The sequence below is a fragment of the Bos grunniens genome, chromosome 18 (genome assembly GCF_055505025.1).
Source record: "Bos grunniens cultivar Pamir isolate PY7600 chromosome 18, Bosgru_T2T1.0, whole genome shotgun sequence".
NCBI lineage: Eukaryota > Metazoa > Chordata > Mammalia > Artiodactyla > Bovidae > Bos > Bos grunniens.
In genome coordinates, this window is record NC_141182.1 from 16,704,450 (window position 1) to 16,992,807 (window position 288,358).

The window sequence follows — 288,358 nt, forward strand, 5'->3', positions numbered from 1 at the left end:
GTGGTAAGTCTAACAAACAGTTAGAATATAGAAATAAGAACCAAACAGAGCTGAAGAGCACGATAACTGAAATTTAAGAGTCTAGAAAAATCAACAGTAGGTTAGAAGATAGGAATAGATGAGTGAAGTGGCTGCTGCTGCTGCTAAGTCGCTTCAGTCGTGTGCGACCCTGTGTGACCCCATAGACGGCAGCCCACCAGGCTCCCCCGTCCCTGGGATTCTCCAGGCAAGAACACTGGAGCGGGTTACCATTTCCTTCTCCAATGCATGAAAGTGAAGTCGCTCAGTCGTGTCCGACTCTTCACAACCCCATGGACTGCAGCCCACCAGGCTCCTCCGTCCATGGGATTTTCCAGGCAAGAGTGCTGGAGTGGGGTGCCATTGCCTTCTCCGAGTGAAGTAGCAAAGTAGTGAAAACACCCAAACTGAACCAAAAAAAAAAAAGAGAGAGAGAGAGAATTTTTTAAAAACAAGGACAATTTTCAAGACTTCTGGAATGACATAAAAAATAATAGCATTCACATTATAGAGGTCCCAGAAGGAGAGCAAGAGAAATTGCAAAGAACATATCTAAAGACCTCCTAGCTGAAACTTCCCTAACCTGGGAAAGGAAACAGACATCCAGATCTAGGTACCACAGAGTCCTAAACAAGATCAAACCAAAGAGATCCACCATGTAATTAAAATGGCAAAAAAAAAAAAAAAAAATGATAAAGAGACAGTCTTAATAGCAGCATGGAAAAAGTAACCAGTTACATTCAAGAGAGCTTCCATAAGACTGTCAGATTACTTTTTAGCAAAAGCTTTGCAGGCTCAAGTCACAATATATTTAGAGCAATGGAAGGAAAAAGCCCAAAGCCAAGAATATTCTACTAAACAGAGCTATTATTCAGGTTATATGTAGGGGTAGAGTTTTACAGACAAACAAAAGCTAAAAGAGTTCAGCACCACTAAACTAGCATTACAAGAAATGTTAAAGGGACTTTTCTAAATGGAGAAAAAGACTATAACTAGAAGTATAAGAATTACTAAAAAAAAATTATTGGTAAAGCAAATATACAGTAAAGGTAATATTTCAATCACAAGGATAAAAGGAAGGTTAAAAGACATAAGTGGTAAAATCATCTATATCCACAATAAGCAGTTAAGAGATAAGAAAAAAAAAAGATGTAAAATGTGATATCAAAAGCATTAAACAGGAGAGATGGGGGCAGTAAAAGATGCAGGGTCAAAATGTGATCAAACTTAAGAGATCATCAACTTAAAATAATTCCCTATATACACAGGCTATCCCTGGAGGCTCATTCAGTAAAGATTCCACCTGTAATGTAGGAGACCTTGGTCCAATCCCTAGGTCAGGAAGATCCTCTAGAGAAGGAAACAGCAATCCAGTCCAGTATTCTTGCCTTGGAAATTCCATGGACAGAGCAATTGGCAGGCTACAGTCCATGGGGTTCCCAGAATTGGGCACAGCTTAGTGACTGAACCACCAGCCAACCATATACAGCTTGTTAATATGTAAACCTTATGGGAACACAGACCAAAAACTTGTGATAGATATACACACAAAAAAGAGAAAGGAATCCAAAGATAATGCTAAAATAGACATCAAGTCACAAGGGGAAAGAGCAAAGAAAAAAGGTACAAAAATGAACTACAAAATAACCCCCATAACAGTTAACAAAATGGCAGTAAGTACATCAGTTCAGTTCAGTTCAGTCGCTCAGTCGCGTCTGACTCTTTGCGACCCCATGAATCGCAGCACGCCAGGCCTCCCTGTCCATCACAAACTCCCAGAGCTCACTCAAACTCATGTCCATCGAGTCGGTGATGCCATCCAGCCATCTCATCCTCTGTCGTCTCCTTCTCCTCCTGCCCCTAATCCCTCCCAGCATCAGAGTCTTTTCCAAGGAGTCAACTCTTCGCATGAGGTGGCCAAAGTACTAGAGTTTCAAGTTCAGCATCATTCCTTTCAAAGAACACCCAGGGCTGATCTCCTTTAGGATGGACTGGTTGGATCTCCTTGCAGTCCAAGGGACTTTCAAGAGTCTTCTCCAACACCACAGTTCAAAAGCATCAATTCTTCGGCACTTAGCTTTCTTCACAGTCTAACTCTCACATCCATACATGACCACTGGAAAAACCATAGCCTTGACTAGACGGACCTTTGTTGGCAAAGTAGTATCTCTGCCTTTCAATATACTATCTAGCTTGGTCATAACTTTCCTTCCAAGGAGTAAGTGCCTTTTAATTTCATGGCTGCAATCACCATCTGCAGTGATTTTGGAGCCCCCCAAAATAAAGTCTGACACTGTTTCCACTGTTTCCCCATCTATTTCCCATGAAGTGCTGGGACCGGATGCCGTGATCTTCGTTTTCTGAATGTTGTGCTTTAAGCCAACTTTTTCACTCTCCTCTTTCACTTTCATCAAGAGGCTTTTTAGTTCCTCTTCACTTGCTGCCATAAGGGTGGTGTCATCTGCATATCTGAGGTGATTGATATTTCTCCCAGCAATCTTGATTCCAGCTTGTGTTTCCTCCAGCCCAGTGTTTCTCATAATGTACTCTGTATATAAGTTAAATAAGCAGGGTGACAAGATACAGGCTTGACATACTCCTTTTTCCATTTAGAACCAGTCTGTTGTTCCATGTCCAGTTCTAACTGTTGCTTCCTGATCTGCATACAGGTTTCTCAAGAGGCAGGTCAGGCGGTCTGGTATTCCCATCTCTTTCAGAATTTTCCAGTTTGTTGTGATCCACACAATCAAAGGCTTTGGCATAGTCAATAAAGCAGAAAGAGATGTTTTTCTGGAACTTTCTTGCTTTTTCCATGATCCAGTGGCTGTTGGCAATTTGATCTCTGGTTCCTCTGCCTTTTCTAAAACCAGCTTAAACATCTGGAAGTTCACGGTTCACATATTGCTGAAGCCTGGCTTGGAGAATTTTAAGCATTACTTTACTAGCGTGTGAGATGAGTGCAGTAGTTTGAGCATTCTTTGGCATTTCCTTTCTTTGGGATTGGAATGAAAACTGACCTTTTCCAGTCCTGTGGCCACTGCTGAGTTTTCCAAATTTGCTGGCATATTGAGTGCAGCGCTTTCATAGCATCATCTTTCAGGATTTGAAATAGCTCAACTGGAATTCCATCACCTCCACTAGCTTTGTTCATAGTGATGCTTTCTAAGGCTCATTTGACTTCACATTCCAGGATGTCTGGCTCTAGGTGAGTGATCACACCATAATGATTATCTGGGTTGTGAAGATGTTTTTTGTACAGTTCTTCTGTGTATTCTTGCCACCTCTTCTTAATATCTTCTGCTTCTGTTAGGTCCATACCATTTCTGTCCTTTATCAAGCCCATCTTTGCATGAAATGTTCCCTTGGTATCTCCAATTTTCCTGAAGAGATCCCTAGTCTTTCCCATTCTGTTGTTTTCCTCTATTTCTTTGTGTTGATCGCTGAGGAAGGCTTTCTTATCTCTCCTTGCTATTCTTTGAAACTACCTATCCATAATTACTTGACATATAAATGGGCTAAATTTTCCAGTCAAAAGACATAGAGTGTGGATACATAAATAAGACCTATGTAGATACTGCCTACAAGAGATTTACTTCAGATCTGAACACAGAGAGAGACTAAAGTTAAGTGGGAGAAATGTATTCCACATAGCTGGAAATAAAAAGAAAACTGGAGTAGCAATCAGTTCAGTTCAGTTCAGTCAGTCGTGTCCGACTCTTTGCGACCCCATGAACCACAGCACGCCAGGCCTCCCAGTCCATCACCAACTCCCGGAGTTTACCCAAACCCATGTCCATTGAGTCAGTGATGCCATCCAACAATCTCATCCTCTGTCATCCCCTTCTCCTCCTGCCCTCAATCTTTTCCAGCATCAGGGTGTTTTCCAGTGAGTCAGCTCTTCGCATCAGGTGGCCAAAGTATTGGAGTCTCAGCTTCAACATCAGTCCTTCCAATGAACACCCAGGACTGATCTCCTTCAGAAAGGACTGGTTGGATCTCCTTGCAGTCCAGGGGACTCTCAAGAGTCTTCTCCAACACCACAGTTCAAAAGCATCAATTCTTCTGTGCTCAGCTTTCTTTATAGTCCAACTCTCACATCCATACATGACCACTGGAAAAACCATAGCCTTGACTAGATGGACCTTTGTTGGCTAAGTAATGTCTCTGCTTTTGAATATGCTATCTGCTGCTGCTGCTAAGTCACTTCAGTCGTGTCCAACTCTATGTGACCCCATAGACGGCAGCCACCAGACTCCCCCATCCCTGGGATTCTCCAGGCAAGAACACTGGAGTGGGTTGCCATTTCCTTCTCCAATGCAGGAAAGTGAGAAGTGAAAGTGAAGTCTCTCAGTTGTGTCTGACTCTTAGCGACCCCATGGACTGCAGCCTACCAGGCTCCTCCATCCATGGGATTTTCCAGGCAAAGTACTGGAGTGGGGTGCCATTGCCTTCTCCGATGCTATCTAGGTTGGTCATAACCTTCCTTCCAAGAAGTCAGCGCCTTTTAATTTCATGGCCGCAGTCACCATCTGCAGTGATTTTTGGAGCCTAGAAAAATAAAGTCTGACACTGTTTCCATTGTTTCCCCATCTATTTCCCATGAAGTGATGGGACCAGATGCCATGATCTTCGTTTTCTGAATGTTAAGCTTTAAGCCAACTTTTTCACTCTCCTCTTTCACTTGCATCAAAAGGCTCTTTAGTTCTTCACTTTCTGCCATAAGGGTGATTTATCTGCATATCTGAGGTTACTGATATTTCTCCCAGGAATCTTGATTCCAGCTTGTGCTTCCTCCAGCCCAATATTTCTCATGATGTACTCTGCATATAAGTTAAATAAGCAGGGTGACAATATATAGCCTTGACGTATTCCTTTTCCTATTTGGAACCAGTCTGTTGTTCCATGTCCAGTTCTAACTGTTGCTTCCTGACCTGCATACAGGTTTCTCAAGTGGTGGGTCAGGAGGTCTGGTATTCCCATCTCTTTCGGAATTTTCCAGTTTGTTGTGATCCACACAATCAAAGGCTTTGGCATAGTCAATAAAGCAGAAAGAGATGTTTTTCTGGAACTCTCTTGCTTTTTCCATGATCCAGTGGCTGTTGGCAATTTGATCTCTGGTTCCTCTGCCTTTTCTAAAACCAGCTTGAACATCTAGAAGTTCATAGTTCATGTACTGCTGAAGTCTGGCTTGGAGAATTTAAGCATCACTTTACTAGCATGTGAGATGAGTGCAATTGTGCGATAGTTTGAGCATTCTTTGGCATTGCCTTTCTTTGGGATTGGAACGAAAACTGACCTTTTCTGGTCCTGTGGCCACTGCTGAGTTTTCCAAATTTGCTGGCATATTGAGTGCAGCACTTTCACAGCATCATCTTTCAGGATTTGAAATAGCTCAACTGGAATAGCAATACACACATCAGAAAAACAGACTTTAAAACAAAGACTGTAACAAGATATAAAGACATTACATGAGATCAAAAGATCCATCCAACAAGGATATATAAAAATTGAAGGTATATATGCACACAACATGAGAGTAGCTAAATACTTAATGTAAATATTAACAAACATAAAAGGGAAAATTGACAATATTAGAGGACTTTAACACTCCACCTAAAACAATGGACAGATCATACATAAAATCAACAAGGAAACACAAGGCTTAAACAGTACATTACAGCAGAGGGACTTAATAGGTATACATACAGAACATTTCATTCAAAAGCAGCAGAATACACATTCTTCAGGCTTCTCTAGTAGTTCAGCTAGTAAAGAATCTGCCTGGAAAACAGGAGACCCCAGTTCGATTCCTGGGTCAGGAAGATCTGCTAGAGAAGGGATAGGCTACTCATTCCTGTATTCTTGGGCTTCCCTGGTGGCTCAGCTGGTAAAGAATCCACCTGCAGTGAAGGAGACCTGGGTTCAATCCCTCAGTTGGGAAGATCTCCTGGAGAAGGGAATGGCTACCCACTCCAGTATTCTGACTTGAAAATTTTTCAAGTGCATGTAGAAAATTCTCTGAGTGAATGCTAAGTCACTTCAGTCATGTCCACTCTTTGCACGCCTAGGAACTGTAGTCCACCAGGCTCCTCTGTCCATGAGATTCTCCAGGCAAGAATACTATAGTGGGTTGTCATGCCCTCCTTCAGGGGATATTCCCAACCCAGGGATTGACCCCTCATCTCCTGGGGCTCTTGCATTGCAGGAAGATTTTTTACCACTGAGCCACCAGGGAAGCCCAGAACATTCTCTAGGATAGACCAAATGCTAGGCCTCAAAATAAGTCCAAATAAATTTAGTAGATTGAAGTCATATCAAGCACCTCTTCTGACCACAAATGTATGAGGCTAGATACAAGAAAAAAAATCACAAAAAACACAAACCCTTGGAGGCTAAACAATATGCTACTAAACAACCAACAGATCACTGACTAAATCAAAGAGGAAATTTAAAAATATCTGGAAACAAATGAAACCAAAATGATCCAAAATGTATGGTACACAGCAAAAGAGTTCTAAAAAGGAATTTTATAACAGTAAAATCTCACATTTGGAAATAAGAAAAATCGCAAATAAACAAGCTTATTTAATTTATATGCAGAGTACATCATGAGAAACGCTGGGCTGGAAGAAACACAAGCTGGAATCAAGATTGCTGGGAGAAATATCAATAACCTCAGATATGCAGATGACACCACCCTTATGGCAGCAAGTGAAGAGGAACTAAAAAGCCTTTTGATGAAAGTGAAAGAGGAGAGTGAAAAAGTTGGCTTAAAGCTCAACATTCAGAAAATGAAGATCATGGCATCCAGTCCCATCACTTCATGGGAAATAGATGGGGAAACAGTGGAAACAGTGGCTGACTTTATTTTTGGGGCTTCAAAATCACTGCAGATGGTGATTGCAGCCACGAAACTAAAAGACGCTTACTCCTTGGTAGGAAAGTTATGACCAACCTAGACTGCATATTGAAAAGCAGAGACATTACTTTGCCAACAAAGGTCCGTCTAGTCAAGGCTATGGTTTTTCCAGTGGTCATGTATGGATGTGAGAGTTGGACTGTGAAGAAGGCTGAGTGCCAAAGAATTGATGCTTTTGAACTGTAGTGTTGGAGAAGACTCTTGAGAGTCCCTTGGACTGCAAGGAGATCCAACAGTCCATTCTGAAGGAGATCAGCCCTGGGATTTCTTTGGAAGGAATGATGCTAAAGCTGAAACTCCAGTACTTTGGCCACCTCATGTGAAGAGTTGACTCATTGGAAAAGACTCTGATGCTGGGAGGGATTGGGGGCAGGAGGAGAAGGGGACGACAGAGGATGAGATGGCTGGATGGCATCACTGACTCAATGGACGTGAGTCTGAGTGAACTCTGGGTGTTGGTGATGGACAGGGAGGCCTCAGTTCAGTTCAGTTCAGTCACTCAGTCGTGTCCGACTCTTTGCGACCCCATGAATCGAAGCACGCCAGGCCTTGCTGCAATTCATGGGGTTGCAAAGAGTCAGACACAACTGAGCAATTGAACTGAACTGAACCTTACACTAAAGGGACTAGAAAATGAAGAACAAATGAACCCAAAGTTAGTAAAGGAAAAGAAATAATGAAGATCAGAACAGATCCTCAGAAATAAATGAAATAGAAATTAAAAACAATAGAAAAGATCAATGAAAGTAAGAGTTGTTTCTTTGAAAAGATAAAATTGATAAACCTTGAGCCAAATTCATCAAGAAAAAAAGAAAAGGGGGCCAAATAAATAAATTCAGAATTAAAAGGAGAAGTTACAATGGACACCACAGAAATAAAAAAGATCATGAGACTACTACAAGACCATGAAATTTTTGCACCTTGTTTTATGTCCCTGTATATGTTCCAGTATCTCCTAGTTTATAGTCTATGGGAACTTGAATAGAATTTGTATCCTACTATTGTGTGAAAATTGCATAAATATGTTGAATTGGTTCATAGTGCTTTTTAGGTCTACTATATCCTACTTTTCTGTATATTCATTCTATTGATTTTTGAGAGTTTGATATTGAAACTCCAACTAAAAATCTTAATTTTGTTGTGGTTGTTCAGTAACTAAATCATGTCCAACTCTGCAATGCCAGACTCCCCTCCACTATCTCCCAGAGTTTCTCAAACTCATGTCCATTGAGCTGGTGATGCATTCCAACCACCTCATCCTCTGCCTCCCTCCTTCTTCTTTGGCCTTCAAACTTTCCCAGCATCAGGGTCTTTTCCAATGAGTTGCCTGTTCGCATTAGGTGGCCAAAGTATTGAAGCTTCAGCTTTAGCATCAGTCCTTCCAATGGATATTCGGGGTTAACTTCCTTTAGGATTGACTGGTTTGATCTCCTTGCAGTTCAAGGGACTCTCAAGAGTCACAGTTCAAAAGCAAAAAATCTTAATTTATCTACTTAAAAAATAATTGGAATATATAGCGGAATTATATGTAACTTTATTCTGTATTTTCTGTCTCCTGTAAATGTGTTATCATACTTTCATAATTAAAAAAAAGAAATTAGAAAGGAAGTAAAACTGTCAGTTTGCAGATAATATAATACTATGTACACAGTCCTCAAGATGCCACTAAAAACTATTAGAACTCATCAATGAATTTAGTAAGGTTGCAGAATACAAAATTAATATAGAGAAATCTGTTGCACTTCTATAAACTAACAATGAACTATCAGAAAGTGAAATAAAGAAAGCAATCCTATTCACAATTGCCTCAAAAAGAATAAAATACCAAAGAATAAATCAAACCAGGGGTTAAAAGACCTGTACTCAGAAAATTTCAAGGTTAATGAAAGAAATGAAAGATGACACAAATGGAAAGATATACTATGCTCATGGATTGGAAGAATTAGCATTATTAAAATGATCATACTATCCAAGGCAATCTACAGATTCAACAGAACCAATATCAAAATACCAATGGCATTTTTCACAGTATTAGAATAAAGAATTCTAAAATGTGCATGGAAACACAAAGACCCCAAGTGGGCAAAACAATCTTAAGAAAGAACAAAGCCCGATTTCATACTATACTACAAAAGTGACAGGAATCAAAATAGTATGATACTGGCACAAAGACAGACATATAGGTCAGTGGAACAGAATCAAGAGACGAGAAATAAACCCACTCTGGTATAGTCAGTTAATCCACACAAAGGAGGCAAGAATATGCAGTGGGGGAAAGACAGACTTTTCAATAGTGTTGGGAAAACTGGTCTGCAACATGCAAATGAATCAAACAGGACTATTTTCTCACACCATATAAAAAAATAAACTCAGAATGTATTAAAGACTTAAAGACCTAAAACCATAAAACTAGATGAAAACAAAGGCAGTGTACACTCTTTGACATTGTCCTTAGAAATATTTTTTGGTTAAGTCTTCTCAAGCAAGAGAAATAAAATAAAAAATAAACAAGTGGGACTACATCAAACTAAAGCTTTTTCACGGCAAAAGAAGCTATCAACAAAATGAAAAGGCCACCTACTGAATGGGTGAAGATATTTGCAAGTGATACATCGGATAAGGGGTTTATGTCCAAAATAAACATAGAAGTCTTAAAATTCAACATCAAAAATTCCAACAACCCAATTAAAAAATGGGCAGAGAACCTGATAGACGTTTTTCCAAAGAAGACCTACAGAAGGCCAACAGGCACATGAAAAGATGTTCGGTATCACCAATCGTCAGGGAGATGCAAATCAAAACCTCAATGAGATATCACCTCACACCTGTCAGAACGGCTACCATTCAAAGGCAACAAATAACAAGTGTTGAGGAGGATATAGAGAAAAGGGAACCCTCATGCAGTGTTGGGAAGAATGTACATTGGTGCAACCACTATAAAAAAACTGTAGAGAGGTTCCTCAAAAAATTAAACATAGAACTGCCATACAATCCAGTGATTACACTTCATGAAATCTTGGCATTTGTGACAACATGGGTGGATCCAGAGGGTATTATGTTAAGTGAAATAAGTTGACAGAGAAAGACAAATACCATATGATTTCACTTATATGTGGGATCTAAAAAGACAAATGAACAAACACAACAAATCAGAAACAGATAAAGAACACAAACAGGTTGTTGCCAGAGGGAGGCAAGGGTGAGTGAAATAGTGAGGGAGATTAAAGGTTAAAAACACTCTTCAGTTCAGTTCAGTTCAGTTCAGTCACTCAGTCGTGTCCGACTCTGCGACCCCATGAATAGTAGCACGCCAGGCCTCCCTGTCCATCACCAACTCCTGGAGTTCACTCAAACTCATGTCCATCGAGTCGGTGATGCCATCCAGCCATCTCATCCTCTGTTGACCCCTTCTCCTCCTGCCCCCAATCCCTCCCAGCATCAGAGTCTTCCAATGAGTCAACTCTTTGCATAAGGTGGCCAAAGTACTGGAGTTTCAGCTTTAGCATCATTCCTTCCAAAGAAATCCCAGGGCTGATCTCCTTCAGAATGGACTGGTTGGATCTCCTTGCAGTCCAAGGGACTCTCAAGAGTCTTCTCCAACACCACAGTTCAAAAGCATCAATTCTTCAGTGCTCGGCTTTCTTCACAGTCTAACTCTCACATCCATACATGACCAATGGAAAAACCATAGCCTTGACTAGACGGACCTTTGTTGGCAAAGTAATGTCTCTGCTTTTCAGTATGCTATCTAGGTTGGTCATAACTTTTCTTCCAAGGAGTAAGCGTCTTTTAATTTCATGGCTGCAATCACCATCTGCAGTGATTTTGGAGCCCCCCAAAATAAAGTCTGACACTGTTTCCACTGTTTCCCCATCTATTTCCCATGAAGTGATGGGACCAGATGCCATGATCTTCGTTTTCTGAATGTTAAGCTTTAAGCCAACTTTTTCACTCTCCTCTTTCACTTTCATCAAGAGGCTTTTTAGTTCCTCTTCACTTGCTGCCATAAGGGTGGTGTCATCTGCATATCTGAGGTTATTGATATTTCTCCCAGCAATCTTGATTCCCAGCTTGTGCTTCTTCCAGCCCAGCGTTTCTCATGATGTACTCTACATATAAGTTAAATTAGCAGGGTGACAATATACAGCCTTGATGGACTCCTTTTCCTATTTGGAACCAGTCTGTTGTTCCATGTCCAGTTCTAACTGTTGCTTCCTGACCTGCATACAAATTTCTGAATAGGCAGATCAGGTGGTCTGGTATTCCCATCTCTTTCAGAATTTTCCACAGTTTACTGTGATCCACAAAGTCAAAGGCTTTGGCATAGTCAATAAAGCAGAAAGAGATGTTTTTCTGGAACTCTCTTGCTTTTTCCATGATCCAGCGGATGTTGGCAATTTGATCTCTGGTTCCTCTGCCTTTTCTAAAACCAGCTTGAACGTCTGGAAGTTCACGGTTCATGTATTGCTGAAGCCTGGCTTGGAGAATTTTGAGCATTACTTTACTAGCGTGTGAGATGAATGCAATTGTGTGGTAGTTTGAGCATTCTTTGGCATTGCCTTTCTTTGGGATTGGAATGAAAACTGACCTTTTCCAGTCCTGTGGCTACTGCTGAGTTTTCCAAATTTGCTGGCATATTGAGTGCAGCACTTTCACAGCATCATCTTTCAGGATTTGAAATAGCTCCACTGGAATTCCATCACCTCTACTAGCTTTGTTTGTAGTAATGCTTTCTAAGGCCCACTTGACTTCACATTCCAGGATGTCTGGCTCTAGGTGAGTGATCACACCAACATGATTATCTGGGTCGTGAAGATGTTTTTTGTACAGTTCTTCTGTGTATTCTTGCCACCTCTTCTTAATATCTTCTGCTTCTGTTAGGTCCACACCATTTCTGTCCTTTATTGAGCCCATCTTTGCATGAAATGTTCCCTTGGTATCTCTCATTTTCTTAGTCACAAAATAAATGAGTTATGGAGTAACATTCTATATCCATATTACACAATCCATCCATTTTCCTATTGACGAATGTTTAAAATTGTTAGAGTTGCTACAAGTGTTCCTGTAGAGAGCCACAAGGATATTTTGTGCATGAATCTATTTTCTGTGCATTTTTTGCTTGCTTTTTTGTTTTGTTTTTATTTAAATTTATTTATTTGAATTGGAGGCTAATTACTTTACAATATTGTATTGGTTTTGCCATACATCTGAACTTGCGTTGCCATCAGTGAGTATGAGAGGGGAGACGCTTGCAGAGCTAACTGCCCTTGCTCCTCCCCAGCAGCATATTGGACACCTTCCAAACTAGGCGGCTCATCTTTTGGTATCATATTTTTTTGCCTTTAGCCCTGGGATTTCTTTGGAAGGAATGATGCTGAAGCTGAAACTCCAGTACTTTGGCCACCTCATGCGAAGAGTTGACTCATTGGAAAAGACTTTGATGCTGGGAGGGATTGGGGGCAGGAGGAGAAGGGGACGAGAGAGGATGAGATGGCTGGATGGTATCACTGACTGGATGGACGTGAGTCTGAGTGAACTCCGGGAGTTGGTGATGGACAGGGAGGCCTGGCGTGCTGCGATTCATGGGGTCACAGAGTCGGACACGACTGAACGACTGAACTGAAGTGATACTGTTCGTGGGGTTCTTGGGGGCAAGATTACTGGAGTGGTTTGCCATTCTGTCCTCCCATGGACCATGTTTTGTTAGAACTCTCCAGTATGACTGATGCTGAAGCTCCAATACTTTGGCCACCTGATGTGAACAGCCAATTCATTGGAAAAGACCCTGATGCTGGGAAAGATTGAAGGCAAGAGGAGAAGAGAGCAGCAGAGGATGAGCTGGTTGGATGGCATCACCGATTCAATGGACATGAACTTGGGCAAACTCCGGGAGATAATGAGAGACAGGGAGGCCTGGCGTGCTGCAGTTCATGGGGTCGCAAAGAGTCAGACATGACTGAGCAACTGAACCACAACAACAAGTCTAGCAGAGGTGGGGGGAATTTGTGAGGACAGTGGGAGGAAGCATACAAAGTTGGTGGCCACTCTGCAGGTGACTCCTTCAGCAAGCAGAATCTGTTCGGAGCACGTAAATGCCTAAGGGCGAGGATTGCACGCAATGTAGTAAGATACCCTTCGACTTGACCAGATAGCACCAAATTGCTTTGGACAAATTTTACTCCCATGAGCAGGGCTTAAGAGCTGCTCTGCTCCATGTATATACCAAGACTTAACAATTTCCAGGCTTTTTAATACTGATAATATGAAGAATGATAAATAGCTCTTTTGTGATTGTGGCTTTAATTCAAACTTCCCTGATACTCAGAGGTTAAGCATTTTTATATGTGTTAATTTGGTTCACCTGTGAATTAATTATCAATACAATTGATAATTAATTGTATTTGTTATTATTTATTGCACATTCTTTATAAGTTCTGTATATTAATTCTTTATAGTTAAATGAATCATGTTTATACCAGTATGTCACTTCTCTTCTTAATCTTAATTTTTTTGAGTTTCTACAATTTATTCAGAAGTGAGAAAAGCAAGATGTATATATCCCAGCAACAAATAACATGCCCAGTGCCAAATCTTGGTTTCTAACACCATTCCCCAATAAAAGGAATCCAAGCTACTTGGAGAAATGGAATTTTACTGCAAACATGTTTATCAGTAGATGAATATATTAGTGTTTTAGTATGTGAACTTTCACATATGGTTATCACAGTGAATAAATTTTCCTACAACCTGATTTTTTTCCTCTCTTGATTTACAATATTCACACAGGTTGATGTGTGGCTTTATTTCATTAATTTTTATTGTTGAATAGTAATATATATGGAATCATAGCACATACGCCATACTAATCTGTTAATAAGAGGGGAAATCCTCTGTACTATTCCTCAGTTTTTCTGTAAACATAATACTGTTTTTTTTTAATGTATTTTTTAAAAATGAATTTGAAAAGATATACACCAATTTCAAGATGATGGTTATTACCTTCAAGGTGGAGAAATGGAGGTCATACAGGGTTTGACCCATGACATTGAAATATTTAACCACGTATTTAAGAATGCAAACCTGGGAGTGGGCTGACTGTGCTGAGTATCACAGAGGAATGCAGGCCCCCTGTGCTACCCAAGTTCTGTGGAAGGACAGGTCAGGATGGTCTGGGAAGAGGATGGCTTTCAGGAGGATTTCTAATAGGAAGTGAGGCTAGAGGTAGGTGGCTAGAAGCAGACGAGAGGAGAGAAGGAGAGTTTGAGGGGAAGCCCAGGTGGGACGTTCGCTGAGATTGGGTGTGTAGTGTCTGTGTAGTGAGGCTCTTAAGGGAACCACATGCATGAGGTTAGGCAAGAGTCAAGAGCAACAAGACTGGAAACACCAGTGAGGGCTTTAGATCTGCTCCTGCTTCTGTGGACAGCAGACTGTGGGCCCTGCATAGGTCCGACCCTGAGCCTCTCCCACAAGACTTCCATTGTCTGTTTACCAGAAAGCTCTTCACAGCTTCCTCTACCCAAAACACCCTGCCCTCCTGGCTTCTCGGGCTTTGCTGCAGGAATATGCAGGGGAGAAGTGTGTGTGAGGGGGGCTGATAGCTACTGTAGGGATGCTCAGACTGAGAAAAGCAAAGAAACTGGACTGTCACCCTTGGATGGGTCATTGGCTCCCCGAATATATGCAATCCAGCTCTGGGCAGAGAGGCAAGAGGAAGGAAATCTGGTCAGAGGCACAGCCTTGTACACGGAGTTTCCTGACAGCCTCCCCATCCTCCCTGTTACTGCTGTGTGTTATGAACAGCCATGCTGTGATCCCTGACCAGATGCCCAAGCCTCCCGTGGCCTCTGGGCCACATCCCTGCCTGCGGTGCCCTAAGGGCTGCCTGGAAGTTCCAAGTGAGCACAGCAGAGGTAGAAAAGCAGTTTAGCTGATGAAAGAGCTCAGTACAAGTTCTGAAACTCAACTGAAACTATTTTGAGGAGTGAGAATCACAGAAGCCAAGAATTAAAAGAACCCAAGAAGACATCAGACATGGCAAACTCAGTGTCTTGAGTAAGAATTTCCTTCTGGTCAACCACACTGTGGTGCAACAAGCTTGGCAACAGACCCCAGTCATCCTTTTCAAGATAGCCCTCATGCAATATTTCTGCAAATAATGGATAACCTGGATCTAGTCACGAGGAAATATCAGACAAACCTAAAGAAACATTCTGCAAAACCACTGGCTGTGCTTTTCAAAACTGTTAGTATAATATAAGACACAGAAAGGCAAGGAGACATTCTAGGTTAAAGACAGCTAAACAGACATGCTAGCTAAAAGCAATAGGAGTGTGTGCATTCTAAGTCGCTTCAGTCATGCCCAACTCTCTCTGACCCCATGGACTGTAGCCTGCCAGGCTCCTCTGTCCATGGGATTCTCCAGGAAAGAATACTGGAGTGGGTTGCCGTGCCCTCTTCCAGGGGATCTTCCCAAACCAGGGATCGAACCCATGTATCTTTCGTCTCACACATTGGCAGGTTGGTTCTTTACCACTAGCGCCATCTGAGAAGCCCATACAACCCTGTATTAAATCCTGGATCAGGAGAAAAATAAGGATGCTACTGGGACAATTGAAATTTGAATGTGGACTGTAGGTTACGTAAGATTATTATTAATATATCAAAGTATATCCTGATTTTGATAATTGTGCAATTTGATAATTGATCATTTTGATAATTATGACTATGTAAGAGAACATCCTTACCCTTAGGAAATACATACTGAAGTATTTAGAGGTAATGGAGCAAAATGTCTGCAATTTACTCTCAAACTTGTCAGAAAAATAATAATTATGCATAGAGAGAAAATGTTAAAGCAAGTGTGGCAAAATGTTAATTTGCAAATCAGAGTGAAGAGTAGTTAGAATTTCATAGCATCATTCGTGTTACTTTTCATAAGTTTGAAGTCATTTCAAAATAAAAAACTAAACTTCCTTTTAAAGAAGTAGCCCTACAGGGAACAAATCGTATTCCTTCAGTGGAACTGAAAGCGATTTGCCTGCCACAGTCGCTCTGCTCACCGGGGCCATGCAGATCACATTTAAGCCCTCTTTATGCACCCTCACATACTTGAAGACAATTGCTGTGTCCCTCTGCTCACCCCAGCAACCCATTTGCTATTCTTCTCTCGTCCAGGTTGAACGTCCCCAGTGCCTCCGATCCTGACTCTCCTTCTGAGAGCTTGCGCCTCCCCATCTGTGGAGAAGCCTCCTATGATCTCTATTATTTTCCTCACTTCTCTGATAGCAAAGAGTCCTGGCAGGGAGCTGTCATCAGCTTGTCATAAGGGATCTGGACTCCAAGATGCCAAACACAGGACAGCAGGCCTCCCTGGTTAGGTTCAGGTAATCAGAGTGCATAGGAAATTGGGGCTGGGAGGTAATTTCCTTGAGCACTCCACAGGGAGTGCAGAGTTGTGATTACCTAAGACCACTTGGAAGCATTGCAGCTGGAATGGTACTTTGCAGAATTTGGCAGCCCCAGGGGGAAATGAGGCTTTTTAAATCAGGAAGTCTGCTTTGGCTAACGTCTCTACCCCGTCTGTCGTGCCATCCTCTGCCAGGAGTGAGGAGCTGCCTGGAGTGAGAAATCTGCTTGCTGGCAGTCATGGGGTGGGGCCTGCTGATGAGAGCTGGAAAAGGCAAGGACCCAACAGGCCAGGGCCCCTGCAACCGTCATGACTCTCTTCCCACCTTGCTGTTTTCCACTCAGAGTATCTGAGGGATGATACGAGATGGAGGAAGGTCCCTGGTGCATCCCTCTGCTTGCTGGCAGGGTGTTCCCTAAGCTGACCTCAATAGACTAGAAAAGGCAGAAGCAGGAAGGTCTCATTTTAGAGCAGAGGACACAAACTCACAGATCATAGACCACATTATACGTGCAAGTCCATTTTATTTAGCCTGTATAGTTTTTCAAATTTTCTGAACCTATAGAAAACATTTAAAAATCAGAAGATAATCTTGTTAAAAAGAAAAAAGACTTCTGCCTTTTGTCAAGAAGTCAGGAATTCTGTATGCTCATTATCAGGAGCTCTGTATCAACTCATGAAGAGCTGCATCAACCCTTTTTAGGTAGGGCACAAGGGCTTTAGTTTGCCACAGTCCCCACCACTCCTTAATGTCTCTTTGACTGTGGGGTCTGGGTGACTTAGCATTTATCATTGCATTTGCTATTTTCCTTACAGTGGGTTCATTTTTCTCTAACCTTGTCTCCCTCCAAAGATGGAAAACAAAAAATGCCTTGAGAGCATTTCAAGAAGAAACATTTTCCACACCTACCCACTTTGTTCCATTGTGATCTATTTCTGCCTCTCTAACCCAGAAAATTAACAATTAACAATGTCTTGTTTGAGAATTGGATTCTCAGATTCCCCTGGTGCCCATATTGGAAATCCTTCCTTAGGACTCTCTTGCATCAGTCAAATGGATAAAAATAAAATCCTTCCCAGATAAGAGATTATGGCCACCATTCCTCTCCTAACAAATCTTTTCTTAATTTAAAATCATCAAAATTACCAATATCTGATGATCTCATGTGCTTCCCTGCAAATCCTGCAGCCCCTTCCTTGAGAGTCTAACCAGGCTCCAGCTCGGGGGGAAGCTCTGGGAAGCTTCCCTCAGCCCCTTCCCCTCCCCTCTGCTGTCGGTCCAGTCTAGCGGTGCCCAGCATCCAGGTGGACAGCCAGTCCTTGGACTGGTGTTGGAGCAAGGAAAGAAGGGGAGAGAGGGCAGAAGGGATCATGGGCAGGTGAGAGCACATGCGGACTAGAGTGCAGAAAGGCGACAGAGGATTGCTTAAGTCCTCTTGTCCCCAGAGAGCCCCAGATGGCGATCTGTGAAGGGGTTTCCAGGTGAGGCAGTCTCTCAGCTACAGAGATGCTCTCACAAGATTGAAGAAAGATGAAGACTTCCATTTACACCAAAACCGTACAGGAGAGTACCACAAAGTAGCATTTCTTTTTAATAAATCCTTTGATTAAATGGTGAACGTGTGTGTGTGTGTGTGTGAGAGAGAGAGAGAGAGAGAGAGAGAGAGAAGGACTTCTATTCATGAAGGCTTTTGTATGTCAGATTTGGAAATCTTGCCTTGGCATTCCTACTTCGTTTTAACAACACTGGGAAGCTCCTAATGGCAGTGCTTGAGTGCCCCTTGTGCTCTGGGGGCCCCAGGTTGCTGCCTCCTCCCACACAGGCTGCCCGTCACAGCCTGTCCTGGGAGAGAGAGACAAGGGCCTCAGAGACCAACTGGGGGCTGAGTGCTACAGAGAGGAGCTTTACCTGGGCAGGAAACGCTCTGGTCCTGAGGATGGGCGGGAGAGGAGGCAGGGTCAGAAGTCATGGGGCTCCGAGAGCAGTGCCTGCCGTTGCTGCCAGGTCACCTTCGCTCCTTGAACCTCGGATTCAGCTTCCTTGCCCCTCCTGCCTGGAGCCCTCCTCTCCAACTGCCCCATTCAACTGCCGCTCCCACCACACCTGTGAAGGGAACCCTGGGGGACCAACATTCCCTCTGCCCACATTAAAGGGCACTGCCCCCTCGCAGGATGGACCTGGGGCAGGGTCCTGCTCCTTTGGTGACAGTCCAAGCTCGTGTCATGGGCTTACCCAGCCAGCCTGCCACATCATCACCTTGTATAAGAGGAGAAATTCCTCCCCCAGCTGGTCTTCCCTACAGCCAGGAGACCAAAGAACAGAGGGCTTTTCATGACTGATTCGGGGCAAGGCTCAGACGTAGCCAAGTCTCCCCACTCTCAGGAGATAAGCGTTTCTCCCTCTGTGTTCCTGCAAAGATGAAGCAACTCTGAGGTGGGATGGGGAAATCCAATCTTCAAAACAGAAAGCTTCATTCATTCATTCCCCATTCATTTAACCAAAAATAAAAAGCAACTTGAGCTTAATTCTGCTTTCTTGAATTAAATGAAAAGTAAGTCCGGGACTGGCTCTCTTGCATATAAAAGTTTTCTGTTTATCTCACTTCAAGCTTGCTAACTCTAACACAAGTAACTACAGGTCTTTCCCATTTTCTTGGGTCCCTGTGAGTGGCCGGCCTCAGTACCTTCCTCAGAAGACATGCCCAGCTCAGTGGTGGCTGGAGGATTCCACAGTTGCCGGTGAATGGTTGGGAAGGAGTGACATCTATAAATCCAGAAATAGCAAATCTTGATTCATTCTTAAGAACTATTTACCACTTTAGAAGGCCTTCTTCATCTGATTCACATGGATTTTATGACAAATATTTCTGTATCATTTCAAGCCTGCTGAGGCCTCTTCCTACTCTTCTCCGGATCAATTTCTCCCCCTGCTGGCTGTTTCTGACTCCTTCGTATCCTAGGGGTGTAATTCAGAGGAGACAGAGAGTGGACCTGTGGTTGCCAAGGGGTTGAGGATAGGGGATGGAGTGGGAGGTTGGAGTTAGCAGAGGCAAACTACCATATATAGGGTGGATAAACAACAAGATCCTACTGTATAGCACAGGGAACTATATTTGACATCCTGTCATAAACCATACTGGAAAAGAATATGAAAAAGGATATTGGGCTTCCCAGGTGGCTCAGGGGTAAAGAATCCGTAAAGAGACATGGGTTCGATCCCTGCTTTGGGAAGATTCCCCTGGAGAATGAAATAGCAACCACTCCAGTATTCTTGCCTGGAAAATCTCATGGACAGAGGACCCTGGCAGGCTACAATCCATTAAGTCACAAGGTCACGACTTAGTGACTAAACAACAACAAACAACAGTAAATATATGTATCAACATATAGATATAGATAAAACTGAATCACTTTTCTGTACAGCAGAAATTAACACATTGTAAATCAACTGTACTTCAATAAAATAAATTTTTTAAAATTCACAGACGAGGCCACCCTCTCTTTGTGTCTGAAAGGGAGGTGGGAAATGGAGAAGGTCTGCAGACAGCTGAAGCTGAAACTCCAACACTTTGGCCACCTGATGTGAAGAAAGGACTCATTGGAAAAGACCCCCATGCTGGAAAAGATTGAAGGCAGGAGGAGAAGGGAACAACAGAGGATGAGATGGTTGGATGGCCTCACTGACTCGAGGGATATGAGTTTGAGCAAGCTCTGGGAGTTGGTGATGGACAGGAAGGCCTGGTGTGCTGCAGTCCATGGGGTCCCAAAGTGTCAGACACGATTGAGCGACCAAACTGAACTGAACTGCAGACAATATAGGAAAACCTTCCCAGGAGGAAGTTTCCCTGAACTCAGGGGGGTGCTGGGCCCGCAGAGGCTCTCTCTCGGCAAGTCTAAGCGGTCTCGTTTTATTTGCCTTCACTCCTACCTCCATAAAAGCACATCACAGCTAATAATATAACTTGACTTTTGTAAGGCCTTTGTGTATCACAAAGTCCTGCCTCCTTTCATCAGTTGATCTTCACAACAACCCCAGGAGGTCTCAGAAACCCAGCACAGACTGACTTTCACAATTTCCAAACAGATTCAAATGCTGCCGCGTTTATGGAAGGAGAAGAACAGGCAATTTTCCTCCATGTCTATAGAAGCCCTATAGAAACTGGTTCTACCAAGATACAGTTTGAGGTGCCACATCCAGAAGATCATTTGGCTGATCTCGCAGCAGGCTGGGGCATGAATCACGGAGAGGGCCCGTGCAGTCGCCACCCCAGGGAGTCCTTAGGAGAAGCACAGACAAGCTCCTGTCCAGGTGGCGAGAACACTCACAGAAGCTCTGCGCACTGAGGCCCAGGCAGGGAGTACACACCCCCATGGAGGGGGTTGCAGAGGCAGAGAATCCACTGGAGTATAAGAAGAAAATAAAAATTTTAGAAATCCTTTCTAAATTGTCCTCATCCTTATAAAAATTCTATTTTTTGTGTGTACAAATATGTTTGTGCATATATACACGTATATGCAGTACATCATAGTAAATAAGTGTCCATGCCTGTATCAGGACTCTGATGCTGCGCTCAGTGCAAAGTTTCAGGACCGCTCCTCTGGAGGATTTTCCAGCTCTGAAGTTCTATGAGGCCTTTATTCCAAAGTCACTCTCTGTCTGAAATCCTCCCTCTTCCTGCCTTCACCAACAAAGCATAAAAGGCATGAACTCAACCAACCTCAAAAAATTGCTTAATATTTTAAAAAATGTATGTGTGTGAAGGAAGGAAGGGAGAGAGGTGAAGGAAGGAAGGAAGAGAAGGCCGGAGGGAGGAAGCTGGGAGGTGGGGAGGTAAGGAAGGAAGGAAGAAAAAAAGGGGAGGGGGGAGAAATAATAAAGGGAGAAAGAGACAGACAGGGAGACGGAGCTCGACTACCCCAGGAAGCACACAGAGATGGGCATATGGAGTCGTACAGAATCAGCAACATGTGGCAGTTAGGAATAGGAACTCTGGAATTAGATCTGAGCTTAAAGTATCTAAATTTCAATTTCTCCAGCTACAAAATGAGAATACTAACTTCCAAGCATTGCAAATTAACTGGGGATTAGATAATGTAAGTGTTTAACACAGTGTCTTAGACATAGTAAACACTCAGTAAATGGTAGCTATTATTTGTGAATAATAATTTTTTAATTAGCAAGATCTCACAGGAAATAGGAATTCTACCTTCCGAGCTGCTGTTGGAAGGACACAAAGTATCTGCTAAAGGAAGAAGTTTGGGGTTTTCATTTTTGTTTGTTTGCCTGTGAAATCAGGAGAGAGATACAAGGGGAAGATCAAACAAAGCTGATGTCAAATGATTTTGCAAAGTAACTTGGAATTCAAATGGACTTTTAGAACAGGAAGCGGAAGAAACATAAATGAGTGAACCAGACATGTGTGCATACAGCGTTCAGAAAGCAAGCCTCTTGGAAAACACAAAACATGTTCTTGGGCAGAAAACTTGTGTTCTGGCTCAGCTCTGCCACTTATAAAGACCTGAGCACATCTTTGGAAGACAATGCTCTTTTGTTTAATTGGAGGATAATTGTCTACCACATCGTGTTGGTTTCCGTCATGCAACAACATGAATCAGCCGTAGGCACACACGTTCCCTCCCTCCTGAACCTCCCTCGAACCACCCACACCATCCCAGCCCTCTACGTTGCCACCGAATGCCGGATTTGAGCTCCCTGCCTCATACAGCAAATTCCCACTGGCTGTCTATTTCACATGTAGTAATGTGTGTTTCCATTTCATCCCCAGTTCATCCCATCGTCTCTCCCAGTTCATCCCATCGTCTCCTTCCTTCACTGTGTCCCAGTTCATCCCATCGTCTCCTTCCTTCACTGTGTCCACAAGTCTGTTTCTCCACGTCTGCATTTCCATTGCTGCCGATTTTTCTAGATTCCATATATATGTGTTAATATATAACATTTGTTTTTCTCTTTCTGACTTACTTCACTCTGTAAAATAGGCTCTAGGTTCATCCACCTCATTAGAATGGACTCAAATGTGTTTTTTATGGCTGAGCAATATTCCACACGTGGGAAAGATGACCCTCCTTTCTCAGGACCAGGAAAACTATGCTCATTGTCAACAACTATATTTTTTTTAAATGATCGGTCCGTGAAGTTCTTGTAACACATCTTTCTTCTTTCTTCATGCTAACTGTTAAGGAACTCAGAGTGAAGACTCTTAACCCTCTCTAGCTAATGTGCACAATCTTATGGTAAGTATTTTGTGTGGACGTTCTCTGTAAGCTCTAAATCATGAATCAGGCACAAGCCCAGAACTGTGAAGTGTATTGATGAGTGTGGGGAAGGGGGTGAGGAGCATCCCAGTAAATGCCGAGTGGGACTGGGACTGTCCTATTGGAACAGAAGGTTCTGAATCAGTCAGTTGTTGCTAGAGCGCAGCTCAAACGACAAAGCATTTGGGAACCAAGGACTGGCCAGGAAGCATCATTATCAAGTGGGAAATTATACTCCTCTTTGCTGTAATGAGAAATGGTTTTGCCCTGTTACTGCTTAGAGCTCCTGCAATGGCCGCAGGAACTAGGGAAGGATCAGCCAGGCAGCAACACTGGAGTTTGTGTGAGGGGATCACTCCCTGCTCTGAGCAAACCATGCCCGAGCACAGTATTGGGCGAGACCTTTCTCCCCAGCCTTGCTACCCTCTTGTCCTTTCTTTTTTTCACAATCTAATTTTATTTTGTTTGTTTTGTTTTTAATTTTTGGCCACACCGCATAGCATGCAGGATCTTAGTTCTCTTACCACGGATCAAAACCACTCCCCTTGCATTGAGAGCTCAGAGTCTTAACCACTAGACTACCAGGGAAGTCCCCTCTTCTGCCCCTTCTATTCCTCTCTGTTTTAGAGTCAAGTCCCAAGCCAGCCAGTGGTATAGTTGTGGGCAAGAAGCCTCTGTCTGGGACTCAGCTTCCCTCTGTAAAATCAAGAATGCAAATAAATGACGGTTCTTAACCCTTTTTGTGCCATGGATCTCTTTGACATTCAGAATAGAGTTTCTAATGCATAAGATAAACTACACAGGAGTGGGAAGAAAACCAATTACAGTGATACATAGTTAGCAAAACAGTATGTAAAAAGTAAAATCAGACATTGTCATATGTGTGCTTCTCTACTGATACAGTAAATAACTACTATAATTTCAAAGCAGTGATGCATATAAATGATATTTTGTGAGACGTCCCTGGTGGTCCAGACACTCCCAGTGCAGGGGCCTGGGTTCAATCCCTGGTCAGGGAACAAGATCCCATGTGCTGCAACTAAGATCCCATATGCCTCAACTAAGACCCAGCACAGCTAAATAAATACATAATAAAATAAAACAAATGGTATTTTGAGACATCTGAAACAGCTGAAGTAAGATTTGAGAAAACTGATGATTTCTATTGAGGACAAAGTCACAGGCTGTGTTAATACCATTATAGCTTGTTGTCTCATTCATAATCCATGGAAATTTCTGTCAGTAAAAACAAAACAGTTTTTCCCATTCAAATCGATGGCTCCCCTGAATCTAGCTAAGGAGTCCATGGACTACAGGTTAAGAACATCTGAACTGACAGTGTCTGAAGTTGCTTCTGACTTTGACATAGCTGGATTCCACAGAGCTGGATAGACTACCACATTTAGGTTAATGAGGGTGAGATGGTACTATCTTAACAGCTGGCACCTATCATAGGGTGGAAACTGGTTTTTGTTTGTTTAAAGAACTGCCTTGACCAGTCTCTTGAGGTAAACTATACGACCCTGAAGCCTTGCCCAGCAGGAAAAGTCATCAACAGAGAGAAATGAACAGTTCTGAGTAGCACAGGTCAGGGCTTGGGAAGTGGAAGCAGAGAGAACTCAGAGGGTGCAATGAGCAGTATGAAGCAGACTAGCACAGAAACTCCCCCTTGGCCCAGAGTCCACTGAAGTCTACATCACTGAGCGACTATCACTTTCACACATACAAAGGGAATAAGGAAATTAAGAGAAAGTGCTAAGCTCTCCTTCTGAGTCAATGTAATGGAGGAAACAAGTGTCTGTATGGTCCAAGGGGGTCGCTCTGGAGTCTGAACCAAAAGAGGTCATAGAAATAAACGTGCCCCAGAAATGGACTTTGGGGAAACTTTGGAGAACATATTAGAACCAAGGTTTAAACCTTTGCGGTCTAGCCCCTACAGAATAGAGTCATCTTGCTAACCCCTGGGTTCTGAGAGTATGGTGCTGGGTCCGGCATCAGCAACATCTGGGAACTTTTTAGAAAGGCAAATTCTCGAGCCCCACTCCAGACTTCCTGAATCAGAAAGTGTGTTGGGGTGCGGGCCCTGGCAAGGTTTGCTTTAGCCCTCCAGGCTAAAGAACTCCTGCCATTGGCATTATTATGTTCACCATTGCATCCTGGAGTCATATATGCCCTAGAAGTTATCCAGTCTGATTTCCCACACACAGAATCCCTTCCAGGACTCAGTCTTGTGGGAATCCTCGGAGCCTGGAAATACCAGCCGTGCCCCTTGCCCTACACCGGGGAGAACTGTCTGATTCAGAAAAGGCTTCCAGCCAGGGGCAGCTCCTAGCCCGACCTTTCCAGATGAAGAATGTTTGTTCCTGGGGATCTGGGGCTGCCCTCTGGAGCTGTTCCTAGAGGAAGCCCTTAGGGAAAGTGAAGACTCCCTCTACCTTCCTGGTCCTTCTCACAACATAGCTCAGGCCACCTAGTGGTCGCCCTTGGAAGAGTCTCCATGTACTTGTGTTTCTCTTAAAATAGTGCCCAGAGCTAGAGGCAGAGGGCAGGGCAGGGCCAGGTGGACCGCTGTCTCCTTGGATCTACACATCTGCTTGTTGTTTCTGTGACCACATCCACACCACACAGTTTGTGTTGAAGTTTGTCCACAGCACTCAACCAGGAGGGGGACTGGGCCCTGGCGGCCGATGGAGGCCTTTAGATCCCTGAACACTAAAAATACTCTCCCATCCCCGTAGGGATGTAATTGAAAATACAAATAATGGCAAACCACTAAGCAAATATGGGCTTCCCTAGTGACTCAGACAGTAAAGAACCCTCCTGCAATGCAGGAGACCTGGGTTAGATCCCTGGGTTGGGAAGATCCCCTGGAGGAGGGCATGGCAACCCACTCCAGTACTCTTGCCTGGAGAATCCCACGGACTGAGGAGCCTGGAGGGCTACAGTCCATGGAGTCGCAAAGAGTCGGACTCGACTGAGTGACTAGGCACAGCACTAAGTAAATATAAGGAAGTGGAGCTGTGTTCTCTCATTATAATTATTTTTAGGTTATTTTTGAAATATCAGTTTTTTGGGGGACTTCCCTGGTGGTCCAATGATTAAGAATTCACCTTTCAATGCAGAGAATGTGGCTTTGATCCCTGGCCTTTGATCCCTGGTCAGGGAACTAAAATCCCACATCCCATGGGCAACTAAGTCCATGCATTGCAACTAAAGAATTCTGTGTGCTGCAACGAAGACCCAGTGCACCTAAAATTAAAAAAAAAAAAAAATCAATTTTTAAAACTGTATTACAATATAGTTCAGATAGCCCCAAAATATATAAAGAATTAAAGAAAACAAACTCATATACTCATCATTCAACTTAAGGAATAAAATATCACCAATCAGTTCAGTTCAGTTCAGTCGCTCAGTCGTGTCCGACTCTTTGCGACCCCATGAATTGCAGCACGCCAGGCCTCCCTGTCCATCACCAACTCTCAGAATACACCCAAACCCATGTCCATCAAGTCAGTGATGCCATCCAGCCATCTCATCCTCTGTCGTCCCCTTCTCCTCCTGCCCCCAATCCCTCCCAGCATCAGTCTTTTCCAATGAGTCAACTCTTCGCATGAGGTGGCCAAAGTATTGGAGTTTCTGCTTTAGCATCAGTCCTTCCAAAGAACACCCAGGGCTGATCTCCTTCAGAATGGACTGGTTGGATCTCCCTGCAGTCCAAGGGACTCTCAAGAGTCTGTTGTTTTAAAAAAAAAAAAAAAAAAAAAACACATCATATATTATTTTTTCAAACAGTTTTGCTTTATTGTTGTTTGGAGCCAATGGTTCTCAATTTCCACTGCATATTAGATTCACTTACCACTTTAAAAATCCCAATGTACACTCTCTACCTCAAACCAATGAAATCAAAACACCTAGGGGTGGACCTCCATCAGGATATTTTAAGCACCTTGGGTGACTCCAGTGTGCTGGGAAGGCTGAGAACCTGCCCTGAAGAGAAGCTGCTGTGAGGAGAGGTGAAATGATGCCCTGAATACCTAGTGGAAACGGGCTCTGGTTCTTGTCCTCTGACTAAGGGGTCAACAGTAGTTCTCAGTGGATCTAGACCTGGAACCCGCGGGACCTTCCCCACATTTTTGGGAAGAGCCTGCCATCTGCTGGCCAACTGAAGGAAAACAGGCAGATAACTTTGTCCCATGAGGCAGCAGCACTGAGTATGTGGAGCACTCTCCCAGTGACACAGGCAGCTGCCCCATGGCAGCTCTGGGAGAGGGCAGGGCCAGGCGAGGAGAGTGATCTTCAACTTGCCGACGAGCAGCTCTGCGACCCTGCAGAGTTGTACCAGGCTGGGAGCAGGAGCAGCCACTCTTCAGGGCCCCAGGAGGAAAAAGCAAGGATGAGGGGAAGAGGACCCACTGAACAAAAGGATTTTTAAGAGAGAAGACATCCACCTGGGAAACGCTTTCAGGAGAGAAGCGGGTGCTGCCTAAGAACCAGGAAGGGCACAGAGGCGATGCACACGTGGCACTAGCTCAGGTCCCGCTGTTGAATCAGCCCTGCCACAGTTCATTCCCACAGGGGTTTGTTTGCTTTTCTCTCTGCCTGGGACAGTCTTCCTTACCCCCGTCCCCTTCATCTGAGCAAACCTTTGTCCATTTCTCTGGTCTCATCTCTTCCACCAAGAAGCTTGCTCTGACTGCCTCCATCTCCTGAACGCTGCCCTTGCCTCCTGTCGCTTGGTGTTAAAACCTCCTGTTTACTTGCTAACTAGTTAATCTCTGGGAGGGCTTCCCTGGTGGCTCAGCTGGTAAAGAATCTGTCTGCAATGTGGGAGACCTGGGTTCGATTCCTGGGTTAGGAAGATTTCCCTGAAGAAGGGAACTGCTACCCCACTCCAGTATTCTGGCCTGAAGAATTTCACAGTCCATGGGGTCACAAAGAGTCAGACACTGAGCAACTTTCACTCTCTATTTACTCTCTGGAGGACAAATTCCATGAGGGTGGGTACATCATTATGTCCCCAGCATCCACCCCACTGCAACAGAGTAAGAAATACTCATTTACTGAATTGATCTTTCTTAGGGCAAAACCAGACACTAATCTGAAAACAAAAGGAAAGTACTTTGAAACATATTCTCCTCAAACAATGAGGTCTCCCTATAAGTAAATTGAAAATAATTACCCTTTCTATTTATATATATCTATAACCATTAGGGGAGAAGGCAATGGCACCCCACTCCAGTACTCTTGCCTGGAAAATCCCATGGACGGAGGAGCCTGGTAGGATCTGATGATTCCAACCGTGTAATATTTTGGATGTCAAGTCACAACAAAGACCATGCCTGTTGGACTTTAGAGTTGACATTTCCTTAAGCCCTTAATCCTTAGCAATAAAATCTTCACCTTTTACTTGAGAATATTTCCCTGGCCAAGGGAACCCCAGGTAAGGGAGGTAAGGGAAGAGACTGTTTCTTTCAGTTGCTCTTTCACTTTGTTTAAAGCATCCGGTATCAATTATGATTAGATTCACTTGTGTAAAACCAAAACCCCCAAATAACAGTGGGTTAAACAGGATGAATTTATTTCAGTCTACCTGAGTCTGAAAGAGGGTGATGGAGGGCTGGAATGGGGGCTTCCAGGCTCTTCTATCTTTCTTTATCACTACCTTAGTACATGGTTTCCATAATTGTTCAGGATGGAAACTGCAGGTCCAGACATCCTGGTCATGTTTCAGAGAACTGGTAGGAGGAAGCAGAGAAGAGAAAGGGGTATGTCTTCCAGGTTGAGTTGGCTCCCTGTCAGAATGCACCCCCAAAGCTCCACTGGATACCTTGGCTTGTATCTCATTGCCCTGAGCATAGCTGTATGGTCACAACACTTCCACAAAACAGGCTTGGAAATGTGGTCTTTTTCCTGGGCCCACGGATGCCCTGATTCAGCAGGGTTGTGCTAACAAGGAAGAAGGAGAGAGAGCTGTCAGGAAGACAGTGGGCTTTGCCGATGTACTCCCAGGTGGTATTTACGCCTTTCTTCACTGGGATTCTCAGTCCTAAAAGACTGGCTTCTCCAGAGTCATAGAATGAAACTCACAAGACTCACTGTGTTGGTTCTCTGATGACCTCCAGCCCCTTTAAGGCAGTTTTCCCTTTCCTTCCGCAGATGCCCCAGCCCTTCCAAAAGTCGTCAGTTGGGGAAATGCTCGGGTGGCCCTTCCAAAGCCTGAACCTGTGTGCTTTCTTTCCAGGTGCTCAATATACTATCGAGTGATAGCTATTCCTTGTTTGAAGCTGCCTTGTTTTGTCCCTTGCCAGCCACCATCCCTATCCTAATGGCTGTCTGTGCAGTGTACGCCTTTTTCATTCTGGGGCCCACAGCTCTCATCGGGATATCCGTGTATTTGCTATTCATCCCCATCCAGGTAATAGCAAGTCTTTGCAGTTGTATTTCACGCACACTCTCACTTAAGTGGGTAGAAGGCTTTGCTTCCAGGGCCTGGCCCTGAAACCTGAGCCCTTACTTTGGGCTCATGGACAGCATAATTTTTAAAGAACTTGAATTTAAAGAACTTGAATTTGAATGCCCTGGGGAAGGGGGCATGCTTCTTCAATTTGTCAAAATCCCCAGTGCTTCCCTCGTATCCTGGTGATTCCTGCATTTGTATCACCTGGCCAGACTCAGGTTGTGTCCCCAGAGAACATTGACCACAACTCAGTGGAAGGATTCAGCTGAGAATCTCTCCCTTAGAACTTTTCCTGGCACTTACACTCCGATCCCTGGATTTTTAGGCCAACAGCAACTCAACAATTCTCTCTGAACACTGTACCTTGATTTCAGATGTTTCTGGCTAAGCTCAATTCAGCTTTCCGACGATCAGCAATTTCAGTGACAGACAAGCGAGTTCAGACAATGAATGAGTTTCTGACCTGCATCAAGCTGATTAAAATGTATGCCTGGGAGAAATCTTTTACCAACACCATCCGAGGTAGGATGAGCAACTGCTGAAGGAACCACTTGACCCGTAGAGTGTGCTTTTCCAATGGATTCTTAAGATTCTGGGTTTGGGAATTCTGGAAATGGACTGAGGGGACCTCCAAGCTGGTCTACAGGCTTTTCAAAAGAGTATAGAGATTTTGGAATAGACCCAGGCATCTCTTCTAGGGAAACCAAAGCTTAGTAGGTGAATGGCATATGGTTTAGCCATACTGAGGCTGGTGAGTGCTTATACTGGCCAGCTACCCTTCACAAAAATAATCCACTAAAGCGTTATGAGTAGAAGAGCTGGCTCAGGCTACTTCGTTGACTTGGAAGCTATCCATATGGGCACATGCACGCACTCACACTTATACACGTGTCCCCTCCTTGCTGGCAGCAGCCTCATCAGGATTGGATGTCCCACTGACTTGACGTGCTTTAGGCAGATAGGAGAATGCATATATAGCTGTTTTGTTTTAAAGATGATATTTAAAACTCTCAATCAAATAAAAATGCAAATCTAATTGCAGGAACATTTACATAATTGCTGACATAGACTCAGGTGGTTGACCGGTTAATGATCCGAACCACTGTTACAGCCGACTCTCTGGATCTACAATTACACTTGTAGACCAGCCTGTAATTGGACCCAAAGTTGTGTATCCACAGTTTTGAAAGTGGCTTTAGAAAATCTGCTTTTGAGCTTGCCGAAGGAAGTGTCCCAGGTTGGGACACTGGCAGCCTTATGTACCATCTTTCAAGAGCCAGAAATACTTCCGTGCACATTGAACTCACTTTAATACAGTTTATTTGATGTGATTATATTTGATTCCATTTTATGTAATTCAGTGTAACTCAATTTAATTCAATAAATATGTACCAAGTTTCTACTATGTACAAGGCCATGGGAGTCACACAAAATAATTAGAAAGGATCTCTATTTTTAAAATGGAGGAAGGATGAGCTAAGTTCAAAAATAGCTATCAGTTTGTTGGCTCTACTTCTAGAATATATCCAGAATCTGTCTACTTCTCTTCATTCCATAGCCACCGCAGTCCAAGCCAATATCCTCTCCCTTCCCATTTATGGAAAGAACTTCTAGATGCAACCTCTGCTTTCTGCCTGCCCCGTAAAATCCATGATGCACTCAACAGCCAGAATGACCTTTTAAAAATGTCAGTCAGATCCTGTCTCTCCCCTGCTGAAAAATCTTTAGTGACTTCTTTTCACACTTAAATGTTTTCAAATTTAGGACTTCTGAATGAAGTCCAGATTCCTTCCAACTGCCTATTGGATCCAGCACCATCTGACCCCTGCTGACCTCCTGACCTCATCACATCTTATCCCAGGCCTTGATAACTCTGCACGAGCCACTCGAATCTTCTGTTTTTAAAACAGCATCCACATCCATTCATGGCTCGGGAGCTCTGCAGTTGCTGTTCCCTCTGCCTCGAATGTCTTCTGCTAGATGTTCGTGCTGACTTTATCTTAACTGTGGGTCTCCTAAAGTAATGACAGTGATGCACGAGGCCTTCTTCACCACAGTCCCAAGCAGGTCCACTCCGTCTTTAACTCTTGGTCTTGTCACCCTGTTCATTTCTTTCATATCACCCAACACAGTTTGTCAGAGAAGGCAATGGCACCCCACTCCAGTACTCCTGCCTGGAAAATCCCATGGATGGAGGAGCCTGGTAGGCTGCAATCCATGGGGTTGCTGAGGGTCAGACACGACTGAGTGACTTCCCTTTCACTTTTCACTTTCATGCATTAGAGAAGGAAATGGCAACCCGCTCCAGTGTTCTTGCCTGGAGAATCCCAGGGACGGGGGAGCCTGGTGGGCTGCCATCTATGGAGTCACAGAGTCGGACACGACTGAAGCGACTTAGCGGCAGCATAACCATTAGGGGTAGGGGGACACAAATGATCTTATTTTCAGTTGGCATATGTATTAATAATAAGTTAACTCTTTATTTCACCCATCTATGCTCCAATTAGTAAGCAAGCACAGGATAGACAGCTACTGTTTGGGGGCTGTCCACTCTTTCCTAACGTAGTAATAACACCCCGATTTTATTTTGGGGAAGCATCCTTCTCCATTCTCCATTTATGTGATTCAGGGTAGCTGATCGCCTCCCCAGGCCCGGGTACAGGCATACAATTTGGGCCTGGCCCCTCACTGCATTCCAGCAGCCTAACACATAACTAGTTCAGGGATGAGCAACTCAAGTTGGCCCAGTGATTTAGCGCTGGAGTTTTGCTGGGATCCCTGGAGAAAGAGGACTGGGAGTGTGGAGCTGGTGGAATGTGAGCCTCGGGCGGCTGGCAGCCGTGCTGTGCCATGAGGACAGGAGGCCAGAGAGTGAAGTCAAGCAAATGAAAGTGAGGCTGAGTGAAGAAAGGCAGGGCCCACACGGCAGATGTCCTTTTGATACTGGCACTCAACCCAGAGTTTTTTCTGGAACTTTCCATTACATGAGCTAATAACGTCCCTTTTACCAGAAAGCTTAAGAACGTTTCTGTTTGCTGTAGCTGAATGAATACCAGCTAACAGAGAAAGCAGAACTGAGAGTGCGACTTTTCCTTTATTTTTTTTTCTTTTTTACAAAATCAGTATACCACTTGCAACACTCAACACCAATCAGAAATTGTAATAAACTTTATCATTATTATGAAATTCCTCTGTGGTCTCCAGGGGAGCCAGCAAGTGCCCTACTCCAGGCTGTGCTCCCTCAGTGTCCTTTTCCCGCCCATCACCAGCACTTGGAGCACACTCCAGCCCTGCTTTGCAGAGAAGCAGCCATCTCTGCAGAGGAGGCTTCAGGCTGCAGTCTTCCCCGCCGGCTCTGACTACTGCACCACGGCCGGCTCAGCCACGCCTGCCTCCACGCAGTCCCGCCTCCTCAGCTCATGGAACTACTGGCTATTGCCAGCAGGGCTGCGAACGTGGACCCCGGCTTCCTCTGCAGGACCTCAGGCTTGTCAAACTCCACCACCTGGGAGGCAGAGAGAGAAGGGGAGGGAAGCAGGGTGCAGCTGAGCTCGGTCCTGAGGGATCCGAAGGCCTGGGCGCCATCCTCCCAGCAGCCTGGGAGTGTCCCCTCACCTTCCCGTTGCCCATGACCAGGATGCGGTCGCAGTTGAGGATGGTGGTGACACGGTGCGCGATGATCAGCACTGTGCAGCCCCGGAAACTTTCACGGATTATGTGTTGGATGAGGATGTCCGTCTCCAAGTCGAGGGAGGCTGTGGCCTCATCAATAAGGACGATCTGGTAGATAAGAAATAGCAATGAAGGCAGCCTCCTCAGACTCAACCCTGGGTCTAGTCCTGGGGTGACTGCCAATCTGCCTAGTACCTCAGCTGGAAAATCTTTGGACTTGGTTCGAAACCCACCTGGAGCTTTAAGTTATCCATCACATTATGAAGAGAATGTTAAGTCTCAACCAAGAGCTAACTACACTTTGTGTCTGTTAGTAGCTTAGTTGTGTCTGACTCTTTGCAACCCCATGGACTGTAGCCCGCTAGGCTCCTCTGTCCATGGAATTTTCCAGGCAAGAATCCTGGAAATGGGTTACCATTTCCTTCTCCAGGGGGTCTTCCCAACCCAGGGATAGAACCCAGGTCTCCTGCATTGCAGGCAGATTCCTTACAATCTGAACTACCAGGGACACCTTCTTTAGTGACCAGAAAATTAAGTTCTTAAAAGTGAAAATGTGCCAGTAGCAACTTCCTGTTTTATGAACTGCCTTCCTATTTGCCTGAATTAACGTAGAGCAATGTTCCTCTCAGGACAGCCAAGCACACCCGGGTGGCAGAAGAAATGGTGCAGCTAGTATGTGGATAAATGCACTTTTTACTTTAACATGTTTGTATTTCTTTCATTAACAATATGCATCAGATGCCATTTGCAGCAACATGGATGACCCTAGAGATTGTCATATTGAGTGAAGTAAGACAGAGAAAGAGAAATATGACATCCCTTATATGTAGGATCTAAAAAGAAATGATACAAATGAACTTACAAAACAGAAAGAGACTAGCAGACATAGAGAACAAACTTTCAGTTTCAGGGGGAGGAAGAAAGGGGAGAAGGGATAGTTAGAGGGTTGGGGATGGACATGTACACACAGCTATATTTAAAATGGATAAACAACAAGGTCCTATTGTGTAGCAAAGGGAACTCTGCTCAATGTTATGAGCCTGGATGGGAGGGGAGTTTGGGGGAGAATGGATACATGTATATGTATGGCTGAGTTCCTTTGTTATTGGCCTGAAACTAGCACAACATTGTTAATCGGCTATACCCCAACACAAAATAAAAAAGTTTTAAAAAAATATGCATTGGAAGAATTTAATTGGTATAGAAAGTGTGATTTTTGCTCCTTCACAAGACAAGGCATCACAAGTAAATCACAGGCTAGGTGGTACACAGATATGACAAAAATCATAAAGTGATGACGCAAACTTGGAAAACAATCTAGAGAAAGCAGCCTTCACACCAAGCAGCTCAGTAACTGAAATACGGAACTGAGGGGTTAAGAAAATGTTACCTACACATTGCCAGGCCTGTCACCCCTCTCTCTTAGCAAGACGGGAAAGTGCTTCCTCCTCTGAAACCTCCCTGCTCCAGGCCCCACGGAGCTCTGTCTGCTCTTCCCCTCAGCTCTGACTGTCGCACCAACAATTTTTGCACTGCTCATTAACTGACCATGTTGTGCATTGCATGTGCCTGTGTGTGCAAGTATGTATACCTGTGTGAGTGTGGAGGTGTGGGTGTGTATGTGTGTACAGCGCCTCACTTGTGAGGGAAAGTTGGCTCCTAAGTAGCCCCTGTAGTATCTGAAATATTTGGAAAATTTTAAACCAACAAAGGTCTGTCTAGTCAAGGCTATGGTTTTTCCTGTGGTCATGTATGGACGTGAGAGTTGGACTGTGAAGAAAGCTGAGGGCCGAAGAATTGATGCTTTTGAACTGTGGTGTTGGAGAAGACTCTTGAGAGCCCCTTGGACTGCAAGGAGATCCAACCAGTCCATTCTCAAGGAGACCAGTCCTGGGTGTTCATTGGAAGGACTGGTGCTAAAGCTGAAACTCAAATGCTTTGGCCACCTGATGCGAAGAGCTGACTCATTTGAAAAGAGCCTGATGCTGGGAAACATTGAAGGTGGGAGGAGAAGGGGACGACAGAGGATGAGATGGCTGGATGGCATCACCGACTCGATGGACGTGAGTTTGAGTGAACTCTGGGAGTTGGTGATGGACAGGGAGGCCTGGCGTGCTGCAGTCCATGGGGTCGCAAAGAGTCGGACACGACTGAGTGACTGAACTGAACTGAACTGAAGAAACACTGTTGGATGGATGAAACTTTAAGAAAAAAATGTTCTTTTGCTCCTGAACAGGTGTCATCTGATTCTCACATCTAATAAAGATGAGGGAATGTCCTGCCCCCAAGTTTTAAAAGGAAAGCACAGTAGGCGACTTTGAGTGAATTTATCTCTAGCCTTGTGGCTTGTGCAGGAGGCGTGCATTGGGGCTTGGTTGTGGCAAGGACGTTTCAAGTCTAGGTTGGGGTGCCAGGGTGCGGAGTACGTGGGCAGAGAGGCCCCCCCTTCCATAGGCAGGGTTGCCCAGAATGGCAGAAAGTTACCATCAAGCCCTTTGTGGATTTGTGGACAGAACCCAGGGTGGAGCCCAGAGTCCCAGGTGCCTGAGGGAGAAACAGCAGTGTGTTTCCCAAGCTGGGCATCCCCCAGACCCCTCACGTGCCCCACAGCTCTCACCTTGGAGCTGCGGAGGAGGGCCCGGGCAATGCAGAGCAGCTGCCGCTCCCCCACGGAGAAGTTCGAGCCATTTTCCGTAACTTCTGCTTGCAAGCCTTGTGGCAACTTTGAGATCTGTGATATCGAGGAATACGCCTGTGAGCCACAGTGGGATGAGTTCTAAAACTGACCCCCTCGTACCTCTCCTGTCCTGTCCTGTCTGTGACAAGCCCTCCCCGCCCCTGTCTCCACACTCCAGACACTGACCTTTCTCGTCCCCAGCTCTGCCCATCCAGTTCCCCTCACAAGGTCTTTGCACCTGCTAGTTTTTAAACATGGAATGTTCTCTCAAGGATCTGTGCCCAGCTGCCCCCTCAGCATTTGGTCTGTCAAATGTGTGTCTCTACAGAGGCCCTGGCTGGCCACCCACTGCGGTGTCTGCAGTTCTCATCACTACCTACACAGCACTGGTCCCATCTGAGTTTCCTGACTGTAAGCACCAGAAAGACAAAGCTGTACCCCCCTTGCCCTGAGCTGGTAAATGCCTGGCTTACTACTGGCATCATCAGCCCTTATCTAGGGATCTCAAACCATCTCATTCCCGTGAGATGATTTAATCCACGCAGCGTCTGGCACACCGCACCAGAGGAGCCTGGAGGACCAGCAGGACTGAGAATTCAGCCTCACGCTTACCGTCTTGTTCAGGAACGTCCTCTTCAAGGCATCCCAGATCTGCTCGTCTGTGCAGCGGTGAAAAGGGTCCAGGTTGAATCTGCCTCAGGAGAGAAAGAGAAGTGTTCAAGAAGCACACTTGCCCATTGAGTCGTCTGCACCCCACAGAGCACGTGACCGAGGATGGTTGAGTAAGTGAAACTTGGTCAGTTGTGTCCAACTCTTTGGGATCCCATAGCCTGTAGGCCCACCAGGCTCCTCTGTCCGTGGAATTTTCCAGTCTAGAATACTGCAGTAGGTTGCCATTTCCATCTTTGGGGGATCTTCCGGACCGAGGGATTGAACCCAGGTGTATTGCATTGCAGGCAGACTTCTTGCCATCTGAGCCACCAGGGTAGTCAGGATGGTTAGAGCTGGATTATTGGATCCAGAGAAACTCATCAAACTCCCACAAGTGGTCTTCCTTGTGCCTTCCCAGTACCTCTTCCTTCTGCAGGCAGCAGCTCCCAAGTCTTGTTTGGGGGCTACCTCCTTCCTAGCCATCAAGCCTGTGTGGTCCAGGTGGAGCAGACTCGGGTGGAAGCAAACCAGAAGGTGGTAACCCCTGGCCGCAGCAATTGGCTGAGGGGTGGGGAAGGTAACCAATCAGAATGTATCTCAGGACCTAGACAACAATCACCAGAAAAAGGGTTTGTACTTTCTCACCAACTGCACAAATGAGGCTACAACCATCTTGCCTCAGGAAGAGGAGACATGGAGCCCCCACGGCCCACAGTGGAGCCCAAGGATGAAGCCAAGGCAGACTGAAGGGGATATTGGTCCTTTGAATCAACCTTGGCTTTCCTGTTTTGTGATTCAAGAGGTTCTTTTAGCTTAAGCCATCTGGGGTGTGTGTGCGCGTCTCAGTGTGTGTTAGCATATACATAACATAATATTTATCATTTTAACTGTAACTGTACAATTTAGTGGCATTCAACACATTTACAATGTCAGGTAACAACCACTAAAACTCATCAACACCAATAAAAACTCTGCCGATTGAACGTTCTCTCTCCCCTTCCTCCCTTATCCCCTGGTAACCTCTTTTCTACTTTCTGTTTCTACAGGTTTGCCTATTCCTGGTATCTCATTTACATGGAAATATACAATATTTGGAGCTTCCCAGGTGGCATTAGTGGTAAAGAACCTGCCTGCCAATACAGGTAGACATCATAGACTCAGTTCGATCCCACGGGTTGGGAAAGATCCCCTGGAGGAGGGCACGGCAACCCACTCCAGTATTCTTGCCTGGAGAATCGCATGGACAGAGGAGCCTGGCAGGCTTCAGTCCGTAGGGTCACAAAGAGTAGGACACGACTGAAGCATCCTGCATCTGGCTTACTTCACTTAGCATAATGCTTTCAAGATCCATCCATGTTGTATCATGTATCAATTTTTCATTTGTTTCTGATTGAATGATATACCACAGTTTGTATAGGTCACATTTTGTTCATCCATTCATCTGTCAATGGACATTTGGGTGTTTCTACCTTTTGGCTATTGTGAATAAGGTCATAAGCACTGTTATACAAGTATCTGTTAAGCCCTGCTTTCAATTCTGTGGTAATTCTTTCAAATCTGTAGATTTGATTCTTGAAATTTAATTCTTTCAAATCTGTAGAACCAGGTTTGGTGGATCATATGATAATTCTACATTTAACTCTTTGAGGAACCACCAAATTGTTTTCCACAGTGGCTGTGCTATTTTACGTTCTCACCAATAGTTCCTGAGGGTTCCAATTTCTCAACATTCTTACCAACACTTGTTATGTTCCTTTTTCTTTTCTTATTGCTAGTCTAGTAGGTATAAGGTGTTATCTCATTGTGGTAAGGTTGTTTTTTTTTTTCCTGTCTCTTGCAGAGAAGGAATCCTAACTGATCATCCAGGCAACTAACATCATATTTGGATCTAATTGGACTTTATACCCATTAAAGTTTGCCCTGGCATTTGGCATAGGAAACATTATAAACACATCCTTGTTATGCAGCCACTCAGTCCCAGTTGAAAACTGTCTTAACCGCTGTTTTTTTTTCCCCCCAGTTCAACATACATTCTGTGTGTACGGCTAGATTGAAGAGGCAGAAGATAGAATGCCCTATTTGCTTAATATTTGGTAATTGCCAAAGCATTTTTACAGATGGGTTCATTGACATCCTCTTCCTCATGAGACGGATCTCTTTTATTGATGAGAAAATTATGACTTATCAGTGTTAAGTGGCTTGTTCAAGCTCATACCACACGTCAGAGAGACAGGCTGGCATCAAGATACTCAGAGTTAGACAGAACCTCGAAAGGCAGGGAACCCAGGTCTCCTGTCCGCCGGTGCACACTTTCTGCTGCAAGCAGTGTGGGGGGAGGGGAGGTACTATGACTCGGTAGGGCGATAGTATCTGGAGTTGTATCTCAGCTCTACCTTTTGTGTGTGTGTCTCCTTCAATAAGTCACTATCCTAAGTTCAGTTTGTAGAAAGTAATAGTGCCCACCTCACTGAGTTGCTCTGACACTGCAATGACCCAGAATATTAAAGCATAGGGCTGGCACATTTAAATGTTCAATAAATATTAATTCATGTTTCTACTACTCCTATATCAAGGCACGATAGATTCGGGCCAACTTCTACCTTAACACAGAAGTCTATCACTAAATTTTATCTCATTCCTCTAAAACAACACAATTGGTACAAAGTTCTCTGTGCATACAGTATGCACTCTCCTTGGAAAGGCTTTCCTCCTTTTTTCTGCCGTGCAGTCTTCTACTAAGCCTTCAAGACCCTACTCAAAGGCCTCCCCTGCTTCTCTGGAAGGCTTTCTGAATTCCCCCAGGCAGAGTTATTTGTCCTACTTTTAGGTTCCCTTAGCACTGGGTTTATATCTCTGATCTAGCAAATTACATCCTTGCATTAATATTATAACTTGACAGGTCTTACATGTCTACAACTCCCCTCACCCTTGAATGTGAACTTCTGAGGGGAAGAAGGGCACTGATCATTCATCCAAGTGTCCCCAGTCCCTAGCACAATGTCGACCTGGCAGAGGCTCAGAAAAGGCAAGTTAAGTGGATGAAAGGATGAAGGAATGAATGAATGATGGGTAAATAAATAAATGGATGACTGAAGCTCTGTGGTTAGTCTATCCTCTTGCCTCTAAGAAGATAAATGCCCTTAGATATCCCTGTATGTGAGGCACCCAGCTTCATTTTCATGCCTCATCCTTCCTCAGACTCCGTACCATGGACTCCCACGTGGCTAAGAAGCACTAACAAGCACCAGCAGTAACCTGGATGATGCTTAATCCCCAAGTTGCCTTCAGAAGAAACAGAAAGTGTGGTGAGGAGGCCAGAGACCCAGTTCCATCTGCCTCACTGACGGGACTGCCTGGATTGCAAACATCGAGCTTAAACACCCCTGTTGGCCTTATCCAGAGGGAGACAGAAGAGAATAAACCACATCCAGACATGGAAATATGTGGTCAACCACAGAGCAAACACTGATAGTGATATGAAATCTGACCAATCCCATTAGGGTTTTTAAAAATTAAAATTAGGCCTTTTGTTTAGGCCTTTTGATTGAAGTGTTCTTGTGTGTATCCAGGCCTCATTCATTCATCAGGGACATCTCTTCTCCCACCAAGGAGAGAGCAGAGGCCCAGAAATTGGGACTCTGGCCACAGGTGATGAGAGGCAGCCCATCCCTAGGGATCCACTCAGTGACTCCTGCTGGGAGACTGTCCTCTGCTCAGGCTGCCTCAGCCCAGCGCTCACCTGATGGTCCCCGACAGCAGGACTGGATCTTGAGGGATAACTGAGAACTTGGACCGCAGGTCCTCCAGGCTGAGGCTACAGATGTCCACGCCGTCGATGAGGATACGGCCACCGGCTGGTTCCACCAGGCGGAAAAGAGCCACCCCCAAGGAGGACTTCCCTGCAGGGCAAGAATAAGTGGGGCTCTGTCTTCTGAGTCTGCAGGAGGGGCAGCACAGGTCAGACCTGGTGTCCACCCCAGACTCCCCTCCCCATGACCCACTCCTTGTCATCATGAACCAGAGAGGGCAGAAGAGGCTTGGAGTCTCCAGTCCCCACCCCAAGGGGTGCCCAAAACCATGAACAGCTCTTACTGCCTCAGTCAGAGGGCGTGAATGGAGCCCTGGGTAAATCCAGCCCACACATAAGTTTTGTTTCACACACACGATGTTATTGCTGCTTTTTTAATTCTTTGCCAGCATTAAAAAAAAAAAAAAAAAAAATCCAAAGACCCAGTATACAAAAGCTCAAACTGCATGATTCTCTTGAGAGTCAGTAAAATGGGCAACACTGGGCCCATATCCCCTCAGGCAACAGGCAGCTAGAGCCAAGCATAGCTGCTTCCTTGAGAGAGGAAGTATTCAAGTTCAATGCGCTGCCCTCCCCACCCTTGTTTCCTCACACCCCAGGCCTATCACATACATTTGAGTTTCCAACCTCTGCCGTAAAAGGTAAGGTCCGTGTGAGGGGCAGCCATGTGTCTTGTTCACCTTTGTGTTTCCAGGCCTGGCATACAGTAAGTGCTCACTAAATACCTACTGGATGAATTCAGTCAATTGGACCATCACTACTTGAGAGCAGCTCTACATCAGACCCAGCCCTCTCAGCCCAGCTGCAGGGGAGAAACGGAAAGGGAGAAGCACATGAAAGAATACAGCTGGGAGCTCTTCACTTTGCAGCAGTACAAGGCCTGCAGGAGCCTGAGGAAACAGAGACTTGGGAGGCTCCTGTCATCCTGGGGGGCTGCCTGGAGGAGGCAGCCCCTGGAGCCCAAGGCTGGGATCCGAACAAGGCAAAAAGTGGAAAGGGGTGAATACCCTTGGGTCAGATCTCCCAAAAGTGATGAGAGGAAGAGAAGGAAGAGGTCAGCCAGGAGAAAGGAAGTGGGGAGAAGCAGGTGGAAAAAGAGGTACTCCTTGGAAGAAAAGTTATGACCAACCTAGATAGCATATTCAAAAGCAGAGACATTGCTTTGCCAACAAAGGTCCGTCTAGTCAAGGCTATGGTTTTTCCAGTGGTCACGTATGGATGTGAGAGTTGGACTGTGAAGAAAGCTGAGCACTGAAGAATTGATGCTTTTGAACTGTGGTGTTGGAGAAGACTCTTGAGAGTCCCTTGGCCTGCAAGGAGATCCAACCAGTCCATTCTGAAGGAGATCAGCCCTGGGTGTTCTTTGGAAGAAATGATGCTAAAGCTGAAACTCCAGTACTTTGGCCACCTCATGCGAAGAGCTGACTCATTGGAAAAGACTCTGATGCTGGGAGGGACTGGGGGCAGGAGGAGAAGGGGCCGACAGAGGATGAGATGGCTGGATGGCATCACCGACTCGATGGACGTGAGTTTGAGCGAACTCCGGGAGTTGGTGATGGACAGGGAGGCCTGGCGTGCTGCGATTCTTGGGGTCACAAAGAGTCGGACACGACTGAGCGACTGAACTGAACTGACTGAGAGGGGGAGGGGAGAAGGAAAGTGTTAGTCACTCAGTCCTGTCCAACTCTTTGTGAGCCCATGGACTGTGTAGCCCACCAAGATCCTCTGTCCATGAGATTCTTCGGGCAAGAACACTGGAGTGGGCTGCCATTTCCTTCTCCAGGGGATCTTCCAGATCCAGGGATCAAACCTGGGTCTCCTGCACTGCAGGCAGATTCTTTACCATCTGAGCCACCAGGGAAGCCCACGCAAGCTGGTCTTCGCCCTTGCAGAGCTCTGCACGCCCCCTGCAGGAAGCACTCGTTCCTGCACCCTGTTCACCCTTCCATCGCAAACATTGGCCTCAGAGTGCAGACTACCGTAGTTCAAGGGCCCAACAACTCCGTGGCTCTGTTAACATCACCCCTCTCCTTCCCCAGGGCCTTCACCACCAAGGCAATTATCTTCCTCATTCCTTATTTGATGACCTGTCAACATCTGTCGCCTCCACTGGGATCCCATGACAGCAGTGACTATGGGTTTTGTTCTTCTAGCACAAAATGAGTCCCCAGTAACTATTTGTAGGGTCACTGAGTCACCACATGTCTGAAGACAAGTCTGACACCCAAATCCAATGTTGAAGACAGGGCATGCCCTGGACCCTGAGCTCACCAGAGCCTGTCCTTCCCACGATGCCCACCACTTCCTGGCTGTGAATCGTCAGGCTGAGGCCGTTGAGGACAATGGGCGTGTTGTCTCTGTATTTCATCTGGTAATCCTGGAACGTGATTTCCCCATGCTGTGGCCACCCATGAGGACAGCTTGCGCCTTCTATGTGTAAAGGAGCCTCAGGGACACACATCTCGTTTTCAAACAGAGAAAAATAAATCAATGATTATCCATCTCTGCCCATCCCCTGCTGACCCACTGGCCTCTAGCTGTTGAGTGTGTGAACCATCCCAGCCTGCCCTTGAATCAGGGTTGAGCCACCACCATGTGATCAGAGGAGCATCCCACCCCCAATCACCTGAAATGCACATGATTTTATCCCCAAAGAGTGAGAAACCATATTGGTAGTTCCCATGTTATTAACATAGAAAACTCTAATTTATTGTGTGAGGCTCTAAAGACACAGAATCCGGAATAATGATAACCAGGACAGCAGGGTTAGCTCACTCCTGTTAGTTGTGTTTTAGAGCTCAGAGCCCTTGGGCAGACAATTTCTTTCTATTCCTATCCTAGGAGGTAGGCAATTTTAAATGATTTCACAGGCAAGGAAATAGAGGCTCACACAGGTCGGATGACATGTTAAGATCACACAGCTGATGGGGACTCAAACCCAGGGCTGCCTGACTCTAAGCCCACAACTCTGCATTGAGCAAGGTGGCTGGATTGGGAGGAAAGATTCCTCCTCTGGATATTGGGATAATAATTCAGCTAACCATATTAAGTTGTTTTGTGATTCCATGAAACAATCTAGATATCATTATACTGAGCCTTTACTATGGGCCAGGCACTGCGTTAAGTGATTTACATAGGATGTGATCTAATCTTTGTAATAACCCAATGACACAGATACTGCGATCTGTCTCATTTCATTGATGGGGAGCTGAGAGGCTGAATAAGTCACAAGGCTACACAGCTGACTCAAGGAGCAAAGCTTAGACCTGAACCCAGGTGATCTGTTTCCACATCTGGATTCTTAAGTACTATGACGTAAATAGAAGCCATATTAATAACAATTATTATTGTTATCATCATTATTATATTTGAGCAAACCTCTCTCTTCTAAAAAGGGCAGATCATTCCATCTATATCCAAGAGTGCCATGAGGGATATGGTCAAAAAGAGCTGATGAGTGTGGAAGAGCTTCTGAGAGATGATATATATCCTTCTGGGGGAGCTGAAGGGGAAGGACCAGAAGCCAGTTGCCTCCTGGGAAAATCTCAGGGCCCTTGAGGTGCTGGGGCTTGCAAAGGCTGGATGTGAGACTTCCACATCTCCCTGCACAAAGCCAGATCTGTGTCCCACCTTCATGTACTGCAGTATCCTCTCCACAGCTGTCAAGCATGCCTCTGCCTCTGAACCAATCCGGACACTGGCCTGGAAGTTGGACGCCAGCTGGAACAAAGGAGAAGTATCTGAGGAGCAGGCTGTAGGGGTGACCTCAGGTTCTCACCGCTTCCAAAGGTGGGAAATTGCCATTCCTCCTGAGTAGCTCCTCAAACCAAGACAACTTCCCTTAAAGGGAAGGAGCAGGTATCTCTGGTGCCCCACTGAGCTACGTCTGAGTGTGGCTGCAGCTGTGGTGGGCAGCTGTAGGAGAGAATCCCACCAAGCCTGTTTCACCTCAGGTGCCCTTTGCTTTATGTTCAAAACCTTTGTCCATACTACAGGAGCCCACTCAGCCCAAGTGCAGCCCAGAAACATGGGAGTTACGGCCCTTGGGAGCAGCCCTCTCCTAGTGGGGAAAGGAGCCACTAGATAAACTCTCCTATCTCTTGGCCTTCAGGGACAATCCTGTTAGTTGGTGATGGAGCAGTGACTCTCGATGACACTCTTGCAGTGCAATTCCTCCTCCCCTGTCACATGCTCCTGCTCCTGGGTCCTTTCTAGACAGCATCTCACAAATAATCTACCTGCATCCGAGTCCTTGTCTCAGGCTCTGCCTTCAGGAAAAACCAGACTAAGAGGAGCCTCAGGAATTCTTAGGAATTGGAGGCACCACAGATGAGGATACAGAGGCCCAGAGAGAGGAAGTGATACACACAGAATCACCCAGAAGCCAGCGGCAGAGCTGGGATGGGGGCCCCAGTTTTGATGCTCTGCACCCCTCAGGCCATGCAGAAGGTGCCAGGCAACAACTCCCTTATACAGTCAATCAACAAACTCTGATGGAGGTGCTGGGCCAGGCTCCATGCTTAAAGTGCAGCAGACCCAGGCCCTGCCCTCAAGGAGCACCCAGTAGAATGGGGAGAAAGACAGGTCAATCGAGAAGGCGGCATGATAGAGGAAGCACTCAGCTCCGTCATGGCCACAGGACAGTCACCAGACGAGGGCTGCTGGGTAGGCTTCCTGGAGGGGGTGGCACTGGAGGCACCTTTTTAAGGAGAAGTGGGATTTAGCCAGCTAAACATGGATGGAGACAGGTGTTCATAGTAGGGGGACAGTCTTGACAGTAGTAAAATGGCATCATCCATTCAGGGCTCCTCAGGCCATGTGACTGTGGATAAAGCAAAGGGTATGTATGGGCTAAGGAGACCAGGGAGGGAAAACCTGTAGAAGTCAGAGAAGAGGCCACCATCATGAAATGACACTGAGCTGGGAAAGGATATCAGGCACAGTTGACTGACTGCCTATCAACAGCCAGTCCCATCTTCGTTCCTTGCTGACACAGCTTCTGTTATGTTCAGGTGTCTGGCAGCCTGGAATTCCAGGGAGGCTTGGTTACTTCAAACCAATCATATTAACCCCTATCCTCTTGCCAATGACTGGTTTAGCAGTGACGTGAAGTCACTCAGTCATGTCCGACTCTTTGCGACACCATGAACTGTAGCCTACCAGGCTTCTCAGTCTATGGGATTTTCCAGGCAAGAGTACTGGAGTGGGGTGCCACTTCCTTCTCCAGGGGATCTTCCTGACCCAGGGATCTAGCCCCCGTCTCCCTCATTGCAGGCAGACGCTTTACCCTCTGAGCCACCAGGGAAGCCCTAGCAGTGAGCCATGACACAATTCTGGCCAACGAAGCACAAGGAAAACTCAGATGTGAGTATTCTAGGAAACAACTCCTTGTTCTTACAAGGGGGCACATGGAAAAAGTTATCTCCTCTCCAGTCTTTAGCAGTTTCTGGATGAGGATGAGTTGTTTGGGGCTGCAGCAGCCATTCCGTGAACTTGAGTAGACAATCCTGAGGATAAAGTCAGACTGCGGATGCCAGAGCAGAAAAATTAAAGATCATGGGTTCATGATAAGCCAGTAAATTTGCCAACAGAGGACAGCCCTACCTCAGCCTTCTGGTCACATCAGATAATAAGTTCCCAGATTGCTAAGGCCATTTTGAATTGGTTATATGACTTGTTTTGGCTTGTAACCAAAAATATCTCTAATATTTACTAAGAAATCTCTCAAGGCTACAAAGCAACATTGTGTGTGATACCTGCCTCCCAAAGCCTGAATTTCCTCCAGAGTACATGCAGAAGTCAAAGTCTGATCAGAGGACAGAGTGTGTGTGGGGACTAGGGCCAGATGTAAGGGCCTGGAATGTAGGTGGATGGCTTAGGTTTAGTGCATAACGAGACAGAGAGTCTCTAGAGGGTCTAACCAAGGTGATGACATGAGGAAAACCAGAATTAAAGATCACTCTGGAGTGGGGGTAGTTCAGCTGGTAAAGAATTCACCTGCAATGCAGGAGACCCCAGTTCAATTCCTAGGTCAGGAAGTTCCCCTGGAGAAGGGAGAGGCTACCCATTCTAGTATTCTTGGGCTTCCCTTCTGGCTCAGATGGTGAAGAATCCTCCTGCAATGATGGAGACCTGGGTTTGATCCCTGGGCTGGGAAAATCCCCTGGAGGAAGGCATGGCATCCCACTCCAGTATCCTTGCCTGGAGAACCTCCATGGATAGAGGACCCTGGCAGGCTACAGTCCATGGGGTCTCAAAGAGTCAGACATGACTGAGCAGCTAAACTGAAGAAAGTGGATGGGAAGGGGTTCAGGGATGGGCAAGGCAGGTGGACTGAGAAGTTGTTACCCAGCATAGAAATTAGACACTCAAACAGAACACCAGACATTGAGAAGAAAGGATGAACTTAGGGCCATTCTTAAATCCTCAGGCCCTCTAGCAGAATTTCTCCTTGGTGTCCTGTGGTGGGACAACTGGTCAACCCTGAGCAAACACTCCAATACATGGTGTACTTGGGACAGCAAAGCCTCCACCCACTCTTTGCTCCAGCACTAGATAACCTAGGCACAGGGTTCAGCAGGCAGGGGGCATCTCTGTCCTTAGTGACGCGTGTCCCCCAGGACTCCAGTGTGGGGCCTCTCCCCAGAGTTCTGGAAGGCTCAGGGTAATTCTGCAGTGGGCCACATGCACATGTGTTCGTGTGTGTGCAGGTGTGTGTTTATATATTTGTGTGTCAGAAAAAATGAGAGAGAGAAGAGTGTGTCCCACCATGGACAAACCTGTCTCTCAGCTGCTGTGGGAACACAGGCAAATTAACTCTGGAAACTGTAGCTTCTTATCTGTAAGCTGGGAACCATAATAGGGAATGTTTATCCAGCATTTATTCTGGGCCAAGGTTTTAACACGTATGAACACTTGAGTTTACATATATTCCTTACAAGTCTATGATTCCAGAACTTTTATTATCTCCCTTTCATAAAAGAAATAAGGAGGGTAACAGATTTCCCCAAAGTCACATAGATGATAATGAACAGAGCCTGTTGAGAACCTGCAGCTTCCAAACCACATGTTCTTAACCACTTGGCCGCATCTCATGGAATGTGGTGACAGTTCAATGGAAGAAGCATAGCAAGTGTCCAGCAGGGCATGGGCTCAGTGCAAGCTCCCCAGCTGCCCACTTAAGGCCTGGGGCGGCTGTCTGTGGGCATGCGCACCACACAGCCACCTGCATGGCCTGTGCACCCTCAGAAGAGTCTGCACACAGGCCTGGCCATGTGAGCACAGCAGTCATGTGTGTCTGCCACAGGGTTCAACAAGGAGCAGGAAGGAGCCCCTCTGCACCCAAAAGGATGCCTCAGCAGGGGGCACACAAGACCCCAGCCCAGTTAGAGAGAAAGAATGAGAGAGGATGGTTAACAACTACCCCTGTGGGAGAGGGTGCCAATGGAACTGTGCACCCATGGTTTACTGAGTTTCCTAACTAGCCTCACAGCCCTCTGGGGAGAGCCCTTCCCCAGGACTTTGTGGACATAAGCCTTGGCCCTGATCCTGGGCATGGAAGAATTCAGGCCATGAGACATGAAAAGCTTCTACACCAGGGTCCCCTCAAGAACCCATTTTAAAAATCAGATTCCAAGACCCCACCCAACCAGGACCTGACTCTGAATCGCTCCTCTGTGCTCTGGAGTGTGGCCCTCCTGTCAGCTCCATGAGCCCAGCTGAATCAGCCTACCAGGCTGGGCCAAGCATTCGGGTTCAAGTCTATGCACTTTGAAGCCTCACAGGCCTGCCCCAGAGGAGAACTGGGAAACCTACATTTTAAATAGCCTCCCCAGGTACCTCAGAAAAGTGACAACTGACTCAGGGCATGTACAGTAAAGTAAAAAAGACACCACAGGAAACCAAGAGGCCCAGGGTCTTCCCTGGCTCTGCTTCTAAAGCTCTGTGTGTTCAGACAACTCCTTCCCCTCTCTGAGCCTCAGTTTCCCCATTTACACAATAGGAAGGTTGGACTCTGCTGTCTCTGGGCTTCTCTTCAATCCCAATATTCTGATTCTGTTAAATACCTTTCAATGTAGGCTTCCCAGTTCGGAAGTGACAAGGAAACAGAACAAAGCTGCAGATTCAGAAAGCCAAGCATCCAGTTCATAAGGTCACAAATGGCCAAAACCCAAGGTGTAATCAAAGTCCCACAGACCCCCAAGTCTGCCCACAGGCCACAGACCACCACCAGCCTCCTCCCTGGCCCCCTGCTGTCTGATAGTCCATCCCTTACCTGCAGGACGAGGCTGAGAGCCATGGCTTTATAGGAATGGGGGACAGAGGAAAGGCCAAAAACCAAAAACAGGGCTACCACCAAGGTCACCAGGTTGGTCATGAGCTCCAGTCTCAAGGCCACCCATCGCGTGGAAGACACAAACATCAGCAGGTAGTTATTCTGTACATCTGTCAGCTTTTTAAACCTGACAAAGAAAGGACAACATGAAAGTCACATGTGTCTGTCTGACCCAGGGTTTCCTAACACTGGTTGCTTTCTCCAGCATCCAGCTCCCCAGTCTCACCAAAGAACCAACGAAGAAAATTGGAGAGGATTCCTTTCTACTCCTTTCTCAGCCATGGAGTTCACCTGACCCCAGATCTAGGAGTGAGCTCGGACCGATTTAGGCCTATTAGCAGTTCTCTTCCCCTCGCCTCGATAATTGATTCAGGATGGGTAAGTTACTCTACTGGGCCAACAAGAATGAATAAAGGCCCAGATTTGTGAGTGAATGAAGGAAAGCAATCCCTTCTTCGTATCTGTCCACCTTGCTCACAGCTGTATCCCCACTGGGTGCTGAGCACCTGGGAGGGTCTCAATGTTGACTGAATGATCCCTTAGTCCTAGTCTCTGCATAGTCTTTGGGTCTCTCTAGTGCCAACGGGAGAGCTGGCACCATGGTTCATTCAATATTTCAGTTAACAGAGCACACACCATCTCCCATGCCCAAATCTTCCCTGGCTTCAAGGCCACCTCAGATGTTGCCTCCTCCCCAAAGCCTTCCCTGATCCCAAGCTGCGGGTTATCACTTTCTCCTCTGAAACCCCAAGTCATTCTACCTGCGTTTCTCCCTATTGCATTGTATTCAACACTTGTCTTATTACAAAAATATACATCTGTGTCCCCTGTCTTCCATTAGACTGCAAACTTTTTGTAGTTCAGTGCAGACCATGTTTGACTGATGCTTACAAGTAGATAAGTTTATGTTACACAGTTAAACCTCAGCAACAATCATAGGATTTGATTGTTTCAACAAACATTTAGAAGGCAAATCTATGGGTGTGAATAGTGAAGAAAATTCTGCTATTTTGAAAACTATTGTTCTTTATTATTTTATTATATTTAGATATCTGTTTGCAAGTGAAAGAAAGAAATAAATGCATTCAGTACTAACATGGCAATACATCTTACCATTCATTGTATTAATATATGTATATAACAGCACAGGTCTTTAAAACTGACAGACATTTTTCATATCCCTTACATTTTTTATTCTTATAAGTACCATCTTCCAGATGGGGTTCTGGAGGTGCAGTGAAATAAATGGAATAAAACAATGATCGCTCTGAGTCTTCTGACAATGGTGCTGTTCCCAGGTGCTCTGTTTCCTTCCTGTTCCCCACCATTGCCACATTCCCCATCACCCTCAGAGAGCAGAAGGACTCACTCATTGATGAATTCTTCAGTTTTTCCATAGACATGGATGGAGCTCAGGCCCTGCAGGGTGGTGAGGATGTGCGAAAACAAAGGGGAGCAGCTGTAGTTCTTCAGTCTCTTGAACACGTTGATGGCTTTCTTGAACATCCTGCATTGAGAACGGGAGGGAGCGACCTGGGCCATCCACCTCTGACACCCTCCAGTTCTAGGTCGGTCCTAGACTCAAACCTCATTCACAAGCAAAAAGAACCCACTCACCTAAAATAAATGAGGCAAGCAGAGAGGATGACGACTCCCATCAGCAGGATATAGGGAGACATGAAACTGATTATCAACAGGATGATGATCACCGCCAAAGCCAGGAGCACAGACTGTTCAATCATTATGGGCAAGAACTGATCCAACTCATCCATGTCCCCTGCAAAGCAGTTCAGGAGCCGGCCAGTGGGGGTTGTGTCAAAGAAGCACATAGGGCAGTGGGACACCTGTGAGAGCAAAAGCAACCCAGGTCACAAGGCTCTGCACGCCATGGTGGGGGCTTGATGAAGACATCCTCAAGCTCTGAATGATGTACAGGATGCAGACTGAAGGATATCCAGGGAAGGCAACGTAGAGCACGGCTTAAAGGCAGAGGCTCCAGAGTGTCAGTTTGCCTGGACTCCAGGGCTGCCTGTCTTCCACCTATTGCTCTGGGACTGTAGGCAAGTTACATATAAACTCTCTGAGTCTCAGGGTCCTCATTTGTAAAATGGGGATGATAATGATGCTTCAGAGTTGTGATGAGGATTGTACAACTCTGCAAGTATACTAAAATATACGATTTAGAAGGGTATATTGGGACCTCCCTGGTGGTCCAGTGGTTAAGAATATGCCTGTCAATGTAGGGGACATTGGTTCAATACTGGGTCTGGAAAGATGCCACACGCCTCAGAGCAACTAAGCCCATACACCACTACTACTAAGCCCACGCTCTAGACCAGTGCTCTGCAACAAGCAAAGCCACTGCAATGAGAAGCTTGTACACCACAACAAAGAGCAACCCCCGGCCACTGCAACTGAAGAAAACCTGCACAGAGGTAAGTAAATAAATAAAATTGTAAAGGGTATATGCAGATTCAATCCCTGGGTCAGGAAGATCCCCTGGAGAAGGGAATGGCAACCCACTCCACTATTTTTGCCTGGAAAATCCCATGAATAGAAAAGCCTAGTGGGCTAGAGTCCATGCAGTCACAAAGAGTCGGACACGACTGAGCAACCAACACATTAATATTATTATTTGAGTCATGAAGTGGCTCTTACAGCAGCCCTCGTGGCAAATGTCTGGATCCTGCTGATAAGTATAGTTTGCTTGCTGTCTAAGGTAGAAGGTCATCATCATCAAATAGTCGCTTGGTTGTGTCTGACTCTTTGCAACCCCATGGTCTGCCAGGCTCCTCTGTCCATGGAATTCTCCAGGCAAGAATACACGGAGTGGGTTGCCAGTTCCTTCTCCAGGAGATCTTCCCGACCCAGGGACTGAACCCAGGTCTCTCTCCTTGCATGCAGATTCGTTACCCTCTGAGCCACCAGGCAAGCCCAAGGTAGGAGGTAGGGAGCAGCAAACATCAGTGGGGCAGACTGTGAGATCCTTGCTTTCTTCTTCTGCTTCTAAATTGTCTTTAATTTTATCTCCAGAATCTTTTGTTAAATACATGAGCTAAAGCAAAAAGAATATTCACAATCACAAATAAAAGACTAAAGCAATCACCCCCTTAGGACACTGAGCACTTTTGAGGAGTGAGGGGCTAGGGGGGGCAGGACTCAGCTCAGCTGTGGCATGAAAGGGGTCTTGGTGAGAGCCCATGCTCACTAGGGATTAGTATATGGTGGGGACACAGGGTCAGGATCTCTGGTTGCCTCCTTAAGTAGTAAATTAATCTGGTTCTAGTTTTGTTTTTATATTTGTTGATTTTATAGTTGAGCCAATTTTTTCAGAGATTTTTCCTTTACTTGTGATTATCTAAAACTACATGGCAAATTTAAGATCAATAAAGCCATAAAAAGGTGAGCAAAAAGAAAATGTTTAAAATATGAAATGTATTTTCTAATGAAAAAAACTTGAACATTTCTCAAAATTAAAATATAGAACATAACTTTGAGAAGGCCTGGGTACTAGGTATTTCTAGAATCTGGGAATGTGGAGTCAGAAACTTAGAGACCAGCTATCTGCTGCCACCACCACAGATTAGGTGGTAAGGACTGCCAGGCTTTGGAGTAATTTTTCCCTCTCCTGCCTTCTGGCTCATCAAGCCGGTTGCTTTATCTGAGATGTGGGGAAATGCCTTGGCCTCACCCTCCTAAATTAAAACACAATTTGTGGGAGTTCCCTGATGATCCAGTGGTTAAGATTTTGCCTTCCATTGCAGGGGGTGCTGGTTTGATCCCTGGTCAGGAAACTCGTGGCAAAAAACCAAAACATATTGTAACAAATTCAATAAAGATATTTAAAATGACGGCCCACATCAAAAAAAAATATTTTTAAAGGATTTGCTTTGAATCTACAAGGAATGACGGGTGCCCTCATTGCCTCCCGAGAATCCCTCTGAGAAGCCCTTCTCTACAGTTCTCAGCTCCAGCCTTCCTGAGCTCCATGCAGCTCTCTGGAAATGTTCTGCTTCTGCTCACCTCTTAATCTTGACCTGGCGAGATCTCGTTCATCCTCAGATCTTAGCATAGAGGTCACTTCCTCCAAGAAGCCTTCTTGGACTCCCACCTTCCTTCCACCACCCCCATGCTTGGGTCAGGTGTGTCATTTTCTTATGGTCCTGTGTGCCACCCCCATGGTTAACTCTGCACATCATATTACAACAGATTATTTTCCTGTCCATCTCCATCCTTAAGCTGTAGGCTAAGATGACCCAAACCACATCTGCATTGTTCACTCACCACTGTGAACCAAGTGCCTACTCCAGAGCCTGGCACCCAGTAATATTCGATAAGTGAAAGACAGAAAGGACATGTCCAAGAGCTAATGTGACACTATAGATAACTTGGTATTCTAGCCATAACATACATTCTAACCATAACACATATGGGGTTTCCATTTTCTCATGTGTAAGATAAGAGTAAAATACCCACTTCAAAAGGAACTTAAGGAAATTAGAAGAAACTGTTTATGTGACTGTGCTCAGCCAACAGAGGCCAGCATTGATAGCTGAGGGTTGATCCTCTAGGAAGGGGCATTAAACTTAGTCGTGGGAGAGTTTCAAGAACCTATCTCATTCTCTGGCCTGCTCCCACCTAGTTAGTGACCCAGTGTAAACTCACAACTATACGACATTATATTCTCCAAACCACAGAGACAGCAAAATAGATCAGCAGTTTTCAGAGGTCTAGGGGAGGGATATACATAGGCTGAGCAAAGGGGATTTTTAGGGTAGTTTGACTATTCTGTATAATACTTGATGGTAGACGCATGCCAGTATGCATTTGTCAAAACCCATAGAATGTACAACACAAGCAGTGAACCTTAATGTAAACTATGGACTTTGATAATAATAATGTATCAATGTTGACTCATCAACTGTAACAGATGTCCCCCACTAATGCAAGCTATTAATAATAGGAGAAATTGAGGATGTGGTGAAGGGTAAAAGTGAACCCTATATTTTCTGCTCAATTTTTCTCTAAACCAAAAACTGCTCAAAAAATAAAGCCTAATAATTAGAAAAAAGAGTTGAGCAAGGTCAAGGCTCAGCCTGTGGCCATGCCCAGTGCCCAGACCCATACCTTGTTGAAAAGCTTGTTGTGCAATGCTGTGGATGCCTTCCCCATCACCTTGGTGAAAACCAATGAGAGGCAGATGCCCAGGAGGATTGCCAACAGACCGCTGAGGCCAAACACCAGTTGGTAAAAGGGCAGCTGAGGATTGTCCAGTATGTCACCTGGGTCTGCAGTGGTCCAGTTGCTCTCTTGACTGCTATTATTCTTCAAGAAAGGACAGGGAGTATGGTATGATAAGAAATATGCTTCATCTTTGTCCCCAATTCCTGACACACAAGTCCTAAAACCCTTGCAGTTTCCTAGGTGATGGGGGTGCGTGGGGCTTCATTTGTGGTAATAATTGGCCTTTGACTCTGGTTTCTGACACGAGCCTCTGGAGCAATGAGAGAGTCTTTTGTAGCTAACGAGATGACTAGGGGCTGGGGACTCCTAAATAGCTTCAGGACTGGGGCTGGTCACCAGAAAGACCATGTCATGAGTCCAAGCTTCGAACTTTCAGCCCTACTCCCATTTTCTGGAAATGGGAAGGAGCTGGAATTTTAGTTTATGATCCATCATGTCTACATGTTGAAGTGAAAGTTGCTCAGTCATGTCCAGCTCTTTGCAACCCCATGGACAATACAGTCCATGGAATTCTCCAGGCCAGAATAGTGGAATGGGTAGCCTTTCCCTTCTCCAAGGGATCTTCCCAACCCAGGGATCAAACTGGGGTCTCCCACATTGCAAGCAGATTCTTTACCAGCTGAGCCACAAGAGAAGCCCAAGAATACTGGAGTAGGTGGCTTATCCCTTCTCCAATAGATCTTCGCAAACCAGGAATCAAATCAGGGTCTCTTACTTTGCAGGCAGATTCTTTAAAACTGAGCAACATGTTGAATCCACCATAAAAATCCCTAAAGCATGGCATTCAGAGAGCTTCCAGGTTGGTGAACATATTCATGTGCTAGAAGGGTGGTGTACCCCAACTCCATGGAAACAGAAGCTCTTGCACTTTGGACCCTTCTGTACCTCACCCTATATATTTTTTCATCTGGCTCTGCATCTGCATCATTTACTATATTCCTTGTCTAAAAACTGATAAAAGTATTTCCCTAAGTTCTGTAAGCCATTATAGAAAATTATCAGGCCCACAGAAGGAGTCATGGGAATCCCCAATTCATAGCTGATTTATCAGAACTACAAAAACAGCAGAATGATCTCTTTGTTTCCAAGGCAAACCATTCAATAGCACAGTAATCCAAGTTTATGCCCCAACCTCTAATGCATAAGAAGCTGAAGCTGGAACGGTTCTTTGAAGACCTATAAGACCTTCTAGAACTAACACCCAAAAGAGATGTCCTTTTCATCATAGTGGACTAGAATGCAAAAGTAGGAAGTCAAGAGATATCTGGACTAGAGACAAATTTGGCCTTGGAGTACAGAATGAAGCAGGGCAAAGGCTAATAGAGTTTTGCCAAGAGAACTCACTGGTCACAGCAAACACCCTCTTCCAACAACACAAGAGAAGACTCTACACATGGACATCACCAGATGGTCAATACCAAAATCAGACTGATTATATTCTTTGCAGCCAAAGATGGAGAAGCTCTATACAGTCAGCAAAAACAAGACTGGGAGCTGACTGTGGCTCAGATCATGAACTCCTTATTGCCAAATTCAGACTTAAATTGAAGAAAGGAGGGAAAACCACTAGACCATTCAGGTATGACCTAAATCAAATCTCTTGTGATTATACAGTGGAAGTGACAAATAGATTCAAGGGATTAGATCTGATAGAGAGCTTGAAGAACTACTGACAGAGGTTCATGACATTGTACAGGAGGCAGTGATCAAGATCATCCCCAAGAAAAAGAAATGCAAAAAGGCAAAATAGTTGTCTGAGGAAGATATACTGAGAAAAGAAGAGAAGCTAAAGGCAAAGGAGAAAAGAAAAGATATACCCATCAGAATGCAGTGTTCCAAAGAAGACAAGGAGAGATAAGAAAGCCTACCTCAGTGATCAGTGCAAAGAAATAGAGGAAAACAATAGAATGGGAAAGACTAGAGATCTCTTCAAGAAAATTAGAGATACCAAGGGAACATTTCATGCAAAGATGGGCACAATAAGAGACAGATAAAATGGGCACAATAAATACTAGAGACCTAACAGAAGCAGAAGATATTAAGAAGAGGTGGTAAGAATACATAGAAGAACATACAAAAAAGATCTTAATGACCGAGATAACCACAATGGTGTGATCATTCATCTAGAGCCAGACATCCTGGAATATGAAGTCAAGTGGGCCTTAGGAAGCATCACTATGAACAAAGCTAGTGGAGGTGATGGAATTCCGGTTGAGCTATTTCAAACCCTAAGAGATGATGGTATGAAAGTGATGCACTCAATATGCCAGAAAATTTGAAAAGCTCAGCAGTTTCCACTCCAATCCCAAAGAAATGCAATGCCAAAGGATGTTCAAACTACTGCACAATTGTACTCATCTCACACACTAGCAAAGTAATGCTCAAAATTCTCCAAGCCAGGCTTCAACAGTACATGAACCATGAATTTCCAGATGTTCAAGCTTGATTTAGAAAAGGCAGAGGAATCAGAGATCAAATTGCCAACATCTGTTGGATCACAGAAAAAGCAAGAGAGTTCCAGGTAAACATCTGCTTTATTGACTACACCAAAGGCTTTGACTGTGTGCATCACAACAAACTGGAAAATTCTTAGAGATGAGAATAACAGACCACCTTACCTGCCTCCTGAGAAATCTGTATGCAGGTTAAGAGGCAACAGTTAGAACTGGACGTGGAACAACAGACTGGTTCCAAATTGGGAAAGGAGTACATCAAGGCTGTATATTGTCACCCTGCTTATTTAACTTATATGCAGAGTACATCATGCAAAATGCTGGGCTAGATGAAGCACAAGCTGGAATCAAGATTGCCAGGAGATATATCAGTAACCTCAGATATGCAGATGACACCACCTTTATGGCAGAAAGGGAAGAAGAACTAAAGAACCTCTTGATGAAAGTGAAAGAGGAGAGTGAAAAAGCTGGTTTAAAACTCAACATTCAAAAAACAAAGATCACAGCATCTGATCCCATCACTTCATGGGAAATAGATGGGGAAACTATGGAAACAGTGAGAAACTTTATTTTCTTGGGCTCCAAAATCACTGCAGCCATGATGGTGACTGCAGCCATGACATTATGACACTTGCTTCTTGGAAGAAAAGCTATGACCAACCTAGAAAGCATATTAAAAAGCAGAGACATTACTTTGTCAACAAAGGTCCATCCAATCAAAGCTATGGTTTCTCCAGTAGTCATGTATGGATTTGAGAGAGTTGAACTATAAAGGAAGCTGTGTGCTGAAGAATTGATGCTTTTGAGCTGTGGTTTTGGAGAAGACTCTTGAGAGTCCCTTAGTCAACAAGGAGATCAAACCAGTCAATCCTAAAGGAAATCAGACCTGAATATTCATTGGAAGGACTGATGCTGAAGCTGAAACTCCAATACTTTGGAAAAGACCCTGGTGTTGGGGAAGATTGAAGGCAGGAGCAGAAGGGGATGACAGAGGATGAGATGATTGGATGGCATCACTGACTCAATGGACATGAGTTTGAGCAAGCTCCAGGAGTTGGTGAAGGACAAGGAAGCCTGGTATACTACAGTCCATGAGGTTGCAAACAGTCAGACATGACTGAGCAACTGAACAAAATGTCTAGACTTGTGATTGGCACATGAGCAGTCTTATGGGACTGAACCCTTAACCTGTGAGGTGTTGCTAACTCTGGATAGGTAGTATCAGAATGGAATTGAACTGTAGTACACCCAGCGAGTGTCCAGGGAGTTGGAGAACTGGTTGACACAGAGGGGAAAAACCAAAACCAAAACCTGCACTTTGCGTATCAGAGACATTACGTGTGGAGAGAGAAAAACTGTGAGTTTTCTTTTTCAGAGGTTCAAACCATCTGAGTTCAGGGTGAAATTCAGCAGGGAGAAAAATATGTCTTCCTGGGGCTACAGAAGACTCAGCAGCCAGTAGAAGGTGAAACTATATGTTAAAAGCTTCCTGCTCAGTGCTATCGCTTTTCCCTTCTCCCTCCCCACTGCCCTGTGCTGATCCCCTGGACCACTACAGCATCAGTCTCAGTGGCCTGTCTCCTTGATCCAGGTCTTGCCTCCACTCCATTGCCTCCTCTACCCTGATTGTTCCAAACTCAACTCCACTACCATTAGGACTTCTATACATCCCTTCCTCAATGCATCTTTGTCCTAAGGCAGCCTGCTGTCTGATATGAGTCTCTTCTCTTCTGGCAGGGTAGAAAATGGCTTGATAGATTACTTCACTCTATGTTGTTAGAAATCTGCACTAGATGGTCATCTAACATCACCTCTGCCTCCTTCCACACTCTCCAATGTGATTCAGGGAAGAGTTTGAGAACTGTTTCTCAAACTCCTTGCCAGCATGGTCTTAGGTTAGATTCTACCAAAGAGAGGCACTCGCAGAAAATCTAAAGGCTGAAAGAGAAGCCATTATACTCTGGTGGCAATTGTGGACAGGTGCATGGAGCTTGGAATTCAGCCAGTGGTTAGCAGGCATCCTTCCAAGGATCAGCCCATTTAGTGCTGCCTGCTGCTAAAATTCCTGGAGCCCGCTTTCCCTCTCTCCTCCAGCCCTTCCAGTGGCTGTGTAGCCTCTAACTTGTGTATTAAATCTTTGGAAGCTCTAAATATTTCAAGCGGCTCCTGCTTTCCTGACCAAACTCCATCTGAAACATGACTCAAAAGTTAACCAAATAGATTGCTTGAAAGACATAGCCTGGATTCAGAGCACAGAGTTCAAGGCACATTGACATCTCAGGGCAGGCTCCTTCTCCTCTCTAAGAATAATTTCTGCAAATATAAAATGGGGACAGTGATACCTACCTCAGAATGAGGTTGGAAAGATTAATGAATTAATCTGATACATAATGGCTGAGAGCTCCAGAACCCTCAACACAAACAACCCTGTCCGAACTCCTGCACTAAAAGACTTGACCGAACCTTAGCGTGGCTCCTAGAGGCTAAGGTATGTCCCTCGGAGGACCCCAGCTCCCCCCACCTTCATTAAAGTGCCTCTGCCAGGAAAATTTACTGTTTTCCTGGCAGGCCCCTGATCTTTCTTCCTCAGAGCACTTACTAAGAAGCACTCACAGCTGTGACTGTGTATCTCTTGCAACTCAGAAGCATCTTTCTTAAAGATCTGAGAATGATTCCTTTAAAATGTAATCCTCAGAAAGGACAGAGCCTCTGTCCCCCACTCTCTGTGGGAGGAGAAAGCTGGCTGCAGACACTGATAGCTTAATTGTACTGACACTCACCAACCTTTTGTACTTTTTCATTCTCTGGCCCAGCAGAGCCCCTGCTTTCCCTCCTCTCTCATTCTCCCTTTCAAAAGCCCAGATCACTTCTGTGCAAGTCATACTGGAGCTCAGCTCTTTCCCTGCTGTCAGGAGTGATGGATAAAACTTTTTTTCCCTTCTCTAACTCATATTAGAGCAGACTGTAAAGCATTCTTGGTGTAAAGAGCTGTTTGGGGACAGAAATCTCTTGGTTTTGTTCCTAGGAGACTGTACAGGTGACCTCTTGCTCTGTGAACACAGGATGCCCACCTGGGAGGGCGCTCCAGAGTTTCAGCTCCCAAGGGTTCCCTCTAGGGCCCCATTCATCAGCATGGCAAGGGCAGGTACTGGGCTTGCCATGGGCTTCTCTAACCCATACCCATGGGGCCCCAAGGAAAAAGAAGTTCCCCCATTCCACCCAGGTCCACAGAAATGCACCCCACCCCCACATGGCACTCACCCCTGAGCCCTGGCCCAGCCAATAGCTCAGCCACCAGAAGCTGAACACCGGGAAGAAGGCTAACATCATCATGAGAAGGAAAATCATGCTGCAGATCAGGTAACCTGGGGAGAGAGAGGAACGTGACACACAGGTGCCAAAAGAAGGTACGTGGCCACACCAGGCCCTTGGATCTTCCTCAGACACCCTAGAAGACTCGAAAGAGCTGGGTTCCAAGATTAGAAAGCCCTGGGTTCAAATGCTGGCTCAAACTACTTACAAGCTATGTGAACCTGGGCAAGGGATCAAATGTCAGTGACACTCCACTTCCTTACATACAAGATGGTGATGGTAGTCCTGCAGCCTCAAGGGGCTGCTCTAAAGATGCTATGAGGTAACGTGTGTCAAGTACCCAGCCCAGTGCCTGGTTATGTGAGCAGTGTTCTAGAGAAGCTGGTTGCCCTTATGCAAGCCCTGAGGGTTCAACATTCAAAATAACAACAGCTACCTTTCACTATTATGTACCAAGTGCCAGGTAGAGTACTAAATACATGAATTATTTTTGAATTCAGAATGCCTATCGCCAAGTTTCCAAGGGAGGAAGTAACTTGCCCAAAGTCATAGAGCTGGAGAGTGGGGAAGCCAAGGATGGGAAAACCTAGGGTACACGCCTTCCTTTCCCATCTACCTCTTGCCCTGGCACTCTACCCACCTATCCAGTCTGTGCCTCATGCCCGTATTCTTTTTCTTGAATTCTTCCTTAAGCTCCACCCAAGGGCCAACTCTCTTTAATGACATCTGAGACCATGCTTGGTCCCGGAGATCTCTCTCTCTTGCTACCAGTGGATGAATGTTTTAATTCTCTAGATTACAGGGTAGGTTCTCAGGCAACTTTATACACCCTCCCCTCCAGAACTCAGCAAGAGCCTGGTTCATAACAGGTACTTCCTAAATACAGATCAATTGGTTTTTTGGTTCATTCATTGCGTTTCACAAGTATTTGCTGCTCCCCTGCTCTGGTCAGGCCCTGTGTTATATCCTGTAAGGATGCTCACAGTGGAAGGGGTGAGGATGGCAATCTCCTATGCACAGCCTGCCTCCTCCTCCCTAGACAGGTAGAGAGAAGACACGCCTTGTGCAGGGTTAGGTTCCAAAATCAATGAAGAATAAAAAGTTGGCATGGAGTCAAAATTACTCTCAAAAATTAAGTTACTCAAAACCACAGTAGCATATACCTGGTCTCATGTTTACAACATTGTAGAGTTATATATGTGTGAATTTGGTAACATACACCATTAAATAAAGCAGAAGCTTTGAAACTTTTTATTGCCATCCACCTTCAGATATACAGTCTAATACATAATAAAATGAAAGCTTCACCAACATCACTTCTGCAGATATTTTCAACTCTAGTCACATTTCTATTCTCAACGCTCCTTACAACCCACTCAGTTGATTTCACAGCCCACTAGTGGGCTGGGACCTGTGGTATGAAAAGCACTGAGATAAAGAGTACTATGGCATTCTTTATTTCACTAAAAATATTAATGATGTTTAATGTAAAATGTTTCTTATTTTCTATATTCCTAATACTGTGTTATTTGGGGCCTTAATCCTGACAGACTGCTAATCCCAAGGCTAGCTAATTCCTAGAAACAGCAATTAACTCCTTACAGGCACACCTTTGATATACAAACGAACCAATCCACAGCCCACCCTCCCAATAACCTCTTTTATCAAACTCTCACCCACCAAGCCAATATTTGCCCTCCCCTAAATCACCCTAAGACCAGGTATCAGACATTTAGGACCATCACTATAGCAATGAGCCCTCCAGAATTGTTCAAGCTGTCCAATCCTAAGCTTACTCAGGGTGCCTACCCTGCCTCACCCACTTCTTCCCACAGAAACCCCAGTAAAGGCTCTGGGCCCTGCTTTCTCTTACCACTCCACCACTGGCCAAACTTGGTGCTTCCCCCATGTGGTCCTTCACGGCATGCATACCATGCCTATTTCTAGGCAAAAAAGTATAAACTTTTCCCTTCATGAACATAATTTACATGTCTATATGCCTTGACATATTTGATTTTTTAAATGCCAGGTATATTAACACAAATACACATAGAAACATAATTTCTGGCACTGACTACAGTGGTAGAGTTATTATAGTTGAGAATGGCTGGAATTATGCAAGTTAAACTCATGAATGGCATGACCGTTTGAGTCCCTCTACCTCCCATGACCTTGCACATTCCAGTCTGACCCAGCTTTGTGAGCAGGCCTGGCCTGGGGCAGCTAACAGCCCATACCTCCGCCCGCCTGGATATAGTGGTGGTAGACTGTCCACTTCAAGGACCCTTCTTCCATCTTCTCCTTCTGTGAGAGTTGATTTTCCAGCACTGGATCAGGGAAAAGAAAAAGGAAACAGTATGCCTCCCAATCTCCTATATCTCCTTCCTGGTCAAGAAGAGTCCTTGCGAAGCCTTCTATTCTGGTTGCCACCCGTACCCCACCCAAGTCTAACTCCAACCAGCAGAGTTTGCAGATCTGCCTGGACTCTGAAAAGGGGGTCCATCACCAGCCATTCAATAGACCCTGGAGAGCCTGAGGTTCCCAAGGGCTGAATGGGTTGAGAGAGAGAGCGGGAGAGAAGGAAGAAAGCAGTGACCTGGGACCAGAATTGTCATCATGATACTGTACAGCTTCAAGAAGCAAATCACTTAACCTCTCTGTTTCCTCATCTGACAACTGGCAGGCCTACAGATAATCACTAAGACGCTTTGTAGCGATATGCTTCTGAAACAGCTCCTCGAAACAGATTTGACACCAGCCCAAGCGGACACGTGGCCTACAGCAGGGCAGAGAGATCAGTACCTGAAATATCAGTAGATGTCATCAATGTTGTCAATGACAACCACCACAACAACAGTAACAGGAGGCAGCACTGTAGGGGATACCTACTGTTTCTGCCTGCCGCTCTCCCTTCTTCTAACAGCAACACCACTATTTTCCCAGGAGAAGACAGCTCTCTTTGTGGGATTTTAATCTTGCAGGAAATTAGACTAGGATGGAAAACATCTGAAGCAGGTTTTCTTCAAAAGGATTCTATACCTGTTCCTGCTATTCTAGACTCCAAACTTTCTGAGGTCTAGTACTCCAGCTTTTTTTTCACTCTATGATCAACACCCTTTTCTGCCAACACATTATTTTTCTGCCCAAATTGGCTTCTGATCTTTGCAGCTGAAGGCTCTGTTTGTGACAGATGTGCCAGGCACTGTCCTAACCCCTCAGGACCTCTTCTAATCTCCACTGTGGTGTTGTAATATAAGAACAATTATCTCCACTTTTGCCAGTGACGGTTCAGAGAGTTTAACCTGTTTGGCCAAAGTCACACGGCTTTGAGAGCAGTAGTCCTGGAATTCTAATCCAGAACCTGTCTTACTTTAAAAATGAAAGTCTTTCTCGTCTGCTACCTTGTCTCAGAAAAGAGCAAGATCTTCAATAAGCATACTAAAAGATGTTCAGCTTCACCTTTTGAATGCCCAGAACTGGGCTTAATTTATTTCTGACTTCCAATGGCATTGTTCTCAAAAAATGTATAATGAATTAATGGCCCAGAAACTGTGCAAAGTTTATATCAGAGTCACTCGAGGTCAACCCTCAATCTGCCTCTGCACACCCTCAGCTGTTCCCCCAACAATAGTCACTTCCTGGTTGCTTCAGGCCTCTGGACCAGCACAGCCCTTACCCCACAGCCCTCCAATACTTGGATCTGTACCCTATATGAGTAATGTCTGGCACCCCATTCAGTGAGTGACAAGGCCTGGTCTCACATTCAGGACGAAATGCCAGAGCCTGTGGAAGATGCAGACAGGCAGGCAGAGGGTTTCACCCTGCTCCCAGGTGAAAGCACTATTTCATTCAGCACTATTACCAGCATTTTCACTGAGAAGTTCTTCCTGGCAAGCGGTCTGGGCCTGACCTTCCAGCTGTAGATCCTCTTCTGTCTTTGCTACTCCCTGCAACACACCCTGGGGAGAAAGCACAAGCCATGGATGCAGGGAAGGGTCTGCCCAGTTGGGTCAGAAGTGAGGGTGGGGTAGGGGGAAATCACCTGTGTGGCTTTCCCGCGCATCTTCTGGATGAGCTGGGCGTATCGTCCCCTCTTCTGTATGAGCTCACTGTGAATTCCTTTTTCACAGATTTTCCCATCTTCAAATAAAATGATCTGGTCACAAAATTCTAAATACTGAAGAGTCAGAAGAAATAAGATCTTCAATAAGCATACTAAAAGATGCTCAACTTCACTATTCAAAAGGAAAAATTTAAATCCTGAGAAAATATTTTATATCACCAGTTTGGCAAAAACAATCCCAAGTGTTGGTAATGACTAGGGTAAAGGGACTCTTACAAAACTGGGGTGGAGGGGGAGGCCTGCATAGATTGGTACAGCTACTTTGAAAAACAATTTGACAATATCTAGTAAAATTAAAGATTTTTGAAGAATTATGAACCAATAATTCTACTCCTAAAACACTTCCCAAAAAAAAGCCCTCTCAAACACATGCATAAAAACACATGTAGAAGAATGTATCAATATACTGAAGCATTTTTTTGTAAAAAGTGAAAAATGGGAAACAACCCGAATATCCATCCTGGAGAAATAAATTCTGGAATATTCAGATATTGTAATACAATACTAGTAAGAAAGAAATAAAATTCCATGTATCCACATGGAAGACCTTAAAAATATAATGTTGAGTAGAAAAGCAAATTACCTAAGGACACAGAAAGTAAAACATCGATTATAAGTTGTTAAATATGCAAAAGGACATTTGCTCTGTCTGGATTGACACATATGTTGTAAAAGTGTGAATACGCACATGGAAACAGTGAACAGTGAGTGAGGAGCAGGAAGGAGGGAAGGGGCTGTGATCTGAGGGCCATCGACATTGGACTGTGATGTGTCATCTGGGCAGTTACATGGGCTTTCATTAGGTTATTTTCTAACCTGTTTTTATGTCTTACATATTTTATACCAAAAATACTAAAGCCCAAATAGGAGAAGGATAAATAATAACAAGGTCTGGTATGAACATATCTAGGGAAAATGACCCATGAGAGGCAGCACCCAGCACAGCCAGTGTGCTTGATGGAAGAATGTGAGACTTGGCGAATTCTTCTCTGAGGGAGTTTTTTGTAACTTCAAAAGCAGGGGCTCGCCCATACAATTTTGAAAATAAAGGAGGCCTCAATATTTAGTTTCAAAAAAACCATTTAAAAAATTCTATAAAGCAATTATCCTTCAATAAAAAACAATTTTAAAAAATTTAGTTTCCATTTTTACCAACTTATCTTCTCCACATAGAAAGCAGAGGACATCAAGTTCTTTGCAATCCTCTCTGACTTTGGGGTCTGTCTGAGATACGAAGGGGTATCTGCTGGGAGGCTGTTATTGATCATGCTGAGATGGCAGGGGCTTGAGGAGCTACATTATCTGTCAATCATGGCCAGAGCCCCGGAAGGGTGGTCACCTGCAGCTGATGGGTCACCAAAATGACGGTCTTCCTCCTGAGCACCTTCTTAAAGCACTCCTCAAAGATATGCTTCCCCACATGGGCATCCACGGCCGAGAGTGGGTCATCCAGCAGGTAGAGCTCACGGTCAGAGTAGACGGCCCGGGCCAGGCTGATCCTCTGCTTCTGCCCCCCCGAGAGGTTGAGGCCCCGCTCCCCAATCTGTGGACAGGCAGCCAAAGGCACCGAGTCTGGAGGGTGACCCAGCCAGCTGTGCTCCCACCAGCCAGGTGGGCAGGTGGACAGACTAACCCCCCTCGGTGCACACTCCTGGACACCTAATGATTTGACACCCCTGGCACTTAAAATATTTTTCACAATCTCGACTTCCCAGTGGTTAACAGTCCACCTGCCAATACAGGGGACGTGAGTTTGATCCCCGGTCCGGAAAGCTTCCATGTGTCACCAGGCAACTAAACCCATGTCCCGCAACTACTGAGCCTGTGTTCTAGAGCCCTCATGCTGCAACTATTGAAGTCTGGGAGCTCTTAGAGCCTGTGTTCAGTGACAAAAGAAGCCACCACAATGAGAAACCCGAGCACTGCAACTAGAGAGCAGCCCCTGCCCGCTGCAACTAGAGAAAGCCTGGGTGCAGCAATGAAGAGCCAGCACAGTCAAACAAAAATTAATAATTAATTAAAAAGAAAATAAAAATACTTTTCACAATATGCCTAGTAAAGGATGAAAAAAACTGATGCTCACTTAACTGAAATTTGTAATTCATAGTAACATATCATTTTTTCTAAATTGGTTGGCTTGTCAGAAAGCATATTAAAACTTTTAACAGCTTAGCTCATAAAAATAAATCACTTATCCCAAGAAACAGCACCTTCTTACATCTTACAATGGTTTTAAATTTCTGTTGACTGTAACTGTCAACTGGTGGGATCACTGGCCTGGGTTAGGGGTATTGCCCAAGACCAAGACTGTATTATAGCTGAGGTGGTGGGCAGGTTTGTTATGTCAGGAGTCGAGGGTGCTAACCAGAATCACTGGGCAGTGTATTGGAGTTCCCTAGCAGACTAGCACTTCAGGCAGTGCTGGCTGGCCCATCCCTATGTCAGGTCCTGAGGCCGTGACACCCAGGGTCTAAGTTCTATCTCTGCTCGACCCTGAACTCTGGTGACGCTGTAGAAGAGAAGCAGTTTAAAGAGCAGTGGGGTGACCGCTTGTCACTGCTCTGCCTCCAGTTCGCATGTGACCATAGATAAGGGGCTTGGCCTGGGCGAGGCTCAGTTTCCTTACTCACTCAGCAGACTTCAATGCCTACTGTGTTCCTCTAATGACGGCCTAACACTTAACCTACGCCAAGCACTATTCAAAGCAAGTTATGTATCAACTCACCTAAACCTCTAATCATCCTGATGAGGTCAGAACTATTACTGATGCATTTTACAGAGCAGAGCTGGTTCTTCCTACTGAAGGGGAGACGCTGAACAAAACAACCAAGCTCTCTACCCTCCAGGGTACACTGCTGATCATTAAAGGAAGGATAATAAAAGAACTGACCTCATAGGTTATCTGAGGCTCACCTAATATATTAGAGTTGCTAGAACAGTACCTTGAATGTAGTGAATGCTCAGCCAACTGAGCTATTATTAGATAATAAAATCAAGGCAACCATACTGCTTTTATCTTACAAAGGTCTTATGTAGAGTAAGGGTGGCTACTGACGTGAAAGATGGAGAATTATCAGGAGCACCTAGCAGTCAGAACTGGCACTGCCACAGCAGGGCTATGGCTACCATCCCCACTGTCAAAGGCAGTGCTCTAGAGGGGCAGGGTGGTGGGGAGGAAGATGGATGACTGGGGTGGGGGTGGAGTAGAGGGGTTGGGGGTGCTTCTCATCCTCACAGGGTCTCTGCTCTTGATTCAGAAGAAGTCTGAGATCAACTCCCATTCTGGTGAGGCAAGGTAGCCCGTTTGTCAGCTCCCAAGGTCAGGTGAGCCACAACTTCCCTTCCTTGGGAGGGAAGGCTCTGAGACTGCAGGACTAGCTCCAGCTGCTTTGGGAAGGAAGAGCTGGGGTCTCTCGTCTTACCTACCCAGGGAGGCAGTCTGGGGACCCCAGAACACCATGACAAAGGTACCATCACAACAGAAGTGCGGTACCCTCGCCTCCCGCTCACCTCCGTCATGTCTCCGAAGGGCAGAATTTCCAGATCATGGTTCAGGGAGCAGCAGTGGAGCACCTGGAGATACCTGTGAAGGAGAGGGAGCTAAAGGGCCTGGTGGCCGGCCGCAGGCCCTCCGGCCTTCTCCAGTTTGGAAGGGAAGGTCTTGCATTCCATGCTGAAAAATTTGGCCTTGATCCTGAATTTAATGGTAAATCACAGGAGGCTTTTTTCATTTCCTTCCTTCATTTTTTTTAAATGTTAACACGTGCACTTGGTAATTGTTTGAACAGAACAAAAAGAAGAAAAGGTGAAAAGTGAGTCTCCTTCGCACCGTTGACCCTCAGCTGCTTTCCTCTGAATCAGTCACTAATACAGTTTCCTCTATACGTGTTCAGAAATAATCTAGTGATGTACGGTATGTACAGCAGATATAGGTTTATATTGTTTTAATGGCACTACCATATTGCAGTATAGGGAAGCACCATGCACTGTTTAACCAGTGAGCTAATGCTGGACATTTGGATTGTTGCTAGTTTTTGGCTATCCTGAATAATTCGATGTGAACATTCTTGTACATGGATCTTGGCATTCATGGGTGGCGCTATATGTATTAACTACATAGCGGTGAATTTTCAGAGTCAAAAGATAGTGTGTTTTTATTTTTGACAAACTGCTCTATGAGTCATGTCAGTCTGAAAGCTGAGCAGTGACAGGATGAGACTGGGCTTTTAGGACAGCTGCCCTGGAGGCAGAGCACAAAGTCGAACAGAGCAGGAGAAGGCTGGAGACAGAGCCAAGAGCGGGGCAGTGGGCACCGTTCTGGCAGAAGGTCACAGACCAGAGCTGGCAGTGGAGGTGGAGAAGGGAAATATTATACCAGTGCTATTTAGGAGGTTGAGTCTTCCAGAGTTGCTGACCAATTACATGTGGAAGGAGGAGGTGGTTCTTGGAGGAGGCAGGGTCGGGCTCCCTGGGTTGCACAGTTCAGTGATGCCATTAAGCCTAATTGGGAATTTGGGAGGAAAAGCAGGTGGGGTGGGGGCTGGGCATGATAGACCTGATGTTGAGGAGCTCACGAACAAACCGACTGGAGACAGCTGGTTTATACACCCACATATCTGTGCCTTTCAGCAAGGTTACAACAGGCAGATTGCAAAATCAGGCAAAGAGTTAAAAGGGGCCAGAGTCCACCAGAATTGGAAGCATAGCTGTAGCAATCAGAGCAGTTTTCCTTGCTCCTCCACTGACCAGACTTTGCTCATGACTTCAGAGCACGTGTCTCAGGCAGGTCCACCCAGGACTCTGGAGGGAGAGGCTGCAAAGGGTAAGGAGGGTGTGGGCGGGGCTGGGAATCTAAACTCCTTCCTCTACTGTTGCACACCACCCATGTGTTTTAGCTTTTGACTTTACCTTCAGGAATTAATTAACACAAAGGAAGTTTCAAAGGAACACTTTCGGAAGGGGAGGGTTATTTTGAGCCAAAGGAGCACAATAGTTAAATTTGGTGGCACTAGCTGTAAAGGACCTGCTTGCCTTTGCTGGAGGTGTGAGACACGAATTCGGTCCCTCGGTTGAGAAGACCCCCTAAAGGAGGGCATGGCAATCCACTCCAATATTCTAGCCTGGAGAATCCCATGGACAGAGGAGCTACAGTCCATGGGGTTGTACAGAGTATGACACGACTGAAGCGACTTAGCGTGAAGTTTCTGAAAGCAACTGGGTTCAGATTCTGACTCTACCATATCCTAGCAGCTCAACGACTTTGGGCAAATTATTCAGTCTCTTGGGGGCCTCAGCTGATTTGCTAGAAAATGGATCTGATGAGAATCTTTCCTTCCCAGTGAGAAGGAAATACAGTGATGCATGTAAGTGAGCACACAGCAAGTCATTATTAGCAGTGAGAGGCCCCTCTCCAAACCAGCCCCAGAAGCTCAGAAGCTCACCAGGCCTCGTCGTATTGGCTTCCCATGAGGATGTTCTCCCGGACACTCCCCTTGATGATCCAGGCCTGCTGGGGGACATAGGCCAGGCTTCCGTGCACCCCCACTGAACCCTCCAGCAAGTGCATCTGCGGCAGAGTGAGTCCAGCCTCAGGACCGTGGCAGCCACGGAACAGATCCCCCCTGGCTCAGCAGCCACAGTGCCCAGGGCTCCACTGTGCTCCAGGAACCTGGGGGCTCTCCTGTGTAAATGAAATCTTAACAGGATCCTGTCAGGCCCACTGGTGAAGGCCCTGAGAACGTGGGCAGTAGTTGGGGAAAGCCAGACCTGTTCCTACTGTGACTGAAGGCAAGGTTCACATTGAAGTCACCCATACTTTTTTCCTCTTATTTCCCCAGCCCCAATCCCTTGCTGTGAGATGGCAAGCTCCAGGCCACCTCTGTCCATCCCTGAGTATCACAGAATTATTACTGATTTGTGGATGTGATAATGTCATCACGGTTAGATGAGGAAATGCCTTTACTTTTTGGACATCGTGGTGAAACATTAGTGGGGAAAGTGTCATAATCTTTGTAATTTAAAATAGGTCTACCAAAAAATAAATAAATAATGCTTCTACAAAGTATATTTCTACATAGATGTGGCAAATATACAAATGCTATCAACTCCTGAATCTCAATGGTGGGTATACGGATCTTTACCGTAGTGTTCTTCCTGCTTTTCTGCAGGGTAAATTTAAAAGCACACATTTAAAAAGAATCAAGGCCACAACCCTCATGCCCATGACCCCAGCAGAGGACCTCATGATCTTATGCTTCTTTCTCTTCTTATCCTGTGCTTCCTACTTCTTAACTGAAGACAGGCTTTAATAAGAACTAAACCTTTAAATGACATCTTTTTGTTTTCCTTTATGGGAAGCTAAGTGATTGGTTCATTTGAAGCGACAAGCCCCCAACCACGTAGAAAGGTGGCCCTGAATGGAAGCTGCTGGGAAACGTAGCTGTGATGAGAAGCAAAGCTCTGACATCAGCTGGACTGGTATCCTCCCTGGCTGCATCCCTCACCTGCTGGCAGCTGTGGGCAAGTCACCTCTCTCAGCCTCATTTACTCATCTGTAAACTGACCTCAATGTCTGTGCCTTCCTCGTGGAGTTTGTTTTTGGGTTGCGGGCCAAGGGAAAAAATGGGAAGCTCTGAACACAGGGCCTGGCATTCAAATACTATTCAAACTATTTTTATTAAAAAAAAAAAGTGGGGACTTCCCTGGTGGCCCAGTGGTTAAGAATCCACCTTGCAATGCAAGGGACGTGGGTTCGATCCCTGGTCAGGGAACCAAGATTCTACATGTGTGGGAGCAACTAAGCCCTCACACCATAACTAGAGAATCCATGAGCCACAGTGAAAGATTCCACATAATGCAACGAAGACACCTCATGCCGCAACTAAGACACAACACAGCCGAATGTATACATGAATGAGTGAATGATTTTTTAAAAGTGGAAGTTTTCTTCTCCTTAGTTGTAAGAAGTTGGGGGAAGAAATTGCATCACCTGTGGTGCACACACACACAAAAAAATGAGCCATCAGACTGATGTATTCAGAGAGAATTGCTATTGACAAGGTGAGCGTTTTCCTAGCAGGTGATGAGTTTGTCCATGTGCTTTAAGGAGGAGGAGCTAAGGAAGGAGGGATACCAGATAGTTCTCCCAACCATGTGGGAAGGAGGACAGTGGACAAAGTGGGGAGGGGGTAGGAGAGAGCCCTAGGACGCAGTGAGGCTGAGGCTGTGTGGAAGGGCTGGAGAGATCCCCCGTGAGAAGGGGGCCATAGACACACAGATGGCTGTTAAGATACAGTCCAGGTTTATGGCTGTTTTTTGTTGTTCACTAGGAGAAGGCAATGGCAACCCACTCCAGTGTTCCTGCCTGGAGAATCCCAGGGACAGAGGAGCCTGGTGGGCTGCCGTCTCTGGGGTTGCACAGAGTCGGACATGACTGAAGTGACTAAGCGACTTAGCAGGAGGTGTGCAATATGACCTCAATGTTTGGGGGGAAAGGGTTGGTCTTGTTGGAAACTGGAGAAGGAGTGGGCTGAGTGATATGCCTGCATAGCTGCAGATGAAGCAGACCTCAAGAATGTCCCCAGGCAATGCGATTAGATGGTTCAGATTTCAAGGGCCTGATGCTGTCTCCATAGGGACACATGTCCCACTCTGAGTTTGTCTTCATGAGATGATTTGTGTTATCATATTAAGCATCGAGATGCCTGTATCACCACCTTGGTAGCCGCTTGATTACAGCAAAGGGCAGGGAAAGCATAGAGAATGAGGATGGATCTCCAGGTGTCCTAAGAAGTGGTTCTCCCATTGGGAGGTGAAATGGAAGCACATTCATAACTCACCTCCCCCATAGCACATGCTCAACTGTTTTGAATTTATAAAAATTCTATTGGTTTGGACCCCTTTCTGGGAAAGAAGTGGTGGCGTGACTTGCTGGGGGACCTGGAACCTGGGGGTTTCTGGCCCTCAGTGGGGGCGGGGGTGCATGCATGGGCCAGAATACACTCACCTGCCCCAGGATGGCTGATAGCAGGCTGCTCTTGCCACTCCCTGTGTTGCCACAGACCCCTAGCATGGTACCCTGCAAAGCCAAGGAGAACAGACAGGCGTTGGGACAGGTGACTTGCCCAGGACAGGTCTATTGTCTGTTATGCAAAATGACAAACAGAAAACAGCTACACGCACCCCAAGGCCCCTCAGACAAAGCTCAAGAGGAGCTGAGAGGCCAGTCTGTACAGGTGGGATGCGGCAACCTCAGAGGAAGGAAATTGCATGAGGCTGGCAGAAAGGAATTATGCACAGATGGCCCGTCAGGCACAAAACCCAAATTCCGGATCTACATCTATTCTACTCTATGATCCTGGGCAAGTCACTTAAGACTCTCTATGCCTCGGTTTCCTCATCTGTAAAATGGGGATAATGAAGCCAGTTCAGCATATACTCCTTCATTCATTCATTCATTCATCCATCGAATAGTCATGTGCATTTCTTCTGTGCACCAAGAACTCTCATTAAGTTTACAACTAGTGGGGAGAGAAAAACCATGAAATAAATAACAAAACAAAGAAAACAGATGGTGGTAAGTGGTATAAATTAAATAAATTTGCTACCATGACAGACAGTTGGAGGTTAAAGCAGTGTTAGATGGGCTGGCCAGGGAAGGCTTCATAAGAGTATGTGTCATTGCAGCGGATACCTGAATGACAAGAAGGAGTGAGAGAGAAGACCTGAAGGTTTCACACCATGGGAACAAGAGGAGCAGAGGTCCTGAGATAGGAACAAGGTGACAGACAAAGAGCAGTTAGAGGGCTGGTGTGGAGGGAATGAATGAGAGACGAGGTTGGAGACGTGGGCAGGTGCTCAGGGAAACCTAGACTCTACCCTAAGTGCAGTGGAGAGTCACCGAATGACTTAACCAGAAGACTGACTTGAATTGGTTTGTTTTCGAAGGCTCCCTCTGTCCACCACGTGGGATGGACTGTAAGAGGGCAAAAGTGGAAGCAGAGAGGCTACTAAGGAGGCTCTTAGACAGGGATCAAGACCATCGCCATGGAAAAGAAATGCAAAAAAGCAAGATGGCTGTCTGGAGAGGCCTTACAAATAGCTGTGAAAAGAAGAGAAGCGAAAAGCAAAGGAGAAAAGGAAAGATACAAACATCTGAATGCAGAGTTCCAAAGAATAGCAAGAAGAGATAAGAAAGCCTTCTTCAGCGATCAATGCAAAGAAATGGAGGAAAACAACAGAATGGGAAAAACTAGGGATCTCTTCAAGAAAATCAGAGATACCAAAGGAACATTTCATGTAAAGATGGGCTCGATAAAGGACAGAAATGGTATGGACCTAACAGAAGCAGAAGATATTAAGAAGAAATGGCAAGAATACACAGAAGAACTGTACAAAAAAGATCTTCACGACCCAGATAATCACGATGGTGTGATCACTGACCTAGAGCCAGACATCCTGGAATGTGAAGTCAAGTGGGCCTTAGAAAGCATCACTACGAACAAAGCTAGTGGAGGTGATGGAATTCCAGTTGAGCTATTCCAAATCCTGAAAGATGATGCTGTGAAAGTGCTGCACTCAATATGCCAGTAAGTTTGGAAAACTCAGCAGTGGCCACAAGACTGGAAAAGGTCAGTTTTCATTCCAATCCCAAAGAAAGGCAATGCCAAAGAATGCTCAAACTACTGCACAATTGTACTCATCTCACATGCTAGTAAAGTAATGCTCAAAATTCTCCAAGCCAGGCTTCAGCAATATGTGAACAGTGAACTTCCTGATGTTCAAGCTGGTTTTAGACAAGGCAGAGGAACCAGAGATCAAATTGCCAACATCTGCTGGATCATGGAAAAAGCAAGAGAGTTCCAGAAAAGCATCTATTTCTGCTTTATTGACTATGAAAAAGCCTTTGACTGTGTGGATCACAATAAACTGTGGAAAATTCTTCAAGAGATGGGAATACCAGACCACCTGACCTGCCTCTTGAGAAACCTGTATGCAGGTCAGGAAGCAACAGTTAGACCTGGACATGGAACAACAGACTGGTTCCAAATAGGAAAAGGAGTTCATCAAGGCTATATATTGTCACCCTGTTTATTTAACTTATATGCAGAGTACATCATGAGAAACGCGGGACTGGAAGAAACACAAGCTGGAATCAAGATTACCGGGAGAAATATCAATAACCTCAGATATGCAGATGACACCACCCTTATGGCAGCAAGTGAAGAGGAACTAAAATGCCTCTTGATGAAAGTGAAAGTGGAGAGTGAAAAAGTTGGCTTAAAGCTCAACATTCAGGAAACAAAGATCATGGCATCCGGTCCCATCACTTCATGGGAAATAGATGGGGAAACAGTGGAAACAGTGTCAGACTTTATTTTTCTGGGCTCCAAAATCACTACAGATGGTGACTGCAGCCATGAAATTAAAAGATGCTTACTCTTTGGAAGGAAAGTAATGACCAATCTAAATAGCATATTGAAAAGCAGAGACATTACTTTGCCAACAAAGGTTTGTCTAGTCAAGACTATGGTTTTTCCAGTGGTCATGTATGGATGTGAGAGTTGGACTGTGAAGAAGGCTGAGCGCCGAAGCATTGATGCTTTTGAACTGTGGTGTTGGAGAAGACTCTTGAGAGTCCCTTGGACTGCAAGGAGATCCAACCAGTCCATTCTGAAGGAGATCAGCCCTGGGATTTCTTTGGAAGGAATGATGCTGAAGCTGAAACTCCAGTACTTTGGCCACGTCATGCGAAGAGTTGACTCATTGGAAAAGACTCTGATGCTGGGAGGGACTGGGGGCAAGAGGAGAAGGGGACGACAGAGGATGAGATGGCTGGATGGCATCACTGACTCGATGGACGTGTGTCTGAGTGAACTCCGGGAGTTGGTGATGGACAGGGAGGCCTGGCGTGCTGCAACTCATGGGGTCGCAAAGAGTCAGACACGACTGAGCGACTGGTTTGATAGAGGAGCTGGGCATGGCATGCTGGTGATTGAGGCTAAGGCAGTGGAGGAGGCTGTGGTGAGATGAGGCTGGTCCAGGAGAGATGCTTTTGTAGAGCTGCCAGGCCTCACTGATGGAGACTGGATGGATGGGAGGAAAGGAAAGGCAAGTTTGACTTCTAGGACCTTAACCCCTGGAAAGATGGTGATGCCACCTCCAGAGATGGAGAAGACCTGGGGAATGGATCAGAGAGGGTGAAAACCAAGTTCTTTTTTGGTCTTGTTTGTTTGAAATATCTGGTAGGCATTGAACAGGAGGTAATAAACAGAGAGTTAAGTCTGGAACTCAGAGGAAACTTCAAGGCTAGAGATAATAACACCGTAGAGCTGGATGCCAGAGCCATGGGACTGCAGGTGACCATCAAGGGGGGAAATATAGATATATCACTAATATTAGATATTAATATTTATTATTACTAGATGTCAATATTGATTACTATTAGATATTTGTATCTATTTTAGATATATCTATCACTAGATATAGATCAATGTCTATATTCTATATCTATATGATTATTAGACAGAGCAGAGGAGCCAACTGTTGCAAATATTAGTCAGAGAAGAAGCCAAATGATGTCAGTTCACAGAATAACCAAACTGAAAGATACAGCACAGTGCTTGGCACACACTAGGAACTCAATAAACATTAGTTTAGCCTTCTCCCTTTATCCTTGGTCCCTGCAAAGACCAGCGAACATACAGCTTGCTATTCTAGGTCATGCTATTACAAAACAGTTTAGATGATTAACTGATTTACACTTAAGTATGAAAGACTTCCTATTTGCCCTCCATGGAAATTTTCTCTCTCTTTGTCTTTCTATGGAAATTTTCTATTTTAGAGGGAGATCTTGGAGAGGGCAGTTTTTAGCCAAGGAAGTGGTGGTGCGTGAGGCCAATCTCCCAGTCTTCGGCCCTGAAAGTCTGGCCACCAGCCCGCCTGCACAGACCACACGAGGCTACCTTTGACAGCACCAGGTTTATCTTGCGCAACTCTGGGCCCCGGGTGTCCCCTTGATCCTCGGGCTCAAGGCCGCTCAGAGGTGGCTGAGCTCTAGTCATCCCCTCGGGAGTGTATCTGTTCTTCTCCAGCTCCAAGGCCCCATTGACGATCCCAGGGCAAGTCTTTCTCCATGACAATGTGGCCTCCTCTAAAACCACTGGTTTTCTGGGGTCTTCCAATTCCTTAACATATATGACAGGGCTCTCTTGGAGGAAAAATTTCTGTACAGAAAAAAAAAAGGAAAGGAAGCGGGGAGGAATTTAGTTCTTTAGTCCAGTAGGAACACATACCCGTTTTACTGGCTTGCCAACTGGTCTGATTTATGAACTTTTAATAAACTGAGAAGTCTGAAGAACCACCATCAATTGGAAGAGGCTAGTTTTTGCTAGTGAAAATTCCACATCAGGGTTTTCCAAATCTCAGACTACTGGGCCGTTCTTTCACATTTGTATCCTTCCTGTACTGAGTTCTTTTCCATCTTAATTTACATTAACTAGTGACATAACCTGGTGGGCTGCAGTCCATGGGGTCACTGAGAGTCAGGCACGACTGAGCGACTTCACTTTCACTTTTCACTTTCATGCATTGGAGAAGGAAATGGCAACCCACTCCAGTGTTCTTTCGTGGAGAATCCCAGGGACGGGGGAGCCTGGTGGGCTGCCGTCTATGGGGTCGCACAGAGTCGGACACGACTGAAGCAGGAGCACAGAGTTGGACACGACTTAGCAGCAGCAGCAGCAGTGACATAACCTACATTAGCCTTGTCTTAAGTGGTAAGAGCTGTTGAAACATAATACTGATGTGTGGTTTTTCTCATTAACTTTCATTTCTAAGTATTAAAAGTAAAAAGGTCTGTCCAGGCACAACTCTGTGCAAAATGCTGTTTGGGTCATATATTTCAAAATGTATTGGCAGGTCACTTTTCTCCACACCTCCATCTCACTGTCTGCAAGGAATAAGAGTTGAACTGCAAGAATTCTAGCACCAAAAAAAGGTGGGTGGGAAGTATGACCTCACTGATCAAATTGCATTTGCATTTCTCCACCAGGACATGCTCAGAAAGAGATCTAGAAAGACACTTGCGGACATTTTGGACAATTGATTTTGTCTCTCTATAGTAAATACTGAGAAATCTTTATTCTCTGTATCTTTTTGCCTTGTCTGAACCTTTGCAAAGAGTATATAGCCTTTCACAAAAACACAACAAAAAGCTATTTTCAGAGGAATAAAAGAAATAATGCCACATGTAGCAATATGGATGGACCCAGAGATTATCATACTAAGTGAAGTAAATCCAGAATCTAAAAAAAAAAGGTACAAATGAATTTTATCTACAAAACAGAAACAGACTACAGACTTGGAAAACAAATGTATCATCACCAAAGAAGAAAGGTAGAGGCAGGGATAAATTAGGAGTTTGGAATTAACAGATACATACTACTCTATTTAAAATAGATAACCAACAAGGACCCATTGTATAGCACAGGGAACTCTACTCAGTATTCTGTAATGACCTATACAGGAAAATAATTTGAAAAAGAATGTGTATATATATGTGTGTGTATGTGTGTGTGTGTGTGTGTATAGAGATATATAAATGTGTATATATATATATATATATAAATCACTTTGCTGTATCCATGAAACCAATACAACATTGTAAATCAACTATATTCTAACATAAAATAAAATTTAGAAAAAGAGAGGTAGTTTGTTTATTTTTAAAAATTGAACCTCAGGTACATTGACATGAATTAACTATAATATTTGGGTCAAGGCATATAGTCATCAGCAGGAACTGCATGGCCCACTTTATTTCATTTAGCTAGTTGGGCATTTACTTGTTTAGCAATTTTTTAATAATATACTGAATATCTGTGAGCCCACCAGCAGACCCAGGAACCATGACTTTTATCGATCAATGGGGTCCTTCCCCAGCTCATCCTCCTGCTTGGTGGGACAAAGCAACCCCCTCATTCCAAGCCCTCCCCTTGGGCAACCACTGTCCCCAGATTTGTGGTTTTCATTCCCTTGCTTTAAAAAAAAAAAAAAAAGAACAAAAACAGCACACTGCCTTAATGTGTCAGCGCAGCAAGCACACATCTGGACATGAATTGACACCAACAAACTGGGTTATGGGGTGACCCCCAAATGCTCTAAGCAAATTCTCAGTCTGTAGCTTTAGTGATGCCATTCAGTGACTTTTCACTCATTTTTTTTTTTAATAACCAGTGCAGAGGAAAAGGTGGTCTTGAGTGCGGCCCACCGCGGGGCCTTGCCCAGAGCCCAGCATGCAGCCTCGGCAGCACCCAGCAGCCACCTTGCCTCCTACCTGTGACCACCTGCACAGAGGCAGCCTTCCTGAGGGCCTGCAGCTTTCTTCTCCCTGCCCCATCCCCAAGGTGACTCCTTAGTACAGCCCTGAGGGGAACAGAGGAGAAAGAATCTGGCCTCAGAGATCTCTCCTCCCGCTTCCAGCCTGAGGATCTCAAAGACAAATGCCTATGCATCAGACAGAAAATGCAGGTGACTGAAAAGAGGTCTTGAAGTGAAGGGACTTGGAGGGTTAGTACCTGTCCAGCGTAACAGCTGCAGCCCTTTGAGGCCTTGAGGAAGTGCAGTCCAGTGTCTGATATCTTAGCTCTCTTGCTGGTGTTTAGTAGTTAAGTCCTGTCTAATTCTTTGAGACCCCATGGACTGCAGCATGCCAGGCTTCCCTGTCTTTCACTATCTCCTGGAGTTTGCTCAAATTCATGTTCACTGAGTCAGTGATGCCATCCAACCATCTCATCCCAGTTGCTCCCTTCTCCTGCCCTCAGTCTTTCCCAGCATCAGTCTTTTCCAATGAGCTGGCTCTTTACATCTTCGTACTGGAGCTTCAGCTTCAGCATCAGTCCTTCTAACGAATATTCAGGGTTGATTTCCTGTAGGATTCACTGGTTTGATCTCCTTGTAGTCCACAGGATTCTTAAGAGTCTTCTCCAGCACCACAATTTGAAAGCATCAATTCTTCGGTGCTCAGCCTTCTTTGTGTCCAACTCTCACATTTGTACATGGCTACTGGAAAAACCGTGGCTTTGCCCTGACCCTCCCCTTCCAGCCTCCTCCTCTCTTCCTGCATCCATCCCACTCCCTTCCCTGCCCTGTAGCTGTCTCCCTGGTCAGCATCCCTACCCACCTTTCTGAGCCCAGGCTGTAGCCTCCTCCTCCCCTGCAGGAAGGGGAGGGCAGGAGAACTCCTCCAGTGGGGAGGAGGAGGCAGAAGGGGCCCCAACAGCTGAAGCTGAGAAGTTAGGGAGCTCCTGCGGCTGTTGATAAGTCAAGAACTGGTGTTACTCAGACAAGACAAGTTAATTCCAGCCTCAGGGCTTTTGTACTTTCTGTCCTCTCTGCTTTGTCATTATCACTCAACTCAAACCTCTCCTTGGAAGAGATACGTCCCTGACCACTGTGGCCCCAGCCCTCCCCAGCACGCACTCCAGAATATCACTCTGCTTTATTGGTACCACAGCCCTTCACATGAGCTAATGTTATCTTCTCTGATAGTTAATTCACTTGTACATCACCTGTTTCCAATACCAGATTACGTTATAGAAAAGAACTGACTCCATATTGGATCTGCTTCTTTTACTTTAACCTTTGCTTCCCACTGCTTTTATCCACTAAAAGGATACTGCTCCTACATAATGGCCTGCCTCAGAGAACCCTGCCCTTCTCTGCTTGAAAGTTAAACCAGAATGCCTTTGTTCAGTACCGTGTCCACTTGTGGATGGCTACAGGAAGGAAGAAATTAACACATCTCCTCCCCAAGGATGGCCATGCCAGGAGACATTTGTAAAACCAATGGTCTTTTTTACTTCCTCACTTCCCCCCATCTCTGTTCTATAAAAGAACCTGGCATCCAGACCCCCATAGGATGGTTATTTTGAGACATTATTCTGACATCTTCTCAGTCTGCCAACTTTCCAAATAAAGTCGTATTCCTTGACTCAACACCTCGTCTCTTGATTAATTGGCCTGTCGTGTGGTGAGCAGAGTGAACCTGGACTTGGTAACAATTACAACCCTCTGAGAGCAGGAACCATACTGGTCATTCTCACTGTGGTGTTCTCCATGCCTGCTGCTGCTGCTAAGTCGCTTCAGTCGTGTCCGACTCTGTGAGACCCCATAGACAGAAGCCCACCAGGCTCCCCCGTCCCTGGGATTCTTCAGGCAAGAACACTGGAGTGGGTTGCCATTTCCTTCTCCAATGCATGAAAGTGAAAAGTCAAAGTGAAGTCGGTCAGTCGTGTCCGACTCTTAGCGACCACATGGACTGCAGCCTACCAGGCTCCTCCGTCCATGGGACTTTTCAGGCAAGAGTACTGGAGTGGGTATTCATTAATTTTTTTTTTTTTAAGCCACATTGTGTAACTTGTAGGATCTAAGTTCCCTGCCAGGGATTGAATCAGAGCAACAGCAGTGAAAATGTAGGCTCTTAACCACTGGACTGCCGGGAAACTTCTTGCTAATTTTTTTTTTTTTTTAATAAGTGTATGAGTGAATGGATGATATAGATTGAGGACTGCACACATTTAAGAGAGATGACTATAAAATGCTTTTAAAAATTGGTTTAGATTAGAGTTTTTCAACTTTGATGCCTATAGGGACAAGACCAGAAATGTAAAGAAGTGAAGTAAACCATTGCTGAGATGATGAATGGAAAGTAAGCCCCAGGCCTGGAGGTGTGCTATGCCATGGTGGAGGCTGCAGCAAACTCCACCTGAATTCCCTGACTAAATGAGGGGTAGCTATCACCTCGGCTAGAGCTGCTGTGGCCACAGAATAATGCGGGCCCACTATTGCCAGATCTTCTGATTATTCAAGAAAATCCAGAAATCTGAGCCTTTAATATACAATTTCCGGTTTTTTAAATGCCAGCAACAGATACAATTTTTAAAAAACCAAAACCATCATGGTAACTCTACCCACACCTGAACAGGGTCTGCAGGTCAAACCACATCTGGCTGAGATGTGGTTTGGATCCATGTCCTAGAATGTCCTTGGGGCCCAGGAACTAGCCTGACTCATCTGTCTTCCCAGCCCCACACCAGCCTGGGCACAGGAGGCCACTGAGTTAGATGGATTAGCAATCCTACTACTAGTTAGTCCCTCTCCATCTAGGCTGGACCTGCCTGGCCTGGGGTCACACTCAGGAGGAACGCCATGGGGCTGAAGGCACATGAGAACAGGGAGTAAAGGATTGCATGGTCAGACCTCTGGCCACTCACCTTGAACCTGTCCGCGGCAGACTTGGAGTTTGTGAGGCCTTTGACTGCGAAGGGTGTTAAGAACACTGACAGCCGCATGGGACCCAAGGTGGCCAAAGTGGTGAAGGCCTGGATGAGGCAGAGAGGAGGCAGTGAGTGTCTCAACACTGTCCTGCTCCCCCACCCCAAGGAAGACCCCATCCAGGAGCTTCAAGCTGCAAAGCCAGACCTGTAGCTTCCAGCAAGCTTCATGTGGTATTTCGGGAAGACTAGGAAAAGTGGAGAAGAGCACTCATCTTAAAGTCACTGAGTGAAGGCCTGGTCGCGTTTATAGCTTAGCACTGGGTAATTCCTTAACTCAGACAGGTCACTCCCACCACAGTTTCCCCATTGGCAAAATGCCCCAAATCCTGACGGTGGTACAGGAATAGTTGGGAAGCACTGAAAAATTACCCAGAGAGCTACCAGTGACATAGCTTTGAACTATTACTGTTGTTAAAAGAGATTAATCTCTAAAATATACGAACAGCTCATGTAGCTCAATAAAAGAAAAAAAATCAAAAAATAGGCAGAAAATCTAAACAGACATTTCTCCAAAGAACACAGACAGATGACCAAAACAAAAAAAACATGAAAAGATGTTCAACACCATTAATTATTAGAGAAATGCAAATCAAAAACTACAATGAGGTATCATCTCTCACTGGTCACAACGCTGCTACTCCTGCTAAGTCGTGTCAGTCGTGTCCGACTCTGTGAGACCCCATAGACGGCAGCCCACCAGGCTCCCCCGTCCCTAGGATTCTCCAGGCAAGAACACTGGAGTGGGTTGCCATTTCCTTCTCCAATGCATGAAAATGAGAAGTCAAAGTGAAGTCGCTCAGCTGTGTCCGACTCTTCGCCACCCCATGGACCGCAGCCTACCAGGCTCCTCCGTCCATGGGATTTTCCAGGCAAGAGTACTGGAGTGGGGTGCCATCTCCTTCTCCGCTGGTCACAACGGCCATAATCAAAAAATCTACAAACAATAAATGCTTGACAGGGTGTGGAGAAGAGGGAACCCTCTTGCAGTGTTGGTTGGAATGAAAATTGATACAGCCACTATGGAGAACAGCATGGAGATTCCTTTAAAAAACTAAGAATAAAACTACCATATGACCCAGCAATCCTACTACTAGGCACATACCCTGAGGAAACCAAAACTGAAAAAGACATATGTACCCCAATGTTCATTGCAGCTTTATTTATAATAGCTAGGACATGGAAGCAACCTAGATGTCCATCAACAGATGAATGGATAAAGAAGCTGTGGTACATATTTACAATGGAATGTTACTTAGCCATAAAAAAGAACACATTTGAGAGTCAGTCCTAATAAGGTGAATGAACCTAGAACCTAGTACACAGAGTGAAGTAAGTCAGAAATAGAAAAGCAATTTTGTATACTAATGCATGTATATGGAATCTAGAAAGATGGTACCGATGAACCTATTTACACAGCAGCAGTGGAGATACATTGAGAACAGACTTACGGACAGATGCAGAGGGAAGAAGGAGACGGTGGGAGGTATGGAGAGAGTAACATGTAAATATACATTACCAAGTGCAAAATAGATAGCCAATGGGAATTTGTTGTACGGCTCAGGGAACTCAAACTGGGGCTCTGTAACAACCTAGAGGGGTGGGATTGGGAGGGATGTTGGAGGGATGTTCAAGTGAGAAGGGACATGGATAAACCTATGGCTGATTCATGTTGATGTTTGGTAGAAACTAATGTAATACTGTAAAGCAATTATCCTTCAATTAAAAATAAATAAATCAAAAAATCTATAAATAATAATGCTAGAGAGGGTGTAGAGAAAAGTGAATCCTCCTATACTGTTGGTGGAAATGTAAATTAGTACAACCATTATGGAGAACAATATGGAGGTTCCTTAAATATATATATATATTTATACAATTCGTGACATTCGTACAGGAGACAGGGATCAAGACCATCCCCATGGAAAAGAAATGCAAAAAAGCAAAATGGCTGTCTGGGAAGGCCTTACAAATAACTGTGAAAAGAAGAGAAGCAAAAAGCAAAGGAGAAAAGGAAAGGTATAAGCATCTGAATGCAGAGTTCCAAAGAACAGCAAAGAGAGATAAGAAAGCCTTCCTCACCGATCAATGCAAAGAAAAATATAGAGGAAAACAACAGAATAGGAAAGACTGGAGATCTCTTCAAGAAAATTAGAGATACCAAGGGAACATTTCATGCAAAGATGGGCTGAATAAAGGACAGAAATGGTATGGACCTAACAGAAGCAGAAGATATTAAGACAAGGTGGCAAGAATACACAAAAGAACTATACAAAAAAGATCTTCACGACCCAGATAATCACAATGGTGTGATCACTCACCTAGAGCCAGACATCCTGGAATGTGAAGTCAAGTGGGCCTTAGAAAGCATCACTACGAACAAAGCTAATGGAGGTGATGGAATTCCAGTGGAGCTATTTCAAATCCTGAAAGATGATGCTGTGAAAGTGCTGCACTCAATATGCCAGCAAATTTGGAACACTCAGCAGTGACCACAGGACTGGAAAAGGTCAGTTTTCATTCCAATCCCAAAGAAAGGCAATGCCAAAGAATGCTCAAACTACCGCACAATTGCGCTCATGGCAACCCAGTCCAGTGTTCTTTCCTGGAGAATCCCAGGGACAGGGGAGTCTGGTGGGCTGCCGTCTATGGGGTCACACAGAGTCGGACACGACTGAAGTGACTTAGCAGGAGCAGCAGCACACGATAGTAAAGTAATGCTCAAAATTCTCCAAGCCAGGCTTCAGTAATACATGAAGCGTGAACTTACAGATGTTCAAGCTGGTTTTAGAAAAGGCAGAGGAACCAGAGATCAAATTGCCAACATCCGCTGGATCATGGAAAAAGCAAGAGAGTTCCAGAAAAGCATCTATTTCTGCTTTATTGACTATGCCAAAGCCTTTGACTGTGTGGATCACAATAAACTGTGGAAAATTCTTCAAGAGATGGGAATACCAGACCACCTGACCTGCCTCTTGAGAAACCTGTATGCAGGTCAGGAAGCAACAGTTAGGACTGGACATGGAACAACAGACTGGTTCCAAATAGGAAAAGGAGTTCATCAAGGCTATATATTGTCACCCTGTTTATTTAACTTATATGCAGAGTACATCATGAGAAATGCTGGACTGGAAGAAACACAAGCTGGAATCAAGATTACTGGGAGAAATATCAATAACCTCAGATATGCAGATGACACCACTCTTATGGCAGCAAGTGAAGAGGAACTAAAAAGCTTCTTGATGAAAGTGAAAGTGGAGAGTGAAAAAGTTGGCTTAAAGCTCAACATTCAGGAAACAAAGATCATGGCATCCAGTCCCATCACTTCATGGGAAATAGATGGGGAAACAGTGGAAACAGTGTCAGACTTTTTTTTCTGGGCTCCAAAATCACTGCAGATGGTGACTGCAGCCATGAAATTAAAAGATGCTTACTCCTTGGAAGGAAAGTTATGACCAACCTAGATAGCATATTCAAAAGCAGAGACATTACTTTGTCCACAAAGGTCTGTCTAGTCAAGGCTATGGTTTTTCCAGTGGTCATGTATGGATGTGAGAGTTGGACTATGAAGAAAGCTGAGCGCTGAAGAATTGATGCTTTTGAACTGTGGTGTTGGAGGACTCTTGAGAGTCCCTTGGACTGCAAGGAGATCCAACCAGTCCATTCTAAAGCAGATCAGTCCTGGGCATTCTTTAGAAGGACTGATGCTAAAGCTGAAACTCCAATAGTTTGGCCACCTCATATGAAGAGTTGACTCATTGGAAAAGACTCTGATGCTGGGAGGGATTGGGGGCAGGGGGAGAAGGGGACGACAGAGGATGAGATGGCTGGATGACATCACCAACTCGATGGATGTGAGTTTTGGTGAACTCCAGGAGTTGGTGATGGACAGGGATGCCTGGCGTGCTGTGATTCATGGGATCACAAAGAGTCGGACAGGACTGAGCGACTGAACTGAAAAGTACCATATTACCCAGCAATTCTACTCCTGGGCATATATTCAGAGAAAACCATAATTTGAAAAGATATGTACACCACAATGTTCGTGGAAGCACTATTCACAACAGCCAAGACATCGAAGCAACCTAAATGTCCAATGACAGATGAATAAAGAAGATGTGGTACATACATTCAATGGCATATGACTCATCCATAAAACAGAATGAAATAAGGCCATTAGTAGCAACATGGATGAATCTAGAGATTATCATACTAAGAGAATTAAGTCAGAGAAAGACAAAGAGCATATGATATCATTTATATGTGGAATCTAATTTACAATGATACAGATGTACTTATTCACAAAACAGAAACAGACTCACTGATCTCAAAATTAAACTTACGGTTTTCAAAGGGGAAACGTGGGGGGAAGAGATAAACTAGGAAATTGAGATTAATATGTACAGACTACTATATATAAAATAGATAACTAACAAGGATCGACTATATAGCACAGGGAACTCTATTCAATATTCTGTAATGAGCTATATAGGAAAAAAAATCTGAAAAAAAATTGATATATCTGATTCACTTTGCTAACATAACATTATAAATGAGCTACAATCCAATAAAAATTTAGAAAAAAAAGAAAAAATCTCCCTAAGCATCAGGCTTAATCCATGCCTCACCTTACCCTGTCAGGAGAACTTTCCTGACTGTAGCAAACCACCCTTGGTTTTCAGGATCCCAGAGAATGACCTCCTGGAGGTACCTTGGGAACCTTCCATTCAATTTATGCAGTTCATGCCCCGTCTCTACCCTCTTCTTGGTCCAAATTAACCTCCACTCCAACCGAGCTTTAGTCTAACCTTTAGTCTAAACTTGTGTGGTGTAAGTGCAGTGTGACCTTAAAGTTCCACTGAGCGTTCTCCTTACACAGTCTTCCTACCACCCAATGACTCGCTGGGGTGTTCCTTGGTGTGTGCCGGGCTAGCAGAGGTGACTGCCGTCTGGAGCAGCAACAAGCCCTTGGCTGCAGACTGTCAAATGCTACCTCTCTCGTTTCAGGTGCAGGCTCCTGGGCTTTCCGGATGGATTCTAACCTCTCTAACAGCTGCTTTGTTGTTGTTGTTGTTTAGTCACTAAGTCTTGTCCAACTCTTTGCAACCCCATGGACTGTAGCCCGCCAGGTTCCTGTGTCTATGGGATTCTCCAGGCAAGAATATTGGAGTGGGTTACCATTTCCTTCTCCAGGGGATCCTCCCAACCCAGGGGTCAAACCCACGGATTCTTTACCACTGAGCACCTGGAAAGCCTCTATTGTCAATTAATCAACTTCCTAACCTTGAAAGGCAGCTGCTGCTCCCCAAGGCCAGGGTCAGATCACAAAAGAAAAGACAGAAGAAGCCAGACCTTTGCATTTAAAATGCATTTCCAGGGCCCTATCTTGAGATCAGAGGAGCTCTCCACTTCAGGATTTTCAACCTCAGCATTGTCTGGGTTTTAATTACACATTTCACCTCCACTGCCCTCCAGATGATAGTCATTCCCCACCCCGCTCCTGCCCCCACAGCTGCTATGCAGGGGATATCAGCTCCACATATGGACTGAAATGGAAGAAAGCTCAAGACGCTAACAGCCTGGAAAATCAAGATTCATTTGTATTATTCATTTACAAAACCTCTAGATCTTTCAGGGGGCATGAACTGGAAAAGGACACATGAGAAAACTCCCTATCAATATGAGGGAGGAAATGAAGTACCCCAGCACTTACTACTGAAATTGTGAGTTTCAACCGTAAGCCTACGTGAGTGAGGAACAGCAGTACTGCAGATAAGGAGGGGGCTAGGAACAAGATGACTGTGGTCAGGCTCTGGATAAGCCCACACTTCTCCAAGAGCTTTGTTTCCTTTTTTCTGAGATCTGGAAAATTCAAAATGAAGAAATGAATCACAAGAACATTCTCCCAGGAGCATAGATCAAGCCCCAGAAGATGAAAGAATCCCCAGAAGGTGAAAGGCTCAGTCCACCATGACATCCCAGGCTCAGAGCAGAAAGCCAGATATTCTGTACCTTTAATGACTTTTGTAAATGGCTTCTCCCAGGTGTACATTTTAATCAACTTAATGCTTGTGAGAACTTCACTGGTCATGCGGATGCGCTGGTCACTGACCTCTGATGTATGTTTCTGTGACTCCACAAGCTGTCTGGTCAGGAATGCCTGCAGTGAGGATGCAGCAAGAGCATCTTTTATAAGGGCAGGAAAGTGCAGTCTGGCATTAGTGTGGCAACTGAGAGTACTTCCAAAGTCAGCTCTGCGTGTGGACTGAATCCCTGGGTCTAATCCTGCACTCCCGGTTCCTGGTCCCCGCTGAAGGTTTAGAAGCCTCTCTGGGCCATCATGCCTCAAGACACCTGCCTCACACATCCTTGGGGGGCTTTCTCTTCTGGGTTCCAAGCCAGAACTTGGCCAACTAAACAGAAACATGACTCCTCTGCCTCTGGGAACCCTAAACCCTCTACCAATTACACCACCTTTTAAAAAAATTTTATTGAAGTATAGTTAATTTATAGTGCTGTATTAATTTCTCAGTACAGCAAAATGACTCAGTTATACATACATATATATATATATAAAAATAATTTTCCATTATGGTTTGTCACAGGATATTGAATATGGTTTCCTGTGCTGTGCAGTGGGACCACAATCACCTTTTGATTAGATTACCTGAACTGACAAAGGAAAACACTCCATTTCAATAATTCAGAGCACACAAATCCAAGAGTCACTTCCTGTTTTGCCCATTTTTTTTTTTCAGCTGAATCTTTGGCAGCAAATTTGCTTCCCTTCCCCCATTAAATTGTGCCAATGTTCTATGCTGTCAGCTCTAGTATACCAGCACAGTCCGGGTAAAAGAGAAGGAACCAAAATCTTCCACAGAAGATAGCTACTGAGGAAAGTCCATGAAGCAGATAATCACTCACAGAAACCCACGAGGTGGACCTCACCCATCAGGTTCACTTCTTATTAATATTTATGAGGCCCCAGCATGGTGGTCAGAGAACCATTTGAGGTAGGAATGGACTCTGAATCTCACTTGCAATAGAATGAGCAGTCAACAAGTGTCAGCCTTCCCATTCAGAAGCACCCCCAATTCCAGAGCCCTAAGAGTTCTGGGGAATGTCCAACATCAAACGGGTGGCAAAGACATTACCTGCAGTGGCAAAAACAGAAGATAGCACAGCGTGGCAATGAGCGCTATGGGTCCGAGAACAAGGCAAGAGGTGATGCTGCAGCTTATCAACAGTAAGAAGGTGAGCACGGCCAGGGGCCCATAGTACACTCCCTCGTACAGGCAGTTTACATCGGTGGTGAAGAAGCCAATGGCCTGTGAGACAATAAGCCCATGGACACAGGTGTCACCTCTCCAAGTTCCCAGAAGAGGCTGCATGTGCCTGTGACAGGTGGCTTCGCCATGCCTTCTATGGGCAGGCAAGCTAGAGAGGCAGGGTGGCAGAGCGGAGAGACACACCAGGTTCACAGGTCTCACGTCACTAGCTTTGTGACCCTGAACAAGTTACTTTGCCACTCTGAGCCTCCACCTGTAAAGCTGGAATGATTACATGGTTATTGTAAGAATGTCAATGAGATAAATACCTGCACACACAGACTGCACCCAACGAAAGTTACATTTTTGAACTATTGCTACTACTATTAATTAGCTACTACTATTGCTACTACTACTACTATTGCTACTACTACTAATAGCCAGACTCCACAGAGTTGCTTGTAGTATTTTATTCTATTCCATTCCATTCCATTCATTCTAATAATAATACCTGCATTTTTTGGCAGGAGCTGAGTCTTTTTCTCCTTCTCCTTTCTCTTATTTGCTATAGATTCTTCTGCCCACTCCCTCCCTCCCCAACATGTACTGCCTACTGCATTGTATAAAAGCTGACATTCCAAGTCACAACATATTTAAGGAATCAATTCGTTAATGTCTTGTGGAATTACCAATCTGAATCCTTAAGAAGTGTTTTCTTTTCATTTTAACCCAATCTCCTTCCAGTGCCCAGAATGTGCCCCAGGCTGAGCCTTTAAAAATTTTTAGCGTTGGGTGAGCATAACTTTGTACAGCCAGTTTGGAGGACAAGTTAACAGTGTCTTTCGAAAACTAATAATTATACAAACCTCATGACTGTCACTTTCATTTCTCCATTGAGAAACACTCTGATGTGCTGGTGGAAGCACATATATAAGGATGTTGATTATAGCACTGCCCATGGCAGCAAACCCAGAAACATCCTAAATGTCCATTGGTGGGGGAAGGTTAAAGCACTCACTTAAGAAGTATTAGTTAATATTGGATCCTGGAGCACACTGTCAGTGTTGATGTCTCAGGCTTGTCATTTATGGAGCCACAGATGTGTGACTCAGTCACTCTGAGCCTCTGTTGCCTCATCAGTAAAATGGGAATAATAAAACAACCTACTTTATAGCGTTGATGTGATAACTGAATGAGGTAGCACATACAAAATATTTTCACACATTGAGAAGGCTATATGGCAGTGATAGAAACGGACAAAAGTGATCAAAAGGTAAAAGCTACCAGTTATAACATAAATAAGTCCTTGGGAATGTAAGGTACAGCATGGTGACTATAATTAACAAAACTGTATTGTATACCTGGAAGTTGCTAAGAAAATAAATCTTAAAAATCCTCATCACAAGAAAAGTCTGTAACTCTGTGTAGTGCTGGTTGTTAACTAAACTTACTGTGGCAATCACTTTGCAATATATGCATACATCAAATTATTATGCTGTATGCGTGCATGCGTGCTAAATCACTTCAGTCATGTCCAACCCTTTGCGACCCTGTAGACCACCAGGCTCCTCTGTCCATGGGATTCTCCAGGCAAGAATACTGGAGTGGGTTGCCATGCCCTCTTCCAGGGGATCTTTCTGACCCAGGGATCAAACCCATGTCTCTCACGTGTCCTACACTGGCAGTCGGGTTCTTTACCACTAATGCCACCTGGGAAGGCCCATTATGCTGTGTATTTTGTACTAATACAAAGTTCTACATCAATTATATCACAGTGAAAAATAAAGAAAAGAGAAAGTGCTTTAATTATGAGTAAGCATCACTGAAAAGTAATGAGGAAGAATCTAAATGTGCCAACATGGAAATTAAAGGCATAGCGAGGAGAGAAGAAAAAACTGCAAAATGATGTAAGTGATGTAGTACCACTGATGTAAAAATCTCACCCCAAAATACATATCTTACATTTTCTATTGGTAAAACCAAGTTGCAGAACTATGTAAAATGCAGTATGATTTATGCAAAAACATGCACACAAAATATATTATGTTTTCTATGGGTAATTCACATGTGTACCTAAATGTACTTTTAAAAGTTGGGAGGTGATGTTAGTTCAGGCATAGGAGGAGTGACCAGGTGTAGGGGGTCATCTGTATTAGTTTTTCTATTTCTTTCCTAAGGAGAAAGTATTCAGGTGTGCTTTTTTAAACTTTTTTTTCTATTGCTTTTTTAATTAAAATTTTTACAGTGCTGTGTTAGTTTCTGCCAGAAATGTAAACTGATACAGCCATTATGGAGAACAGTATGGAGATTCCTTTAGAAACTAGGATGGGGCTAAATCTATTATCTGACCCAGCCACCCCACTCCTGGGCATATATCCTGAGAAGAAGACACATGTAACCCCAGTGTTCACAGCAGCACCTTTTACGATAGCCGGGACATGGACACAGCCCAGGTGTCCTTAAAATTAATTTTAATATAAAACTTATGGAAGCAACTCTCTAGAAATCCTCATACGAGCAACTACTTCCATCTTCAGTTCCAAATGGATCATCTTATTTTCTGCTTCTGTGAAGATGTTGGGAAAGTTGGACTTCACATATAGTGGGGCTTAGAACAGACAAACAGAAAAGGCAGCAGCACTGGCCTGAATGCAGAAGATCTCCTTAGCAAGTCAGGTGGCAGCTCGGGTTCAGAGCCTGGAGTCTGCAGCCAGGCTCTGCCACTTACCAATCGTGTGACCTTGTCCAAGTTTCATACCCTTTCCTGGCCTCAGTTTCCTCCTCCATGACAATGGGAACAGTAACAGAAGCTATCACGTAAGAGGTCATCAGAGGACCGAGTGAGCCAACTTAGTGATGGGTTTGGGATAATATCTGGCCAAAGGACGTTCACAGTTAGTGTGATAACTTTGCTGAGAACAGGGAGAAGGGCTGCCATGGCTCCTTGAGCTCCGGTCAAGAGCAGGAGGACAGGGTAGCTTTGATGCTTAAGGCCTACAAGGAATTAATGATACAACTGAACATATGAATCACTGCCCCTCTTCTACGTGCTTTATATGTACTGCTGCTACTGCTAAGTCGCTTCAGTCGTGTCCGACTCTGTGCGACCCCATGGACTGGAGCCTAGCAGGCTCCTCCGTCCATGGGATTTTCCAGGCAAGAGTACTGGAGTGGGGTGCCATTGCCTTCTCCTTTATATGTACTAACTCACGTAATCCTGTAAGACAACACTTCTACAAGGTTGGTCCTATTACTATCCCACAGTTCCAGAGAGGCTGAACAAGTTGCCTAAGGTTAGAGAATGAGTAAAATGGTGAAGAAGAACAGTAATAATGATAACAATACATTATCATGTAAGATAAAAGTCTTACATTTGTTGGTACTTGAGTTAGAAGAAGCATCTGTTTGGGGGCAATGGTTCATTTAGCCGACTGTAGTTTGGAGATTATCCTGTGTAATTCAGATGCCTGGCTTTTTGAGGGATAGAGTTGTGGATCTGAAATAGTTCATGTCTTTGAAGGGAGCTCATCTGAGTGGAGAAACCAGATTTGGGCTTGGTGGGGAGTAGGGTCAGAAAGAGGGGGTCTAGAGATACTATCATGAAGGAGAGACCATCTCAGCCAGGCCTTTGAAGATTGAATGAGATTTTGAAAGGGCGGGGGGAGTGATGTGAGCAAAGCTGCCTGGAGGTGGACATGCCTGGTCTATTTGGGGCTAGAGGTTTAGCCCTGCCTGGCCAGGAGGGTAGAAGTCAACCTAGGACTAGAGAAAGGAACACAGGAAGAGATGAGGCAGGACAGCTGCTGAGGCCAGATCACAAAGGAGTTTGTTTGAGAGGAAAGAGCCAGAGCAGGGATGTCTTTTCCAAAAATTAAATAATCTGTTTCAATATAAAAGTAATCCATGCTCATCAAGGCAATTGGTAAGCAGTAGAAAAATAGAGACAGAGAGGGCAATGGCACCTCACTCCAGTAGTCTTGCCTGGAAAATCCCATGGACGGAGGAGCCAGATGGGCTGCAGTCCATGGGATCGCTAAGAGTCGGGCACGACTGAGCGACTTCACTTTCACTTTTCACTTTCATGCATTGGAGAAGAAAATGGCAACCCAGTCCAGTGTTCTTGCCTGGAGAATCCCAGGGACAGGGGAGCCTGGTGGGCTGCCGTCTATGGGGTCGCACAGAGTTGGACATGACTGAAGTGACTTAGCAGTAGCAGTAGTAGTAATAGTAGAAAAATAGAGAAAGTGAAATTAAACATAGAAAATTCCAATATCCCCCCATGACTCTGGGTCATAGTTGGTCATATATCTTTCGTCAGTCTCTGCCATTGTTTGTGTTATGCTGTAGGGAGCACCAGCTAGGAAATAACCCATCAATAACAATAACCAGGCAGCTGTAAGTATTTCTCCTCTGCAGATAAGAAAATTAACACCCAGAGATTATCTCTTCTTGTTTTTCCTTGAGCTACCAAGTCCTCCCATACCTTCCTCCCCAGGGCATCTGAGGGGATGTGGTTTCTGATGTGCTTCTACTGGGGATTCATGGTTTTTTTGTTTTAATTTTTAGCTGCATGAAGGATCTTAGTTCCCAGACCAGAGATGGAACCCATATCCTCTTACAATGGAAGCATGGAGTCTTAAACACTGGACCACCAGGGAAGTCCCAAGATTTTTGTCTTTTTGGCCACTGCTGTACCCCTTTGGTGGGCTTCCCTCATAGCTCACTTGGTAAAGAACTGGCCTGCAATGCAGGAGACCCCAGTTCGATGCCTGGGTCAAGAAGATCCACTGGAGAAGGGATAGGCTACCCACTCTGGTGTTCTTGGGCTTCCTTTGTGGCTCAGCTGGTAAAGAATCTGCCTGCAATGCAGAAGACCTGGGTTTGATCCCTGGATTGGGAAGATCCCCTAGAGAAAGGAAAGGCTACCCACTCCAGTAGTCTTGCCTGGACTGATCCCCCCAGACGACTTGGGAAGAAAAGTATGGGAGGACTTGGTAGCTCAAGAGATCAAAATGCCAGCATCCACTGGATCATCGAAAAAGCAAGAGAGTTCCAGAAAAACATCTACTTCTGCTGATTGACTACACCAAATCCTATGACTATGTGGATCACAACAAACTGTGGAAAATTCTTAAAGAGATGGGAATACCAGACCACCTTACCTGCCTCCTGAGAAATCTGTATGCAAGTCAAGAAACAACAGTTAGAACTGGACATAGAACAATAGACTGGTTCCAAATTGGGAAAGGAGTACATCAAGGCTGTATATTTTCACCCTGCTTATTTAACTTATATGCAGAGTACATCACGTGAAATGCCGGGCTAAATGAACCACAAGCTGGAATCAAGATTTCTGGGAGATATATCAATAACCTAAGATATGCAGATGACACCACCCTATGGCAGAAAGTGGAGAACTAAAGAGCCTTTTGATGAAAGTGAAAGAGGAGAGTGAAAAAGTTGGCTTAAAACTCCTTCAAAAACAAAGATCATGGCGTCCGGTCCCATCACTTCATGGCAAATAGATGGGGAAACAATGGAAACAGTGAGAGACTTTATTTTCTTGGGCTCCAAACTCACTGCAAATGGTGACTGCAGCCATGAAATTAAAAGACACTTGCTCCTTGGAAGAAAAGCTATGACCAACTTAGCTTATTAAAAAGCAGAGACATTACTTTGCCAACAAAAGTCCGTTTAGTCAAAGCTATGGTCTTCCCAGTAGTCATGTATGGGTGTGAGAGTTGGACCATAAAGAAAGCTAAGTGCCAAAGAACTAATGCTTTTGAACTGTGATGTTGGAGAAGACTCTTGAGAGTCCCTTGGACTGCAAGGAGATCAAATCAGTCCATCCTAAAGGAAATCAGTCCTGAATATTCATTGGAAGGATTGATGCTGAAGCTGAACCTCCAATACTCTGGCCACCTGATGCAAAGAGCTGACTCATTTGAAAAGACCCTGATACTGGGAAAGGTTGAAGGCAGGAGAAGGGAACAACAGAGGATGAGATGGTTGGATGGCATCACTGACTCGATGGACATGAGTTTGAGCAAGCTCCGGGACTTGGTGATGGACAGGGAGGCCTGGCGTGCTGCAGTCCATGGGGTCGCAGAGCCAGACACAACTAAGCAACTGAACTGAACTATACCCCTAGGTGGAGAAGGAAATGGCAAACCACTCCAGTATTCTTGCCTGGAGGATCTCATGAATGGAGGAGCCTAGTGGGCTACAGTCCATGTGGTCACATAGAGTCAGACACGACTGAAGTGACTTAGCACATACCCATAGGGCCTAGAACAGGGCTTGGCCCAAAGCATACCTCAGTAACAATTTATTGAATGGATGGATAAATCCTCTCTAAGGCTTTGAATACAGCTGGAATCTCATTTACTGTTGACCTGCTCCTATGATCCCAGAGGCAATTATTGATGGTTATCAACACTCACCCTGGAAATGATTTCCTTTCTCTTTCTTCTTTGTCTCCAGCCTTTTCTCCATCCCTTGGCCTCCAGGGTAAGGAGGTATGGAGGAGGAGGAGGAGGAAAGTACCCCCTCAATGTGCAACCTCGTCACTTACCTCTCCCACGGTGATGTGTGTTAGAGACTTAAATTGCATCAGCTTCTCAAAGGCAAAGGAGAAGACAGCTGCACGAAACCTGACGCCTGTGCGCTGGTTGATGACCCAGCATGAGCACATACTCAGAGACTTCAGACATTCAGTGAAAAAAAGGGCAAGGCAAAGCCCAACTCCATAGGCAACGTCCCTGGATGGGTTTTTGGCGTATTCCAGGATCTTTGGCATAAGCAATATCTAAAAGGAAACAGGAGTTTGGATCACTCTGACTTCCCAATCCTGCTTTCAGGCAACACCTAACCAAAGTGCACTGGGTGTGAGGTCCTCAGGTCAAGAGAGGGGGCTTACTAGATGATCACAACTGACTCAAGCACAATTCTGCACGCAGAAGATCGCAGTCCAGTTGGAGGACACTTAGGAGTTCAACTGACCCAGATCTGAAGCCCAGCTCCACCACCTCATAGAAGCCCACCACCACCAAGCAGGATCCTCTGGTGCTCCTGGACGCAGAAGCCTATTCTGTGCTCCCTATTTCTCATTTGTAGGGAACAGACTCCAGCCTCCATTACCTTCCCTGCATTCCTAAGGGAAGAGAGGGGATGGGGAGACAAGGATGGAGCAACCAAGAAACAATAGCACAGTCTTGGGCAGGGTCCTGGTTCCTCCTCAAGGGATACACATAACAATATCTTTGAGCTCTTCTGCAGAATTAAAACGCCCAACAAATGGAAGCTGCTAACTACTTGATGAAATACTCTACTCCAGAGAGAAGGTCACAGTTTGATAACCTCGAGAACCACAGAAGCTCATCAGAAAACCTCCTGAGGCCAGATTAAAGGAGTGCAGGCCATACACACACCCTGATCTCATCAGCAAACCTCACCCTTGAACCATTGCTATAAAGTGAAAATGTTAGTCATTCAGTCATGTCTGACTCTTTGTGACTCCACGAACTGTAGCCCACTAAGCTCCTCTGTCCATGGAATTCTCCAGGCAAGAATTCTGGAGTGGGTTGCCATTTTCTACTCAAGGAGATCTACCCAACCCTGGGATCGAACCCGGGTCTCCATCATTGCAGGCAAATTCTTTACTGTCTGAGCCATGAGGATTGGTATAAAACTCCTTACCAAATCCCCCTGAATTGGGACACACAGTTTTGAGGTCATTAGCCCACTGTGTCCCCATTTGCCTGGCAAAGCAATAAAGCTATTCTTTTCTGTGTGAGTGTGTGGCTGCTTAGTCACTCAGTCATGTCCAACTCTTTGTGACCTCATGGGCTGTAGCCCACCAGGTTCCTCTGTCCATAGAATTTTCCAGGCAAGAATATTGGACTAGGTTGCCATTTCCTACTGCAGGGGCTTTTCCCAACTCAGGGACTGAACCCATGTCTCTTGCATCTCCTGCACTGGCAGAGGGACATTTTTTTTTTTACCACTAGCTCCACCTGGGAAGCCCTTCACCAAAATTCTGTCTCTGAGATTTGATTTGGCACCAGAGTACAGAGACCACATTTCAGCATCAGTCCCAATGGGAAATAGATTACACACACATGGAGTAATCCAGGGGTTAATAACCTGACTATTTATAAAGATGTGGGCAGAACTGAGGAAATTTAACAGGAATGGAGAAGCATCTTGGAGCTAGCAACCACAGGGAACTAAATGGGGAGGGGAGGATGAGTTTTCCTGAAGCCTAGAAGGAGAAAGTCATACAAAAAGGGCCCTTCATTTTAGGATCTGGTCACCAACCCTCAGTGACAGGGAGGGAGGAAGTCAGAGTGATATATATCTTGCCCTCACCTTCTCCTTCCCTCCAGCCTCCAGATGGGGTCTCCCACTGGTCAAACTCAACCAGAAGCCAGAGGTAGAGGTACCCCACGGATGTGATCCAGAGAGGTCTCACACTAGGGGCATAGCATAGGGTGGTGCGGACAAGGGTGGAGAGTGGATCTGGAGGGACGAATGGAGAACGTGCTGTCACCCAAGTCACTTCTCTCTGTGGTGTCATCAGCTGTTGCTTCCTCCTGACCTGTAACCCCTCTCCCCCGAGCTGGTAACAACGCCTCTATTTTCTTCTGGGAAGACGGTCGCCTGCTCCAATGCACACAGTCTAGGCTGGATCGTCAATCAAAGCGTTCCACTGCTGACCAAGCAAGTGAGCACGTGACCCCAGCTGGGACAGCCAGGTTCACTGTCTGCAGTTGAGGAACTAACAGGAAATAGCGAGCCCATTCATCCTAACCACGGTACGTGGAGTCTCCTGCATGCCCCGAGCTGTTCAGCCATTTCTCAAAGCAGCTCCCACGTCCTGAGACAGACTGAGTTCTAAATGTTTTCTATACTGAACTTAAGGTCACCCTATGAGCCAGACAATGTCAGGCTCTCCATTTCAAACATGAGAGTTTCCATGAGGACTATGGTTGAGAGCATCATGGGGTTCCATGAGGGAACCAAGGCACAGAAGGGGTAAACAAATTTCCCAAAGTCACCCAGAAATTAAGTAGCATAACCAAGGTTGGGACCTAAGCACTGGCTGCAGAATTCGCACTTCCAGCTACTACTAGCTCCACTGCCCCCAGAAAGCCTTCATTTTCTGAGCAGCAGTTGAGAGACAGACATCCTCAAATCTTTTTGTTTGTTTATTTATGTTTTGGGGTTTTAAAAAATTATTGTTATTTTCTGTGGCCACCCTGCATGGCATATAGGATCTTAGTTCCCCAACCAGGGATCAAACTTGCACACCCACCTCCTCCCCCTAGTTGGAGGTGTGGAGTCCTAACCACTGACCCACCAGGGAAGTCTCAAGACATCTCCAGTTCTTGGCATGGATCTAAACATGCTAATCACCAAGTCCTGAAGTCCGGACACCTCGTCAAGTCTGCTACTTACGGGCCCCAGAACACTTGTGATGGAGAAGCAGCAGCTCATAATTGTATCAAAAATAAGCCTTGTTCTTTGGAATCTCAGCATCACTCGAAGCACTGAAGCTTTGTCGATTCCATGCCTTGAGACCTCTTCTTCCCAAAGAAGACGAAGCCTTGAAAAGAAGAAAATGGAAGCAAATGAAATCTCTTTGGTTGTATCACCCAACTCCCCCAGTTCTTGCTGGTCTAGGAACTTGGTTACAGAAATTGTCAAAGATAACACAAAGAGAGAGAACAATACAGGGCATTTAGATTGCATGCATGCCCCAGCTCCAAGAATTACCAACATTTGACATTTTTGTTTAATCTCTCCTCCCCTTCCATTATTTTTCTTTTTGCAAGAATATTTCAAGCAAATCCCAAAGATATTGTTTCATCTATAAATGCTTCAGTATGCATCTCTTCCAGATAAAGCCCTAAAAAGCCACAGAGTAACCATAAAAATGGTTATGAATTAATGCCTATTCATTATTAACTATTAATAATAGGCATATATTAATAGCATAGTAAGAATGGCATTTAATTCAACTTTCTCTAATTATTTCAAAAATATGTTCTTACAGTTAGTTTGCTTAAATCAAGATCCAAACAGGTCCCACTCATTGGAGTTAAAGACAAATCTGACAGACCTCTTGCATCTCATTTTATCTGTAATAATTTCCAATCCTCTGCATTTTCTGCCATTTACTTTATAAAGAATCTGAATGATTTATCCTGTTGAGTTTTCCACATTCTGGATTTGACTGATTGCACCCCTGTGGGGCTCGTATAAGTTTCTATGCCATGTATTTCCTATTAAGCTGTTAGCTAGATCTGCTGCTAAGTCACTTCAGTTGTGTCCGACTCTGTGCGACCCCATAGACGGCAGCCCACCAGGCTCCCCCGTCCCTGGGATTCTCCAGGCAAGAACACCGGAGAGGGCTGCCATTTCCTTCTCCAGTGCAAGAAAGTGAAAAGTGAAAGTGAAGTTGCTCAGTCGTGTCCGACTCTTAGCGACCCCATGAACTGCAGCCTACCAGGCTCCTCCATCCATGGGATTTTCCAGGCAAGAGTACTGGAGTGGGGTGAGAGGCATAATAAAATTCAGAATTCAAGTCAGCTGGCAAAAATACTTAATAGATGATATAGTATATGTTCCTTTTATCACATCAGAAGACGTACAAAGTGTGCTATCCCACTTTTGGATATGTTAAGCTGGATCACTGAGTTAAGGTGTGTTAGCCTGACTCATCCATTGCCAAGTTCCCCATCGGTGATGATCATTGCCTATGTCCACCTCCGACAGGACTGGCAAAATGGTGGTTTGTCTAATTCTATCATTCCATTTATAGTTATCAGCTTGACTTTTCTGTAAAAAAAATAATTTTCCCAGAAGTTTCCTGGTGGTCCAGTGGCTAAGGCTCCAAGTTGCCAATGCAGGGGACCTGGGTTCGATCCCTGGTCAGGGAACTAGATCCCACATGCCCAAATTTTGAACCTAAGATTCTGCATGCCGCAACTAAAACCTGGCACAGCCAAATAAAAATAAACATGGAAATATTAAAAAAAGAAATTTCCCTCATCAACTGTTTTGTTACCCTGAAATACAGTTAGTTGAAGAAATAGCCTAAGGCTCTGAAAAACATCGCCCTTCCTTTTTATACACAAAATAAGATTCATAAAACACAGAACTCTGATCTCCAAAAAGTGTCCTTATTTATTTCAAAATTCCCAAAAGGGTGCCCCAGTGTTGGATCATGCAACCAAAAATGTATCCTAATTTTGACATTCCAAGCTGATGATGCCTGGGAGATTTGTGGTACACCAGCAGAATAAGAACACCTAAAACATATCTTTGGGGAGAAAATTGATATACTATTTGTATATAAGCTTTTTTAAAAAAGCATCCAAGAAGTTTTCATGAAAAGATTTTAAATTGTGTTGACTTTCCTACACTTCTCTTTTGTTTCAGAGGCAGGAACAAGTGACTAGACAATAGTCATTATGATACTCAAGGCTTCCGGACTCTTAATCTCGCTCTGGATGCCTCCCTGCCTCAGCATGCATCCACAGTCCAATCTATCAGCTGCAGGCACCATGCTGGCTGAACTTGGACGTCCTGGCTCCTGATTCCCTATGTCCGGTTCCCCTGTTTGGAAAGCGGTTAGCGCTGCCCATGACGACAGCAGAGACATCACCTTGCCGACAAAGATCTGTCTAGTCAAAGCTATGGTTTTTCCAGTGGTCATGTATGGATGTGACAGTTGGACTATCAAGAAGGTTGAATGCTGAAGAATTGATGCTTTTGAACTGTGGTGCTAGAGAAGACTCTTAAGAGTTCCTTGGACAGCAGGGAGATCAAACCAGTCAATCATAAAGGAAGTCAGCTATAAATACTAATTGGAATGACTGACGCTGAAGCTCCAATACTTTGGCCACCTCACAAAGAGCCAACTCATTGGAAAAGACCCTGATGCTGAGAAAGACTAAGGGCAGGAGGAGAAAGGGGTGACAGAGGATGAGACGGTTTTATTGCATCATTGACTCAATGGACATGATGTTAAGCAAAGTCTGGGAGTTAGTGAAGGACGGGGAAACCTGGCATGCTGCCGTCCACGGGGCTGCAAAGAGTCGGACGTGACTTAGCAACTGAACAACAGCAATCATGACAGCGTCGTGGATCAGGCCAAGGGACTCCAGGCACTCGCCAAAGCTGCTGCTCCTTAGACAGCAAGAGCACAGTGGACAAAGCTGTCCCTTGTTGGGCTGCCCTTTGCCCCCAGGGCCCGACAGCGGCACTAGATGTGCCTGTTCTCGGAGAGCTCTGTCGGCATCTGGTTCTCATCCTCTGCCCAGAATCTCAGCAAGTCTCTCATCGTGACAAAGCAGTTCTGGCCCTTTCAACTCTTTACTCCTCCAGCCATGGATACTCCTGCCCAGCCTAAACCAGAAGGGAACCAATACCATGAGACCTTTCTGTCCCACTTTCCTTCTGCAATCAAAACTCCAGGCTTTTTCCTTTCTGAGTTATTAAAAAACTACCCCCATTCCATCCAGGCCCACCTATGCGGATCAGATAACCTGAGGGGCCCGGACCCTAGCTCAACAAAGCCAAAACGTCCCCACGAACCCTGTCTGTGTTGGAGGATTCTATTGTTTGTGGATGCTATTGCTCAGGTCAAACCATGGGGCTGCCTCTCCTCATTCTAGCCCTGCCTCCACACATGACACAATCCTCAGGAACAACAAGCTCTAGAGTCAGTTCTACTTTGGCTAAACAAATCCAAGTCTTCCGTAGCCTACCCACAGCTCTCTGGGCATCACTATCTATTTCTGGCCATGATTATTAGATTCAGATTCAAGAGACTTGGTTTCTCATTTTACCTCCTCCATTCATTCATGATATGATTCAAGGAACATACTTCTCTTAATTCTGGTTCTTCATTTGTAAGATGGGGGAAATAACATCTGCCTTGTTTATTTCATAAACCTTTTGTGATGGTCAAAGGAGACAATGGGTGGGGAGATGCTCTATAGTTAAGAACAGTTAACATGTGAGGGATTATGGTGATCACAGGATGAAGATGATGGTGGTGACAATGGTAATCCCGCTGAGAGTGGTGGTGAGGGTGATGGTTGGCACTTTGTCAGCCCATCCTCATAGGAAACACAGCAGCTCTTTTGAAGGATTAGGGAAGACGTGACCCAGAACGCTGCCTGTTAAATGGTGTGCCAAGTTGCTTCAGTCATGTCTGACTCTCTGTGACCCTATGGACCATAGCCCATCAGGCTCCTCTGTCCATGGGATTCTCCAGGCAAGAATACTGGAATGGGTTGCCAGGCCCCCCTCCAGGGGATCTTTCTGAAGCAAGGACGGAACCCATTTCTCCTGAGTCTCTTGCTTTGTCAGGTGAGTTCTTTACCACTAGTGCCACCTGGGAAGCCCTGTTAAACGGAGAACACATAGAAAGAAATTCCTCTAAAAGTGTGAATGCACGGGAAATTACCATTTCAAAGAAACATGTAAAGATGGAGTGATTGCAAAAATGTTGGTGGTGAGGCATTCTGAGTTACAGAATAAAAAAGGCAGCACCAGTGGGCGGAAAGTGAACAGAAGTAAATTAGGAGACCTGGTCTTCGCAATGGTTAGGGAAGAACAAGCAAGCTAACATTTAACTGACGGCCTATGATGCGTCTGGCATTTTCCCAGGTGCTTTACATCAAATCTATTACCTCTTCTGCTTCTTGCTAAGTCACTTCAGTCATATCCGACTCTGGGCAACCCCATAGACGGCAGCCCACCAGGCTCCGCCGTCCCTGGGATTCTCCAGGCAAAAACACTGGACTGGGTTGCCATTTCCTTCTCCAATGCAGGAAAGTGAAAAGTGAAAGTGAAGTCGCTCAGTCATGTCTGACCCTCAGCGACCCCATGGACTGCAGCCTACCAGGCTCCTCCATCCATGGGATTTTCATAATGAACCAATGAAGGGCAATGAGAGATATTTTTTTTATAATTCACTATTTTATACACAAAAACATAGGTAAGTAACTCCTCTGACATCATAGCTGGTAAGAGGTGAGATTCTACCAATATCTGGCATTATCCAAGAGGTGCTCCCTGGAACCTCTATTTTTTTTCCTGAGTCTAAGAAGCAATGGGTCAAAATTCAACCAGTTTCTGCTTTGTCAGTGCCTTCACTACACTGATTTTCTTTATAAATCTCTGAGACCTGGTGATAGCATCTGACGGTTCACAAATTCTCTGACCACTGAATATTCTTTTCAGGAAGGCTCTTAGAGTGCCGTCATGTCTGGGATACATTTGGAAAAGGCCATCTACACCTGGTGTCTCTCATGAAGAACCTAGAGGCAGTAACATGAGTACAGGACATTCCAGGTCACTCATTCCCACCCCTCCCCTTTTGATCTAATTTCACCTGTGAGGTAGACGGTACAGGAAATGTAATCCCACAACAATTAGTGGTGGCTCAAGGTGGCTTAAGTGCCTGGGCCACTAGCCAAAATTTAATGATCTGGGACACAGATAAATGCTTTATCCACACACCAAAAAAGGCAAAAGGGACAAGAAGCAGTACTTTCTTTCTCAGGGTCCTGGGACCTCAGACAGACCCAATAAAAGATGAGAATTCTTGTTCCAGAATAAGTTCTCTAGCCTGTATGTAAATATATAAATATTTACATATGAAATACGTAAATTATTACTTAACTCCAGATTAAGAACCTCCCATAGAAGGAGGGTTCCTGCTACAAAGGGAGAACTGATATATTTTGCTCGTCTGAAGATGAACCACTGCCCCCCTCCCCTTAAAACACACACTGAAGCGACTTGGCACCGACTGCCGAGACATGGTCTTTAACCCCGCGGGCTTGCCCAGCATGACTTTACCTTTTGGCGTTTTTGTCTGCAGCATCGTGTACTGACAGCTGGGGGATGTTGTCCTCATCTAAGCTTCTCCGTAAACCTCGAACCATGAGCGGGCTGAGCCATGACAGCGTGAGGTAGGAGAACAGGCCAGCATCATCCAGGGGCTGGGGCTCAGGAAACCTAGCAGAAGAGACACGGGCAACACGGTGACACCGGGCCGTGGGCTCCAGGGGTGGACAGCTCAGGCACAGGCAGAACTTGGAAGAGACGAACAAGGACTGGGGGAAAACCACAGTGTGGATTCTACACCGTCTACATGGAGAAAACAGTATTTTTTCATGACTATTATTAACATCACAAATAATAGTCATGAAAAAATACTTTTTTCCTACATCCAGAGGACCACACTGTGCTTTTTCCCCAGTTCTCATAGTTAAAAACCAGAAGCAACAAAACATCCAGCAACAGAGGAATGATTTAAAAAGAAAGAAGACAAATACGGCATATCCTGCACCATGTTGTAGAAAACAGTGCTGCTGCTGCTGCTGCTGCTAAGTCGCTCCAGTTGTGTCCGACTCTGTGCGACCCCATAGACGGCAGCCCACCAGGCTCCCCCGTCCCTGGGATTCTCCAGGCAAGAACACTGGAGTGGGTTGCTATCGCCTTCTCCAATGCAGGAAAGTGAAAAGTGAAAGTGAAGTCGCTCAGTCGTGTCTGACTCTTAGCGACCCCATGGACTGCAGCCCACCAGGCTCCTCCATCCATGGGATTCTCCAGGCAAGAACACTGGAGTGGGTTGCCATTTCCTTCTCCAATGCAGGAAAGTGAAAAGTGAAAGTGAAGTCACTCAGTCGTGTCTGACCCTCAGCAACCCCATGGACTGCAGCCTACCAGGCTCCTCTGTCCATGGGATTTTCCAGAAAACAGTGCAGAAGGGTCTAAAAATAGGGACGATCTACACGCAGAACATGGAGCGGGCTCTAAGCATACTGAAAAAAAGGTCACTTGAAGATCAAGAAGTTTAAAATATTTTTACTTATATAAAAAACGAAGAAATAAGGGAGATCAGACAGAGAACAATATACACATATCTATATTATATATATTTTAAATATCTATATTATACATCGGAGAAGGCAATGGCACCCCACTCCAGTACTTTTGCCTAGAAAATCCCATGGACGGAGGAGCCTGGTAGGCTGCAGTCCATGGGGTCGATAGAGTCGGACATGACTGAGCGACTTCACTTTCACTTTTTACTTTCATGCCTTGGAGAAGGAAATGGCAACCCACTCCAGTGTTCTTGCCTGGAGAATCCCAGGGACGGGAAGCTGTCTATGGGTCACGCAGAGTCAGACACGACTGAAGCGACACAGCAGCAGCATATTATATATAATAAACATCAAATTATATAACAATTTATATCAAATCATTCATAGATTGACTTTGAAGTAGGGGTTAGAAATTGCAAAGGAGCAAAACTAAATTCTCATCACTTTAAATGTGTATGCTCTGCTTCTGTAACTTCCATAAAAACTGTAAAAAACAAAAAAAGTAAATAAGAATGATAAGGTCATATCTTTGTGAATCATTCACAAAAGACAAATAATGATTTCATTAAGGTGTTGATATTGTGTGTAATTTCACTTTTTTTTCAACATTGTCTCTAATGTTATATGGTTCAATATGAGGAAAATTCAACATTAAAAAAGATTTGGGGAGATAGATGTGAAGACAAAAATGCCAGACTTGCAAGATGTTCTCTTGTTCGGGTTATGGACTCTTTTCTCCACATTCTGGCCCTTTACATCCTTCCAGCCCACCAGCGATCATGGTTGTACGTTCTGGGATATGCTGGCCGGGCCTCAGCAGGGGATGTTGGGAGAGAAGAACTGAGGGAAGATGAGACATTATAGGAGATGTGTGGGGCCATCTGTGATGGCAAGGGTTGGGCCAGAACTAATGCGCCGGGGCTGATATTCCAAGGGCCCAGCAGAAACATTTCTTCTCTAAGATAAGGCTGTCCAGCTGAACTCAAGTACCAAAGTTCTCTATTCCTGGTGGAGATACGATTGATTTGGTGGGTAACAATGTAACTGGTATTGATAGAAGCTCAAATTTAAAAAATAGGAAAACCCCTGCTGTTTGTTTGTTAGAAAAACACTGGAGCGAAGAGGGATTCCTAAATACAAAGTTTTTCCCATGACGAAACACTGAGGGATCAGAGCAGAAGTGTTAAGCGCCTGTCAACAAATGCTGCATAAATGAGTATGTGCGTGAATCTGTGGAGTTCCCTGAAGCCCCAGGTGTATAAACCAGAAAGTCATTTGGGGATGGTTGAAACTATGGTTTAGTAGAGGAGGCTCCATGAATTTCTTAAACTCTTAAGCTTAAGGTAACATCACAGGGCATTTGGCCCTTTCAATGGCTGCCCATTTTTCACTGGATGAAGACCGACGTACTTAATGTGGTCTGTGGAGACATGCTGGTGGTGTCGCCTTGCCGCATCCACTATGGCCAGGACTCTGCAGAGGCACTGGCCTCCTTCTCAGATCCTGGACACGCACATCACTCTGTTCTCCCACTGCAAGGCCAGGCCCTCGCACATGCTGCCCACATCGGCCTCCTGATCATGCTCCAGGTCTCAGTTTCAGTGTCACTCAGAACCTATCATGCTGTCGCTATTCTGTGTCCCTCACACCCCCACATTTCTTTACAGCACCTTCCTCAAACAGCAATAATCATATGTTTCAGTTCAGTTGCTCAGTCCTGTCTGACTCTTTGCAACCCCATGGACTGCAGCACACCAGGCTTCCCTGTCCATCACCAACTCCCAGAGCTTACTCAAACTCATGTCCATCGAGTCAGTGATGCCATCCAACCATGTTATCCTCTGTTGTCCCCTTCTCCTCCCACTTTAAACCTTTCCCAGCATCAGGGTCTTTTCCAATGAGTCAGCTCTTCGCATTACGTAGCCAAAGAATTGGAGTTTCAGCATCAGTATCAGTCCTTCCAATGAATATTCAGGACTGATTTCCCTTAGGATGGAGTGGTTGGATCTCCTTGCAGTCCAAAAGACTCTCAAAAGTCTTCTCCAATAGCACAGTTCAAAAGCATCAATTATTTGGTGCTCGGCTTTCTTTATAGTCCAACTCTCACATCCATGTGTGACTACTGGAAAAACCATAGCTTTGACTAGATAGAACTTGGTTGGCATGCTTATAAGCTTACTCATTCTCCCCCATGTGAGGTCGGTAATGGGCAAGGGTCGTGTCTGGCTGGCTCACTGTTACCCCCCACAGTCTAGCCCAGTGTCAATGAGTCCTGTTGACTGACTGGCTGAATGAATGGAGATGCTGGCTGTGCTGCCCTGATGTGTCTCAGGTTTCTTGGGAGGTGTTTGGCTGTGCAGGGTGACAGGACAGTGTTGGGACAGGGCTGTGCAGCCTTTTGGAGGGGTCCAGGTGTGAGGGCCTGAGTATCACTGCCCTGGAGGGTACCGACCCTCAGCTCCCACTCAGGACTCACTTTGGCTTTGGTCGGAAGGGAATCATGGTTTTCCAGGCAGCATCATACTTCCCTCTCCCTGGTGCCTCAGGTTCCCTCACCTGCTGTCTCCAGGGGCTATCTTCAACAGTTATTGTTTTCTTGGGAAAGAAAAAACAAAAGAGCATCAGTTTCAGACCTCACAAATACTGTCCTGAGGGAATGAGGGACCAGCCACCCAAGGAGGATAGATCTTTCCACATTCAGCCTCCTAGAGAAAGGATATGGCAGTCAGACAGAAAAAGACAAATAGTCTATGATCTCACTTACATATATCTGAGATATAACATCCATAAGATGTTATGGAAAGACCCCCAAGGAACTTTTTGGCCACCCCAATAGAATAAAGCAAGAGAGTTCCAGAAAAACATCTACTTTTGCTTTATTGACTAAAGCAAAGCCTCTGACTGTATGGATCACAACAAACTGGAAAATTCTTAGAGAGATGGGAATTCTTAAGATGGGAAGATGGGAACCATCTGCCTCCTGAGAAATCTGTATGTGGGTCAAGAAACAACAGTTAGAACTGGACATGGAACAATAGACCGGTTCCAAATTGGGAAAGGAGTATGTCAAGACTGTATATTGTCACCCTGCTTATTTAACATACATGCAGAGTACATCAAGTGAAATGCTGGGCTAGATGAAGCACTAGCTGGAATCAAGATTGCTGAGAGATATATAAATAACTCCAGATATGCAGATGACACCACCCTTATGGCAGAAAGAGAAGAACTAAAGAGCCTCTTGATGAGAGTGAAAAAGTTGGCTTAAAACTCAACATTCAAAAAACAAAGATCATGGCATCTGGTACCATCACTTTATGGCAAATAGATGGGGAAACAATGGAAACAGTGAGAGGCTTTATTTTCTTGGGCTCCAAAATCACTGCAGATGGTGACTGCAGCCATGGAATTAAAAGATGCTTGCTCCTTGGAAGGAAAGCTATGACCAACCTAGACAGCATATTAAAAAGCAGAGACATCACTTTGCCAACAAAGGTTCAGTTCAGTTCAGTTCAGTTGCTCAGTCGTGTCCGACTCTTTGTGACCCCATGGACTGCAACACACCAGGCCTCCCTGTCCATCACCAACTCCCAGAGTTTACTCAAACTCATGTCCATTGAGGTGGTGATGCCATCCAACCATCTCATCCTCTGTCACCCCTTTCTCCTCCTGGCTTCAGTCTTTCCCAGGATCAAGGTCTTTTCCAATGAGTCAGTTCTTCACATCAGGTGGCCAGAGTATTGGAATTTCAGCTTTAGCATCAGTCCTTCCAATGAATATTCAGGACTCATTTCCTTTAGGATTGACTGATTTGATCTCCTTGCAGTCCAAGGGACTCTTAAGAGTCTTAAACAACACCATGGAGCCAACAAAGGTCCATCTAGTCAAAGCTATGGTTTTCCAGGAGTCAGGTATGGATGTGAGAGTTGGACTATAAAGAAAGCTGTGTGCCAAAGAATTGATGCTTTTGAACTGTGGTGTTGGAGAAGACTCTTGAGAGTCCGTTGGACTGCAAGATCAAACCAGTCAATCCTAAAGGAAATCAACCCCGAATATTCATTGGAATGACTGATGCTGAAGCTGAAACTCCAATACTCTGGCCACCTGATGTGAAGAACTGACTCATTGGAAAAGACCCTAATGCTGGGAAAGGTTGAAGACAGGAAGAGAAGGGGATGACAGAGGATAAGATGGTTGGATGGCATCACCAACTTGATGGACATGAGTTTAAGTAAGCTCTGGGAGTTGGTGATGGACAGGGAAACCTGGTGTGCTGCACTCCCTGGGGTCATATAGAGTCGGACACAACTGAGCAACTGAACTGAACTGAACTGAATAGAATAAAAAATACCTACCCAACTAACAACAAAACAAAAACCTGACTGGTAATTGCCAGAGGTGAAGATAGGCAAAATGGGTGAAGGTGGTCAAAAAGTACAGACATACATTTATAAAATGAATAAGTCATGGGAATATAATGTACAACATGGTAACTATAACTGATAATATTGCACTGCATATCTGAAAGTTGTTAAGAGAGTAGGTCTTAAAATTTCTCATGAGAAAAAAAAAATAGTTGAACTATGAGTGGTGATGGATATTGTGGTGATCCTCTCATAATTTATACAAATAATGAATCATTATATCACACATCTGAAAGTCATATGATGTTTTATGCCACTTATGTCTCAATAAAAATAAATAAAGGAAAGCCTGCCAGGTAGGGAATGAGTGATGTGTCAGAATAACCAGCTCCCAGCTCTGGCTCTGCTCCTACTCTGGGCAGTTCCCTCAACTTCTCTGGGCTTTTCTCTGGCCATAAACACTGTAGACAAGAAAGGGTGTTATGTTTAGTCACCCACAGAATGCAAAACCAAGTCACTCTCTAAGGATAAAACTATTAAAAAGAAATCAAGAAGTAAAAAACAAATCACAAGACATTACATGTTACCCTTTTGATAAAGTAGGAAACCACTGAAATGAAAAAGGTATATTATCTCTAGGACTTCATATAGAATAAATAATACTCTCTTGAAAACACAGTAAGGGATCCTTGGGTAAAGGTTCAGAATAGTGGTTCCTGAAGGAACCAGGGAGAGTTTGGGAATGTAATGGGGTCAAGGTCCGAACTGGTAAGTTGGTGGTAGATTTATTGGTGCTTATCATATTAGTATAAGTAAGTGCATAAATAAGTGAGAGAGACAGAAATGGGGTGGGGAGTGGAGGGTAGTGGGAGACAGCTGTATGAGCCATGAACATGCATCATAATCAACAATTATGATTCATCTAATTGTAGAAGCCAGAGCTTCATTTTAAAAAACTCAAAATTGAATAAATAGGGGACCAAAAAAATTTGATCCAGTTTATGACCACTGACAGTACCCTTTGAACTCAGTTTCCTGGTGTTTTGATGCAAAGGAGATCTACTTACATAGCTAAGTCCTGAAACCATGTCATCATCTACATCCAAGCCGAGATTCACAAGGCCACCAGAAGACCTGGGGACCCAGTACATCCTCCTTCTGGTCATTTTCAGGTGTACTGCCAATTCTTTGTTTCCCAGAATCAGAGAATCTGAAAAGGCAACAGGTAAGAACAGCTTAGATGGAACCCCAAGCAACCAGGAGAGGGGGATACCGCTCAAGAAGGAGTGTCCGGGGGGGCTGTCGTCACAGCACCTGCTCTTCCCTCTGTTAGGAATGGGCTTGGCTCCCTGTCTTTAAACTTCTACTTGGGGCTCAGCCTAAGATCACCCAGGGAAACCCCAAACCACCCATTCCCAACCTACATCCTTGGGCCAGGTCAATCTTCTTTAATATATTCAAGGCTTGCTCGTAAAACCATGCTTCTTCTTCTTCTTTTTTTTTTTTTTAAACCATGCTTCTTTAACCATGCCTCTTCTTTTATTCCAGTCTATAATTGTCTATTTAGGTGAATCACTGATTTTTTAGAGTTCATTTCTTGGACTAAACGGAGACTCTCACAAGGACAAAGACAGGTCTGCTTTGCTTACTATTAAATCCCTCAGGCCTAGGGATCCCCTAGGAGGAGGGCAATATTCAGTAAATCAATGGTGAATGAATGAATAAATAAATGAAAGAAATGTGATTTTGCCATTCTCAGACTCAGGGGAGTGGATCTGGGTATGCCTGAGGACATTTATTTATTTATGAAAATATTTATAAATCTATTTGGCCACATCAGGACTTAGCTGTAGTATGTGGCTTCTTTAGTTGAGGCATGCAAAATCTTATTTGAGGATTTAGGATCTAATTTTCTGACCAAGCATGGAACTCGGGCCCCCTGTATTGGAAGCTTCAAGTCAAAGCCCCTGGACCACCAGGTCCTTGATTTAGGAAATTTAAATAACTAAAAAATATATTAATTTGCTTTTCATTTTGCCTTTGTGAATATATGATTCACTCTCAGAACATCCATGTGCCTGGGGCAGGAGAGGGGATGGTAGTCAGTAATGTTTCTGAAGGAATGGAAAGAGAAAGAAAATGTATGACAGGGCTGGCATCATGGGGTGTGATGGGTGTCTCACCGGGCCCCAGCTTGTGATGGACTTACAGATGTTCTGCCACCACCATCTTGAAATTCTTCACAATCGGAACAAGGAGTCCCACATTTTCGTTTTGCACTGGGTCCCACAAATTATGTAGTCAGTCCTCCTGCTCAGATATAGCTTTTGGCATTCAAATACTGGATTGTGTTTCAAGTAAACAGACTTGAAGACTAGCCTATTGTCTTGGGAGAAGATTCTCTAAATTCCTTTATCCCATTCCCTCTCATCTCACTTCCTTTTAGCAAATCACACCCAAATCTGGTGGACTCAGTTTCTGGAATTCTCCTATAGAGCCTATAAGACAGATTCCCCAGCCATGGCACCAGGCCATAAGTATACAGTTAGCCCTCTGTACCCATAGATTCTGCAATCAAAATTCAACCAACTGACTATAGATAATATTAAGGAAAAATAAAAGAAAATCTCAGTATTCCCCAAAGGAAAGCTTCAGTTGGCAAAGGAAACTGTTTACATAGCATTACATTGTATTTACAGCTATAAGTAATGACTTAAAGTATATGGGAGGATGAGCTTAGATTATATGTAAATACTACACTATTTTATATAAGGGACTTGAGCATCCTTGGATTTTCAAATCCACAGGGGGACTGGAACAAATCCCAGCTCTGAACTGAGGGGTGAGTGTACTTGCATGTGAGGATAGAAGTGGACCTTTCAGGGGTGATGGAAAACTTTAAAATAAAAGAGGTATGTCAGGTAAGAGAGGGTGTCAGGTAGCTCTTATTTAAGACTTTGGGAAGAATCCAGTTTCTCTCTGTCAGAGCAGCCTAAAGTGAAATTGGCTTGATTCAGTGGAAGGAAGCCCTGGGGGTAGAATCATGGTATACTGGCTTACAGTTTATTTACTAAGACACAAAGGTGCTCAGTGGAGGGACTGGGATGGAGGAGGGGGAGGAAGTAAATTCTAGATTGCAAGTCATGCACCCTGGCAAGGGACTGTCTTAGTGTTGTCAATGGTGTGCTGGTAAACGTGTGCATCTACAACTAACCTGTGATTGCAACTGGTGAGTGAATGTAGTTCCAACACAACTGTAACTTGACATTGTGCTTTATGTTAACAAGTAAGAGGGAATTGAAGCATCCAAGACTATGTTGGTTGCATCTTCACTCATTTGCCAATAACCCATGTAACTGCTGAAGAGTTTCCAGATACCGAAAGAGGATTTTCTCATTTTTTGTGCTGTTCACAATGTAATGCCTACAGGCAATACACTTGTTAATCTGAATTATTAACATTTCCTGCATTTATTTCTTAAGCCTAGGCAATCAATAAAATAATAAAAACAAATCCAGATATGTAGCCTTTGCTGATTTTTGTGGTATAAGTCCTCCCATCAAGGATGATTTCAAGCTACCAACATGTTGGGAAGAGAAGCGCATTAAGAAATCACTGTACAGTATTTCTATGTACAAATACAGTGGGTGTGCAAGCTAAGTAGAGGTATCTGACTCTTTGCAGCCCTATGGACTGCAGCCCACCAGGCTCCTCTCTCCATGGGGATTCTCCAGGCAAGAATACTGGACTTGGTTGCTGAGCCCTCTCCCAGGGGATCTTCCCAACCCAGGGATAGAACCTGTGTCTCTTACGACTCCTGCATTGGCAGGTGGGCTCTTTACCACTAGTGCCACCTGGGAAGCCCCTATCTACAGTAGATGTAAATAAACTTAAAAGTATAAAAAGTAAATATAGTGAAATAATTAGGAAGTGATAGATTTTTGAGCATTATCTTTGTCTTTGATATAATTAATTGTAAGTTTAATAATTTAAATACTATTTGTATTTAACAACTGGGCTCTCAAAATTCCTGAAAATTTGACAATTAGTCCTCATAAACCAGTATTTTAAAACAGTGAGCCTAAACATTTATGTTCTCCTAGTTAACTGGCAAGTAGGGACTCATGAGGAAGACCAGATTCTTGGAGCACTAATACAGAAATTAGATTTTTTTTTTCTCACCTTTCAGTTATAGTATGATTTGCCAATCTGGTTTATTTGTATACACCTGCAAAGAGATACATGATGGTTTCAAAGATATAACTCCATATAGAAATATAGATGTTATCCAGGAAATTAGTAACAGGGAAAAGTAAAGCAAATGCAATGCTGCTGCGGCTAAGTCGCTTCAGTCATGTCTGACTCTGTGTGACCCAATAGACAGCAGCCCATCAGGCTCCCCCATCCCTGGGATTCTCCAGGTGAGAACACTGGAGTGGGTTGCCATTTCCTTCTCCAATGCATGAAAGTGAAAAGTGAAAGTGAAATCGCTCAGTCGAGTCTGACTTTTAGCGACCCCACGGACTGCTGCCTACCAGGCTCCTCGGTCCATGGGATTTTCCAGGCAAGAGTACTGGAGTGGGGTGCCATTGCCTTCTCCAAATGCAAATGAAGGGAATGCAAATGTGTATAATGGATATGCTTATAGGACACGAGCTGCTCTCTCAGCATAACTGGAACTGAGTCACATATTGGCTTGGGGCACCTTCCATGTATATGAGGCCCACCCCTGATTCCTGGACTGGCCAGAGGAATTCCCTCCAGGGTTTCCTTTGGTATCCCAGAAAAAAGAAAAGTTCCCTGGCTTCCCAACTTCCTTTCAGGAAGAAGACAGAGCTGAAGTTTATTCAGTCTAGTTAGTGACAAGCCCATCACTGTGGTCAGGCTGGGGTCTAGGTCAGGACTGGGCATAAACCAGGAAGGAGGCAGATACTTCCAGCTCTGTGCTCCCCCATTCCCAGGGAGAGGCAATATTAGGGTTAGTTTAGACTCAGGATTAGTTCACGGCCGTTTGCACATGGTGAAACAGCCTGTGGACAGGAGAGGGCCGTTGGAGGCAGGTGATCTTTCTGGAAGAACTGGTTTCTTTCCTCATTGTTCCGAACACTTTCCCAGCCGGAAAGTGTCCAAGGCCAGAAGGGCAGCAGAGGGTAGGGGAGATGCTCAGGGCAAGGGGCAGAGGCACCGGCAAGCCAGGCCTGAAGAAGCTGAGAGAACTAGACTTTATTTCTCCTGTTCCTCTCCCTTCCCTTCCCTGGGGAGTTGGGTAAAGCTTTCTGGGGGCGAGTTCTCAGAGCTCCTGGAGCCCCTTGCTGGCCCTGGCCATCTGCTCGACTGCTGAATCCCTCCAGCCCAGCGCCTGATCATCTCTGTTCCAGAAACTGGGAAGCTCCTTCCCATCTTGGCCTTTGTCTACCGTCTGTCAAGGGCATGCTCCTCCTAGCTCCCCGGCAGAGCCTGGCCTTCCTCATCACATAGGTTTCAGCTTATACACCACCTTCACAGGGTAACCTTCCCAGATCTGCCTCCCTCATCTTGTCCTCCTCTCTCTAGCACTTTCTACACATTTTCCTATTAGATTTCCTTTACTTATCACTTTCTGAAATTGCCATTTCTTTGGGGGCTTATTTATTTACTGCCTACCTCAGGCCTTTTACACCAGGGTGGAATAAGTATTTGGTAGATAAATGAAGAAAGTAGACGCAGTGTTGTTAGAGAAGGAACCAGGAGAGCCACTCAGTCACTTGAGACCTCACATTTAGATTCTTGCTGCTTTCCCAAGGGGACTGGCACCCCATCACAGAGATACCCCATCCCTCAGGGGTGGGGTGGAAAGAAGGTGTTCATCAAGTAAGCAACTTAAATGTGGACCCGGTGCCATACCACACCTTCCATGGCATGGAATGCAATTGTATTTTAAAATAAATCCAGCTATTACTATGTGACTAGACACTCATATTGCTTGTTGTTGTTAGGGAGAGTATATGTTAAAAGCATTAAACGTGTGTTCAGAAAATATACTGCAAGGTTTATAAGATGGTTTTTGAAGTTCTGAAAAAATGGGGACATTCCCCCTTGTCCTTGGAGAAGTCTTGGTGAAAAGCTAAGCTCTTTGGGAGCTAGGTCCTGCATGTTTTTATCTTTGCTTCACCGCCAGAGCCTATCACAGTGTCAGGTACCCAGTGCCATCAGAGAGCAATGCAGAGCATGCTGGTTGGAGCCAAGATCTCCTGCTGATCAGCACAACTGCTCTGGAGGCCCTCGAGGCTCAGGCCCTGACTGTTTCTCCTTCACTTGTCATGTCCAATCCATCAGCATGCTCTGTTTCTGTTTTTATTTTAGTTAGTTAGTTAGTTATGGTTGCTCTGGGGCTTTGCTGCTGAGTACAGGCTACTTTCTGTGGTGTGCAGGCTTCTCACTGAGGTGCCTTCTCTTACTGCAGAGCTCAGGCTCTAGTGTTCTGGCTCAGTAGTTGCGGTGAATGGGCTTCGCTGCCCGTTTCACGGAATCTTCCCAGGCCAGAGGTGGAACCCATGTCCCCTGCACTGGCAGGTGGATTCTTAGCTACTTCCCTGGTGGGAAGTCCCATCAGCGTGCTGTGTTGAAGCTACACTCAAACATGGTTTGAATATACTGCTCTGGTCTGAGTCTGCATCACCTCTTGCCTGGGCAACTTCAACCAGCTCCTAACTGACCTTAAACACTTGTGTTCCATTCTCCACACAGCAGTTAACATGACCTTTTGAAAACGTTAAATCTGAAAAAGTATTCCCCAAGCTCAGAGTAAGACCCAAATTCCTCAGCAGATTCCTGACCCCCACTCCTTACTCCTTACTGAGCTCTCTACACCCCACCCCACCCCACCCACTTCTCTCCTGCTTCCCTCACCAGGCTCCAACTCAGCAAATCACAGGAGCATGCTCCACAAACATTCTAAATCCATCCCAGTCAGAAAACCTTTGCCATCACCACTCCTTCTGCCTGGAATAGCACTCCCTTGGCAGCCACCCCACAACCTCTGTGTGGCTGCAGTTCAGGGCTCCATTCAAACAAAGCTCAACTCTTCAGTGAGGCCTGCTCTGGCCATCTGAAGGGCATATCACCATCCAGAAGGATTTTCCTTACTTATTTTCTGTTTCTTCTCCCAGAATGTTAGCTCCATGAAAGCAGGAAGCTTGTCTGTTGTGTTCACTGATGTATCCCCAGCATCTAAAATAACATCCATTACATAGTAGGCATTCAGAAAATAGTTGTTTGGTGAATGAATAAAAGGTGGGATCACGACAGAGAAAGAGCTTTAGGTAGGAGACTCTGAGTTCCCAAATTTCTGTCTCCAGCACAGCGGCTAGGACACCTGTCTTCTCTTTTCTCTTACCTACTTCACATACAGAAACAAATAATTCCTGGATCAGACTCACCCACCTGTGGGTCTGTCCCTCTGGCCAAGTGGTGCTTAAGGAACTTGTACCTAGCAGGCCCTCAAGAAACGCATGTTGACTTGACTTTCAATTCCCTCCTGGATTCTGAGAACCTTGCTGAACTTCTTATTTGGGGAAAAATTTCCCTCTGCAACCTACAGCCAAAACCAAGTCAAATTCAATTCCCCTACTGCTATTTAATAGCCTTGTAATCATGAATAACTAAACTGTTTACCCTTTTTGAATCTCAATTACTCATTTATAAAAAGGAGATAGTGCTACCTTCCTCACAGGGGTGAAGGAGCTCCCAAAGGCCAAATGTGAAAAAATTTGAGCAACGAAATACATGATATCATTGCATGATAACCCATAAAACATTGAATATTTGAGTTCATATTAACATAAAAAATAATAGAATACGTAAATAAATGAAGGAGATGGGGCAGTTTTTTCTTACAGATTCCAGTTGATAAATGTAGACTTAACTCCCTACAGACTCTTACTTATAATGAGATAAATAGTACCTTAAAGTGGGGAACCTAATCACTGTTGAAATCATCATTGGTAAGATGTTTCACCGTCAATGTATCACTAAGGCACATCGCTTCTGTGGTCTTCCTGCCAAAAATGTATAATGTGATCTTGAGAAAACATCAGATAAACCCTAAGAGAGCGACATTCTACAAAACAAGAGACCAAAGCTTTGAAGGAAAAAAGAAAAAAGATTGAGGTGATATTTTATCTAAATAAAAAGTGGGATCCTGGACCAGAAAAAAGGACACGTGAGAAAACCGGAAAAATTTGTGGAGATTCATAAATTAGGTAACAGTAATATTAGTTTCTTGGTTTTTAGAGTCGAATCATGATTGTGTAAGATGGTTACACGGGAAGCTGGGTGAAAGGTACATGGAAACTCCCTAGTATATTTTTGTACATCTAAAATCAATTCGAATAGAAAGGTACAAACATTTCAAGTGGATAATATTCACACGGACCATTGGTGGGCACACAGCTCAGCTATGAATGAAACTCCAGAGAAAACAGAGGGCGGGGAGGCGGGGGTCATCGGCGGGCGGAGTGCGCTTCTCTTCGCGTGTGTACGGCGCCGGGCGGCGGCGGCGGCGGAGGCTGGGGGCGGGTGAGCGGGCGCGTGGGACCGGAAGCGGCAGCGCGCCCGAGTCAGAGCCTGGGTCGCCGCCGAGGAGGCCGCGCGAAGCCGGGCATCGGGCTCTTGGGGACTCTCCCGGCGCGGAGGGGTGTCGCCATGTCGTCCGTGAGCCCCATCCAGATCCCCAGCCGCCTCCCGCTGCTGCTCACGCACGAGGGCGTGTTGCTGCCCGGCTCCACCATGCGCACCAGCGTGGACTCGGCCCGCAACCTGCAGCTGGTGCGGAGCCGCCTGCTCAAGGGCACGTCGCTGCAGAGCACCATCTTGGGCGTCATCCCCAACACGCCCGACCCGGCCAGCGACGCGCAGGACCTGCCGCCGCTGCACAGGTAGGCCGGACGGCCCGGCGGCGGCGGCGGCGCGGCGTCCTTCCTGGACCGGCCCGGCCTCGGGGCGCGGGGCGCAGGGGGCCCCCGCCTCTTCAGACGACTCCCGTGCCAGACAGGCGGTGACAGCAGTGCCTCGTGACCGTTAAACGATTTGACCCACGGAGTCGTGAAAACTGCACAGTTAGCTGCTCACCATCTGTTGTGAATTTCCCTCCCGCCCCCTGGATCTTCAGGCTCCTAAGAGTGCGCCTAACCTTCCCCGCCCGGCTCTTTTCTTTCCTTTCTTCCCTGTCCCTACGCCCTTCTTTCTGTTCCTTCTTCCCAGTTCTTTTGTCCTCTTGACTGAGATACTTGCTCCGTCAGGTTTTCTCTCCCCCCGTCCCAGCCTATATTGCACCGTTTCTTTATTGAGGAAGCCATCTGTTCTTCCACACTCCCTGTCTTTTCCCCACCCTCCAACCCCCGCCTTCTCTCGTCCCCTCGGTTCTTCTGTTTTCCTTCCTAAAGGGCCTTCCCTGTTCACGTTTCCCCTTGTCTCCCCTCTATTCTTATATCTCAACATCTCTTAGGCCCCAAGCTACACCACCTACACCCCAAGCTCACCACCTACACCCCAAGCTCACCGATTCCCCTACACCGTGACCCTAGTTGTCTAGTTGTGTGACTTTGGGTGACAGGTGGAACCTGTGCTTATTTCATTCTTCATCTGTAATTTGGAAACTAACAGCATCTGCCTCTTAGGTGTGTGATGAAGAAGTGAGATCACACATGTGGTCTTTTTTGTGCTGGCCTGGATAAATGCTTACACGGTCTAGTACTGTCCGTGGGTAGCTGCATAGCTTGAAATGTGGCTTGTCCAAATTGAGATCCTAGAATGACCAGTTGTCCGGGTTGCCAGGGACCGTCCTGGTTTTAGCACTGAAACTTTTGTGTCCCAGGAAACCCCTTTGTTCAGATGAACCAGGATGGTTGGTCATCCTAAATGTACTATAAGTGTACACTACACACTAAATTTTGAAAATTTAGTATGAAAAGTGTTTTGTTGATTAATTTTATAGAGATTAAGTGTTGAAATGGTAGTATTTTGGATATTAGGAGTTAAGTAAAATATTAGCATTTCATCTGTTTCTTCTAATGTGGCTACTCAAATTACATAGGTGGTTGGCATTATATTTCTACTGGACAGAGCTGGTATATACTATGCTGTCAACAGATGCTGTTATCACCAAGCCTCCCAAGCTCTTGCCTCCTGTCCTTAACTCTTCTTGAGATGTTTAAGGTTTAGAGCCCTTCCTCTTTCATCTACAGTTACCTCTTTTAAAATTAGGTATACTTAATGGATTTTGAGAGGGTTAGGAATGTCTTGTTTTTGTCCAAATTCTTTTCATTATATACATTTTTTAAAGGAGACCATGGCTTTACTCAAATTCTCAGAGATGTGGTTCCCCTCCCCTCAGCTCCCCTCCCCTCCTAAAACAAAACAACAAAAACAGAGCAATCCTTTGTTGGGCCACCTTAAGCCTCGCCTTTCTCAAGCATGGAAAACATTTTGGTTTCCATCTGATCTGCTTTGCTTTGCTTGAGTAAAATTGGATACCTTTTTAAAAACAGAGATTCGCTTTCCGCACAGTTCTATTTATTTATGTATTTTTTGGCCGCATGTGGGATCTTGGTTCCCTGACCAGGGATCAAACCCACGCTCCCTGTATTGGAAGGGCAGAGTCTTGACCCCTGGGCCACCAGGGAAGTCCCCTGACAGATTTCAAGTTTCAGTAAACTGTGATAAACTGTGTTGGATTCTGGTTTTCCTACACATGACCCCACTCCTTAAGCCTCTGTGTAGTCCCATAATTTTTTGCTTTCTGTGCACAGGTCCTTAATTGCTAGTTGAGGCCAGTGTGCTCATGCAAAGATATTTTTGATTACTCATGGATACACTGTGAATTTTGAAAGTAGAGTTAGTGGTGTTTCAGTTTTGAGTGACTATTTGTTGGTATGATTCTATCTGAATTATCCTCCTTGGAAGTTATCCACTAATAATCAGATGAGGTGTAACGTGGTTCTTGCTGTTCTTATTTTGGCCTTTGTTTTAAATGAGTAGCAATGCTAAAGTTTAATCATTTAATTTAGAAAACCGACATTGAAAATTCTTGATGGAATTTCAGCATTACATCTGAATCCTAGACCATCTCATTAACCTAGAAATATTATTTGCTACTTGAAAAATTTATGTAGACTGTGTTCCTTAATATTAGGTTCCAGTGTCTTTTTTTCCCCAATTGAGCCTTAAATGCTCTTATTTTAAAAATTAAAAGAGCTTTAATATTACAAGTATTGAGTTACTTACAACGTTGTTCTGTTTCAATGCGCAAATCTGCCCTTCCGCAGTTACCTACTGTTTCAGATTGTAGGAGGACCCCAGAGGCACAGCGAGGGCTTTGCTCCTGTCTCTTGCTGCCTTTAGACCATCCAGGTGACGGTGCCTCAGTCTTCAAGGAACAGCGGTGATCATTTGTTTCCCCAGACTCTTTGTCCTAAAGTGCCAGGGTCAGATGTTGACTTAGCTGAACCACTTCCTCAACCATGTTGAACAGTACAGTCCCTTTTTTGCATGTTGGTGTGTAGGCATGTTGCCTACTTTTGATTAGCCCCAGTGTGGAACTTGGCTCTCCTGCCACCGCAGGCCACCCTGCTTCATTGGACTGTCTTTTTAGTGACTCCTCAGAAGCTCATTGTTTTCTTAATGAAAATGGACAGTAATTTAACATTCCCTGCACAGTGTCTTCAGACATTTCGAGATGGCTCTGCAGTCTTCTCCCAGTCTTCCAGTCTTTGTTTTAAATGAGTAGCATTTCCTTTCTTCATAGTACTGATTGCTCAGTCCCTCTTCATTTTGGGATACTTCATCTCTGAAGTGAAGTGAAGTGAAGTGATGTGAAAGTCACTTAGTCATGTCCGACTGTTCGTGACCCCAAGGACTATACAGTTCATGGAATTCCCTAGGCCAGAATACTGGAGTGGGTAGCCTTTCCCTTCTCCAGGGGATCTTCCCAACCCAGGGACTGAACTCAGGTCTCTCGCATTGCAGGTGGATTCTTGACCAGCTGAGCCATAAGGGAAGCCCAAGATTCAATCTCTGGTTGGAGAAGTAAGATCCCACAAGCCAAGTTCAGTTCAGTGCAGTCGCTCAGTCGTGTCCGACTCTTTGCAACCCCCTGAATTGCAGCACTCCAGGCCTCCCTGTCCATCACCAACTCCCGGAGTTCACCCAGACTCACGTCCATTGAGTCAGTGATGCCATCCAGCCATCTCATCCTCTGTCGTCCCCTTCTCCTCCTGCCCCCAATCTCTCCCAGCATCAGAGTCTTTTCCAGTGAGTCAACTCTTCGCATGAGGTGGCCAAAGTACTGGAGTTTCAGCTTTAGCATCATTCCTTCCAAAGAAATCCCAGGGCTGATCTTCAGAATGGAAAAGCATCAATTCTTTGACGCTCAGCTTTCTTCACAGTCCAACTCTCACATCCATACATGACCACTGGAAAAACCATAGCCTTGACTAGACGGACCTTTGTTGGCGAAGTAATGTCTCTGCTTTTCAATATGCTATGTAGGTTGGTCATAACTTTTCTTCCAAGGAGTAAGCATCATTTAATTTCATGGCTGCAGTCACCATCTTCAGTGATCTTGGAGCCCCCAAAAATAAAGTCATCCACTGTTTCCACTGTTTCCCCACCTATTTCCCATGAAGTGATGGGACCAGATGCCATGATCTTCATTTTCTGAATGTTGAGTTTTAAGCCAACTTTTAGGCCTGACCAAGTAAATTAAGTTAAACAAAAGAAAAGAAAAAAGCAAGTGGTTGGCAAATAGACCACAGCTATCCTTATCTTCATATTCTAGCAAGGTTATGCTCAAAATCCTTCAAGCTAGGCTTCAGTACTATGTGAACCGAGAACTTGCAGGTGTACAAGCTGGGTTTAGAAAAGGCAGAGGAACCAGAGATCAAATCGCTAACATCCATTGGTTCATAGACAAAGCAAGGGAATTTCAGAAAAACATCTACTGCTTTATTGATTATGCTAAAGCCTTTGACTGTGTGGATCACAACAAACTGGTCAATTCTTAAAAGAGATCAGAGTATCAAACCACCTTACTTGTTTCCTGAGAAACCTATATGCAGGTCAGGAAATAACAAAACCGGACATCAAACAATGGACTTGTTTCCAAATTGGGTAAGGAGTGCCTCAAGCCTGTATGTTGTCACCCTGCATATTTAACTTCTGTGCAGAGTACGTCATGTAAAATGTTGGGCTGGATGACTCACAAGCTGGAATCAAGATTGCCAGAGGAAGTATCAATAACCTCAGATATGTAGATTATACCACTCTAATGGCAGAAGGCAAAGAGGAACTAAAAGGCCTCTTAAGGGTGATAGAGGAGAGTGAAAAGGCTGGCTTAAAACTCAGCATTAAAAAAATGAAGATCTTGGCATCTGGTCCTATCATTTCATAACAAATAGAAGGGGACAAAGTGGAACAGCAACAAATTTCATTTTCTTGGGCTCCGAAATCACTGCAGATGGTGACTACAGCCGTGAAATTAAAAGACGCTTGCTACTTGGAAGGAAAGCTGTGACAAACCTAGACAGCACATTAAAAAGCAGAGACATCAGTTTGTCAACAAAGGTCTGTATAGTCGAAGCTATGTTTTTTTCCAGTAGTCATTACAGATGTAAGAGTTGGACCATAAAGAAGGCTGAGTACCAAAGAACTGATGCTTTTTAATTGTGGTGCTGGAGAAGATTCTTGAGACGCTTGGACAACAAGGAGATCAAATCAGTCAATCCTAAAGGAAATTAACCCTGAATATTCGTTGGAAGGACTGATGCTGAAGCTGAGACTCCCATAATTTGGCCACCTGATGCAAAGAAACAACTCACTGAAAAAGATCCTGATGTCAGGAAAGGTCGAAGGCAGGAGAAGGGGGCTGCTGAAGATGAGATAGCTAGATAGCATCACCAACTTCGTGGACATGAGTTTGAGCAAACTCTGGGAGATGAGGAAGAACAGGGAAAGCTGGTGTGCTGCAGTCCATGTGGTCACAAAGAATTGGACACAACTTGGCGACTGACCAACAGCAAAAAAGGGCTTGGGCTTCCCAGGTGGCTCAGTGGTAAAGAATCCACCTGCCGATGCCAGAGAGGTGGGCTCAGTCCCTGGGTCCAGAAGATTCCCTGCAGAAGGAAATGGCAACCCATTCCAGTATTTTTGCCTGGGAAATCCCATGGGCAGAGGAGCCTGGCAGGCTATAGTTCATAGGGTTGCAAAAGAGTTGGACATGAGTGTCTTCCTCTAATGCGGGAGACCTGAGTTCGATCCCTGGGTTGGGAAGATCCCCTGGAGAAGGAAATGGCAACCCATTCCAGTATTCTTGCCTGGAAAATCCCATGGACGGAGGAGCCTGGTGGGCTACAGTCCATGGGGTCGCAAAGAGTGGGACACGACTGAGCAACTTAACTAACTTTGCGTCTAAACGACAATAAAGCTCATAGTAATAGAAGTAGATTATTTAGAAAGATGACTAAGTTGATACAAGCCTTATGTATCATAGTTCGATCATAGAAGGAAAGTTTTAATTGAACATTTTGTTTATTCAATACCTATTTTTATATGTAAAACCTAGAGCCCAACATACAATACAGCTTGTCTAAAATAGCATTAGGGGCCTACCTGGAAGTCAAGTGGTTAAGACTTTGCCTTCCAGTGCCTAGAGGGGAATCCGGTTGGATCTCTGGTCAGGCCTCCCGGCCAAAAAAACTGGAACGTAAACAATAGAAGCAATATTGTAACAAATTCAATAACGACTTTAAAAATGGTCCACATTAAAAAAAAAATCTTAAATAACATAAATGTCATCCTTCTTCCCAGAGCTTTTACCCCAAATGTCTTTCACTGAATAGTCTCTTTCTAGCCATCTAATTATTTTGCACATCATGTTTCTTCTTTAAAAAGGGTGCATTCTTTTTATGTACCCTTTTGGTTTTTGTTTAGGTCTGTTGTCAACTACAAGTGATTTAAAGTAAGAAATAATTCACATTGAAAACCCCTGTATATTTTTTCCACTTAATCACTTTACTGTTTGGAACATCTCCTTTTACAGTTAGCAAAACTTTTATTTGCTTTGTGAGAAGACTCATTTTTATGTCACCTTTAATCAGTGACATAGCCCAAATAATTAAATTTATTTTCTAATCTAGAGTTTTGGATTTGTCTTATCTCCCTCTGGTTTCTCTTTAGTTTCTAGTCTGTTAACCCCTGAGGCTGGGAATCCAGTTTGTTATCTGTCAGTGTTTCTTATAAATAGAACTGTAAACATTCTGCATTATATAAGCTTTTGTGGTTGTCATCTGCCGTGAACTACAGTCTTCATTAGTCTCTAGTTTAGGTCCAGCTAACTCGCTCAGGGAGTTAGGCAGGTTTTCAGCGAATGGGAGATAGAACCTACTGTTTGATTAGTGACTGAAGAAAAGCAGCTGCAACACAAAATCAGGTTTTTGAAGTACGTGATGTTTTTTTCTCCCCACCAAATTATTTTCCTGATTGTTTGGTTTCACTTATTATTAAAATCAAGTTTTATCCCCTGTCCACGTGGTATGCTTGCAAGGATGGTAAGGAAATATCTGCATAACTCAGAATAAACTGAGTGGAGTGGCGGTGGGAAGCCAAAGGTTACAGGTTATATACAGAATGCATCATTTACAAGGAAGGAATCAAGAATGAACTGCAGTTGGAAATGAGCAATCTCACTAAAGTATGCGCACGTTGTCTATGCCATTAGTATGTTTGAGATGGGTGAGTTTAATATTCCTGTGTCACCATTGTCCAGTGTTGAAAGCGCTGAGCACTTTGGTTTTAGTTTCTTTTCTGAAGTTACAACCTAGCCTGTGGCTCAGGGGAGAAAATCTAGCTGTAGATGGCATCTGGAAGTCACCTCTGAATCTTGATCTTTCTGCTTTGTATTACTGCAGCTTAGTTTGGATGAGGCTTCCTTCCTGTGGATTCGTTTATATGCAACTTGGTCAGAATTGAATGATAAGGAGCTGAGGCTTAAATGACTTTCTAAGGCTGAGGCTTGTAACTTTCTATCAAGTGTTTGGTGTGGTGATTACCACTCAGAACTAGGTTTACACTTTCCTGAGGTCTAGGTATTTGACTAAGTCTCCTTAGACCACTAATAAGTGTGGCCTCTGATATTTAGCCCCACATTTAGAAATTCAGAGTTCAAGGGCATACATGTTAATTCCCAGATTTGATGGCAGTTTTATAGACAAATTACATAAAAAACCTGGTTTGGTGTTAGAAGAAAAACTGGTTGGAACAGGGATTGGTTGGTTTATGTCATACTGTTTGTATTTAAATCTGCTTAGAGTGTGTGTGCGCGGAGAAGGCAACGGCACCCCACTCCAGTACTCTCGCCTGGAAAATCCCATGGACAGAGGAGCCTGGTAGGCTGCAGTCCATGGGGTCGCTAAGAGTCGGGCACGACTGAGAGACTTCGCTTTCACTTTTCACTTTCATACATTGGAAAAGGAAATGGCAACCCACTCCAGTGTTCTTGCCTGGAGAATCCCAGGGACGGGGAGGCCTGGTGGGCTGCCGTCTATGGGATTGCACAGAGTCGGACACGACTGAAGCGACTTAGCAGCAGCAGCAGCAGCAGAGTGTGTGTGTGTGTGTGTGTGTGTGTGCGTGCGTGTGTGTGTGTGTGCGTGTGCGCGCACACTCAGTAGTGTCCAACTCTTTGCGACTTCATAATGCTAGTGTATATTCTGGTGAAAGATTACCTCATTCCCAGCTGGCAAAATTAATTTAAACTATGTAAATCTCAACAGCTTTTACGTTTTTATGTTTAAATAATCCAAATGCTTAGGAATTTCTACCTAATTCTTAAAACATCTAATTAGAATGAGATGGCACCATAGCAGGTGGTAGGGACTTAACAGACCGTGCTGTTGTTACTGTTTAGTCATGTCTGACTTTTTGTGACCCCATGTACTGTAGTCCTGCCAGGCTCCTCTGTCCATGGGATTTCCCAGGCAAGAATACTGGAGTGGGTTGCCATTTCCTTTTTCAGTGGATCTTCTAGACCCAAGGATTGAACCCAAATCTCCTTCATTGGTGAAAAGAAGTGAAAGTCACTCAGTCATATCTGACTCTTTGTGACCCCATGGACTATACAGTCCATGGAATTCTCCAGGCCAGAATACTGGAGTGGGTAGCCTTTCTCTTCTCCAGGGGATCTTCCCAACCCAGGGATCGAACCCAGGTCTCCCACATTGCAGGCAGAATCTTTACAAGTTGAGCCACAAGGGAAGCCCCCCTCATTGGTAGGCGGATTCTTTACCACTGAGCCACCAGGAAAGCCCAACAGACAGTGCACTGGATGCTGAATGAAATAGAGAAGTAATTCATTTGCACTTTAGATGTTCTTTGCTTTTTGATGAATTTCTCAGAAAAGGCAAACCTTTTGAGGTGAGTTTCTGCCCTGCATACCGAGCATTTGTAACGCTGCTGTTCTGTGTGTTTTTCAGGATTGGGACAGCTGCACTGGCAGTCCAGGTTGTGGGCAGTAACTGGCCCAAGCCCCACTATACTTTGCTGATAACAGGCCTGTGCCGCTTCCAGATCATACAGGTTGTGAAAGAGAAGCCGTATCCTGTTGCCGAGGTGGAACAGTTGGACCGGCTGGAGGAGTTCCCTAATACCTGTAAGACTAGGGAGGAGCTCGGAGAGCTATCCGAACAGTTTTACAAATATGCGGTACAAGTGAGTTGCTTTTAGTGTTTCCTTAAAATTCTATTTTCTTTGGTTTCTTTGTTACCATAAGATGTGATAAATTTGTTGAGTGGTGAAGTGTTCAGGCAGTATGTGCTTAGAAGATTTAGTGATATATTGATTTCAAATTGCTTTTGTCTGGGCTTATATCTCAATTTTTCTAGGACATGCTAGCCAACGCTTTCTAAAATTTTTCCAAAGAGTGTTTCTGGAGCTTTCCTTGTAACTTTCAGTGTCTCCACACCAGATAGTTATTAAACCTAAATAATCTTAAATGTTAAAATATTGAACAGAAGCTGTTTGTCACTAGAAGATCTAGGCAGCACACTATATGTCACGTTGGTTCAGAAGTCAGGATCACACTGTGGCTGGTGTGGAAGATAAAGTCCATGGTTTCACATGTGGTTGAAACCTCGATCCTCTAGAATTCTGGGAGGGATGCACACATTAGGTGTACATTAAACATTGGACTCCTTAATTCTAGGTTTGAGTTTTAATTCTCGATTGAGCAGAAAGCTTCTCCCCTCACCCCCAAAGCATATGCTTTTATGCTTTTATTCACTTCAGATCTTACTGAAGTATATTACAAAATGTAGTCTTGTGTGTTCTATTGATGTAACCCAGTGACTAAGCTGAAACTGTGTGGGACAGGCAGTGTCTAAAGGCCTTGATTATAAACTCTATTGACTATTGAAAGTGTGTAGGGCAGGTGTTCATAGCCTGTGGTGTTTGTACTTGATGTGGCATTTGAAGGGACACATTTCTAGTGTGGTGAACAACAGGAACATAGAGAATTTTGAACTACATCCACTCTCAGAACTGAAAGGAAAAACCTACTTGAAGAGAGAAGCTTCAGTTTGAGAACCAGAGTAAGTGAATATGCTATTTAGGAATGAAGGCGATTAAGGGGAAAGTAGAATTTATCTTCCTTTTCCTGAGCGATCATCCCTGAGTCTCAGTTCCTCTCTTGGACATAGCATCATAGCTTCTTTCTTTATACTTTACTTCTCCCCACTTTAAATCAACAGAAAGTTTTAAATATGTTAAGATTTTATAATGGCATTCAAGGAATTTTTATAACATCACCACAGTTACACCACCATCGTGCAAAAGGCAAGGGGAGCTTTATCAACAGCCCCACTGAATATCACAGTTACCGAAAGTTTGCCTGGAGCTTGATCTGTCTTAACTCCAGGCTATACCCTGGAACTCGTTTTTTTTTTTTTTTTTAAGTCATTCAGTCAGTGCTCAAATTTTGACTAATCCTGTGTTCTACTAAAAACAGTATTTCAGCTACTGACTGGTTAACATAATCAGCCATGTTAAATTTCCAGAATTTGATAATTACACTCTGTAAGAGAATACGTATCCTTATTCTTAAGAACAAGGTCATGATGTCTGCAGTTTATTCTGACATGTTTAGCAATATTTGTGTGTTGTGTGTGTGTGTGTAGAGTTGGGGAGAGAGAAAGCAGATGTGGCAAAGTGTTAACCGATGATGAATTTAGGGGGAGTTTATTAGGGGAAGGAGTTTCTTTATACTACTGTAACTTTTCTATAAATTTTACTTTTTTAAAATAAAATCACTGATTTACAAACACTTTTATAAACATTATTATTACCCACTTTTGAGCCATTTTTGCTTTTCATTCCAATCGACATTTTAACTATACTTCTCTTTTCCTTTGAGTCCTGTAAAAATGCCTGGACCCTAATAATCAGTGATTGTTCGGAAGCAAGGACTTTCTTTGTGACCCAAACTTAAACCTGTATGACAATTTGATTTTTTAAAATCACAAATAATGCCCAATTTTATTAAAAAGGACTTTTTTTTCTCCCTTTGTAGTTGGTTGAAATGTTGGATATGTCTGTCCCTGCAGTTGCTAAATTGAGACGTCTTTTAGATAGTCTTCCAAGGGAAGCTTTACCAGACATTCTGACATCAATTATCCGAACAAGCAACAAAGAGAAGCTCCAGGTCAGTGTTCCCCTCTGGAATGCCACGCTGCTTTGTCACTTCTTATTCAGATCTAGGTAGTAAGTTTTGACTTTCAGGTAAGAGATACTGGAGACCCACAGAAGTAGTTAAGATACATTTACACTTAAATTGACTTTAAAGTGATTGCTTTACATTTTTGTGTACCCAGACAGTTCTTGCCTTTGCATTATCAGTACTGGTAGTTTGTTAACTTAGGAAAAAGTTTAAGTGAGAATGACTTTTTAAAAATGTGGAGCTGTGACCTTTCCCTTGTATATAATAAGTCTGCACTGTTAGAATTCTTCGTGTTTCTTACAGAAACCACAGCTATGATGTGTTATCTATGATTTTTTTTTATGGTTTTCAACTTCTATTTGTTTAAAGTGAAATGAGTTTAAAAGACACTTGAAAAATAATCCAAATGTGGATTCTTAGATTTGAATGTCTTTTCTCCAAACTATTGGAGAAGGAAATGGCCACCCACTCCAGTACTCTTGCCTGGACAATCCCATGGATGGAGGAGCCTGGTGGGCTACAGTCCATGGGGTTGCAAAGAGTCAGACATGACTGAGCGACTTCACATTCTCCAAACTATAACAGTTTTCCTGTACACTTATTTTTGTACTATTTTTAAGCGATCTGTTTTATTGACTCTTCCGAGAACATTAAACTACCTTCCTTATTTCGTCAGTTTATTTAATGCTTAAGTCTAACAATTATACTAGCCAATGCGACTAATGCAGATAGGTTGTGTTTAAACACAAGAATTCGGTTTAGCTGGTAGGAGCAGAGAACGCAGGATTTCTCCCGACTGACCTAGCTTGGGCTTAGCAAGGGCATTTTACTGAGGAACCAGAGAGCATTACTCACTCAAATCATTCTTGGAGGTTGGTTAAAATGTTCCTAGGCTCTTGTGTATGTAAAATGTTAAATTTTTTGAACCTATAATTTGTTTAGACTCCTACATAGACACATCTGGGCTTTCAGAGGATAATTCCCGGGAAAGACTTGACATAAAATGTGTTTTGTTCTTGCTCTTGGAACAATGTCTTGGCTTCATCTTTTAAATAGAAACTCAAGATACTGTTATTCTTATCTTTGTTTTCGGATTCTGGTATTTATGTCAGATGACCTTGCTGATAATTTGGTTGTGTTAGCCATAGTGTAGCTGTGAATATTGAGAGGTGTTATCTTTTTTACTTAGCAGTTTAAGTCATGAGTCTTGACTGCCTTATTTCTGGAGCATGTATTTCTGAGAGAGAGATGCTGTAACGTTTCAGATTTTAGATGCTGTGAGTCTGGAGGAACGGTTCAAGATGACCATACCACTGCTTGTCAGACAAATCGAAGGCCTGAAATTGCTTCAGAAAACCAGAAAACACAAGCAAGATGATGATAAGCGGGTAAATCCTCCTTTTAACCCATTTCTTTAGGTTCTTTAGTTGTTTCTGTGTGAGGTAAGGTTCAGTTGTTTTCTTTTTTTTTTTTAAGAAAAAAATTGGGGGAATAAAGAAAGGAACAAAGAAGAACAAGTTCGTTGTCTCTTTCACCCAAGTTACTGATAAAATTTTGAATTCTAGTTTGTTTCCCTCTGCCCCTTCTCCATGTTTGGACTTTTTTTTTCCTTTGAAGCATGTAGACATTTTCTCATGTTTCATTTTGATACTCATTGAAAGGGATAGTTTACTAAGCCATTTCTTTTTCTGTGTGTGTGATGTTTTCAATATATTAAAAATTAACTAATAACCATGACGACTGTCTTTGAGTATGATTTTTTTTCCCACTGCATACAGTATTTATTAAGAGCATACCACAAAATTATTTTCTAAAAGGACTGACTGAATGTGTTGTGCCATACTTTGGCTTTTTAAAAATTATTTCGTACTGTTTTAAGTTTTTGACTTGACTTTTTTTGTTTTAATTTATAAACGTTTCAATTTTCATTTGTGCAAACTGTTAGTCTTAGTTTAATATTTCTGTTTTTATAAAATTATATTTTTGCTGTTTGATGTTTTTAACTTTTATATTTGACTGTATTAAATAGGTAATTTCATAAGTTAAATAAACTCTAAGGCCTTTAAGTTAAATGCCAGTATATCATTTTGCTCCCGGAACAGCTAGAGTTGATTCATGGTGTTAATGAGTTGAGAATTTCAAAAGAGTAGGTGGTTTTTAAAACATGGTAGAGTGGAGAAGGCAATGGCACCCTATTCCAGTACTCTTGCCTGGAAAATTCCACGGACGGAGGAGCCTGGTAGGTTGCAGTCCATGGGGTCGCTAAGAGTTGGACACGACTGAGCGACTTCACTTTCACTTTCCACTTTCATGCATTGGAGAAGGAAATGGCAACCCATTCCAGTGTTCTTGCCTGGAGAATCCCAGGGACGGGGGAGCCTGGTGGGCTGCCGTCTATGGGGTTGCACAGAGTCGGACACGACTGAAGCGACTTAGCAGCAGCAGAGAGTCACAGAGAAGGAGAGCTTAAATAAGACCATTTGACTTGGCAGAGGAGACTGTTGTTGGGTTTCAGGGAACAGTTTCAGCACACTGGAGACAAAAGTCAAAGTACAAAGTACAAATTATTAAGTAACCAGAAGGGAAGAGGAAGTGGTGATTAGTGCCTCTTGTTGGAAAAGCAGAACATCACAAGGGAAGTAAATAGTGTATACTGCTAAGCTGCTAAGCCGCTTCAGTTGTGTCCGACTCTGTGCGACCCCAGAGACGGCAGCCCACCAGGCTCCCCCGTCCCTGGGATTCTCCTGGCAAGAACACTGGAGTGGGTTGCCATTTCCTTCTCCAATGCATAAAAGTGAAAAGTGAAAGTGAAGTCGCTATCGTGTCTGACTCTTCACGACCCCCTGGACTGCAGCCTACCAGGTGCCTCCGTCCATGGGATTTTCCAGGCAAGAGTACTGGAGTGGGGTGCCATTGCCTTCTCCGAAATAGTGTATAGTTAATTGGAAAAAACCATAGATAAGTTAAAACATTTTCAAAGGCTGAAGACTTTTCTGCTTGTTACAGATGAAGAGAATAGAGGCAGTAGCTGAAAGGTTAATGATGTTAAAAAGAAACTTTGTATTGTAGGGAGAAAATGGAATTTATTCAGTTGCCAAATGATGAGTAGTCATTAAGTATATCAAGAAAATAGTGGCTGCTGTAGTAGCCCAAGAAGAGACAATTGTTAGATGTTTTCATCATTACTAGTAGCCAATTTCTTGAATTTTTTCTTCTCATGCTGGTAGTGTTAGCATGTATGGAAGAAACACGTCCATCTCATCTTCATCTGCTTTTTAAATTCTGCTCCCTCCATATGTTCATGTTCCTCCTCATCATTCTGAACTTCAGTTCCTAAAGCTTTAGACTCTACCCGTAAAAATGTCTCCTGCCGCTCGGTGCTTCGTCCCCAGTTTACTTGGGCACGCGGTTTTTCATTCCTGCTTTATCTTGTAGGTCATCGCAATACGGCCTATGAGAAGGATTACACATGTCCCAGGTGCTCTAGCGGACGAGGATGAGGATGAAGATAACGATGACATTGTCATGCTGGAGAAAAAGATACGGACATCCAGCATGCCGGAACAGGCCCACAAAGTCTGTGTCAAAGAGATAAAAAGGTAGGTTGTAGAAGCTGTTCGTTCATTAGGATTTTCATTTGCTTATTAACGTTAAAAACTGTTGCTCATGGAAGTGAATCTGCTACTTTGTGTTACAAAGCTGATCTCTCATTTCATAGTCTTTTATCTTTCTCCTTTCCCTTATATTTAGTATAGTTATGGACCACTCTATTCATCTTACCTTTCCACTGTTATCTCTTTATCGCTTATATTTCTTATGTTTATGGCTTTCCTAATTCTCAGGTTGTAGCGGTGATCTGTGAGGTGCTTTCTCTTCTTTATTCCTCCATCAGAATCTGATTCTTAATACTCCTGAACCAACACCATGTTGAGCATTTTCTTTTTCTTGAGTGCTGAATATACTAAGTGATGTAACTTTTCCATCTACTGGATGCTGTCAGGCACAAGTCACTATTGCCTTTACATAGTCTTAAGGCCATACTTTACTTAGAAATAATGTTTATGCGATCATTGTGTTCTTTGCACATCACTGTTTTCGTCCTTAGATTAACTTTAGGAGGCAGGGACAATCATTTTTGCTTTCATTCAAGATAAAGTACAGGGGAACCTTGCTGACAGAATAGGGTACATGAGTTGATCACATTTTCTGGATAATCTCAGGGTTAAAGCCAATTTTTTCTTTCCGTACTTATAACATTCTGACTGTATTGCATTTTTTTAATGAGTGGATTGTAATCAACCTAAATGTATGATCAGGAACTACAGATTTGACTTCTGAGAGGCACAGTTAAGAACATAAGTAAATGTCATTGAGGTATTTTACAGTGACTCTGACATTAGTTAACAAATGCAGAACATCTATTATGTACAGAACACTTTACTAAGCACTGCATATATTATGGAAGTGCATTATTTTAATTAAATATCTGATGAGCTTTCTCTCTGATACAAGACAATATGTAATTATTGTATTATACATGATTAGGCACCTAAGTAAATCACTGGGTAATTGACTTGAGACTCTTCCTATGAGATACAGATATTGATAAGGCCTTACATATTTCAAGGATAGGATCAGAGTGCTAGTTTGCAAGTATCTGTTTAAAACAAAATAATCTTTTTATTACCTAGATTTTTATTAGGTTGATGCAAAAGTAATAGTAGTTTTAGAACACATCTTTATTAATCAAAATAGGAACCATTACAATCAACACATTTTTGCCAATGAGAAATAAGTTTGCTTATTCCTGTAGCACTAAACTCTGTGCTTTGGGATTCAGTGAACTCTTGGAAAGCATTTTCAGCCTCTTGATGGTTGTTGGAAGCATTTTCCCTGCAAAAAGTTATCGAGAAGCTTGAAGAAGTGGTAGTCGGTTGGTGAGAGGTCAGGTGAATATGGCAGATGAGGCAAAACTTTGTAGCCCAATTGGTTCAACTTTGGAAGCGTTGGTTGTGCGCTGTGTGGTTGGGCAATTGTGGAGAAGAATTGGGCCCATTCTGTGACCAGCGCCAGCTGCAGGCATTGCGGTTTTCAGTGCATCTCTTCGATGTACTGAGCATACTTCTCAGATGCAGTGGTTTTGCCAGGATTCAGAAAGCGGTAGTGGATCAGACGCGCAGCAGACCACCAGACAGTGACTGCGACCTTTTTCTGGTACAAGTTTGGCTTTGAAAAGTGCTTTGGAGCTTCTCAGTCCAACTACTGAGCTGGTCATCCCTGGTTGTCATCTAAAATCCACTTTTCATCGCACATCACAATCTTACTGAGAAATGGTTTGAAGTTGTTGCATGTTTCAAAACTATGAGTTTTTTGATTTGCAGTCAGCTCAGAAGGCATCTGCTTATCAAGCTTTTTTACCTTTCCAATTTGATTCAAATGCTAAATGACCATAGAATGGCTGACGTCGAGTTCTTCGGCAACTTCTTATGTAGTTGTAAGATGATCAGCTTCAATGATTGCTCTTAATTGGTCATTATCGCCTTCCCATAGCTAGTCATTGCACTCCTCATCTTCACAACTCTCATCTTCTTTGCAAAATTTCTTGAACCACCGCTGCACTGTACATTCATTAAGCAGTTTCTGAGCCATATGCGTTATTGATGTTGTGACTTGTCTCTGCTGCTTTAAAACCCATTTTGAACCTGAATAAGATATCATAGAATTTGGTTTTTGTCTAACATTATTTCCCCAGTCTAAAATAAACAGCAAGTAATAAGTCATTAGCAAAAAACATAGAAATGGACATTAAAATGATGTATAGCATAACCACATTTATTAAGAATATATTCCAATATCAAATGGCAGAGTTCAACAATGCAAAAACCACAGTTATGTTGAAAAGTGAAAGTGAAATTTGTCAGTCTTGTCCAACTCTTTGTGACCCCATGGACTGTAGCCTGCCAGGATCCTTTGTCCATGGAATTCTCCAGGCAAGAAAAGTGGAGTGAGTAGCTATTCCCTTCTCCAGGGGATCTTCCCTACCCAGGGATTTCCTGCATTCCAGGGGATCTTCCCTACCCAGGGATCTCCTGCATTGCAGGCAGATTCTCTACTGTCTGAGCCACCAGGGAAGCCCCAGTTACTTTAGCTAAGTTACGGAAGCTAACAGTTACATTAGCACCAGCCTAATAAAAACATTTTCAGATTTGTTTAGCCAAAAATGCGTGATACATCTGACCAAGAAAGGGAGATATGCTTGGTTTTCTGTTTCACAGAATTTTTCTGTTCCTGAAAGGTTTGCTGTGTATTCTTTCCCCACAGGCTCAAAAAAATGCCTCAGTCAATGCCAGAATATGCTCTGACTAGAAATTATTTAGAACTTATGGTGGAGCTTCCCTGGAACAAAAGTACAACTGGTGAGTGCACAAATAACACCTTTTCTTGCAGTCTAATTGTCTCTCAGGAAGCTCGAGCAAATTCTGGTGAAATATTTCCCATTGATTATCTTTCTGTTATAGTAGTTCATGATGTAAACTATTTAGAGACTGAACTTGTGTCATAGGTTTTAGGAAGTAAAGGAAAAGAGGGTGCTGCGTAAAAGTGCCTTTTGCCTAATTCTGGAGAAGGTAGGATTTTCTGTAATTGGTGAATATGTGTTTCTTGATACCAATAGTCAATCAGACAATAAGCTTTGTATTTATGTACTCTTTGCCAGGAGCATAGGAAAACAAAATAGTTTTGAGGTAGTTGGCAGTAAGTGCCAAATAAGTACTGCTGCTGCTGCTGCTAAGTTGCTTCAGTCGTGTCCAACTCTGTGCGACCCCATAGGCGGCAGCCCACCAGGCTCCCCTGTCCCTGGGATTCTCCAGGCAAGAACACTGGAGTGGGTTGCCATTTCCTTCTCCAGTGCATGAAAGGGAAAAGTGAAAGTGAAGTCGCTCAGTTATGTCCGACCCTCAGCGACCCCATGGACTGCGGCCCACCAGGGTCCTCCGTCCATGGGATTTTCCAGGCAAGAGAACTGGAGTGGGGTGCCATTGCCTTCTCCAAATAAGTACTAGAGACAGCAAATCTTTTGTTTTCTAAAGGAAATAATTATGTATAACGACAGGATAACAGTAAAACAGTTTTACCATTGAAAGTTTGTTTTTTTCCCACTAAAACTATTTAAAGAGTTTAATTTCTTTTTATCTCTCCTATCTTTGAGTAAAGTTTTTTTATCTACCAGGAGGATTTTATACCGTTTTTTTTTTTTGTTTTTTTTTTTAATGTATTTGTTATGTACTTTCTCTTGGGGTAAGAAATATACTCAGTTGTCTTTCAGAATTTTCAGAATCATTTTATTTGCATTTGTTTCTGTTATTGGACTCTCTTGGTAAATTTACGTACAGGGTTTATTAAGTTCAGCAGTGGGTTGATTCTCTGAACTAATTTTGGTTTAAGAATTGTTGAATCTTGAGAATTCATCAGATATATTTTCCTGGCTAGTAAAACTCTTATATTTAAAGCAGTGCTAGAAATTTTGAGAAGTGTTAGTCCCAAAACACATGTTTATGCCCCATATAAGGTATGCGATACATACTAGATTTCAGAATGCTGAATTTTTAATATTAAAAAATGTTTTTCTTAAAAAATACTTTTCCGTTAATCTACAGAGGAGCATACTCTCTGGTATTGAGAATTCAAAAAAAGCATTTTTGTCTAAAAGAGGGCCTAGAATGAAGCATATTTGTGTTATATTAACTAGGCTAGGGCAGTATTAAGGTTAAAACAACCCTATTTTAATTAGTTTTTTTCATAGACTTACTTAGCGGATTTATTAATGTGTATGGCTAAAATTTTATATAAATGGAGTGATTTAATATGTGCTCCCTTTTTTTTTTATTCTTTCACTTAGCATAATTACTTTAAAGCTCATCCATGTTACTGCATCTATCAGTAATTGGTTTATTCATTTAACAGTTGTTGGCCATTTGGGTTGTTTCCAGGTTTTGAACAACTGTATATAAAGCTATGTTGCTAAATTTATCTCTTAATTTACTTCATGTTTACATTCATGACAGTCTATTGCCTTCCAGTTGACGATGTTTTATGAAATAAACTGAAGTTGAATTTCTTGGTTTAATTCTTAATTCAAAATTTTCTGGAAATGCCATAGTAAGATGCCTGCAGGGGAGCACGAGTTCCCATTGAATTAGCCCCTGGCTGTCCCCTGACCAGTTTGAGCTCTGATGTCCGTCTGGATCTAGCTGGACTGTTAGGAAATCCCATTTTGGTTCAGATGGTGTTCTAGCGCCTAGCTCTGCCACGCCTGCTTTGAAGCGCAGTGGCCCTGTTCTATGAGACTGGAGAAGGCCCGTGCGCTGTTAGTGTAGACCTGGGAAAGAAAGTGACAGTGCAGTTTTAGAGCTTTCATTTCATCTGCATGAGATGAAACGCCGTACATTTTGGTGTGTTTTGGACAGGTGTTTGTGTCATTAATGGAGTCGTGACAATTTCCCAGCCCTGTTTTCTCTTTTGACAGTAGGGCTAGCGCATGATGTGAAGCACATCTAGGTAACTTGGTGACACCAAGGGTCTTGTTTTGAAATGTTGGTGTTCTCTTGGTGATGTTTTTCTGTGCTCTAGAATTTATCTTCACTAATGACTTATGAGACATGCAGGGTGCATACAGTATAATGACTTGAAGATATAAAATTGCAGGTTTTACTGTTTGCTGTTAGTAACCTAGTAAGTTGCCCTCAGCTTCCTCCCCTCCCACACTGGTCCTGTTTGTAATGTCTGTCAGGTTCATACAATGTGTCTTGTAGAGAATTAAAGGCAAAATGTTTACTTGAATGCAGAGTGCCAGCTCCCATTCTTTACTGAAATAACCAAGAAAATGTGAAAACAAAGCAGAGCTGTTTTTTTTTTTTACAACTCAGAGTTTCTGCTGGACGTGTGTCAGCATTAGAGATGCACGGCACTCATGTACCCATCACAAAAACACTTCTCATTGTTCACCATCTCAGTGGAGAACTGAAGGTGGATAATTTGTGGTGTAAAAGTAGTCATGTTGAGCTTCTAAACTAGTACCTTAGGCCTAAATACTTGTTACAAGTAAAATCATAAAACCATGAAAAATGTCTTTCATAATCCTCAAAAAGAGAAGCTTACCTAAGTAGAGACAGTTACCCAAGCAAAGAGGAGTGAGTTGGAGGAAATAAGTTTGTTGATTTTCCTTCTTGAATGGAGGGAGTCAGTAGATACCATTTCAATCTTACAATTGTAAACAGAGAAATAAATGTTGAAGTAAGTTTTACATTTTTTATGTTTAACTGTAAGTTTTATTCATAGTAGGAAGCATACATTTTGAGAAGTTAAAAAGAATAATCAGAAAAGATGCATCCTGTATAGAAAAGATAACACAACAATAAGTAGCATGGAAATTTTCTTTCCCTAAAAGTTTGAAAGAATTGACTTTTAAAGTTATCTTTACTTGGCATATTAGAAGAAATTCCTTCAGTGTTTTCATTTATTGTCTAAAGTACATGGATTCTGTTCTTAGTTTTGTTGTTGTGGTTCAGTCGCTCAGTCTTGTCCAGTTCTTTGTGACCCCATGGATTGCAGCACGCCAGGCTTCCCTGTCCTTCACTATCTCCCGGAGCTTGCTCAAACTCATGTCCATTGAGTTGGTGATGCCATCCAACCATCTCATCCTCTGTCGCCCCTTTTCTTCCTGCCCTCAATTTTTCCCAGCATTAGAATATTTTCCAGTGAGTCAGCTTTTCGCATCAGGTGGCCAAAGTATTGGAGTTTCAGCTTCAGCATCAGTCCTTCCAATGAATATTCAGGGTTGATTTCCTTTAGGACTGACTAGTTTGATCTCCTTGCTGTTCAAGGACTCTGAAGAGTCTTCTGCAGCACCTTAGTTAAAAAGCATCAATTCTTCGGCTCTCGGACTTTTTTTTTTTTTTTAATGTATGTATTTTTTAATTGAAGGATAATTGCTTTACAGAGTTGTGTTGGTTTCTGCCAAATATCAGCATGAATCAGCCATAGGTATACATATCTTCCCTCCCTCTTGAATGCTCAGCCTTCTTTATGGTCCAACTCTCACATCTGTAAATGGCTACTGGAGAAACCATAGCTTTGACTATACAGACCTTTATTTGCGAAGTGATGTCTCTGCTTTTTAATACGCTATCTAGGTTCATCATAGCTTTTCTTCCAAGGAGCAAGTGTCTTTTAATTTCGTGGCTATAGTCAGCATCTGCAGTGATTTTGGAGCCAAAGAAAATAAAGTCTGTCACGGTTTCTACTTTTTCCCCATCTATATGCCATGAAGTGATGGGACCAGATGCCATGATCTTAGTTTTTTTAATGTTGAGTTTTAAGCCAGCTTTTTCACTCTCCTCTTTCACCTTCATCAAGAGGCTCTTAGTTCCTCATTGCTTTTTGCCATTAGGGTGGTGTCATCTGCATATCTGAGGTTATTGATATTTCTCCTGGCAATCTTGATTCCAGCTTGTGCTTCATCCAGCCCAGCTAGTAACTGTATTTACTAAATGTTCATCAGAAGTGAATGTTGCATTATAACAAATTCCTTTTCAGATACAAAATGACATTTTCTTGGAAAGTGCCCTTAGACATGATATAAATATATTGATAACTAAGTATTGAACCATCTTTGCATAACTGAAATCCCACTGGGACTCTGTAGATTACTCTTTGAATAGATTTGATTTACCAGCATTTGAATAATTAGAGCTATGCAAAGTGGAATTGGTCTGAAGTGGGTTTTTTCTTTACTGTGGTAGGTTTTGGTGTCAGGATTAGCATCATGAAATAGGAGACTTTGTTTCATTTATTCATATATTCATTGGTTGGCTTCTGAAGCCAGGGAAGGGGAAGAAATTTTTTTCTTCCCTTTCCAAATCACTCAGCCAGGACTCTGACTAAATTCAGTAGTATTGTAATTAATTTACATACATTATTGCTTAGCTGAATTTTTGTAGACTAGCTTGAGAACCAGACTAGCTTGAGAACCAGGTCATTTTTTTTTTTTTCTTGTAGGAAAATGCATAGCATGTTCCAAATAACTGAGTGAAAGACTGGACTTCTGTGTTTTTCTGTCTCCCATTTTCTTTTCACTGTCAGTTTTGTGGTTGTGGATTATCCTCTGGCTGCCACCCAGCTGATAAATTCATTTTGACTTGACCTATTATTTAATCTGTGATTATTTTAGATCCTAAAGCACCAGTAAACCTGATGAAAGCTTGGCTCTGGAAACAGGGCCTAATTCATACATTTCTGGTGAGATTTTAATAGATAGACAGTTCTTCATGTCTTAATTTTTTTTTGACCCAGCTCTTCTGTTTTAGAAGATTAGCTAAAGGAAGTAATTTCAGAGGTATGGGGAGATTTAGTTACAGAGATGCCCAGTGAAGCATACTTTATAGCTGTAAAGATTTGTAGGTAACCTAAATGCTCAGCAATAGGGAATGGATAGTTAAATAATGGAATGTTATGTAGCCACTAAACTGCTACTGAAGAATACGTTTGACACTGAAAGATGTCCATATTATTTAAGTGAAAAAAACTTATTTTTCCAAAATTTGAAGACCTCATATAATCTTAGTTTGAAAAACAGGCATATAAGTGTGTGTGCACGTACACACCCACACACACACAGAATGTGGAATAAAATGCACTTCTGAAGTGAAGGTAGTGATTCTCTCTGTGGGGAAATGAGATTACCGGTGAGTATTTTCATCCTTTTTTATTAGTGTCATCAGATTTTCTGGCATGAGCATATATAACTAACATAATAATAAGAAAAAAACCACTTAAAAAGAACAAATACAAGCACAAGTAGAATATGTAGAAATATTCTACTTGTCTTCATAGAAATAACGTGTATATAGAAAATCATTCCAAATGGAATGAGTATTAACTCCTTGAGTTTTTAATTGTGTAATATCTATTATTTCTATAAATACTTAAGCAAGAAAACCAAGTTCAGGTCTTTATGAAGACTCATTTAGAAGAAACCAAGCCTGTTGTTATCACCTCTTTTTTCAAAAAGCTATTCTGGCTCTTGCCAGTCTGGAGTTCTTCCATTGAATAGCTCCATGTGCTCAGATTGTTTCTGTTGGGTTACTTGACAGACCGTCTGGACATCCGAGCAGCCCGAGTTCTGCTGGATAATGATCATTATGCCATGGAAAAATTGAAGAAAAGAGTGCTGGAATACTTGGCTGTCAGGCAGCTGAAAAACAACCTGAAGGGCCCCATTCTGTGCTTTGTCGGCCCTCCTGGGGTTGGTAAAACAAGTGTGGGAAGATCAGTGGCCAAGACCCTGGGCCGAGAGTTCCACAGGATTGCGCTTGGAGGCGTGTGTGATCAGTCTGACATTCGAGGACACAGGTAGAGGACCTCTCTCACTTTAATCTCTGATTCTCCACCCTTTTCTAGAGCCCCCTCATAAGTCAATGCGTAATATAGATCTTTTCCTTAAAATGGCTCTTTGTGATACCTTGATTGCAAAGGACATTTATGGTACTTACTTGCCTCTGTCGTCAAGGTATACCCAACTAACCTTGATATCTTCGCGATGGTGGATGGGGAGTCTATGTCTCAGCTTTCCTGGAATCTCATTATAATGCAATTATAAATCAGTTATTAAATATTATATCGTTATATTCATTTTGGCCCTATAACATTTCATAAATAATGACCTATAACTTTTTAGAGTTTAAGAAGTAAGTGCAAATAGCAGGCAAATAGGAGGAGGTAAGAAATCTTTGATAACAAATTTATTATGTTGGCAGTTTAAACTTTCTTTCAAGGAGGCTGGTTTGTAGTGTGAGAATGAGTAATAAGGAGAAAAAATTATTAAGCCTTATCCTTGCATTTTTGACACCCTTTCCATAAAAATACATTAAACTATAAGAATTGTGTCTCTGATTAATCTGACATTATTAGAGTGAGATTTTCATGTTATGTTCATTGTTTTATTCTCTGTGGCTCAGACTGGAAGATGCTTTGGGAAAGCTTGAACCTCTGTTTCATAGCTGCAGGTTGTGAGAAGACATACCTATGGTGTATGTGTTACAGTACATTTAAAAACGTAGAACATTTAAGAATGTAGAAATTATGAACTGCTTAAAAAAATATGGTGCTATATACTTAAAATCATATGACGTTGACATACTACTAATATAAGGTAATATGTCAGTTATATCTCAATTAAAATAATTTTTTTAAAAGAGGGCATGTAACTTGGAATAGAAAATAATTAAACTCAAGATAAACTCTGTCCTCAAGATCATACCTTTGATCTTGAAATTGCAAAAGCATTGCAGGTTATAAGTAGGGGCTTTGGCAGGCCTGCCAATGCAAGCATTGAGCAATTACCAGTAGCCAAGGGTAATTTAAATGTGTGTTTACAGTTTGGTGAATATGGTTTAAACTTGAATTGTGGGAGAAAAAAGAAAATGATGCTTTCATGACACCTTATTTTTCATCTGCCTTATTCTTGGGATCCTTAAGCAGGGATGGGAAACTGTGGTTCTTTTTATTCTCTTTTACTTGCTTATTTACAATTCTTATGCATTGAAGAAAAATCATTTCAAGATTTTCGTAAACAAGCAATAAGGACTGCAGATTAGATCAAGGAATCGATCGGGGTTGGTCTTTCTGGCAATTTCCAATCATGTTTTTGTTGCCTAGATTTTCTTATTCTCTCATGTGCCACTAGAGGCTGTAGTTCGCTTTTGTAAAGAAATTGGCATCGTGGACCTATCCTAGAGAAGCTAGATCTGTGGCCCGAGTCTTCAGATTGTACGTACAGAGCTTTAGGGAGGTGTTCTCCATGCAAGAGACTTGATTCCTGCACTCTGAGTTGTCTTCATTTATTTCTTCCTTTTATCTGTGGCACATTATTGTGTGAGTATTTGATGAAATTTAGAGAGTGAGTTTGTGAAGATACTGTTATAAGATTAATGTCTTGGGCACATGACATGTAGGTATTTGTCCTTATTTCTTCCTACATTCGTGTTGATTATTTAGTAAGGCTTGGTGCCCAGCACACACTGAACATTCAATAAAAATTACCTTTCGTTATTTTAATTCTCAGTTCTCAGGAGGACATGTTTGGATTTATAAGCTTCAGTATGACTTTTTATAAAATTCAATCTGATTCTTAAATTGTACCTAAAATATCCTGTTTGGAACATTATGTAATTTGTGTGGCAGAATTGTGGAAAATGTATCCTTACGATGCCTGTTGGTGCATATATGCGTGCTGAGTCGCTTCAGTTGTGTCCAACTCTTTGCAACTCTGTGGACTGTAGCCCGCCAGGCTCCTTTGTCCATGGGCTGCTCCAGGCAAGAATACTGAAGTGGGTTGCCACGCCCTTCAGGACCCAGGGATTGTGGTCTTCCTGACGCTGGGATCAAACCTGCATGTCTTACACGTCTTGCGCATTGGCAAGCAGGTTCTTTACCACTAGCGCCACCTGGGAAATCTGGTTGGTAGGCAATATATAAGGTCATAATCCTCACCACTTATTATGAGCATTGTTGGGTTTAAACAGATCCCTGTTTTAAATCTTTACTGAAACTGATAGAAAATTTGTTTTCTTTTTTCAAGTGAGTATACTTTTGTGTGTGTGACTGTTAAAGAGAACTGAACCTAAAGAAAATGAAGTTTTATTTTTTTTTATGGATCTTTTGTGAAAGAATCTTGTGTATTGTGTATAAGCTTTTTTATGGTGCATGTTGAGGTTATGATCACTGACAAATAAAAGGTATGCGGGTTTGTCTGTGAATCATTCTATTAAGCCTGATTTTTCCGTACACCTTGCTGGTAACATGTACTTCCTAGCCATCACTGTACCAGCTGTTTTGCTGAACACTGTGGCCATCTGTGCTTGTGGTATTGGGGACTTATTACCCACCCACCCCCTACATGACCAAAGCCTGGAGAAAGTTTCTGTTTGAAAACCTGTTGAGAAGCTGGTGGAGAGTCGGGAGTGCTGGATAACAGGAAGGCCAGTTGAGAGCAGAGTATGCGCTTGTGACAGTTACTGGTTGGAGGAGGTGATGAGGGGAGAGGAGACAGCAGAGGATTATAGCACCACCATGGGGTGGGGTTTGTGGGAACAAGTGGCTCCGCGTCACAGCTGAGGCATTTGGGGAACACCCAGGTCTTGGCATTTTAGTCCTGGTCACATGCTCACAAGCAGAGTTCACGCGGAGTTTTGTTTTTCAGCCTGTGAGTAGGCACCGCTGTTCAGCAGCCTTAAAATAGTCAAGGAGAAACAGAGCTGCCTTCTCTTATCTCCCTTGCTTGTTCTCTTGATCCTGCCACTCACTTTCCCCAGTTTCCCACGCATTGAGTGCCAGCCTCTTGGTAGACGTGCCCGATACGTGGAGGAAGGTGCTAATAAGTTAGAAATTGATTTTAAAAACAACCTAAGATATTCTCTTTTAGAGTTAAAATGACAATGAGGTGGGAGATGGGAAGAAAAAGACTTGGTTTACATGTAAATCCTAGACTGGGAAAATAACAGTGATCTGACTGAACGTTGTCCCGTTGTTTAAGTTCATGTTGTTTTGGTGGATTAGAGGAAGAACAGTCTTGTTTATGCTCCATATTAACTACCCCCTTTTTTCAATTTAATATTTCTCAGTATCTCCATTGAGATTTTTGTCTATTTTTATAAGTCATGGAATCTCTGTGCCCAGCAGTTTTTGACTTATATTTTAATAATTTAAATAATTTAATTATTTAAATATAAATAATTTAAATCAGTTCATAAACACTAAAGATAAAGTGACTTCTTTTGGGGTGAGGTTTTATAAAATCATGTTTGCATAATGATCTTTTCTCATTAGCTGTTCCTCAGTGAAATATGTGTTGTGATATTTCTCAGGTTGTTGATGAGAGTAACTCTTTGAAAGTCACTTACTAGCTGTTTGTTCAGATGATAAAGTTATATCATTGTAAGGAATCCTCAGCTCAATTCTTAACCAATTTGAGAAGAAAAATGAACTTTTGCTTTTCACGTTGATAAATTTTCATATGTAACCTGAAATAGTGAGATTTTAAGTAAATTAGCTGTTTCATTATTAGTCTCTACAAGGGAAAAATAACTGAAGCAGCGAGGTTTTGAAATATTTTTAGCATAGTACGCCAGACATGTTACTGTTTGCTCATCAGCCTCCTTTAATAACGTGTATTTGCATATAGCTCTTCTTTGCCTCCGAAAAGCTTCCAGGTTTGTCTTGAGGCCGCAACCCAAGGCTTCCTCCACTAAGATAAGTGCAGTCAGTGATGATCTTGCTCTCCTCTGGACTGTTGTGCTCCTTAATGATTAAATAATACAGGTCTCTGGCATTTCTAATACCTTTCTGTAGAGGTAAAATGTAAATATAGTAAAAGTAGGAGCTCTGTAGGGTAGGGATTATTTTGTATTTTCTAATCCTCTGTACATCTGTACTGCCAAGCACAGTGCCAAGCATGGTAAGTGCTCTGTAAGTGCTGTGTGAGTTCAAGTAAGATTAAAACATCTTGGAAATCAGGCAGTCCTTTGGATGAGCACATCCATGCAAATGACTGTCTAAGATTTAGGAAAGACTGCTACAGAACAGTTTGATTTGTTTAGACATGCTATATTAAAGACTATTTTTAGTTCCTTAAAGATTGTTTTTCTGTTTTAAAAAGAGCTCATTAGGATTTCTTTTAGGTTTATTACTTTATCCAACTTGAGATACACACACACACACACACACACACACTCACACATACACGCACACACCTGCCAGATTTTCATCAGGCAGCTTTTGCCCATTTTTAAAGCAATAGAATTATCATCCTACCCTTTCAACTTAACATTATAACATAAACTTTTTATATTACTTTAAATTGTTTGTGAATATCACTTTAATAGTTTGTTTTGTAGCCCATACATGCTCCTTCATTGGATAGGCATGAAAAAATTGATGGGAAAATGCCGTTTTTTCCTCCCTCTCTACATACTGGAAAAGAAGTAAGGAAAGACACCCCTTATTCCTAACATTTAGATATCCTTGGCAGTGACAGAATGACCAGCCTCTTGGACTATGTTGGATTTGATTTGACTATATCTAGAGATGATGCAGTATAGTAAAATAGTTGATTGCCATGCAGCTATAAGTAGATGATATTGTAATTTTATGTAGTTGTTTTCTCAAGTATAATACAGATTGCTTTTGGGAAAATTAAGAATGCTAATCTTGAAACTTAAATTTTGAACTATGTAGGCATTTTTGCTTTTGTATCTCATACACTGGTTGAATTGTCCTGATAAGCCTGTGAACAATTACAACAATAAGCCTAGGTAACAATTACAACTATGGATCTATATATTTTCAAGTTCATGCGTATAGTTTAATTTTGAGAAAAACTCCAAGATAGTTATGTATTCAGGCTGAATAATAAGTGATTGGAGCTATACATTCTTAGAAAAATAAAAGGAAAATGTCCTCAAACTTTCCTGTGTTATGTTATATTGCTTTCTAGATGTTGTATCATAAGGAAGAAGTATTTTGCCCTCGAAAGAGAGTATTTTGCTTCAAAAAGGTTACAATTTGTAAAATCATTTATTTCCTACCTCTGTAGTTTCTCAGGATGCTAATTTGTTTTTTAAATTTTTTGTGTTTGTTTGTTGAAAGAGAACATTTTTGTGTATATTTGTAAGTGTGTAGCACTTACAGCTACATTTTTTGTCATCTTATTCATATTCCAAAGGTTTCAGTTCAGTTCAGTCGCTCAGTCGTATCCGACTCTTTGCGACCCCATGGACCGCAGCATGCCAGGCCTCTGTCTATCACCAGCTCCCGGAGTCCACCCAAACCCATGTCCATTGAGTCGGTGATGCCATCCAACCGTCTCATCCTCTGTCGTCTCCTTCTCCTCCTGCCCTCAATCTTTCCCAGCATCAGGTTTAGTCCAAAGGTTTAGTCATAGTATGTTCTGTAATTTCAGTCAGTGAATTGCATGCTACCCATACCTTCTAGCAAAACACAAGCGCATTACAGATACTTTACATAGCTCACAGGCTCTGATCACAGTTGTCTTGGTTTGACATCTAGATTAGTGGTACACATTTGGGGGTGTCACCTGTGATGGAGGAGCTCTAGGGGCATTGAACACTCTTGGGGCTGTTGTAACTGAGGCTTATGTGCCCACGGCTCAGAAAGCCGAACTCTGACAGCAGGTTTGTAGCAAAGGAAGGGTTCATTGCAGGGTGCCCAGCAATCCTGTGGGAGACAAGCCTCAGATCCAGTTCCACTTGATCTTTGAGCAAGGGGTTTTTCTAAAGGCTGGGAACAAAGAGGCTGGGGTTAATTATCATTGCGTGACATTTCTGTGACATTTCTTAATTGTAGTTTCAAGAGTCTGAATGTCTCTGGTTTATGATTCTCTGCCCAGGTTGTCTATGGCTTGGGACTCCTTGCCTTGGAGAAGCAACCTGAGTTGTATGTTAAACAATGAGATTTATAACAGCTATTTCAGTACACTGGCGATGTTATCGACACCAGTCAGTCATCTGACTCTGGTTGGTCAGTGTTGCATTAGTGCATGATTGAGGTCAGAGGGGACAAGAAAGGAATAGAGTTTTGGATAGATTAATCATTAGCTCAGTAAGGGAACTTGGTCTGGGGGGCTCGGTTTCACTATGAAAAGACTAGACACTGAAATGGGACCCAAACTGAGGTGTAATGACACCTGCCTTTGTATCTTTTTCCAGGAAATTACAAGTGGACTTAAAGTAGCTATTACTAATAACAGTTACAATTACATCTTTTGAAAGCTTACTGTGTGCCAGGCCCTGGGCTGTGTGCTTTACCTATAATAGTCTCTCGTGATCTCATATAATTTATCAGGTTGGTATTGCCATTATCCCCATTTTAGCAGATGAGGAAACTGAGGCTTGGGTCACATTATTTATGCAAAGCAGTACTCAGAGACTTATATGACCTTAACAGTGGTCATAGATATTTTGGGTCCTGGCATCATTCATCTGGTGTCTTTAAGCAAATAAGGGCTTCTATTTGGGAAACGATCTTACAACTCTATATGCAGCATCTGATCTGTTTTAAGACCCACTTTCCATTATCAGAGTGCTCACTGGCTCTTTAGAGGAGGCCGTATGCTTGGTATCCATGGGTAAAACCTAGGTCTTAAGTGTGAATCAGGAGAACTGCAGGGCCAGTACATGCTGCGGACATTGCATTATTGGAAAGATCCCTTTGTGAGAGGTGGTCAGGAAGAGTTTAGTAGGATCTCTGAGATTTACATAGGCAGGGAGGGTATTAAGAGCAGGAACTCAACCGTATTAACAAAGGTAAAAAAAGCGTAAGGGGTATTAATAGAACCTCAGTTGTGGTTGGAAAGCCGGTGGTGGGGACTAGATTGTGAAGAACCCTGAATTCCAGACTGAAGAGTTTGGACCTTATCTTCTAGGTTCTGGGAAACAGTAGAAAGCCTAGGAGGAGTTGTTTGTATACTATAACTGGTACTTCGATTTCTGCTGCTTCTTTAGAAAGGGCAGCTATCTAGAATATTATTTTCTCTGCATGACTGTAGGTCTAGAATCAGGACTTGGCTTTGAAATCTGCCTATCAAAAACAGTAAGGAAAGGAAAAGAAATTAATGCAGCAAGAAATGAACCTTAGAGCTTTGAGGTTTTGTGTTTGTTTTTTTTTTTTAATTTTGCTTCCCTGCTTATTCACAGAAGGCTGACAAATCTGTCAGTTCTCCAGAGAGAGAATTTCAGAGAACTTATTACTTACAAGTCCTGTGATTCCTATATCCTGTTCTGAAGTTTTGAATGTGCTAACTCCTCATTATAACCGGACAGCGTTTATTGTATCTGGTTCCAGGGCCTCAATCACTCCCCCAGATGAAAAGCATTCCTACGATATTCTTGAGGCTTTCTTGTCTTTTCAAAGGTCACGATTTACTCTGTCCTACTTTATACCAGTCATGTGGCAGGATTGCTCCGTGAGCCGGCTTTGTGCCGATCATGCGATACGGCCGCTGTCCCACTGGTCCTTGGTTTCTTTCTTGCAGGCTCTCACCCTTTCATGCCTCTTCACAAACAGCATTTGATTTCTCATGGCTTAGGCCGGAGGGTTATAATTAAAATCAGGAAATTGCTGCTTAAAATACAGTTTCACTGGCTTTGTAAAAAAGGCACTGTTTTTAGTTTGACAAACATATTTTTATTTCGTGTCATGCTCTGCATCTGTCAGTTATGTAGATGATTTTTGTTCAGATATGTTAAAGCAGCCTCTAACATTTGAATGCACAACCAAATGTCTGGCTGAGCTTGGTTATGCCAGTTGGTGTATATAGGGTGAACGCAGTTTTATTCAAAAGGCCAGAATTAATGAAATTTTTCTATAAATACTGTTGGTCCCAGATCCTCTTACTACTATGTGTAACAAATTATTGTCTATGAAAATAAAAAAGTTGGAATTTTTCTCTTTTTTTGGGTGGGGTCTGCAAGTATTTTGAGTGGGCCTTTGAACCCATTCTAATTTCCTCCATGAATATGGTGATAATGTTTTAGCCAGCCTCGAGTCAGCCTTTTCAGACTGTAAAAAGGCAGTTACACTGGGGTTTGGGAAGTGCCAGAAAGATGCCTGGAAAAGCTATGAAAAATATGGGAATTAAATTCATAGGGCTCTCTGGATGTTTTGGCATCTTGGAAGTGTAAGAATCGTAACTATGTGACTAAAGTATAAATTTTTTTCAGTTTGACTAAGTGGTAAAATATCCAATATCATGGGTAATTTACAGTCAGAATTAAATAGAAAATAAGAATTGAATCTGATCATTCTTTGATGTATCACAGGGCTTTTAAAATTTATAGTTATCTCCTGTGGTAACTAAATGACTTCTTCCTGATCCAGAATTTTGATTTCTAAGCGATACTGTGCCTGCCTCCTGCCATCTCTCTGTTGCTAATCTATGGCTTGCCTTCTGCAGGCGCACCTATGTTGGCAGCATGCCTGGCCGGATAATCAATGGCTTGAAGACTGTAGGGGTAAACAATCCAGTGTTCCTGTTAGATGAAGTGGACAAACTAGGAAAAAGTCTGCAGGGTGATCCTGCAGCAGCTCTGCTTGAGGTAAGATTTACAAGATCTCCATCTTTATTCACACTGGAAGAGTGTGGCTAAGAGTAGATGATCATATTTAGGGAACTTATACATTCATGTGGATCTTCCAGGTGGTGATAGTGGTAAAGAACCCACCTGCCAATGCAGGAGATAAAAGAAACTCGGGTTCGATCCCTGGATCAGGAAGAACCCCTGGAGGAGGCCATGGCAACCCACACCAGTCCTCTTACCTGGACAGTCCCATGAACCCAGGAGCCTGGTGGGCTACAGTCCATGGGGCTGCAGAGTCAGACATGGCCGCAGTGACTTCGCACGCACGCATGCGATACACTGATGTGGGTTTAGTCATGGGAAAATTACTTCAATACAAACTAAAGTCTGAAGCCATTTGATAATTTTAAATGTCTGAGGGATTTTCTTTGTTCTTTTTCTAATAATTCCTCTTGTTTCTTTTTTTCCTTTTTTATCAGTTTAGTTGTTTAGAGAATAGCAATTCTTTAAGATTGCTACAAAAAACAGCAAGCAAGTCTCCTCCCTGGGGTACCTTATTTCTTTTTCTGCACTTTGACCCTCTTACTTTTAGGTCTTTCTTGAGATAGTGTGGCTCTATTGCTTTCTTGATTTTAGAGGTAGGTCTTTCTTGAGATAGTGTGGCTCTATTGCTTTCTTGATTTTAGAGGTTTGGGTGTTATCTGTGGATTCCTTTCTATAGGAGATGAGTTTGCTGCCTATACTTCCAATCTCCCAATATAAATTGTATCCTGATTTTGTTAAGTCATTGTTGAGTGTTTACACTATCACAGTTATATAAGCGCTTTTCACAGTTGAACCATGTGAACCATGATCACTCTTCTTTTTCTGTCCTTTGTGTTTTTTTGTGTTTTTAAAAATGTTTTTGAAGTTAATGATTGTCTTGTTTCTTTTGTTTACTTTCACCAACTATCTGATTCTTTTTGGGAGACTTTCAAACACTTTGTGTTTTATTGATTTTTGTCTTCCGTCAATCTAAATTGGTTGTTCCCACCCTGGGCATGGAGCTGTGGTCCGAGGGTCACTCTTCACCTCCTCCATGTTGGGTTTCCTGATTCCTGTAGTCCATGTCTTCCTCTTTTTTGATTTATCCTCTCATTGTCCTGGTGTTAGTCCCTCAGTAGCTTTCTGAGAAAGCCTGAATGTAAACATTTTTCAACTTTGAATATCAGAAAATGTCTTTATTGTTCTCTCATACTTGATTGGTAGTTTGACTGGGTATAGAATTCCAGGTGGAAATAATTTTCCTGCAAACTTGTAAAGACAATTTCTCCTTTGTTTTCCAGTCTTCATTGTTGCTGTTGATGAAACAAAGCTGTTGCGGTTCTGACTTTTGTAACTTGTTTTACTCTCTGAAAACTTTTCAGATCTCCACTTTATCCCAGTGTTCTGAAGATTAACTAATCTGCCATGGCATAAGTCTCTTTGTTTCCATTTTTGCTGATGCTTTGAAGACTCTTTGTATTGAAAAATCCTCTCCTTTTATTTCTACAAAAGTTTCTTGAATCTTTTTGTTGGTGATTCTTCTCCTTCATTTTTGGGGAGCTCCTATTAATTTGATGTTAGATCTTTAATTTTCTTATCTCTCCTATTACTCACCTTTTTTTATGGTTTGCTCTACTTCCTCTGAAGACTTCCTCAGCTTTATCTTTTAATCCTTCTCTGAGTTTGTCATTTCAGAGAACCCCCCCCCCTTTTTTTAACTTCTCTGCATGCTCTTTTTATAGTACCTTGCTCTTGTTACATAGTTGTAAAATGTCCTTTTATCTCTGTGAGAAAAATACTAACAGATTAAGAAAATTTTTTTCTTTCTTTGCTCTAAAGCTTCATTTGTCTGTTCATTACATATATTTTTTCTGGTCTCTGTTTTTTATATTAGAATCTTTCATTAGATGTCTGACAGTTTTGTCTGTTCATATATAAAATTAGTTGATTGGTTGGTTGCTAAGTCCTGTCCAACTCTTGGCAACCCCATGGACTGTAGCCCACCAGGCTCCTCGGTCCATGGGATATTCCAGGCAAGAATACTGCAATTGGTGGCCATTTCTTTCTCCAGGGGATCATCCCAACCCAGGGATTGAATGTGCGTCTTCTGCTTGGTGCATGGATTCTTTACCATTGAGCCACCAGGGAAGCCCCATTCATATTTAATAGGATTTTAAAAAGCTGATGGGAAGCTATAAGCATGTGAGAGAGGGTTTATTGATTACGATTTTCAGGGTAGGTCATCTGACTAATATATTTGATTAGGGAACCTCACGTGTCAATAACTTTAGGTCTTTTTTTAAGGCTGGTCACATTTCTTAGGGAAGACTCTTCAAGTCTCTTGGCTTGAGAATGAAGGCCCAGCTGCCAGCCTCTGGGAGCCAAGCAGGGGAAGCATTCAGCATCCCGGATGTATGCACTCACCTGAGCTGTTGATTTCAGTAGAGTATGTACTCTGCTCAGCTGTGCCGTGTCACCTGCACAGGGACCTGCTGATTTATGTTCTTAAGGAAATCCCAGTACTTTACTGGGATAGGGGAAGGGATCTGGCATCTGACTGCTTCTTAAGTTTACTTTAACCAGTCCTCCTTATTTTACCACTTCTGCCCCTCTCTTTACCCTGGTTTATGTAAAATAATATTAATATTCAAATTGGTTTTTAAAACTGAGGGAAAACTTGCTTTGTGAAAGTTTTTTTTTTTCCCTTGCTTTGAGTTCCCTCTGGCTTCCTGATTCTTTTCTGTTGTAATCTCCTGAGGACAGGATGGACTGGGATGTGTCTTACAAGTAGGGAGACCATCATTTCTGTTTTGCGTGGGACACTCCTGCTTATGCCTAATTCTTAATTGCATTCTCTTTTAGTCTTAGAAGTGGGGCCTCTTTGGACAATAAAAAGCATAGTTACCTCACTTTAAGAGCCCCAGGGTTTGGAGATAAGAGTTTTATTTGGTTTGGTTTTGCTTGTTTTTATTCAAAGACAGTTCTCGTTTGTCTCAGTAACTAGTTTACTAATCAGTACTATGAATGATAGAATAATAAACATTATTTAAGATTTCAGTCGTTTGTTAGATGCTGACTTTAGACTTGAAGACTTGAATTGGAGCATTTTTCAGATAATATAACAGATTCTCTCATTAGACACACACTGTTACCTTGTTGAAAAGAACTTAATGTGGATTCCCTGATAGATAGTTAGATTTTCCCAACAGACTGTCTGTGAGAGTTGTGAAACAAGTCCACCAAAGACAGCTTCACAAGTAGTAGGAGGAGAGGAATAGCCCCCGTATGTTTGTTTGACTGTATGTTTTAAGTGTTCACCTAGTACTTTGTGGCGATTCAGTAATGTTTGTTGAATTGATGTTTGATGAGGAATAGCTGACATATATTTATATTTTCTGACATAGAACTTGATAGTCACTCTTTTGACAATTGATTTATTAATATTCTAAACTAAAAGTACAAAAACCTCAAATGATACCTTTAAGTAAGTGCCACCCTGGGTTGCGTGCTTATCTCTGAGGTTTAGTGACTGATAGCATCAGTTCCTTATTGACTGTGGTTCTGTAGAGTGAAGCAAGATGCAGATATGGAAGAACCAAGGGATGTCCCTGACATCCTCCTCCCCACCTACCCAAATCCTGGGTGAGAATTTCTCATGCCTCACAGTGTATTAAAGCAAGAAGAATACATGTAAAAACACTTTGTAAACTGTAAAGCAGAAGTAGATGTTTTTCTGGAATCCCCTTACCTTCTCCACGATCCAAGTGTTGGCAATGTGATCTCTGGTTCCTTTGTCTTTTCTAAACCCAGCTTATACATCTGGAATTTCTTGGTTCATATACTACTGAAACCTAGCTTGAAAGATTTTGAGCGTAACCTTGCCAGCAGGCCAAATGAACACCATTGTATGGTAGTTTGAACATTCTCTGGCATTGCCCTTCTTTGGGATTGAAATAAAAACTGATCTTTCCAGTCCTGTGGCCACTGCTGAATTTTCCAAATTTACTGGCATATTTAGTGCAGCACTTCAACTACATCAACTTTTAGGATTTGAAATAGCTCAGCTGGAATTCTGTCACCTCCACTAACTGTTCATAGTAATGCTTCTTAATGCCCAGTTGACTTTACACTCCAGGATATCTGGCTCTAGATGAGTGACCACACTATTGTGGTTATCTGAGTCATTAAGACCTTTTTTGATCTTTGGTGTATTCTTGCCACTTTTTCTCAATCTCTTTTGCTTCTATTAGGTCCTTACCGTTTCTGTCCTTTATCGTGTCCATCCTTGCATGAAACGTTCCCTTAATATCTACAATTTTCTTGAAGAGATCTCTAGTTTTTCCCATTCTATTGTCTTCTGCTATTTCTCTGCATTTTTCATTTCTTATCTTTTTGCTAGTCTTTGGAACTCTGTATTCATTTAGGCTTATCTTTTCCTTTCTCCCTTGCCTTTCACTTCTCTGTTTTCCTCAGCTATTTATAAAACCTCTTCAGACAATCACTTTGCCTTCTTGGATTTCTTTTTCTCTGGGATGGTTTTGGTCACTGCCTCCTGTACAGGGTTACAAACTTCTGTCGATACTTCTTCAGTCATTCTGTCTACCAGACCTAATCCCTTGAATCTATTTATCACCTCCACTGTATAATCATAATGGATTTGATTTAGGTCATAACTGAATGACCGAGTGGTTTTCCCTACATTCTGAGCCACAGTCAGCTCCATGTCTTGTTTTTGCTGACTGTATAGAGCTTCTCCATCTTTGGCTGCAAAGAATATAATCAATCTGTTTCACTGTCTACACGAAATCCTTTGACTATGTGGATCACAGCAGACTATGGAAAATTCTTAAAGAGATGGAAGTATCAGACCACCTTAACCATTTCCTGAAAAACCTGTATGCAAGTCAAGAAGCAAGAGAACTGGACGTGGAACAACTGACTGATTCAAAATTGGAAAAGTAGTACAATAAGGCTATACGTTGTTACCCTGCCTATATAACTTGCATGCACAGTACATTGTGAGAAATGCTGGGCTGGGTGAATCTCAAGCTGGAATCAAGATTGTCAGGAGAAATATGAAGAACCTCAGATATGCAGGTGATACCCTTCTAAAGGCAGAAAGTGAAGAGGAACTGAAGAGTCTCTTGATGAGGGTGAAAGAGAAGAGTGAAAAAGCTGGCTTAAAACTCAGCATTCAAAAACTAAGATTATGGCATCCAGTCCCATCACTTCATGGGAAATAGAAGGGGAAAAAGTGGAAGCAGTGACAGATTTTATTTTCTGGGGCTCCAAAATCACTGTGGATGTTGGCTGCAGCCATTAAATTAAAAGATGCTTGCTTCTTGGAAGAAAAGCTGCGACAAACCTAAACAGCTTATTAAAAAGCAGAGATATCACTTTACCAACAAAGGTCCATGTAGTCAAAGCTACGATTTTTCCAGTAGTCATGTACAGATGTGAGAGCTGGAACATAAAGAAGGCCAAGTGCCAAAGAATTGGTGTTTTCAAATTGTGGTTCTGCATAAGACTTGGGACTCCCTTGGATAGCAAGGAGATCAAACCAGTCAATCCTAAAGGAAATCAACCCTAAATATTAATTGGAAGGACTGGTGCCTAAACTGAAACTCCAATACTTTCGTAACGAGCCAACTCATTGGAAAAGACCCTGATGGTGGGAAAGATTGAAGGCCGAAAGAGAGGGAATGACAGGAAATGGGATGGTTGGATGGCATCACCAACTCAATGAACAAAAAGTTTGAGCAAACTCAGGGAGATAGTAAAGGACAGGGAATGCTGGAGTCCACGGGGTTGCAAAGAGGCACAACTTCACTACTAAACAACAACAAAGTGTGCTAAAGCTGCCATAACAAATACCACAGACTGGATTTCTTTAAAAAAAAAAAACAAACATATGTATTTTCTCACAGTTCTAAAGCTTGAAGTCTCAAATCAAGGTGTTGGCAGGTTTGATTTTTCCTGAGGTCTCTGACTTGTGCCGCCTTCTCACTGTGTTGTCAGATGACCTTTTCTCTGTGCTCATGCATGCCTCATCTCTTCCTCTCTTACAAAGACACCAGTCATATTGGATAAGAGACCCACCCTTAATGGCCTTTTCTAACCTTAATTACCTCCTTAAAGACCCTTTTTCCAATTATACATTGAGGGGATACGAGTCAATCTATAACTAAAGATAAATACGCAACATAAACATAACATATATGTGCCGTTGTACTAATGATAGGTATTTATACATGCGGCACGTACAGAATACATTTTTAAAGGTTAAGCAGTTATTTTTGGTGAAAATGATGTATTTTAATTAGGTAATTGTTTTTATTTTATTTTGTACTGTGGCTGTCAAAGCTTATTCCAGAAATAAGTGTCAACTCCTGTTATTTCCTTACTGTTCACATTTTTGCCTCTATTATCTTTAATGATATGTTGCAGAAATCTTTTTAAACACTCCATTCATCCATTTATATTCTATAAAAATACTGAATCAGGAAAACATGGACTGCAGTTGTACTATCATCACAATTAAAGCAGATGAGTGAGGACTCCCACATCAGCCCATTATGTTATGGGATTTCTACTCTTCTCTTAGAATATCTCATATGTGTGTGATGTGTATTTCAAGTGAGGGCATTACTCTTGTAGTAAATATTTTAAAAACTAATTTCTTTCTGGTATTTATAGACATATAAAGATGAATATATGTACTCATATTTTCTACTTGCACCTCGGGGCTTTTGTAAACATTCCACTTTGATGACCCCTGGTCTAAACAAAATACAGATGGAGTCACAATTGGACAGTGGCTTCACAGGCATGCACATTGTTACCTGTTGTATCCTACGTGTTGCTACATGTATCCTGTGTAGTCAAATACTTTTGAAACTTTTTAAAGAAGTCATGATTATGCGTGAAAATTCTGCAGGTGTTATCCTAATAATGTTCTGTCATTTATTATTGCACAGAGGAGTCTAAGGCTTTTCAGTTTGTAGTGTTGAGTCTTCTGGAATATTTTCTTGGTTATTTCTTTAATTACATTTGCTGAGACCTCTTCTTTAGTTACATCAATTAGGTATGAATTGGATATTGTTATTTTTTTCCATATCTTTCCTCTACATAGCCTTACTGCCTTCGTTTTCTATGTTCTGGACATTTTTCTCAGCTTGGTCATTATCACTGATTTAATTTCTATAGTATTTGTGTGTGGCTTCCAGAGTTGATTTTAGTTATTTTACTGTACTTTATTTTTTACTTTTGTTGTGAAAAAATATAACTAACAAAAGTTGAGAAAATAGTATGCTGCTGCTAAGTCGCTTCAGTTGTGTCTGACTCTGTGCGACCCCAGAGACGGCAGCCCACCAGGCTCCCCTGTCCCTGGGATTCTCCAGGCAAGAACACTGGAGTGGGTTGCCATTTCCTTCTCCAGTGCATGAAAGTGAAAAGTCAAAGTGAAGTCGCTCAGTCATGTCCGACTCTTAGTGACCCCATGGACTGCAGCCTACCAGGCTCCTCCATCCGTGGGATTTTCCAGGCAAGAGTACTGGAGTGGGGTGCCATTGCCTTCTCCGGAGAAAACAGTATAATTAACCATAAAATTTGTCACTTGCCTTAACAATTGCCATCTCATGGCCAGTGGTGGTGTTTTTTTTTGGCTGTGCTGGGTCTTTGTTGTGGCACGCAGGCTCTCTGGTTGTGGCATGCAGGCTCACTTGGGCTCTGGAGTGTGCAGGCCCAGTAGTTAGTTGCATTGCTTAGTTGCCCCACAGCATGTGGGATCTTAGTTCCCCGACCAGGGATTGAACCTGTGACCCTTGCATTGGATGGCAGACTCTTAACCACTGGATTGCTAGGGAAGTCCCTCATGGCCAATCTTGTTTTGTCTGTTCCTACCCATTCTCCTTCATCCCATTCTTACTTATTTTGAATCAAATTCCAGATGTCATATCTTTTCATAAATACTTTAGCATCTACCTCTAAAAGGTACAGACTTTTAAAAAGTATCACCATACCATTAATATCATACTTAGAGATGATAGTTGCCTCATCATGTATAATATGTGGAGTATATTCCTGGGTTACCTAACAAATATCGGTAGTTCTTCTTTTGCCAGAAACAGTTACTGAAGAACAGTTCTCGGCATACACCCCTTCCCATAGTTTAATCACTGTGCTGACTTCACATCCCTGAGAATACAATGTCATATCATAGCTGTTTCCATTCCCAGTCATTCTGCATAGGTAGGAATTAATAGTTTGGGGTTTACATAGAGATAACTTTTAATGAGAAGAAAGAAAAAACAGTTCTGGTCATTCCTGAAATCTGCTCCTTTATGTGGGTGAGTTGGGCCATGGAAGCCCTCATTCCAAGGCTTGGGGAAGAAGCAGAGGTTTGATAGCTGAAAAATTCTCACTATAAAATGTGTCACTCCCTGGATTCAACAGTTTACCTTAAGGTTTCATCAGAGTAATGGTTCCTAGAAACGCTTCTTATCTGGCATTCTAATGATCATTATTATTTTTGATGTTGTTCAAACTCTACAGTTTTTTTTTGTATTTTCCTAATAAAAGATGGAGGTATGCAAATTGAGCATCACTGATTTTCTCTCCTCCTAACCTAGGTGTCCAGTAATACACTTTAAAAAGACCTCATTCATAATCCAGAAAACATTGCTTTACTGATTTTCCTACTTTTAAAAAAACTCAGTGTCTTAAAATTTTAAGGGAAAAAAATTATTTCTCTTGGATGGCAACATATCCAACATGTATGTATTAAATTTAATTACAGCCATTAAATGAGAAATTTTTACTTAACTAGCCAGTCAGTTTAACTAAGAATGCCATACATAGATGAGCAATTTTCAGATCATTGGTAGACAGTAATATTACACTTAGCCAGTTTATACTGAACATAATTAGAATTGTCTTTGACTTGACATTTAATATTATTTTAAGTCTTATGAAGATATAAATAGTAGAACTCCCTGGGAATTGTATTCTAGATATACACTGAGTTACCAATAACAATGAATATTTAACAAAATTCAAGAGTTTTCAAGAAAAGGGCTTCAAATTAAGACTAACTTGTGGATACGTTTAAAAATAAGTAAAACTTTAGAAAGGGAATCAGAAGCAAGGAAAAGCTGGTTATATAGTAAAATTGTGATTGATTTAAGTATTTAAGTCATTTTACTTCCTTTTTGACTGTGCATGTTAACCCTGTTTATATCTGTACTAATCCAGTCTAAGCGTAAGTGTTAAGATATTGAAGTTTAAAACGTGGAAGCCACATGTTGCCTTCTTTAAAGTCCAGTGTAGGCCTCTCCCCTGTGAGTGCCTACAACTTGGAGCATTTGAACAGTGATCTGAGAAGATATAGTCTCCTTAATATATAGTTGTTCAACATTTTAAGAATCTAATTAGTAAATATCTAATTTATTCAATTAAAATATTTTCGAGGGATAGTAATATTTTGCTCATTATAAACAGGAAGATTTTGCTTTTTAAAAAACCATCAGGAACATTCCCTGGTGGTTCAGTCTTTAGGACTCCGTGTTTCCAACTGCAGAGGGCATGGGTTCAATTCCTGATCAGGAAACTAGATCCTACTTACCGTGATGAGCCGAAAAAAGAAAAACTGTTAAAGACTTTCTGATAATGTTTGAGAAGGAACATACTAATTATTATTTTACCTATTACCTTAGAATTTCAAAATACCATACACATTTACTTTATATTCTCATAGCAGTTGAGAGGGGGTGTGTTACCAGGAGGTAAACTGGTTCTGCGGGATTGGTAGCTTATTTGTGGCCACATAGTGAGTCATTAATAGATTTTGAGAACAAAGTTTGAATGGTTAATTTTTGCTTGTTTGTGCTTTTATATGTTTAAGAGAATTTTAACATTGAACATGTTTCCCATTTTTAATGTTATCCCCATATTTCCCAAACTAACTGTATTGAGCAGAAATATCATCGTGTGTTTTAATTTATGTGGTTTTCTGTTGGAACTACTGCCTCTGTTTCAGTGTTTCTTGTTCTCCCACAGGTGTTGGATCCTGAACAAAACCATAACTTCACAGATCATTATCTAAACGTGGCCTTTGACCTTTCCCAAGTCCTTTTTATCGCTACTGCCAACACCACTGCTAGCATTCCCCCTGCCTTGTTGGACAGGATGGAGATCATTCAGGTGCCAGGTACTTGCCTTGTAAACAAAAGTCATTACTTTGTTAAATAAAAGGCTATTTGTTGCTTTTCTGAGCAGAATTCTTTAAAACTGGTCGAGCTATGGAATTTTGAGTAAAAAATTGATTTGCCAGTGTTGATCAGAAGTTCTGAATCTGGCATATAAACCAGCTTTTATATAGATTTAACATCTATAAAATAAACATGACAGATAAGAGTGTGTTTATGTTCTATACAATATACATTGTATGTTCTGTAACACTTTCAGATTCAACTTAGCATTGAAAACTGATTATTTTTATGGAAAATAAGATATTCTTCTTTGAAGCAGTTTCTAAAATTATAGATAAAATAATTTACTTTTTCAAAGTATATGTCTAAAAACCAAAAATAGATCTCATTGCCAGTGTAGCTTCCTGTCTATCAGATTTGGAAGTTTTTACTATCTCTTAGAAAATCTAATCATTTATTCTCATTAGGAAGTAGATCCTAAAACTTCTCTTTATTACATCTGGCCTCATTTTTATATAAAATTACAGAGTACTTTCAAATTCTTCTTTTTAGTTGAATCTGTCAAGTACTTACATACTTTTTTTTTTTTTAACCATGCCTTCTTCACAGGACTGTGTTTTTAAAAAGTCCTTAAGTTGTGTGTGTGTTCAGTCGCTCAGTCATGTCACTTTTTATGGCCCCATGGACTGTAGCCCACCAGGCTCCTTTGCCCATGGAATTTTCCATGCAGGAATACTGGAGTGGGGTGCTGTTTGCTACTCCAGGGGATCTTCCTGACCCAGGGATAGAACCCGTGTCTCTTGTGTTTCCTGCTTTGGCGGTGGATTCTTTGCCACTGTTGCCGCCTGTGAAGCCCTTTTTAGTTACTAACACTAAGTAAATCCCAGTGTTTTCACCTTATTTAAATTGTCCAGAATTACTTCTCCCTAGAAAAGATCAAATGTCAGTGGGTATCTTTTAAAATAAAAATAGATAACAATAAATATAATCTGAATATATATTTCATATTAAACTGAAATATATTTTTACTCTCAAGTAAATGATAATTCAATTTCTTAGTTATCTGTGAACCCTGCAGGATCCTGTAGTTTTAAAATACGGTGGAGTATTTTAAAATTGCTTTGTGCTTATTTATAAGACTAAAATAAATAACTAATGAGACCCAGTTGCATGGAAACTCCAAATTCAGGCAGAAATCCATAAGATATATTAACATATTCACCAAGTGAAATAATCAGGACAGCTGCTGCAGAGGTGGACATTGGTGCCACCTTCTTCTCAGGTTTGCTTATCTTATCTTTTAGCTCTAATGGTGGTTTTTAATCTCCTTTTTATACCAAAAGATAGATTCCTGTCCATTCATCTTTTTAATTTTTGCTTGTTAAAAGGAAAGGGGGCAATCATTATAGGGGACACTCATCTTACAGGACTTAAAGAGAAAGTAAATTGTTACTTATTGAGACTTTTAAGTGGATAAGACCATAAAGTATTTTAAATATATAAATTATCTATGTAATTCCAACATGTAAGGAAAAAACTCTTATAGGGACGCCGTAGTTTCTGTTTTGTTTGTTGCGAAAATTTACAGTTGGACTTCTGGAAATAGCCCCTGTGCAGCTCTTCCCTTGAAGTCTTAATAGAAGCCTCTGTTGTTACTGTTGTAAGTTTTTTTCAATTACGCAGAAAATTATGCTAAAGAAAAAGGATAGCTTTATTTTTCTTTTAAATAATAAAATAAAACTTGCATTTAAATTGAGGAGATTTAAATTATATCTTTATCGTAATGAAAGTGAGATTTTTTTTCTCTTTAAGAGAGATACCATTTTATTTATTTATTCATTTTTTTGCCTCTAAGTTGATTTATTTTTTTTTTTTATTTTCTTTTTTAACTTTACAGTATTGTATTTGTTTACTGAAAGAGAAACTCCCCAGGTCAGTAGGTGCCCAATATGCTACTGGAGATCAGTGGAGAAATAACTCCAGAAAGAATGAAGGGATGGAGCCAAAGCAAAAAGAATACCCAGCTGTGGATGTGACTGGTGATAGAAGCAAGGTCCGATGCTGTAAAGAACAACATTGCATAGGAACCTGGAATGTCAGGTCCATGAATCAAGGCAAATTAGAAGTGGTCAAACAAGAGATGGCAAGAGTGAATGTCGACATTCTAGAAATCAGCGAACTGAAATGGACTGGAATGGGTGAATTTAACTCAGATGACTATTATATCTACTACTGCGGGCAGGAATCCCTCAGAAGAAATGGAGTGGCCATCGTGGTCAACAGAAGAGTCCAAAATGCAGTACTTGGATGCAATCTCAAAAATGACAGAATGATCTCTGTTCGTTTCCAAGGCAAACCATTCAGTATCACAGTAATCCAAGTCTGTGCCCCAACCAGTAACGCTGAAGAAGCTGAAGTTGAACGGTTCTATGAAGACCTACAACACCTTTTAGAACTAACACCCAAAAAAGATATCCTTTTCATTATAGGGGACTGGAATGCAAAAGTAGAAAGTCAGGAAACACCTGAAATAACAGGCAAATTTGGCCTTGGAATACGGAATGAAGCAGGGCAAAGACTAATTGAGTTTTGCCGAGAAAATGCACTGGTCATAACAAACACCCTGTTCCAACAACACAAGAGAAGACTCTACATGTGGACATCACCAGATGGTCAACACCGAAATCAGATTATATTCCTTGCAGCCAAAGATGGAGAAGCTCTATACAGTCAGCAAAAACAAGACCAGGAGCTGACTGTGGCTCAGATCATGAACTCCTTATTGCCAAATTCAGACTTAAATTGAAGTAAGTAGGGAAAACCACTAGACCATTCAGGTATGACCTAAATCAAATCCCTTATACAGTGGAAGTGAGAAATAGATTTAAGGGTCTAGATCTGATAGATAGAGTGCCTGATCAACTATGGAATGAGGTTCGTGACATTGTACAGGAGACAGGGATCAAGACCATCCCTGTGGAAAAGAAATGCAAAAAAGCAAAATGGCTGTCTGGGGAGGCCTTACAAATAGCTGTGAAAAGAAGAGAAGCGAAAAGCAAAGGAGAAAAGGAAAGATATAAACATCTGAATGCAGAGTTCCAAAGAATAGCAAGAACAGATAAGAAAGCCTTCCTTGGCGATCAATGCAAAGAAATAGAGGAAAACAACAGAATGGGAAAGACTAGGGATCTCTTCAAGAAAATTAGAGATACCAAAGGAACATTTCATGCAAAGATGGGCTCGATAAAGGACAGAAATGGTATGGACCTAACAGAAGCAGAAGATATTAAGAAGAGAAGGCAAGAATACACAGAAAAACTGTACAAAAAAAGATCTTTATGACCCAGATAATCACGATGGTGTGATCACTGACCTAGAGCCAGACATCCTGGAATGTGAAGTCAAGTGGGCCTTAGAAAGCATCACTATGAACAAAGCTAGTGGAGGTGATGGAATTCCAGTTGAGCTATTCCAAGTCCTGAAAGATGATGCTGTGAAAGTGTTGCACTCAATATGCCAGCAAATTTGGAAAACTCAGCAGTGGCCACAGGATTGGAAAAGGTCAAAATGCTGCACTCAATATGCCAGCAAATTTGGAAAACTCAGCCGTGGCCACAGGACTGGAAAAGGTCAGTTTTCATTCCAATCCCAAAGAAAGGCAATGCCAAAGAATGCTCAAACTACCGCACAATTGCACTCATCTCACACGCTAGTAAAGTAATGCTCAAAATTCTCCAAGCCAGGCTTCAGCAATATGTGAACCGTGAACTTCCTGATGTTCAAGCTGGCTTTAGAAAAGGCAGAGGAACCAGAGATCAAATTGCCAACATCTGCTGGATTGTGGAAAAAGCAAGAGAGTTCCAGAAAAACATCTATTTCTGCTTTAGTGACTATGCCAAAGCCTTTGACTGTGTGGATCACAATAAACTGTGGAAAATTCTGAAAGAGATGGGAATACCAGACCACCTGACCTGCCTCTTGAGAAATTTGTATCCAGGTCAGGAAGCAACAGTTAGAACTGGACATGGAATAACAGACTGGTTCCAAATAGGAAAAGGAGTTCGTCAAGGCTGTATATTGTCACGCTGTTTATTTAACTTATATGCAGAGTACATCATGAGAAACGCTGGACTGCAAGAAACACAAGCTGAAATCAAGATTGCTGGGAGAAATATCAATAACCTCAGATATGCAGATGACACCACCCTTATGGCAGAAAGTGAAGAGGAACTAAAAAGCCTCTTGATGAAAGTGAAAGAGGAGAGTGAAAAAGTTGGCTTAAAGCTCAACTTTCAGAAAACGAAGATCATGGCATCCAGTCCCATCACTTCATGGGAAATAGATGGGTAAACAGTGGAAACAGTGTCAGACTTTATTTTTCTGGGCTCCAAAATCACTACAGATGGTGACTGCAGCCAAGAAATTAAAAGACACTTACTCCTTGGAAGGAAAGTTATGACCAGCCTAGATAGCATATTCAAAAGCAGAGACATTACTTTGCCAACAAAGGTCCGTCTAGTCAAGGCTATGGTTTTTCCTGTGGTCATGTGTGGATGTGAGAGTTGGACTGTGAAGAAGGCTGAGCGCCGAAGAATCGATGCTTTTGAACTGTGGTGTTGGAGAAGATTCTTGAGAGTCCCTTGGACTGCAAGGAGATCCAAGCAGTCCATTCTGAAGGAGATCAGCCCTGGGATTTCCTTGGAAGGAATGATGCTAAAGCTGAAACTCCAGTACTTTGGCCACCTCATGCGAAGGGTTGACTCATTGGAAAAGACTCTGATGCTGGGAGGGATTGGGGGCAAGAGGAGAAGGGGACGACAGAGGATGAGATGGCTGGATGGCATCACTGACTCGATGGACATGAGTTTGGGTGAACTCTGGGAGTTGGTGATGGACAGGGAGGCCTGGCGTGCTGCGATTTAGGGGGTCGCAAAGAGTCAGACACGACTGAGCGACTGATCTGATCTGATTGATTTTGCCATATATCAAAATGAATCCGCCACAGGTATACACGTGAGAGATGTGATTTTAATCAAAAGACTTTCAGACACTGTGCTTATTTAGTAAGTGCTTGTTTTGTTTGTGAAAAAGTTGGAAATTTTAGCAGTTACTGACTGGCAATTATATTTTATTCTAATCTTAGTCGAAGTCATACTTAAATCCATTCTAAATCCAAGACCCATTGCACCTGTGTTGGATTTATTAATGAAGCCTGGGACTATGGAAGCCATGTGAATAATCATAAAGCACAATGACTTCTTTTCCAGGGTATACACAAGAGGAGAAGATAGAGATTGCCCACAGGCACTTGATCCCTAAGCAGCTGGAACAGCATGGGCTGACTCCTCAGCAGATTCAGATCCCTCAGGTTACTACTCTTGACATCATCACCAGGTTAGTCAGCCATCCTGGGGCTTCAGTAATGTTCAGATCTGAAAAGGAGATTCCTATTTCACTGGCAACTCACAGCATCCATTTCCCTCTCCAGCAGATTCCCAGCAAGCATTTCCGTAACTGTTGATTTACACAGGGCTCTGTATTAGGCAGAAATTCACAGGGAAAGCCTTTAGAGTATCTTCATAGCTAACTAAGGACTCCACTAAAGTGGAGCTTTTCTACAGTAACGATGTAAGGGATTAATTTGATAAATTAACAGCCAAATACATGGAGAATACCAAGACACCTTTTTATATCCCAGAACCTTGAAAGTTGAAGTCTCCTAAGAAGTGAGATGGTCCTTCAGACGTCTGTTATAAGTTGTTCAGATTTTCTTTTCCTCTCTTTGAGAGATTTTTTTAAATCCTTAGTGTTTTTATCTTCGGAATTAACGCCAGAACAACAGAGAAGGTATTTTCCCAAGTTAGCTACCAAGTGGTTAAGCCTGTAGCAAGCAGCATATAAATTATCTGAGTTGAGTACTGCTGAGTCTAATTTATGGATTGTATGTTTGAATGGAAAATGTATCCTGTTGAGAATTTCTATCTACAATAGCCTCTCACAGTTTTCCTGGCTCAGCATTGCAGGTCTGTTGCATCATCTGGCAAATAGTGTCAGGCTGCCAGGACTCCTCATGCAGCCCCAGCCCAGTAACCGCAGTTTTTTCAAGAGAAGTGAAGTCTCCCTCTGTTTAATTTTTTTTTTCCTCCCTCTGTTTTGAACTTTGACTTAGAGCTTGACTAGTCGGACTGCTTTTTGATCTAATCCAGCCTTCTTATGGAAGTCTATTTGGAAGTCTGTTTAAATTTACTTATGAAACAGTAAGACTCAATCTGACCTGGGAGTTCCTTTTCTTAACTTGTGATTTACTATGTGGATAATGCCAGGGGAAATAAAGTAGGTGATTTCTGGGCCAGAGTCTTCCAAAAATATCATTATTCCAGATAATACGCCTGATATTTCTGGGTAACTTTTCAACAAGTAACTTACTTAACCTTTTTTGATTGCTTCCCCATCTGTAAAATATGAATATAGAGAAAAATATCCATTCATAGCTTATCTGGATATAAATACTAATGACTCAAAGAGTAATCACTATTTGTATTTGCCAGTTGTTGCCTGGAGAACTATTTCTTTTTTATATACTTGTTAGCTCAAAACATCAGCTGTTAAAAGCTGTGAACATTAGGAAATTTCTCTGAGCAATTTTAGTATTCATAGATACAGCACAGGTATTTACTACTACAGGCAAGTTTTGGGTATGTAATGAGCTACCCAAATTAGGACATAGTTTTTTCATTTTTTCCTGTGTTGTAGTCATAGACCCGCAGTGTTTAGGAGGAGAGGAAGGAGTCTTAGTAGTCATCTAGTTTTCTTCTTCAGACTAAATATTCCTATTCTCCTTACCATTCCTCTTGACCCCCTTTCAAGACTTTTCACCTTCCCAATTAGTCTTCTTCTGAATGATTTCTCTGATATCAGTGTTTCTTTTAAAATAAACACCAGAGTAGAACTCAGTATGTCTGATGTAGCCTAAACAGTTCATAGTATATGAAGACCACTGTGGGGAAGGAAATGGCAACCCACTCCAGTATTCTTGCCTGGGAAATCCCATGGACAGAGGAGCCTGGCAGGCCATGGGATCACAAAGAGTTGGACATGACTTAGCAGCTAAACAGTAATAAGGAATTAAAAACAAAAGACCACTAGTCTTATTCTATTATTATTTTATGACTGTATCTCAGAGTCTTAGCTTTTTTAGGTTATCTTCTTGCCTCTTGTAAATATAGTTACTGACACCTTAGTTCTTTTTCTTATGAATGTCTTATTCACTTGATCTGTCTCATTCCATATTTATAGGGTTGAATTTTTTAAAGCCCAAATGTAGAAGTTTACAATTATATATATTTTAATATCCATGTTAGTTTTAGCTACCATTGCAGCAAATTGATTTTTTTTTATCTTGATTATCATCCAGTGCATTAGTTTTATGTCCTCTGAAAATTAGCAGCTTCACGATCATTTAGTTGTGGGTAGGAAACATTAACCAATTCTTACTTGACATTGGTGCTTCTTCCTCTTTTGGTTTAAAAATGCTAAACCAAACCAGTGGTTGATATGTCTACTTTCCTCTAGTCGAGGTTAATATTATACTGTCTGCCTTAGTTCCTAGCCAGTTATTGTTCTAAACACCTAAAAAAAAAATCTCGTTGATGATGTCCTTATTATTTTTGGCAAGCTCCAGTTCATTCTGAACTTCCTGGTCCCATGTCTGCATGTTCACGCCATCCTTCTGAAAGCATCCTCAGGCCTTTCTCTTGTATCTTTTGTCCAGACCTTTTCGTCTGAGCTCATCAAATAGCTGTCTAGGAAGCTACGCTGGGTTTTTGTTTTTACATGTTGGTTTATTTTTAAGGTGCCTCCCTATTTTCTTTCTTACTGAAATTACATGCATGTGTATAATATGGACTTTATTCCTATATCCTTCTATTCCTTTGATTGAAATAAACTTTTTACTTTATAGAGTGTTTAGCCAAGAATTTTGTCTTTTCTCAGAACTTAAAAAATCTGCCTTCCCAGAGTCTTGACTGTGTGTTTGGCTGCCTAATCAGATGCAGTTTTTCAGATAAAACTGCATTCTCTAGCTGATGTTGTGTGTTCAAACTCACCCAAAGCTGGGTGCCAAAATTGATTGTACAGTATAAAGGATTATGAAGTGGCTTACGGAATTTGAGTCTAACATGGAAGTTTTTTAAGACAGCTCTAGAACCTTTTCCACTGAATCACACTGCTTGCATCATTAGCATATTTCTTTCTTTAGAAGGTCTCTACAATGAAAATACACCGAATGGGGTAATTAGCACAGTTCCAGGTAAAGACTCCATTCTTTGTCTCAAATTATTTTTTGCTTTAGTTAGGAAAAAATTCTATTTTTCTGATTCTTTCAGCAGTATTTCACATGTAATAAATTTGTCAGAATTTTCTTAAATCAACAAATTGTAAGAAAGCTTTTATACCTATCAAAGAGTAAATGATATTTTATGTGCCGCAAAATTTACTTTGGTGCTATAAATTGAAGAGCCAATAATTCATTTTTAAGTATAGGGTAATAATTCAAGATACTCTATATAAAAGGAAAAGTTGTAGCTGGAATTACTTCTAAATATTTTAAGAAAGAAGAATAGTGAGGAATTTTTAAAGATGAGGCTGTTAATACTCAAGAAACTGTAATAAACTTTTAAATGTACGCTTCCTTTAGTATAGTTGTTAATCGCATTAATTCTGCTTTTACAGGTGATGTTTAGCCAAAATTAAAATATTTTTCCTTTGATGACAGGTACACCAGAGAGGCAGGGGTCCGCTCTTTGGACAGGAAGCTGGGGGCCATTTGCCGAGCTGTTGCTGTGAAGGTGGCCGAGGGGCAGCACAGAGAAGCCAAGTTGGACCGTCCTGACGTGGCTGAGGGAGAAGGTTGGTGACCTTGATCTGGCGCCCACAGGCTTGGTGGCTGGAAGTGAATGGAAACAAAGCTGGATGTGGTGGGATGGCGTGGGGTGGTCCTTGGAGCTATGGCACGTACTCCTCCGCTGGTAAAGGCATCAGTGTGTAAGTTAAACCTAATGGTTGCTGTATCAAGAGGATTCTTTTCTACAAAGAATGCAGAGTTTTGGCAGGAATAATAACTTAGTATTAATGCCTTAGGGATACATTTCTCGAGCTTGTAATGATGGTACACTTTATGTTTGGCTTCTGGTGTTCACTTGTTTCTTTCTGATCCAGATTGTTAAGTCTTTCGGTATTTACAGCACAGAAAGTTCCTATAGCAGTTAAGAAAAAAACAATCGTAGTTGTCCAAGTACTGCAAGGGCAGATATTTATTCTCTGGAATGGCTTCATGTGTAATCATTTGTTTTTCTCACACATTTTCTTTGATAGGTACACAATTAAGATATAATTTAAATTATTTTTTGTTAGAAAAATAATTGTGGAGGTGATGACAAGGGAAAAAAGGGAAGCGGTCTATTCCTCGAATTAATGAAATATGGATATTTAAGTTAAAATGTTTTAACTTCTTACCACAGACTGTGCTGCTGCATGGTTGCCAAAATTTGCATTAACAAACATGACTTGAATAGAGAATCTCTTTATTCTTTCGTAGTAAAGAGATTTATTAGATGTCCTACCATTTCCATAGCTCTTTCTAGACAGAAGTTTGATGAATATGGCTGAAGAACCATAATTTGTGATAAGCTCAGTGGAATAGAGTTAGTAAAGCATCATTCCTGCTTTTCCTTCTATTGCTAAACACAGTGCCTTTAACAGCAGTATCATCCAAAGAGTTGTTCATTTGCTAAGTTGTGTCTGACTCTGTGACCCCATGAACTGCAGCACGCCAGACTTCCCTGTCCTTCACTGTCTCCTGGAGTTTGCTCAAACTCATGTCCATTGAGTAGGTGATGCCATCCAACAAGTGGACTTTCCCAGATCCTCCTCTTCCTCATATGTGCTTCCTCCCAGCTTGCACTGTGCCTAGAGCCCTGCTGGTTCATTTCTCCCAAAAGTAAAGCTGCCCCCTTTTGTGGGTAAGGGATAGTGCCCTTGTTATGTGGAGTAAACCTGTAATTGTTTCTTGTTGTTGTTGAGTTACTAAGTCGTGTCCGACTCTTTTGTGATGCCATGAACTGTAGCCTGCCAGGCTCCTCTGCTCATGAGATTTCCCAGGCAACAGTGCTGGAGCAGAGATACATCTCCTTCTCCAGGGACTCTTCCCAACCCAGGGATTGAACCCGCATCTGCACTGCAGGCAGCCTTTCTCACTGAGACCACTGAGCCACCTGGGAAGTCAGTTATTTCTTACACAGTTTTAAAAATGTTCTGTCTTTAGTCCCACATCTCACCCATATTTTCAGGGATACCTCAAATTCCTGAGCCTTTGTAGGATTTTGTGGATAACCACCCCACACCCCCACCTACCTCCTTCACAGACATTAAAGTTTCTACTTTTTCTAGCCTGCCAGATGTTTATTACTTCTTGCCCATCTACTTGCTGTTACCCAAAATGTTGTCAGCATCTCTTGTCTTCTTTCTTTTTCTTTTTGTGGGTTATCCTTTTCTTTTTTAATCCCTTACTTGTCATTTTAATAGGATTTGCTTGGGGGGAGTTTAAAGATAAACACATGTTCAGAAGATTCTCAGAAATCTGAATTTTTGAAAAGTACTCTAGGTGATTGATAGCCTATCAAGAATGGCATCACTGGTGCAGCCGACAGTGACAGTGGAGAGCTGAGGTAGTTTTCTCTTTTTTCCCTTTCTGAATATAACACCTAAATCCTCCTGAGTTTCCCTCTCTAATTCTTAGAACATTCTCTTTTGCTGTGGCCTCCAGCACCTGAGCCTATGTCCTTTTATTCTTGTTTGTGATATAATAGAAAGGCAGAGAGTTAAGTGAGTTTATCTACTTGACACAATTGGAAAATTGTGTTTAGGATTTTGATGGTTTCTTTTGGAACTTATACATTCAGAAGTATGTATTAATTTTTTAAATTTATTTTTAATTGGAGGATACTTGCTTTACATGTTGTGTTGGTTTCTCCTGTACAACAATGGGAACTTGATGTTTAAAGAAGCTTTTCATAGTTACACAATGCTTATTTTATCTATTAGCATATTTCTAATAATGTCTGTGATCATATTAGCTTTTTAAAAATAACCTAGAAATATTCAAGAACTTATTCAAACTGCTTGAGAACCATGTGAGAACATACAGTGTTTCATGGTAACATTTATTTGGTGTTTTTTGTTTTTTTTTTAATCAGTGATTCACAGAACAAATCCTAAATGATACATAGTTAAGTAAATCTGGGTTAAGATACTACCAAGGACACCCATAGTGTGAAAGTGAAAGTTGCTCAGTCGTGTCCAATTGAATAATTAGGATAAGGACTTTCTCTTGAGACGACGATTTTGATTGTATTTCTTATTAGGAGATACGGGACTCCAAGCTGGGTCTTACGTTGTAAGTGACTCTCCTCCAGATTTTAGTAAAATAATTATAAGATATTCTAAATTGATGTTTATGACCTTAACCAAGCCAAAAGAAAATTTTCTGTCAAAAAAAATCTCAGGTTTTCATGTCAGGTTTTAAAGTTCAAATGGAGCTAGCTTAGTAAATGAAAGTTTCTCATTAAGAAATTGAATTATTTAAAATGAGAGTATAAAATTGTTTTATATAAAATTAGAGTATGAAGTTGTTTTAGAAATTTCGAGTAATTCAGTGAGGGAGTTATTTTTAATGTTAAAAATATTACTGGTGTTAGAGTTCCTGCCAGGAAGAAAAGTAATTTCAGGCCACAAGCTTTAAAAACAGGCAGAAACCTCCAGCATATCGAACAAACTTTCTGGAGTAGGCCCAGAAATACTGGTCTGTGAACAGTTGTCTTTGTATTTGTGAGGTCTTAACTGGCAGTTAAACAGAACAAATAATAGAATTTAAAAGGCAAGTGAGATTCCTAATTGATTTGTGTTAGTGGAGGAGTATTTATGGTGTCGGTCACTTACCTATAAAGTATGAGAAGTATTTCATGAAAGCAGCACTGCCTGTGTTTTTGTATGTTATTAGTGTGTTCTAAATTGCCCTTTTCCTTTCTGCGATATTAGTTGGATCAAAAGATAAAAGTTTGTGGTTACAGTTTTATTCTACTTTTGCCTGCCTTTTAGCCTAGGACACAGATATCCCATGTATTCAGTTTTGCAGTTTGGAGGTTTCTCTGTAAAGGTCCATTTGTTAGCTTAGGTCTATTTGTTCAAATACTCTTTTACCATATATGTTCATTTAATACCTATATGATTTTCTTCCTCAAAAATTATCTCCAGCTAAGGATTCAAGTTATAACCAATGCTTATGAAGTTTCTCAGAATATGGAGCATTCTAAAATTTTTTTGGAAAGTGTGGTATTTATTGGAGAAGCTACGTTAAACTTAATGTGCCTCAAGATGTTAGTTTCTTAACTATTCTCATAGAAGTCATCTGAAAAATTGATTAGATGAAAAAAAAGACAGATGAAATGAACAGATTTAACATGAGGTGGGTTAGATGTTGTTATGGATAAACTTTAAAATGTCACTTCAGGCAGTATGTATGTGGTTATGTTATGGAGATCTCAGATAAACACTTAAAGGAAAAATGAATTAAACTAGCTGACTTACGGTAAGTAGATGGGTACTTTGGGCCTGAGATGAAATTTCCAGTGTTGGCATCATACTTGGTTTCAAGAATGACTATTATCTCAGTTGGTCTTGATGCCTAGTAGTGTAAATCCTCCAGCTTTGTTTTTCTTCAAGAGTGCTTTGGCTATTGTATGTAGGTTCCTCAAATATCTGTATTAATTTTAGAATCAGCTTGGTGACTCTGTACCAGTAAATCACTAAATAAATGACACCTTTTTTTTTTTAAATTTATTTATTTTTATTGGAGGCTAAATAACACCTTCTGATATTTTGATTGTGTTGCATCTATAAATCAGTTTGGGGAGAATTGATAATTTGATATTAGCAAGTCTTCTAATTCATGATTAGCTTCATTTATTTAAGTCTTAATAAATGTTTTTAAGTGTTTTAATAGTTGTAGTGGTGAGCTTTTGCATATTTTTTCTTTAGATATATTCCTAGTTAATTGATCTTATATGTATGTGTTATGTGTGTATATTATTGTAGATAATATTTTTAATTTTCTAATTCTTATGGTTGCTACTCTATGAGAATACTATATTGATTTGTATCCAGCAGACTTGCCAAATTGAAACTCTGATTTTTTTGAATTTTCACTCAGTCGTGTCCGACTCTTTGCAACCCCATGAGCTGTAGCCCACCAGGCTCTTCTGTCCATGGGGATTCTCCAGGCAAAGATGCGAGAGCGGGTTGCCATGCCCTCCTCCAGGGGACCTTCCCAACTCAGGGATCGAACCCAGGTATCCTGAAATATAGGCAGATTCTTTACCGTCTGAGCCACCAGGGAAGCCCTACATATACACCATCAGCTATCACAAATGCAAATAATGTCAGGTTTTACTTTTTCTTTTCTGATCATTATAGCTTTTATTTCAGTTCTTTCCTAGTGAACTAGCAGGGACCTCTAGGAGAACACTGAAAAGAAATAGTGGTGCTAGACAAAGGGATCAGGAAGGAAAGCCTGTGAAGAACTGCCTATCTCTCTAGCTTTGGTTTTGTACATTTGGGCCACTTGATTGATGGCTGTAAAATCTCAGTTGAGTAGGATTCTCAGTAAGCTGTCTAATTTGACTCTTGATTGAATTTGTAAGTCCCTTCACAAAATTCCCCAGTAAAGACTAGGCCTTGCCTATTTAACTGTTAACAGACACATCTTTATAACCTTAGCCATCTACTTCCCTGTCCAGAGGAAAACAGAAGCTGTAGTTTGGAAAAAGGGTTAAGTGGTTGGGTGGTATGAGTCAGAAGCAATAGGATTTAATGTCAGTGAAAACATGCCTATCCCCTCATGACAGATGCCCTGGGCCCCTTGCTGACCACAAAACATCGGGTTGGCTAGACCGTAGATCTAACTCTACGACAGTTTTCTCTAGTTCAGTCTGGATCACAGTTTGACTGAGTTGCATTTCAACATGTATTGGTTCTCTGATACATTTGCCATATGTAGGACAGTGAAATCAATGGAATATAGTGGAAGCAGGCAGATAACAATATCCTTAATTTTTGATATCCTTTCTAGGCGACTTCACATTTACAAATGCATCAAAATAAAATATTCAAAGTTTATGGCACTGTTCTCTGCCTTCTTTAGCTTTAATTCTCCTAGGTGTCTGCACTCTCGGCCGTTGGCAGGAGTGTGCTGGCTGAGGGAGGGGGTCTTCCTGCCTGTAGCAGCGGGTCTGCTCTGTGCCAGGGCAGGCGGGGGCGGGGGGAGATGCCAGGGAAGAGCGTCATTCCGACGGGCCTTCCTCGCCGCACATCCCACTCATCTGCTAGGGTGGCTTTTCTGTTAGCCTTTCTTGGGTCCTTTCCTCCGAAGGAATCCTCTTCTGTCGAGCTGCTTTCAGCTCTTTGTTGTGGCTTCCTGGCATTGACTTCTCAAGCCCTCAGCATACTTCACAGTGGTTATTTTAAGCGTGGCTCCTTTGTAACCAAAACAGGAAGCTGTTCCTGCAGGAGAAACAAGTCCCTTTGATTCTTTTTCAGCTCTTTTCCCCCAACTACTTGTCATCTCCAAATCTGAAGCATATCCATTCTCTTGTCTAATGTCATTGGTTTCTTTTATGAAAACACTGCTGCTGCTGCTGCTGCCGCTGCTGCTGCTAAGTCGCTTCAGTCGTGTCTGACTCTGTGCAACCCCAGAGACAGCAGCCCACCAGGCTCCCCCGTACCCGGGATTCTCCAGGCAAGAATGCTGGAGTGGGTTGCCATTTCCTTCTCCAATGCATGAAAGCAAAAAGTGAAAGTGAAGTCGCTCAGTCGTGTCTGACTCTAGCGACCCCATGGACTGCAGCCTACCAGGCTCCTCCGTCCATGGGATTTTCTAGGCAAAAGTACTGGAGTGGGGTACCATTGCCTTCTCCGTATGAAAACACTATGTATAATAATGTCTTCAGGAAGTAACTTCTGAGCTTTGTGTAACTTTTCGCTGAGTTCTTTTGTCTTTGACTTCTTGCAACAGTCTTCTGTCCAAATGGGATCTGTCCCTTTATCTTTTGGATTTTTACATTGTTCAGTGCTGTGTGACAGATTCCTCCAAAACTTGGTAAGGCAAAAGTTGTACTTAGTGCCCCAGAAGTTAGCAAACATTTGTCATCTCACTGTATCTGTGGGTCTGGCACACAGGAGCAGTTTAGCTGGGCAGTTGTGGCTTGAGACCTCTTGTGAGGTTCTCGTCAAGCTGTAGCCAGTGGAGGTTCAGCTCGAGGCGGATGTGCCCCCAGGCTCGCTGACGTGGCTGTGAGCTGAAAAGGGTTCCAGACCCGAGTCCAGTGCATGTGTGGATGCTTCCCCGCACTGACAGTTCGGGGACGCCAGCTGGGTCCACGAATTCAACTCAGTTCTGACACTACCCATCTGGAGACGGCGTTCCATTCCACAGACAAAGGGCTCCGCCTCACTAGACTGCCCTTCACTCAGAGACAAGTCACAAGCCCAGGTTATTACCTGGACTTCTGACCAACTGGCTCAAACGGGAGGTTGCCACGACCTCCTCCTCCGCCTTCATTAATTTGGTGGAACGGCTCACCAAACTCAGGAGACCCCTTTGACCCAGTAGATTACCGGTTTACTATGAAAGGATATTAAAGAGTATGAATCAACTACATAGGCCAGGGCCAGAACAAAGGAGCCTCTGTCCTCACGGAGCCTGGGGCCCAGCAGACAGACACAGGGAAGCTCTCCAAAGATGGACCAAAGAGCTCTGCTTTGGGGTTTTATGGAGACTTCATTGCTTAGTTGTGATTAACTAGATCATTGGCCAGTGGTGACTTCTTCAACCTAAGGCCCTGCCCCTCTCCCCAGAAATCAGGGAGTGGGAAAGAAAGTTCCAGCCCTCTAATCTTCTGGCCACCAGCACTGTCCTGGGTACTCCTGGAAGTCACCTCATTCACATAACGAAAGATACCTTTATCACTGTCAATACTTAGGATATTCTAAAGGCCTTGGGGGTTGTGAGCCACAGTGGTGGTCAGATCAAGATGAGAAATACTTCTTAAAATCACAACATCATGTAACAACCTGGGTTCCTTGCTGATTGATGGCCAGGTGTTCAGCTTCTCGCCACATTGGCCTCTCGCTAGGCTTAGGACATGGCTACTGGCGTCCGTTAGTGAGAGAATTGTGCTAGGGAAGAAATGGAGAGCTCGCAACAGAAGCTGCAGGTTTTATAATCCTCATTCTGCCACGCTCCATGGGTCACACCTGCCTATCCTCGTAGAGAGATGGCACTCCACAGGGTAGGGCCGCTGGGGACCGTCTTGAAAGCTGGCTCGCACAGACTTTTTTTTTTAACTTATTTTAAAGAAAGTTATTATACATTTCATTTCTGATAATACAACCCCCCCATTCCTGAAGATTAAAATAGTTTGTTTAGAGTTTTAAAGGAAACCTGTGGTTTGGGTTGTTAATAGTGGAAATTGCTGTGCGGCAAAAACAGATAAGCACAATTGGGTAGGCCTTGAGGGGAGAAAAGCTTAATGAGACCCACAAGCAGATGAGTGATTCTTTAGTAACGACTGAAACAACCCTTATTTAGTCAGCTTTTCATGAGGGTGGACTTGATTGATACTGTTCTTGTTTGTTTTGCTTTCGCACATAAAAACTTTGCTAGCTGTTTTTAATGAAGTGAGGGTAATTGAGTCGTTTCTTACTACTTGGTTCCAGTTACAAATGAAAATCCTCAAACATTTTAACCTAAATCCCGTATCTTCCTTTCTGGCTAGTGTTAGAACAAAAAAGAGAGAGTAATTTGTGTGCTTGCCTCTGAACCCAAAACCGCAGACCAGATGCTTGAGCTGTTTATTTTAGATTGTTACAATAATACTCAGAAGTCCGATTTTCAGTTTCTGAAAAAATGCCTCCATCTGATGTTAAGAGGTCTTTGAACAGAGTGTGACAGGCCACAGTTTTAGTGTTGCTATGGGGGCTGAATTTAAATTGGTCTACATTTTCCTAATTTTTAAATGGCGCAGCTTTGAGAATTTCTGCTCATCCTTACAGAATTTACTGTCTTAAAAGGCTGTAGCAGTTCAATAGTCATTACAGTCTAAGACACTTTATTATCAGAAGGGTTTTTCTAAGCCAGCATTTAAGTTTGTACTGTTGAATATCCATCATCAAACTTGAGCTGATTTCTTATTAAAGACCCAGGTTGCACAGATAGGGCCAAAAAGTTTTGGTTCACTTTTGCATTTTTAGTAAAGTCTTTCTTCATCTGTTCATGCTTATCTTTCCTTTGACTGTATTAGTGACTCAGGACAAATAAAGTTTTCTAATAGTCAAAGAAACAGCTAAGGTTAACTGTTAAGGAATATGGATTTAAGAGAGAGTTTCATTCCCAGGGCACCTGCCTGGCTTGCTGGTGGTTCTGAAGTCTTGGGAGTTTGTAGGGTTCTATTACAGCTAATTGGATTTTGCAAACCAAGATCCAATTAAATTTAGAGATTAAGACTTTCTATGCTAAATCCTTCACATTTGTAGGGATATTAGGCAGTATGTTGTGTCCAAACATCCAAAACCAAGTGGCATTCTAATGTTGAGATGAAAATGTCATGTTGGAATGTACTCCCGTATCATGAAGATACTCTATATTCTGTTCTAATGCTTATGCTGATTCACTGGTTGTTCCCTCTTCAGTACTGGCCTGGTTTAAGAGAGATTTGTTCGACTATGTAGACTGTCAGGAAGCTGGAATAAAGGAAAAACCCTAGTTACATATGATAAGAGACAAGTAAATGTTTGCTATTTAAACTGTATTTGGAAACAGGAAAATCAGATATTGACAACGAATTAAAAAGTCATTGTTCCACTTAATGAATCATGTAGGAAGTTGCAGTGGCTTTTGGGTGGCATTGACATATATTATCAAAACCAGCCTTAAGTTACAAGGTAGTAAAATAATACCTACTTTAAAAAAAGCTACAGACGGTCTCCGCTTCTTAACTGCTAATCCAAGTAGTTCCCCAAGACTATTTTCTGAATCTGACACAGGAAATGAGATCTATTAATGCCACACACAAAAAAAATCCCTGGGAGACAGGATACAAGCTCTCTTGTCTGGTACAAGGTTAGGGTCGTATGTTTTGGACCATTGTATAGCACTGATTTATTCAATGAGTCAACTAACAGTCACTGAAGACTTACGATATGCTAGGTTCTAGATTGGATTCTGGGCAGGAAATGAAAGAGAATTTGTAATAGGTAGTCCATTGGGGGAGGTAGATATAAACAAATAATATTTAGATGTGGGATAAATGCTGGTTTTTAAAGTGCTGTAGAGGCATTGAATTGATCATTGAAAGCTTCATTTGATTTATTATAAATATTGTAGCTTTTAAAATTTGGTTTTAGTAAATTGAGACAAAATAGTCATTTATTTACATCTCAAAATTCATTGAAATAGATGGGGGGAAAAGTTTTCCAGATAACCTTTTTTGATGTTCTTTATTTTCATGAATAGATGAGAAATGGTTCACAATCATAATGTCCATCTTTATCTCAACAGTTATTATATAGAAATGTTTAGTAGATCCCCCAAATAATGAAGAAAGTATTGGCAGAAAGGGCTTGAAAGACTTTATTGCTAGCGTGAAGGTTTTTCTGGGCATTTGATCCACAGATTTCTCCATTATGACTAGTTCCTTTTAAAAAAAAAAAGAAAGAAAGAAAAACAGATTGAAAATATGCAGGCACAAATGCCTTGGCAGCCAGGGTCAGTAACTTGAGTCTCAGTTGCATTCAGCACTCTTCCTCTGGATGGGAAGATGGTTTTCTGGAAAAGATTAACCTGAAACTGACAGACAAATTATATAGTTGAAGATATTCAGGTTTTTCTGAATTGTTTTTAGAAGTTTTGTTCTCCCCTTTCTGCCTTCCTAAGAGAAGGCTCTTAGATGCTTTTTATCTATGGTCAGTTTAGCTTTGAGGCACATACTTCTCCTGTCTTGTAAGAAATAACAAAGTCACTTATAATCTCAGCATCACATCTCAATTTTTAAAGTAGACTACTCAGGTTTTTTTTTTTTTTTTTTGGTTTTATAACTACAGCCATACAAATCTTTTCCTTTATAGCTAAATGGGGTCTGGATCCATGTTTACATTCCCATGTATGCTAAGGAGTTGAGATGTAAACAGTATTCCCATTCATTGGTCCGTGCACGACCTCTGCCAACTTCCTGTTAACACACCTGGTAGCACACATCCTGCCCTCTGCACACGAGTACAGTTGAGCCAGTCTGTAAGTTTCATTTTGCCTCTGCTTCGGGATTCAGGAGCCCAGTGTGATTGGATTCAACTTTCAAGAAAAAATTTAATCATTCAGTAATAATTGTATTACAGCGTAAATTTTCATTTATTAAAACTCTTTATATTTACTTGACAAAGTCAGCATTAAAAATCTGGTAATTTCTTGGCAAATCAAGTAGTGATGAAGTGTTTTGGTGACTTGTCCTTTGTCCACACATGTTACTAAGGTTATAGGCAGTCACTGTGCTATACACCTAAAACTAACACAACATTGTAAATCAACTGTACTCCAATAACATTTTCAAAAAAAGAATGCAGTAGGAAAATTCAGAATAATTCAGCAAACCATAATTGAATACCTGTTTCGTATGAAGCACTTGTGATGAATTGATGTGGTAAGATTAGAGTTCCTGTAATCTGACATTTTGCAGGTAGGGGCTCTAGGGTGAAGTTTCTTATCCTGGATTGTGTTCCTTAAATGTTAGTCGAGTTATGGGTGGTGGTTATGTACTCTTTCAGTTTAAAAGGCATTCCAGTGGGAGCTTTGATTAGAAAGGTAATTTGACACTGTATGATGGTAGATCTTGAATGCAACTCTTGGAAGTTAATTTGTTTAATTTGTAATGAAAACCTAGTAAAGATATTTAAGTCTGGAAATAATGTAATTAGAGTCGTAATTTGAAAAATTCATTTACAAAGAGTGAATAAAATGAATAATAGGAAACTAGGAAGAGAAACCAAATTAGAAGGCTCTGTGATAATTCATGCAAGAAGGCTGTCATTTATAAAGTTCCTGCTGTTTGCTAGACTCCTTCCTAAGCACTTTACATGTATTTACTCATTTAATCCTCTTAATGATCCTATAAGATAGATATTATTTTTAGGCCCATTTTACAGATGAGAAGACTAAGGCACAGAAGATTAAATAAAGTCCCAAGGTTCACAGCTAGTAAATGTCAGATTTTAATTTAGGCTGAACAGCTCCAAGCCTAACCTTAGAAGCTATACTATGATTTCATTATTCCTATATATCCTGTATCCATTATTCCTATAACTACTATTTGCAGTGTACATACCATTTCTCTCTTTTCAGATGAGGAAATGGAGCTTAAAGGGCTTAGGGAAATTAACAGTCTGAAAATGAAATTTAAAAGGCAGTTCCATTTACAGTAATATCTAAAAAACTTAAATACTAAAGAATAAATCTCACCAAGGAGGCAAAAGACTGGTAGGCTAGAAACTACAAAACATTGATGGAAAGAAATTTTTTAAGACCCAAGTAAATGGAAGGATATCCTGTGTTCATGAATAGGAAGACTTAACATTGTTGAGATCTATAGATTCAATGCAGTCTTTCTTCTAAAACTTCAACATCCTTTCTCAGAGAAATGGAAAAGCCAGTCTTCAAATTCATGTGAAATTTCAGTGGGCCCCAGATAGCCAAAACAATCTTTGAAAAAGAACAAAATATAGGATGCACATGTCCTGACTTTGAACTTTCTACAAAGCTACAGTCATTAGGTGGTATGGTCCTGGCATAAAGACAGACATGTATAAGCCAGAGGGACAAATAGAACAGAAAGAAAGGCTCACATATGTGGTCAGTTGATTTTTAATAAGGATGCCTAGATCAGTAGGGAAAGCAAAAGTGTTTTCAGCAAACTGATGCTGGGAATACTGAATATTCACATGCAAAAGGATGAATTTGGACCTTTACCTTATAATATATATAAAAGTTGACTAAAAATTGATCAGTAACCTAAACTTAAGAGCTAAAATTATTAAGCATCCAGAATAAAACAATGGGGAAATCTTCATGACATTAGATTTGGCAATGACTTCATGGATATGGAACCAAAAGCACAGGCAACAAAAGTAAATAAGTAAATTGAGCTTCATCAAAATTAAAAACTTTAGTGCATTAAAAGACGTAAGAAAGTAAGAAAAAAAAAACCTATAGAATGGGAGGAAATATTTGCAAATTATGTGACTGACAAGAGATTGACATCCAGAATGCATAAAGAACGCCTACAACTCAACCAACAAAAAACAACCCAGTTCAGAAATAGTCAAAGGACTTAAATAGACACTTTTTCCAAAGAAAATGGGCAAATGGCCCGTAAGCACATGGAAAGATGCCTGTCATTGTTAGTCACTAGATAAATGCAAATGAAAACTACAGTGAGCCATTACTTCATACGCAGTATGATGGCTGTAATGAAATAAAATGGAAAGTAAAAAGCCACACATCGGTGAGGTTGTGGAGAAATTGAAACATTTGTGCAGTGCTAATGGGAATATAAAGTGGTGCAGCTGCTGTGGAAAACGGTCCATCAGTTCTTCAGAAAGTTAAACATAGAACTACCTTGTAACCAGGCAATTCCACTTTTAGGTATGTATCCAAAAGAGTTCAAAGCAGGAATGATAGCAGTGTTCATGGCAGCATTATTCACTATAGCCAAAAGATGAAAACACCCCAAGTGTCCATCAGCAGATGAATAAACAAAATGTGGTATCTGCATATAATGGAATATTATTCAGCCATGAAAAGGAAATTTTTGATGTATATTCTACAACATGACTAGACTTAGAAAATATTAAGCTTAAGTAAAACAAACCAGACCCTGAAGGACAAATATTATAGAAGTCCACTTAATATGCAGTTGCTTGGATAGGCGAATTCATTGAGACAGAAAAGTAGAATAGAGGTTGCCAGTTGGATGTGGGAGTGAAAGAATGGGAAGTTACAATTTAATGGGTTCAGAGTTTATATGCAGATGATAAAATTTCAGGTATAGATAGTGGTGAAGGTTGCAACAACATTGTGAATGTATTTAATGCCACCAAATTGTACAGTTCAAGTGGCTAAAATGCAACAATATGTTACATACATATTCTCATAATAAAGAGAGTTACCCCCCAGAAAAAGGAAGTTTCCCCAAATCATACCAACTTCTAAGAAATGGACCACAAATCCAAGCTGTCTGACTCCAAGGCCTCTTGGAGATAAAGAGGATCAGTTGTGCCTCCTGGATGTTTCTGAGGATCTACCCCAAATCAGGAATACCGAAAATGGGAAGTTCATGTTTTTGTATCTAAAGCAATTTGGTGTATCTGTCTGAGGCCCTAAAGTCTTTAAATCTAAACATGTCAGCTTAAGGGTTGACTCCTGTGGGAATCGGTCACTTTTTAGAAAGATTTGTTTTTGTTCAGTATTAAAGGATAATGTTTAATGGCAAAATCATCACTGTTATACAGATATAAAATGAACACATGTTAAAGATTTAAATGAACTCATTTATTAATGAGAGAACCAGTAAGATCGATCATAATAAGATCTGGTTCCATGGAGAATTCAAAACATAAACATCTATATAGGTGATCAGGAATGCTGAAATTAATTTGCAAAACCAGCTTCTTGGGAAAGGGAGAGGACAAAATACTTGTTCATTTCTGTGGACAGGAATCATCTCTGTTACTGTTAGTTTCCTACAGCTTACAGGAAGATAGCTGCAAGGCACCAAGGCACGGCCTGGAAGGATGCACTGGGCCGCTCGCCCATAATCTGTGTTTTGCTCTTTTTTAAGTCTTTCACGGTTTTTTCTGACAACAGTCGTAGAAGGGAATGTGTATGTGATGGCAGATGAGTTTATTATTTTCAATCAGGAAAAATTAATCTAACCTCTAAATTTGCCACCGGGCTACTTGTCAAGGAACTCCTGAGCTACAGGCAGCTTTCCTCAACCCCACTTCAGGTAGAGCAAACTGTGCCCTTAACCGGACATCCAGAGTCCTGAGGCTGTCTGTGATTTACTGTGGACGTCAGGAGATTTGCTCAATCTTCCATCACTTTCCTGGAGTATAAAATGAAGGATTGGACCAGACTTTTTACTTTCTGCCTAGTTCTTAAATTTTAATGGATCATGGTTCCATCCTGTACTCGAATTTCCTGACACTTCCTGAATTCTGCTAAGCCTCAGAATGAGATCTGGACGTTCTTGGAAACATCGTATTAGTATGACAGGAACAGGTAGCATTTGTTCCTTTGGAGAATTAACCCTCTGTGTCTGAGTCACCCCTGTTACTTGATTGCTGGTTGCAGTCAACAGTATTGTACACCCCATCCTCTCTTCCATCCCTACCCCAAATGAGTTAAAAAAAACCTTTATTCATGAAAATGAATGCTTTTTATTTCATAATCTAGAAGAAGGGGTTCGTTTTATGTCTATACCACAAAATGTAGCTTTTGAACTCATGAGAGTGGGCTATTGAGTGTAGCATATGCTTCAAGTTAAGCAGAATATGGAGAATAATAAGTGATACCTGCAAGGTTCTGTCTTGAGTAAAGATGATTGTAGATAACCTGGGGCTGTGTATGGTAGGATGGATTTTTCTTTCTGCCACATTCTGGGCAGTAAGCGGTTGGTGTTGGTACCTGTTCCTGGCCTCTGCTACTTTCCCTTGGTTGGATCACTTGCTCAGAGACACCATTTGCTGCAAGATTTGTTCAAAAGGTAAGAAACCTTTTTTTAAACAAACAAGAAAGCTACTGGACTTTGCTGAGGTATTACACCCCTGTTCTTCCTCCTGTCCTCCTCTTCTCTTAGGACCTTCCATTGTCCCTCCTTCCCACAGTGATTCTTTGGTGCTAGGGCTTGTTTATGTAAATCGTGTTCCTCTGATGGGAAAAGTGGTTGGGAAGTATCACCTGATCGTGTCCTGGTGACAGCTGCTTTGGAAGGCCGACACCCACCCGCTACCCCTCGCGCCCCAGGAGTTCTCAGCTATAGAATATCCTTTGGTAGTAGCTGTGGTGACATCAGGTTTTGCCCTTGCTGTACCAAGGTCCACATTTGCTGTGCTGGCAGAGTTTGTGCCTTGCAGGTTCAGCCTCTGGTGCTGTCTGCTTATCTGCCACCTTCATGCCTTTCAGCCCCTTGGTTATGCCCTGACCACCCTGGCTATGTCCTGAGTTAGACTCAGGACGGGCTGATAATACTGATGAGAAACATGGGGGCAGAGTCTTGAGTCTTGGTATCTTTTTCTATTTTCTTAAATAGAATAGAAAAAATAATTTATGTCATCCCCTACGGTCATGTGTGGTCAAAGCCCTGGCTGTGGGACCCTGGGTGGGGTTGGGGTGCAGAAAGCATTTTGTTTTCTTCCAGTGAAATGGGCTATGGAATAAGACACGTGGGTCTTAGAAGTCTGTGTTAAATACTGCTCTATATAATTCAGTTTTTCATTTATGCATAGTAAAGCTTTTAGCATTATCAAATTCTCCCAGCAACTCTCTAAGGGTTACTATAATAGTTATGGTTTTACTGATTGGAAAACCAGGTATGGAGAGGTAAAGTAGCTTTTTTCAAGGCCAACTAGGAAGCCAGAGCCAAGATTGGAGACTTTTATTTATTGACTATCTCATCATGTAATCTTAACCTCATAACTCAGGGAACAGCTTGTATTAACATTTTGGATTATATAACTTCATTCTTACATACTTTTATATTAGTAAGATTCATGGCATGAGAAGGCTTTTCTTGCATCACTTAAAAACACTTAGGGAAAAAAATTATTAAAAAAGAACACTTAGAAAGCAGTTTTAGTGACTATATAGTATTTTATTAGATCCATGGGTGTACCACAGTTTACTTAATCATGCTCCTAATGTTACATCTTTATATTGGATCTAATTTTTTGCTGTTAAAAATAGTGCTACAGTGAGTAGATTTGTTATCTAAACATTTGTTTAAAGTTAAAGATAGGTTCCTGAGAAATAGAATCACTGAGTGTGAGATTATGAATATTTAGGGAACTTTCAGTATATTGACAAATGGCTTTCCAGAAAGATTGAATCAACTTATATTTCCATAAGCAGTAGTATTTGAGAAGATCTCTCCATTCTCTTTAATGTTGAAGAAATGTTTGTCATTTTTCTTAAACTTTATTGGTTACTTTAATTTGGTAACCAGAAAATGTAACTTGGCTTTTATAATTTAAACTTCTTGGGCTTCCCTGGTGGTCCAATGGCTAAGACCCCAGTGCCGGGGACCTGGGTTCAATCCCTGGTCAGGGAACTAGATCCTCACTGCAACTAAGACCCAGTGAAGCCAAATAAATAAATAAAAATAAATATTATTTTTTTAAAAAGCTTCTTGGTGAAATAATCATTTTTTCATGTGACTGTTACCCATGTGTTAAGAACCACTGTTTTACCCCAAGATAAGGGCATAGAAGAAAGTTAACTGTGCAGTTCCAGCAGGAAGGATCTGTGGGACAGGGCCCTTGTCCTCTTGTTGTTTGCTGTGCCTTAGAAAGTCCATCTGGCATGAATGTTGTGATCTGGGGCAAGGCCAATTATGAGTCCCAGGGACTCTGCCACTGTCTTCTCTTGGTGCTGATCCCTTCTGACAAGGGAGAACGGGGCATTTGAGTTGAGTACTGAAAGCTTATTCGAGGACTCAGGGTTCAGCTCTAACCTGGGCCTGATTCCTGGAATGGCATGTTGGTGAGATGACGTTTAATGAGGAATCAAAGTGTACACTCTGTGTACACTTCCTTACATACATTTCCTTACTCGCTTTGTGTTACGCAAGGTACAGTAGGGGCTTCCCTGGTGGCTCAGTGGTAAAGAATCCACCTGCCAATGCAGGAGACACGGGTTCAGTCCCTGGGTCTGGAAGATTCCTGAGGAGGAATCTGAAGAAGGAGGAAATGGCAACCCACTCCAACACTCTTGCCTGGAAAATCCCATGGACCGAGAGGAGCCTGGTGGGCAGTAGTCCATGGGGTCACAAAAGAGTCAGACACGACCCAGCAACTACACAACATCAAAGGTGCGGCAGATGGCTCTTGAAATCTGGTGCCAGCCTGTCTTTCCTGATTGGCTGGCACCATTTCCTTGACATGAAGCTTTAGTTCTCTAGGCTTGTGTTCCATGATGGAACATTTCAAAGCACAGATTAGTTTTAAGGTTATTGCTTTTTCATCACCCAGCTGCTGTGCCTAGAGCCTGGAGTGAATGGCCATCCTTTGCATTGTAAGGTCTAGTCGCATTAGAAGTAGCTCTCCCCACCCCCACCCCCTCTGTGCTCAAAGCACTGAATTCACTACTCCACTTGGAAAGCGATGGGATGTCCCAAAGCATTGATTCCATAAATGTGGATTGGCTTTCACCCATGCAGTTTTCCTTCCTCCTATGATAGTGAATTCCAGACTGGCAACTGTAATCAGATCTCAGGAAAGCCCGACACAAAACACAACAGGCTAAAGAAACTTGCAGCCTCTTCTAGGCATCAGCTAGAGTTTCAGAGCCCTTCATTTTTAGTGTACGGTAACCCTAGACAGTAGTGCTTTTTTTTCTGTGCATTAATTTTAATTAAGCAATGACACCTGCTTTCTGTTCCGCTCTGAGATCTGTGTGTAGCTAAACTGTAGATTTAAGTGCCTTCCCACCCTCGATCATTGATGTTGCTGCAGATAGAGCAGCAGGCACAAAATCTCCCACGTGCCACCGAGTAACCCAGGAATTGCTCGATTTTGTGGAACAGATAAGTAAGCACTGTAAGAAGTTGGAAAGATCAGGGAAGACTTCTCAGAATCTGATTGAGCCAAAGATCAAGTGACATTGCAGAAGTAGGACTGTGAGATTATCTGTAAGTTAACACCCACACTTGGGGTACTGTGTGTGCATTGCACTTTGCAGTCTACAGAGTTTTCTCTTTAATTCTTTGTATAAAGTCAAGTAGCCAGCAGGTAGGAAAAAGTCTGAGCTGTTGTCCGTTTTCACTCACGATTCAGTCTTGAAGAGGAGCCCTGTAGGGTCCAGCAGGAGAGTAAGCCAACAGAGGCCTTCGCCCTGACTTTACAACAAGGCCGCAAGACACGGGCATCTTTTGGGGACACTCCAGGATGTGTCCAGTTATCATTGGAGTCTAAAATTAAGGTCTGATATTATTAAATGTATTCAGTAATCACTTTTGAAAAGAAAAGAGTTAGTAGAAAATAATACTTTTAAATTCATGATGTATCAGAATAGAAGGATCATAGCAAAGCTAGAATAAATACATATGGAATATACAATGTTTAGGTGACTTTATAATTATCATGTATTGTATGTTAATATATACAGTAATCATCTCCAGAAGGAAGGGTGTATGTAAAGAAAGTAATAAAGGAAAAATGTTTTTAAAACACTTTGTGAGACAGAACAAGAGCTAGAAGAATTATGACAGAACTAAAGGAAAAGAAAAGCAGGGAATGAAGCTGAATAGAGCCAGATATTTCATGCATTTTTAAACCTCTTCTCATTTTCGGTTTCTGGCTATAGACGTAAGTAACATTTTTCTTTACTCAGATTGAAATTACAAAGACCAGTAGAGAAGGTCTTCTAGGGCAGCTGGCTCCTGTTCCCCGGATGTCTAATCCCAACCACAATGAGTCAGTCCTTTGACAAGATGTCAGCAACCAGGGCTCTTAGGCAGGTAAAGGAAATGGTCCATTATTATAGGGGTTTCAAGCCAGGCTTCATGTTCTCTTACCAGGCACTGACAATTATATTTGTTTTTATTGGAAAATAGTAACCTTGGAGTTGAGCTGTATGTTTACACAAGAGGCATTGCTTCTATGGGTTCTGTCATTTCCAAGTTCTCGTTGCCCGATAGAAATGGGACAGCTGATGGAACTCCTCTGAAGAAGGGCTTGAACAGTTTAAATTGTGTTGATTTCACAGAGAATTGTACACGTTGATCTGTGCATCTGACCCTTGAGTGTCTGGCCTCTAAGGGCAAGCAGTTGAGTAGTACCAGGCATTGCTCTTAGCTGAATATAATGGTTGAAAAGAAGACAGGCAAGGTTGCTGCCTGGGGGAGATGAGGACAAGCAAGTAAGAGTAACTGAACAGAGCGACGCACTGTGCCATCCTCAGGGGCTCTTGAGAGACTGATTCTTCTGTTGTGTTCCACAGGTACACAGGGTGAATTTTTGTGCCTCAATACATGAATAAAGGTGACTGAACTACTAGAAATCCACTGAGCTTCTGTTTGATGTTTGCTGATAATGAATTCTCATCCTGTACATCTCTGAGTGTTCTTGAGTAAACTTTTCTCCCTTAGGTTGCAAAGAACACCTCTTAGAAGATGGAAAATCCGATCCTGTCAGTGACACTACCGACTTGGCCCTCCCACCTGAAATGCCAATTTTGATTGACTTCCATGCTCTGAAAGACATCCTTGGGCCCCCTATGTATGAAATGGAGGTGAGCATTCTTGTTTCTTCGTTGATACCCACCTGTTAACTCTGTTGGTTGCCTGATAGATTGGGGAAGAAATAGGTTTGGCTATTTGGTGAGGCTGAATTTCGTCTTCAGATTGGAAAATTGTTTTCTCTCTAGTATTAAATGTTGGTACTTAATGTGATAATAGGGCTGCCCAGGTGGCACCAGTGGTAAAGAACTTGCCTACCAGTGCAGGAAACCTAAGAGATGTGGGTTTGATCCCTGGGTTGGGAAGATCTCCTGGAGGAGGGCATGGCGACCCACTACAGTATTCTTGCCTGGAGAATCCCATGGACAGAGGATTCTGGCAGGCTACAGTCCTTGGGGTTGCAGAGTCAGACATGACTGAAGCAACTTAACACAACACAATGTGATAATACATATGGCTTTTGCAGAGCCCCAGAGACCCTGCCTGGGTGCTCTTTTAGAAACCCAGTCTGATCTTATTCTTTTCATTCAGTTCCATTTTAAGAACAGTGTCTCTGACCCCTCCTTAGAAATTCTGTATTCCTGTTTATGTGCTTTAATTAAGGATTCTTCCTCTGTGCTATCAAAGGCTTGGCAGAAGGCCGTAGGGAAACAGCCTAGTACGTAATACCTAAGGACATGCGCCTGGCTTTAGCTTCAGGCTGCTCTAGTGCAGACCAGATGGCATCTTTCAGGGTCTGTTCTTCCATCGTTATTACTAGTTCCCTTCAGGTTAAATCCACGTGCAAGTCCAGCTCTGTGTTGTTCTTGCTCCCCTAACCATGCCTCATAGTGGGATGCCAAGCCATAAAGGCCTGGGAGCAGGACTGAGTCAAGGCAACTGGGTGGAAATAGGTATTTGAAGCTGTGATTACTGAGGTATGGTGATGTATTTCATAGGATGCTTATATAAACATTGATGAAGCAGTTACTAGAAAAATATGTATGTACTAATGAACTTACTAGCATCTTTCTTCAGAAGCTTTCCCATCACCTTTTCTGTATAAAGGGGAAAAAAATTTCAGACAATATATCTGGTAAGTTAAGCAGAAGACAGTCTCCCATCCAGCATTTCAAACCACTCCCAGTAAATATGAATTTCCTCAAATCTTAAAACTGAGGGGAAATAGTTCCCAAAGCCGTCTTGTTTATCTGTTTAAACTCTGAGGTGATCATTTAGCTAATGAGCCTCTACAAAGCGATCAGCTACAAGAACAGAGCACATTTGACAGTAAATGCGGTCCTGAACAGTAGAATCAGAAACATTATTTTGGTTATTTGAATCCTTAAGATACTGTGGATTTAAATTTTGAAGTGTTGAAAGAAGTGGAGCAAAGCTTATCTTAGTTGAGAAAGCTGTTTCCTGTTCCGAGTAAACCCAGTGATTTTGTGAGTGAGGATGGAGACAGGTTCTGCTCCTGCATGTCCAGCGGGCTTCTTGCTCTTGGCTTTCAGAACAGTCTGTGTCAGTTGTTCTTTGGGAATTTACACCAGAGCAGTTAATAAAAACAAAGGATGGCTCCTTGTTTCTGTTGCATAGACCCTTCTCTCCCAGCCACATCTGCTCCTGTTAGGTTTGGAAACATTGCTGACATTCTTGGAGCTTTAGCGGAGAAAGAGCCAAAGGACAGAAAAGAGAAATTTTATAAACACTGCTTAACAGCTCTGTTTGATATCATTACAAAAATGATTTTATTCTTTTTGTAGCATCTGAGCTATTACATATGAACACTTATACCAACACGAATCCTGTAGCCATTTTCCCATCTATAAATAGCATCTTAGAATAGAAGGTCCGGTGTCTGGGAGTTTGGAACATTTTGTTCATCTTTTCCATAGCTGAGAAAATTTATGCTGGTGCAGGGGGTTTCTTTCTCTACCTCTAGTGGTCTGATGACCATCACCCTCTGCCCCAACTTTTGCATCTATGAAATAAAGATTTATGGAACATTTCTTTATTATCCACAAGGGCTTTCTTTGTGCTCGGGGTCATCCATTTTACACACAGGAAAAACCTGTGTGTGATAAATGAATCATGCAAAGTCACAGAAGGTGCAGTTAGTGAAGCCAGTCTGCCAACTCAAATCCAGCATTCTTTCCCCTCGCCTAGAACACCCTGCAGCCAAGTTGACTCCTGCCCTTTCCTCTCTGCTGCAAAAGAATTGGCTTGAAGTACAGCAATGTAACATAAAGGCATACCTGCTCTACCTCAGAGTTTCACTTCTATTCTTACCAACTGTGGTGCTCTGTTTTGGACTGGGAGGTATAAATTATAGAGTTGTTAGAAAATGGAGGAGTTTTAAAGTCCTGGGAAAAGGATACGGCATTAAGAGCAGGGAGCCTGGGAAGAGGCCCTGAACAGTTAGGGTCACGTAGGAGAAGAGGAGCCTTCACAGCAGAGAGAAACAGAAGGAGCAGGCCATCAGGTAAGAGCAGGACGAGGATACGGTGCCGCCATGAAAACTGAAGAGGAAACTGTCTCAGGAAGCAGGAGCGTGTGGGTGTGTCTGCTGTCTGTGTCCTGGATCTGACAGCGTGGAGGGTGTGGGCGACCTTGACAGAGCAGGTTCACAGGGAGGGATGAGTGTGTGAAGAGGGTCTGGACCATGCGGAGCAGAAGGAGGTTGCCGGGAACTCCTTCTGCAGTTCGACTCTGATGGACCGCACACAAGTGAGGTGGCTGGAAGGGACAGTGGAGGTCAGAGGGAGGGGGTTACACATGGCAGCCTGTTTGCTAATCAGAAGAATCCCATAGAGTTGGACTGAGTTTGCTGGAGAGAGAGGTGGTACCCCGGGAGCAGAGTCTCTGGCAAAGTGCTATGGGAGGCGGTATCTGTGATGAGGATCCCTTGTGCGACGGATGATGGAGAAAGGGCCAAGGAAGAGATGATAACACTGGAACAGAGGCATCTCGGTGCCCAAAGAGAGTGGTGAAGCTGGGACAGAGCTGGTGTATAACATGAGGATAGAGTTGGTGGTCTTGAATACAAGTGAGCTGGAAGGATAAGAAAGTGAGTGGTCAGGGAAGGGAGTGGTGGAATTCAGATTTCAGAGGCTGTATGGCTGCTCTTGGCAGTCAGAACCAGGAAAAGGGTGGCTGGGTTAGGTTGAGGAGTATGTTTAGGGGTCAAGGAGGTGTTTAGAGACAAAGAAACCAGGTTGCATGAGTCTCAGGTACTTGCTGAAGATGGCTAGGATGATGGCGGGACTCAGGGTGGCCAGGAGGGAGAAGAGTGGTTTTGAACATAGAAGGAAGTGGGCAAAGTATGAAGATGGGAAATCCAGCCACCATAAACGGGTCTTGGCAAGAGGAGGAAGAGGCCTGTCACTCACAGGATGAACCCCTCCCCCAGGACTGTACTGGCGCCATCTGATGCAAGGGAGTAATTGTGTGTCAGTTTTTAGAGCTTGGTGAGTTAACGTATATAAAGTACCCACCATGGTACCTGTGTGGATGCATTTGTGCTGTCATGTCCGACTCTGTGACTCCATGGACTGTAGCCCATCAGGCTCCTCTGTCCGTGGGATTTCCCAGGCAAGAATACTGGAATGGATTGCCATTTCCTTCTCCAGAGGATCTTCCCAAGCCAGGGATTGAACCCGAGTCTCCTGCATTGGCAGGCAGACTCTTTACCACTGTGCCGTCTGGGAAGCCCACCATAGTGCCTCATACGTGCTAAAAAAATGAAAAATACTAGTTTGTGCAACCACCGTGTACCCTAAAAACACATAGACCCATGCCTAGTCACAAAAGTAAAAGTCCCTGTGACTTTTATTATAAGCCTCATTATTATTTGCTTTAATAACATAACCATCCCTTACTGTACTTTCAGTTCAGTTCAGTTCAGTTGCTCCGTCATGTCCGACTCTTTGTGACCCCATGGACTGCAGCACACCAGACCTCCCTGTCCATCAGCAGCTCCCGGAGTTTACTCAAACTCATGTCCATTGAGTTGGTGATGCCATCCAACCATCTCATCCTCTGTCATCCCCTTCTCCTCCTGCCTTTAATCTTTCCCAGCATCAGGGTCCTTTCCAGTGACTCAGTTCTGCACATCAGGTGGCCAAAGTTTTGGAGTTTCAGCTTCAGCATCAGTCCTTCCAATGAATATTCAGGACTGATTTCCTTTAGGATCGCCTGGTTTGATCTCCCTGCAGTCCAAGGGACTCTCAAGAGTCTTCTCCAACAGGACAGTTCAAAAGCATCAATTCTTCGGCGCTCAGCTTTCTTTATAGTCACTCTCACGTCCATACATGACCACTGGAAAAACCATAGCTTTGACTAGACAGACCTTTGTTGGCAAAGTAATGTCTCTGCTTTTTAATATGCTGTCTAGGTTAGTCATAACTTTTCTTCCAAGGAGCAAGAGTCTTTTAATTTCATGGCTACTGTGCTTTACTTTTATTGAAGATGAGTCTGCAAAAATATGTTAGTACCAAAAAACGTCACTGACCTAGCAAACTAACAGGGAGGAGGAATGACAGGAAGGCACACTTCTGCTCGTGTTAACATTCCTTTAGAATTCTCTCGGCGGGTTGAAAAAGGAGTTCCTGAACAAATGAGAAACTTCGTCTAGATTTCAAATTTAGGAACAGTATCATTAGTCACTTTTTCATATATAATAACAAGATCAGTTAAATCCACTTAAAAATAAAAGATCTCCCTGCGTTATGAGCTTTTAAAAATGGGAGAGAGTGAAGCAGGTGCAGGCACCCTAGGCTTCCTTCTCCCTGACTGCTTCTCAGATCACCTCCTCAAAGCAGGCCTGGATCCAGATATGGAGGATTTAGGAGGGGCCCAGCTGTTGAATCTTACTGAGCTAGTCAGTTATGAGATTGTTATCAATAATGGTAAACTTGGTTATGATTACTTTTATTGATTATGTGAACCTCTTTGGGGTGAGATGAGAATCTTACTTTCATTATCATCATAGTGAAGCCAAGAGAAGCCTCCACATGATTAGATACACACATATACATATATGTATATATCTCCATATTGATATACATACAAATTAGATACATTATATAAATATTATACAATCCTGCAGTTCATACTCCCCTCCCCCCAAAAAAAACCAACATATGAAGAGTTCCTATATACCTCTGGGGATCGCTGTCTTAATCCCACAAATTGCAAATATGGTGACTCAGTCAGAAGAACACATAAATTTTAGGGTTTCCAGGATGCATTTGATTTTCAGTCTCAGAAAACCAGTCATCCAAGCCACGAGTCTGTTTGGTCCAGTCTGCTAATCCTGACAATCTGTCATCTGAGTGTTTGTGACTCCATTCATAATGATTATGAAAGCGTCCATGGTATATGAAAAGTCCTTATCCAGATGTCACTACCCTTAGAAAAAACAGTAATACAGAGAAGAGACTAGACATGGAGATTTTAAAAAGCATCCTGAATAGAAGGCAGGTGAATTCCAGGAGATTCCATCCACGTGCTTCCCTTGCAGACAGACACAATCAGCTGCTAGGAATAACCAGGGTATGTAAACATTGAGGAAATGCCCAGAGTCATGGTAGTAAACTCCTCCTCCACCCCTCTGATTCAGGCCTGCCGTGCCCCACACCCCCGTTAGACTGCACCGGTGCTGCGCTCGCCTGGCCCACCACCAGTCAGTTGTGCCAAGGAAAGGCCTTCCTTACTGGAAGCATCTGAAAGCGGCTGGCTCTCAGCAGCACTGGTGTCGGGCCAGACGGGGCTGTGTCACACTGCTTCCAGAGACTGACCCCAGGGCCCCTGCAAGCGAAACGCTGCCGAAACACATTTACAACTAGAAACATCAGATATTCCTCCAAAGACTTTACAGAAGTTGGCAGATGGAGAGCTGCTGTGGTGACAGCCCTGGCAGGAGCATAAAGTATGCTGTATGAGCTATAAAAGAAACTGTCGTGTGGTGTGACCATCACCACGGGGCAAACCTGTACACATACCACAGACGTCTGACAGCACAGGCTTTGCGTTTAGTGAGGCGCCGTGCTTGTCTTTGGAGAGAAGGCCCACGATATTATCCTGTCTTGAGTCCTTGGCACATGCTGGCCTCTCTGCTGTGAAAAGGCATCCTGGCCTTTTTCTTCCCAGCAGACACCTGTCCCAGCACCCCAGACATGGGCCCTCGCCTCTGCAGGGCTCTCTGTAGACAAGCCCTGGCTAGATCCTCTTGTCGCACTCCCCGTGCTGGGGGATTAGTGACCCCTTATTCTTTGTGGTTAGGCAGGTAGTCTGTCATGGCCCTGAGGTTTTGGTTTGCTATCCCTGTGATCTGTGATGGAGCCTGGAGCCAGATGCTAGTAAAGCCCCGATGGATGAAGGAAAAATTTCATCCCTCCAATAGCCACAATAGTAACTAACCAGGTGTTAAAACTGCACATGTTGGTCTAGACTTGGAAGGGTCACAAAGAGTTGCGTGTATTTACTATTTCAGTCAAGTATCAATAAATATCACTATTGAGTTAATCAAGAGGAAAGAACAGTGAAGCCTGGTGGGCTGCCGTCTATGGGGTCGCAGAGTTGGACCCGACTGAAGCGATTTAGCAGCAGCAGCAGCAGATGATGCTCAAATGCTCCTTAAACACTGCTATCACTGAAGTGTTAGGAATGCAACTATACTTTATAAGACATATCATATCATTAACTTTATTAAATATTTTAAACATTTCCTCAGTTTGCATATTTACATGATTGATAGAATTGTTACAGAAGAAACTGACCGTTTCTTTGAACAAGCTTTAGTTAACAGATAAAGGAAACTGAAGCACCAGTTTGAAGGGAAAGTGAATGACAAATGAACTTGAGACACTCATGTTCCAGTTTGACATTTAAAGGGATAAATGTCCTAAGCATCAAGCTGAGGCCTGTCTTACCTAATATAATTGATGATTCTACAAACCATTAATGGCGTTAGAAACTGGTAGCAAAGCACCAATAGATACAGTTTTGAAATTATTGTCTTGAATCTCATTAGGGAATTCTATAAAATACAAATTGTTCTATACACAGTTTAAGATGGCTGGGAAACTGCATTCAGGAGCAAGAAAGAGCATATCTCTCATCTTTTAAATTCATATTTACTTCTACTCACTATTTCTGAGGGAAAAATACAGAGAAAATGGATGCTTGGTAGTTAAGAGAATTGTTTATTTCAGAACAGATGACTTTGAAGAGTATGACTCCAAGTTCTTGAGTTACAGGTTCTTTTTTTTTTTTTCCCCCAATATATTATACTATATATATATGGTTTGGGCTTCATGGGGTCTCAATTGCTATACTCTTCATTGTGGTGGGTGGGCTTCTGTCTAGTTTAGGCTCGAGGGCCCAGTGGCGCCGCAGCATGTGGGGTCTTAGTTCCCCAACCAGGGATCGAACCTGTGTCCCCTGCACTGGAGGGCTGATTCCTAACCACTGGACCACCAGGGAAGCCCCTGGATTCCTGACTGTCTTAGATGAGTGTTACTAGCCTGGTGGCGAGATTCTCAGTTTGATAGCAACTCCTGCCTCAATTCCCCACCCCTGTATGTGGTTGAGTTACACAGATTTGTCACTAGTCCCGTTCTCAGGTTACTATTAGAACACTTGTCATCAAGCTAGAATACATGATTCTGAGCCTGCATGGTTTTGGTTTGGCCACATGTACTTATCTACCCTCCTGCCTTTCAGTGAACTACATACCAGTTACTTCTACCCAGAGCAGCACGACTCTCCAGTAAATGGAGCATGTTGGAAACTGGCTTGGCTTCTTGAAGCAATGTGATAATCAGCATGAATCCTACTCTTGATTCTTTGGGCACATTATTTTAACAAAATGAGTTTTGAGGATTCAGCTATTTTTAAAAGGGGGGAATTGTTCTTTTTATAGCTAACAGCTGTGCAGTATGGCTTTTTCTGTTAAATTAGCACAGGATTAAGTATATTGAGGATAATAGGGCTGGTTCGGGTCACTCAGCCCTAGAAAAGAGCCATGAAGTGAAAACAGGAACCCCTGGCAAGTTCCCACCCACTAGGTGTTGTTCAGGTATAGAGAATTGCTCTTATATTAGCAAGAACAAGCCTTGTGAACACTTGTGTAAATCGTTGTTTCTGTTTTCCTTAAATAGTACTGATCTTCTGCACATTGTCCTTTCGCATCTTTCTCCCTGAATAGATACAGAACAGGACAGATGCAAAGGTGGAATCCATGGTGCACAGTGTCAACTCAGCCATTACTGCAGCCTGGCCTTGCCAGTGTCTAACTTATCATCAGATATAAAATTTAAATTTAAATATAAAACCAACTTTGAAAGTAGGCTTTTATGTTCACTATTAAAAATAAATGCCCAATAGCTTCAAATGATTTCACACATCCATTTAAAATCAGGATTTTCAGCATCTAAGCCCCTTGGCAAAGGATGGAGCATCCCCCAACCAGCCCTTTAACCGGAAACTCATCCTATAGACTCTGCTGCACCTTAAAGAGAAGGTTACCTCTCAGTGGAAAAATCTCATGCTTGCATTAGTGCTGGGTGGATATATTGTGCCCATTTCCTCTAACATGCATAGCTTCTATAGGAAAAGAAATTTGAAGGCTCAGCGTGTGCAGTAAAAGTTAACATGATTGTTTTTCAACTGTTACTTTTTATATGTTTTCATAACTTGGATGTGCTAACCGATCTGGCTTGTAATCTCTGTTGAGTGACACGATGATGGCAGTGAGAGCTTATTCTCAACACTAGCGAGGGACTAAGCGGATTTGTTGATCTAATATAGATTGCTGTGTCTTGGATTTGTTCAGATTTATATGGACAGCTTCTGGGGATAAAAAAAAAAAGGACAGTGAGGCAGCATGGTGGGTCTCCAAGCACACAGAGGAGACCCAGCACTTTACAGTATCTCTGCAGCAATAAGGAAAAAGTAAAGATGAGTGGCGGAGAAGTACAGTCCAGGGGTTTTAATAAATATCTTCACGCTTGGCCTCTGGAGCTAACAGTTCTCAACAGCATGTTTAAAAAGAGGGTAGCAATTTCATGATTGCCTGAAATAAAGTTTGGCACCAAGTGTTTTTAAATATGCAGCCTAATAAAAATACTGAGGTAAATGATTGTGTTTGTTCCTTGAAAATTAGGGCATGTGGTGCTTAAGCATCGAAGTCATTCATACATACTTTAAGGTAAAACTGTTTCTGATAAATGCCAAACCTCCTGATTTGGCAGAAAGCCTGTGTGACTCCAAATTGAGGGCAGTAATAAGTTCTTTGAGGTGCAGCGTACGCTCAGGTCCTCTGAGGGGGAGCCTGCCTTTGTGATTAGGTCAGCCTGAAAAGCATTTGGCTCTTGTTGACCTTACTGTTCATTTTCCTTCCTTCTCCCGAGGTGTCTGAGCGTTTGAGTCAACCAGGAGTGGCTATCGGTTTGGCTTGGACTCCCTTAGGTGGGGAAATCATGTTCGTGGAGGCAAGTCGGATGGATGGCGAAGGCCAATTAACTCTGACCGGCCAACTGGGGAATGTCATGAAGGAGTCTGCCCACCTCGCTATCAGCTGGCTCCGCAGCAATGCCAAGAAATACCATCTGACCAATGGTGAGTGGCCCGCCCCAGGGTGGGGGCAGGGGTGGGGGGCGTGCTCAAAGCTGTGGGTAAAGAAGAGCCTTGGGATCATGACCCAGGAGGTATCCCCCAGTTCTGAAACAGAGATAAAGGAGAGCTTTAAGTGACCACTTACACCTTAAAGCACAGACCTTTGCTTTTGAACTGCAGTGGAAGTTCTAGTTCCCAGCTGAGGACTGTTTGAGCTGGAAACTGATTCCAAGAGTTTGTTTTGATTTTCCTTCTACTTGGAATAGAATGAAGCTGTTCTTCCACACCCCCACTTATACTGCCCACTAATATTTTGAAGGATGTATTTACCCCAAACATTCATTTTTATCTCTTTGATTTTCTTTTTTCAGAGAAAGAGAAAACCGGTTTAATTTTTCTACATCAAAATCTTTTTTCCCTTTCTTAAAGCTTCTGGAAGTTTTGATCTTCTTGAGAACACAGACATCCATCTGCACTTCCCAGCTGGAGCTGTCACAAAAGATGGACCATCTGCTGGAGTCACCATAGCAACCTGTCTCGCCTCACTTTTCAGTGGGCGGCTGGTGCGTTCAGATGTAGCCATGACTGGTGAAATCACACTGCGAGGTCTTGTTCTTCCAGTAAGTATGAAAAAGCCTGTTTATATGGTTTTTAAATTTTTTAACTTAAAATTTTTATTAATAGTATTTTAAAATCTAAATTAATAGTGGTTTGCCATCTTCCTATGAATGGCTTAGTTTTAAATACATATTTTTTATATCTGCAGTTCAGATTTTAACATTTTGATCAAATAAAGGAAAAACTGACGATTTTCCCCATGTTTTCCCTTCCACTAAAAAAGAAAACTTGCTGACAGGAAAAAATACCAGTCTGGTTACCAGAAATATTAGCTGTTTAGACGAAGATTTGAGGCTTTGTTCTAGTTAATGAATTGTTAAATACATAGTGTATGTGTGAAGTAGGATGGTGCCTGCGTGTTTTATTTTGGCTGCGCGCGTCTCCACTGCAGCGCCTGGGCTGCCCTTGTTGTGGAGTGTGGGGAGTGCGTGGGCTTCACAGTTGTGGCGGCAAGCTTAGTCACCTCACGTGGCGTGTGGGATCTCAGGTCCCTGACCAGGGATCAAACCTGTGTCCCCTGCGTTGGAAGGCTGATTCTTAACCACTAGACCACCAGGGCAGTCCTGAACGGTAGCTGTTCTTAAACTTTAAGCCCAGTTCTCACCTTTTGAAATTCCTGTGAGCCCTCCTATCCTCCTATAGATAACTTAGATTACTGTAATTGATAGATTGATAGAAAACTTTATAGAAAAGAAGTAGTACAAGATGGAAGTTTGTAGTAGAGACTAACCATTCTTAATTGCTAAATGTTGAAAAAGTTCTGTACATACCAGGCTTTGGGGCTCCAGCCTATATGGTAACTACTTATAAAAACACTGAAAAACGCATAAACCTTGAGAGATCATTTAGAGGTTTAAGTCATTAGGTAGCAGTACCAGTCTACATTAAAGTTTTGGCAGGTTTGATAGCAAACTGAGAAAAAAAGAAATGTTCTTTATTCTGAGAACACCTCTGCTTTAATGAAGTAATGGTGGAAGTAGGTCATAGAATCACCAATTAAGATCACTAAAAATGCTCTCAGTTCTCTGGGTTTTTAAACTTAATTCAACCAGGAAGTCATATCCTAAACTGTATTTATGTTCTATACTCAAAAGGAATGTTGATCTCTTTTCTTCACATTGCCCCAAAACTATTGCATTTCTAGTGACTTGGTGGTTAACACTAGCTGTACTACTAAAAGGAAATGAGCAAGTGCTTTACTAACCATAAACTCTTTCGTTTCCTAGTTCAAAACGGTAAGCTAAGTGAAGGAATAAATTTTAATGGTCAAAAATGAGTGGGGAGCCATCAATCAGTGGGGAACTTCTTCTAGAAGTTGAGTCAACTTCTAGAAGATAGAAGTATCCCAACTGATGTAACAGGATTGGAGGTAGAGACATTCTTCCCAGCAGGAACCTGGTGAAAAGCACTGGCTCAGAGCCAGAAGGTTCAGACCAGAACAGGAAAAGGATGGGAAACAAAAACCAGGGCATTCATTGAGATCTCCACAGAACAAGCAGCTCTCTGCTAGGTCCCCTGACTCAGAGCACATCGCACCAGGTAAAGGCTTTCCCACCCCGGGGGAGGACAGCCACAGCAGCTCTGAGGAAGTCTTCAGTTTTAAATTATTACATGAGACGTGGAGAAAAGCAGCAGCACTTAAGAAAAAGACCTGCCAAGCCTAGAGAAAACATAATTCAAGAACAGAGGCTAAGACAAAGCTCTTGAATTTAAAAGGATGGTTTTAGGAATTGCTCAAAGAAGCATTCAGAAAAAAATAGAAAAAAACAATCTGACAGACCCAGCATCTAACTAGACTGAGAAAATGGAGTAGAACAAATGGTCAAGGAAATAACAGGGCATTTCCTAGAATTGAAGGCTGTGTTCACTTTGAAAGGACCAACTCAGAAAAAGGGTTGCATCTTCATGACTTTCCAGTCACCAAGGACAAAGCTTACTCACTGATGACACTAGATATACAGCACCTTTAAGACCCTGAGAGAAAATGATTTTAATCAAGTCTTGTATACACAGCCTTACTGTCAGTTACGTGTGAACGCAGAATAGACATTGCCATACGTTCAGGGACTCAGTTCATCTCACACTCTCTCTGACGAAGGAACCTTGAAAGTGTAGTTCAGCAGCATAAAGAAAAAGCCTGGAAGGAGAGTGACAGGTAGGATGGCAGAAGTGCAGCAGGTGGGGATGGCGTCCAAGGGCTGTCTCCAGGGGTTACCTATATGTGGTGCCTATTGCTGCAGACACACCACCCCAAAACAACAGTTACTCTTAGTTTCTGGGGGGCAGAATTCAGGAGAGGCTTAGTAGGGCTCTTCTGGCCCAGGGACTCTCACTGTGTGGTCACTATACTAGCCCGGTGTGTCATCCGAAAGTTGACTGGAGCGGGGGGATCTGCTTCTGTCGTGGTTCACTCATGACTGCAGATTGGCCCTGGTCGGCAGGAGGCCCCGGGTCCTCACTTTAGAGCCTCTGCCTAGACAGCTGGGGTGACCTCAGACACCTGAGCTACCTATAAACAAGGTTCTGATGTGAGTACAGAAAGGAATAGAAATAGAAAAGGGAATCATGGACAGAAGAGGGGCTCATACCTGTCAAAAATTAAGAATTTTCAAAAAAAAAGTTTAGAATTTTCCATTAATAGGATTTAGTATGGTGCTAATTGAAATGTAGACAATATACTATTAACCTTTTTAGTGGCTTTCTCAGCTCAAGCTCTAAGGAAATGGAAGGTGATTTGGATGTTTTAAAATAGCAATGAAAGAAAGATGGGTCGGGGTTTATCTCAAGGCCTGAGGATGATCATAAATGAGCCTTACTAGCATTCTTCTCTCTTTACAGGTGGGTGGAATTAAAGACAAGGCGCTGGCAGCGCACAGAGCGGGATTGAAGCGCGTCATTATCCCCCAGAGGAATGAGAAAGACCTTGAAGAAATCCCAGCCAACGTCCGGCAGGATTTAAGTTTCATCACAGCAAGCTGCCTGGATGAAGTTCTTAATGCAGCTTTTGACGGTGGCTTTACTGTCAAGGCCAGACCTGGTCTCCTCAATAGCAAATTGTAGCCCAGATCGCAACAGAATTTTAAGTTACAAAGTGCCAAAAGGTACTGACATGATTTTATTCACACCAATAGGGGTAAAGCAGAATGTCCCTGATTTGTGAATGTAATCACAGCAGTAACAAGCCTCACTCAAGTGGTGGCTAGTGTTTATTACAGAAATGTTAATTTAATAAATTGATTAAATTGGACTTGAACTCTTGTCTTGCATGGGCTCATTACTGTCCCTGGCAAGTTACGGAACAGTGGTTTTCTTGCGGTTCCAAACAGAAGCCTCTGTATTACCTGAGAACTTGTTAGAAATGTGAACTCTCAAAACCCATCAGCAGACCTTCTGAATCAAACTCGGGGGATAGGAGCCAATCTGTACTAAGCCAGCAGGTGATTCTGGCGTATAGTCAAGGTCAGGAACCACTGGGATAGACCATTACCTTAGCAGATGCACCTATGGACTTTAGTGAACCCTCAAGCAATCAGAAGGGGAACTGAGCAAAGGTGAGACTGTAGCCAGCTGTTGGTCTTTGTGGAGCGTATTCAAGTGAAGCAAGCTCTGACGAGGTCTGCACATCCCAATATAGGCCCCTTCCTTGCTGAGGGGAGTAACAGAGTGGCCTGTGTTGGCTCACATGACAAACACACCACCCCTGAATGTCTGTGATCTTAGGAAAAAGATCCAGAAGGAGGCAGCCGTCCATCCGGGGATGGTCGCTATGCTTGGTGTCCTGACTCCTGCCACCTCCCCTTCTGTTCCTTGTTTGCCCGTGCCAGTGCCCAGTCCTGGCAGACTTGTCTTCTCCTGTGACTCAGTCCAGGATATGGGTCTTTTGAGATACCGGTCTTGGACTGAGTCATGGGAGAAGACAAGTCACTGGAGGAAGCCTACCAGCAGTGGGCACTGGCACGGGCAAACAAGGAAAACAAGGGGAGGTGGCAGGAGTCACGAAAAGACAGGCAGGAGATACTGGAAAAGGCCCTGATGCTGGGAAAGGCTGAAGGCGGGAGGAGAAGGGGACCACGGAGGATGAGACGGTTGGATGGCATCACTGACTGGATGGACAGGAGTTAGAGCAAGGTCCTGGATTTGGTGATGGGCAGGGAAGCCTGGCATGCTGCAGTCCATGGGGTCTCAAAGAGTTGGACGAGACTGAGCGACTGAACTGAACTGAGGATATGGGTAACTTCTATGTACTAGTATTTGAACTTTCTGTATCTTAGTTTTCCTTACCTTTAAAATGCAAATAATTGTACTCATCAGTCTTACTGTAAAGATAGTTACAATGCAACATAAGATAATGTTGAGCAATTTCTAACCATCATTCTAGCCAGTAATGGATTTTAGAATCTTATTATTACAAAATATAACAACAGACTTGTAAAGATACTTTGAAATAACTTGGATAAGAATGTGTTAGTTGCTCAGTCGTGTCCAACTCTTTGCAACTCCATGGACTGTAGCCCACCAGGTTCCTCTGTCCATGGGATTCTCCAGGCAAGAATACTGGAGTGAGTTGCCATTCCCTTCTCCAGGGGATCGTCCTGACTCAGGAATCGAACTCCTTTCTCCTGCATTGCAGGCAGATTCTTTACCATCTGAGCCACTAGGGAAGCCCTAGATAAGAATAAGGTGTACAAATTACCCAAATACTGTGCTCAGACCTGGTAATAAAAATCTGAAGGTGTTCTGAGAAGACAAGTCCAGATCTGGGACTATGGCCAGGGGTAGCAGATACCAGGAATTCTGAAAACATTTCACTGACTATCTTGTCACTACTATGAATGTATTATTTCTGCTCAGTCATCTTACAAGGCAGGAAAAGAAACTATGTTAATTTGTTTTCGGCAACCAAAGGGAGTTAATCCATACCCACGTTGCTCTGCCTGGTCCACCCAGCAGTGCCACACAGCACACTTCACAGAGTGGGAGTTCTCTGTATTCTTCCTCACAGGTTCTGAGCATGCGCCTTTGTGCTGGTCCTGTAACAGCAGCAGGGCCTCTGCCATGCCCTCTGACTTTGAGCATGCCTTTCCTTACTCAAGGAGCTGACCAAGAAAATCTGTACGTGTATGAAACGATCAGTATGACCTTCCATTTCTCTTGCATCGTTTTCGGTTTGTTGTGTTAAATCTAAGCTTTTACTGTTTAAAAATTAATGGCAAAATTATTTACCATTTTAACTTAAAAGTGTATATGGGGTTATTAATTACACTACTGTACAATCATCACCACTGTTATCCAAAACTTTTTCATCATCTTAAACTGAAACTCTGTGTCCATTAAAAAAGTAACTTCACATCCCTTCATTCCTCAGGCCCTGGTAACCACTATTTTGTCTCTGAATTTGCCTATTCTAAGTACCTAATGTATGGCATCTGGTCCCATCACTTCATGGCAAATAGATGGGGAAACAGTGGAAACAGTGTCAGACTTTATTTTTGGGGGCTCCAAAATCACTGCAGATGGTGACTGCAGCCATGAAACTAAAAGATGCTTACTCCTTGGAAGAAAAGTTATGACCAACCTAGATAGCATATGGAAAAGCAGAGACATTACTTTGCCAACAAAGGTCCGTCTAGTCAAGGCCATGGTTTTTCCAGTGGTCATGTATGGATGTGAGAGTTAGACTGTGAAGAAAACTGAGCGCTGAAGAATTGATGCTTTTGAAGTGTGGTGTTGGAGAAGACTCTTGAGAGTCCCTTGGGCTGCAAGGAGATCCAACCAGTCCATCCTAAAAGAGATCAGTCCTGGGTGTTCTTTGGCAGGAATGATGCTAAAGCTGAAACTCCCATACTTTGGCCACCTCATGAGAAGAGTTGACTCATTGGAAAAGATTCTGATGCTGGGAGGGATTGGGGGCAGGAGGAGAAGGGGACCACAGAGGATAAGATGGCTGGATGGCATCACAGACTCGATGGACCTGAGTTTGAGTGAACTCCGGGAGTTGGTGATGGACAGGGAGGCCTGGTGTGCTGCGATTCATGGGGTCGCAAAGAGTCGGACACGACTGAGCGACTGAACTGAACTGAACTGAACTGAATGTAAGTGGAATCATATAATAAATATCTACTCTTTTGTGTCTGACGTATTTCACTTAGCATGTTATCAGTGTTTATCCATGCTGTAGCATGTATCAGAATTTCATATCTTTAAGACTGAATAATATTCCATTGTTGGACATGCCACATTTTATCCATTCATCTTTTTTCTGCCTCTAGGCTGTTGTGCTATGAACGGGTGTACACAGCACTTCTCTGTTTTACGTTCTTTTGGAAAGATGTTTGAGGAACCCAACCCATGTTTCCCACCACAGCTGCATCATTTGACATCCCCACCAGCAACACACAAAGATTCTTATTTCTCTATATCTTGCCAGCACTTTTTTCATTATTTTGTCAGAATTATTTTTGGTTGCACTGGGTCTTCTTCGCTGTGCTCAGGCTTCGTCCAGTTGCAGTGTGCTGGCTTCTCACTGCAGTGGCTTCTCTTGTGAAGCACAGGCTCTAAGTGCACAGGCTTCAGTAGTTACGGCACAGGCTTAGCTGCTCCACAGCATGTGGAATCTTCTCGGACCAGGGATCGAACCCTGCATTGGCAGGCAGATTCTTACCTGTTGTACCACCAGGGAAGTCCTATTTTCATTATTGGTAATGACCATCCTGAGGATATGAAGAAGCATCTCATGGTTTTCATTTACATTTCCCTAGTGACCAACATTTCTTTCTTTCTAGTGATATTTGTGCTTCCCATAGATCCCTTATGTCAGCTGGGTTTTTGAGAACTGCTAACTTAAATTCCAGTTCAGCAGGCCTATAGGCAAGGGCTTGTTAATCAAGGTACTTATCCAGCGCTCTCATGCTTTTTATGCATAGGCTTTTAAAATTTTCGAGTATGAAAACTATATAAAACTTTTAAGTGCCTTGGAAACCAAGAAATTTTATACTGCTTGAGGCACACATGCTTTTTACTTTGCGCCTTCTTTGACTGCAAACCATGTCAGACATCTTTAGTGGTTTTAATCACCTATATGCAAATACAGTGGAAGATGCCATCACAGTAAGTGATCCTTTTTAACATTTACACATCATTGGAAGACCCTGATGCTGGGAAAGATTGAAGGCAGAAGGAGAAGAAGGCGACAGGATCAGATGGTTAGATGGCATCACAGATTCAATGGACATGAACTTGGGCAAAAAAAAAAAAAAAAAAAGATGGTGAGCCTGGTGAGCTTCAGTCCACAGTCATGAAGAGTTGGACATGAGCTGGCAACTGAACAACACACATCTTGGACCACAGTTAAGGTCTTCTGATTATGTGAGTAGTATTTAAAGGATATTAAACATATCTGAATTTCTCTAAATCAGATCAGATCAGATCAGTCGCTCAGTCATGTCCGACTCTGTGACCCCATGAATTGCAGCACACCAGGCCTCCCTGTCCATCACCAACTCCCAGAGTTCACTCAGACTCACGTCCACCGAGTCGGTGATGCCATCCAGCCATCTCATCCTCTGTCGTCCCCTTCTCCTGCCCCCAATCCCTCCCAGCATCAGAGTCCTTTTCAATGAGTCAACTCTTCGCACGAGGTCGCCAAAGTACTGGAGTTAACATATCTGAATTTCTCTAAATAAGGGGAGGTAAAAAAATTAAGGTTTCTTTCCTTTTCTTCCCTTGACATTAGTCAAGATTTGCTTTCTAAGCTGTAGTACATATTCGTAATGGAGTATTAGCCATTAAAAAGAATACATTTGAATCAGTTCTAATGAGGTGGATGAAACTGGAGCCTATTATACAGAGTGAAGTAAGCCAGAAAGAAAACCACCAATACAGTATAATAAAGCATATATATGGAATTTAGAAAGATGGTAACGATAACCCTGTATGCGAGACAGCAAAAGAGACACAGATGTATAGAACATCTTTTGGACTCTGTGGGAGAGGGTGAGGGTGGGATGATTTGGGAGAATGGCATTGACACATGTATAACATCATATATGAAACGAATTGCCAGTCCAGGTTCGATGCATGAGACAGGATGCTCGGGGCTGGTGCACTGGCGTGACCCAGACGGATGGTATGGGGAGGGAGGTGGGAGCGGGGTTCAGGATGGGGAACACATGTACACCCGTGGTGGATTCATGTCAATGTATGGCAAAACGAATACAATATTGTAATTAGCCACAAATTATATATTAAAAAAAGATTTGCTTTCTAGTCAAAGTACAGACCATCTTCACAAGAATGGAGCTGTAAATTCATTTCCATTTCCAGTGCCATCTGAGTTGTGGAGGCTGCTTGAAATGCAGAGGTTTTCTGCTTCCTGTCATCTCAACACAGTGACCTAGTGACGACTACCATCAGGAGCTCCCTGGACTAGGTGACTGGCGCACATTTAAACCTTATCAAAGTCTACCATGTTGTGAGGTAACCGACTGCGGAGGGTAGAGTAGGCTATTTTTTTTTCACTGACCACTGAAATGAGAAAAACCTTCCTATAATTAAGGGACTTGACACTAAGCCACAAAGAATGTTAATTTTGCCAATTCTCCTTCCAAATCTGTATCTGGGACTATTAGATGTAAAAAAAAAAAAAAAAAAATCAAGAATTTTTAAATTAAGTGAACTTGTTCAAGCTCATGTTATTTTGGCAAAAATGAGTTGTATTTTAGTGCCCATCTTCATGAAAATTTTATCCAGCCACTTAAAATGTCAAGACTACAAAGTTTTATAGTCATGATCCAATTTGATGATTTATGATCCAATCCTATGCTTTTTTGCTTTAATAACACTTAGTTGATACAGCAATGACAACTAGACTGTTACTAAAAAATAAATTTTACGGCACCAAAACAAGGAGTATTAAATGGATCTGAAGGGACACAAACAGGCAAATGCATTGAAGGACTACTGAAATGTTATAAAACAGCTGTATCAAAAGTTTCTTTTTTAATCTAGGAAAACTTTATTTGATACGAAAATTCACTTATCTGGAACACACTAGGTATGGTTTGCACTATCAATGAGCTAAAGAATGTGTTTAACATTCTTGGACATAATAAAAAATCATAATTTTTAAATTAAACTCAATTCTAACATAGTACATTTCTAGGCAATAGGAACTAAAACCCTTTTTTAGGATAAACCCTAATCTTAACATGACAGTACAAACTTATCAAAAGGTGCCTTTATTATAAAACCAAGTATTCTTTCATAACCATTGTTTCTTCTTTTCAAAATTTAGAAAAGCCTAAGAAGTAATTTTCAAAGAAAATTCCTAAGTCTGTACCAGGTTAAGGAAAATGTCTATTTTAGCAGACAGTGAGGCTATGATGGCAGACATAAGGATGAGCACTTTACAGCACACTTAACCATCCTCATTTTCTTAGGAGGCTGACATCATTACACCTTTTATTACACCTAGAGATGGAACTAGGAGCAAAGTTACAGCAGTTGGTAGGGAGGAGGTCAGGATTGAAGCCCAGGCAGTTAGAACCTAGAGCCCACAGTTTACATTTTGGTGGGTGAATTTGGAGGAGGGTGCTGTTCTTAGATAAAACTGACTTTCTTTTGGTAAACAACTCAAAACTAGCTTAAAATTGTAAGCAGTGAGCCACCAAATTATCCTTTATGTTTAGAACATGCACACTGGCAGGTGGGGAGAGAATGACGAAGGTTCCAGCAGTGCATTCAGCGTGTCCATTTGGGGCACATCCTGTTCCTTTCTTGTGTAACCTACGCCCATGACTACAGTACTAGTTGGTAAGTCACACATTCTCTCACCCTGTGTGTTCTGACCTTACTCTAGATCTAATGCACCGCTCACGGGCTGGCCCCCAGAATGTTTAAGTTTTGATTCAGTGTTTTTTCAGTTGGGTTACTTACCAATTCTTCTACTCAAGAATCTGAATGAAATAAAATTCCACCATTAGTAGAATCATTTGCAGATGTTCCTGGATATAAAGAGCTCCTGAGCTGCAGGGAAGGTGGACACAACTAAGATTTCTGGCGAGCCAAAACATTTATAGCCATTAGCTTAAGTTTAAAGTTTGTAGTATTGTGGGCCTAGGCATACATATGATGAAAAGAAAAAAAATCAGAGCAGAAGAAAAAATTCCCCAACAATCATTAACATATTAAACTAGTCCGTGATTCAACAGGATAGATTCATATTTAAGAATATTTAAGAATATAAAATAAAGAATATCACCTCCCCTTAACTCTACTGGGCTTCCCTGGTGGCTCAGCTGGTAAAGAATCCACATGCAACACAGGAGACCTGGGTTCAATCCCTGGGTTGGGAAGATCCCCTGGAGAAAGGAAAGGCCACTCACTCCAGTATTCTGGCCTAGAGAATTCCATGGACTATACACAGTCCATGGGGTCACAAAGAGTAGGACACAACTGAGTGACTTTCACTTCACTTCAATCTATATAGTACCCTGAAAGAAAACATCAAATTCCGGAAGTAGGGGCATCAATAAAAGTAGGATATTGATTACAACATAGATGATTTAAGAACCAGAGTTAGACCTCATAAATCAAATCTCAAGTGAACCAAGAACTAGAGCTCTAGAGCTCATTATCCCTACAGGCCAAGAATATAAAGACTACTAAGAAGAAATACAGTTAACAAATATCAAAATGTCAACCTTATTACCAGCAGACACGCAATTTATCTTAGGCATAAATTGGCAAAACATGAGGTTATAAAAAGTCCATTCTGAAGATCAGCCCTGGGATTTCTTTGGAAGGAATGATGCTAAAGCTGAAACTCCAGTACTTTGGCCACCTCATGCGAAGAGTTGACTCATTGGAAAAGTCTCTGATGCTGGGAGGGATTGGGGGCAGGAGGAGAAGGGGACGACAGAGGATGAGATGGCTGGATGGCATCACTGACTCAATGGACATGAGTCTGAGTGAACTCCAGAAGCTGGTGATGGACAGGGAGGCCTGGCGTGCTGCGATTTAGGGGGTCGCAAAGAGTCGGACACGACTGAGCAACTGAACTGAACTGAACTGAGGTTATAATGAAACACAAAACCCTTCATTTTACTACCATAAGTTTCCACTGAAACTTCTCCCGAAAGCAATGAAAACAGTATCATGACCTTAAAAAACTGTAAAAAAAAGAACCCCAAAGAATATAACCCGGAAAATATATTAGAAATTTTCACAGGCTATTTAGAATTAGCCAGAAAAATTACCTGGGCAAACTGGACAAAGCAAATATCCAATGCTGGGGACCTGGCTAAAATTATAGTCAATTTTCAGAAAAGTTACCCCAAATTAGGTATTTCCAAGATTACTAAAGTGAGGACATGCTTAGATGATCATGTGATGTGTGTGAGGGTGAGAGAGTTACATAATTACATGATCCCAAATTATATGATTTCAAAATAAATGTGTGTAAACATATGTAAATACACAAAGAATTAGGAAAATGAAAATGTCTGTAATCATCTCTGAATGGATAAAACTACAGATTCTTGTGTGTACCAAAGTCTATATATTAAACATATACTGCTTTTACAATAAAAACATTTTAAAATATTTAAAATGTAAAATGATACACTGCCACAAAAATATATTAAATGAGAAGAAAAAGTCATTTTTCTAGTATTCATGCCAAGAGGAATCAACCTAGATGGGTATCTACTACTGTGGGAAGGAATCCCTTAGAAGAAATGGAGTAGCCATCATGGTCAACAAGACAGTCTGAAATGCAGTACTTGGATGCAATCTCAAAAATGACAGAATTATCTCTGTTTCGAAGGCAAACCATTCAATATTACAGTAATCCAAGTCTATGCCCCAACCAGTAACACTGAAGAAGCTGAAGTTGAATGGTTCTACAAAGACCTACAAAACCTTTTAGAACTAACACCCAAAAAAGATGTCCTTTTCATTATAGGGGAATGGAATGCAAAAGTAGGAAATCAAGAAACACCTGGAGTAACAGGCAAACTTGGCCTTGGAGTACAGAATGAAGCAGGGCAAAGGCTAATAGAGTTTTGCAAAGAAAACACACTGGTCATAGCAAACACCCTCTTCCACCAACACAAGAGAAGACTCTACACATGGACATCACCAGATCAGTTCAGTTCAGTCACTCAGTGGTGTCCGACTCTTTGCAACCCCATGAATCACAGCACACCAGGCCTCCCTGTCCATCACCAACTCCCGGAGTTCACTCAAACTCACGTTCATTGAGTAGGTGATGCCATCCAGCCATCTCATCCTCTATCGTCCCCTTCTCCTCCTGCCCCCAACCCCTCCCAGCATCAGAGTCTTTTCCAATGAGTCAACTCTTCGCAAAAGGTGGCCAAAGTACTGGAGTTAGCTTTAGCATCATTCCTTCCAAAGAAATCCCAGGGCTGATCTCCTTCACAGTGGACTGGTTGGATCTCCTTGCAGTCCAAGGGACTCTCAAGAGTCTTCTCCAGATGGTCAACACCAAAATCAGATTGATTATATTCTTGGCAGCCAAAGATGGAGAAGATCTATACAGTCAGCAAAAACAAGACCGGGAGCTAGCTGACTGTGGCTCAGATCACAAACTCCTTATTGCCAAATTCAGACTTAAATTGAAGAAAGTAGGGAAAACCACTAAACCATTCAGGTATGACCTAAATCAAATCCTTTATGATTATACAGTGGAAATAAGAAATAGATTTAAGGGACTAGATCTGATAGAGTGCCTGATGAACTATGGACAGAGGTTCGTGACATTGTACAGGAGACAAGGATCAAGAGCATCCCCGTGGAAAAGAAACGTAAAAAGCAAAATGGCTGTCTGAGGAGGCCTTACAAATAGCTGTGAAAAAAGAGAAGCGAAAAGCAAAGAAGAAAAGATATAAGCATCTGAATGCAGAGTTCCAAAGAATAGCAAGGAGAGATATGAAAGCCTTCCTCAGCGATCAATGCAAAGAAATAGAGGAAAACAACAGAATGGGAAAGACTAGAGATCTCTTCAAGAAAATTAGAGATACCAAGGGAGCATTTCATGCAAAGATGGGCTCAATAAAGGACAGAAATGGTATGGACCTAACAGAAGCAGAAGATATTTAAGAAGAGGTGGCAAGAATACACAGAACTGTACAAAAAGGATCTTCACGACCCAGATAATCATGATGGTGTGATCACTCACCTACAGCCAGATATCCTGGAATGTGAAGTCAAGTGGGCCTTAGAAAGCATCACTACGAACAAAGCTAGTGGAGGTGATGGAATTCCAGTGGAGCTATTTCAAATCCTGAAAGATGATGCTGTCAAAGTGCTGCACTCAATATGCCAGCAAATGTGGAAAACTCGGCAGTGGCCACAGGACTGGAAAAGGTCAGTTTTCATTCCACTCCCAAAGAAAGGCAATGCGAAAGAATGCTCAAACTACTGCACAATTGCACTCATCTCACACGCTAGTAATGCTCAAAATTCTCCAAGCCAGGCTTCACCAGTATGTGAACTGTGAACCTCCCGATGTTCAAGCTGGTTTTAGAAAAGGCAGAGGAACCAGAGATCAAATTGCCAACACCTGCTAGATCATCGGAAAAGCAAGAGAGTTCCAGAAAAACATCTATTTCTGTTTTATTGACTATGCCAAAGCCTTTGACTGTGAATCACAATAAACTGTGGAAAATTCTGAAAGAGATGGGAATACTGACCTGCCTCTTGAGAAACCTATATGCAGGTCAGGAAGCAACAGTTAGAACTGGCCATGGAACAACAGACTGGTTCCAAATAGGAAAAGGAGTACATCAAGGCTATATATTGTCACCCTGCTTATTTAACTTATATGCAGAGTACATCATGAGAAACACTGGGCTGGAAGAAGCACAAGCTGGAATCAAGATTGCCAGGAGAAATATCAATAACCTCAGATATGCAGATGATACCACCCTTATGGCAGAAAGTGAAGAAGAACTAAAGAGCCTCTTGATGAAAGTGAAAGAGGAGAGTGAAAAAGTTGGCTTAAAGCTCAACATTCAGAAAACTAAGATCATGGCATCTGGTCCCATCACTTCATGGCAAATAGATGGGGAAACAGTGGAAACAGTGTCAGACTTTATTTTTTTGGGCTCCAAAATCACTGAAGATGGTGACTGCAGCCATGAAATTAAAAGACACTTAGTCCTTGGAAGGAAAGTTATGACCAACCTAGATAGCATATTGAAAAACAGAGACATTACTTTGCTAACAAAGGTCCGTCTAGTCAAGGCTATGGTTTTTCCAGTGGTCATGTATGGATGTGAGAGTTGGACTGTGAAGAAAACTGAGTGCCGAAGAATGGATGCTTTTGAACTGTGGTATTGGAGAAGATTCTTGAGAGTCCCTTGGACTACAAGGAGATCCAACCAGTCCATCCTAAAAGAGATCAGTCCTGGGTGTTCCCTGGAAGGAATGATGCAAAAGCTGAAACTCCAGTACTTTGGCCACCTCACGCAAAGAGCTGACTCATTCGAAAAGACCCTGATGCTGGGAGGGATTGGGGGCAGGAGGAGAAGGGGACGACAGAGGATGAGATGGATGGATGGCATCACCGACTCGATGGACAAGAGTTTGTGTAAACTCTGGGGGTTGGTGATGGACAGGGAGGCCTGGTGTGCTGCGATTCATGGGGTCGCAAAGAGTCGGACACGACTGAGCGACTGAACTGAACTGAACTAGATGGATATACACTGGTGGTTGATCTGCTCCCTTTTACAACAAAAACGGCTATACAAGCACACATTACAATCAGTTCAAAAAATAATGCTAATGTAGGAAAGAAACTTCCTTCCTGAAAATGGTTAACAGAAGTAAACTGTTACACCCAGAGTTGGTGGTAGAGTGAGGGGTTGGGGGAGGAGAAGTCCAAATTATTTTTTAATTGACTTTCTACCTTTCAGTTCAGTTCAGTTTCTACCTATAGGGTACCCATAAAACCCGCACAAAATAAAATGATCTCTAGCCAATCAGAGGGAAATTTCATAATCTTTCTAGGTGCTTCAGGGTAACTAGCAAAAGTTAACTATATGGTGCTACTTACAGGTATAATAAGAGTATCTAACATTTGTTGGGTGCTTATTAAGTGTAGAGCACTGTCCTTGGTAACTTGTATCCATCCCATTTAACCCTTGAAGGTAGCTACCATAATTAACCCCATTTTACACACTAGTAAATGGGGGTGCAACATCACACAGCTGATTAGTGAGTAAAGGCAGCATAGGCATGTAGGTCCCTGAAGTCTGGCTGCAGAAGCCAGGCTCTAACCACTAGGCTGTAAAACACTCATTTTTTTGTTGTTAAAGGGGTGTGGGGGTTGGGGGTGGGGAGTGATCAGTATTTTAACTAATTGGCCTCCTAACAGTTACAAGAACCAAAATGAAAGCTAGAGAAAGTAAGAAAACAAGATTCTCTAGTCCGAACAGAGGCCATAACGCATTCTTTTGCTTATCTTCAAACAAGAGCTAAAGCAGACACATAAGAGTTTTTAATTTGCCAGATATTCTTTTAATGAGAATTATAAAAGACCAAAAACATTTTTTTGCAAACTGCCTGTTTTTTAACAAATGATTTGCTTTTAATTACAAATACTGTGTGAGACGATGCCTTCTTTTGCAAAACCAATAAATACAAGAAGAAATTTTAAACATATGTGATTTGTCCAAGATATGTGGGGGGAAGGGGGAGCCTGATTTTTTTTCCCCAGTAGTTAAAAAAAAAAAATCAGTACTCCCTAACCTACAAAGAATAAGTTTGAAGGTATGAGTCAACTGGAGAAGAGAGGGAGACCATTTTATAGCTGCTTTAACTAGCTTCTGATAATTCTTCTGATGTTATCTTTCCTTTCTGAAACTCATATCTTCACAAACAGTTGAATTTAGAATATTTCTAATGAACTGATTAATGGGGGAAAAGAAAATATGTATCGAACACATGTATAAATTTTTACCATCAACCATTATGCATATCAAAAAGACACTAACTTTAAAAGGTACAAAAAAAAGTGAGGAAAAACCTGAATTACAGAAAAGAAAGTCAAGTTTATTTAATGAAAAACTAGAATTAATAAAACTTAGCAAATGCACACAGAAAAACTATACACACACAGCAGCACGATGCATTGACTCACAGAGGGAAGCGGTGGCCCAAGGCCACTCAACATGGCTTGTCGGTTAAAGGAGAACCCAAACACACTCACACGCGCGCACACACACGCACAGGCACACAAAAAACCAGAACCCAGTATTTTTCAACGGTACACTCAATCTACAACAAACACAAATTCAGAATTATTTTACAATGTTTCCTTTCTTAATACAAAAGATGCCCATCTTGGGTGTATATATATATATATATTTATTTTTCAGTGGTTTACTGTTGACTTATTTTTAAATATATTAGTGTTATTACATGCAACTGTTTCCTGTATTTAACAGCCTTTCCTTTTATTTACCTTCATGTGTCTAGCTTCCACCTACCACAAGTTTTTGGTTGGTAGGCAGACAGGTGCCTTATTCTCTGTGAAATTGAATGCAATGGTTTTAAACACTGGCCAGAAAATGTCTGATTGCCATTTCAACACATGGAAATAGTTACATTGATGCCTAAATTGCCATTTTCTGCAAAGAGCTGTGCAATGCTGGTGTCAAAGACTAGGCAGTCACTATTCATAATGGCTGTTGCAATTCCCTCATGAATAGAGCGAGGAGTGGCTTCCCAAGTCAATCGCCGCCTATGACCATTTAGCTCAAGTCGATAAGCAAAATTTTCAGCTTGCTTGCGTGTTCCTATCAGCTGTACAATTGCGAAGAATTGCTGGTGACCATCATATTTTTCCTGTTTCTCCAAGACCAACATGAAATGAAAGCCAAAACAAGACTGCATCATCACCCAGTCAACAGCACCAGGAAGATTAATGTCTGTAGCAAGAAAAACTATGTCCTCTCCCTGCAGGGTTGTGATGGACTTATGCTGATGCATCAGATGTGGCATGACAGCATCCAGAGAGCCTTGCCATTTACAGGAAGCACCAGGGCACGGACAAGAATAAGGCCTAAACTCACAGAGCTCTTCGTGGTCTGCTTTTTCTGTGTGTGGCAGAGTTATCTCACATCCAGAAGAGGCATATTTACAAGGGAAAAGTACTGAATTGGCCACTTTCTCCATAGCCAAGTTGCGAATGGATCCCAGCGGGCCCCGGCAAGTTGGACAACATGTGAGCTTTGGGCGACAGTTGCTACAAACAAGATGGCCACTCTGGCACTGAAGAATGGGTGGTAACACATAGTCGAAGCAGACCGGACACTCAAAGAGACTCGCCAAGTCATTGTTGGAGGCGGTTGTGCCCGTCAGGGCAGGCACCCTCTGGGACGGTGCACACTTTGAGGTTCCAGTAGGTAATGCTGTTGCAGTCTGACGGCTCATTTCTGTAATAAAAAACACAAATAAAAGTATAAGGAGGAGGAGAAAAATAATTACAACTCTAACATGTTTTATATAAATAACATTTACTTGCCAAAAATACTTAAGTTTAGTGCAACATTTGCTGTAAGCAAAATAAAGGAAAACAAACAGGGTTTAAAACAACATAGATTACATGAAATATGTGCACTGTACATTGGATAAAATCTGTTTCCACAATGGTCCAGAGCACATTCCCTTTTTCTAAAAAATGTTAAAAAATCATCCTTGAATGGACTACATGCAATGAATGCTAAAATAGAAACTTGGATCCTAAACAACTAAGGAACACTGTATAAATAGTTTAAGTTCAATGAAATCAGTTTTGACTGGAATTTCCCCTGCCTCTCTGTGTTCAACTGCCCTCCTCATTCTATTTCTTCCCCATTCTTAAGTCAGCTGTTGACAGCCTCAGTGAGTTATACACGATCCAAAGGATCACCAGGGTACTGACTTTTGATTACTCTTTCTGATGGTGAATATTATCTGCTCAAGAGATCTATTTGGGGAAAGGAAGTCTCCTGCCATCCTATCATCCATCTCCATGGAATGTTAACACCACCTAGATCTTAATCTTGTTTCCTACTGATCTGTGACCCCCTTCAAAAGTGAGGAAGTATATAGGAGAAATAGAGGGCCACCTTCTAAAAGATTGTGAGTCTGGTATTCAGAAGTAAATCATTCTGTTCTACTTCCATTCTACAATATAAATCAGGTATAATTTGCAAAGAGGAAGGAGAGTCAGGAAAAGATAAAGAATAAAGATAAACAGTATCAGAGAGACTCACACAACGTTAGGGGTGAAGGACAGAGTCAACAGGTAAAGAATTCCTTATATTGTATTATAGAGTTCACCAGTGTTGCTCAAGCATTCATCAGCACAGTACTAAACATTATTTAAGAAATAAATGCCATCTGGAAGAAATGATCAACAATGTTAACTAACCTGTCAAGCTGAATTAAAGATAAAACAAGCACCTTTTCCCAGGATATAGCGGGCTGCTTTCTTGGGGATGACAAAAAAATCAGTCCATTAATGTCCTAAGAGTATATACTCAATAACCACAAGCCATATTTCTACAGAATCAAAATTGGACAACTCCTAAAAATTAATGTTTCCTTAATTTATAATTGTTATTCTGTTGGAAAGAATTTAACGTTGAAAAAAATAATGCTGGTTATCAGTGAGACCACATAAATGCAATCTGGGTTCTATTACTCATAGACAGGGCGTCCCAGGCAGCTCAGTGGTAGAGAATCCACCGGCCAAGGCAGAAGACACAGGTTTGATCCCTGTCGGAAAGATCCCCTGGAGGAGGAAATGGTAACTCACTCCAGTATTCTTACCTGGGAAATTCCCATCTACCAAGGAGCCTGGTGGGCTACAGTCCACGGAGTCACAAAGAGTCAGACCCCATGTACTGATCGACTGAGCACAAGCACATACTCATAGATTACTCAAGGACAGGAACCTTAAATGGGGATTGAGAGTGAAACCTCTCCCCCAGGAAACCCCAAAACAGATCAATTCCACTGTCACTAAAGAAATATTCTAGAGTCAAGGGGAAACAAAAGTATCACAAGAATTCTATCATAACATGGCTCATCACATGGATTTAAGACAACAGGAATCAATTCTCATCACTGAAGCCCTGTATAAACAACCAAAGTGTTCAGCCCAACAAAAACACTATAAAGGAACTCTCATGAAATTCAGTTTACCCCTGAGATTTTTTCTGCATATGATGATCCATGCATTTTATTTTAGGTCACTAGTAAAACAATGGCTTAGCATTGCCAAAGTGTTCCGTAGGTATGCTTATTTCATGGTCCATTTTATGCAGCTCATTTAAGAGAGCGACATAGTAACTGGGAAGTGATTCCCTGGGCACAAAATCTAAGCCAATGTCTTTCAAATCACTAAACCAAAACCAGCTGGTCACTAAACTCAGTTTGTATTCAACATAATATAACTACTAAGCAAGAAAAATATTACTGTTTTAATTTTTTGACCTAGCAAAAGTTATACATTTATCAATAGCCCAGACTCACATTACAATATACATTATTATTTTTCCAAACGTACAAAGCACAACTTAAAATTCCTATTCAAAGTGTGAAAACAAGTAAAATATGGCTTCTATTTCTGGTGAATTTAAGTATTACAGGACAGTAGCTGCTAAAACTTCCCAAAGCTTGGAAGGTGGAACTCACTCCATCTTCACACAGAAAAATAATCCAAACACATCACAGCAGCCGTGAAGTAGGAACCAAGGACTGAAGTGTCTGGACAGCTCTGCAGCAGTCATGACATAACCTGAAGTTTGGTTTAAACGGAGAAAAGCACGGCTGATCAAAAGAACATCACTGCCAGGTCAATTTTGTTGCAGCAATTCCCTGGTCCGTTTCAGAGGCTCAAAACAACTTTCCCGTTTCACAGTTTAAGCAACACAGTCTCTTAATAGCAATACCTTTTCTCTTCCTTGTCCCAGATGCTGGTAAACAAGTGAGCAAGACGCCTCTCCAGGAGTACAGAAAAGGTAAGGGAGACTTTCCGGTCATAAGTCAAAGAGCTCATAGCCTTTCCCCCAGAAGCAAAGACAATTTGCAACAGAGGGCTCTCCTGGATACCTTCTGTTCCTAAACATGTCCCGGGTCTAGTTTTCAAAAGAATGCACATGCCCTACTCCATACACTCCATTCACTCCTCAGAAGCACTGGCTACTGAAGAAGAGAACTGATGCCCCCTCCTGTTCCAAGAGGAGTCGACCACACCTCCCCAGGAGCTCAAATTCGCCTGCGTCTCCAAAAATGGGAGCCATTGCTGAGCTGTCCTCTGCTGGGCCCTAAACCTTCGTCTGTCTCGGAAGTCTGTCTTCCCCAAATTCATCGGTTAGGCTCCTGCCAGCTCGGTGAAGAACAGGGCTGAAGGGTGCGTAGAGGCGACTGGTCGACTACGTGCGCTCTCGGTGCCAGCTCGAGCTACTACTGCAGGATCCGGCCCGCAGCTGGAAAGCCTGCGCCAACGCAGTGCCAGGGGGCCGCAGGCTCTCTCTGCACAGGGCGGCGGCTGCCGTGGCTGGCGAGAGGCGGGGCGGCGGCGTGTGGGGGCGGGGCTTAAGGCTCCGCCCCACTCTGTCTGGGGCAGCTCCCAAGCGGCTCCTGGGCAAGGAGGGCGCAACTCCCACCCAGGCACCCAGCCGAGTAAAGCCCGGCGTAAAACCCCGCGATCCTCACTCCCCGGCGATACTGCACACGCCATCAGCTTACTAGAAGCTGAAACACTCCATTTCTGTAGGCCCAAACAGTAGGATATCGGCAATTTTGCATGGTTTCAACCCAAAAGTCTACACAGAATATATGGGAAATACGCGACCAGACAAGCATCTCTGCACTATACTCTGCCAGTTAACCCTGCGGACGCTAGATTTTTATAAAGTAAAAGCATTCTCCCTACTTCGTTCAATAACTATTTAACTGGCGTAAACTACCTTATCTCAACTGTAACTCACTTCTCCATTTTTACCGCCGTCAGCACCTTAAACTCCTTTTCCCTTCGAGAAGATTTAGTGAGAGTAGTAAGCACACATAACCATATTAAACCCCTGCTTTAACCTCCAAATTTAGATTTTATTCTCTTCCCACTCTAGGAAAACCATCTTAAACAGCCTTATTAAACAGAGTAGCTTGTTTTGTTTTTAAATAAGCATTACCCTTGCCCCAATAAAGTCCAGGGCCTCCAATCTGCATTGCGTCAGCTCAGGCATTCAGAGGTTTAACCTGTCATTACATCATGCTTAGTGCAGCCTTTAAAGGCACCAAGACGTGGAATGGGGTGTGAACCCTGTGCTGTAAACTGGCCATTTTCAGCATAAAATTTTAACTCTTAATCACTTCCCCACCCTATTAATAGTGTGTTCAATCACCTCAATGTCATTTTGGTATTAGACTACAGAAAACATCATTAGGAATAGAAATATAACTGAAAATAGTCTGTTCACTGAAAAATATAAATTATGATAATCTATGTTTTAATTTTCTAATACACAGTCATTATAGATAGGTCTCAGGTTTCTAGAGCAGAAGACTTCAAATGTTTTAGAGCAGAAAAACTTCAGACAGATTTAGGACAGAGTCCAAATGTGTAAAAACAAGTAAAAGGCATGACATTTCTCAAGCAAAAAAAAGTTTTCCCAAACTTCCAAAGAACCTATACAAAAAGAACCTATATACAAAGAACCCATACCCAGATCCTTACACCACCATCTAAAAATCAATCTGCAGACAAACCTCTGAATAAGTGAGTCAGGACAGTAAAAATGGAAGTGTGCTGGAATCATCTACACTTGAATTCAAACTCAGTCTTCACCACCTGCTCAGCTGTAAAACTGGGACAGTATTTCTAGCCTTGCATGGCTTTTGTCTGGATTAAGGAAGATGGGTAAGTTATATATATCACAGGTGGTACATATTCCAAAATATGTAAGTGCTCACTTACAGAATTCCAAAAGTTAACTTGTCTGGCCTAAAGTCATCAATTAGTTAGAGACCGAGAACTTGTGGGCTCCAGATGTATACTCTAAAAGATGCCTTTAGCTTTAGTAAGGTTATCAAACATGTCTGCTGCTGCTGCTGCTAAGTCGCTTCAGTCGTATCCGACTCTGTGAGACCCCATAGACAGGAGCCCACCAGGCTCCCCCGTCCCTGGGATTCTCCAGGCAAGAGTACTGGAGTGGGGTGCTATTGCCTTCTCCATCAAACATGTCTACCAAAGAGCAATTACCATTTTAACTAATTTTTAGCACAATACAGTAGAATTTCTCGACTAGGTAGAACATTTATTTAAACTGGTTTTATGAGATAAATTTTTACAAAAACTACATTACACTAAGACAAGCCCACAGAATCCAAAGTTAGCAAAATTCCAAAATTTATCAAGAGTCCACTATTACTTACCCGTTCTAAAATAAAGCTTACATCTCAGGCCCCATTTGGTATAAAGTTTAAATAGACTTTAATTTAAATAAAAACATTTTAGAATCAGCATTTAATGTTGCCTTAGTAGCCTTAGTAACTTTAGAGCATTTAACCATTGCTATGCCACATTAACAAACTTACCACTTAAGTAAACAAATTCAAACTTTTAGTCTCAATTTAGTCTCAATAGGTACCTTTTTTCCTATTCTAAATTATAAATAACTAATGAACAATTTCTCTGATTAATCATAACCTTGTGCCTGGGCATTTTAATGAATATACAACAATGCCGTGCCTTTCATTTTCTTGCAGTTTACAAATGTTACCATGACATGCAAATAATGGCCCCCCTCAAAGATGCCTACCACAAAATTAAAACTATGGCAAGTCTCCTTAAAAATTCAACAGCTTAAAACACTAAGTTAAAAATCAAACTTCATTATAACACAATAATGCCAAGGGGGGGGGAAAAATCAAGCAATCTATTTTTAGTTTCCAGAACTGTACCTTACTAATGGTAATTTTAAAAAATTGTACATAGTATTTTCCTAAAAGCTCTTTTCCTGAAGATAATTCAGAAAACGTTGTAGCCACAAAATAAGATGTATATATCCAATAAAAGTAACGATCTTAAGTGGGGGAAGTCCAGGACAAAAGATCTGATAGAAGACGTAGAAGCAGAAGTCTGAACAAAGGTGATGACAGCAGATGGAGAGGAAAATGCAAACTATAACTTAAATGTATAACGAGTATCTGTTTTTTACTCCCTAAATCACTGTATTTTGAGGCTTCTATACTTAGTAAAACAAACAAACAAAACAAACCAAAAATACTTAACCAGAACCCATTAGGTACTATGCTAAATACCAAACTGCGATAAGAGATGAAATGCAAAGTAGAAATGAGATCCTGTGAGATATCTAAGAGATGGAACTCTTAAGCTCTGCTGATAGGAATGCAAAATAGTTATCACCATATCCTCGTCACTGCAGAAAGCCCCACTGGACAGCATAATTCTATATCCTAATTTTATTTCACTATTTTCCTTATTACTTTTATTTCACAGTGAATCTAACCTCAAAATGAAATTAACCTCAAAAATGAAACCATAAACATCTCCCAAAACAAGGCAGGTCAAACCTCAATCTTAACAATCTGAAGCTCTTGCATAAATTGCACAAGTTCAGAATTTTAGTCATACCATTTACCCCTAAGAATTACATAAATCCTGCTGTCTTCTGATAAGTAACTACACAGATCAAAAACCTAACCTCACTTTTATTCTTGTTCCTCTGCAAGTAACTTTTCTACCCTAACAGGTGGCTTCTAGGACTCTCTCTTTGGAAGAAATTTTCATCAGAACATCTAGATATATGTCCTGGGCACAAGCCAAACAGCAAGTATTTTCAATCTCAAGACAAATCTTTCACCTTTGTGGACCTTTCCTCTAATTGTTCTTTTTTAACTCTTACCATTACTCAGTTCTTTTCTTCATATAATTCTGATACTAACTCTCCTGAATCTATCTTCAAAAGTCTTTACATATTTTTTCTCATCATTCTGATCCTTGCTTTGTACTGCATTCCAAGAGAACTCAAGTTCTTATTCATAAATTTGGTTTTGCTAAGGTTACTGATCTCCTGATATGCTAAAACATTTAATTATTTAGATACCCTCAACCTCCAACAAGGGAGCAGAGTATGATGGAACGAAAGGCTGCTTCCCTTTCCTTTCCCTGAAGTTGGAATGGCCACATAAATTCAGATTGCACTGCTCTCGAACTTCTTAACCTCTCTATTAAAGTTTCCATGTTTAATTTTCATGTCCTGCACTGAAGCGTCACTCTTGGTTAGTGGTTTTGTTCTCACTGCGATAACCTAAATGGTTCCAGGGTCAGCAGACTAAATAAGGAGACAGAGAAGGGACTTTTCTTCCATTCTCACTAAAACAGCTCCCCTGGACGTTCATTAACAAGCATCTGTATGTACCAGCTATTGTCCTCAATGAGCTTCCAAGTCAAGCATTTATCCCCCATGTTATAGAAAAGAAAATGGATTTCAAATAAATTTCAGATCACAGAGCTAGTTTAAAAAAAAAAAAAAGGGAGTTGAAGAGCTATGTGACTAAGGAAGACTTAGAAGGGGTGGTAAATGGCATCCTAGGCCAACAGACATTATACAAAAATTTTAGACTTGGAAAATATCTTAACCAACTCTCTCATTTTCAGAAGAGAAAAATGACACAGAAGAACTTGCTAAATGTCATATAAAATAGGTCAGTGTTCTAATCTGGGCAATGTTATAATTTCCTAGATCCTGTAAAGCAGATATTCTTTGGACATTTTCTAATTCAACTTGAAAAATTAACCTTTTCTGAATTTAAGTTTAGTAAGATTCAACTATCTTTTGCTTTCCCTCCCAACACAAGAGGGATCCCCAATGTAGCCAGGAAAGAGTAAATAAAAAAAGATGGAAGATGAGTAAGAGTCAGCACCTTAGAGGGGCCTTTCCTAAAGACCAGATCACTCTTCTTACTGTCTTCATATTATCTCTTGCCATATGAAATTCACTTGCTAAATAATTTCTTACTACTTATTGTCTGTCTTCTGTCCTTTTCCCTCTCCTCCTCAATACCAGCTTTTCGCTGAAAACAGCAATTCTCAAACATTTTTGGTTTCAGGAACCCTTTGTACCAGTAATTGGCAAACTACAGCTGCAGGCCACTTGCCTGTATTTGTAAGTAGTTTTACTGGAATACAGTTAAGCACATTCACTTACATCTAGGACTGTTTCCAAGGGTGGAGATGAAAAGACCCTATGTTTGACTCCTAAGGTCTTCCCTGGTGGCTTAGTCGGTAAAGAGTCTGCCTGCAATGTGGGAGACCCAGGTTCAATCCCTGGGTAAAGAAGATCCCTTGGAGAAGGAAATGGCAACCCACTCCAGTATTCTTGTCTGGAAAAATCCCATAGACAGAGGAGCCTGACAGGCTACTCTTTGGGGTCACAAAGAGTCCTTGGGGTCACTAAGAGACATGATTGAGTGACTAACACTTTTCACTTTCATGACTCCTAAAGCCCTTTAAGCCTATCTGGCCATGTAAGACAAAATTTGTCTTTACTGTTTTAAAGTTTTAAAAAATTGAGGATCCCAAAAGAGCATTTTGTCAATGTGGTTTATATGTATTAATTTTTACAATATTAGAAATTCAAGTGAAGAACTTTAAATATGTGAAAATTAACATCACATTTTTTATATAACATGTAAAAATCTACATGTTAAATGTTTATGAAAAATATCTTCCATAATAGGGAGAAGAGCATCTATGTTTTATGTTTTTTGCAAATCTTTTTAATATGATACAGTAAGAAAAACGAAAGTTGGATATTTAATATCTGCTCAGTTGCAATGCAGGAGACCCTGGTTTGGTTCTTGTGTAGGAAAATCCTCTGGAGAAGGGATAGGCTACCCACTCCAGTATTCTTGGGCTTCCCTTGTGGCTCAGCTGGTAAAGAATCCACCTGCAATGCGGGAGACCTGGGTTCAATCCCTGGGTTGGGAAGATCCCTGGAGAAGGGAAATGCTATCCACTCTAGTATTCTGGCCTGAAGAATTCCATGGACTTACAGTCCATGGGGTCACAAAGACTCAGACACCACTGAGCAACTTTCACTTTCACTTTATGCAATTAATCTGTGAAGATACCATATGTCATGAAGCCTCTGGGAACCTCAATTTACTTTCATGTCTCATTATTATGAAAAACAACTTTGACCCTCGAAGGGTCTTGAGAACTCCCAGCTTCCCTGACCATTAACTTCTCGTTCAGAAGCTCTGCAGAATATAAGCTTCATCAAAGCAGACTTTGTTTATTGTGTTCTCTCTTCTAGCTCCAGCACCTAGGACAGTGCCCATCCAGACCAGGTACTCAAATATTCCTGAATGAATAAATAACTCAAGTACAACAGTATGAAGGATTAGCACGTATATAACCAGAGCTCACTCATCCCTGATGACTCCTCGGTAAAATACACCTGTTGCTTGATAGAACCTTAAAGAGATTCACAATTGTGAATCTCAATTCACAATTGAGACTTACAATTTACTTTAAATAACAATATTTTACAACAACACCATGCTTATCTTTGACAAAGGAGCAAAAGGCAACAACACAAGGAAGAAAACAAAAGACTTCAACTAATGGTGTTGGAACAGCTGGGTATCCACAGGCAAAACAAAAGAAATCTAGACACAAATCTTACACGAATTACTCGAATCACAGGCCTAGTAAAACATAAAACTATAAAAATCCTAGAAGATAACACAGGAGAAATCTGGAAGACCTTGGGTTTGGCAATGACTTTTCAGAAAAATCAAAGGCGTGAACCCAGAAAGATTCATCACCTAGACTTAAAAAGTAAAAATGTCAAGAGAATGAGAGGACAAACCACAAACTGGGAGAAAATGTTTGCAGAAGACATATCTGATAAAGGACTGCCATCCAAAATATTGCACAGAACTCAACAAGAAAATGAATATGCCAATTAAATGGCGTGCCACAGCTGCCGAAGCCCCCCGGCCTACAGCCCAAGCTCCGCAACAGAAGAAGCCACCACAGTGAGAAGCCCATGCAAAGACTAGCCACCACTCGACCCAACTAGAGAAAGCCTGCAAAAAGCAAGGAAAATCCAGCACAGCCAAAAATGAATTAATTAAAAAAAGAAAAAGGAAAAAAGTAGGCAAAAGACTGTAACAGACACCTCATCATTTATACAGATAGCCAAGGAGCATGAAAAGGTGCTCCACATCATTTGTCATCCGGGAGATGCAGATTAAAGCACACATAAAATACTACCACACACCTTTTAGAATGGCAAGATCCAGGACACTGATAACACCGAATGCTGATGGGCACGTGGAACAACGATTCATTGCTGGTGGGAATGCAAAATTGTACAGCCACTTGGAAGGCAGTTTAGCAGTTTATTCAAAACTACACATATACCATGCTGCTGCTGCTGCTGCTAAGTCACTTCAGTCGTGTCCGACTCTGTGTGACCCCATAGACATCAGCCCACCAGGGTCCTCTGCACATGGGATTTTCCAGGCAAGAGTACTGGAGTGGGGTGCCATTGCCTTCTCCGATACATATACCATAAGATTCAGCAATTACGATCTCCAAGATCTACCCAAAGTAGTTGAAAACTTATGTCCACACAAAAACCTGCACACAGATGTTTATAGCAGCTTTATTCATAATTCCCAAGATGCGGCAGCAACCAAGATGTCTTTCTGTAGTGAACGGATAAACTGTGGTACATTCATACAATGGAATATAATTCAGAAATTTTAGAAAATGAGCTATCACGCCACAAAAAGATATGAAGGAACCCTAAATATGTACTGCTAAGTGAAAAAAGCCAATCTGAAAAGGTTACATGTTGTATGATTCCAACTATATATGACATGCTGGAAAAGGCAAAGGTATGGAGGCAGTAAAAAAAAAATCAGTATTTGCCAGAGACTGGGCGAGAGGGGATGAACAGGTGGACCACAAAGGATTTTGAGGGCAGTGAAATGATCCTGTATGCTACAGTTGTGGGTACATTTGTCAAAACTCATATAGCACTAAGTTGTTTCTTTAGCCACTAAGTCGTGTCCAACTCTTTTGTGACTCTATGAACTAGACAGACCACCAGGCTCCTCTGTCCATGGGATTTCCGAGGCAAGAATACTGGAGTGGGTTGCCATCTCCTCCTCCAGGAGATCTTCCCAACCCAGGGCCTGAACTCGAGTTTCCTGCATTGCCAGGTGGATTCTTTACCATTGAGTCATACAGGAAGCCCACAGCACTAAGAGTGAACCATTAATGTAAACCATGGACTTTGGGTCAAACTAGATGCCACATGTCGCAACCGAAGACCCACATGCTGCCCTGAAGATCAAAGATCTCACATGTTGCAACTAAGACCCAGCACAGCCAAGTAAATTTTTTTAAATATTAAAAAACAAACAAACAGATTTTTGGACATTAACTAAGATCAAGTATATGGAAACATTTGGTATATTACTAACAACACATGCAACAAATCACCAAATTAAAAAGACCCAGATTACCCAAGATTTTACTGAAAATTGTTGTTTCAACCTATTGTATTCATTTTCATAACCTCAGCCTGGGACAGTGTCTGAAATGTGACAACGACAACAAAGTCTGCTATGATAGAAATTTCCAACTGACCACCTACCAACCTGTAAAGCATCATGTCAGGAGCTTCATACAGTCTATACTCATAAAGGCTGTATCTCCATTTTGCAGATGAGGAAACTGAAGATCAGAAAAATTGAGTAGTAATAAGAACAGAGCCAGACTGTCTGGCTTTGTCCCTGAATCTTATTTTCTTTCAAATAACCCTAAGAAAAGTATGTATAATCTTCTCACTCTTACACAGAATATTACAACTTCACATCCAACTAAACTTCAATATTCATAAAAACTGACCAAAAAAAAAATTCCCTAAATTCTTTAAATTACATCTGTAGTCATATCAAGTAGTTGTTTTTGAATTTTTTGTATTAAAGTGGAATAACCTAACAGTCATTAAGCCATTAGACATTAAATCAAATCAAAGAATCAAGAAGAGAAGAGGAGAAAAATAAGAGTAAGAGAAGCAAGGTACTTCTCTGGCAGTCCAGCGGTTAAGACTCTTGAGTTTCCACTACAAGGATCTCGGGCCAGTCCCTGTTCAGGAAACTAAGACCGAACTAAGATTCCACATGCTGCACAGCAAGAATAAAAGAAGCAGGAAGAGATTAAACAGGCGCTCAACCTTTTAGAGTCATACCACATATCACTAAAGAGAATTTTGGGGAACTCACTTGAAATTACTGAAACTATACCAGTCAGAATTACACCACAATCACTTCTGCAGTATCACCAAGACTCACCATGTCTAGATAAAAGCAGCCACATTCGCATCATTTAGTTACGTAAGTTTGAATACAACTGTTTACTAATCTGACTGGGCTTTATATTCTCTCAGGATGTAAAACTGTCACACATTCCAGTAGATCTTTGTTCTTTTGCTCCATCTTGATGTTAAACTATGTTTTCAAAATTCTTCCCTGTATTTTGTACCCAGTTTTACACTTTAACATACAACCCATCCATCTTCCCTTTCTTCTTGACAAGTAATGGAGGTAAATACACAGAGAACAAAAATTTTAAAGCAGATCAACACTGGCAGTAACCTACAAAGAGTTGGTGATACTAAGCTCAACAGAAAAGAACACACAGCTTGAGAGATGAAGAAATTAAATGAGATAAAAAGTCACACTGAAGAGTCTTAATACATTATATGATTAACAGTTCTTTTTTTTTAATTTTATTTTTAAACTTTACATAATTGTATTAGTTTTGCCAAATATCAAAATGAATCCACCACAGGTATACATGTGTTCCCCATCCTGAACCCTCCTCCCTCCTCCCTCCCCATACCATCCCTCTGGGTCGTCCCAGTGCACTAGCCCCAAGCATCCAGTATTACTACCTTTACAGAACAATGGAATATATAGGGGGAAATGCCATATTAAAAAATTCATGGAGCCTTACTCAAACTAAATTACACTCCTTTGAAATAGTTAAAGAAGCTTTCCTGATGGCTCAGATGGTAAGAATCCAGCTGCAATGTGGGACACCTGGGTTTGATCCCTAGGTCAGGAAGATCCCCTGGAAAAGGGAATGGCTACCCACTCCAGTATTCTTTCCTGGAGACAAGGATGGACAGAGGAGCCCAGCGAGCTACAGTCCATGGGGTCACATAAACATCACATCTCAAACTGTAGCCAAATCATTTTAGTTACTCTGAATAAGGATGTAACACATGAATTAACTTAGACTCTAAATTTCATCAAACTAAGATTTCATTTTCTGGGCAGGTACCACATTTCTCTTGGGTTTAGTTATTTTAAAAACAGCATTAGCACATTCTCAATCATCTGAATCCATCTGTTAGCAATGTAACTGAATGCTCCTGTCTACAGTTATGGTCACACTGACTCCAAGTTGGTACTAACAGTACTCTAATTACGGGAAGTTAAAGAGAAAAATAGAGGGGGACCTAATACATAAGTGATGCATTTGCGTGAAGTGAAGCCCAGATGACATCATGGCTTTCACTGAAGCACTAATACACTGGTAAGAAAACGCATCACGTGGTGACCACACTTATGGGATAACTTTCGTGTGCTCAACTCAAAAAGAACCTACAGCGTAAGTCAATTCCATACGTCATATTGTTTCAAGACTTCAACTTGGCACGTAGTAGTCAATACTTTCATAAATTAGAGTAATTTGAATTTTACTGGTTTTGCAGTTTTGTTTGTATTTAATTTGCAAGTTTTGAACTGTCACCAACATCAGACAGAGTTGATCAGATCCCTGGTTCCTGCTGTGTAAACTGTCACTGACTCTACACACTCTTGGTTTTCCTGCCTCACCAGGTGCTCCTCAGTCTCCTTTATTGATTCCTGCTCTTCTCCCCAAACTCTTGATACTGGAAGTTGTCCATGGTCCACTTTTCTTCACTTTGGTAATCTCATTCACTCTTGTGTTTTTAAAATTTCACTAATATTGTCATGGACCTCAACATTTTTCTGTCCAGATTAAAAAACAAAAAAAAAACTTCAGATTTGTCTTAAACTACCCAGCTGTCTCCTAGACATTCCCACAGCTTGTGTGCATAGCCACTCAGTCATGTCCAACTCTTCGCAACCGCACAGACTATAGTCTGCCAGACTCCTCAGTTCATAGGATTCTCCAGGCAAGAATACTGGAATGGGTTGCCGTTCCCTCCTGCAGGGGATCTTTCCAACCCAGGGACTGAACCTGGGTCTCCTGCATTCCAGGTGGCTTCTTTACCATCTGAGCCACCAGGGAAGCTCCAGACATTTCTACAGGAGGGTGGTCAAAACTGAACTCCTTATCTTCTCCCAGAATACTCAACCAATAGCCTTCCTTTCACTTCATGGAAACTTCATCCTTCCAGATACTCATTCCAAAAGTCTTGACGTTATCCTTGATTCTTCTCTACATACCACATGTGTAAAACCACCAGGAAATTTTGTACCTCCCTGAGAAATGAATCCAGAATCCAACTACTCCTCATCACCTCTACTACTATTGTATCATTATCTTTCAACTGGATTACTGCAATACCCTTCTAACCAGTCTTTCTGCTTCCATCCTTGTCTCCCACCCCACCCACCAATTCAGAGCACAGCAATAAGGAAAAAAAAAAAAAAAATCTATGAAAATCTCCCATATCCAGGTAAAAGATAAATCCTACAACAGTCTACAAGACCCAGCACAATGATGATATGTCCCCGTTACTGTCTGACTTCATTTCCCACCTCTTCCTTCCTCACTGGCTGACTGGTATCCTTGTTCCCTAAGGGCAGGCTGCTCTCTCCTTTGGGTCTCTGCCTTAAAATACTTTTCTCCGAGATATCCACAGGACTCTCACCTCCTTCTAATCTTTGCTTGTATACCTCTTTCTCAATGAGGGCTATCCAGTCTCCTCTATTTAAATAAAACAGTGACCACACTCTACCCACTGACCCCTTTTCCTAACCCTTGCTCCTTCATAGTTATCAATCTTTGCCTCTCCTCCTCTTCCTTCGCTCTCCTCCATTTCTACTCTATTGTTGTCCATAAAATGTAGTACCATCTATCAGGCTATACAATTTACTTATCTGTTACGGTTGTTGGCGATATGGTTGTTGTTGTAATCCCTCCTCCACCACCTGGAAAATGGGAATTTGTCTGGTTCAATGATGTGTCCCAAACACTTCCACAGTGCCTGACACATAGTGCAGGCTCAATAAATATGTTAGCTGAATAAATAAATTAGAAAGCAGAAGAGCTTTGGACTTCTGAGCAATAATATCCAAAGCTAGATGTAATAGAGCAATACTTGTTAAAATCGATTAAACACAGAGAAAACAGAGCAGAAAGGACAAATATGAACTACAAGGAAAATTATACAAATAAGTCCAAGAAAAAGTAACCATTTACTATATGGCTCAAATTGTAACTTTCACAGTCATAATAATGCAAACACAAAATTATGATGTTACTAAATTAGGAGAGTATAGGAATGGTAAGGGTCTGTACATGTGACGGGCAGGAAAGGTAGTTAAACACATAACAGGAATAGAGCCTAAAACCGAAATACTGAAGTAACAATTGTAAGCATGTTATCTAGAGACAATGAAGGTAAATAAAATATAATCACTTCAAAGAGGTTAAAGTAGTTGCCTCTGGAAAAAGACATCTAGAGAGGAATATGGCAGGTAGTTTTTCTTTAAAAAAAAAAAGGCCTAGCAGAATATTTCATTTTGAATTATTTTGCATGTAAAACGCTAGACTAAAAGAAAAAGTTCAAAAACTTGATATGAATTGTCACAAACTGCATGCATTACTTAAGACATTACAAATATAAATTTGTTTTCAAAGACTGGCTAAGATCTGCAGAAACATACTTTCCCTACACTGTTGGAAATGTCCACTATGAAAGTTTCTAAGAATATTTGGCAGTTTGTTTCAAAATTTAAAGTTTGTATACTCTGATCCATTAGCTTTTCTTTCAAGAGTCTATCTTATGACTTACACATTGGCAAAGGTGTATATATATGGATGCTTACAGCAACTCTATTTGTAAGAGCAAATAAACTGAAAACTGCTCTAGATGAAGAAAGTGACTAAATGATGATCCATACAATAGAATAGTACGCTGCCTTTTTTTTCTTTTAAATAAACAGACTTATACCTATTAACATATAAGAATCAAATTGTTTAAACAGGTAGAGGGAAAAAAAGCCCACAGAATGTATTACAATCCCATTTATGTTAGAAGAGAAAAAAGAGATAGCTGTCTTTTTATATATGTACGCATGTACATACACACCATGTAATGGGACAGAAAGCGAGAAGGGCATACAAATTGCCAAATGTGGTTTAAAGACTTAAGGAATTAGAAAGGGGGGAAGGGAGATCAAGTTCAGAACCAGAAATCACAAAGCCTAGAGTTGGGACCAAGGAACTACAAATACATACACAAAATATCAAGATGGAAGAATATATAGACTACAGAGTATAAACACAAATTTCATCATTTGGAATTACGCAGTTTAGGGAAGCCCCTCAAACATGTATAGTTACTGACAAGTAGTAATCATTTAGAGGGAAAGTATCTACAATGATTAAGTCAGATCAAAGAAACTGACTTTAAAATGTGTATCTTAAAAGAATGTGTAACACACACAGACTAGAAACTGCACCAAAATGTCCACAATGGTTACACTTTTCAATTACCACATTATGAATGATCATGAGGAAGGTGGGGGTTGCATTTCTGTATATATTTCTCATATGCTCCATAAAACATATATATTACTTTGGGGATTTAAATTTATTGCCTATTTTGTGTCCCCACACGTTACTGCTAGCAAACTGCTAGTGATTTCACACACAAATTTAAACATTAAGAGATCAAGAGTTGATTTTGTCTACTGCTTTTTTTCTTAAAACGCCTCAAATAGATGAATACTTACTTATTGGGAAAAATTATTTAAAAAACAGCCTCTTCACATTTTTAAAACCCTACATATTTCAAATACATGTACATATATTTTAGTTTATATTAAAAAAAACTTAAACTTAGCTCTTTAAAAGTTAATTCTAAAAGACAAAATTTATCTGATCACCTCTCCAAGCAAAATCAAAAGAATGTCTGTAGAAATTAACTCAGAAACTATCTGTATTAACAAAATATCCAAAGCTGTCCCCAACAAAGCTAAATCAGGGACCCTGACACAACAAAAAAACCCCACAACTCAACTTTAGCTGAGCTCAAAAGAGCTAAAAGGTAAAACACAAAGGCAGGAAAAAGCAAGTTTTTAACAATTAGATTATTTCATTTAGTCGAATCAAGAACTGAAGTACAAAAGTTAGTGTACAACACACTTAATTTTGCTGTATCAACCATTACTAGGCTAAGCCTGTCAATTATGACAATAACAACTATAACAAGTACAATCCTTCCTACAAAATTCAAGACTGGTATTAAATTCTTCTCATTTTCGAAGAAAATATTTCTCACTGGTTAATACCAGCTTTATAAATATAGATTCATTCTCCAAAGATTTTTCCTCTATTTCTTTTCTATTTTCACATGCTCCCAACTCCCCTGGTATTCAAAATAAGCAAAAACAAAAGCCACAAGTAAGTTCAACACGACTGGGCAACCTCAAACCTAATAAAAGATCTTTGCCAATATCATTTTGGTCACTGTGGTTCAAACCTGGAGAATAAATTGAACCCTAATGAACTGTATTACCTGTATCTTTCAGCCTAGAGTTCTAGAAGACTTACTCCCCCTCCCCACAAAAATCAAAATAAAAGTAATGGGATACATGGGAGCTGGTCACAATAGTGTGTGAAATGCGTTAAGTTGTATCCTTAAAATCTTGAGCACATTTCTATACGTAGTTATCCTATACGTCTTCAAAAGAGTTTACAGTGTAGGGGAAAAGAAGCAATACTTCAGGTATTCTACAATTTCCTGAGAACAGTAAGCATCAGGTGTCCCAGCTGGTGACATATTACAGAATCTTCTCTCCCGCCCTCCGCTCAGTTTCTCACTCTCTGCTATGCTTCAACCAGCTGTAGTACAGTGATCACTAACCAATTAAACACTCAACTGATGCTTCACTCATACCTCCTTTAGAAAATACAAGAGAAGCCATCAAATGCTGACCTGCCACTTCCTTCCCTCTTAGAATGGAAGAAGTGACCCAGGCCTCTGGGCAGTGTCCTCTCACCCCCTTGGACTTCACACTTGTATTTTCCCTCTCTCCCGCATTCAACTCTTTCTACTGGACCATTCCCTAACACCTGAGCATGCTCTACTATCTCCCATCTGGCTTCTGTGATGTTCCTCTACCTCACTGGTCATTCTGGATGTCTCACAGATACCTTTAAATCCAACATATCAGAACTTCAAGTTTATTTGCTGTCCTTCTGTTTTTTGAGTTTTATTGTTATCTGCGAACCCCCTCCTAGTTCTTTCATTCCTGGTAAATAGCACTATGATTCACAGTTGCTCAAGCCAGAAACCACCTAATTCTTTCCTTCCCTCACCTCTCATATCTAATCCATCAGTAAGCCCTGTTAATTCTGTCCCCAAAATACATTTCGAATCCATCCACTTCTCTTCATATTCACAGCCACCACCACCTTAATCCAGGTCATAATCAACTACTGTGCTTCCTGATCTAAGTAAATGTGTTAGTTGTGCAGTCATGTCCAACTCTTCGCGACCCCATGGACTGCAGCCCACCAGGCTCCCCTGTCCAGGCAAGAATACTGGAGTGGGTTGCCACTTACTTCTTCAGAGGATCTTCCCAACCCAAGGATCGGACCCGGGTCTCCGGCAGTGCAGGCAGATTTCTTTACTGAGCCGCCAGGGAAGCCTGATCAAAGAAATGGCCTTCTATTCTCTAAAGAGCTAGGCATTTGTGCTCAGTCGTGTCTGACTCTTTGCGACCACATGGACTGTAGCCTGCCAGGCTACTCTATCCTTGGAATTTTCCAGGCAAGAATACTGGAGTGGGTTGCCATTTCCATCTCCAGGGAACCTTTCTGACCCAGGGATCTAACCCAGGGATCTAACCCACGTTGTCTTGCAGCTCCTGCATTGGCAGGCGGATTCTTTACCACCTGAGCCACCGGCGAAGCCCCCCCAAAGAACTAAAGCAATCTTACAAGAAGATTGTTACTCTTTTAATTAAAACCTTTTGATAGCTTCTCAGTACCCTTAATATTCACATTCCTTACTTTGACTCTGCAGGATCTGATCCTTGCCTCTCTCTCCCCCTCATCCATTTGATCCAGCAACACTCTCTTTTCTCAGTTCCTGGAACAGTCCATGTTCATTTTTGCCTCAGGGTCTTTACTTCTGCTGCTCCTTCAACCTCATATTCTCCCTTCTCTCCTTCAAAGAACTCCTTATCCTTTTAACATAGCTTAAATAGCAATGCAGGGCTTCCCAGGTGGCTCAGTGGTAAAGAATCCGCCTGCCAATGCAGGAAACACAGATTTGATCCCTGGGAGATCCTGGGGAGATCTCCCAGATCCCTGGGAGAAGGAAATGGCAACCCACTGCACTATTCTTGCCTGCGAAATCCCACGGACAGAGGATCTTGGTGGACTACAATCCATGAGGTCGCAAGAGTTGGACACAACTTAGCAACTAAACAGCAAATATCACCGTTTCTCACAGCAAGACTCCCTCTCACCATTACTCTTTTCTCCTTTATAGTATATATCACAGTTTGTAATTTTACTTTCTTCCCTTACCAGAATGTAAGTAGTAATAGAGAAATTAAGTAACTTATTCAACAACTAATTTTTTTAATTATGTAAGCACTTTCTCTGTTAAGTAATGTGCTTTTAAATGCAACAGTAGGCATTGTCCCTGCTCTTGCAGAGCTTAAGGTCACAAACAATTAGTAACAGATGCTAGACACACATCCAGCTCTGGCTCTTAACCACTTGGCTACACTGCCTCTAGCTGCCAGGACACTGGATCAAGGGGCAGCAATATGCTTAGTAGATGCTCACATGCTAATGGAAACTAAGCCTTAGAGAGGTAAGTTATCTGCCCAAAGGAGCACAGACAGATTATCTAAAGACTTCAGGTACAATCATGAGAAAAGGCACAGAGACATTTAATTAAGTATGGAGAATGTTCAAGAATCAAAAAAGAATCCAGTTTAATCAGGCATGGCAAAGAAGAAATGTTGGAGGATAAGGCTAGAAGAGCATAATAAAACAGTGTGAAGGTATTAGCCATTCAATAAATATCTACTGAGCACCACCTACATGCCAGCAACAGTAATAAACTCTAGACAGGGGTGATCAAGGCAAAGTCCTCATAGAGACTGCAGTTTATATCTGTGACGGCAAAGCAGAAGAGAAAAATTACAGTTCAGTGGAATGTACCTTGTAGTAGGGTCCGGCAGAAAGTGCTATGGGAACACAGAGAGATGACATCCAATTCAAGGTGGGGCGTCCAGGAAGAGCACATCAGTTAAGTGATGTCCAAGCTGAGATTACAGACCTTAGCTGGAAGAGAATATGTGGTGTGCAAAGGCCCTTGCAAGTATTGTAGTTGAAAATGGCAGGAAAGTAACAAAAGCCAGCTTCAGGAGGGACTGTCGACTTACTATCTATATAGTGTCAAGGAACTTGGGACTTTAAACTGAAGGCTTTAAGTCACCTATGTTAGAAAGCTCCCTCAAATGACAGCAGGAAAGCTGAAGGGAGGAGGCAGAGACCAAAAGCAAATAGATACTTAGAAAGTAGAAGAGGACTGAATGCCCATGTGAAAACGAGGGAGAGAAGCAATGCCAGATCTCTGGCAATAACCAGAGAGCAGAAAAATCAGGGCTCTATGACTAACTGATACAGAAGATGAGAGCCTTGGACGGTTGGAAACAAAGCTTTTAGTTCAGGATACATAAATCGGAAGCACCTTGGTACGTGAAAGTGGAAAATTTCAGGGAAAGACACGGTTAAGGAATGAGAAGATAAACCACCAACGGGAGAAAACATTTGCAAAAGATGTATCTGATAAAGGACTGTTAACCAAAATAAAGCCCAACTCTTAAAACTCAACAAGAAAATGAACATGTCAATTAAAAAAATGGGTAAAAGACCTAACAGACACCTCATCAGATATACAGATGGTAAAGGAGCGTATGAAAAGGTGATCCACATCACTTGTCATCAGGGAGATGCAAGTTGAAAACAAAAATAAGATGCTACCACACACCTTTTAGAATGGCAAAATCCAGGACACTGAAAACACCAAATGCTAGCGGGCACTTGGTGCAACAAACTCTCATTCATTGCTGGTGGGAATGCAAAATGGTAGAGCCACTTGAAAGGCAGTCTGGCAGTTTACTACAAAACTAAACGGGGACTTCCCTAGTGTTTCAGTGGCTAAAACCCCCGAGCTCCCAGTGCAGGGGGCCTGAGTTCGATCCCTGGTCAGAGAATTAGATCCCACAGGCTGCAGCTAAGAGTTCGCATGCTGTGACTAAACAGATCCCACGTGGTGCAACTAAGACCCAGCACAGACAAAGAAAGAAACTAAACATTCTTACCATATCCAGCAAATCATGCTCCCTGGTATTTATCTACCCAAAGGAGTTGAAAACTTATGTCCATACAAAAACCTGCACAGAGATGTCGACAGCAGTTTTATTCATAATTCCTAAGACATGGCAGCAACTAAGATGTCTTCTGGTAGGTGAGTAGATAAACTGGTACACTCAATACAGTAATACTCAGCACTAAAAAAGAACCAAGCTATCAAGCTACAAAAAGACATGAAGGAAACTTAAATGCACATGACTAGCAGCCAATGTGAAAGAGGCACATACTGTATGATTCCAGTTACGTAACACTCTGTAAAGGACAAAACTATGGACACAGTAAAAAGATCAGTGCTTGCCAGAGGTTAAGGAAGAGGGAGGATGAACAGGTAGGCCACATAGGATTTTTAGAGCAATGAAACTATTTCTGTGTGATACTATTAACGGTGGATACATATCATTTGTCAAAACTTGTAATACATAACACCAAGAGTGAACCATAATGTAAACCATAACCTTTGAGTGATAAGGTGTAGGTACATCAATTGTAACAAATGTATCACTGTAGTGGAAGATGTTGATAATGGAGGAAGTTATGCATGAGTAGGGCAGAGTATATGGGAAATCTCTGAACTTTCTGTTCAGTTCTGCTGTGAACCTAAAACTGTTCTAAAAAGAAGTCATTAAAAAAAAAAAAAAAAGACCTATGAGCAAGAAAATACATGGGTCTAGGTTTCACAAGCAAAGAAATCTGAGTGTCATAAGAATATATTAATAGAAGTAGTAGGTCAGGAAACAAGTCTGTACTGAGTGTCAGCCACTGAGGATATAGGAATAAAAGACCACAATCCCTGCCCTTTTGCAATAGAAACTCTAGCCATGGAAAACCAAATGACTCAAAATGCATTAGAAAAATCTTTCTTAAAGAAACCGTTAAGGATTTTTTTAGGGAGGAAAAGTTTATACCTAGGTTTTTCTTTAGGGGTGGGTAGGAAGTCTGAGGTTTTCATATACTGATTTTGTTTGTAGTGAGATCTAGAGCAAAAATAACCAAACTTAAAACATTTTATAAGACGTATATGGACATTTCATAATTATAACTGAAGTCTGTAAAACAGATCTAAGCCAAGAAAAACTTCAATCTCTAGAAACCAAGTAAATTGATTCCTTCAAAATACAAAGTTGTTGCTCTGCAAATTTACTGAACTTTGTTTACCCTCCTTATGTAAGACCTGTTTTCTAAACACTGTATAAGCTGAAAATAAAATCCTATTCTCCATATTACGTCACTGTTGCCATAGCTAGATGTTTCCTTTGTAACTTCAATTAATCGTAGCCTAACGTTCTTTTTAATTATAGATATTGCTCTACAACAATTTTGTAAAAATTTCCCAAAGCTTAGAGAGAATACATTACACTAAATTGAATTAAATTTCTGAATTTGTAGCTTGTGTAACATTTATCCCGAAAAGTTCCTCATCTATCATTTAAATTGTACTTCAGCTTAAAATATTATTAAATGTTCAATTACGCTGCAAAGTGTCAAGAGGGGTCATGCAAAGCAATTCTATGAAAGAGTTAAAGAAAATATTTTGGCAAAACCAACTTTAGGATTGCAACTAATTATTCCAGATCACAAATGTCTGTTGTATATTTTAATTCCCAGAACAAAAAAACTACACAATTTGTACACTCCATTTGAGGTCAAAATCTACTTGTCATGAACTTCTAACAGCTAACCAAAATCCTCTCCTCCACAATTTAAGCCAGTATCTCCCAAACAAAATTACCAGATTATTACATTCATCACCACACTACACTCTGCTCTTCAGTAATGTCCAAACGAGACGGTGACACCATAGACACCTAACACTCAGAAACTCACTGTTTCACTTTTCTAAGTTAAGACCTCAAAAGCAAACTGACCCATGAATTTGATTAAGTTTTAGATCACACAAGACTTACCCAGATGTCTTACTACAGAAATTTTCCAAAGCCATCATCTTCAAATGCCTGGACATTTATCATCTAAACCTCTTGTTTTCATTTTTACGAACTAACAAAATGCACTAAAAGAAAACCTTTGCAGTTCCAACATATCCAACATGCCAAAATAATCTCATAAATTTAGTTATTAAACAACAGCCTTGGCAGCAAACATTTACTGAGCACTTACCATGGGCCTGCCACTGCTCTAAACCTTAAGCCCCTCACCTACTATCTCATCAATTCTCCCAACAATCCTATGAGGTAGGTACTGTTATTACCCCTATTTTGCAACTAAAGAAAGAGAGGTTAAGTATCTTGCCCAAGGTCACAAACTGGTGGGGCAGGACTGGAACCAAAGCATGTAGTCTGACTTCAGAGTCCGCGCTCTCAACGTTCAACTGCTGCAAGAGTTAACAATTTACCCTTGACAGCCCCTTATCAAGAAATGGTAAATGTTCAACAGCTAAAAACGGGCAGTCCGGTCCCTGCCCTATATCCGTGCTCACGGCTTCTACGACTTTGACAAATCGGCTACACCATCTGATTTTCCTAACACACAAACTGGACTTCTCTGGATGTCAGAGCAAATTCTCAATCTTTCCAGGAACGGGAAAAGAAAAACCTACGCAACGCTGTGGCCCAGATTATCCACATTCCTAAATAATAAATCTGGGAGCGTCCAGAAAGGCCCAAAACTACCCGACAAACGAAACCCAGGAAAACCAAGGTTTACAATAAAAAGCTGGAGCTTCCCTGGCAAATCGTTCACGCGATCTCCTCTCTAACGACATAAACAAGGGAGGAGGCTGCATTCTTCCCACCGCACAATGAAAGCGCAGGCCGGAGCGGGAAAGAACGCAGCGCAATCGGGGACGACCGCTCCCGGGGTCGGGGGCAGGCAGGGGAGGCCAAGGACGGCTGAGTCGCCCCGTCCTGCCCCCGGGCCGGTGCGGGGAGGGGCCGGAGGGAAGGGCCGGCCACTGCCCGCACTCAGCTGACCTCCGCCATGTTGGCCGCAAACCCCGGGACCCTTCACAACAAAGGCCGGCACCCGGGCGCAGGGAGCGCCGGGCGCCTCCCCCAGCCAGGCCCGCCTCCCAGGCGCGCGGGGGCCGGGCCGGTCGGCGAGGAGGCCCTTCCCCGCCCTCGCCCGGCCGCGAGGGGCCGACCCCCGGCGCGGGCCTGCCGGGCCCCGGGAGCCGGGGGCGGGGGCGAGCCGGCTCGCCTCCGCGGGCAGGGCCGGGCAGGGGAGGGGAGGGGCGGGGGGCGGCGCTCGGCCGGGCCGCCGGGCTCGGGCCGAGACAAAGGCGGCCAAGTCCGGGGGCTGCCCGCACCCCCTCCCGGGCGGCGCGACCCGGCCCGGCCGACCTTCCCGCCCGCCGCCATGACCGGGCCTGGAAGTCCTCCTCCCGCGGAGCCCCTCGCGGCCGGCTCCTCCCTCCAGGCCGGGCCCCACTTACCTGTGGGCGGAGAGCGCGCCTCGGACCCCGGTCCTGGCTCAAACGCGCTCTGTCGCCGCCGCCAACCCCCGCCACCGCGGGCAGCGCCACCGCCGCCTCCTCGTGCCAACACCGACGGGACACTCTGGGCCGCCGCTGCCGCTCGAGAGTGCGCCCCGCAACGGCCGCCCCGGCTCCCCCCTGGCCGCCGCCGCCGCCGCCGTTTCGCGCGTCCTCGAGCCCGCCGCGCGCTCCCGCTAAATACCACACACTGCGGCGGCCGCCATGAGGAGGCGCGGCCCCGCGCGCCGGTGGCCCGGAGGGGGCGGGGCTTCCACGGGCGCGCAGGCGCAGAGGCGCTCGCGCAGCCGGCGGCGACTTTCGCGGGTCGAGGTGCTGGGTATCGAGGGTGGCGGTTGGCGCCCGGGCTCTGCGGGCACAGTTGCTGTGACTGAAGACCTCGCGACCAACAAATACTTGAACATCGCGCTCATGCCCCGCAACCGTCCCCTCCTGGGGAGGAGCAGGGCTTCCCTGCCCCGTCTGGTACCCGGTTTGCGCGCCCCCCGCGGGGCTTTGTTCCGCGGCCCAAGGGGTCGTCCCGCGCGGCGACCCCGCTGTCTACCCATTCCTGTTTTGTTTGCTGTTTTCACACAGCGCCTCCTCCGGCTCTTCGCAACTCCACTCTTTCCCAAAGGAAAAAGAAACGGGCTGCCTTAGCCACCGACCTGGGCCCCCACCCCTAAAGGGGAAGAGGTCCAAGCCCCTTCAGCAAAAGCGGAACGAGTTTCAAAAGCTTATTTTAGCTGAAAAGTGGGTAGTGGCACGCCCTTCCCCGTGTCCTCTTCTGGAAGCTGAATGAGACTCTGGGTTTTCTTTTCCTAAGAAATGAAAGTCATTCAGGGTACTTAAAGTATATACCAAAGCAAAGGCTAGTGTCAGACCTTAAACTGGATTTCCATGTAAGAGCCTCCATAAAAATAGTATTGTGTGAAAACAAAAAGTACTTTTTATATGAGACTTTAGAAAGCACCAGGGAATAGTCTCGCATTGTGTCCAAGTTCCTATCAATAGGAAATCATTTTAGATGGGAAGCTTTTATGCAAGTGCCCCTGAGAACACAAAACTTTCGGCTTGAAAGTGAGAGGCACACAGTTATTAATATCTTTAGGTACTAATGCAAGCTGTTAATTTCCAGCTTCCCCCAACAAATCTGTAGACTGTGTCTGTTGATACTTCTGTTCTCAACCTAGTACCTGCTTTTTGTGGCTACTCTCTTCCTCCAGGACCATTAGCACAGTGTTTCTTGAGGTTGGGAAAGTAAAAAACCACGTGTTCTTAACCGCAAGCTATACTACTAATATGCTGGTCCCCAAAGCCCAAAAGTCACTTGAAGAACTTGGGTGAATTATATAGGCCCCTGCAGTAATTTCTTCAACAATAAATTCTGACAGGTTCTGTTATACATTGCTTGGTCGGGCTTGGAGTTTACTGAGTGAAGACATTTTTTATTCATTCTTCAACACAGTGTTGGGTTCTAGGAGTACAGAGCCACTAGTCCTACATTCATGTAAATATTATCTAGTGGGGAACATAAAACATCAGTCTTACAAATCTATGACTACAACTGAGGAAAATGTTACCAAAAAGGGGGTGGTAGACGGTCCCTGGTGCTAAGAAGGTATGTAACAGGCCAGGTATATAATATGACAGGTGACTAAGTAAAGAACTTAAGGATTAGAAGGAATTAACCAGTTAGAATTGGACATGGAGCAATGGAATGGTTCCAAATTGGGAAAGGAGTATGTCAAGGCTGTATATTGTCACCTTGTTCATTTAACAAGTACATCATACGAAATGCTGGACTGGGTAAAGCACAAGCTGCAATCAAATTGCAATTGCAGGGAGAGATTTCAATAACCTCAGATATGCAGATAACACCACCCTTATGGCAGAAAGCAAAGAGGAACTGAAGAGCCTCTTGATGAAAGTGAAAGAGGAGAGTGAAAAAGATGGCTTAAAACTCAACATTCAAAATACGAAGATCATGGCATCCACTCCCAACACTTCATGGCAAATAGATGGGGAAACAGTGACAGACTTCATTTTCTTGGGCTCCAAAATCACTGCAGATGGTGACTGCAGCCATGAAATTAAAAGACACTTGCTCCTTGGAAGAAAAGCTATGACAAACCTAGACAGCAGAGACATTAACTTTACTGACAAAGGTCCGTGTTACGGTTTTTCTAGTAGTCATGTATGGATGTGAGAATTGGACCATAAAGAAAGCTGAGCACTGAAGCATTGATGCTTTTGAACTGTGGTGTTGGAGAAGACTCTTAAGAGTCCCTTGGACTGCAAGGAGATCAAATCAGTCAATCCTAAAGGAAATCAGTCCTGAATATTCATTGGAAGGACTGATCCTGAAGCTGGAACTCCAATACTTTGGCCACCTGATGCAAAGAACGGACTCATTGGAAAAGACCCTGATGCTAGGAAAGATTGAAGGTGGGAGGAGAAGGGGATAACGAGGATGAGACAGTTGGATGGCATCACTGACTCGATGGATACGAGTTTGAGCAAGCTCTGGGAGTTGGTGATGGACTGGGAAGCCTGACTGCAGTCCATGGGGTCGCAAAGAGTCAGACATGATGGCTGAGTGACTGAACTGAACTGAACCAGTTGGGGGTTGGGGGTTGGGGGTGACTTACTGGAAAGTGCAGGACTTGAAAAAGATGAAAGGCATTTCAGGTGAAAGTGAGTTAGTTGCTCAGTCGTGTCCGATTTTGCCACCCATGGACTGTATGTAGCTCACTAGGCTCCTCTGTCCATGGAATTCTCCAGGCAAGAATACTGAAGTAGGTAGCCATTTCCTTCTTCAGGGAATCTTCCCAACCCAGGAATTGAACTTGGTCTCCTGCATTGCAAGCAGGTTCTTCACTATCTGAGCCACCAGTGAAGCCCTATTTCAGAAGAAAACCTTGCCCAATTCCTAGAATGGAAAACAACTCCACTGCAAATTTTTTTCTGGGGGGTAAGAGAAGGAACTGGGGGCACAAGTTACAGGTAAGTGGTATAAACAGTGATGCTGAAAAAGTCAATGAAATTCAGAGACTGCTGGGTTTTGTGGGCCAAGGTGCCCAAATTATGTAATGGACAGCACTTCTCAAGCTAGTGAGGCCAAGAAAGGATTCATTCACTCGGGAATAAACTTGGAACTGAGCCTCAGCTAAAAGATAGAAGGAGGAAAATGAAAAATCCTTCCAAACTGAGGTCAGATATGGAAGGGACAATCACAAAAGGAAAATGTGTGTCTAAGTCACAGTGTGACGGGGAGGTAGAGTTTGGCTAAAACTGGCCAAAATGAGCAAAGGGTGACCAGAGAAAACACTTGGGTCCAGGCAAGAAATAAAGGCCTGAACCAAAGAGCTAGCAACAGACATGTTGAGAGTCTTGGAGAGACAATTGGATCTAGAGAGCAATCAGGTGGATTTAGGGAGGGTAGGATGTGGAGATCAAAGAGCTGAGGCTGGTGATAATGACAAAAATATAGTAGGAAGAGTTTTTGTTGTTATTTAGTCACTAAGTTGTGTCTGACTCTCTTGTGACCTGATAGACTGTACTAGTGACCATCTTAAGCATCTACTCTGTTTCAGTCACATGCATTACCTCATTATCCCTCACAAAAACTCCATAAAGCAATACCATTAGCATCCCCATTTGATATATGAGGCAACCCAGGCATGAAGAGGTCAAATAACTTGCCTAAGGTCACAGAGCTACTAAGTGGCAGAGGCAGGATTCAAACCCCAAGCCCTTCTTCCATGCTCTGCTCTAAAGCCTATCCTGAGATTTTTAGCTTGGTAAATGGTGATGGACAGGGAGGAAACAAAGAAAAATAAATTCTTGTTTTGGAGGTCTTAGGTTTGAAGTACCTGGGGAATGTGCAGAAAGAAGCTGGAAATAGAAGCCCAGGACTTAGGAAGGAGGTTGTGGGTCATTCCCCACAGGCCTGGCCCTGCCTCACCCCACCCTATCTTAGCCCACCCCTGTTTAGGGTGGAGCAGAGATGTGTGTTCTAGCAGATTTTCTGGAGTCATAGAGAACAGAGCCTAGTAGGGGAATTAATGAGGAAAACCCAGGTTTTTTTTTTTTTTTTCACCAGTCATTTTGAGGTTTGTCAATTTCAATTCAATTAAGGCAAAACTGGACATTACAAGATGGAATATGGTACATACTTTTAAGATAGAATTCAATAAACTAAAAAAGATAAGTATGAATGAAACACTATTCAGCCATAAAAAAGAAATAATGTCATTGTAGCAACATGGATGGACTGTAAGCCTACCAGGCTCCTCCGTCCATGGGATTTTCCAGGGAAGAGTACTGGAGTGGGGTGCCATTTCCTTCTCCAGGGGATCTTCCCGACCTAGGGATCGAACCCCGATCTCCTGCATTTGGCAGGTGCTTTACCCTCTGAGCCACCAGGGCTCAGCAACATGGATGGCCCTAGAGATTATCATGGTAAGCCAAGAAAGAAAGAAAGAAAATACCATATGATATCACTTAAGTGTGGAATCTGAAATATGACGCAAATGAACTTATCAAGGAAACAGACTCACAGACATAGAAAACAGACTTGTGGTTGCCAAGGGGGAGGGATGGATTGGGAGTTTGGAATTAGCAAGTACAAACTATTACATATAGAATGGATAAACAACAAAGTCCTATTTTTAGCACAGAGAACTATATCCAACATCCTATAATAAACCATAATGGAAAATAATATGAAAAAGTATATATATATATATATATATATATTGAATCACTTTGCGATACAGCAAAAATTAACACAACATTGTAAATCAACTATACTTCAATAAAATGAATTTTTAAAAGATGAAATGAGGAAGGCTTCCCAAATGACCCACAGGTAAGGAATCAGCTGGCCAATGCAGGAGATGCAAGAGACACGAGCTCAATCCCTGGGTCAGGAAGATCCCCTGGAGTAGGAAATGGCACCCCACTCCAGTAATCTTGCCTGGGAAGTTCCATGGACAGAGGAGCCTGGCAAGCAACAGCCCAAGGGGCTGCGCAGAGTCATACATGACTGAGTGACTGAGCAAACATGGAATGATGTAAGCCAGTGGGACACAATTCTCTCTACCTTTGCAAAAGCTACCTCTTTATAAAGAGAGCTGAGAGCATTGGTCTCAAAGAAAACCTGGTATTTTCTTAGAAGGGAGAGCAGAGAGACTCCCAGATTCCCTCAGTTTTTAAACTTTACCTTCCTCTCCCATTGAGATTTGATTTGTGTCTCATCAGAGTCTGAAGAACGTTCTACCTTTCTTTAATTTTTAGAGTTAGACATGAAACAAACATATGGTACATACAAATGTGTAGATAGGCTTACCATATAGTGACATCACAGCTTACCAGAGTTAGGGTTTAAACTCTGCCCATTAAAAAAAAAGTAAGTATAATCAAAATTATCCTTGAAAATCCTTTGAATTGCTCATAAGTTACAGTGCATATTGTTTTGTGGCAATCAAAATTCCAAACATCATGCTTTGCCAAAATCAAATTTTGGCCCCTCGTATCCCTGTCCCTTCTCCCTGTTAGACCATTAATCAACAGCATTTTGCCCATCCAAAAATGACACTAATACCTTTGGCCCCATGCTGGAGTACCTTATAAATCTGTGGATTCTTTTAACCTGCAGGAGTGCCCAGTACAAAGTGTTGCCTGAAGACGCCACAACTCACTCACGAAGTGTCAGAAGCAACTTCTGTTTCTGGAATTCTTGAACTTCATTTTCTTGGCTAGGTTGGTACCTGCTCTCCTATAGAAAAGTTGAAACTACTGCTTCCTTCTCTCCCTTCCCTTTTATACAAAACTAGCTCATGAGAATAATTTCATCCCCACTAATTTCATCTAGATTCGGGAGGGGCTTAATCTGGTTTAGTTCATTCCTACTGAGGGTATGAATGGCTGACAGATATGGGTGGGACATGAACGCGCTATTAAAGTTTTAAACATTGGAAGGAAATTAGCTCCACTGTGAAGTAACTACACATCCTTTTCTCAATAGGGAGTCAACTCTGCTTCCATGACAGTTAATCTAAAGAAAAGCATTTCTATAAATTCTAAAGCCAACCCAAATAGTCCTCTACTTGATGGGATTTCAGGATGAGTGCCAAATATTTTCAGGCCAGATGGGGAAAATATTTCAGCCTACCTAGTCCCCTTGAATCACATCAAATGGCAATTTCCTCTGCTCCAAAGGAATGTAAAGTGCTAATCCTGTAGGTGACCCATAATAAAGACTTTAGTGATAGGAAATGATGTGACTTTCTTCTTTGCTAATCATGAATAAAGCAGACACTGATCATAGTATCTAGATTTGGGGATCTTATATAAATTCACAGTAACTTGACATTTAATATAGGTCTGAGACCAACTTATTGACATCTTCTCAAAAAGAACTATTCTTTCCATGATGTCTGGTGAGATTTTACCAAGAGATGAAGTAGGAGCAAGTGGAATAAGTAGAAAGTGTTCTGACTGACTGCATTAGTCCATGATTTTTAATAACTGAATCATGTTCAAAATTGGATATCATTATTTCTTTCACATGGAAATTTGCCAAAAATCCATACATATACATATTCTTTCTCCCACATTCTCTTGTATGACTGTTTTAAACTGTTCTATGGATTAAGAGCACTCAGGCGCACCTGTGTAAATCTTTGGCACACCAATGTTCTTAAGAAATATCAATTCAAATTTTATAATAATAATATATATATTTTCTAGTTTCTGCTTTTTTGGAGACACCACTCAACTGGCAGGATCTTAGTTCCCTGACCAGGGATCCAATCCAGGCCCCTGGCAGTGCAAGCGCCGAGTCCTAACCACCAGATGGCCAGGGAATTCCTCTGCTGCTGCTGCTAAGTCGCTTCAGTAGTGTCCGACTCTGTGCAACCCCATAGACGGCAGCCCACCAGGCTTCCCCGTCCCTGGGATTCTCCAGGCAAGAACACTGGAGTGGGTTGCAATTTCCTTCTCCAATGCATGAAAGTGAAGAGTGAAAGTGAAGTCGCTCAGTTGTGTCCGACTCAGCGACCCCCATGGACTGCAGCCTACCAGGCTCCTCCGTACATGGGATTTTCCAGGCAAGAGTACTGGAGTGGGGTGCCATCGCCTTCTCCAGGGAAGTCCTCAGTTATACGAAATTCCCAACTCATTATTGCCCCTCCAATACAACAATACAATGCAACAGTACCTTTCCAGATGCTCCCCCGAGAGCTCAAAGCCTTAGCCTCAACTTAGCATCACCTTCTCCTCTCCCAGTCACCAGTCATTTTTCCAAAGTACAAATCCTGCCTTTGTTAAGTCCCTTTCCTGCTCCTGCTCTAACTGATAGCTTTCTGTATGGGCCTCTGAAATCCACAAGTTTTTGGAAGGTCTGTTTCTCAAACTCCTCCTCCATCAAGCCTCTACTAGTTCACTGACTCACTTGATGAATGTGCTAGTGCTATTCAAGGCACACTGGCTGCCCTCCATACAGTCAAAGCAACTTGTCTTTTGCACGATTACATGTGATTCCAGATAACACCATAAAAATTGGCAAAACCAGTTAAGACAATACACTTCATTTCTAAGTGTCTAATGTCAATACAATTATTTTTGTACAGATTGGTTCACAAGGCCAAAACCATCATTCCCGGATCACTGATGGGCTGTGTTTGTTTCCAGGCAATCATAGATATCTTTTGCCCAGGAAACTATTGCTATTAATATCTTCTCTTACGTTAGCTCGTTAATACCCATTTATCATTCAACCAACATGGATAGCTCTGAAGACATATTAGCATTCCCTTCCAAGCTGAGCTCTGCCGCGAGCCAAACCAGGAGCCTTTCTTGGCTTGAAACAGGCAAGCATGCCTCCCTCCCAAGTACTAGATTCCTATCAGCTTTGAGAAGGGAAGCAGGTCCCAACATGTCAGACATGTCTAACGCAAAGCAGAAACAATGTTTTCTTTATCAGACACACCTGTTGACAGTCAGTTCCTGTCTGGGGGTGGTGAATGTATTAAACAGCATCCAAAACAAATTCTAACAAACCAGGTGGAGAAGAAATTGGAGCTACAACATAAATACCCCAAAACATGGTAGGGACTAACTGCCGAAAGGTCCTCAGTGATCAGGAGGTGCATTCATCCACAACTTTTTTCTTTAATCTCTTTCTTCACAAAAAATGTTATGTGCTAGGCACTAAATTTTGCAAGAAGCAGGAAAATCATTTAGGTCTTTAAGTACCTGGCAGTCTGTGGGGATGAGTGGTATTAAGAATAATTACTTTCCAGATATCAGTCTTACATCAATGAAACGCAATTAGTGTCCATCCCATCCAGAGCTCTTGATACAATCCCTGCCTCCCCTGACCTCCCAATACACACATACTTATTTCCACAGATCCAAATCTTTTCTTTATAGTCACCAGAAGTTAGACTTTTTAAAACGCCTGTGTTGATTTCCTGTTCTGTGCTAAGGAATACACTAGGCCTTTCTTTTACAGGGAGGAGCACAGCACAGTCACCATTGTGTCCCTATCGAGGCCTCCCACAATGCCATAGAGAGCTCTCAACATTTTTGCTGAGCAAATGAGTAAATACTAGACAAGGACCATGTCCTAAAACCTTGGCTGTCTAGGAAATCTGTTTACGATTTTTAGTTCATATGTTTTCATTCCTTGTTAGAAGACATTTGTTCCTTCTTTCTTGGAAGAACTAGCATTTATTGGACTCCTAACGTGCTTGAATTTACAGGTTAGTTACTTTAAAGCTAACAACATATATGAAGGGCTTATCATATGGATATGCTAAGTCACTTCAGTCGTGGCCGACTCTGGGCAACCCCATAGACGGCAGCCCACCAGGCTCCCCCGTCCCTGGGATTCTCCAGGCAATAACACTGGAGTGGAGTGCCATTGCCTTCTCCGATCATATGGATAAGGAAACTGAAATACAGAGGAAAAGTAACTTTTCCAAGGGTACCTAATAATAACGAGTGAAGTTAAAGCTGACAATCAGGCCCACCTGGCTCCAAGGCCTTCACTCTTTGCCTGTGTATTTCAACAAAGGTACATTGGTCTTCAAGTATTTACACGTGAATTCTTCTCCAGAGCTCTGAGGTCTTTTATGAGAATTTTTAAATTCAGCATTTTCATTTGAATAATTGTAGAAGAATTAGTAAAGGTATACATTATATTATCCGAACAACTACCTACAACTCTCTATGTTAATTGAAAAATTAAGGCATATTATAACATTAAGGTGTGGGGTGATTACTGGAAACACTATAGTTGACAAGAACTGTTAGGATATGGCTAATGATGGGGTGAAGGAGAGGGAGAAGGATTTTCATTTGAATTATTTTTAATCACCTATATTGCTTGACTTTTATAATTTTTTCTTTTTTTGGCCAAGCTGAGTGGCTTGCAGGAACTTAATTCCCCGATCAATAATTGAACCTGGGGCCACAGCAGTGAAAGCTGGACTGCCAGAAAAGTCCCTACTTTTATAATTAAAAACAGTAAAGTCAATAAAAGTCTTTAAGGACAAAGTCTCTGAGGTTTAGGCTTGAGTACTAGATTAGTGACCCCAGGCAAGTAATCTAACTTTTTGCGTCCAAGTTTCCTTATCTTTAGTTAACAGAACCCCTCTTCTAGGGTGAGTGTGAAAATTATCCATGGTAAACATTTAGAACAGAGCCTGACTTGACAGGAAAAAAAAAAACCAGAAGGGGTCCGGCAGATGGAGGCTGTAGTAGATAGAATAATGATCCCCCAAATGCAACAATCTCCCCCCCTCCCCCGCCCCGGCCCTGTAATGTTGGGAGGGGAACTTTGCAGGTATGATGGAGTTAAGGATCTTGAGATGACGAGATTATCCTAGGTATGATTGAGTTAAGGGTCTTGAGATGAGGAGATTATCCTGGACTGTCCGGGGCATCCTGTGTAATCACAGGGTCTTCTAAAGAAAGAGGCAAGCAGGAAAGTCTGATAAAAGGAGGTGTGAGGAGGGAAGCAGTGATCAGGGTGAGCCAGGAAAGAGTCACAAGCCAGGAAATGCAAACAGCCTCCAGAAGGCTGGAAATGCAAGGAAGCGGATCCTCCTCTGGATCCGCCAGAAGGAACTAGCCCTTCCAGCACCTTGACTTTAGCCCAGAGAGACTGATTTTAGACTGCTGACATTGGAACTGTAAGAGAATACATTGCTGTTTTAAGTCATTGCATTTGTGGTCATTTGTTGCAGCAACAATAGGAGTACAGACACAAAAGGAAGTCTAAGACCTTAGTCAGTGTGGGTTGAAAGAGAGGCAAGGGTCCACTGAGGATGGTGCTCTTTTGAATATCACAGAACCTCTGGAAACAAAGCAAAGGCATCCCTGGGCAAATCTGCCAACAGAGCGAAGGCAGGAGAATGTTGCCTCGTGCTGATGTTAAGATGGAAAAGGCCATCCAAGCACATGGAACTCCATGTTTACATGCATTCAGTCTCACAGCCTTGGAATCCCTGAATCCATTGAGAGAAAGCAAGTGCGTGTCTGCTGATAAACTGTCCCTGCATGTTTGAACACTTGATTCCTAGTAACTGTCTCTTTGGTAGGCAATAAGAAACACCTTCTCACAGCTCATGTCTTAATCAACAGAAACACTGATTAATCAGGTTGATTTTTCCAGCACGTGTGTATGCAAATTATAGAAACATTTCTTCTCTTTCTCCTTCTCCCCTCCTTTTAATAAAAATGTAGCCCTCAAAGATATCCTGGAAAAAGCACTCAGGCTTAAAACATTACAGCTTTAATGAGCCAAGAATTCTATTTTTTCCCTATTACACAGAACAATAATTCTTAACAGCTTAAATTTTTAAAGCATTTCACAAGCATTTAATTAATCCTCTCCACTGCCAGAGAGAAGGAAACTGATATTCATAGTATCTCATCCTGACATCCTTTAATTTGGCAAAACTTCCACTGGCTTCAAGAAAGCATCGGTGCCACTCAGGTTATTTGGGTCACTGTTGTTTATTCAGTTCTCCTCACCTGTTGAAACCTGGTCATTGGAGCTGTTTAAATCGTCATCTCATGAGGGCTAGATGGGGTAGGGGGAGCTGCTTTGAGCTTGGAAGAGAAATGGCAGTGATTCCCTCAGAGAAATGACAAAGCTCGTCCGTACGGAACCTGCGAGATGGGGCTCGTGATGAAGGCCCTTTGCCAGTGCATCAGAGCCTGATTCACTCCGGAGAACTGGGGCACGGTGATGCTATCGGACGCCCTTCTCAGCCCTGGGCTCCCTGGAGGCCCAGGACAATCAGCAATTGAATTGCTCTGGGCTCTTTGCTTAGCCTCTCGGATGTGTGGGAAGCTCTAGGAAGCCCTACTTTTCTCTCTTTTCAGACCTACTTCCTGAAGGTTTCACTGATACAGACTAGCCTCGCAGCCTCACAGACCTAACGCCACTCTCCACCTGCCAGCCGTGCCCCGAGGGTGTGGCCTTGCCACCAGACCTGCTCCATTGACTGCAATTGGATGAGCTAATCCCTTCCACTCCATTATGCCAGCAACACAGTGGCCAAAATAATGTCAAATCCCATTTTCAATTCAAAGAAGCAAAATTCAATAAATGCTTCCTGAGTGCCTGTTTTGTGCCAGGCACTGCCCAATCCTAGCTAGATAAAGTCCCAGGCCCTTAACAACCTTGATTTTAAGTCAGATAAACAGTCAAATGACTATAATACAAGTACAGTAATGAAGGTGCCTGCAGGCTCTTACCAAGAGAAGAGGGCATGAAAAGAAGGGGCAGAAGGGGGAAAATAACATCTATGGGGGGTGGGGGAGGAGGCACTGGAGGGCTTTTAACAGATGGTATTTAATGTGGCTCTCATAGGATATGATTTTCATGAGCATGATGGGAAGAGATGATATGATAAAATAAGAACTGTATATTTGGTCTCTGTTCCTGACAGAGGCCCCTGTGTTCCAGACCATTCCATTTCTCCTCCTGTGTACCCCTCCATCTGGCTGTTCTTTTGTATCCTTCATCACACCCTTTATAATAAACTGATAATGGGAAGTAAGGGCTTCCCTGGTGGCTCCGTGGTAAAGAATCTGCCAATGTAGGAGATGCAGGTACAATCCCTGGGTCTAAAAGTTCCCTTGGAGCAGGAAATGGCAACCCACTCCAGTATCCTTGCCTAGGAAGTCCCATGGACAGAGGAACCTGGCCAAGAACAGTGTTATGATGGGGTTGAACATCCAGCTGGTGTCTGGAGAATTGATCTAGTTGTTGCTGTGGGAAAATCCCACACTTTTGATGTCAGAAGTACTGTGAATAAAAATGACTCAGAGAGGGTATTTGAAAACAAAGGACTTGGGAAGGTTCAGGGTATGTGGGAGACAGAAACCTGGCCTAGCTGGGTCTTGGAGGAGATGGAACTGGACAGCTAGGTTGAACCAGGTCTTTGTGGGCCATAAACTTTTATTGATGTGTTTCCCCAATTTAGATTATTCTTGCACCACTGTCAGAATATTCTCCAGATCCACATATCATCTCTACTCTTCTTTACTTCGTACTATTCTTGTTAATTCACCATTTATTGTTTAAATGTAATGAACACTCTGTACCAGGGGTCAGCAAATGGCCCCACAGACCACATCTAGCCCATTATCTGTTCTTATATGGCCCATCGGCTAAGAATAGATTTTACTTTTTAAAATGGTTGGAAAACATGGAAAGAAGAAGAATATTTAATGGCATGTAAAAATTGTGTGTTTAGTTGCTCGGTGATGTATGACTCTTTGCAACTGTAGCCCTCTGGCTCCACTGTCCATGGGATTCTCAAGGCAAGAATGCTGCAGTGGGTGGCCATGTCCTCCTCCGAGGGATCTTCCCCACCCAGGGATTGAACCCTGCAACTCTTCTGAGTTGCAGACAGATTCTTTACCGCCTTCTGAGCCACCAGGGAAGCCCATGTAAAAATTATATTAATCCACATTTCAGTGTCCATTAAAGGATTTTTTGGACACACCTATCCCCAGACATTTATATGTGGTCCATAGCTGCTTTCGTGCTATCACAACAGAATTGAGTAGTTGTGACATAGACCATACATGGCCCACCTAGGCTAAAATATTTAATCTCTGGCCCTTTACAGAAAAGGTTTGCTAACCTCTGCTACCGCTGGCTCTATAGTAAATATATGCATTTGAAAATGCTGTCACTTGTCATAATGAAAAGTGACTGGAACAAATAATTAAACAATAAAAGTAACACCAGAGATGCACAGTCAGTTAACACCTTGGGAAAACACTGACTTGCTGAGCAAATAGTTTGCAGCAGGCGCTTTTTGCTAATGTCTTTAAATGGGACGGTAATGACTGAAGCTACAGGTAGCTCCTGGTTTCACTTGAATAAGAATAAAAGATTTATGTATATTATCTTATTTAATCCTCAAGATTGTTGTTGCTCATTCATGTCCAACACTTTGCAACCCCATGGACTGCAGCACGCCAGGCTTTCCAGTCCTTCACCATCTCCCAGAGTCTGCTCAAACTCATGTCCATTGAATCGGAGATGCCATCCAACCATCTCATCCTCTGTCTTCCCCTTCTCCTCCTGCCCTCAATCTTTCCCAACATCAGGTCTTTTCAAATGAGTCGGCTCTTCGCATCAGGTGGCCAAAGTATTGGAGCTTCAGCATCAGTCCTTCCAGTGAATACTCAGGGTTGATTTCCTTTAGGATTGACTGGTCAGGACAGCTGATTGGAAGTAATGCTATTCGCCTTTGGAGATAAGAAAACACAGGCTTATAGAGGTGAGGCTCCTTGCCCAGGGTCACATTATTAGTAAGTGACACATTCAGGATTTCATCTCAGGTCTTCATCTCAAGAGGTCAAGCCTATTGTAGGTTAAACATTAAAGCACCATAATCTCTCACATTGTGAGACCCTGGGATGCCCCGCTGAAAGTCCGTAACCAGGAGGAGCCCTTCAAAGTTCTGAGGCAGAGAGTAACGTAATCAGAGCCCTGCTGTTCAAGGATTAGTCCAGGCATGCTCAGCAGGAAGGAGTGGACTGGGTTCTCCGGAGATAGAAAGACCAGTTCATAGACTCTCATAGTAGATTAGTAACACTGTCGTGATGGTGAATCCAAGGGGCTTAGTGGCAAAATGGACATGTGAGGTGAGGGAGAGGGGAGAGTCAGAGTCCCTGGAATCTTGATGATAACAGGATGATAAGCAGATTGGGAGACGGAGGCTAAATGCAGACAGGACATGCTGAGCAGCCTCTGGGGTATCCAGTTGGACAGGAGAAATTTGGGACTGGAACTTGAGAGAAGCATATGCTCTGGGGTATCATCTACCTACAAGGGATAGTTAAAACCATGGGCGATAGTGAGTTTCAAGGACAAGAGTGTACGGAGAAACAAAAGGGCATCAGGGAATGTTAATGTTCAGGGAAAGGAAGGAGGAAGAAGAGTCAGCAGAAGAGAGAGATAAAGAGAGAAGATGGGGGTGGGGGGCGCTAGTGAGGGGCTAGATCACAGAACTGGCGGGATGGTGACTAGGACAAAGGGATTTATAAGAATGCTATGGTTCTGTGTACTTCTGTGACAGAGAAAATAGGAGAGGCTGCAGAGAGAGAAAATGGTGAAAGATTCAGACCCAAGAGACGCAAAAGCCGATGGTTAAAAAAAATTAGCATCTGGTATTGAGCTGTATGAGCTGCTTGTAGGCTGGGTTTTAGAGATTTTGGAGATTAATTCTTTGTCAGTTGCTTTGTTTGCTATTGTTCTCTCCCATTCTGAAGGCTGCCTTTTAACATGCTTATAGTTTCCTTCATTGTGGAAAAATTTCTAAGTTTAATTAGGTCCCCTTTGTTTATGTTTGCTTTTATTTCCATTACTCTGGGAGGTGGGTCATAGAGGATCTTGCTATGATTTATGTCAGAGAGTGTTCTGCCTATGTTTTCCTCTAGGAGTTTTATAGTTTCTGGTCTTACATTTAGATCTTTAATCCATTTTGAGTTTATTTTTGTGTATGGTGTTAGAAAGTGTTCGAAGAATACATTTGAGTCAGTTCTAATGAGGTGGATGAAACTGGAGCCTATTATACCAGACTTTTGGACTATGTAGGAGAAGGCAAAGGTGGGATGATATGAGAGAAGAGCATTGAAATAGGTGTATTACCATATATAAAATAGATGACCTGTGCAAGTTCAGTGCCTGAAGCAGGACACTCAAAGTCGGTGCCCTGGGACAACCCAGAGGGATGGGGTGGGGAGGGAGGTGGGGAGCACTCAGGATGGGAGGTGATTCATGTTGATGTATGTCAAAAACCATCACAACATTGTGAAGTAATTATTCTCCAATTAAAATAAATTAATTAATCAACAAATTTTTAAAAAGAATGCTGCTGTTGCTGCTAGGTCGCGTCAGTCATGTCCGACTCTGTGCCACCCCATAGACGGCAGCCCACCAGGCTCCTCTGTCCCTGGGATTCTCCAGGCAAGAACACTGGAGTGGGTTGCCATTTCCTTCTCCAGCAACAAAAAAAATAGCATCTGCCAATCCCAAACTCCCAATGCAACGTTCTCTTAGACCCCTCCCCCTTGACAAGCGGTCTGTTCTCTGTGCCCGTGTCTGTGTCTGTTTCACAGACAAGTTCGTTTGTGTCATATTTTAGATTCCCACATACAAACGATATTATATGGTATTTGTCTTTCTCTTTCTCACTTAGTCTGATCATCTCTAGGTCCCTCTATATTGCTGCAAATGGCATTGTTTCATTTTTTTATAGCTGTGTTCCATTGTATATATGTACCACATCTTTATCCGTTCACCTGTCATGGACATTTACGTGGTTCCCATGTCTTGGCTGTTGTGAATAGTGCTTGAACATTGGGTTGCATGTATCTTTTTTCTTTTGGATAAATGACACTATTTTACTATATAACACAGGAAACTATATTCAACATCTGTGATAAACCATAAATGAAAAAAAATAAGAAAAAGAATGCATATATATGCATATACATATATATATGTATATTTGAAAAAGAATGTGTGTATGTGTGCATATATATATATATATATATACCCGCCTGCCAGTGCAAGAGATGTAAGAAACGTGGGTTCAGTCCCTAGGTCACAAACATCCTCTGGAGGAGGGCATGGCAATCCACACTAGTATTCTTGCCTGGAGAGTCTTATGGGTGGAGGAGCCTGGCAGGCTATGGTCCATAGGGTCACAAAGAGTTGGACACTACTGAAGTGACTTAGCACACACACACACATATAATATAACCGAGTCACTTTGCTGTATAGCAGAAATTAACACAACATTGTAAGTGAACTATACTTCAATAAAAAAAAAAAAAAACAAGGAGGGAGATTAATCTTTGCAAGGAAGCAAGACCCATCTTGGTCATTGTAATGCTTTAAAAATGTATCCATAAATATACCTTCTTTTAAAAGGTAGAGCTTAATCCCCCAACCCTTCAGGGTGAGTTGGACTTGGTGACTCATTTCTTACAAATAAAATAAAACAGAAGTCACTTTCAAGAGAGGTCAAAAAAAGGCGTTTTGCCTTCCTTCTTGCTCTTTTTCTTTAGGATCACTTGCTCTAGGAGATCCAACCACTTTGCTGTGAAAACACTCAAGCTACCCTCTAGAGGAGTCCACACGGTGAGCAACCAAGGCTGAGGCCTTCAGCCAACAGCCTTGTAAATAGGTTGTCTTGGAATGACTCTCCAGCCCCAGTCAAGCCTTCAGAATGCCGGCAACCCCGGTCAGTCAACAGCTTTACTGCAACTTCACAAGACTCTGAATTCGAATCACCAAGCTAAGCCATTCCCAAACCCCCGATCCACAGAAACAGTTTAATAATCTATGCTTGTTTAGGGCTTCCCTGATAGCTCAGTTGGTAAAGAATCTGCCTGCAGTGCAGGAGACCTGGGTTCAATCCCTGGGTTGGGAGGAGCCCCTGGAGAAGGGAAAGGCTACCCACTCCAGTATTCTGGCCTAGGGAATTCCATGGACTGTATAGTCCATGGGGTTGCAAAGAGTTGGACATGACTGAGCCACTTTCACTTTTCTTTCCTGTTTTAAGCTGCTAAATTTGGGATAATTTAATATACATCAACAGGTAGCTAATAAAGTCAACAATAAGAGCCTCCTGGCCTAAAACCACTAGGATTTCCCCCTTCCTATAGCTTAGAAACTTAAAACATAAAGCAACCTCAAGCACTCCTAATCTAGTTCTCCAGAGTGGGGAAGGATTGATGGTACAGAGTACACAAATACCCGTGTTTCCAAATTCTGCACATGAAGTGAAACATCTCTGCCCGGCCACACGGCCCTTCCTTCTCAATGCATTTGTTCATCCACCCATCCAACAAATATCAGTTAAGCACCTACTCCATCTAGGCACTGGCAAAACAGCACTAAGAAAGGCAAACCTATTCTCTGGAGCTTGCATCTTAATGGGGGAAAGTAGTGATAATACGAGCGTGTGCATAATAATTTCAGACAGCATGAGATGTTGTGGAGAAAATAAAGTGATAAGAAGATTGAGTGGATGGGGGAATACAATGATTGGTAGGGAGGAAGCAATAGGCCCGCCCCAATTATTGTGGGGGCCAAAGTGAGAACACATAGAGGCTCCAGACACGTATCTAAGTATTGAAAAAGTATAATCCAGATAATAGACTCTCCATGAAAATATGTTCTATTCTCCTACAAGGACAAACACACCGTCATAAAGAATACCAGGTTTGGGGACTTCCCTGGGGGTCTAGTGGATAAGACTCCACACTCCCAATGCTGGGGGATGGGGTTTGATCCCTGGTTGGGGAACTAAAGATGTATGTGCTGCAACTGAGACCCAGGGCAGCCAAATAAATAAATATTTTTTAAAAAAGAAAAGAATACCAAGTTTGAACTTAAAATCTGCAGCTTCTCAGAGTTTCCCACCAGAGGCAGTCCAGAGGCCAACTTGATCGTTAGCCCTGCTCCTGACCTGCATTTCCCACGCTCCCTTACCCAACTCTTTCCCACACATCAAGGGACCTCACCTGGGTACATGGCACCGCAGCACAGTGTCCCAGCTCTGGCCTCAGCCCCGCCCAAACACGTGCATAAGTGGTTCTTACGTCCACCCTCTGGAGGCAGAGGTGCACCTGGCCTTGGGAGCAGTTCCAGGGCCCTTGAACTGGGATTCCAAGGTCCCAGGAGCTGATGTGTGGTCCAGAAAGGGGCCTCCAGGTGGGCACCTCTCTCTGGAACCTTAGAGTCATCACTCTTGAGGGGCAAGGCCAGAGGAGGGCCAGAGCTGGTCTGTTACAGATCAGTTTCCCATTGCTGCTGAAATTACCGCACACTTAGTGGTTTAAAACGACAGAGGACTCGCCTGGCAGTCCCGAGGTTAAGGTCTCACCTTCCAGTGCAGGGCATGGGGGTTTGATCCCTGGTCAGAAAGCTAAGATCCCACACACCTCTCAGTCAAAATACCAAAACATTAAAAACAAAACCCAAAACCCCTGGAAGCAATATAGTAAGAAATTCAGAAAAGATTTTACAAAAATAAATTAAAGAACATAAAACTTAAAAAAAAAAAAAAGAAAGAAAGATGCAAATCCATTATCCCCTAATTCTGTACGTCAGAAGAACTGCAGGACTTCACAGGACTGAGATCAAGGTGCCAGAGGCTCTGCTCCTTTCTGGAAACCCTAGGGGCTAACCCATTTCCTTGCTCATTCCAGTTCTTGAGCAAGTGTTTGAACCCTTCAAATCCTTCCTCCTTTTTCATCCATCTCATTCTCTAGCCCACACTGTTTCTGTACTTACTTCTACATTTAAAGACTAATACGATTAAACTGAGCCCACCCAGAAAACACAGGCTAACCTTCCAACACCAAGGTCAGCCGATTAGCTGCTTAATTCCATCTGCAACCTTAATTCCCTTTTGCCATGTAGCAAGATATGGTTACAGATTCTGAGGATCAAAACACGGGCCTCCCACAGGCAGCGAACCTGAGGGAATCTTCTCTGACAGAGTGTTTGAGAAGTGAGATCTGAATGTTGTGAAGGTGCCAACCATGAGAAAATCTAGGGCCGAGCTGTTCAATATGGGGGCCATGGTGTTATTTAAATTGGAATTAATTAAAATTAAATAAACTAAAAAATGTATTCCTCAGTCACACTGGCCACATTTTGAGTATGCGTACTCATATTGGGCTGGTGGCTACTGTGTTGGATGGTGTAGGGTAATAGAACATTGCCATCATCCTGTGTGTGCATGCTAAGTCACTTCAATCATGTCTGACTCTTTGTGACCCTATGAACTGTCCGCCAGGATCCTCTGTCCACGGGATTCTCCAGGCAAGAATACTGGAGGGGGTTGCCATTTCTTACCACTAGCACCACCTGGAAGAAATCTGCCTTCATCCCAGAAAGTTCTATTGACCAGAGATGGTCCAGAGGAGTTCCAGGCAGAGGGAAAGTCATGTGCAAAGGTCTTGGGAAGGACACAGCTCCATTGAGCCACAGATAGACGTAACACACACTAGGAGCGGAAGCCTGACATCTCTGTATTCCTGACACCACAGAATCATAGATGGATCATAGATAATTAGCACTGGAAAATGGCTTTGAAGACCCTGGGCCAGCTCATCCCCCAAATACAGGTCCCGCCTCAAGATGACTTGGATGCATCGCAAGTTTCCCTAACTCGAGGTTGATTGTCTCTTCCCTGACACCTCATTGCCTTCCCTACCAGGAAGACCACCTCTCTGCTAGTCCATCTCCTCCTTTCCTTCAAGAGCCAATCCGCAGAACGCCCTTTCAGAAAATCTCCCCAGCTTTCATGTGAAGGAGCAGAGAGGCACCAGGGACAGTCTGGCCAGCATCCTGTCTTTTTTTTTTTTTCTCTGTTAAATATCTATATATATTGTCCCCATAACATCCCTTGCACGGGGACTGTGACTTCTCTGTATTTGATTTCCCCACAGCAGACAACAAAGGTGATTGAAAAGCTTTTGAGGAAGGAAGGAAGGGAGAAAGGACAGACAGGAGGGAGGGAAGGAGGGAGGCGTGATGGAGAAAAGAAAGATATAGGATTCCACTGCTAGGATAGAGTCCTAACAGTGATTTCAGGCTGATTGATGATGTGTAAGATGTCTCTATTTAATCTGTGGGGCTGCTAAGATAAAAGCAGGTTAGAACATGATCTAAGTGACCGGGGCTGAGCTGGGACAATTACCTCTCTAGCACCTTCACACCTGCCTTTAAAGAGCACTTCCTTCCTCTTCAATTTGTCTTGGGCAACTCCCTTAGCATATGTGTCTATTTCTTCTTCCCTCTGGGTTTATACTTTCTAGACTCCTTGAAGGGAAGTTTTACAATGAAAAGAGACTGGAAACAGAAAACCAATGATCATTGTTGTTAGGGATTTGTTTAAGAGATTCTAAAATTTAAAAGAATCCAAATTGTAGGTAATCCCTTGATCTCCCTCTTGCCTGCTGGCTGAATATGCCAACCAAAATGAACACAAAGAGAAGAAATACTAGGTTCCTCTACTCAGTATTTTGGGGGCTTCCCAGGTGGCGCTAGTGGTAAAGAACACACCTGTCAATGCAGGAGACAGAGGAGATATGCTTTTGATTCCTGGGTTGGGAATATCCCCTGGAGAAAGAAACAGCAACCCACTCCAATATTCTTGCCTGGAGAATCCCATGGACAGAGGAGCCTGGTGGGCTACAGTCCATAGGGTCGCAAAGAGTCGGACGCGACCAAAGCGACTTAGCATGCCCTACTCAGTTTAAATGTTTCCTTCCCTAATTTATAATGCAAACCCCTGCCCAACATCGCCTAATGTATGTTTTAGCCGAGAAGCACAAGATATTGATGTAGAAATGGATTTGGAGTTCAATCCCCAGCAGATTGTTAAACTTGTGGCCCAGGAAAGTGAGATATTCATGTAGTGAAGAACTGAGTTTTTACCACTGAACCTGGGCACGTGGTGTTTGGAGGGACAGGGGTGATAAGATTTCTAGACATCCTTCGCTGGTTTGATCGGTATCACAAGGCTCAAAGGCCACAGTAGAAGGCGTCCAGGGCTGAGACACGAAGCAGGGCAGGTAGGCCTCTTGTGAAGTAAGCCATTCAGGATCTTCCAAATAATTTTTGTGTGATTCCGTAAACTGTTCTGACTAAGGTGTTTGTTTTTTTCTTGGAAAGAGTATAGATCTGAATGGTCACATTTTCCCCCCCTTGGATATTAAGAAACAAGACAGGACATTATGTATCTAGCACCCTTCAGGACCTTGTTGTTATGGCAACGAGGACAGGCGAGCGCAAATTTCCTGACACTGAGGGCCTCAAAGTCAACATGAGGATGTGCTTTTGTGAAACCCAGGTGGTGAAGGAAAAAGCAAATAAATATCTTCCTTCCTGCTCCCCGACTGGGGGCCCCACAAAAGCCTCCATTAAACTAATTGCCGCAGGTCCGGCTGGGGAGCTGACCAAACTCCCAGCAGGGTTAGGTTTCTCAGCTCATCCCCTGGCCAGGATCTCAGATGTCTTCCCTCTTTCTCAGCAAAGCTGAGTCACAGGGCCCCATGGAAAGGGCACAAAGCAATGGCCAGGGTCTAGAAAAGACCTGGACACCCTGCCCAACGGGGACTCGCCAGTCAGTGCTTTCTCGCTGAGACTCCCATTTGTGAAGTGGGGGTGCCTAGAAACACTTTTCCAACTCTAGCCCTGTGCCTAGAGGCAGATCATAACCAAAGAGAAGCTCTGCACGCGTGCCAAGTTGCTTCAGTCGTGTCTGACGCTTTGCCACCCTATGGACTCTAGCCCGCCAGGCTAGTCCAAGGGATTCTCCAGGCAAGAATACTAGAGTGGGTTGCCGTGCCCTCCTCCAGGGGATCTTCCAGACTCAGGGATCGAACCCTCGTCTCTTACATCTCCTGCATTGTCAGGCAGGGTTTTTTGTTTTTTTGTTTTTTTTTTAACCACTAGCGCCACCTGGGAAGCCTAGAGAAATTGTAGGAGATGTAATAGTCTCCTGCTGCTGCTGCTGCTGCTGCTGCTAAGTTGCTTCAGTCGTGTCCGACTCTGTGCAACCCCATAGATGGCAGCCCACTAGGCTCCTCTGTCCCTGGGATTCTCCAGGCAAGAACACTGGAGTGGGTTGCCATTTCCTTCTCCAATGCATGTAAGGGAAAAGTGAAAGTGAAGCCGCTCCGTTGTGTCCGACTCTTCTCGACCCCGTGGACTGCAGCCCACCAGGCTCCTCCATCCATGGGATTTTCCAGGCAAGAGTACTGGAGTGGGGTGTGGATGTAACTGGCCGCCCGTCCTGTGGAAGCCACTTATATGAACTTCTCGAATCCTCACAGCCCGGGACGGTCTCCCCACTCTGTAAATGAGGAAACAAGGTTCAGGAGCTGTAATCGGCCCAGCCAAGGTCGCTACAGGTAGGCAGCCATGCAGCTGGCCTCAGTTCACAGAGAGGTCTGAGGCCAAAGTCCTTTCTTCACACACCCCCCTCTGCCTCCCTCCCCGTCACCTTTTATTTCTTTACCACCTGCCCTTACTGGTGACCGAGGCTGGCGAATCTGCTGGAAGGACCCATGACCCCTCCCTGCCGCCCTGCGGCCCCCAGAGTCCTGCCACGTGTCCCCCTGTCACAGCCTTTTGTCCCCGGCACTCTTGTTCTCTGGGCTGCTCTCTCTCTGTCCTTGACGGTGAGCTCGGGTTGAGCCCCGCACTGCGCTGAACTCCCATGACCCTCATCACAACTTTATGAGATAGGTGCGTTGTCAGCCCTGCTTCACAGAGGCCAGAACAGACCTAGAGCGGGTAGGTAGCTGGCGGAAGCCGCGCTGCCCTGGGAAAGGTAGCATTACCCAGACAGGGTGTGAAGAAGGACGCGCTCCAGGAGCTGAGGATTTGGTGTCAACTCCGCTGCTCCGCGGTTCCTTTTTGAATGCCCAGGCGGCCGGGCAGAGGATGCTGTCTGCTCTCAGGCCTTTTGCCACTCCATGAAGACTCAATGGAAACTATGTTTTTAAGCTGACTTTGGCTGAATGTTCCCATTACTCACAAAGATGATCTGAAGCCTGGGATGTGAGATAAGGAGGTGCCCCTTGGATCAGCTGTATTTCCATACAGCCCAGAATCCTGCTTGAAACCGTCTGATGGCTTCTCATCAACCAGAATACAATCCAGTCTCCAGCCCCATACGACCTGGCCCTTGCCTATTCTCTTACTCTTGATCTTCACATGACTGTAAATCTAGCCTCTGTTTGTCACCTCTTTGAAGAGCCCTTTTAGTTTGTCTATTCATTTTTTCTGGCTACCCTGCTCTCCCCAACCAAGGAGCACATGGTAAATATTTATTTGAACTTACTAGCGTTTGTTGGTTTTGTTCCTTATTGATTTTGTTGCTGTTGTTGTTTAGCAGCTAAGTTGTGTCCAACTCTTTGCGACCCCATGGACTGCAGCGTGCTAGGCTCCTCTGTCCCCCACTATCTCCCAGAATTTGCTCGGATTCATGCCCATTGAGTCAGTGATGCTATCTAATCCTCTTATCCTCTGGTGCCCCCTTCTCCTTTTGCTCTCAATCTTTCCCAGCATGAGGGTCTTTTCCAATAAGTCTGTTCTTCATATTAAGTGGCCAAAGTATTGGAGCTTCAGCTTCAGCATCAGGCCTTCCAATGAATATTCAGGGTTGATTTCCTTTAGGATTAACTCGTTTGATCTCCCTGCTGACCAAGGGACTGTCAAGAACCTTCTCCAGCACTGCAATTTTAAAATATCAGTTCTTCAGTGCTCAGCCTTCTTTATGGTCCAACTCTCACATCCGTACATGACTCCTGGAAAAACCATAGCTTTGACTATATGCACCTTTGTCAGCAAAGTGATGGCTCTGCTTTTTAACACGTTGTCTAGGTTTGTCATTGATTAAGTCTAAGCTTATTAATTAAATCAAACCAAACCTTATTGATTAAGTCAAAGCACCAGCAAAAGTAGAACCCTGCTTTTGGGGGACAGATGTCCATGGATCTGTTAAATAAAGCAGGATGTCTTAGGGATGTCTGTGTAGGGAACAGCTTTTGAAGCAAGAGATAGCACCTCCCTCTGGCACTCAACTTAGGTTTACTGAAAAGATAGTGGAATGCTCTGGAGCAAATGAGTATGTTGTTATTGTTCAGTTGCTCAGTCGTGTCTGACTCTTTGCAACCCCATGGTCTGCAGCATGCCAGGCTTCCCTGTCCTTCACCATCTCCCAGAGCTTGCTCAAACTCATACCCATTGAGTCAGTGATGTCATCCAACCATCTCATCCTCTGTTGTCCCCTTCTCCTCCCCCCTTCAATCTTTCCCAGCATCAGGGACTTTTCCAGTGAGTCGGCTCTTCATATTAAGTGGCCAAAGTATTGGAGCTTCAGCTTCAGCATCAGTCCTTCCAATGAATATTAAGGATTGATTTCCTTTACAATTGACTGGTTTGATGTCCTGGCAGTCCAAGGGACTCTCAAGAGTCTTCTCCAACACCACGTTCAAAAGCATCAGTGCTTTGGCGCTCAGCTTTCTTCATGGTCCAACTCTCACACATACGTGACTACTAGAAAAGCCATAACTTTGACTATTTGGACCTTTGTCGGCAAAGAGATGTCTCTGCTTTTTAATATGCTATTTTGTTTTGTCATAGCTTTTCTTCTAAGGAGCAAGCGTCTTTTAATTTCATGGCCGCAGTCACCATCTGCAGTGATTTTGGAGGCCAAGAAAATAAAGTCTGTCACTGTTTCTGTTGTTTCCCCATCTATTTGCCATAAAGTGATGGGACTGGATGCCACAATCTTAGTTTTTCGAATGCTGAGTTTTAAGCCAACTTTTTAACTCCCCTCTTTCACTTTCATCAAGAGGCTCTTTAGTTCTTCGCTTTCTGCCATAAGGGTGCTGCCATCTGCATATTTGAGGTTATTGACATTTCTCCCGTCAATCTTGGTTACAGCTTGTGCTTTATCCAGCTCAGCATTTTGCATGATGTACTCTGCATATAAGTTAAAAACACAGGGTGACAATATACAGCCTTGATGTACTCCTTTCCCGATTTGGAACCAGTCTGTTGTTTCATGTCCAGTTCTAACTGTTGCTTCTTGACCTGCATACAGGTTTCTCAGGAAGCAAATGAGTTTACTGCCCATTATAAAGGGTTTGGATTCCCAAATACACGCAGGGTTCTTCTCGTGAAATGCAACCTGTTGTCCGTGCATGTGCCCCCTGGCCCTCTTCACATCACCCTGTGGGAACTGGGGCTTAGGAAACACACAAGAAAAAGCTGACACTCAGCTGCTGCTATTGCTGTGAGTAATCGAGTCCTTTGCCTCTGACCCAAGAGTCTCCCGTCTTCTGCCAACATTTGTGGAACTGTGGCAGGATAAATAATTAGCCTGCAAGACCTGTAAAGGCTCGATACTGTCAGAGTTCTTGACACACACAGTCAAGTGTTTGCTTCAGATGATATAGCTTTAATTCATTCATGCTCCCAGCCTCCAGAGGCCAGCACAGAGTTACCCAGAAGTCTCTGCTATTTCTAGGGTGTGAATTTGCCAGAGAGGTTATTTAGATGCTGTCATAACACGGTAAGGGAATCCCATTAGCATTGTTATTGTTCCGTTGATAAGTTGTGTCTGACTCTTTGGTACCCCAAGGACTGCAGCACACCAGGCTTCCCTTTCCTTCACCGTCTCCCAGAGTTTGCTCAAGTTCATGTCCATTGAGTCAGTGATGCTCAATCGCTGATGAGATCTAACTGTCTCATCCCTGCCACCCTTCTTCTCCCATTAGCATTGCAGTGCATTACAAGTTCTGTAGGTTCAAGTGTGAAAGCTGCTCAGTTGTGTCCAACTCTTTGCGACCCCGTGGATATATACAGTCCATGGAATTCTCCAGGCAAGAATACTGGAATGGGTAGCCATTCCCTGCTCCAGGGGGTCTTCCCAACCCAGGAATCAAACCCAGGTCTCCCACATTGCAGGTGGATTCTTTACTAGCTGAGCCACCAGGGAAGTCCAAGAGTACTGGAGTGGGTAGCCTATCCCTTCTCCAGCAGATCTTCCCAACCCAGGAATCAAACCGGGGTCTTCTGCATTGCAGGTGGGTTCTGTAGTACAAAGATGTTTCCAATTTTGCATCATCTTCAGAGAAAAAGAAGAGTGAGGCTTATTGATCACCTTGCACTGTCTTTTTGTGCATTTGTGTTGGCTAGCGTCACTGCCTCATCCAGAAACTGGGCAGCACCACGAGGCTCCTGCTTCATAACCCTGATGGAGCAACCTGGGCGGGGGCTGGGGGGGCGAACTTCCAGTCCTGCATCGCATGATTGTATATTGTTATAAGTTTTTGCTGCTGCTAAGTCGCTTCAGTCATGTCCGACCCTGTGCGACCCCATAGACGGCAGCCCACCAGGCAGCCCACGAGGCTCCGCCATCCCTGGGATTCTCCAGGCAAGAACATTGGAGTGGGTTGCCATTTCCTCCTCCAATGCATGAAAGTGAAAAGTGAAAGTGAAGTCGCTCAGTGATGTCCGACTGCTAGCGACCTCATGGACTGCAGCCTACCAGGCTCCTCCGTCCATGGGATTTTCCAGGCAAGAGTACTGGAGTGGGGTGCCATTGCCTTCTCCCTTAGCTAAATAACTTTACAATAAAAAAGATTTTAAATACTGAAAAATAAAATGCAACTCACAATAATGACAAAAATAAGTTCCACCATCAAATAAAGAGAAAGAAAATTTTAGAGTCTGGTAAGCACTTTGGTTGTTCTTTCCTCTCCTTTCCATGTCTTGTAAAGACTTTACTTTTTTGCTTTTTTGTGTGTGTGGTCAGTGTGGGGGTTGTTGTTCGATCGCTAAGTCGTGTCAGACTTTGTGACCCCATGGACTGTAGCACACCAGGCTTCCCTTTCCTACACTATCTTCCAGAGTTTGCTCAAACTCACATCCACTGAGTCAGTGATGCCATCCAACCATCTCGTCCTCTGCCACTCCCTTCTCCTTTTGCCTTCAATTCTTCCCAGCATCAGGGTCTTTTCCAATGAGTTCGCTCTTCACGGCAGGTGGCCAAAGTATTGGGTACAGGCGAAAGGCTGTCAGTAACTGCACTGAGAGAAAACCAAAGAAGTTCTTTGAACATTCATTCACTCGTTTAAAAAATATATTGATTTCCTATCTGTACTAAGCAAAATGGGGGTTACAAAAATGTATATGCTCTCATACAAATGAACTTAATTACAAAACAGAAATAGACTTACATACTTAGAAAAAGAACTTATGGTTTCAGTGCGGGAAGGGATAGTTAAGGACTTTAGGATGGACGTGTACACGCTGCTATATTTAAAATGGATAACCAACAAGGACCTATTGTATAGCACATGGAACTCTGCTCAGTGTTAAGTGGCAGCCTGGATGGGAGGGAGGTTTGGGCAAGAATGGATACATGGATATGTATGGCTGAGTCCCTTTGGTGTTCACCTGAAAATACCACAGCATTGTTGATCAGCGATGTGTTAGTCCCTCAGTCATGTCTGACTCTTTGCAACTCCATGGGCTGTAGCCCGCCAGGCTCCTTTGTCCATGGGATTCTCCAGGCAAGAAAACTAGAGTGGACTGACATTCCTTCTCCAGGGGATCTTCCCTACCCGGGTCTCCCGCATTGCAGGCGGATTCTTAACTGTCTGAGTCACCAGGAAAGCTTCTATACCCCAGTACGAAATAAAAAGCTTGAAGTTTGAAAAAACAAAAAAGTGTAATTTCTCATTCTCCACCCTTAAGGAGTTGACCATCATGAGGGAGGTGCTATGCTAAGTCACTTCAGTCGTGTCCGACTCTGTGCAACCCCATAGACGGCAGCCCACCAGGCTCCCCCGTCCCTGGGATTCTCCAGGCAAGAACACTGGGACACAAATAGTTTGGATAATTTGAATAACCCCAGAGGTGAGTTCTGCCCTAGAAGAGTGAGGAATTTCATGTAGGGAGCACACTTCATACCAGGAGGCAGCATTTAACCTGGACCCAAGGCTGGCTGTGGACGGACCTTGCATGTGGAAGGGGCACAGAGGCGTGGGCGCTGGGCAAACGAGTGTGCTGGGAGGAGGGAAGATACTTTTGGATACATAGGTGGAGTCAGGTTGGGTTGAATACCTAAGAAACTGGGACTGTGTTGATTGCTACTGTATGTTTATGTGTGGGACCAAGCGTTAACCAAGTCAGGTTCAGCTGCTCACTGCTTGAAAGCCAGTATCTAAGAGACAAGTGTTGGTAGGAAGGGAAAGGTTGCTCTATTCAGAAAGTCAGCAACTGAGGGAGAAGGTGGATTCATGTTCACAGGCCAACTCCCCATTGCTGATCAGGGAGCAAGAGCTTTTTTTTTTTAATATTTATTTGTTTGTAAGTCAGGTCCTGGTTGCGGCATGCGGGCTTGTCTGTAGTTGTGGTGCATGGCTTTACTTGCCCTGGGGCATGTGGGATCTTAGTTCCCCAGGCAGGAATTGAACCCAGGTCCCCTGCATTGGAAGGCCAATTCTTAACTGCTGGACTACCAGGGAAATCCCAGAATAAGAGCTTTAAAGGAGAGAGTCAGGGGTGTATAATTAGAGGGAGGTGGCTGTGTGCAGAACAACACAGTGAGCTCTGACGGTCATCTTGAGATTGGTCATGCGGTGGTCAGAGCACATCATCTTGTTTTAAGTATAGTTGATCTTCAGTTCCAGGGTTGGTTATTTCCCACATCCTCGAAGCCAGTTCTCAGAGTAGCATAAGATGGAGCAGCTTATGTGATGGCTACAGTCTGGCCATCACGTAGGTAACTTTAACTTCTTCTACTTGGTGGGGGTTGCTGCTGCTGCTGCTAAGTCACTTCAGTCGTGTCCGACTCTGTGTGACCCCATAGACGGCAGCCCACCAGGCTCCCCCGTCCCTGGGATTCTCCAGGCAAGAACACTGGAGTGGGTTGCCATTTCCTTCTCCAATGCATGAAAGTGAAAAGTGAAAGTGAAGTCGCTCAGTCGTGTCTGACTCTTCACAATCCCATTGACTGCAGCCTTCCAGGCTCCTCCGTCCATGGGATTTTCCAGGCAAGAGTACTGGAGTGGGGTGCCATCGCCTTCTTCTACTTGGTGGGGGTTGCAGTATCTGCAAAACAGCTGAAAGGATATAGTTCAGAATACTACCTGTAGCCCTTGAGGAGGAACTAAAAGTCCTTGACTTTAATGACTAAACTTTTAATATGTTGATTGCTTGACTATTTTTCTTTGGTTCTGTATTTTCTCATGCTTCAGATTAAGCTTATTCTTCAAGTAAAATGTTTCTTTTTTTTACGATTTTTTTTTTTTTACTGCAACCATTTTTAAGGTCTTTATTGAATTTATTACAATATTGCCTCTGTTTTATGTTTTGGTTGTTTGACCACAAGACACGTGGGATCTTAGCTCCAGGTTGATGCGGAATCGAACCTGCATCCCCTGCTTTGGGAGAGAAAGACTTAACCACTGGACCGCCAGGGAAGTCCCAACTGAAGTGTTTCTACAGACAAAGGGCAGGCTCCCCTGTGGCTCAGCCGTAAAGAATCTGCCTGCAATGCGGGAGACTTGGGTTCAATCCCTGCGTGGGGAAAATCCCCTGGAGGAAGAAATGGCAATACACTCCAGTATTGTCACCTGGGAAACCCCATGGACAGAGGACCCTGGTGGACTACAGTCCATGGGGTCGAAGTCTCTAGGTCGACCGTGACTGGGACAGAGAGCATGGCAGTGGATGTGGAGAGTCTGACCTGGAAAGGCCCCATAGGGCCCTACACCCTTCCCTGACTCATGGAGAGGGGTTGTGAAGCGCTCTATTTGTGGATGGGGGGGTTAACACAAATCTTTATCTGATTCCTGTTTCACAGTGCCAGTTCAACAATTATAGATTCAGGATTTAATTTTAATGAATTCTTACATCATGCTGCTGGTGTGTAGGCTTCATTCCACTTTGCTAAACATTTTTGAGTTGTGCAAATCTCTGGCGGTCGCGAAATTTTAAAATGGTAAGGCTGGAGAAATGTCTATGGTTATTGGGTGGAAAGTTCACAAAGCCTTATTTAATATCCAATGTTCTCTAACTTAAAGGATTGGGCAACAATTCTTGTCATCCTAGAAGGTAAAAGTGAGGCTTGTTTCTTGTTTCTTTTTTTTTTTTTTAAACAAAAACAAATAGACAAACCTGTTTGTGGAACTTGCTCCATGTAGGTGGAACATGTGAAATCCTTGTCAGGAGAGACATTCCAGACAGAGTAAAATAGTCTGAACTGAGCTCACACACCATGCTTCCCAAAGGAAACTCAAATCTGCACCTTGCTGCAGAGAGAGAGGGCTTATCAGTCACTCCATGAGTCAGCCAGGCTGCTCCACATACTAATTACCTAACATGAAGCAACAAATCGGGAGTAGGTCAGGGGTCACGGTGCTCACGCCTGAGTAATGCCTACCGAGGGGCAGGCATGTAGCTGAGTGCATTCTCCTCCCTCAACCCCCTCCTATCTCAGTGTCCCTGTGTCGTGAGGCTGACAAGGTGGTTTACCCAGGGCCCTACAGGGATCAAGGATGGGCAACCTCCGGGAGGTGGGCTGTGCCCTTTGAGCTTACAGGGCAGGCCAGAAGTCTCCTCTGCCCAGTCCTGCCTCTTCTTGGCACTCACACGAGGATTTCGTGACATCCCTCTGCACCTCCTAAATGGTAATTATAGACGTGAGTCTACACACAATTGCCTTGGCAAGATGCACGGCAACCCCCACGGATGGAGACACCTCTACTGAAAAGGTAGGGAGTCAGGGCGAGGACACAATTGCACAACCTTCACCTCACCCATTTTTTCCACTAAGAATGATTTGTTACTTAGCACCCAAAGCCATTAGTCCTAGCTCAGACTGAACCCAATCTAGTCCACCAGTCTTTCAAACATGAGTTCATTTGAATAGAACCATGCATATATTTGTTGAAAATAGTTTATGCAAGAGTTGTGTTAGGGAATAAAGAGCTCAAATATTTATTTGTGGCTAAGGATATTATCTGGGCAGAGGAGGTGGGTGGTAGGTGTGATGCTCTGAGAATTAGTTAACTAGCATTACCATTTTCCCTCCCTGCACATGTCTAAGCAGGAGAGCCCTAGACCAAGTGAGTGGCTGACTTGGGAAATGCCTCTCACTTGCTGCTCAGCACAGTTCTCACAACAGAGGTTTCATGGCCCTGATGAGTGCCTCAGCCCTTCCTCCAGGCACCCAACTCCAGTGACACTGTTTCCTGGATCCCTTGGAGAGCTGTCAAATGATATCCCCCAAGCTAATGATTGATTTGGTTTTTAAAGAAAATCAGCCAGATGACTCATCAGGTTTAGAGGAAACTGGTCATTTGGTCAGTGAGTAGGGGAGGGTTTGATGAGCAGCTGAAATTTTGATTTTTCTACTAAATACAGATACAGCTAAGTGGATACAATTTTTGGAGAAGGTGGTAGAGAGGAAGAAAACTGATTCTAATAAGAAGTCTAGATCCCAAGAAAAGAAGCTTGTGCAAAGATGTGAAATGGCTTGAAAAACCCTTGAATCTGCTTGAATCTGCTAATAAGCATCCAAGAGTGGGAGGCAAGAAGGGAAACTCAAGCAGGTGAATTCAAGAATGATACGGGGCACAATCGTAAGATTGTGGTATTATTACAGAGTTTATGTGTCATATTACAGAGTTTCTGTTTCATCTACTGTGTGCTGGGGAGACATCAGAGCATTTAAGTGAATAACTAGATCCGATTTTCGTCTGAGCAAGAGCATTCTGACTGCTAAGTCCCACAGAGACTGCAGACAGAGGGGCAAGAATGGCCTCAGGAGACCAGAGAGAGGCTGTAGCAGCGCCCCAGGTAAAGGGTGGTCTGCGCTTTGGTCACAGCTGAGTGTAGAGAAAAGTGACCTGGAGATATATTCTGGAGAGGAAATCCACAGGACTAGCTATCAGGAGGGAGAGAAAAGGAAGAACAAAAATCATTGTTTTGCTTGAGCACCAGCTGGGGTTATATATTTATTGAGATGGTAAAGACTGGGAAAGTAGGAGTCTGTATGCTCAAGGTGGAAGGAGAAAAAAAAAAAAAAAACTTGGAATACTTATAGGAAGTTTACAAGAAGCTACACCTGGGACAAGCCTAGAGAACAATTGAAGAACACACGTGCTCATGGTGGACCAGACAGGGTACTCCCCAGCCTAAAACCCTCTCGCCTAAACCGTCTGTTTCCACCTGGCTGTGCTTGAGTCACATGTGCGCCCTCCAGATGCAGGTGGCCTCCTAACTTATCTCAGGGGCTGGAGCCCCACACCCCACCCCAGGACACAGAATTGACCCTCAGCAGACTGGTCACATCTGGGTGTTTATTGGGCACTGTTTATACCTTCACATTTTTCTGTTTGCAAAGTAACGTATACAGATTGTAAAAATTCACGTAATATAGGAAGCTTTTTTTTTTTTTCCCCCCAGAAAGGTGTTTTTTAAAAGGAAAAAAAATCTTAGAGACTCCCTCCCAGTTCCCCCCCCCACCCCCACCCACCTCCATACCCATATTTATTCTTACTAGAGCAGTCTAGAGATTCCTTGGTGGCTCAGATGGTAAAGAATCTACCTGCAATGAGGGAGACCTGGGGTCAATCCCCGGGTTGGGAAGATCCCCTGGAGGAGGGCATGGCAACCCACTCCAATATTCTTGTCTGGAGAATCCCAGGGACAGAGGAGCTTGGCGGGCTACAGTCCATGGGGTCACAAAGAGTTAGACATGACTGAGTGACTAAGCATAGCACACAGGGATGTCTAACTGGCCAGATCTGGGATCTGAAAGTGGTACATCCTTCCCTAATAGTGCCTGGCCTTGCCAGCAGGGAGCTGGGCATGGGGAAACACAAGTCATGCTGGGGGAAAGCTGAGATGCTGAAATTCCAAGAAGGTGCAGGAACTGCAGCGTCAGGAGGGGAAGGCTGCAAGCCTGTGCTATCTGATTAGCCAACCCCCTCCACTCCCAAAAGGGTTCAGGGGGGTGAATCAGGAAGCCTGCAAATATTCTAACTACTTACTTTTCGAAATCAACATTTCAATTATTTTAAAATAGACAACACGTGTCCATGTAAAAAATAAAGCAAATTTCCAACATTTTTCAAAGAGTCAACAGGAAAAAGGAATTCTCCCTCCCAGCCCTGTTCTGAAGTCTCTCAGGGCAATCCCCGTGACCAGACATCCTGTTTCTTTCCAGGAACTGAGTTGTGTGGAGAGACCTGGCCCCTCCTTTCCACATTAATGAAGCATGGGGCTCCTCTGCCCTACCTACCCTCCTCACCTGCCGTTAAGTCAAAGGCCTTCTATCTGTCCACTGCACAGTGTGTGACCATCAGCGGGCACCCAGCTGCTTACTGGCTCTGCCCACAGTGATGTCGACTAAGAACCTGGACAGAACGGCTCTTGAAACTGTAGGGTTGTTGAGTGTGAGGGCCAGGGGGTTTAGATCTGTGCCAAAAATGTACAAATTTAATACCACATGTTCTTGGTGATTTATGAGCAACCCCACCAACACACTGACTCCTGTTCTCTCTGTCTCTGTCTCTCTCTCTTCCCTCCTTTTCCTCCCTACCCTCCCCCCATAGACCTTAAAACAAGTAGCGTGAAAACCTGATTTGATATTTTTATCTTCAGGCTGGTCCATAGTAGAGATTTTGCCAAGAAGTTCGCTGCTGCATTTATTCGTTACACAAATATGTATTAAGAGCCTAGTTTGTGTCAGGCTGAGTGTCAGAGAGGGAACCCCATTCACACAAGTCTGGCAATCATGCTCCCTGGCTTCTCAGAGCCTACAGACTAGTAGGAGAGTGCGTGCTCAGTCAGTCAGTCAAGTCCAACTCTTTGTGACCCCATGGACTGTAGCCCACCAGGTTTCTCTGTCCATGGGATTCTCCAGGCAAGAATACTGGAGTGGGTTGCCAATTCCTTCTCCAGAGGATCTTCCCGACCCAGAGATCGAACCTGCGTCTTCTGCTCTGGCGGGCAGATTCTTAACCACTGAGTGAACTGGGAAGCCCGTATATCTAGTCAGGGAGGCAGGCTTACAAACAGCTCTGTCAGTAAAGAGTGCTAAATGTTGTGGAGAGGAAACAGAGGGTACCAACGGAGTGATAGCTGAGCAGCAAACAGACCAGGGAATCAGGGAAGGCTTTCCAGAGGAGGTGATATTTTAGCCAAGATATGAAGAATAAGTAGTTAGGCAAGGTAGAGAGTATATTAGGAAGGGAGAACTGTAAGTACAATGACTGGAAGACAGAGGATGGCCCACTGGGAGAAACTAAAAGAAGTGGCATTTGTGTGGCTTCCCTGGTGGTCCAGTGGGTAAGAGTCCATGCTCCCGTGGAGGAGGGCCGAGCCTGATCCCTGATCAGGGAACTAGGTCCTGCATACTGCAAGTAAGAAGCCTGCATGCCACAGTGAAGAACCCTCAAACTGCAATTAAAACCTGGCATAGCCAAAATAAATAAGTATATATGTTTTTTAAAGTGATCATTGAAAAAGAGAAAAGAAATGGCATTTGCTAAATAGATGGGGAAACAATGGAAACAGTGACAGACTACTTTTTGGGGCTCCAAAATCACTGCAGATGGTGACTGCAGCCATGAAATTAAAAGACGGTTGTTCCTTGGAAGAAAAGCTATGACCAACCTAGACAGCATATTAAAAAGCAGAGACATTATTCTGCCGACAAAGGTCTGTCTAGTCAAAGCTCTGTTTTTTCCAGTAGTCATGTATGGATGTGAGAATTGGACTATAAAGCAAGTTGAGCACTGAAGAATTGATGCTTTTGAAGTGTGGTGTTGGAGAAGACTCTTGAGAGTCCCTTGGGCTGCAAGGAGATCCAACCAGTCCATCCTAAAGGAAATCAGTCCTAAACATTCATTGGAAGTGCTGATGCTGAAGCTCAAACTCCAAAACTCTGGCCACCTGATGCGAAGAGCTGACTCATTAGAAAAGACCCTGATCCTGGGAAAGATTGAAGGTGGGAGAAGAAGGGGACAACAGAGGATGAGATGGTTGGATGGCATCACTGACTCGATGGACATGAGTTTAAGTAAGCCCTGGGAGTTGGTGATGGACAGGGAAGTCTGGCATGCTTCAGTCCATGAGGTCGCAAAGAGTCAGACACAACTGAGTGACTGAGCTGAGCTGAGAGATGAACATATTGGATAAGTCCTTGTGCTTTCCCAAATAATACTGCTTGAGTTCAGTTTTCAGCTCTACCACTTAAGTAGCTGTGTGACCCTAGGCAAGTTATTTAACCTCTCTGTACTTAGTTTCCTCAACTATAAAATAGATAATAATTGCACTACTTCATAGGATATAAATGAGACAGTGCGTGCTAAGTCGCTTCAGTTGTGTCCAACTCTTTGGACTCCATGGACTGTAACCCGCCAGGCTCCTCTGTCCATGGGATTCTTCAGGCAAGAATACTGGAGTGGGTTGCTATGGTTTTCTCTAGGGGATCTTCCTGACCTAGGGATCAACCCCGTGTCTCTTATGTCTCCTGCATTGGCAGGTAGATTCTTTATCACTAGTGCCGCCTGGAAACCCAAATGAGACAGTATGTGTGTGTGTATATATATAAAAGGAAAAGAAAAAGGTAATGAGATGGTATAGGTGAAATGGCTTAGAACAGTACACGTGAGCACAGAATAAATCTCAGCTATTATTTAAGTTTGGGGTAGCTGGTTTGGTGACTGGGCGTGGGGGAAGGAGGGGGAGACTGAGAAAGAGGTGGGGGTGAGGAGGAGGACATGGGGCAGTTCTTGAAAGTCCTTTTAATTCCTGTTGAGAGGTTAGGCCTTTTCTCCCACGGGGGAACAAATGCATTTGAGGAGCTAAAGAGAAGCCATGATCACAAAAGGCCTGGGCAAGTGCCTTGCTGAAAGAGCCAGCTTTTGGTGAGCCCCATCCAGTGCCTGCCATGGACAGAGAAGGACAGGCTGAGAACCCCAATACCTGGCCTTGAACTCAAGCTCTATGGGGCAGGTATGGACCAGCAGCATCACTTCTCTGGGTCTGTGCTTTCAACTGAGAAAGGTTTTTTCAGTGACTAAATACGATGAGGGAATTCAGATGCCTCCTTCTGAGTACCCAGCACAAAAGCATAGGTTCAATACTGACTGGTGCCTTTCCCCACGTTCCACAAATAGTTCTTGAGTGTAACAGCTTCAGGGTTCTTATTCTACCCCCTTGAGCAAACCTAGCCAAGGCTTCCTCTTCATTGAGATCTCTGGTCTGGCCAGATGCACCTCTCTGTGCATCCACCTACCCTACTTGGAACCACACTTTGGGGGAAAGGTTCTCTACTGCGGTGCCTCCAGCTGCCGGAGGAGTTCTGTGACACCGCCAACATTCCACACCAACCACAGTGATTTTAATTTGATTCGATGAAATATGCCAATTAGCACTTCTCTGGGGGAAGAGAGATGACAGATTGCACAAGTTATGCCGGAATGTGGAATGTTTTTAAACTCAGAAACAATGGACCTAGAAATTCACCAGCAGTGCTCTCATCATTTGCATGAGTTACATTAACCCTGAAACTGGGCTTCCCTGCTGGCTCAGTGGATAAAGAATCTGCCTGAGACACAGGAGAGTCGGGTTCAATCCCTTGGTCAGGAAGATATCCTGGAGGAGGAAATGGTGACCCATTCCAGTATCCTTGTCTGAAAAGTCCCATGGACAGAGGGGCCTGGCAGGCTACAGTTCAAAAGTTGCAAAGAGTTGGACACGACTGAACACACACATACATACACATAACCCTGAAACGTTTAGTGTTTTATTAGTTTATCTTTGGCACCCAGGAAATATTTAATTCAGCAGTGACACAGACATTTATTGAGGTCTTTCTCCGTGCCAGACCATGGGCTACATGCCAAGGATATACAGATGAATGAGACTCGCAGATTCACTGAGCTAGAACACAAAGCATGTGAGAATATTAGAGTAGAGGTTTGAAGAGAGTTCCAGGGAAGCCTAGAGGCAGGGTTGCGAGGCCCCATCTGCCTAGGTTGTACACTGCACCACTCTGGGACTTCATGCACATAGACTAGAGTTTGGCAAATTTTTTTCTGTCCAGGACCAGGACCAGTAAATATTTTATGTCTTGTGGGCCGTGCTGTCTTTGCTGCAATTTTTCAACTCTGTCTGCTGTTATAGCACAAAGGCAGTAAGAGATAATATGTACACAGATGAGCTTGCCTAAATTCCAGTTAAACTTTATTTATAGGCCCTGAATTGTACCATGAAACATTCTAATCTTTAATTCTTTTTGACCATTAAAAATGTAAAAAATCACCTTAATTTGTGCACTAATCAAAGACTGGTGGTGGGCTAGAATTGGGGTGCGCGCTATACGTGGCTGACGCCTGATGTAGATTCCAATGAGAATGGCGTCCTCTGTGGTTGCACACCATGACGGCCCCGTCTTGCTGCACTCCACATATCCTGTTGGAAGGACTGTATGTGCAGATGAGGTGGGCATTTCAGGAGGAGGGATGCCACGCAGAGGGAACAGCGCAGCTGCACAGCGGGAAACAGAGAGGGTGGGACACAGACGGAGGTTGGAGATGGGCGGTGAAGGGTCTCCAGGACGACACCCAGCAGTTCGGGCTCTGCCCTGTGGGCAAAGGGAAATGGCTCAGTTCTTTAGGCAGAAAATGACACAACCTGAAATTGTATTTTAGGGACTGAAATGGAATATGGACAGACCAGTTAGGAGGCAGACAAATCAGTCAGGGAAGAGAGGTCGAGGGCTTAAACAAGCAGAGGCAGGGGAGTTAGAGAGGAGAGAGATACTCAAAGATAAACTGGCTGCAAATAAAGATGCCATCTTTGTCACCAGCCATCAGGGAAATGTATGTCAAAACCACAGTGAGATACCGCTGCACACTCAGTGGGATGACTATTCTTAAAAAAAGACAGATAACAACAAGTGTTGGCATGGATATGGAGAAACTGGAACCCTCACACACTGCTGGGAGGGATGCAAAATGGTGCAGCCACTTCGAGAAACTGTCTGGCAGTTGCTCACAAAGGAGGGCCGTATGGCCCAGCAATGCCGCTTTAATGCACACCAGGAAAATACAAAACATATGTCCACACAAGAACTTATACACTGGCGTTCACAGAAGCGTTATTCATAATAGTGGAAAGAACCCAAATGTCCACCAGCTGATACACAGATAAATAAGATGTGGTAAATCTGTACAATGGAGTGTTATTTGTCAAAAAAAAAAAAAAAATGAAGTGCTGAGACCCAACATAAAAAACCCTGCAAAACATCATGCCAAGGAAACAAGCCAATCACAAAAGACCACATATTACACGATTCCATTTATGTGAAATGTCCAGAATAGGGAAAACTATACAGACAGAAAGGTTCGTGATGGGCTAGAGCTGAGGAGATGATGGGCAGCAGGGGTTGCAAGGTGATTGCTAAAGGGTACAGGGTTTCTTTTGGGGAGGGGTTGAATAAAATATAAAAATTGGTTGAGAGGATTGTGCAACTGTGAACCTGCTAAAATCTATTGAATGTACACATTGAAAGGGTGAGATGTGTAGGATGTGAATTATATCTTTAAAAAGTTATTTTAGAAGATGAGTACACTATTGTAACTCAAGAAGGATAATTTTCTCTCTGCATCACTCTAAATAAATGATCTGTCAAATGCAATTTAAACCACTTATCATTGGCTTTAAAATACACACAGCTTTTTGTAATTTAGGTTTTTATTTTTTATTTAATTCAATGCACATGTTTTCATCTTCGGGCTGATATTCTAATAATCACTTTTACAAAACTAGAGCACTGTAGCCCATGGGGAATTATACATGCAGTAGATTCAGAAATATGTCCCCCTGGACCTCCTACTTTTCCTTAGTCCTCACGGCCATCAGCCAAGATCTCTTCAGTTTACTTTTCTGGGGGTAAAGATATAATTCACATTACTGTACAACTCACCCATTTAAATTGTATGATTCAATGATTTTTAGCCTAGTCACAGTATTGTGCAATGATTGTCACAATCTATTTTAAAATAGTTTCATCATCCTAAAAAGAACCTTCTTACCCCTTAGCCACCACCCTTCACTCCCCCATCCACCAGCTCTAGGCAACCATTAACCTACTTTCTATCTGTATAGACTTACTTATTCTGAACATTTCGCACAAACGGAATCATACAATGTATGGTCTTTTGTGTCTGGCTTCTTCCACTTACAGATTTCAAGGTTCATGAAACCCCGTAGTATGTGTCAGTATTTCATTCCTTTTTACTGACAAATAATATTCCATTGTATGGCTTTTTAATTTATCCATTCATTCGTTCATGGATATTTGGTTGCTTCCACTTTTTGATTATTGTGAATAAAACTGCTGGGAATATGTACCAGTTTTTGTTTAGATGTACATTTTCATTTCTCTTGAACACATCACCAGGATGGGATTGTTGGGTCACACCTAGTCAGTTTATAAGATGATAGTAATGGTATTGGTTTAGACATTCAGCAGAAAAGGATCTCATTGTCTGCTGACCATAGTTGTCATATGGTGAGTTTCCTTCCATCCAGGGAAACTCGATCAACCCTAACAACCACATCATGTATATACGGATATACACTTAGCAGAAGACTGCTTGAGTAATATCTCATGGGTGCAGCTATCATTTTTAAGCAGAAGTAAACTCTCAATAGTATTTATATGTCTTAAAGAAGAACCTTTCCACTCTGTCACCCACCCCATATCTTTTAGTTACATTTCATGATAATTACAGTGTGATATTTCACCTTCCAAACAAGAGGAGAGAGGGTACAAATAAGAATGTCTCTTTTGGCTTCTTTTCACATGCTTGTTGTGGTTTGTCTGTTTTTTCCACAAAGGAAGCAAACAGAGCTACTGGTGCAGTAATTTAACCAGACCTGGCTCCCACTTTGGGGGGTTCAGTGCAGCTCTGCACCAACAGAGCTGAGAATTCTAATACAACAACCTCATGACCCCTTTTTTGTGGTTAAAATATATATAACAGAGGGACTTCCTTGGTGGTCCAGTGGTTAAGAATCCACTTTGCAATGCAGGGCACATGGGTTCGATACCTGGTCGGGGAACTAAGATCCCACCCAACGTGGAGCAACTAAGCCTGCGTGCCATACCTGGAAAGTTCATGCGCTGCATGGAGAACTCTCACAGGATACAGCCAAGATCCTGATGCGGCACTGGAGGCCTGATACAGCCAAATAAATACATATTAAAATGCATGTATAACTCAAAATGTGTCATTTAAACCATTTTAAAGTAAATTAAGTGGCATTAATTACATTCACAATCCTGAATGTTCATTGGAAGGACTGATGCTGAAGCTGAAGCTCCAATACTTTGGCCACCTCATGCGAAGGACTGACTCATTAGAAAAGACCCTGATGCTGGGAAAGATTATGGGCAGGAGGAGAAGGGGACGACAGAGGATGAGATGGTTGGATGGCATCACTGACTCAACAGACATGAGTTTGAGCAAGCTCCAGGAAGACGGTGAAGGACAAGGAAGCCTGGTGTGCTGCAGTCCATGGGGTCGCAGAGTAGAACACGACTGAACAACAACAGTTAATTCACAATGCTGTCCAGCCATTGTTGCTGTTGTTCGGTTGCTCAGTTGTGTCCAATGCTTTTCAATCCCATGGACTGCAGCACGCCAGGCTTAACACTATTTCCACAACCTTTTCCATTACTGCAAACAGAAACTCTATACTCCTTAAGAAAAAACCCCCTTCTTCTCTTTTTTAGTCCTTGGTAACCTCTGGTCTACTTTCTCTAAGAATTTGACTAGTCCCGATATTTCATGTGAGTGGAATCAAACAGTATTTGTCTTTTTGTGTCTGGCTTATTTCACTGAGCATCATGTTTTCACGGTTAATCCAGGTTTTAGTGTGAATCAGAACTTTGGACACATTCCTTTCATGGATAAATAATATTCTACTTTTTGGATATACCAGATTTTGTGTATCTGTTGGCAGACACGGGCTGTTTCTACCTTTTGGTTACCATGACTAATGCAGTAATGAAATTGGCGTTTAAGTATCTGAGTCCTTATTTTCATATTTTTGGAATGCATACCTAGGAGTGGAATTGCTGAGTCATGTAGTAACTCATATGCTTAACATTTTGAGTAAATACCGAATTGTTTTCCACAGCTGCTGCACCATTTTATTGATACAGTTTCATGAGCAATGCACAGTGGTTCCAATTGCTCCATATCCTCATCAACACTTTAAAACTCAGGTTTTAAAAAGTCATTATAGTCATCCTAGTAGATGTGAAGTGGTACCTTACTGTGGTTTTGATTTGCTGCTGCCTAATGACTACTGATCATGGCATCTGGTCCCATCACTTCACAGGAAATAGATGGGGAAACAGTGGAAACAATGTCAGACTTCATTTTTGGGGGGCTCCAAAATCACTGCAGATGGTGACTGCAGCCATGAAATTAAAAGACGCTTACTCCTTGGAAGGAAAGTTATGACCAACCTAGATAGCATATTGAAAAGCAGAGACACTACTTTGCCATCAAAGGTCTGTCTAGTCAAGGCTATGTTTTTTCAAGTGGTCATGTATGGATGTGAGAGTTGGACTGTGAAGAAAGCTGAGCGCCGAAGAATTGATGCTTTTGAAGTGTGGTGTTGGAGAAGACTCTTGAGAGTCCCTTGGACTGCAAGGAGATCCAACCAGTCCATTTTGAAGGAGATCAGCCCTGGGATTTCTTTGGAGGGAATGATGCTAAAGCTGAAAGTCCAGTACTTTGGCCACCTCATGTGAAGAGTTGACTCATTGGAAAAGACTCTGATGCTGGGAGGGATTGGGGGCAGGAGGAGAAGGGGACAACAGAGGATGAGATGGCTGGATGGCATCACTGACTCGATGGACATGAGTCTGAGTGAACTCCGGGAGTTAGTGATGGACAGGAAGGCCTGGTGTGCTGCGATTCATGGGTTTACAAAGAGTCGGACACGACTGAGCGACTGAACTGAACTGAACTGAACTGAACTGAATGACTACTGATACTGAGCATCTTTTCATGTACTTGTTGATCAAGTGTTTATCTTCTTCAGATAAGTGTCCATTCATATCTCTCTTTTGCTGATTTTTAAATTGTGTTGTTTGCCTCTTTGCTGGTGAGTGTTAAGAGTTCATTACATATTCTGGGTATTAAGTCCTTATCAGATAAATGATTCGCAAGTATCTTTCCTATTGTATAGTCATCTTTTCAATTTCTTGGGACTGTCCTTTGATGAACAACAGTTCTTAATTTTAATGAAGCCCAATTTATTTTTCCTTTCATTGCTTGTGACTTTGGTGTCACATCTAAGAATTCACTGCTACCTCCTGACTCTTATGTAAGAGAAGCAGGGCACACAAATGTCCCACAAAAGAATTAACATAACAGAAGTGACAGGTCAACTGACTATCTATAAAGAAACTATTTGAAAAACACATCTTTCTACTGAATATTGGCTGAAAAGAGTATGTATGTTTTCTAGGTCAATTCTGTGGCTCTCTATCAGAGTGGACAATTGGACAGGTGTCTGCTCAGCCCATAAATCATTGTTCCTTCTACAAAAACGTCCCCCTGCAGCATAGTCCTCTACATAGATGGCTCCCTGGAAGCCACGTTTGTACCCTGTGATCCCATCCCCCTGGTTAGGACCCACGCTGGGCAGTCAGCTTCTCTCTTGAGAATTTCTACTTAAGACTGAGAAATGTTGCATTATTCCAGGGCATTATGAGGCAGCCTGATATGCTGCCATTTCTGCTTCACCCCCTGCCTTTGGGTCCATGTGAGATCCCTTATCTTTACAATAGGTATTTCTTCTTTGCAAGTTTATTTGGGTATATTTTATACCACTACGATATTTTGTGATAATATTTATGTCTTCTTGGGCTTCCCTGATGGCTCAGCTGGTGAAGAATCCACCTGTAATGTGGGAGACCTGGGTTGGGAAGATCCCCTGGAGAAGGGAAAGGCGACCCACTCCTGTATTCTGGCCTGGAGAATTTCATGGACTGAGTGACTTTCCCTTTGACTTTTCCCCTTCTTGGTCAGTTGGTTTCTCTTCCTGCAAAGACACCATGTGCAGTTGGGTTTAAACTATGAAATTGGAGTTGGGAAGAGAGTAGGACCTGGTGGGCACTGCAATCAGACAGAGGAGGATGTGAAAATCCTCTTCTTTCACCTTCAAGAGATCCTGGGAGAAAGGCCTTAGAGGCCAGGTGAGAAGGTTGGGTCCTTCCTGTTTCCTGCCCATTGCGTCTATCCCCTGAGTGAGGAAGAGGGGGCATTTTAGGCTCATTCAGTGGGGAGTGGGGAAGCCTCAGAGCACAGGGGCCCACGCTAGGCTCTCCTAGTCAGAGTCTAGGAGGTGCCAACCGAGAGGAAAATGCTGTCCTCTCCATGTTGGCACCATTTTAACATGACAAAGGAGAAATAGTGAGGATGCGGCTCAAAACGCAGCTATAACAACTAGCTTATGGCAAGGCACCTTGGCTCTCCAAGGCATGGCCTTCGGGAACCCGTGTCACAGGGAGGATATGCAGAAAGCCTAGGACAGCCTGTGGCCCATCAGAGGCCTTTGTCTGATGAACAGGATCATAAACACTAGCAGTAGAGACCAGATGGACAGTCACACTTCAGGGCTAACCAGTCCCAGAGGGCAAGGCAGAGGAGGTACCCAGCTCCAGAGACTAGTAAGCATCTCCGAGGCACTTCTTGGGTGAGACTAACCTTTCTGTCATATGCAGGACCCAGGGACACTCAATACCAAGGCACCATCCTGGGGAGGAGAAGCGAGTGTGCCTCAAGGGAACGTGAGATTACAGATCTCGGCTCCTATTGTCTAGCCTAGACTAGACAGAGCTCTGTCTCTCACTTGCACTTCTCTGCAGGGTATGGCCACATAAGACACTGGAAAGCTAAGGAAGACACATTTTCTTTGAATATCTGAGTGTTCTATGAAGTTCAGTTTAGACTGTACTATAGTAAAAACTCCAGAGTCCAAAATCTACAGAAATTGCTATCAGGAGCCAGAAGAGTAATCCAAGGGAGACCAAGTATTGACTTCCTTTCCCCATTCCTCATCCTGCCTTCCTCCATCAATAGGTAGCAAAGGGTCTGGGTCAGGCCCTTTGCCAGGCTCCAGGGATCCCAAGACTGTGACGTAATTCCTCTTGTGTGGAGCTCATAGTTCTGAGGGAAGACAGAGACTGAGTTTCCAAACTAGGTGATTAATGCCACACCAAGGTGTCCATGGGGCTGTGGGAGCAGAGAGGAGAGACACTCACAGTGACCTGGGCAGGTGTGAGGGGAGGTATATGAGCTTCCAAGGAGGAGAGCATGCTCCGTGGTTATAGATGTTCGTGGCTGTGCTAGACACAGTTAGTTATCTGCCCTAAAACTATTCTCCCCTTCTAGCTTCCTTATAAAACCCCAGTTTCATTTTGGGCTGCCTGTGCACCCATCCTAAGCCCCAGGGCACCAGTGCTTCTGTTTCTATTGTCCAACAACCTATTTCCCAGGCCCTCTTGGCTTGTAGCTGTGGCCTGTGACCCAGATCTGGTCAAAGAGATACACCACAAAGGGAGCTTCTGCAAAGCTCTGCCTCCTTGATAAACCGGCTAGATTTGGCCGGTGCCAGCCCTTCCCCCTTCTGCCTGCCCCAAATGTGCAGCTGATACCTGGAGCTGTGGATTCATCTTGCAGTCATGATGATGAAAAGTCAAAATGCTAAGAGAGCAAAGAGCAAAAGATGAAAGAATCTGGCTGCTCAAAGATCTTGCTAAACAGTCTACCAGTACTGGACTATCTACTTCCAGATTTCTTATGTGGAAAAATAAAACAAACCTCTGCTAATTGAGTGCTTTTAAAAGTATGACTGAAAAAACATTCCTAACTGACAGTGTCTCAGAGGAAAGACCTGAGACCTCATGCAACATTTGGGGCCTGACTACCTTAGAGCTGGTTTTCTTCTTGTTCACCTTAAACAAAAATCTGGCAGTCTGCAGTCAGTATTTGGTGATTGAGCCTGTTGCTGCTGCTGCTGCTAAGTTGCTTCAGTCGTGTCCGACTCTGTACAACTTCATAGACGGCAGCCCACCAGGCTCCGCCATCCCTGGGATTCTCCAGGCAAGAACCCTGGAGCGGGTTGCCATTTCCTTCTCCAATGCATGAACGCGAAAAGTGAAAGTGAAGTCGCTCAGTCGTGTCCGACTCTTAGCGACCCCATGGACTGTAGCCTACCAGGCTCCTCCGTCCATGGGATTTTCCAGGCAAGAGTAGTGGAGTGGGGGTGCCATTGCCTTCTCCGGATTGAGCTTGTTAGGAGGTAATTAATGTTAAATGAGTCCTAAAGGACACCCCATTAGGACTGGTGTCCTTATAAGAGGAGAACAAGAGGGACTTGCCTGGTGGTCCAGTGGCTAAGATTCCACGTTCCCAATGCAGGGGGTCTGGGTTTGATCCCTGGTCGGGGAACTAGATCCCACATGCCACAACTAAGAATGACCCAGCACAGCCAAATGAATAAATAAATAATATCTTTAAAAGAAGAAGAGGACAAGACACCAGGAGGGCACACACACTGAGGTAAGATGGTGCGAGGACACAGAAGAAGGCCTCCATCTGTAAGTCCGAGAGAGGGGCCTCTGGAGAAACCAACCCCGCCAGCATCTTGAGCTCAGACTTCAGCCTCCAGAACTGTGAGAAAGCACATTTCTGTTGTGTAAGGCTCCCATTTGTGGTATTTGATTATGGCAGCCCTAGGGATCATTTCACAAAGACATCCTCTCTGAAGAAGATATAGTGAAAAGTCAGTCCTTTTCAACAATAGCAGAAACACACCCTCGCTGCCCCGTCTTTCTTTCTTAATTATGAATGGAAGATCATGGATCATATCACTAGGTTTCTGAGGCAAGCTGCAGCTCGTAAGGGAATAACCAAAAATTAAAAACTAGAACAGAAAGAAAAAATAGACAATCCAATAATCAGAAAAAAACATCTATGTAATCATTTCAAGAATACACTCAGAGAGATTCAAGACAATATTATAGCAGTAGAACAAGAAAAGGATGCTATGGAAAAGGATCAACTGAAGAATAAGAAGACATTTTAAGGATTAAAACATTATCACCAAAATAAAATAAATTATTAAAGGTGGAAAGCAAAGTCAGTAAAGTAAATTATTAAAGGACAGAAAGTAAAGTGTGGTAGAATGTCAAGCTATGTGAGAAAAGAAGAATTCAAGAGAAAGGAAAAAGAAGAAAAACAGAAAAAAATAGAGAGAAACGAAAAAGGAGGAAGATAATTCCTCCAAGTGGAATCAGGATCCAGATTTTTAGATTGAAAGCACCCACCATGAATGAAAAAGACATTCTAGTGAAATGTCAAAATTGCAAGGAAACAGAAAGTTCCAAAAGTTTCCCAAGAGAGAAAACAAGTTAGTTAAAAAAAAGAACAGAGATCAGTCTGGTTTCAGACTTCTTAGTAGTAACTAAAATTAGAGAAATACTTTCACGGTTGTGACAAAATATTATTTTAAACCTGGAATTCTATATCCAGTTAAATATCTAGCAGGTAAGAGCAAAACAAAAAACTTCCAAACAGGCAAGTTCTCAGAAAATTTAACTCCCACAGTTCCTGTCATAGGAAGCTATGTGAGGATGTATAACAATAAGTGGGAAAATGGGGTGTTGGGAAATAGTAGCTCTAATTCTGGAAGCAGTGAAAGGAAGACACAGTATTGCCAAGAAGGAAATCGTTTAGCTCAGAGCAGAAAGATGGTCAGAGGCATCTGGAAAAATGGAGGACTTCAGTTGAGACTTTTATTTATTTTTTTTTTACTTTACAGTATTGTATTGGTTTTGCCATACATCAACATGAATCCGCCACGCCACGGGTGTACACGTGTTCCCAATCCTGAACCCCACCCGCCACCTCCCTCCCTGTACCATCTCTCTGGGTCATCCCAGTGCACCAGCCCCAAGCATCCTGTATCCTGCATCAAACCTGGACTGGCGATTCGTTTCTTATATGATATTATACATGTTTCAATGCCATTCTCCCAAATCATCCCCCGATCCCTCTCCCACAGAGTCCAAAAGACTGTTCTATACATCTGTGTCTCTTTTGCTGTCTCTCATACAGGGTTATTGTTACCATCTTTCTAAATTCCATATATATGCGTTAGTATACTGTATTGGTGTTTTTCTTTCTGGCTTACTTCACTCTATATAATAGGCTCCAGTTTCGTCCACCTCATTAGAACTGATTCAAATAAATTTTTTTTAATGGCTGAGTAATACTCCATTGTGTATATGTACCACAGCTTTCTTATCTATTCATCTGCTGATGGACATCTAGGTTGCTTCCATGTCCTGGTATTATAAACAGTGCTGCGATGAACTTTGGGGTACATGTGTCTCTTTCAATTCTGGTTTACTTGTTGTGTATGCCCAGCAGTGGGATTGCTGAGACTTTTATTTTAATGTAAAAGTATGATAGACCCATGGCTTCCCTGGTGGCTCAGGGGGTAGAGAATCCACCTGCTTTGTGCAAGAACTGGGTTCGATCCTTGGGTTGGGAAGATCCCCTGGAGGAGGGCATGGCAACCCACTCCAGTATTCTTGTCTGGAAAATTCCATGGGCAGAGGAGCCTGGTGGGCTACAATCCATGGGGTTGCAAAGAATCGGACACGACTGAGTGACGAAGCACAGCATAGCACGTGATAGACACATAATGCAAGGGATACAAAATCTAAGTCAGTTAGAAGCTCTAGGAAAAAAGAATGATAGTATAAGAAAATTATGGTCCAAACCGGAAGCAAACAAAAAAG

At 42.9% G+C, this 288,358-nt stretch overlaps 4 protein-coding genes across 13 annotated transcripts; 2 read left to right on the plus strand and 2 right to left on the minus strand.

Annotated features, from left to right (window-relative positions):
* Positions 1-32,148: 32,148 nt before the first annotated feature.
* Positions 32,149-119,647, minus strand: ABCC11 (ATP binding cassette subfamily C member 11). 3 transcript variants are annotated; one of them, XM_086349468.1, is made up of 30 exons: positions 119,532-119,647; positions 109,292-109,434; positions 106,337-106,455; positions 102,830-102,988; positions 97,409-97,556; positions 94,524-94,757; positions 87,836-88,009; positions 86,694-86,841; positions 86,395-86,543; positions 80,622-80,729; positions 75,312-75,572; positions 71,354-71,425; positions 68,790-68,914; positions 66,859-66,931; positions 64,688-64,891; positions 63,268-63,402; positions 63,088-63,184; positions 61,463-61,552; positions 59,175-59,278; positions 53,344-53,541; positions 49,834-50,060; positions 49,586-49,723; positions 48,157-48,343; positions 43,512-43,601; positions 42,153-42,342; positions 39,813-39,972; positions 36,035-36,113; positions 35,363-35,476; positions 32,689-32,853; positions 32,149-32,578 (listed from the first exon to the last, which is right to left on the minus strand). In XM_086349468.1, exons 2-30 carry the CDS (start codon positions 109,388-109,390, stop codon positions 32,486-32,488), a joined length of 4,140 nt encoding a protein of 1,379 aa, XP_086205594.1. In that variant the 5' UTR covers positions 109,391-109,434; positions 119,532-119,647; the 3' UTR covers positions 32,149-32,485. The 3 variants fall into 3 exon arrangements, with proteins under 3 accessions (XP_086205594.1, XP_086205593.1, XP_086205595.1); XM_086349467.1 differs by having other exon boundaries at positions 119,487-119,643; XM_086349469.1 differs by lacking the exon at positions 53,344-53,541 and having other exon boundaries at positions 119,487-119,643.
* On the plus strand, positions 116,819-201,427 carry LONP2 (lon peptidase 2, peroxisomal). 3 transcript variants are annotated; one of them, XM_086349470.1, is made up of 15 exons: positions 116,819-117,139; positions 125,729-125,963; positions 127,819-127,950; positions 129,231-129,353; positions 131,401-131,564; positions 134,287-134,381; positions 140,115-140,373; positions 148,991-149,132; positions 159,195-159,345; positions 164,614-164,740; positions 168,120-168,253; positions 187,867-188,009; positions 197,352-197,559; positions 197,986-198,176; positions 201,013-201,427. In XM_086349470.1, the coding sequence occupies exons 1-15, from the start codon at positions 116,907-116,909 to the stop codon at positions 201,232-201,234; spliced, it is 2,559 nt and encodes an 852-aa protein (XP_086205596.1). In that variant the 5' UTR covers positions 116,819-116,906; the 3' UTR covers positions 201,235-201,427. The 3 variants fall into 3 exon arrangements, 2 of the variants coding, with proteins under 2 accessions (XP_086205596.1, XP_086205597.1); XM_086349471.1 differs by lacking the exons at positions 116,819-117,139; positions 125,729-125,963; positions 127,819-127,950; positions 129,231-129,353 and adding an exon at positions 130,543-130,853; XR_015144986.1 differs by lacking the exons at positions 159,195-159,345; positions 164,614-164,740; positions 168,120-168,253; ... (2 more) ...; positions 197,986-198,176; positions 201,013-201,427 and adding an exon at positions 149,757-151,126 and having other exon boundaries at positions 148,991-149,706.
* Positions 201,428-213,691: 12,264 nt separating this feature from the next.
* SIAH1 (siah E3 ubiquitin protein ligase 1) lies at positions 213,692-246,120 on the minus strand. 6 transcript variants are annotated; one of them, XM_086349474.1, is made up of 3 exons: positions 236,538-237,565; positions 235,706-235,828; positions 213,692-215,633 (listed from the first exon to the last, which is right to left on the minus strand). In XM_086349474.1, exons 2-3 carry the CDS (start codon positions 235,788-235,790, stop codon positions 214,783-214,785), a joined length of 936 nt encoding a protein of 311 aa, XP_086205600.1. In that variant the 5' UTR covers positions 235,791-235,828; positions 236,538-237,565; the 3' UTR covers positions 213,692-214,782. The 6 variants fall into 6 exon arrangements, with proteins under 6 accessions (XP_086205600.1, XP_086205602.1, XP_086205603.1 ...); XM_086349476.1 differs by lacking the exons at positions 235,706-235,828; positions 236,538-237,565 and adding an exon at positions 245,981-246,120; XM_086349477.1 differs by lacking the exons at positions 235,706-235,828; positions 236,538-237,565 and adding an exon at positions 245,959-245,980.
* LOC147353165 (uncharacterized) lies at positions 237,840-241,755 on the plus strand. The gene has a single exon (XM_086349479.1). The coding sequence runs from the start codon at positions 239,858-239,860 to the stop codon at positions 240,743-240,745; it is 888 nt and encodes a 295-aa protein (XP_086205605.1). The 5' UTR covers positions 237,840-239,857; the 3' UTR covers positions 240,746-241,755.
* Positions 246,121-288,358: the final 42,238 nt, after the last annotated feature.

Excerpts from the sequence above, each read along its gene's own strand:
- ABCC11 (XM_086349468.1), bottom strand. The coding sequence starts at position 109,390 with ATGACCAGAAGGAGGATGTACTGGGTCCCCAGGTCTTCTGGTGGCCTT. Across the intron at positions 50,061-53,343 it reads ACAACAAGCTTTTCAACAAG|GTGTCCCACTGCCCTATGTG; the intron begins GTATGGGTCTGG and ends TTGCTCTCACAG. Across the intron at positions 32,854-35,362 it reads CCCTCCTCCGCAGCTCCAAG|ATCGTCCTTATTGATGAGGC; the intron begins GTGAGAGCTGTG and ends CTTATCTACCAG.
- LONP2 (XM_086349470.1), top strand. The coding sequence starts at position 116,907 with ATGTCGTCCGTGAGCCCCATCCAGATCCCCAGCCGCCTCCCGCTGCTG. Across the intron at positions 149,133-159,194 it reads CTGCAGCAGCTCTGCTTGAG|GTGTTGGATCCTGAACAAAA; the intron begins GTAAGATTTACA and ends GTTCTCCCACAG. Across the intron at positions 188,010-197,351 it reads CCCCTATGTATGAAATGGAG|GTGTCTGAGCGTTTGAGTCA; the intron begins GTGAGCATTCTT and ends CCTTCTCCCGAG.
- SIAH1 (XM_086349473.1), bottom strand. The coding sequence starts at position 218,229 with ATGACCGGAAAGTCTCCCTTACCTTTTCTGTACTCCTGGAGAGGCGTC. Across the intron at positions 215,634-218,138 it reads TGGGACAAGGAAGAGAAAAG|AAATGAGCCGTCAGACTGCA; the intron begins GTATTGCTATTA and ends TTTTTATTACAG.
- LOC147353165 (XM_086349479.1), top strand. The coding sequence starts at position 239,858 with ATGTTGGCCGCAAACCCCGGGACCCTTCACAACAAAGGCCGGCACCCG.